Source organism: Monodon monoceros, unplaced genomic scaffold (assembly GCF_005190385.1).
Source record: "Monodon monoceros isolate NGI ecotype Baffin Bay Population unplaced genomic scaffold, NGI_Narwhal_1 Super_Scaffold_12, whole genome shotgun sequence".
Lineage (NCBI taxonomy): Eukaryota > Metazoa > Chordata > Mammalia > Artiodactyla > Monodontidae > Monodon > Monodon monoceros.
This window is the reverse complement of record NW_021703768.1, coordinates 42160222-42448579: the sequence shown is the minus strand read 5'-3', so window position 1 is coordinate 42448579 and position 288358 is coordinate 42160222. Positions and strand designations below refer to the sequence as shown.

Below are 288358 nucleotides of genomic sequence, written 5' to 3'. Positions count from 1 at the left end.
GGCGAGGGCTTCAGCCATTTTGGTAAATGACTCAGTTTTCCTGGGTTTCTGCCATATCTGTATGTTATTAAATTTTTGTTTGATTTTCTCCTTTTGATTTGTCTCATGTCAATTTAATTCTTTGGCTAGTCAGAAAAACCTAGAAGGATAGAGGAAAATTTCTTCCTCCCCGATACTGGTTTTCTTTTCCTCCCTACCTCCCTTTTTTCCTTTGTCCCTTCCTGTGTTCCTCCCTCCCTCCCTTCCTTCCTTCCTTCCTCCCTCCCTCCCTTCCTCCCCCCCCACCCCTCTCTCCTTTGCAATAGCAGGTGACACATATTGCTTGTATCATAACACTTACCTAAGGCGTTATGTAAATACTTACCTCTCCTAACAAATTGTCAGTTTCTTGGAGCAGGAACCAAATCCTACCTTATAGGAGGCCTGGAATAAACACTCAGTAGAGGAAAGTTGAGTTTAACTGAGTGAAATGATACTCAAAGTAGACAGCTACATAATGATCTCATCTGCAGATTTCTTAAAATCAGCTAAGCAAAACACTGACCCATGTGTCTATCCATGTTTTCATTTTCTATGGCTTCCATAACAAATTTCCACTGACTTAGTGGCTTAAAACAACAGGAATATTTTATCACATAGTTCTGTACTTCAGAACTTCAGTATGGGTATCACTGGACTAAAATCAAGGTGTCAGCAGGCTGCATTCCTTTCTGGAGGGTCTAGTAGAGTATGTTTCCTTGCTCATTCAGGTTTTGGGAGAATTCACTTCCATGTGGTTGTAGGACTGTGGGCTCAATGTTTCTGCTGGCTCAGCTGGGGGCTGACCTTAGCTCCAAGAGGCTTCTCTCCGGCCTTTGCACATGTATCTCACAGCCCTGTATCTCAGAACCAGCAAAGGAGCATGAAATCCTTCTCAGGTTGTCATCTCTCCTAGCCTTCTTCTATTGTTGTGTCTTTCTCACTGCAGTCTGGAAAGATTCTACACTTTTAAGGACTTGTGCCATTAGATTGGGCCCACCTGGATAACCCTCATCACATCTGCAAAGTCACTTTTGCCATGTAAGGTAACATACTCACATGTTCCAGGGATCATGGCATGGACGTCTTTGGGAGCCATTATTCTGCCTATCACAATCTGTAACTATTTACTCCAGATCTCCTTGTTCCTGATCTTATAATTTTTCTCTTTCTAAGATCTTTCCTAGCCAACCAAGTCATTCTTCACTCTCCATGGATTCATGTATATTCTAACCCCAAATTACTTTTTCTTCCATGCAATATGCATAACCAGTTGAACTGCCCAAAGCTCTGTGCACCGGGATGATTTTTACTTCCCACTATCTTTCAAGGCTTCCCTCAGATGGGGCTGTAGCGCAGCCATGATTCATTTTCAGTGTGCACACACATACTGGGCTGAACCACCGTCATCCAGGCTCAGTCTTTTGCTTCCTCCACCAGCTGGTCATAAAGGATCCCACATGTGGCCACAGGTGTGAGCTGAAGAAGCAGTGCTGGTATGAGAGTAGTGGATGACATGGGAATCTGGCTGTCTGCCTACATAGCTTGCTTGTATTCTATGGTCCTACCTGTGGTCAAAACTAGGTGTAGCGCTTCTATTTTATAACATGTTGCTGCTGGCCCTGCCTTACTTTGTGACTTTGTGGGCTGGATCATAGGATCCAAGAACTGCAGCCTGGACCTACTACAGAGTCCTTTCCTACTCTGGAGCCTACTCAGAGCTGGCAGCCTTTCATGTCACACACTGTGCTGGTTGGAACAGTATTCCTGGGTGGGGAATATTCTGCCTCCAGATTCTGAAGTTGCCTATAAAGTATTATATTTCCCTCTTCATGGTTGGAAGTGCAGGAAGCAATAGTTTTTCCTTTACTTTGGAGAGTATGTCCCAGCTTGCTTCAGACTACTGGGAACCTAAAAATTTTACTGATGTGGCCCTCCCTAGAATCTTCAAAGAATTTATCTCACAATCTCCGGAGTGTGTGTGTCTCACCAAGGCCTCCAGCGAACTAACTAGTCACTGTGCTCCTCTGGTCTGATTAATATAATGCCATCAACAGAGCAGAACAACATGAGGTTCTATGGACATCCAGGTCTTTTCAGACTATACTTCGTGAGAGAGTGAGAGAGTTCACATAGACCTGGGGAAAGACAGTGAACACATACTATTGCATATTCCAAATAAATGTGAAGCATGTAACCTTCTTTCGTGATCATAAAGAATGTCTGACCCCATACAATGAGCCTGAGACCATGCTAACCTGCTCTAGCTGTCACAGCAGCTGCAGTTGGGACTACCTCTTAGTTGAGTTTGCACTAGTCCACTGTCACCCTTCAATATCCGTCTGATTTCTGTGGGGGGAAGACTGGTAAATTAAATGGAGATATGATGACTGTCACGTCTGCAAGGGGTAAAATATAAAGGTGGATGAGAAAGAGTTTATTGATTGGGGAGCCCTCTTCCAGAATACACCCTAAATAACCTAGAGAAGGCCCTAGGAAATTGTTCAAGGATGCTGATAGGATGACTCCTAGAAGGATGGTAAAAGAGATGGCCCAACCAAATGAAGTAAAAAGGTCAGAGATTGCTGTGGCATGCACAGGAAGGGGAAGTAAAATGTTCAGAGAAGGGACCTTGTGGATATACTATGTAAAGCTGGAAAGCCCAATTATGTAATGACTTATCTATTGGTCTGGTGGCAGGAAGGGAGTAGAGGCAGATTTGGGGGTAAGGGAGTTGCATGTTGTCTTATGAGAGAAAGACATCTGCGTCTTCTTCAAGTAAGCGAGCATATTATCCCTCAGTATGCAGGAATGGAGGCACTTTCACAGGTTCAGAAGGTTAAGAGAAATCTGGAGAGTCAATATTTTGGGTGGCATCAACCAAGATGTCCGTATTCTGCATTTCTAAATCTCATTCTTTTCCAGCGAGGGCCACGACCTTGGCACCATATAATATCTTAGTTGGGAGTTTAAATTTCCTTGGAGTCAACTACAATGTCAAATAATTCCTGAGGCTGCTTCTCAGCTTTCTCAGCTCTCCCACTATAAGAGATGATACCTCTTTATATGCTACCAAGGAGGATCTCTCTGGCATTCACTCTTAGCTTAAAACTGTCAGTTCATCACTCTCGGCTTTTGAAATCTTTTCCTAGATCATCAATTGAGCTTACCAATAGCCATCCAGTTCCATTGTTCTTATTATTTCCCTCCATATTTCTCGAATACCTGATATGCAACACCATCTAATGAATTCCTGTCCACCCGTAAGTATATCATCCCAGTTCATCACTGGTTGAAAGTTTTAACAATTGCTTTGCTACCTAGTACCAGGGGCCAGCTGTTGCTCACTATCACCAGCAATGGGGTCCTCTTTGCCAAGTAGGTATGGGTGATTCAATTCCAAAATCTCAACTCAGTGTTTGATACCGAAAGCTTCTGCCTTTAGCACTCCCAGTGGCTGGGAACAGCACTTCATTCCTAAAGACTAGGTGGTGTATCACAGTGTCTATCAACTAATTTTAAATGCTTAATTCAAAACAGAATACCTTGATCTAACTTCAGAAGGAGATTATTTCAGGAAAAAACCTTCTCCTGGAAGGCTCATGTGAAATAAATGTAGATCATTGACCTTCATCTCATTGGAGAAGCAGAACACTTTGGTAGGCAAGTCATCAGTGAATGATGTTTGTTAGGTGCTTACCATGTTCTCAGTCATTCCATTCAGCATAAAGAGAGGGAAAAAAAATCTTACAGGTTTCTAAATATGTCTTCAAAGAAACACAAGTGATTTTTGGTCACAGTTGCCAATATTTAGATTGAAGTTTTTTTTTACATCTTTATTGGAGTATAATTGCTCTACAACGTTGTGTCAGTTTCTGCTGTATAACAAAGTTAATCAGCTATACGTATACATATTTCCCCATATCCCCTCCCTCTTGCGTACCCCTCCCACCCTCCTTATCCCATCCCTCCAGGTGGTCACAAAGCATGAGCTGATCTCCCTGTGCTACGTGGCTGCTTTGCACTAGCTATCAATTTTACATTTGGTAATGTATATATGTCGATGCCACTTTCTCACTTCGTCTCAGCTTACCCTTCCCTCTCCCCATGTCCTCAAGTCCATTCTCTATGTCTGCTTCGTTATTCCTGTCCTACCCCTAAGTTCTTCAGAACCATTTTTTTAGATTCCATATATATGTGTTAGCATACGGTATTTGTTTTTCTCTTTCTGACTTACTTCACTCTGTATGACAGACTCTATGTCCATCCACCTCACTACAAATAACTCAATTTCGTTCCTTTTTATGGCTAAGTAATATTCCGTGTGTATATGTGTCACATCTGCTTTAGCCATTCATCTGTCGATGGACATTTAGGTTGCTTCCATGCCCTGGCTATTGTAAATAGAGCTTCAGTGAATGTTGTGGTACGTGACTCTTTTTGAATTATGGTTTTCTTAGGGTATATGCCCAGTAGTGAGACTGCTGGGTCATATGGTAGTTCTATTTTTAGTTTTTTAAGGAACCTCTATACTGTTTTCCATAGTGGCTGTATCAATTTACATTCCCACCAACAGTGCAAGAGGGTTCCCTTTCCTCCACACTCTCTCTGGCATTTATTGTTTGTAGATTTTTTGATGATGGCCATTCTGATCGGTGTGAGGTGATACCTCATTGTAGTTTTGATTTGCATTTCTCTAATGATTAGTGATGTTGAGCATCCTTTCATGTGTTTGTTGGCAATCTGTATATCATCTTTGGAGAAATGTCTATTTAGGTCTTCTGCCCATTTTTGGATTGGGTTGTTTGTTTTTTTGATATTGTGCTGCATGAACTTCTTGTATATTTTGGAGATAAATCTTGTGTCAGTTGCTTCATTTGCAAATATTTTCTCCCATTCTGAGGGTTGTATTTTTGTCTTGTTTATGGTTTCCTTTGCTGTGCAAAAGCTTTTAAGTTTCATTAGATCCCATTTTTTAATTTCCATTTCACTAGGAGGTGGGTCAAAAAGGATCTTGCTGTGATTTAGGTCAAAGAGTGTTCTTCCTATGTTTTACTCTAAGAGTTCAATAGTGTCTGGCCTTACATTTAGGTCTTTAATCCATTTTGAGTTTATTTTTGTGTATGGTGTTAAGGAGTGTTCTAATTTCATTCTTTTACACGTAGCTGTCCAATTTTACCAGCACCACTTATTGAAGAGGCTGTCTTTTCTCCATTGCATATTCTTACCTCCTTTATCAAAAATAAGGTGACCATATGTTTGTGGGCTTACCTCTGGGGTTTCTATCCTGTTCCATTGATCTATACTTCTGTTTTTGTGCCAGTTCCATACTGTCTTGATTACTGTAGCATTGTAGTATATTCTGAAGTCCAGGAGCCTGATTCCTCCAGCTCCATTTTTCTTTCTCAAGATTGCTTTGGCTATTTGGGGTCTTTTGTGTTTCCATACAAATTGTGAAATTTTTTGTTCTAGTTCTGTGAAAAATGCCTTTGGTAGTTTGATAGGGATTGCATTGAATCTGTAGATTGCTTTGGGTAGTAGAGTCATTTTCACAATGTTGATTTCTCCAGTCCAAGTACATGGTATACCTCTCCATGTGTTTGTATCATCTTTAATTTCTTTCATCAGTGTCTTATAGTTTTGTGCATACAGGTCTTTTGTCTCCTTAGGTAGGTTTATTCCTAGGTATTTTATTCTTTTTGTTGCAATGGTAAATGGGAGGGTTTCCTTAATTTCTCTTGCAGATTTTTCATCATTAGTGTATAGGCATGCAAGAGATTTCTGTGCATTAATTTTGTATCCTGCTACTTTACCAAATTCATTGATTAGCTCTAGTCGTTTTCTGGTAGCATCTTTAGGATTCTCTGTGTATATTATCATGTCACCTGTAAACAGTGACAGGTTTACTTCTTCTTTTCCGATGTGGATTCCTTTTATTTCTTTTGCTTCTCTGATTACTGTGGCTAAAACTTCCAAAACTATGTTGAATAATAGTGGTGAGAATGGGCAACCTGGTCTTTTTCCTGATCTTAGTGGAAATGGTTTCAGTTTTTCACCATTGAGAATGATGTTGGCTGTGGGTTTGTCATATATGCCCTTTATTATGTTGAGGTAAGTTCCCTCCATGCCTACTTTCTGGAGGGTTTTTATCATAAATGGGTGTTGAATTTTGTCAAAAGCTTTTTCTGCATCTTTTGAGATGATCATATGGTTTTTATTCTTCAATTTGTTAATATGGTGTATCACATTGATTGATTTGCATATATTGAAGAATCTGTGCATTCCTGGGATAAACCCCACCTGATCTTGGTGTAGGATCCTATTAATGTGCTGCTGGATTGCGTTTGCTAGAATTTTGTTGAGGATTTTTGTATCTATGTTCATCAGTGATATTGGCCTGTAGTTTTCATTTCTTGTAACATCATTGTCTGGTTTTGGCATCAGGGTGATGGTGGCCTCTTAGAATGAGTTTGGGAGTGTTCCTCCCTCTGCTATATTTTGGAAGAGTTTGAGAAGGATAGGTGTTAGCTCTTCTCTAAATATCTGACAGAATTCACCTGTGGAACCATCTGGTCCTGGGCTTTTGTTTGTTGGAAGATTTTTAATCACAGTTTCAATTTCAGTGCTTGTGATTGGTCTGTTCATATTTTCTATTTCTTCCTGATTCAGTCTTGGCAGGTTGTGCATTTCTAAGAATTTGTCCATTTCTTCCAGGTTGTCCATTTTATTGGCATAGAGTTTCTTGTAGTAATCTCTCATGATCTTTTGTATTTCTGCAGTGTCAGTTGTTAATTCTCCTTTTTCATTTCTAATTCTGTTGATTTGAGTCTTCTCCCATTTTTCACTGATGAGTCTGGCTAATGGTTTATCAATTTTGTTCGTCTTCTCAAAGAACCAGCTTTTCGTTTTATTGATCTTTGCTATAGTTTCCTTCATTCCTTTTTCATTTATTTCTGATCTGATCTTTATGATTTCTTTCCTTCTGATAACTTTGGGAATTTTTTGTTCTTCTTTCTCTAATTGCTTTAGGTGTAAGTTTAGGTTTTTTATTTGAAATTTTCCTTGTTTCTTGAGGTAGGATTGTATTGCTATAAACTTCCCTCTTTGCACTCCTTTTGCTGCATCCCATAGGTTTTGGGTTGTCGTGTTTTCATTGTCATTTGTTTCTTGGTAGTTTTTTATTTCCTCTTTGATTTCTTCAGTGATCTCTTGGTTATTTAGTAGTGTATTGTTTAGCCTCCATGTGTTTGTATTTTTTACAGATTTTTTTCCTGTAATTGATACTAGTCTCATAGCGCTGTGGTCGGAAAAGATACTTGATATGATTTCAATTTTCTTAAATTTACCAAGGGTTGAGTTGTGACCCAAGATATGATCTATCCTGGAGAATGTTCCATGAACACTTGTGAAGAACGTGTATTCTGCTGTTTTTGGATTGAATGTCCTATAAATATCAAATAAGACTATTTGTTTAATGTATCATTCAAAGCTTGTGTTTCCTTATTTATTTTCATTTTGGTTGATCTGTCCATTGGTGAAAGCGTGGTATTAAAGTCCCCTACTATTGTGTTACTGTCAATTTCCCCTTTTATGGCTGTTAGCATTTGCCTTGTGTATTGAGGTGCTCCTATGTTAGGTGCATAAATATTTACAATTGTTATATCTTCTTCTTGGATTGATCCCTTGATCATTATGTAGTGGCCTTCTTTGTCTCTTGTATTAGTCTTTATTTCAAAGTCTATTTTGTCTGATATGAGAATTGCTACTCCAGCTTTATTTTGATTTCCATTTCCATGGAATATCTTTTTCCACCTGCTCACTTTCAGTCTGTATGTGTCCCTAAGTCTGAAGTGGCTCTCTTGTAGACAGCATATATACGTGTCTTGTTTTTGTACCCATTTGGCCAGTTTATGTCTTTTGGTTGGCGCAGTTAATCTTAGATTGAGTTTTGAAGTAGTAATCCCACTGCTATTATTAAGGTTAAAGAATTTGTTTGGTTCATAAAGGGCACTGCTTAGCCTTGGCAAAATTTTCAAATAACTTGAGGTTTATACTAGTAGGTACTCTTGGGCAAGCCAGAGATGTCAATCAAATGTGCACTGGCCAGCAGTGGGCCTTGGGAGAACATCTGGAACACCAGTCTCAATTCCTCCAGCTTCTTAGAAAACTAGGGATTGGGTATATGATTGAACTGCTTCCTAGGGACTTTCAAGGAGCCAGCTGTCAAGTCCAGGAACTCCTTCCTCTCTTTCCACTTATTTTATTGTTCTCTGTTGCATCCTGTTGTCACACCACCCCTCACCCTGAGGCACAGTGGCTTGCCTGACAACCTGGGATGGGAAAGGAGACAACATCCTCCAGGAATGCCTGCTGGCACCATGGCCACCCCAGGAGACAGTGGCCATCCAAGGAGGCTTGGGATTGCCTCTCTGTCCTAAGCATATTACAGTTTTCTACCAGGTGGATCTGCTCCAACTGGGAAAGGAGTTCTGGAGTCAGGAATATTCATTATCTACAAAATTGTCATTTGACATATTATTGTGTTAACCTGCTTGCTTTTGACCAAATGAATTTTGACCTATTGCTTTTAACTGAATAAGTTTCTCCTAAATAAGTTGAACCCATTTCCCCTTGGCTTTCCTATTGTCTAATTATAAGAAAACATAGAAATATAACTATTCAAGTCATCAAAAAATAACTAAGTCATCAAAAAATATTGAATAAGACAAAGATCTCTCTTTCCCACTCCCACCCTCACCCACTTCGTTTCCAGTACTATCACTCAGAACACTCTTGATGCCTAGTAGATTAAGAAAATATGAAAATATCCAAATTCTAGCCTTAAAGTTATCACAAGTGGATGAATTGAGAAGAGAATGAAGAAAAAAATGACATCTGCTCTTTGATTACTTGTAATAACCTTTGAATAAAATGAGTTAATACATGTAAATGCACTTAAATAGCATTTATTGAATGCCTACTACATACTAGAAACTGTTCTACTTATTATTATTTTACATATTGCAGCTATGGTAACTGGCATGTTATCATTTCCACTATAAGCATATTAAAATATACCAAGTAATGGGCAGTGCTTGTTATTCAGTTAATTATAACATAATTGATTTAACTTACTTGGATGAAAATTTTATACTTCAGGTTGTTGCCGCCTAAATAGAATGACACTAAATTGTGTAAAAAATATGCCTAGAAAATTGCTGATGACTTACATGTGCTTAGAAAGTATGTCAATGCCTAGCTACAACACCCATTTCTTAGGATTTTATAATTTTGTGAAAGGAATGCATTACTTACTGCCCCAGAAGTATTTGGGGTTTGAGGCTAACACCCATCTTCCAGAGGCTCTAAATTACAAAAAAATGCCACTTTTGTTAGAATAGCTGTGTGGGAGGGTCTGAAGGTGGAACCAAGAAACTGCAAAGACCCATCTGAGATCTATCACCTATAAACCATGGGATAATGGTCATCTTACTTGAACTCTGAGTGAGCCTTAGTTTATTCATTTATGAAAGGGAGATAGAAATACTTACCTCAGCATTATTATGAAGATAGAGTATGAAAACTGCATGTAAAGCACAAAGTAAATGGCAGATATCTTTACTATTATTGATGTTATTATTAGCTGGGATTCCCTGACGTGCCTGCAGGAATAAATTCTCTTCTAGTAAACTAGTCCCTCTCTGCATCTCTATTCCTCATCCATAAACTGTGAATAATAATGGTATCTACTCCAATGGCTCTTGTGAGGATTAAGTGAATTAATACATGTAAACCCTTTAGAACAGTGCTTGGCACATGGTAAGCCCATTATTCAAGTTCATGTGCTTTCAATTTATACTAAATTTCTTTGACCAGATCTAAAGATATAAACTACTTTTCCTCCAAAGGGAATATTTGATTTAGTCAAAAGTATTATATCGTTTTTTTCCTCCTCGTTGACCACAGACTTTACCCTTTAAAAGGCCCTTCTTATTAACTGGAAGAGACAAAGTAAGCTGGTTTTGTGAAAAAGTGCCAGACTTGGCTAGTAAGTAGTTGAGGGTGGATCAAATGTGGCCTTGGAGAAGTCACGCTCTGAGCTTCAGTTTTTTTCTTCTGACAGATGGGAATAACATCCCTGTTCAAACCACCTGAACATCTCCCTGGGTGATTTAAAGATCATATGGGATGAGGGAGACTCTTGCCTCCTATGATATTATTAGTGTTCACGAATAACACTTGTCTTCTCCCAGTCCACCTAATTGACTCTCAGGCTTCTTCCTTGACTACTGATTAGATGTAAATGAGGTGGTTATTTGGGGGTGCTCCTGGGGTCCACTAAGGTGATAAATCTGAAGGACAGTGTTCAAGCCATTGAAACTTAACATACAAAATACTTCAGAAAATACCATTGAAGGATGACTTAATATAGAAACATTGGACATTGAAGCTTAATGATGTGAAAAATTTTAGAAATAGTGTATGTTATGGGCAGAATTATGTCTCTCTAAATTCATATGTTGATATGTTAACCACTAATACTTCAGAATGAGGTCATTAGAGTGGGCTCTAATCCACTATGTCCTTGTAAGAAGAGGAAATTTGAGCACAGACATGTGCAGAGGGAAGGCAACGTGAAGACTCAGGGAGAAGATGGCCATTTACAAGCCAAAGAGTGCCAAGGATTGCTGGTAACACCAGAAGCTAGGAAGAGGCAAGGAAGGAGCTTCCCTTTAGGGTCTTCAGAGAGAGCATGACCCTGTTGACACTTTGATTTTGGACTTGTAGCATCCAGAACAGTGAGAGATTACATTTATGTTGTTTAAGCCACCCAGCTGTGGTGCTTTGCTATGGTAGCCCTAGGTAGACTATCATAGTGTCCCAGTAGCCTTCTAAGAAGCTCTAAGTCTGTGAAGCCTGAAGGTGGGAGTGGGGATTAAGGAAGAGACAGGGCCACTCTCCTCTTCTTCAGCCATTGCAACTCTGTTTATCAATATTAGATATTGAACTTGCAAGAAGAGTTTTGTTTCTACTAAAGAATTTTAGTAAAAAAGAAGTTTGGAAAGTACTGCTCTAGTGTAACAGACCCTGTCAATACTCCAGCCCAGGGATTCTTCGCTGTTTTCCTCTCCCAGGTTCTCTGGGCAATTTCACTCCCAACAACCTGAACCTGGATCTTTGGTTGAGGGCAGCCTTCAAACTGATTCCAGAGCTTTCTTTACCTGCACATAGAGAATTGGAACAGGGGAAGTATGCAGTCAGCAACTGACCTATGGGGGGGTGGTATAAATACTCCAGCTCCCTCACCCCTGATCAGGACAGCTCTGAGGTGGGACCTGCACTGTCTTCACAGCTTCCCTGTTGGACTTGGCTTGACACCTCACCCTTCTTGGCCTTCTATCTTTTCTCTGCTTCTTTTCCTTCTTCCCTACAGATTTTCCTTGGGAAAACTTCCTAATAAATATAGGGTCTCTCAACCTTGGCACTATTAACATGTTGAACTAGATAATTCTTTGATGTGCAGCTGTCCTGTGCACTGTAGCATGTTTAGCAGCATCCTGGGCTTTATCCACTAGATGCCAGAAGCATATCTCTCCTTCTTCCCTCCTCCCTTCACAGTCATGACAATGTCAAAAATGTCTTAAAGCCAATGCCAAATATTTCCTGGGAGATGAAATCACCCATTCAAGAGCCACTGTTTAAATATTATAAATGTGGATCCCCAAGTTCTGAGAGTTTGCTAAAGTAGAAGAGCTGGGATTAGAAGCTAAACTCCCTGATTCCCAAGCCACTGGCTATTTATTTCTACTACACTTATGTTTCTCAAACTTGTCTGATCATAAAAATCACTGGTGTGTGTGTTTGAGGAGGGGGGCAAGACAATTGGTTTAAAATTCAGATTCCCAGGTTCCTCTCCTGAAGAATCTGATTCAGAAGACCTAGAGAGGGGCACCTGGGTTTGTAGGCATCAGTGATTCTTTTGATCAAGAATGACTGGGAAGACGAAGATGTCACAAAGAAAGAAAACTACAGGCCAATATCACTGATGAACATAGATGCAAAAATCCTCAACAAAATATTAGCAAACAGAATCCAACAGCACATTAAAAGGATCATATACCATGATCAAGTGGGGTTTATTCCAGGAATGCAAGGATTCTTCAACATATGCAAATCAATCAATGTGATACACCGTATTAGCAAATTGAAGGGGAAAAACCATATGATCATCTCAATAGATGCAGAGAAAGCTTTCGACAAAATTCAAAACCCATTTATGATAAAAACCCTCCAGAAAGTAGGCATAGAGGGAACTTTCCTCAACATAATAAAGGCCACATATGACAAACCCACAGCCAACATCGTCCTCAATGGTGAAAAACTGAAAGCATTTCCTCTAAGATCAGGAACAAGACAAGGTTGCCCACTCTCACCATTCTTTTTTTAAAATTCTTATTATTATTCTTCTCGCTCACCACTCTTATTCAACATAGTGTTGGAAGTTTTAGCCACAGCAAACAGAGAAGAAAAAGAAATAAAAGGAATCCAAATCGGAAAAGAAGAGTAAAGCTGTCACTGTTTGCAGATGACATGATACTATACATAGAGAATCCCAAAGGCGCTACCAGAAAACTACTAGAGTTAATCAATGAATTTGGTAAAGTAGCAGGATACAATATTAATGCACAGAAATCTCTGGCATTCCTAAACACTAATGAAAAATCTGAAAATGAAATTAAGAAAACACTCCCATTTACCATTGCAACAAAAAGAATAAAATATCAGGGCTTCACTGGTGGCACAGTGGTTGAGAGTCTGCCTGCCAATGCAGGGGACACAGGTTCGTGTCCCAGTCTGGGAGGCTCCCACATGCCGTGGAGTGGCTGGGTCCATGAGCCATGGCTGCTGAGCCTGTGCGTCTGGAGCCTGTGCTCCACAACAGGAGAGGCCACAATAGTGAGAGGCCCGCATACTGAGAAAAAAAAAAAAAGAATAAAATATCTAGGAGTAAACCTACCTAAGGAGACAAAAGACCTATATGCAGAAAACTAAAAGACACTGATGAAAGAGATTAAAGATGATACAAACAGATGGAGAGATATAACATGTTCTTGGATTGGAAGAATCAACATTGTGAAAATGACTCTACTACCCAAAGCAATCTACAGATTCAATGCAATTCCTATCAAACTACCACTGGCATTTTTCACAGAACTAGAACAAAAAATTTCACAATTTGTATGGAAAAACAAAAGACCCCGAATAGCCAAAGCAAACTTGAGAATGAAAAATGGAGCTGGTGGAATCAGGTTCCCTGACTTCAGACTACAGTAATCAAGACAGTATGGTACTGGCACAAAAACAAAAATATAGATCAATGGAACAGGATAGAAAGCCCAGAGATAAACCCATGCACATATGTTCACCTTATCTTTGATAAAGGAGGCAAGAACATACAGTGGAGAAAAGACAGTCTGTTCAATAAGTGGTGCTGGGCAAACTGGACAGGTACATGTAAAAGTATGAGATTAGAACACTCCCTAACACCACACACAAATAAATAAGCTCAAATGTATTAAAGATCTAAATGTAAGGCCAGAAAATATCAAACTCTTAGAGTAAAACATAGGCAGAACACTCTTTGACATAAATCACAGCAAGATCCTTTTTGACCCACCTCCTAGTGAAATGGAAATAAAAGCAAAAATAAACAAATGGGACCTAATGAAGCTTAAAAGCTTTTGCACAGCAAAGGAAACCATAAACAAAACGAAAAGAGAACTCTCAGAATGGGAGAAAATATTTGCAAATGAAGCAACTGGCAAAGGATTAATCTCCAAAATTTACAAGCAGCTCATGCAGCTCAATAACAAAAAAAAAAAAACAACCCAATCCAAAAATGGGCAGAAGACCTAAATAGACATTTCTCCAAAGATGATATACAGATTGCCAACAAACACATGAAAGGATGCTCAACATCACTAATCATTAGAGAAATGCAAATCAAAACTACAGTGAGATATCATCTCACACCGGTCAGAATGGTCATCATCAAAAAATCTAGAAACAATAAATGCTGGAGAGGGTGTGGAGAAAAGGGAACACTCTTACACTGCTGGTGGGAATGTAAATTGATACAGCCACTATGGAAAACAGTATGGAGGTTCCTTAAAAAACTAAAAATAGAACTACCGTACGACCCAGCAATCCCACCACTGGGCATATACCCTGAGAAAACCATAATTCAAAAAGTCATGTACCAAAATGTTCATTGCAGCTCTATTTACAATAGCCAGGAGATGGAAGCAACCTAAGTGTCCATCATCGGATGAATGGATAAAGAAGATGTGGCAAATATATACAATGGAATATTACTCAGCCATAAAAAGAAACGAAATTGAGTTATTTGTAGTGAGGTGGATGGACATAGAGTCTGTCATACAGAGTGAAGTAAGTCAGAAAGAGAAAAACAAATACCGTATGCTAACACATATATATGGAATCTAAGGAAAAAAAAGGTCATGAAGAACCTAGGAGTAAGATGGGAATAAAGACACAGACCTACTAGAGAATGGACTTGAGGGTATGGAGAGGGGGAAGGGTAAGCTGTGACAAAGCGAGAGAGTCGCATGGACATATATACACTACCAAATGTACAATAGATAGCTAGTGGGAAGCAGCCGCATGGCACAGGGAGATCAGCTTGGTGTTTTGTGACCACCTACAGGGGTGGGATAGGGAGGGTGGGAGGCAGGGAGACGCAAGAGGGAAGAGATATGGGAACATATGTATAACTGATTCACTTTGTTATAAAGCAGAAACTAACACACCATTGTAAAGCAATTATACTCCAATAAAGATGTTAGAAAAGAAAAAAGAATAAGGCTTATTTTAGGCTTATTTTCCCATGTCATTTAAGCTGTGCTATTATAAAATAATTTATATGTAACAATGTAGGTGACTATATATGATATAAATAAACACTCTTGTATTTATTACTTAGTGCAAAAAAAAAAAAGAATGACTGGGAAACTGAAATACTGATTCTCAGATTGTAATGTGGAAAGGAATCTCTGTGTATATGGTATATGTGGGGGGGTGCATGTACAAAATATAAATATATATACAAAATATAAATTCCTAGGCTTCATACGCTGAGATTTTGATGGTTTTAATAAACTTCCTAAGTTTTTCTGATATAGGTGGTCTGAAGCAATTGTTACAATACTTTCTATTAAATCGTTCAATTGTTAACACACACACAGAGTGTCTTTAGATCTATCTCGAATGACATCCCTCAGTTGACATCAAGATTCCCAGCAAATGCACTTATAATATACTGCTTCCCTTTAGTACTTATTAATAATTTGTGTAATATAGCCTTCCTCTCTAAAGTGCAAACTCCATGAACCCAGGGCCCCCCTTTACTTTCTATTTAGTTATATTCCTCAAGTAGGCAACATACCTCACCCTGTGTGGGTGCCCAGTAAATATCTGTCGAGTGAACGACATTAGATGGTGGGGTAAGCAGAATATTTTTGGAGTCATTATTGTCCAAAAATATCCATATTCTAATCCCCAAGAATTTGAATATGTTCAATATGAATATGAAAGTGTTATGTTACCTGGCAAGGGAGAACTAAGTTTGCAGATGGAATTAAGATTGCTAATAAGCTGACCTTAAAATAAGGGAATTATACCGGATTATCTAGGTGGACTTAATGTAATCCCAAAGGTCCTTTAACATGCAAGAGGGAGGCAGATCCTATGATAAACCATAATGGAAAAGAATACATATATGTATAAAAAAGAATGTATATATATATATATATATATATATATATATGTATAACTGAATCACTTTGCTGTACAGAATTAATTAAAACTACATTGTAAATCAACTATATTTCAATTAAAAAAAGAGAGAGAGGCAGAAGAGGTCAGGGTCAGAGAGAAATTTGAAGATGCTACATTGCTTGATTTGAAGATGGAGGAAGGGACCACAAGCTGAAGAAAGCAAGCAGCCTCTAGAAGGAAGAAAAGCCAAGAAATGGATTCTCCTCTAGAGCCTCCAGGAAGGATACAGCCCTACAGATACCTGGATTTTAGCCCAGTGAAACCTATTTTGGACTTCCGACCTCTACAACTCTAAGAGAATACATTTGTGTTAAGCCACTAAATTTGTGGTAACTTCTTATAGTAGCAACAGGAAACTAACATAGATGGTAATGGGAATGCTAAGTGCTGGTAGCATTTATTGAGCCTTTACCTTGCAAGTACTTTATTTCTACCCTTCCTTATCAGTATGAAAAGGTATTATCCCATTTTGCAGATGAGACATCAGAGGATCAGAATGGTCAAGTAATGCCAAAGGGTTTCTATTAGCACACAGTGGGGTGGGGCTGCAGACCTCTCAAATCCACACTCTGATGTGCCAGTGCTGTTCAAAGTGGTGCCCAGACATTGTTACTGATCCATATTGAAAGAGTACAGACATTGAGACTGCATGTACAGAACATTTTATAGTAACTCTTTTTTGTATAATATTGAACGGTAATTTTGTGTTTGTTAAATCTAGTAAAAAAATGGGGACTTATTTTAATTGTCTTTTTAATTTCATTTTTCAGCAATTTATTCTTACTGTACATATATTTTTTAATTGACTCACTCTGGATTGGAGGGAAAAAAAAAAAAAACTGGTTCCAAATCCTTGATGCTTTGATAAGCACTTCACTGACCACAATGCTAAGATTTGTAGTTGTTATGGGTCCTTGACTCTAGCTTTACTAGTCTCCCCCAAAGTGGTGAGGGTGGGGAGTCTGGCCTACAGCTGCTCAGGGCCTTCCTGGGGAGGGGTTGGGGTGTAGGGACAGCCTGGTCCTCAGAAGTGTCATCTTCCCTGAGGGCAAATCTTTCCCAGTTCTTCTTCCAGCCGAGCCGCAAAGCCTTACCATTTCCACCTTTTCTCTTTCCTTTCAGTAAAGGATTTTCAAAGTTTATTTTAACTTTTTCTTCTCTTTCTTTGGTCAATTTTTTATGAGAGTGCATGCCCCCCACATATTTCACATGGCCTGCATTTTTATGAATCCAAGAATAAATGCATTTTTGGCTAACAACTAAGAAGTATTTTTAGACTCATGGGGCTGTATTTTCATCTTTTGCAGAGCAAAATTTGAAGCAGATGCAGTTGCGTGCAGAACTCTTTAATTCTGCACCCCGTTTCAGAGGTCCTGCTGACAGTCCACATCCCTTGAGAAATATGTTAACACTTTAATGAAAACTGATCTGATATGAAGTATCTCAGTTTAGAGGGATGAGTCATCCAAAGAACAAGGAGCTGGGGTTTTGCTTGTTCCTTCAAACTGCTTTGGGTCAGTTGCCTTTTGACCTTTGCTTTGCTAAGGAGAGGGGCTTCTGCTGTGGAGATGTTTAGCAGGCAAGCAGAGGAGAGGATGGAGGGTGGTCAGAGTAGGGCCAAGGTTCAAAGCCCAATGAGACCACTGGGGGCAGATGAGAACTTGCCCAAACTAATCACTGCTGTTTCCCATCCCCCATCCCTCCACCCCACCACCACCCCAAGTTCCATGATGGAGCAAGACCAAGTCGAGGGGAGTTTGTGTGATAGAGAAAAAACCAGACTTCCCTGGTGGCGAAGTGGTTAACAATCCGCCTGCCAATGCAGGGGACACAGGTTGGATCCCTGGTCCGGGAAGATCCCACATGCCGCGGAGCAACTAAGCCCGTGTCCCACAACTACTGAAGCCCACGCGCCTAGAGCCCGTGCTCCGCAACAAGAGAAGCCACCGCAATGTGAAGCCCACGCGCTGCAATGAAGAGTAGCCCCTGCTAGCCGCAACTAGAGAAAGCCCGCGCAGAGCAACAAAGACCCAACGCAGCCAAAAATCAATAAATAAATTTAAAAAAAAAAGAAAGAGAAAAAACCTACCAACCTATGCCACTCATGGAATCTTCCACTTTCAACAAATCTGGAAGCAACCACTGTCATCGTCTAGTTCAATTTTCTTATTCTACAGCTGTGCTCAAATGCTACACTTGGCTCTAATTTTGCTTTGTACAGTTATCACCTAAGTAGATGTCAAAAAGTTCCTTGAACGAGTGAATGAATGAGTGGAATTGAGATCAGCAAAGGTAAACATCTTGTCCATGATGACAGATTTCAGAATATATCAGACTTATTTCCATACAGTCCAGCAGGCTTGCCGTCAATACCAGTACAGAACTAGAATGCTCCTGGTGTGAATTCAGAGTTGGCACTGGTTTTCTCCCAGCTAGCTGCGGGTTAAAAAAATATCGCAGCTGGGTTTAACTGGCTCTAGAAGCAGGAATTCTATACATTTTAAGTCAAGAGGTCCTGGATCCCAACAGATGAAAAGTTTCTTATGGTTGGAAGGGCTAAGCCTGGGTGAACATTGTGCATTACCTTATTTCACCTTAGAAAAGTAGAAGCTAGGTTGTGGAGGGTTGGCCATGGTTAGAATGCTCCAAGGCAGAGGGTTCTTTCAACTCTGCTCTGATTGGAGCTAAGCAGGCATATTTACCATTTTCCCAATAAACTATAAAGTTCAGCCCCACCCCCAAATCTTCCAAATGTTGCAGATTTAAGTCACTATTAGGATCAAAATTAAGGAAATGTCAACAGCTTTCAGTAGCCAAAAACTCATCTTCCTTTTTCTGAAAAATCATTCAGAGTTTAGGAATAACTCCAGGGAGAATAAATGAAACGTAACTGGGATGTTGGCTTGTCAATATCCGACTGGGAAAAAGACTAGCCTGGAAAAGTGACCATGAGCTTTGCCTCACAGATGGGCAGCATGAACAATGAACAATGCCGTGATGCAGCACAAGCCCGGCTGCTGTCAGGAGACTTGATGGGGCAGGTGATGTGCCTTCTCAGAGCTTTGTTTTCTTCATATGAAAACGATCATGACAATACTTCCCTCACAGAACTGTTGTGACAAGGTTTATTAGGAGAATAGATGTATATTAATGATAATGGCTAAAATTTTTCTAGCACTTACTATGTGCTAAGGCACTTTCTTGTTTGTTTGTTTTGGTTTTTTTCTTTTTAGTCTAGCTTATCTCAGAATCACCTTTAGGAAAATTATTTATCCTTTATCCTCTTAGCTTTTATTCTTTATTGAGAATGACCTCTAGAAATTAGTAATTTTACCTACCTCATAGAGTTGTTGCAAAGATTAGATAAGTTAATCTGTGAACATGCTTACTAAAGTATATGACCCGTGGTAAGTCCTCAATGAGTGTTAGGTATTCGGATCCTTTATATTATTCTGCCTAGTGGTAATTAACAATATAATATTGAGTTCCTATGAATATTACCTGAGTGAGGAAGGAGAAGAAGAGGACGATGGGACTTGCGGTGACTGAGCAAAGAGGGAGGGAGGAAGGAAGGGAAGAAGAGTGAGGTCAAGACATTCATTCCCATCTTCTTCCCTGTGGGGTTCCTGTGGGCCACCTGGCTGCAATCCTTGCTATGACCCTCTTCAGACAGCTTTCTCTCTGGGGCTCTGGTTAGGGCTTCCTCCCCTGGCCCATTCAGGCTTAAGGATGGTGAAAACTTCCCTCTGTAGCTAGCTGAGGGCACTGCACTATCACTTATAGTTTCCCTGTTTTCTGTCCACACTTTGGAAAATAGTCCCTTTATTACATTCTCCTTGAATTGTCCAAACAAGGCCTATACAGTCTTCCTGGGTACTGTCTCTCGTGTTCATTCCATTCCTGTGCCAACACTCAATAGAGGTAGCAAATACTACTTCAGAGGAATAAATTCTATAATTCCCAAATTGGTCAACCTGATATGTTTCTTTTACACTTCTACATTCCTTCTACTCCCTTCCCATCTCATCTCACATGGGAGGGTTGTGACTTTGTTCAGATTTTTCTACACAGGGGCAGTGGAAGGACAAGGGTTAGAGGGCTTTGGAGCATGGGTAAGAGGGTCTTGGATGAATTTAGGTTAGATAGTTTAAGAATGAGGCCAGGACGGTGCTAATAGAGTGGAAGAAAGTCAAATAGAACAAAGGACTTGTGATCTATATAAGGCTGAAGATCAAGCACTGGGGGAATGAAGAGAAGAGACAGCTGAAAATATAAGAAGTTCAGTTTAAGGAAGGGATAGTAGGTTCAGATTTCAGAGCTACAGCAGTTCCAAGAGATGACAAGAGCCACAGTGTGGTGGGATCAGGTGGGTTAAGTGGAGCACAGGTGACAGCCACTGTATTTGAGGAGGTCCAGGAAATGGAAGGCAAGGTGAAGGATGAGTTGCCCATGTGGTCACTGATATCACCGTGGATGAAGGCACAAGTTGGTGCTGAAAGGACAGTGAGCTGGGTGTTGAAGATGTCAGTGATCCCAGGGAGTGAACCAGGATGTTAGTAGGTGACAGCAGTAGGAGGGACAGCTCTGTGGCACACATCTCAAAGGAGGAGTAACTCAAGGGCAGTTTTTCCCATTTGTGAATTCCAGTACCTCTAGGCCCTAAGGAAGATTTATGGGAGAATAAACAACCTCCTGTACATTTGACTCACAGCAGAAAACAGATGGCATACGCATTTTAGGCAAAACGTTTCAGCACAGAGGGAACCTAGGGTAAGAGATGAACGAGTCGCACTTGGGAAGGAAAGTGACCGTGACAAATGTGTTTATTTGAACGTTGACCCAAATCTCTAAAAGTCTCAAAAGTTTTCTCCCATAATTTTACCTTCCCAATAGAAATGTTTTCATACCCATTTTTTCAGCATTTGTGTAATATGTTCTTCCTTTAAATACTGTAGTTTCGCAAGAATTTTCTGGTTTAAAAATGATTCAGTTCTTTAACTGATAAATAAGTCCTGCAAAATTACACAATCCATTTCTCATAGTTTGAGTGAAAACTGAGAAGATAAAAAGCAAGAGTAAGATCCAGGATATGAGATTAGTTTCCATGTAATTTACTGTAAAATATGATCTGCCATTTCATTTAGTGTTTTAACTCTAGAATCAATTTTAAACTTTTTGCAAAGACTGAAAATAAGATGAATATTTAAACAATACAAATAAATTTCTTGAGGCCAACAAAGCTCTTCTTGGTTATTCTCTCAAGAATCATTCCCTTGTTGGTCTCCACCTGCTGAACTTTTGCCTCTGACAGAGAGAAGCCGAAACTTACTTTCTTAGACCACAGGACAGAAGCATCAGCCTTGCACTTGGGGAGGGCAAGATCCTGGTTCAGGTTGTGTAGTGAGTTGGCTATTTCCCCCATTATCCATTGTCTCTTCTTTTCCATTTCCCCTGGATTTGTTGCTGGACACCGACCACCCAGAATAAAGACAGTATTTCCCAGCCTCGCTTGAAGCTACGTTTGACCACGTACCTAAATTTCAGCCCATTTGATGTATTTGATGCTGTTGATGAACAAAGTTTACTGTTCAGGTTGCTATCAGTTCCACAGAATTCCCCTTGATGGATAGGAGCACAGAGATTAGCATCTTTCTCTGCACACATCAGCTGTATCACATGGGAGCATTGCCTAACCTCTTGCTACCATCTGTAAAATGAGAATAATATATCCACCTCATGGGGTGATTCTGAGCACTGAAAAAAAAAATAATGATAATAAAAGACAGTATTTAATCGAGTGCTTTCCATGTGCCAGGATCTGGGTACACATATTCAGTACCAGACATTTAATAAATGCCAACACAAGTCTCCCAGCATCCTACCCACACTGTGAAAACTGTGATGCCCTGGACTGCCCAGTGCCGCCCACATGAGTCAACAGGCATCTTAGCCCTAGGGCTCTTCTCCAGAGGACACAGTTCTGAGTTCACAGGACTTTAGTCTCATGAGACAACCTGAGTGAAAACAACTCTTCTGTGTTCAAAATAGTTCCTTTCCTACCCTTGACCCTGATACAGTAAACCAAATAATGTGAGTCACCCCCAAGTGTCCTTGTCTCTCATGCAAAGGAAAGAGGGAAGAAAATATACCAGATATTCTCTGCAGTTTTGTCCAAGTCCTCCAAATATGTCTGGGCATGTCTGAATCCCAGGATGAACAGTGTCCAGTTGAAACGTACTCACCTTCTCCCCCACCCCAAACCCTAGCAGCAACAACTGTGCACATCACTTTCCAAAAATGGAGGGTTGGGCTCCTAATATCTCTTCACATTTTACTGTGGTACAGTTGTCACCTTCTGGGGACAAAAGGGTCTCTGAACCCAGGAGCTCCTTTCTCCCCATGTGGGCAGGAATCAAAGAAAAATATTAGAGAACCACATCAAAAGACTAAGAGCTGCTGCCTTCTGCAGTGTGGGCCCAGGTAATTTAACTCTGTGGGTCAGACCCAATTTCATTATTGAGGAGCTGATAAAACGAGGTGGATGTGTCAGTAATCATTACATAAGGGTTCATACTGCCAAAGAGCAGGTGACTTACATTCTGATCTCTTGGCATTGACCGGAGGCAATTCAGATCTTGGGGATAAGTTTGTCTCCACAAGACACCTCAAGCCTGGGGACCCTAATACCAAGCCCTGGCCCAGTGACCCACAAAACCCAAAGCAGGGGGAGAGGTGCAGCTCCACTGCTGGCCTTTTCCTGCATCGCTGCCGCGGAGGGTGGCCGGCGGGACTGTGTGAATTGGAGCTGGCCCCGGCCTCTCAGTCTGTCTGGAACACCAGCCAAGGCGAGGTTTACTAAAGGAAGCCTGGGGTGCATGGCAGCCCGCGCGGTCACTTGCGGTGGTCAGGAGAAAGGGCTAAAGAGAGTCTTAATAATTTTGTGAGGAAGGAAATGAAGGTGCTATTAGAGTACATTCCCTGGTCAATCTTTTTTTTTTTTTTTTTTTGCGGTACGCGGGCCTCTCACTGTTGTGGCCTCTCCCGTTGCGGAGCACAGGCTCCGGACGCACAGGCTCCGGACGCACAGGCTCAGCGGCCATGGCTCACGGGCCCAGCTGCTCCGCGGCACGTGGGATCTTCCCGGACCGGGGCACGAACCCGCGTCCCCTGCATCGGCAGGCGGACTCTCAACCACTGCGCCACCAGGGAAGCCCGATTTTTTTTTTTTAAAGGTGGAATTAGGGTTGGTGAGGATGAGACACCAAAGAAGAATGGAGAGGAGGACTAGTCTTCAAATATATATAAACATTTCTACTTTGAGACTCTTAGATATGGAGTTTAACTAAAAAACCATCTCTAGTTTTGCAGGGCTGGTCAGCGTAAGGCAATTAGGTGGCTGTTCTCACCAGATAATTTGTAACCACAAAATAACAGCCTTAGAACTGTCCCCATTCCTTTGCTACTCAAAGTGTAGTTCATGGCCTGGCAGCCTTAGCAACAATTGGGAGCTTGTTAGGAATGCAGAATCCCAGACTCTGGCCCTTCCCCACTAAAAGGATCTACATTTCAACAAGATTCCCAGGTGGTCTAATGCACAACAACATTTGAGAACCACTGGTCTAGAGATCATCCCACCTCATAGGTGTGGAAACTTGGGGCCCAGAAACAGTGAGGAATGTGACCTAGATGTCTTCCTTTGTGGTAAATCTGCAAAGATGACTTTATTTCCCTGTAACTGAACCTGGATTTTGAGCCCAGCTTTCTGTTCTATAGAAGAAATCTTATTCTCGCCCAGTCACGGTAGTTCTGGATTTTTTCAGTCTTGTTTGGGTAAACAGTTAACTAAGGATTGTCCTTCACTCTTTTCTCCTGACCTTCTGTGCAGGGGTGATCTTCAGTTCTGGAATTAGAGGGGCAGGGCTGCCAGGGACAATTGTGCCATTTGCCCATCCCAAGCTACCTGGAACCAGAGGCAGGTTGAAATGAGGCTGAAACTCCTTCCTCTGCTCGCTCTCCATGTTAGAGCTCTCCGTGGGGCAGTTTCTGCATGGAAGAAGAGGCATCTTTTACTAATTCACACGAAGCCTCCTGGACAGGACAGCTCAGCAGAGGCCCTGGGTCGGGGCTGTTTGGTCCAGGGTGGTCCCCAGTAGAGATCAGCATGTACAGAGAGAAACCTCATCTCACTGTGTCAGCTGAACAGCCCTGCAAGGACTGACTGACTAATCGGAGACGCAGTGAGGGCTGTGCATTTTTATACACTCAGGGCCTGGAGAACTTATAGATATGAAAGAATGCAAGTTCCTCTTTGGATCTGACATTTCTTTACTTCTTAAGATACATAAATGTCTTCTTCAAGGGACCTTAATCAGTGTGAGTCTCAATCTCTTTGAGCAGACTGAAGAATTAGGAAATTTATAACTTGACCTTAGAGGGTAGAGATCATCTTCTTAAAGTTATGATGTCTACTACATAGTAACTACCAGTAGGATAAGATGCATCCCACCAGGGTCTCACGCCCCTGGACGGGTCATCTGAACCCTGGTTTGGTCTAGTTCAATCACAAGTAAGCTGAGAAAGTTAGCTCTAAATATTGTATGTGGTGGTATAGTAGTTTCCTTAGTGAAACTGGGAAGATTTGGAATTACATATAAAAATGTTTAAGGAACTCAAGCAATAATACTGATATTTTATATTAAGGTATACGAAAATATTTTATATTCCACGTGCTTATAATGTTTAGGAGAACTGGGCCTATTAGAATAAAAGGTCAGCCTTATAACTGCAATTTGAAATTTATAATTGAGTAATTGATTTTAACTTTTTTTAAGTTGAAATCTTACTGTTCTATTTTCTCTTGGGAAGTTAGAAAATTGAATTGGAAATAAAGTGGAAAGCCCCCTAAGTAGAAATAAACATATTAAAATATAAACGTCATTTGAAATATTCGAATGTGTTTACCTTCATAAATAGAACCAAATATTAAGCAAAGATCTCCCAGAAAGCAATTGCCTGAATAATATTTGCAAGACAAGCAAACTTTATTCACAAACTGCACTTAAAAGCTAAAGGTAGAACCAAGTTTTTAAATTTGAAACCTTAATAAATCAGTTGTTAATTTAAAAACAACAAAGCAAACCTCAGAATAGTGTTGCCTCTGCAAAACCACATTTAGGGGCATGAAAAACAGAATTATCAATGAGCTGTCTTTCATTGCTAAGGTGTTTGGTTCTACTGGGGGTTGGGTCATGCACCCTGACCCCAGGAGACAATTCCCAAGAGAGTTCTCAGTGCTCTTCATGGTCAGGGTGGGGCGAGGAGGTGGAGTGAGATTTCCTACAGCTGCCCATTGCCCACATCCCCAGACACTTCATTCAGCCTTTCTTATTCTACCGCTCAGGCATCATGGTGGTCAGGAGCTTCTCTATGGAGCCGCATCTTCTCTGTGGACCAGCATCTCCTAAACTACATCTAGACAGCAAGGCCCAGGTCCCTCTGCCCTGGTACCCTCCTTTCCTGGGTTTCTTTCCCTCACCTTCACTGCCAGGGTTTTAACTCAGGAGAGGGGAAGGTTCTCACCACCTTCCTCATGGAGCCACACACACAGCTCACTCATTACCTCTCCTCCCCTCATTGGGAAACTTCTCCCCCAAAAAGGCAGAAATCTAGCTCTTCATCTAGTCTCTTTCAGTCTATTGTTTTACGCTTTATACCCTCTTCTTCAGGTTCTGGGTAGTGACGGATCCAGGATGGCCACAACAATATGTTCATTTCACATGCTCGTTCCCATGTGATCTTCCCAGTCTCTCATCAAGAGGTGGAATCTAGGTGAGTTAGTGATGTGCTCTGATAATAGAGTCCAATGACAGTGACACTGGATAACTTTCAAACTAAGTCATAAAAGGTGATGCAAATTCTGCCTTGTTCATTGGAATACACATGTGCTTGGAATCCCAAGCTACTCTGAGGCCAGAAGCCAAGCCATGTGGGAAGTCCACATGTAGGTGCTCTGATCTTCAGTTCTTCCCATCTGTATTAGTTTTCTAGGGCTACTGTAACAAAGTACCACAGACTGGGTGGCTTAAGCAACAAACATTTATTTTCTCACAGTTCTTTAGGCAAGAATTCCAAGATCAAGGTGTCAGCAGGGTTGGTTTCTTCTGAGGGCTATAAGGGAATGATGTATCCTAGGCCTCTCTCCTTGGCTTGTAGATGGCTGTCTTCTCCCTGAGTCTTCACTCTGTACATGTCTGTGTTAAAATTTCCTATTCTCTCAAGGATAACAGCCCTACTGGATTAGGGCCCACCCTAGTGACCTTATTTTAACTTAGTTACTTCTGTAAAGACTCTATCTCTAAATATAGCCATATTCTGAGGTACTAAGGATTAGAACTTCAACATATGAATTTGTGTGTGTGTGTGTGTGTGTGTGTGTGTGTGTGTGTGTGTCTATTTCTGGGCAGGCAGATTCTTAACCACTGCGCCACCAGGGAAGCCCACTGCTTCTTTTTCTTTCTTTTTTTTTTTTTTTTTCCAGATTTTATTTTATTTTATTTTGATTACCAAAGCAAAGACATTGATAAAGCAAATACAACCTGCAATAATAAATACATCTGCAATAGATGCTAAATATCATTAAATTATTATATAATGTAGACAGTAAACATGGTCCATTTTTGCTTCTTTCCAACAGAATACATTTGATCACATTTTTTTTTTATACAGCAGGTTCTTATTAGTCATCCATTTCATACACATCAGTGTATACATGTCAATCCCAATCTCCCAATTCATCACACCCCCACCCCCACCCCTGCTGCTTTCCCCCCTTGGTGTCCATACATTTGTTCTCTACATCTGTGTCTCAATTTCTGCCCTGCAAACAGGTTCATCTGTACCATTTTTCTAGGTTCCACATATATGCGTTAATATACGATATTTGTTTTTCTCTTTCTGACTTACTTCACTCTGTATGACAGTGTCTAGATCCATCCACGTCTCAACAAGTGACCCAATTTTGTTCCTTTTTATGGCTGAGTAATACAACATATGAATTTTGAGGACGTAATTCAGTTCCTATTGTAATTCACAGCAGGATCCATGAGCATAATAAAATAGTTATTTTATGCCATTAAGTTTAGGATGGCTTATTATGCAGCAATAACAACCAGAACATGGGCCTTGGCATTCAAGGTAAGTTTTGAGGTTTTAAATTTTAAAAAGTTTCTCTTTTCAAGTACCCTTTCAACACTTGTTGTTTGTTATAAGTTTAAAACATTAACTGAGAAACCCTGCTAACTCTTTTGTTCTAAGCTGCATCCATTCTCATTGAGTCAATGGAGCAATAGAGAAAAAAATATCAAAGAAAAATTTAGTTATTATCCCAAGAGAATATCTGGCAACACATTCACACATCAATTTCATGGAGCTTCTACTGTCAGCCAGATACTGCTAAGTGGTCATCAAAACATAAGTGACATAAGTGGTCCCTGCTCCAGGAAGCTTACTGTCCAGTGGAAAAGACAGACATTATTTAATTGCTAAATAAGTATCAAAGTACTGAGGAGTGGCATATGGTGTTATGAGAGTAAGTAATAGGGATCTGACCTAGTCCAGTGGTCAGGAAAGACTGACACTGCGGTGGGAGAGAGCATGGCCCAAATGCAGGAGGAAAACAAGGAACTTGATAACCATCCAAAGCAGTCATCCACTGAAGGATATTTAGAGTGCAGGAGAGAAGCGAGAGGGTGAGGGTGACATGATAAAAGTGCATTCCATGTATTTGAAGTTACTTTCGTAGAATATGGAGGATAGTTTGGACAAGGGGAAAGTGGAATGGGCAAATCAGTTAAGTGGCTTTACTCAAGATGAGAGATAAAATCGTCAAGATGAGAGAATGATGTATTTTCCTCTGGGGTGGTGGTAGTGATGGGGAAAAAATGGACAGATGAAAAAATATATTTCTAGGGGGCAAAATCAATAGGACTTGGTGATGGATTGGGTATTGTTGGTACAGCAAAGAGAGCTAGTCAAAAATGACTCCTGCCTTTCTACTTTCTTATCTGGGTGAATTGTGGTGCCATTCCTTAAGACAGAGGCCTCTGGACCAGGTTTGAGGAGGAGAATCATCAGTTCAGTCTAGGACTACACTGCCCCACATGGTAGCCACTAGCCACAAATTTAATTTAATTTAAACAGAATTAAAATTTTAGCTCCTCCATTGTACTTGCCACATCTCAAGGGATCAACAGTCACGTGTGGCTAGTGGCTATCATATTGTACAGTGCAAATATAGAATATTTCCATCATCATAGAAAGTTCTAGTGGACAGTACTGGTTTAGAGACATTGAGTTTGAGATGCCTTTGAGACATCTAGAAGGAGCTGTAAAGTCAGCAGTCGATTATGTTGTTCTGGAGCTCAGAGGAGGGTTCTAGCTGTAAACCTATATTCCAACCACACATTTTACCAAATATTCATTGAGACCTTAATATGTTTTTTTCACTGCTGTGCCTCTGATACCTAGACTAGTATCTGTCAAAAAGTCTCACAGAGCTTACCCTCTCATAGGGATGAATAGATAATAAACAAATATAGACTTTTTTTCAGATGGTAACGTGCTAAGAAAAAAATCAAAGTAAGCAGGATAGGAGGTGAGAAGGGGTATGGGGCTATTTTAGTTCTGGTGGTCAGGGGAGTTCTCTCTTATAAGGAGACATTTTAACTAGACCTGGAAGAAGTGAGATATACTCAAGGCGGAAGGAGGGAGTGTGCCCATTGTGGGTATTTGAAGCCTTGGGCATGAGTGAGGTGTCCTAGAAAAGAGCATGGAGGGAGAGGTGAGCCCCTGCGCTTACCTGTTGGGGTAAGAAAGGCCAACCCTGCAGAGGAGACAGAGAAGAAGCAGGAGGAAAATCAGGAGAAGGTTGGGTCATGGAAGCTGAGGAAGGAGAATGTGCTGAGAGGGGAGGTGTGGCAGCACCTTTGATGCTCTGAGGCCTTTGGTATTGCTGCTTTGTTGGAGGTATGAGTGAGTGAGTGAGTGAGTGAGTGAGTGAGTGAGTGAGTGTGTGTGTGTGTGTGTGTGTGTGTGTGTGTGTGTGTGTGTATGAGCAGATTGGAGTAGGTTGAGGAGCCTGTAGTGGGTGAGGAAAGCAAGGCCCAAGTCCAGACAATTCTGGAAGAAACAGAGATATCAAAGTAGTGAAGGGATCTGCTGGGAATCTGGACAGAGTCCCGATCAGCTATCTGCTCTGCCCTTCACCTTCTGTCACTCCAACACAGCATCTATTCAAGTTGGAACACCAGCCAATAGGACTCAGGGGAGAGAAGGTTCTGGGTCCCTCTAGGTCACTCCTCTGAGTTAGAAAACAAAAGCAGTAAAGGCAAATGTGGAAATGTTGCCCAGAGGGGAGAGGAAGCAAGGACTAGGGGTCAGCTGAGATGCTGGATGTTTTATCAATTCATTCAGTTATTTATTCAACAAACTACTGGTAGAGAGTATTGAACTGCATCCTTGGAACAAACAATAGTAATATTAGTACTTACTGGGCACTGCCACATGCTAGGCTCTGTTCTGAACACTGTACACATATACTCATGAAAACTTCATAACAACCCTGTGAAGTGGATGTCGTCATTAACCCATTTTACAGATGAAAAGACTTAGGTGCAGAGCACTTAAGCAAGGTCTCACACCAAGTGATGAAGCTGGGATTCAAACCCCACCAAGAAGAGGGTCCTGTAAGGAGGCATCAAAGGACAGGTACTATCCGCTCACTTGCTCAGCAAGCACTTACGGAGCACCTACTGTTGATAAGCGCTGGGGGGACAAGGATGAACTGAACCCAGTCCCTGCCCTCCTGAGGCTTACAGTACGGTGGGGGAAACTGATGCTTAAACAGGCACTAAAATATAGTGTGGTAAATTGTGGGAATTCCAAACCCGGCTCTTGGAGATCAGGCAAGGCTTTTCCAGAGAAGAGGTGGAGAATAAATGGAATTCTGAAGGAGGCATGCAGTTGGCTTACCAGGCATAAAGGGAGAGGAGTAAAAGCCACATCCACAGGCTGACAGAGCAGCACAGCTGCGGCTGGAGAGGGAAGGAAGGTGGGAAAAGTCCAGAACCCAGATGTTCTTTAAGGAGATTAGACACTTGAAGTTCCAAGCCTGCCAGTAGCTAGAAGACCACTGAGGGTGACAGGAGGCCTGATTTATAGGTGGGGAAGTAGTGGCACCAGAGGAAGTAGTGAAGCACTAAAGACAGACCTTGGCGGGCTTCACAGTGACCAAGATTCTCTTCTTGACCAGCTCCAGGCAGGCTCCTCCAAGCCCTCTTCTCAACTAGGCCTCTGCCTTGGCCTAAAAGACTTGAGCACACACTAACATAACTTCTAACAGCTCAAGGCCACACCCCCAGGATGACTCTCGCTGCCCTTAACGTGCCTGCCTGAGAAAACTCAAGAATTTACTCTTTGCTCCAGCCAGCACCAGGGATTGGCCCCTGACCACCCTTTCTTAGAGCATTTACTGGAAAGGGATTGCAATTGTGAACCCTTCCTCTGTCCCTCTGAGGTATACACATATCTTCTACAACTCAGGAGTGTCTTTCTCAAGGACCTGAAAGCCATTTCTTGCAATGTTATCATCAGGAAGGATAGGGCCTCTGTCTCCCAGTCTTTGTGGGAGGACAGAATTCTAACTTTGATAACTGCCCGCTAACAGACACTGCTGGTCTAATCACATTTACACCAAGCAAGCATCTGTGATCTTTCACTTCCCTGATTCTACTGAGCCCCTCGCTCCCCTCCCCTCCCCACCCCCTCATTCTCCCTTTAAAATGCCCAGTCACTTCTGTACAAATTGAAGTTCAGTTCAGTTCACTCTGGACTCTTTTCCCTATTATGGTAGTATATTACTGATTAAAATCTGTCCTCTTCACTTTAATTAGTGTCTGGCTTTGGTTATCTCTGACAACAGTTCAGCTCAAAACCAGATAAGAAAACATCAAACTCACCGGGCAGAATTATTTCAGCTTGTGTCCGGCCACGTACAGTGTAAGTACCTGTTCACACATTCCCTGAAGCCTGATGCACAGAGGGTCGAGCACACTGGGCCATTCAATCTCGTCTGACCTCCTGGGCCTGACATGGCCAGTTATACTCTCATGCAGAGCAAGACACCGCTGACTCACTGAAAACAGAGTGCGTTTATAAACAGGAAGCTGAGTGTGTGATCACAGGCATTCAGCATCTGATACCAATTGCTGAATGTGGCAAAAAAAAGAAAAGTTTGAATTAAAAAAAAATCTATGCCACTAAATTAGAGCTCTCTAGTTTGTGGAAATACAATCCTACTATTGATCATTTATTAAATACTTAAATACAGGGAGTTCTTATTTGCTCAGACCAAGCCAGTAAGTCAGGCAGCCTGCAAATGTTGATTGAATCCCTTGGAGCGTGCGGTTTTCCCTTTTCTCATTCTCCTCTCTCCCCAAGCACAGCAAAAAGGCTCCTTGATGAGGCTCTCGTGGTCCATACAGAAGGGATTTGTTTTCCCTTTGACTCTGACAGCCTGCACTCCAGGCTGGGGCTCTGTGATATTGTAAGCACAGTCTCCACCAGGAGGGCCCCCAGAAGGGATGCACAAATACTGGCACTTAAAACCTGCCGTGCAGTGACACCTACAAAGCATTGAGTGGCAGGTGCTGAAGTTGAAATGGAGACGTGCTGGAAGCCACCATAGGAGAGTGTGTCAGAGGACTTGTGTTCCCTCTCGTTCATGGTGTGGGTTGGTTTCGAGCAAACTGACCCAAGAAGGTTGAATTCAGTGGCCAAGGAAAGAACCAGGTGATTATCCCAAAAAGGTCTTCCGGGAATTGGCACCATTGCCACATTTTTCCTCAGGGCAAAGGTACCTGAGTGATGTTTGGAATCTCCCCACTTCCTGTCTATGATATCATGCTCTGGATAATAATAGCACAGTACCTGGTACATGTGAAGTTATAGGGAGTAGCTAAGTGCTTTATGTGCACAGTTTTATTTAATCCTACAGTAACCTTGTGCCTGGTTTCAGAGTACAGCCATTTGTCTAACTTTACTGCTAAAGTTATTGTAAACTTAATATGTCCTTGGAAACGAAAATATGAGGGCTCTTTGGAGAAACGACTGAAACCAAATCTAGGACAGAAAATCTATAAGATGAGTCTGCAACATCTTTTCATACCAAAAAGCAAGCAAAGACCTCTGGGGCCATGACAAAGAAATCCAGGAGCACCTTGAAGGTTTCCCACTAACAAGAGAGGGAATAATTTGAGCATCGATAAGAATATCTGAAACATATTAAAACACATCAAATATGTCTAAATTTATGGGTTCGTAATGAAAAACCCACATTTGTCACCTTTGTAGGTGCTAATAATAATAAGGGAAGCAACTCATTATTCTGAAAAGTGTAAAGTAAAAAAAATCAAGCATTTACTTTGTCTTTCCTTTATTAATTGTTCCTCAGATGACCAAATAATTGATAAAGGAAACTTTCTCTTTATAGAATTATTTCAGCCATCAAACAAAACAAGAGTGACAGAATATCACCATCTTGCAAACCTCTAATTAAATGATGAATCTAGGTTGTGCTCCTCAATAGCCACTAACACCATAAAGAGACAGGGAACCACATGTTATGTGTCTCCTGGTGGAAGCACACCACGTTTGAACCTAAATCCGGTTAAGACTCTGGACTTAGCCACCAGCTTCAGGGAGAGACAATGTCATGACAAAATAAGAGACTTTAGATGGAACCCTGAGGAACTTTTCCATCAAACGCATGGGTAAAAGAAGGGAAAATCCAAGAGGCACTAACAAACACCCCCCCCCGCAAAAAAAATACAAAAACAGAGAAGTAGGAGAAAAAATCAGGAGAGCAATGCCATGAAAACCAGGAGAAGATAGCATTTTAGGAAGAAAGAAGAGATAAACAATGTAAAAGATTGCAGAGAGATTGGGAAAGAGCTGAAGAATGTCTAGTTGAAATTAGCAACAAGAAGGTCATTGGTGGTTTTGATGAGAAAGCTGTAGCAGAAAAGAGGGCACAGAAGTCAGTTAAATCACCAGTGAGCTGTTGAGTGCAATGGAGGTGAGGCAATGGAGAAAGACAGGTGAATATATTTTTTTTTCTTTTTCTTTTTTTTTTTTTTGTTTTGTCTGCCTTGGGTCTTCTTTGCTGCACGCATGCTTTCTCTAGTTGCGGTGAGCGGGGGCTACTCTTCATTGCGGTGCACGGGCTTCTCATTGCAGTGGCTTCTTTTGTTGCGGAGCATGGGCTCTAGGTGTGCGGGCTTCAGTATTTGCAGTGCGTGATCTCAGTAGTTGAGGTGCACGGGCTCTAGGGTGTGCAGGCTTCAGTAGTTGTGGTACGCGGGCTCAGTAGTTGTGGCTTGCAGGCTCTAGAGCGCAGGCTCAGTAGTTGTGGCGCATGGGCTTAGTTGCTCTGTGGCATGTGGGATCTTCCCGGACCAGGGATCAAACCCATGTCACCTGCACTGGCAGGCAGATTCTTAACCACTGCGCCACCAGGGAAGTCCCAGACTTCCTCTTTTTATGAAGGTAATAGTCATACTGGATTAGGGCCTACCCTATCGAATTCATTTTAACTTGATTACCTCTGTAAAGACCCTATCTCCCAATAATACCATGTTCAGAGGTACTAGGGGTTAGGATTCAAACATATCTTTTTTGGGGGGGCGGGGAGGGGGGTGGGCACAATTCAACCCATAACAGAGACTATAATTATTTGGTTATAAATGTAATATACATTCACTGTTAAATTTTAAATAATACTAATATGTCTAGAATAACAATAATAAGATTTTAATACTAGGTTAAAAGAAAGAAGTGGGCTGTGAAGGAAGAGAAAGAGAGTAGTGGCTATAGAGGAGGTGGGTCTTTGAAGGTCTTGTTTTAGTTCAGGATGGAAGAGCTTTGAGCATGTGGGAATACAGAGGGAAGGAGCAAGTAGAAAGGAAGAAGACTGGAGATATAGTGTGGTGTGGTGTGGGGTGGGGTGTGTGTGTGTGTGTGTGTGTGTGTGTGTGTGTGTTTTGTACAGAGGGCAGGGATCTTGGCTGAACCTAAAGAGAAATCTAGATCTGTCAGGTTGTGTGGGGTTGGCTGTCCCAGAAGCGCATTTGCATGAGTTTATTTGCATGGAGAAAGGGGCTGCCAGCAGGAAGTCACATGCAGGTATGCTGGGAGTGGCCTGGGACTGGAAGACAGAAGAGTGGACAATGAATAGGACAGTGTGAGAGCTGCTGGCTGCTCCCTAGCCTGGCCCTATTGAGAGAGGGGCTAGAAAGATAAGGTAAGCAGGCCAGTTTTAAGAGGCTTTGTCTTTTTTTTTTTTTTTTTTTGCGGTACGTGGGCCTCTCACTGTTGTGGCTTCTCCCATTGCGGAGCACAGGCTCCGGACGCGCAGGCTCAGTGGCCATGGCTCACGGGCCCAGCCGCCCCACGGCATGTGGGATCTTCCCGGACCGGGGCACCAACTCGTGTCCCCTGCATCAGCAGGCGGACTCTCAACCACTGCGCCACCAGGGAAGCCCGAGGCTTTGTCTTTTTAAGGAACCGCCATACAGTCCTCCATAGTGGCTGTATCAATTTACATTCCCACCAACAGTGCAAGAGGGTTCCCTTTTCTCCACACCCTCTCCAGCATTTCTTGTTTGTAGATTTTCTGATGATGCCCATTCTAACCAGTGTGAGGTGATACCTTATTGTAGTTTTGATTTGCATTTCTCTAATAATTAGTGATGTTGAGCATCTTTTCATGTGCCTCTTGGCCATCTGTATGTCTTCTTTGGAGAAATGTCTATTTAGGTCTTCCGCCCATTTTTTAATTGGGTTGTTTGTTTTTTTGATATTGAGCTGCATGAGCTGTTTGTATATTTTGGAGATAATCCTTTGTCCATTGATTCATTGCAAATATTTCTCCCATTCTGAGCGTTGCCTTTCCATCTTGTTTATGGTTTCCTTTGCTGTGCAAAAGATTTTAAGTTTCATTAGGTCCCATTTGTTTATTTTTGTTTTTATTTCCATTACTGTAGTAGGTATGGAGGTTCCTTAAAAAACTAAAAATAGAACTACCATATGACCCAGCAATCCCACTACAGGCACATACCCAGAGAAAACCATAATTCAAAAAGACACATGCACCCCAATGTTCATTGCAGCACTATTTACAATAGCCAGGTCATGGAAGCAACCTGAATGTCCATTGACAGACGAATGGATAAAGAAGATGTGGTACATATATAGAATGGAATATTACTCAGCCATAAAAAGGAATGAAATTGGGTCATTTGTAGAGACGTGGATGGACCTAGAGACTGTCATACAGAGTGAAGTAAAGAAAAACAAATGTCATAGGTTAATGCATATTTGTGGAATCTAGAAAAATGGTACAGACGAACTGGTTTGCAAAGCAGAAATAGAGACACAGATGTAGAGAACAAATGTATGGACACCAAGGGGAAAGGGGGCGGTGGGATGAATTGGGAGATTGGGATGAACATATATACACTAATATGTATAAAATAGATAACTAATGAGAACCTGCTGTATAGCACAAGAAACTGTACTTCACTTTGCTGTACAGTAGAATCTAACACAGCACTGTGAAACAACTATACTCCAATTTAAAAACAAAGAGGCTTTGTCATACTTTCTGAGGTTTAGGCATGACTAGTGCAGTACCCAAGCCCAGGTGATGCAGAGTTGAGAAGGGGAACATTTCCCCATTTCTCCATGGAACCCAGCACAGCTTGGTCACAGTGAGGACTGAGGGGTTGGTCCCTTTCCATTGTCAAAGTTTAGAGAACAGCAGATCTAAGAAACAAGACTCTAGACAGAAACATTACTTCCATGGGGGTCAGGGTCCCCTGAGACAAGGGTGAGACAATAGCTCATGTGCTTTGAGGGGAGCAGAGAGGAGGAGCAGGACAGGAGATACACCCCAGGAATTCATGGTGGAAATAACTGTACAAGACTCAGTGGGGGAGTGCAGACCCCCACCCCCTCCACACATACACATATACAAACCAGTCACAAGTCCAGGTTGTCACCTGTGCTCATGACTAACCAGCTATAGACTGGAGGCTCCCATAACCCCTTCCTGGGGTTTGATTAATTTGCTAGAGTGGCCCACAGAACCCAGAGAAAAATTTTACTTACTAGGTAACTAGTTTATTATCACAGGATATAACTCAGGAACAGCCAGATGGAAGAGATGCCTAGGGCAAGTATGGGGAAAGGGCTCTGAGCTTCCATGCTCTCTGGACACACCACTCTCCCCACATCTACATGTGTTCACCAACCCAGAAGCTCTCTGAACCCCTTCCTTTTAGGTTTTTATGAAGGCTTCATTACATACTCATGGTTGATTGAATCACTGGCCACTGGGGGATTGATTCAACCTCCAGCCCCTCTCCCCACCCCAGCGGTCAGAGGGTGGGACTGAAAGTTCCAACCCTCCAATCACAAGGTGGGTTCTCCTGGTCACCTGCACCCAGCCTGAGGCGCTTTCCAAAAGTCACCTCACTAACATAACAAAAGACACATTTATGCTCTCAACGTTTAAGAAATTCCAAGCGTTTTAGGAGCTCTATGCCAGAAACACTGACAAAGAGCGAATATATATTTCTTATTATAAATCACAATATCACAGTAGGCCAGTGAGCAAATAAACTGGTTTACTCATACAGTGAACTCCTATAGAAAGCTAAAATGAACAAACCAGATCTACAAATATCAACATGTATACATCTCAAAACATGTTGGTAAGGAAAGCAAGTTACAGGAGGAAATGTACCATATGATATCTAATATTTATATAAATATTTAAAGCGTACAAAAAATGGTGTATATCATTTAATGGGTATATCTATATAAGATAATAAAAGTTTAAATACACATACATGAAAAGGAATATACTAATTTCAGGGTAGCATTTACCCCTGGGGAGAGAGGTAGAGGATGAGACGCGGTTGCTCTATCTGCACTTAATATTTTCCTTTTTAAAAAGAGAGAAAATTGATTCTGAGACAAATAAAGCAAAATGCTAACATCTTGTTAATATGGGAGGTCGGTACATGAGTATCTGTTAATATTTTCAGCACTTGGCTGTATATTTGAAATGTCATCATTTAACATTTAAAACTTAAAAGAAATAAGACAATATCCCTGTCTCATGCACAGAAAAAAGACTTTCAATTAATTATATTGTTTTAAATTCAGAGTGTGTAAATACCAGATATTACAATACTAACTTTACTATCATTTAGCTTATCATGTATCTCTCTCTATGTAGAGCTCTAATTATAACTATTCTCAGTACAGTCGCCTTATTTAACTGTAGACTTTGTATTTTCCTTAAGCAGGATCACTGGGCTTCTATTTTTCTAAGTTACAGCTATAGCAACTGACAAGGCCCATTGACTCTGTTTCCTTGTTTCAGTAAATGGAGCAGGGCCAGGCCCTGGTTTGCTTGCGGGGAATCACAGTCACATGTCTGAACAGTCACAAGCAACCATCCTGGAGCCAGTGCAACCACAGGCTGCAGGCCATCAAGGAGGCCCTGAACTTTCTACAGTTTTCTAAACAAGGGAGCAAGGCTGGGAACAGCCCCAACAATGCTGCCTGCATTCCTAATTTTATCACCAGTTTTGAAAGAACTTTATTGTTTGACTTAAGAGCAGGGGTAAGAGATGATGGATTATGAGACTGGCCTGCAAGTTACAGGAGATGAACCTCTTTGTCCACATTGCTACGTGTGCTTATATAATCTCAATTGTGGTGTAAGGCCTACAGTTAATATTATGTGCCGCCTTGCCACCTAAAACTGAGAGGGCCTTGACTGGCCTAACTGCATCCCTCCACCCACTCTGCTCCCTCAGATAGGGTCTCCTAGTCAAACAACCCTCCTTCTCCCAGGGATGAGGCACAGTGCCTGCTTACCCCTGAGTAGCAGGCTTCCTTCCGTTCCCTGCCAGTCTGCAGAATTATTCAAACAATGCCCTCACATACTCATGTAGAAACCAGGAGTTGCTTCACCCTCTTGTTACTTCAAAGCCTCCCCCCTGCCCCAAGCCAGCCTCTGCTTGTTCACTCTGTTCCCAGGTACAACTCCTGTCCAGCTCTGGTGGTGCAGTGTCTTCCTTCCCTGGACAATAAACTGCCATCAGTCTCATCTGACCAGTGCTGGGTGTCATGTGTTCTGCCATCCTCATAACCCTAAGGTAGAATTCCTCCCTCACCAATAGGTGAAGAGGAAGCGACTGAAATATTGATGGCTTTCACTTTTTTCCTCTTTAGACCAAACATTAGACTTTTTGCATTTATCTCCAACCAAGTTACTCTGGTCAGGAGGACAGGAGAGGAAAAAGGTGTATGCAAAACATGTTTCATGATCTATTTGTAGTTGAAGATTAAGACGTTACTGCTTTGAACTCTCTAGTCACAGGGAAAGTGAGGGCAAAGGGTGGCCTGACAAAGGGTAAAAAATCTCAGACAGAAGACAGGATTACCTGAAGATCCTAGAATGTTCAGAAGCTGAATAATGATTACACAAAAAAGGTTTTATCACATGATATAAAGTTAGACAGTAGCAACTCAATACTATATAGTCAGCCCAACATATAAATGATGAAGAATTATTATGTCATGAACAATATCACATCATAACATCACTGCCATGGTGTCACTGATTGTCTGCCCTTTGGTACATATTTGGCCACAGGGACATCACTGAACATCATACCACAGGCCACACAATATGGCACATCATCCCTCAAGTTATTATCCTTGTATGATTTTTTTACAATCATAAAACAACTGAGTTAGAATGTTAATGTTGTTTGGATGTTTTGGAGTTAGAATCCTTGATATATATTTCTTTTGAGTTCTTTTAGTGATTTCTTTTGTGGCCTTGGGCAATTGTACTTTATGCTTCAAAAGTGCTTTCATGTTTATTTAATTTATTCTCATATCATAGATGAGTCTGGAGATTTATTCACCAAAAAAAAAAAAAAATAGAAGTAGTAATGAAACCTAGGGAGGTTAAGTGATTTTTTTCCCTTGAGGTTACACAGATGTATAGATTTTTGACTTAAAAAGATTTTCTGATTCTTAAATCCAGTGTTCTTTCTACTACTGAGATTCTCTTAAGCTTTACCTCTTTACATTTCAGTTCCTCATAAGTTGATTAGACTAACAAATGTCTGAGAAAAATAGAATGTTGGAGCTTAAAGAGGCTTTAGAGATTACTTCAAGAATCAACATACACAAAAGAAGAAAGATATCAGTTTCCTTGGATAGGGACTGTGATTTTATTGAGGAATATTTGTAAAAGCACATTGTCGATTTCTTAATGTTCTACCTGGTCCACTCCAGTATGATTAATAACATTCTGAAATTACACTTTGTTCCCCCTAATTTGCTTAAAATAGTTTATACACTGAAGCTCTAATTTGCAGTGTTTATTAAATAAGAACTAGAGAATGAAAAGCCTTTGTGGTTAAGAAGAGTTGGTAGACATTGTCCCTGCATTTGAGATAGGAAAACTAAAATAGGATGGAGTTTTACAAGCTTTTTAGTCTGATTCAACTGGCCAATGGGGCTTCATCCCTGTCCATGAAGTGCTGGAGACAGTATCTCTGGAACATATTCCCATCTAAGACTTTTCCCCATATGTACTTCTTGGGGCACAAAGGGATACAAGATGTCCCTGGGTATCCTTCCAAGATTAGAATGATAATACTTAACAACACTATACAATGCTAATTCAGAGCTTTTAGGAAATTATAATATCAGCCTTTCATTCGGACTTGTTGATGGCCGTCAGCTGCTCAGTAGGACAAGCTTAGAGGATGAGAAGCAGGATTAACTTCCTTTGCCTCTGTTCTATCTTCTAATTCTGTCACAAGGTTTGGCACCATGACTATTTGTATTAAAGTGATTATAATCTGTTCTACAAGGACTTATATTTCTGATCAATACAGAATAATAGCAACTGGATTTACCCTCCCACTGAGAGAGTTGAAAAAATCTGAACAAAATATATAAAGCAATAGTGCTCAAGACATTGGACATCAGGCAGCGAAGGACAATGATCACTGGGAGATGGGAAATAAACAATATGAACTTAATGATTGCCCATAAACTTTTTCTACTGCATGGAAAATTTCCAGGCTGCAGCACAGGGAGGGAAAACATAGGCAGAACCCAACTGTTTTGCTGAATTGAGGAGACAGAGCTCAGGATCCAGGGAAACCAAGAAAAAAAGGGAGTTGCACAGAGACTTAAGTCCAAATTGCTGAAAAGGGCCTCCTTTGAGTATTCAGTTGAGTATCAATCAGTGCATGTATGTGAAGAAACTACCCAGGACCAGGAAAAGAGCCACCTGAAAGGATTAGAAGGAATAGTCCTCAGACTTCACATAGGCCTGAGAAAAGTAGCTTCTTCCAACAGCCCTAGTGGAAAATCTCATAATTCAGGTAGAACTTAGAGAATTATGAAGAATTTTGCCTAGTAGCAGGGAAAAATTGATCCTAGTCTAAGGGCAGCTCTAGTTGAGCCCAGCAAAACATAAAAGTGAGACCTGAAGGGTCAAATTATTTCCAAGTAACTTAACTGCATCCAGAACAAAGTTCAATAACATTTACAGGAATAAAAAATATCCAGGAGTCAATGTGGTAAAATTCACAACATCTGATATTCAATCAAAAATTATTAGACATGCAAAGAAACAGGAAAATACAACCCACAATAAGGAGAAAAATCAATCATTCAAAACTGACCCAGAAATTACACATGATAAATCCAATCAACGAGGACATTAAAACAATTATGATTATGATTCATATGTTCAAGAAGCTGAAAAAAATGCTAAACATGTTAAGTAGAGACATTGAAGATATTTAAAAAGACCTAAATTATAGAAAATCTAGTGATGAAAATTATAACGCCTTATACAAAAAATATACTAGATGGGATTACTAGCAGAATTGACATCGCAGAAGATTAATAGACTTGAAGACATAGGAAAAAAAAAGAAACAAACAAGCAAACAGATAGGAAATATGACTGAGCAAAATAAACAGAGAATTGTTGAACTGTGGGACATATTCAAGCAACCGTACATGTGTCATTAAAGTCCCCACATGAGTGCTGGTGAGACTGAAAAACTATTTGAAGAAATAATGGTCAGTACTTTTCCAAATGTGATGAAAACTATAAACCATATATTTAGAAATCTCAAGTAGATGAAACATGAAGAAATCTATACCTAGGCACAACATAATCAAATTGTTTAAATCCACTGATAGAGAGAAAACCATAAAGGCAGCTAGAGAAAAAGACAAGTTACACAGAAACAAAGATAAGGATAACATCAGTTTTCTCTTTGGAAATGATGTGAACTAGAAGACAATGAAAAAACATCTTTTTTTCATTTTTAAAAGTTGAGATAAAGTTGATTTACAATATTATATAAGTTTCAGGTGTATCACATAATAATTCATGATTTTTAAAGATCATAGTCCATTTATAGTTATTATGAAATATTGGCTATATTCCCTGTGCTATACCATATATCCTTGTAGTTTATTTATTTTATACACAGTAGTTTGTACCTCTTAATCCCCTACCCCTATCTTGCTCATCCCCCTTTCCCTCTCCCCACTGGTAACCACTAGTGAGTTTTCGATATCTATGACTCTGTTTCTTTTTTGTTATATTCACTAGTTTATTTTTTAGATTCCACATGTGACAACATACAGTATTTATCTTTCTCTGTCTGACTTATTTCACTAAGCATAATACCCTCCAAGTCCATCCATGCTGTTTCAAATGGAAAAATTTCATTCTTTTTTATGGCTGAGTAGTATTACATTGTATAGATATACCACATCTTCTTTATCCATTCATCTTTTGATGGGCACTTACGTTGCTTCCATATCGTGGCTATTATAAATAATGCTACTGTGAACATTGTGGTGCATGTATCTTTTTGAGTTAGTGTTTTTATTTTCGTTGGGTATATACCCAGGAGTGGAATTGCTGGGTCATATGGTAGTTCTATTTTTAGTTTTTGAGGAGCCTCCATACTGTTTGGAACAACATCTTTAAAGCACTGGGTTGGGGGTGGGTGGGAAATGCTATCAGCCTATGATTTATTTTTAGCCAGTGAAGATATCTCTCACAAATGAAGGCAAAAAAAAGACTTTACAGATATACAAAAGCTGAAAGAATTCATCACCAGCAGACCAATACTACAAGAAATTTGAAACAGTCTTCATGATACCAGATAGAAACCAAGATCTACATAAAGGAATGAAGAGAATCAGGAGTGACTGCTACATGTATAAATATAAAAACTATTTTATTATTTAGATTTCATTATAAGATAACCTGCTTTTTAAAGCAAAGATAATACTGTGCTCTGGAGACTTATTTTTGCTTTAAATAATAACAATGTATTGTGAGGTTTATAACATGTATGGAAATAAAATGCATAACAATCGTAGCACAAGGGCTAGAAGGAGAGAAACAAAAGTATAATTTTGTTAGGTTCTTATTAAATGTGAATGAGTATGATATCACTTGAAGTGATCATTTTTAGCTATAATCAGTAAAATAAAAGCCCTAGAGTAACTATAGCAAAGAATTATATCTAATAAGCCAACAAATGAGATAGGATTAAATTATTAAAAATATTCAATTCAAAAAAGGTAGAAAAAGAGAAAAAAGGAACAAGGAATAGATGGGACAAAGAGAAAACAAATAGCATGATGGTAGATTTAAACTCAACTATATCGATAATTACATTAATTGTAAATGGTCTAAACACTCCATTTAGAAAGTAGAGATTTGCCAGGTTGGATTAACAAGCAAGATCCATTGTATGCTGCCCACAAAAATCCAACTTAAAATATAAAGATATAAATTGGTTAAAAGTGAAAGTATTGAAAGCGATATACCATGCTAACACAGATCCACAGAAAGTTGTAAAGACTGACTATATCAAAGTAGTAAAGAACATTACCAGGGATAAAGAGAGCCAGTGATAAAGGGGTCAATTTATCCAGAGGACATAACAACCCTAAACATTAATTGCCTCAAATAGTAGAGCTTCAAAATTCATGCAGCCAATCTAGTCTACTCAAGGAGAATCTAGGCAAGAAATCTGGGAGCCAGCTGAAAGTCCTGAGCAAATGGTTGGCTAGATGTTCATGCCAAATAACTACTTTCTGAATCCCATATTAAGCTTCCAGTGTGATATTTCCATAGTATCTAATACTTTACTACAACATTTATTATATTGTACCCTAATTAGTTGTTTAGCATTGTTTATGGATTTGTCTTTGCCACCAGATGGTGATCTTCTTATTGGTAGGGTCCCTTGTCTTACTTAACTTTGCATTTCTTGAATATAGCAGGATGCAAGACATACGGAACCAAATAAATGTTTGCGACATTAGTACGACAATAACATCCATTTATTCAGGCAAACTTTTCCAATAACACCTCATTTAAGGCTCATACCAGTTCTCCACAATAGAAAAGGTATGTGTTCTCCCCATTTTACAGATGAGGAAACTGAGACAGGATAAATAGCTGCCCAAATTTTATTTAAATTTTGGGCTGCTGAGTTATTCATTCCTTTTTCTGCACTCTATTTTAATTATAATTTGGAGATGACTCAGTTTCCAAACATTAAGTTACTTGATGCAGCAGATGGTGCTTTTTTGTTTTGTTTTGTTTTGTTTTTTGCGGTACGCGGGTCTCTCACTGCTGTGGCCTCTCCCGCTGCGAAGCACAGGCTCCGGACGCGCAGGCTCAGCGGCCATGGCTCACGGGCCCAGCCGCTCCGCGGCATGTGGGATCTTCCCGGACCAGGGCACGAACCCGTGTCCCCTGCATCGGCAGGCGGGCTCTCAACCACTGTGCCACCAGGGAAGCCCAGATGGTGCTTCTTATGTATAACTCCTTTCTTCCATATTTAGGTGTGTGAAGTCTGAATATGTCTCTAGGTAATGGAATTGTTGATTTTAGAATCACAAAATAAGGAGGCACACCATTAGTATAAATTCTTGGTTCTAAGGACTATAGGTATTTAAATTTTTTTCTCACTATTCCATGTGACCAAGCTTGAATCTCATGTTGCTCTATGTTATAGGCTTAATGCTTATATCCCCCTAAAATTCATATGTTGGAACCCTAATCCCTAATGGGATGGTATTTGGGGATGGGACCTCTGGGAAGTAGTTAGGGTTAAATGAGGTCATGAGGGTAGGGTTCTGGTCTGGTGGAACTAGTGCTCTTCAGGGAACTTGCTCTCTCTGCCGTGTGAGGACACAGTGAGAAGGTGACCATCTGCAAGACAAGAAGAGAGCTCTCACCAGTACCTGACCATGCTGGCACCTTGATCTCAGAATTTCAGCCTCCATAACTGTGAGAAAATACATTTCATTTTTTTAAGCACCCAGTTTATGCTATTTTGTTATAGAGCCCAAGCTGACCAATACCCTTTAAATAATAGATTTTTTTGAATCCCTAAACTAGGAATGATTCTATGCCCCTACTATCAAATATAATGATTAGAGAATTATAATAGCATCTATAAAAGTTTAATCTACCTTATTGGGTCTAAACACTGTAAACAAAATATAAATTCTTTCCTCCCAAATGACCATGTATATTGTCCTTCTCAAAGATTCCATTCTGAGAGAAAATAACCTGATTCTTAATGTGGAGTTTAATCACTGAGGTTCTCTTATGGCCAGGAGTTAGGAAAACCACGTTCTTAATCTTTGATCCTATAATCTGCTTTGAAAGCAAGAATAATATCAGTGTGACTTCTGAATTCCAACTTGTGGCTGTTTTCTCGATTTACTTAGATTCTCAAATTGCTGTGATGATGATGAAAGACATGCCCCAGGAAGTACTGCTCTGGCATCAGTGGCAGTGGGGATATCTGTTGTGCTCTGAGTTTTAACTCCTGAAGGCTCCTCAAGTAAAAAGGTGCTGAGTTGCTGCAAAGGAAAGATTTTTCATCTTCACCCAGTAAGAGGCAGGTCTTGTGGCTTTTCTATCAAACACTTTTCAGAAGAAAAGTAGAGTTTCTTCATCATTATGGTAATATTCTCATAAGTCATACAGATGTGTCAAGTACAGGGGTTGTGGACATTTTGCTTTTTGGTTCTCAATAGAGAAAACTAATAATGAGAACAAAGACTGGAGACAGGAACTAGGCTAAAAGTAGAAAGAACTGCAAAGCAGCTCCCCCTCGCTCGGTAGTACCCCTTCCTGTTCCCCAAGCAAGCCCTCCTGCTGAACCCCCAGTACCCCCAGACCCAGATGGTAACTGACAACTAACAATCCATGGTCCTGACCACCCTGCCTCTACAATACCAATTAGTTTTGGGTCCCACCCCTGTAGGAAGCTGATGTCTATCTTCATAATTATCTGATTGTCCTCATAGTAAACACACAAACCAGGGATTGCAAAAGGGAAGACAGAGAGATGTTTGAGACCAACTGACATGTTTGGTTTGACAATTGTATTATGACTAAACCTATTTATATTTTCTTTTAAAACATCTTTGCCCCTATTGTCCTATGCTCAGCCTGCTTTGGGCATTAAACTGCCAGGCTTCGGTAGCAAATGGGAATTGTGATTGCTGAAGCTAATCGCTGCTAACGTGTAAAGTGATACATAAGCTTCCCTGAAATGGTTAAACCTTTTGCTAAAGGCTTCTAAAAAGCCACGCTAATTGGAAATCGTCTGTGGAGTAATGCTAAGACATTTCAGTGAGAGAGACACTCTCAGACCTGATGCAGGAGCGTGGAAGAAATAGCTCAGGTCAGATAATATTCAAGTTTATTAATGCGCCTTCACATATGGCCAGTTGAATTTAGGTGGCTTTATTTGATCAATTCGAGAGTTAAATTGTTTCACATAATGAAGACATGAGCTAGTAGTTATGTTTTAATTTAATAAAGAAGTGAATTATTGCTTAGATTACGCACACCAGAGGGACTAACGGAGAAAGTACAATAAGAGGAAAATGAGAGGGTGGGAGTAGGGCACAGTCTGCCCTGGCTCAGCAAAAAAGTGAGTAGGAGAGGCCAGGCTCAGAGTGTGAAGAGTCTTTCATTCTACAAAGGTTTTCAGAGTACTTAAAGACAGAAATACATCTCTTCCTCTTCCTTCCTCTTTCTCTTCTTCTTTTTTAAAATTGGTCTGTGGTTTTAGAAAGTTTACATTGTAAACACTGTTACAAACTATGATGTAGAAAAAGAAACAGAACCCAGACAGATTGGTTCATGTAAAAATGAGTTTTCTGCTATATTTTGTTGCATCTGTATTGTTCCTGGCTTGGCAGAGCCGTGGACCTCTGAGGGAAGAAAGCTCTTCACGTTCCCATTCTGTTGTGCTCTTGCAAAAATCTTGGAAAGACAAGACTTGTCTGCTCTGCACACAAATGAGGCAGGTGACCCATTTGAAGTTTGTGGCGAATGCCTCCCAACTACGCCCTGGTATTAGGTTATTATCAAAAACGGAACAAAACAAGAAGACTCTAATTCAACTTTTTCTTTCATTAGGCTGAAACTCCGATCATCACAAAGCAGATGGCTTAAAGTAATAGAGTAGGAGCAGGATTATTTTATAGCCTAATTTAAATTACTAATAAGCCAATTCCTACATCATGGAAGTCTCCATAGCATCACCATCCATTTTTGAGGGCTCTGGCCAATTAAACTGCCACAATGGTTTTAAAGAGAAAAAAAGAGACGCCAGATGTTGGAAATCAGAAGGAATAATGTTCAGACATGAGGACTGATGGTGTGTATAGTGAGTGAAATTAAATAGACCCAAGAGGCAGAGGACTTGGGCTCAAGTCCTGGCTTCATTTGCTACTTGCTTCCTCTGTGTGGACCTTGACTAATCCATTTAACTTCTCCAAGCCTCAGTTTCTTCACCTGCAAAAGCTAAATAATAAGTGTGACTACTTCATTAGGTTCTTGTGAAGATTCCACATTATATACTTCAGTTTTTTAAAAAAATTAAGTTCTTTTGTTGTTGTGATGTCAGGATGAATAATACACACTAGTATCTTTATTAGACTTTAGTCTCCCTATCGTTTTTTAAGATGTCTACTTTAGATTGTCAGACATAAATAATTATGTTTAACATAATCTTCTTTTTGAAGAGAGAAAAGTAGACAAGTCACGTGATTATTCAGGTTGTCTTTAGTTTAACGAGCTCCTAGGTGATTTGGGAGAAATAATTATCTGCTTCTTGCCTGTGCTCTGCATTCATTACTTCCAGGGCATCCCTTGTCCAAACTTGGGAAGAAGTCAGAGCCAATGGGGATTCTTTGTAAAGATAATTGCATTCTTTATAGTTTAAGAGAGACAGCGTGTTATTAAGCAAGACACCTATGTCAACACCACAGCTGATAAAGATGCTGGTGGTAGATGAAATCTTGGTTCTCTCACCCTCTATGTATTTGATTTTTACAAGTCAACATGTCAAGTTGTTCTAAGCCCCAAATGGAGTCGGAATAAGATATAATTTTAACAGAAGTTTATTTTTTGTATTTCTAGTGTGTGATTCTCTGGTCAGCCCAAGTTATCTGATTTGATTATTTCTGGGGGGGGGACTTATTATAAAAATAATGTGGGAAGCATGAACATGACATGCATTACATCTTTTAAGAGACTTACTTGAGTTTCATCAACATTTGCAAATGTGTTAGCATCTGACACTGAAAATAAGAATTTTCTAAAAAGACTTGAGGGTCAGATTTATGACAGAGAAGAGATTTCTCAAATCCTTTATCTCCCATTTCACATAGCAAGAATCATACCTGGAGCACACATCTCTACACTAAGGAATAAATAAGCTCTGGGACCAGACAAGTTTTCTGATGTGATGGCCAGCTCATGACGCTTGTTCACTGGGTAGAAGGAGGATTTGTTGTGCAGGAAGGAGAAAAAGTCTAGCCCAGGTGACTGTAGAAAGAAGGGAGGAAAGGAAAGGCAGGAGAGGAAAACTGGCAGACATGCTCATCCTGAATTCCTTTTTCTGGGCTTTAGTATCATTTTCTGATATGAACCTGCAAGAGGCTTCTGTGCAACGGACCCCATGCAACAAGGGACAGTGCAGCTGGGTTAAAAGGTCAGCATTTGGATGGAGGATCTAGATTGCACTCCTGGATCTTCCCTGATTCCTGTATGGCATGGACACCGGAAAGAAGGCCAGGGGGTGGAGATCTCATAGTACAGGAAGGAGAAGGACAATCTGGGCCAGGTTTCCAGGACATGAAGAGACTCAGAGAAATATGCCCTGCAAAAAATGAAGGGAGTCGAGTCAAGAAGAAGTGGACACAGGACTCTGACTTAACTGGGAAAGAATTCAGCAGCAGCAGCATACCACATATCAGATCCTCCACAGCTGAGGCCACCTAGGATAGGGAGGACATCAGGTAGGTCTGAGGCCCTTTTACTCAAGTGTTTTTCCTCTTATACAATACATGCCATCTTGGAGAAGGTCAAGTGAGAATAAATAAGAGCAATTATCTCCAAAGTCTAAACATTACCCAATGAGGCTATTTAAGCAAGGCAGTAGGCAAAGGTTTCATGGGTTTGGACATTCAGTTATCTTTTTCCGTATACCCTAACCACCAAGCAGGGCAACCATCATGAGAAAAAGCACATCTAGAAATACATCTCTCTGTACATCTAAGTTGCCATGTGAGCAAATCTGCAAGCCCATTGCATAATGATTCCTAAGGAATACCACTTATTTGAAATATATCTATTGAAAGCTTCCTATATGTCAAGCACTGTGTGAGGGACAATAGATTCAATGAAGAATCAGGTGTAGTGTAGTCCTTGCCTTTAAGAAGCTCATGGTTTAGTGGATGAGTTGCCTCAGGGTATTATAATGTTCTGTTTACTTGTTACACTTCAAAAGTTTAGTAGCTTAAAGAAAAGAATCTTATTTCTTTCTCATATAATAGTCATGGTATATGTTCTGATCAGGAGAGCCATTATCCTCCATAATCATTCAGGGCCCAGGCTGCTGGCTTCTCTGCCACCTTCAACACGTGGATTCCAAAGTCACCTTGAGTGTCAAATGGGCTCAGAAGTGGAGCAAATCACGGTGATTCATGTTTGTTGGAGAGAACTTAGTCCTAGGGCCACACGTGACCACAAAGGGGGCTGGGAATTTAGTCTAGTCATACATCTAGGTAGAGGGGGAGACTGGATTTTGGAGGATAACTAGATAACCTTCCTCACAGTGCAAGCTTCATTGACAATGTAACAGATGCAGCAGAATGCCTTGATGAAGATTAAACTTACAGTTTTTGTTTTGAACTATAGAAAGTGAGGTTCAGAGGATCTTCAAGCAGCATTGAGAGAATGACTCAAGGTATTTCTTCTTGCATCTCTAGCCACAAAGATCAGGTTGTAAACAGATCTACTGTATTTGCAGGCGAGAACCCCCTTGAGGGTAGTCACATTCTATTGTCCGAAAAGAATGAAAGAATGACCTTTTAGAGTTCAGAAATAGAAATGTCCAGGTTTGTATTGGGGTCATCGCACCCCCAGAAACAACCTCATTTTTTGTATTTTGCCCCAGCAGTGAGGCAATCAAATCAAGCTCTCATCCTTCAAAGCATTTAGGATGAGGAATTTGTGTTTTAGATCATAACAGAGGAGGGATCAGGGCTCTGAGGAAGGAGAAGGAACAGGAAGCTTGCTGAGTGTTCACTGTGAGACCTGGTCTTGCGATCCTTCAGTGGCTCTAGTGGGCCCAGATCCTGTGGACTGAGGAAAGGGCTCAGTGAGCAGGCATCACATGGTATCTGTGAAGTGACTGGACCAGACTGTGTTTCAGGAGGTCTCGCCCAACAGGCTGCTGATCTATAGTTGAATGCAGGCTTTCTCATTTCTGAAGTTCAGAGATCCTGTCCATTAGTGTCTTTGGAGATAGCATCCATGGATTTCTCAGCCATTGTGAAACAGAGCTCCTCAGCAAGACCCCTATACACCCATAATCCTAGGCTGTGTGTTGAGGTGTGGGGAAGAGATGCTTTTTCAGAATGGCTGCACTTCCTACTCCATGGGTGAAGAGCTGAGTGAACGATTCCATGTACATCTAGTTGCCCAAGTGGAAAAGCTAATAGCAAATCTTGACTACACATTCTTCTTCATCCCCTACATCCATTCTCTCACCAAATTCTGACAATTTTACATCCTAAGTATTTCTTGACTCCCCTCACTTCTAACTTTGCTGCCACCACCTAAGCTTAAATCACCATCATCCCTCTCACCTAGACTACCTCCCCTGGGCTCCCTGAATTGACTATTCCCTGCTCTTCCCTACAACACAAACTGCTCTCCACTGTATGCAGAGAGTAAGGTTTCGAATGGAATTTTTTTCTGCTTAAATGCTTTACTGTCATCCCATAACTCTCTGAATTGAGCTAAAAACCCTTAGTGTTCCTCATGAAACTTGGCCCAACCATTTTTTCCTTCAGCCTCATCACAGACCACATCCCTCCTTGTTCCCAGCCTCCTCCCCTTCTCCCACCAATCACACTGACCTTCTTCTAGTTCTTGGAACAACTAACCCTACTGCTTCCACCTCAAGGAGTGTTGTGCCTGGGGTACTCCTCACCATCTGCTTTGGCACAGTTAACTCCCACTTATCCTCCAGTTCTCAGATGTATCAGGTGACTCCAACTCCTCCCAAGGCTGGATCAGGTGCTGCCCCCCTACTATGTGGCATGATAAACCTTTTCTTCACAGCACCGAGCCCAGTGGTAATTTTATACCTGGTCACATAACTATTCAAATGACACCCATATTCTGCTCTAGACTATAAGACCTATGAGGCTAGGAACTATGTAATTTTCCTTTTTTTTTGGTTCTCACCATTTGCATTCTGGAACATTATATTTTGTTCACATTTTATCTCCCATGCCTGACACATGGTAGGTGCTCAATAAATTCTTGTTCAATGAAAGCACAAGCAAACACACTGTAATAACAGCAATGACAGCCACCATAGCACATGCTTCAAAGTTTTCAAAGCCTTTTCACACACATTATCTCGCTTGACAAGCAAGCGAGACAGGAAGAGAGGGAGTTAGGTTGCATTCTCAGGATGCTGCTCCAATGACCTTAAATAGAATCTGCTATCAGAAGGACAATACTTGAACAAGAATTTGGGGCTAGGTTACAGTGTGGAATTTGATGAATGGGGCCTGTGAGATGTTTCCTGTGACACTTGCCCTTGGGAATGGGTTTTATAAATATGTAATACATATACATTCTTATGAACTCTGCACAAAATAGGAGTTAAGATGGAAAATGGCTGGAAAAGTGCCAAAGGGGACATACGTGGGAAGTTTGTAAAGAGGCAATAGTCAGAAAAGAATAAAGCTGAAGTAAGCTAATGGGTGGATAGGGAGGAAATAGTATTCACCAGTAAAAGAGATAACATAATGGCTAGAGAGAAAACAGGAAAGATACTATTGAAGAAAAATTACCAAGAAAAGGTGTAAACTGCAGAAGGCCAAAGAAGTCATTTTAAAGAAGGGGGCTAAGAGATCAAGGACAATGACTATACCTTCTACATCACCATTCTTCTGAGTAGAGGTTGATTCCTGGATGTACTTAGGTATCTAGTTGAAAAGCGAAAACACAGTATTCAGATACATTCCCTTGTCTTATTTCATCTTGGTATCTATCATTATCATTAAGGAAGCATGAACATGGAAAATCACTTAGGGAAAGTAAAGGGAGAGATTCTAAGGTGGAAAGGAATTAGGTTATAGGATCCCTCAACCTTCCTTTCTCAGTAAAAGCTGGTCACTGGCAATGTTAACCTTCTCTTCACTCTCTACTCAACTTTGTGCCCTGGATTCTAAAACCTCTGTATCTCTGGAGCCCATTGAGAGAGGTAGAGATAGAGGAGAGATAAAGACAGAAACAGAGATTGACTATTTGAATGGTAGATCTGAGTTCCATACTCCCCATTTGGAGAAAACTAATTCTTTCCTTGTCCCTGCTATTCATTTCATTATTGTCCTCACTTTCTTAACTCTATATCCCTACATTCACCATCTGCTGCATCTCACTTCTCATTCACTCGTGAACCTTCTCATTCCACCAAAATTGTTCTTCGTCACTCCAAATACTTTGCTTGGAGTCTTCTAATGCATCTTGCGCTTTTGGCATGCATTATCATTATTTGTGCATAGACTTTATCTATTGTGTGTATAATAGATTATAGGTATCCCAAGGCACAGAGTCTTATCTATGGGGATTTATTATGTTCATTTCTAACTCTCCAAGGCACTGCTCAATACTATGTATATAGTAGGGTGTCAAATATTTATTGACCTGAATTGCTAAAATCACATTACCTTTAACTATTTAGAGGCATTTGCCTCCTGTTTTTTCTTCCTCCTCAAATATGTCACAAGAAGGAAAAACTTCCTTTATTTGGTATAATCTCCTAAGGATTTTATAAAAATTCAAAACACATTCAGTGTCCAATCCATGAACTCATCAACTTAGCATGAATCCAAGTACTTAGAGAAGACTGGAAAAAGGAAACAAGCCAAAATAGAATATACTTGTTTTTCTGTTTGATTTTTTTAAATTTGATTTTCATGGAATATTTCTAAGTAATATATATATACATACACACACGTATTTAAAATTTTTAATTAATTTTTAGTTAATGAGGTATACTTCATTGAAAAACCTTAGGCAAGGACAGCTTTTGAAAGTGACAATGTGACTCTCTAACACCAGGACCTAATCCCTACTGTCTGTAATGGAGATGGAGAAGATAAACTCCTTCAGTTTTGAAATCATGATGCCATAGCTTTGGGTCTCGCTGTCGGCCCTTGATAGATTCCACCAGATGCTGTTAGCTGACTAGAGAGGTACACATTGGCAAGGTGCATACATATGTACAATCCAGGACCCGACTTGGGCTCCTATCTCCTCATTACTGGAACCCAGAAAGGCACGTTTGAGATCTAGCCTTGTCTCGGATCAGTTAGGCCCTTAGCTCTTGGCAGTTCACTTCATCTGCAAGGAGAAAATAGAGGAGGCTGTGGAGGCCACCAGGGCTCAGCTTGTAGGTGCTATCACTCACCAGTTAGTCAATCAGCAAGCCAACAAACCTCTATTAAGCACCTACTGTGTGTGCTGCATGTATGGTGTTACTGTAGGCAGTGGAGATACAGGGGTGAGCCCAACAGCCCAGGTCTCCTCAGACACCCCTAGGCTCAACCCTGGCTTCTGAGCAGGGGTCTCCCTCCTCCCTTCCTCCCACCTCATCCCAGGTCACAGAGACTGCCTGGCGCTTTCCCTCCCTCTTCCCTCCCACTCACCCCAGGCCAGGTGTGTTATATCAGCCTGAAGTACACCTTCGTTTTAAAGCTGAAGTAATGATGACCCTAGGATTATCAAATGTACAAAAAAATGCACTGTTGGGACGTAGGAGCTTGCCAAAATGTGGGTGTTTTTTAGATTCTGGAATGAAGAAAGGAGGAAGAGAGATGGGAGGATGATTTATCATTTGTTTTGACAAAGAAAATTAAAATGAAGAAGTTCACCCAGGTCCACTGTTTTTTTCCATTTCTTGGGTGAAAGTGTATAAAAGTTTGATGGATAGAAAGAACCCAGATTGGTTTGTGCTCACTCATTCCTTCAGCACATTTTTATGTGTCCAGCCCCCTGTCAGGCCTTAGAGATACAACTGTCAACAAGACAGTCTGTTAAGACACCAAAATTCTGACCTACTTCTTGGCAAATGATACTCGTGGTCCTGAGAAGACATTTCACCTTTCTTGGTCTCTTGTCCACATCTCTAAAATGAGACTGAGACCAGAGGGTGGCCACCACTCTCTAGCTTTCTTCTAGTTCTGTCATCCAGGCCTTCTAAGAGCAGGGACAAACTCTCATCATGGGAATTGAGGTCCTGGTGCCCACTACCGCTCAAGGAAGTGCTGGGAGGCTGCCCCTGGGGCCATTTTCCTCCAGACGAGACTCCTGAGGACCAAGGGAAGAGGCACTGGTCTTCAAACAGGAGCTCCACATTCAGCTCACTCCTCTGGCTGCCTCTGCTGAGGCCAGCCTCCGGCCCCTCAGCACATGGGTGTTTTGTGCTGACTCTCACATGGCTGTCAACACAGCGATCGCATTCTGCTGCGCTGTGCATGCTTCAGGCTTGGCAGCCAGTTAAAACCCAGTTCTGAAACTAGAGGGAAAGGGAAGGGCAGTGTTTGATGCAAACCATGGGCAGGAAGAGCTCCTGGTGCTAGAGGAGTCCAGGCTTGCTGCAGAAGCTTCTCCTCCCTCAGCCGATTATGGCTCCAGCAGGCCAGCCTGGCCGACCATGTACATCCCGTGTCCTTCAGGTAGACAGCCGGCCGGGCGCCTGGAACATCCTGCCATTTGGCCATGCCAAACTTACTTGTGCCCGTAAGAAGTGTTTTTAGTACCCCTGCACGTCAGTAGGGAGAAACCAAACTCCCAAATCCAGGATCTTTTTTGTGCTCTTGGCTGTCTGGTGAAGCCTACTGACTCCTTCTCAGAAGAATATTTTTAAATGCAAAAAATTAAAATACACACATAAAAGACACCAATTATACTGAAATTCAATTATCAAAATATTGACTTGTGATAAAGTAATAAATGTGCTTCTTTATTAATATATAAAAAATGTTCTGCTATAATTTTGAAGTAATGATGATATATTGACTCTCTCTGCAATAACTAGGATATGATATAAAAGTAACTGTGATCTCTACTGATAACAAAATTCCAGGTACTGCTAACACTACTGTTTGCTGACTACTGTTTTAGTTATCTGTTGCTGCATAATACAACTCAGCAATTTACGAATACCAAATGTCATTGCACTGTTTCTGAGGGTCAGGAATCCAAGAGGAGATTCTGGATGTTTCTACTCAGAGTCTCCCATGAGGTTGCAGTCAAGCTGTGGGCTTGGGCTGTATCATCTGAAGGCTGGAAAATCCACCTCCAAGCTCACTTGTATGGCCGATGGCCAGTGTCAGTTCCTTGATGGCTCTTGGCTGGGTGCCTTATTTCCTTGTCACCTGTTCTCAAGTCATGGCAGCCGGTTTCCCTCACAGTGAGTGATGGAGAAAGAGCAAGAGCCCGAGATAAAGTTGCTCTTATAACCTAATCTCAGAAGTAGCATGCTATCACTTCTGCATCCTATTGGTCACACAGACCAACCCTGACACATGTGGGAGGGAACTGCACAAGCGTGTGAACACTGGGAGTGAGGTCCTGGGGGCCATCTGAAAGGCTGGTTACCACAGTGATGCTCATAATGGAAGGACAAGCTAGATTTAAGTTAAAGCTTAGTAAAAATAGAGATGTAAATTTTTCTCATCCAAGTTCCTACACCCTGAATTCCATGCACAGGTTAACAACTTCAGGTTGTTCAGGTTAACAACTGACTTCAGGTTAACAACTCCTGAGAGACTGAGAGCATCTTTGTGTCCGGACAATTTCTGAGTTTAAAGTCAAAATCGCAGACCACCCTCTTAAGAACAAAGCTCTAAGGTCTATGCGCAGGCCTGATAAGCTTTCCTTTGAGTTGTGATTTGTTGAGCTCAGGGCTGCTGGCACTCATGGCCTCGCACAGAGCCCAACATATGGGAGATGGTATATGTTCGCTGGATAGAGAGATCTTATTGATTAGTGCGTTTGGGATCAAAATATGTTAAATTCAGGAGGAAGCTTGGAGACCATCCAGTTGATGATTTTTACATAAAGAAATATACCAGCCTTGCTCCTGCCTGAAGAACTTTGCATGTTTTGTTCTCTCTGCCTGGAATGCTCTTCCTCCAGGTATGTTATTCCTCCTCTTCCTCTCTCATTTGCTATGTGTCTATATTCAAATGTCACCACCCTATCTGTGGTAGGCAGCTTCTCAGATAGCCCCCAGTGACGCTCATCCCCTAATCTTCATGCTCTTGTATAATGCCCTGCCCTTGAGTGTGGGCTTGGCCTAGTGACTCACTTCTGAGAAACAGAATACAGGATGGATAGTGCCACTACCGAGATTAGGTCACAAACTGGGCTTCCTTGCTCGGCCTCTCTTGCTGTCTCACTTTTCACTCTGCTGCAAGCCAGCTGCCATGTTGTGAGCTGCTCTATGGAGAGGATGAAGTGGCAAGGATCTGAGGGAGGCCTCTAGCCATGAGGCAATAAGGAGCTAAGGCCTTTAGTCCAACAGCTTGCAAGAAACCAAAACTTTGCCAACAACCACATGAGTGATCTTGGAACTAGTTCCTCCCTGACTCAAGCCTTGAATGACTGTAGCCCCCAGCAACACCTCCATGACAGCCTTGAGAGCCTGAGCCAGAGGACACAGCTAAGCTATGCCTGGATTCCTGAGCTTTGGAAACTGAGATAATAAGTGTTTTAAGCCACTAATGTTTGGAGTAATTTGTTATTCAGCAACAGATAACTAACACACTATCAGAAATTGTAACATGTCACTCCCACCTTGACACTTCCTATCTTTCACACCCACCACACATTTTTTTCTCTTTACCACTTTTCACTATAAAATGTGTGTATGTGCATTATACATATATATGTGTGTTTGTGTATATATATATTTACTTATCTATATTGTTGTCTGTCTCCCCCCTTAGAATGTGGGTTTTATGAGGGCAGGTATTTTTGGCTAGAATGGTGCCTAGAACAGTGCTTAGTACAAACTTGGTGCTTAATAGATACTTGCTGAATGAATGAAGGGGAGAGAGAGAGGGGCACTGGGATGGGGTACACCTGTTAGGGTGGTATCTGAGAAAACAACCCCTGTATATACTAACTATACCGTACTACTTATGCTTCTCCACTATCTAGTGATATTTCTCTCAATATCCCATCCACACCTCCAGTACAGCCCTTGACTTGGGCAAGCAAGGTGCCTGTCCCAGCCCTCACACTTCAGGGGGCATCTTGTCTTAGAGTATCTTTCTTCTCAAATCTGTTAAGTCCCCTTCTGATACCTGGGACTGGCCTAGGCCAATAGTGCTTCTGGCAGGTTGTCCCAAGCCCAGCCTGTGTCCTAGGTAGCCCCAGTCTCAGTTCTCCCCTAATCCTGAAGAGAGCACCCTGCATAATCTAAGGGTGGCCCTATCCTTCCCCATTTAGAATCATTATTAGAGTGAAGCACTGCCAGTGATGAGAATGTGTATGTCAGGCACATAATAATACTTATAAAGCATGGTATAGACTAAAGGAGACCTGGACTTCCCTGGTGGTCCAGTGGGTAAGACTCCAAGCTCCCAATGCAGGGGGCTTGGGTTCAATCCCTGGTCGGGGAACTAGATCTCACATGCATGCCACAACTAAGAGTCCGCATGCTGCAACTAAGAAGTCCACATGCCTCAACTAAAGATCCCAAAGCTGCAACTAAAAGATTCTGCATGCTGCAACAAAGATCCCGCATGCCACAACTAAGACCGGGTGCAGCCAAAATAAATAAATAAATAAAATTTTAAAAATAAAATAAAATAAAATAATAAAGGAGACCTACTAACATGAACTTTGGTTGAATACTCGTTTAAAAAAAATAGCTATAAGGACATTTCAGGGACAATGGGGAAAATCTGAATATGGATTGGATATTAGATAATCTTAAGGGAATTATTAATTTGCATAGATATGATGATGATACTATGGTTATGCTGGGTTATGTCCTTGTCTTAGGAGATGAATGCTAAAGTATTTAGGGGTGAAATGTCATCGTATTTGTAACTCACTTTTAAAGAAAAAACTATTTTTTTTTTGGATGCACCAAATGGCATGTGGGATCTTAGTTTCCCCACGACCAGGGATCGAACCCGTGTCCCCTGCAGTGGAAGTTCGGAGTTCTAAGCACTAGACAACCAGGGAATCCCCAGCAAAAAAACAATTTTTAAAATTAAATATATGTATATACACATACACACACACACATGTGTATATACATATATAAACAAGTACAGAAAAAATGTTAACAACTATTAAATATAGTTTGTGAGTGTATGAATGCTTATCGTACTATCCTCTCTATTGCTACATCTTTAAAAACTTCCACAATAAAAATTTTAAAAATGTTTAAACATATATTCATTTCAAATAGAAAACTGGGCTTCAGAGAAGTGAAAGGGAGCTGCTTGCTCATAACCCAGCTAGTCAGTAGCAGGTTGAGAACCTAGAGGACCAGACTCCCAGGCCAGTTTTCTTTCCATCACACCCAGAATATCCTTCCTTAGTTTTTTCCCAGCTCTGAAACAAAGGCTTCATCAAATTGATGAGTCAGGAAAGCTACAAAGGACATATCCCTCTGTCCACAATTCAGTGGGGTCAGGAATTTTTATCAATATCAAACAGACCCACAGTTGATCAGTTTTCCTGGAGCCCATATGCTTGTCATCATGAAAGGGCTCTATGTGATTTAAGCAACTTACTAACAACGAAAGGATGTTTTTTCTGTTCTTGTTATCTAAGTCTTTAAAAATAATAGAGATAAACCTTCAACAGGAATGCAGTTCACATACTTAAGGCCTCTGCCAAAAGGTGACTTTTGCCTCTGCTGCTTGTTAACCTCTTTTTTTTTTCCCCCTGATTTGTTCTTAAATTCTGGTCATCCAGCCTTGATGTAGCATAGGCTCTGGTTCTAAACAGCCTGGGTTCAAAACTCAGCTCTAACACATATTAGTTGTGCAGACTTAACATAGAGTTTAATGGCTCTGTGCCTCAGTTTTCATCATTTGTAAAATGGACACAGTGATAGTGTGGCCGACAGAATAATGGCCCCCAAAGTCATCCACACCCTAATCCCCAGAACTGTGAATATGCTACCTTACCTGGTAAATGGACTTTGTGTGATTAAGGTTATAGACCTCTTGGTGAATGAGTACCTTAGATTATCTGTGCAGCCCCTATCAAATTACCTGAGTCTCTAAAATCAGAGAACATTTCCTAGGGGTGGTCAAAGAGAAAGATGCTACTATAGATGAAGAACTTGCTGGGTAATTGTGGAAAAGGACCTAAATATCCCTGAAAATTGGCTTCCCCTGATTAGAAGAGATATGTGTCACCAAAAGTGCTAGATACCACCAAACAGTGCTGAAGAAGAATGTCACGACCCTAAGAATTTTCTGGTAGCCACTTTCTTTTAACGTAAAAAGAAGAATATAAACATAATTTTAATAATGTATTTTATTTAATCCAATGTATTCAAAATATTATTTTAGCATATTATCAGTATAAAAATTCTTAATGAGATATTTTACATTGTTTTGTACTAAGTCTTTGAAATTGATAAGTATTTTACACTTACAGGTCACCTCAATTTGGACTACCCACATTTCACGGGCTCAATAGCCACATGTGACTAGAGGCTACTGTATGGAACAGTGCAACTTACAGAGCGTAAAACAAAGAGCCTCTGGGCTGAGGGGCACTAGGCATAGTTGAAAGCAAAGAAACTATACTGAAAAATGGGAGTTAAGTAGAAGCTTAAATCCTAAATGTTAAAACATTCCTTCCTATTGCACTATCCCCCACACCCTTCTGTCTTCCACTTGGCTTTCAAAACTCCGGGAGCTAATCTTACACCATTAAGGCAGTTCTTAAATATAAGCACGTAGCCAGGGATCACCAGACATTTGAAACAAGTGTTTAATATGAAAGATAGAGAACAAACAATGTTGGGAGATAATTCTCTATGAGTCGCTCACATTTTTGCATGTTTCTTAAGCAGAGGCACTGTGCTTTTGCTCCAGGCTATCTTTTTTTTGTTTTGTTTTTTGCGGTACGCAGGCCTCTCACTGTTGTGGCCTCTCCTGTTGCGGAGCACAGGCTCCGGACGCGCAGGCTCAGCGGCCATGGCTCACGGGCCCAGCCGCTCCGCGGCATGTGGGATCTTCCCGGACCGGGGCACGAACCCGTGTCCCCTGCATCGGCAGGCGGACTCTCAACCACTGCTCCACCAGGGAAGCCCCAGGCTATCTTTTAAGAAACGTTTATACAGCAAGTAGCCTTGAAAGATAAAGATGTTGTCTCCCTGTGAGGCAAAGGGCAGATTTGTTTGCTGCCCAGTACATTATCTTTTGCTGGAGCAAAAGTCAGAAAGACTTACTGTGCATTATAAAAGATTAGGGCTCCCCAAGCTTGAGATTCCTCTCCTATAACACAACCTACTGTGTGCAGATTTCACCCAGGCTTCTTTATGTTGCCCTGTGGGAAATTATGCTCAGGAAACTGGTGCAAATGCTCACATTGTTGCTTCAGTATTTCTATGAGTAATAAAGTCCATTATCTCTGACCCAGGAGTCTCATGAATTCTGCTAGCAACATGCAACTGTGCCAGGCTGACGTGTTGGCTTGCAAGTGGGGTATAAAGTCTTAGACTCTTCACAGTTCTTGACAAAAAACAAATAGGAAAAGACAAAGGCAACTTGGAAAAAATGGAAACTATGAAAAGATATGAAGATTTTTTTAAAATTAATATCTTGAGAGATTAAAAAAATGTTACATCCATAAAACAAGAATGGGATACCATAGAAATGGGATAATTATAGAATAAGAAAGAGTTTTTGGAAGTTAAAACTGTGATGGTAGAAATATAAAATTCATTAGAAGAGTTGAAAATAAAGTTGAGGAAAATGGGAAAGAAAGATAATAAAATTAGAGAATCCATCCAGGAGCTCCAATGTCACAATAATACAGAGTTATGAAAGAGAATGGAAAAAAAAATTAGGGAAAGAAATAAAGAGAATAAGTAAATTTGGACATAAGTTTATAAATTGAAAGCCCTCCCCCTCACCCCCGAATACAAAGTTCAGTGTATAAAAGTAGATCCACATACCAAGGCACATCATCATTAAATTTCAGAACACTGGGGAAAAAGCAAAAAAAAACGATCACCAATTTCCAGGGGAATAAAACAGTTCTCATGTAAAGCATCAACTATTATAATTGCTTTCATTCTCTAAAGATCCTCAGTGGAAATTAAAAGAAAATAGAAAATTCCTTGAAAATGGTGAGAGATCTCTTATTCAACCACACTATCAATTTAGTGTGAGGGTAGAATAAAAATATTTTCAAACATGTAAGGTCTCAAAAGAGAGAAGCAAAACAAAAGAGAGAAACAAAAGGAATTCATGGGATTATGGTGAAGAGATATTCTCAAGGTGACAATTAGGTACTTGGGATAGAGAGCAACCAGGCCAGCATAGAACATGTTAAAATGTTCTATCTGGAGAAGGAACACTCCCAAACTCATTCTACAAGGCCACAATTACCCTGATACCAAAACCAGACAAAGATACTACAAAAAAAAAATTACAGACCAATATCACTGATGAATGTAGATGCAAAAATCCTCAACAAAATACTAGCAAACAGAATCCAACAACACATTGAAAGGATTATACACCAAGATCAGGTGGGATTTACCCCAGAGATACAAGGATTCTTCAATATATGCAAATCAATCAATGTGATACACCATATTAACAAATTAAAGAATAAAAACCATATGATCATCTCAATAGATACAGGAAAAGCTTTTGACAAAATTCAACACCCATTTATGAAAATAACTCTCCAGAAAGTGGGCATAGAGGGAACTTACCTCAACATAATAAAGGCCATATATGACAAACCCACAGCAAACATCACTCTCAATGGTGAAAAACTGAAAGCATTTCCTCTAAAATCAGGAACAAGACAAGGATGTCCACTCTCGCCACTATTATTCAACATAGTTCTGGAAGTCCTAGCCATGGCAATCAGAGAAGAAAAAGAAATAAAAGGAATACAAATTGGAAAAGAAGAAGTAAAACTGTCACTGTTTACAGATGACATGATACTATACATAGATAATCCTAAAGATGTCCCAGAAAACTGCTAGAGCTAATCAATAAATCTGGTAAAGTTGCAGGATACAAAATTAATGCAGAAATCTCTTGCATTCCTATACACCAACAATAAAAGATCAGAAAAAGAAATTAAGGAAACAATCTCATTCACCATTGCAACAAAAAGAATAAAACACCTAGGAATAAACCTACCTAAGGAGGTAAAAGACCTGTGCTCAGAAAACTATAAGACACTGATGAAAGAAATCAAAGATGACACAAACAGATGAAGAGATATATCATGTTCTTGGATTGGAAGAATCAACATTGTGAAAATGACTATACTACCCAAAGCAATCTACAGATTCAATGCAATCCCTATCAAATTACCAATGGCATTTCATACAGAACTAGAACAAAAAAATCTTAAAATTTGTATGGAGACACAAAAGACCCTGTATAGCCAAAGCAGTCTTGAGGGGAAAAAAATGGAGCTGGAGGAATCAGACTCCCTGACTTCAGACTATACTACAAAGCTACAGTAATCAAGACAATATGGTATTGGCACAAAAACAGAAATATAGATCAATGGAACAGGATAGAAACCCCAGAGATAAACCCATGCACCTATGGTCAACTAATCTATGACAAAGGAGGCAAGGATATACAATGGAGAAAAGACAGCCTCTTCAATAAGTGGTGCTGGGAAAACTGGACAGCTACGTGTAAAAGAATGAAATTAGAACACTCCCAAACACCATACACAAAAATAAACTCAAAATGGATTAAAGACCTAAATGTAAGACCAGACACTATAAAACTCTTAGAGGAAAACATAGGAAGAACACTCTTTGACATAAATCACAGCAAGATCTTTTTTGACCCACCTCCTAGAGTAATGGAAACAAAAATAAACAAATGGGACCTAATGAAACTTAAAAGCATTTGCACGGCAAAGAAAACCATAAACAAGATGAAAAGACAACTCTCAGAATGGGAGAAAATATTTGCAAATGAATCAACGGACAAAGGATTAATCTCCAAAATATATAAACAGCTCAATATTATAAAAACAAACAACCCAATCAAAAAATGGGCAGAAGACCTAAATAGACATTTCTCCAAAGAAGATATACAGATGGCCAAGAGGCACTTGAAAAGCTGCTCAACATCACTAATTATTAGAGAAATACAAATCAAAACTACAATGAGGTATCAGCTGACACCAGTAAGAATGGGCATCATCAGAAAATCTACAAACAAGAAATGCTGGAGAGGGTGTGGAGAAAAGGGAACCCTCTTGCACTGTTGGTGGGAATGTAAATTGGTACAGCCACTATGGAGAACAGTATGGAGGTTCCTTAAAAAACTAAAAATAAAATTACCATATGACCCAGTAATCCCACTATTGGGCATATACCCAGAAAAAAACATAATTCAAAAAGACACATGCACCCCAATGTTCATTGTAGCACTATTTACCATAGCCAGGTCATGGAAGCAACCTAAATGCCCACTGACAGACAAATAGATAAAGAAGATGTGGTACATATATAAAATGGAATATTACTCAGCCATGAAAAAGAACAAAATTGGGTCATTTGTAGAGGCGTGGATGGACCTAGAGACTGTCATACAGGACCTAGAGACTGTCATATGACTTTCTCATAAGTCAGAAAGAGAAAAATGTTTTATATTAATGCATATTTGTGGAATCTAGAAAAATGGTACAGATGAACTGGTTTTCAAGGCAGAAATAGAGACACAGATGTAGAGAACAAATGTATGGACACCAACATACATTTGTTGGGAAAGCAGGGTGGTGGTGGTGGTGGAATGAACTGGGAGATTGGGATTGATATATATACACTAATATGTATAAAATAGATAACTAATTAAGAACCTCCTGTTTAAAAACAAAATGAAATAAAATTTTAAAAAAGAATGTTGTATCTGGGAAATACATCTTCAAGAAGTTGAAATTGATTGAATATCTGACATATTTGAAAATACTGAGAACATTTAAAGTATTGGTGGAATATTTGGAGCTGAATTAATGATAACTACATAGAAAACTAAGCAAATGATAAAAGAAAACTAAGCAAATGATAAAACAAGACAATCACTAACTTCCAGGAAAACAAAAAATAAATGTGCGAGACAGGAAAATTAAGTGTCTACAACCTGGTTCAGTGATGAACAACTGTGTTTACATAGCTGTAATCATGTAAACACTGATTATTGATATGCTCAACATTAGACATAACTATTTTAAGAGAATATTAGATAGGAAGTGGGCTTGTGAAGGGGGTTGATACTGTGAAAAAAAAGTTAAATCTTGATTAAAACATTTTTTTTAGTTTAGTCATTATGGAGAATGGAGAAGTAACAATATAAGCATGTTGCTCATTGATATGAAGGCAAATACCAAAAGGAAGAGTTAAAATTGTTGCATGTGGTTGCTACGGGGGAGCTATAATGGGCTGGGCATGGAGAATGTCTCTTGGTTTTGGTAAGTGGTCTTGTGGACTATTTAACTAATATTATATGCATGTACAACTTCCATAAAATAAATACTAACAACAACAAAAACAAAAAGAAGATGCAATGTGGCCTTGCATTGTGTTTTGGCCTCTCTCTGCTGCCATGGCTGGTAGGCTGGTGGCATCAAAGGGGTGGTCACCTACAGGGGGGCTGAGGGGTCCTACTGAAGCTTCCCCAGCAACCTCAGGGCAGCAGCAGCCTGCCGCCCTCCTTGTTACTCTGAGAAGCCTCCTCAAAGAGGATCGTGGCCATGAATAAAGCATTCAGGACGTTCACCTTCCAGGGGGTCCCACAAGGAAGGGGGCTGGAGGAAGAACACAAAGAAGAACTTTGTCTGAGTAGAGGGAACAGGTCACTGGCAGAAATCGTCCTGAGATTGACTCCCTATTACCCTGCATCCCAAGATCCTGGGAAATTAAAGGTCAATCTATTTTTTTTTCCTTAACTGTTAAAAGCCAGGGTGCTACATTCTGAATGTTTGTGTCCCCCTAAATTCACATGTTGAAACTTAAACCCCAAGGTGATGGTATTAGGAGGTGGAGCCATTGGGGGGGATTAGGTCCTGAGGGCAGAACCCTCATAAATGGGATTAGTGCCCTATGAAAGAAGCCCAATAGCTCCTTTGCCTCTTCTGCCATGTGGGAGGTTACAGAAAAACAAAAAACCCAGCTATCTAGGAAGCCAGCTCTCACCAGACACGAGATCCGCCAGCACACTGATCTTGGATTTCTCAGCTTCTAGAATTGTGAGTAATAAATGTTTGTTTAAAAGCCACCTAGTTTATGGTACTTTTGGTTATAGCCGTCTGAATGGACTAAGACACAGGGTGTTTATAATCAGGAATGAAAGCAAAGTTATATGGTTTCATAATCTGTGTCATGGGATCTTGGCTTTCTCCCAGAACGTAAGCTGCTCACCATGGTTCCGCCAACCAGAGCGCTAGGGGAAGTTCTACTAGATGCTCAGCAAACAGAATGCCTTGTCCTAGATCCAGATGTGGCTCCTGCCCACTGTCAGTTTACAATGAGTAGGGCAGGTAGGATGGGGGCAAAGAATTATAAAGCAGATTAGCTAAATGCTCCTAGTAACATGTACTAAAGGAAATGGGGAGCGAAAGATCTCATTCTCTCCTACATATTCAGAGAAGACCTCATGGCTGATGTGGACTCAGAGGCAAATGCAAGATTTCCATAGGCAAAAATGGTGAGAAAAGAACATTCCATCCAGAAAGAATAGCTTGAATAAAGATAGTGGAATTTAGAAAGACAAAATTCAACTTGAGTGCCAACTATGTGCCATTGTCAATATCCTCCTCATTATGTCCAGTTTCCCCCTTCTATAAATATACCCAGGGTCACAGGTCAGTCTATGGCAGGGCCAAAATTCAAACCCAGGTCTGTCTGATGCCAAAATCTCTGCTTTCCCCACCATTCTGTGCTACGTCTTATGCAGACATAAGAAAGTGCAAGGCTATTCAGGAAATAACTTCGGGTTCGCTCCAAGCCAGACTAGATAAAACTCAAGTGCAGGTAGTTTATTTTGAAGTTAATCTCAGGAAATTTTGGTAAGGAGTTGGGGAAATAAGACAGGGTAGAAAAGAGAACTAATAAAGAGTTTATTATTAAACAAGTTGCCCCTGTAGGTAACTAGAATTGAATCCTGCCCGGGAATTCTGGGATTCAATGTAAAACCTGCACCTCAGAGTTATCTCCCCACAAGGGGTAAGGGAGAAGAGTAATTAGGTTTTCCATCCATAGATTGAAAAATGCTGTAAGATGGGGGGGCATTAATTCCTCAACACTTCCAACCTGCCACATAGATGACAAAGATAAGCTCTGTAGGCCACAGAAAGCTCCCAGGGAAAGAAATGCCGGTGCTGGAAATTGGACAGATGCATGCTTAAGTGGTCATGCGGAGGGAACATGGGAGGGAACCAATGGTGGCGGCTACAGAAGCACGGATTACAAGAAAGCTCCATGGAGGCAGGGATGATGTCTCTTCTATTTACTACTGTTTGTACACTGCCTGGCACATAAGAGATACTCAGTACATGTCTGTGGAAGAAAGGAAGAGAGGGAGAAAGGAAGAACAGAGGAGAAACAGAAGCAGGATGTGACATTGCACATCTTCAGGAGCCTAGAGAAGAGGCCAAAAGGAAGAGCATAAAAGTCTTGAAAGACTTTATTCAGTATGCAGTGGAAAGTTTTTGAAAGTTTTAGAGCAGAAAAATGACATGATCAAAACAGAACTTAAGGAAGATGAATCTGGCACTCTTCAGTTCAGAAAATGCTTATTAATCTCTCCGAGTCAAGAAGTGCTTCATTCCTAGTAAGGATGGGGCAAAGGGGCTTCCCTGGTGGGGCAGTGGTTAGAATCCGCCTGCCAATGCAGGGGACACGGGTTCGAGCCCTGGCCCGGGAAGATCCCACGTGCCGCGGAGCAACTAAGTCCATGCACCACAACTACTGAGCCTGAATTCTAGAGCCCGCGAGCCACAACTACTGAGTGCACGTTCCACAACTACTGAAGCCTGCGTGCCTAGAGCCCGTGCTCCGCAACAAGAGAAGCCACCACAATGAGAAGCCCGCGAGCCACAACTACTGAGCGCACGTTCCACAACTACTGAAGCCTGCGTGCCTAGAGCCCGTGCTCCACAACAAGAGAAGCCACCACAATGAGAAGCCCACGCACCACAACGAAGAGTAGCCACCACTCACCGCAACCAGAGAAAGCCCACGCACAGCAATGAAGACCCAATGTAGCCAAATATAAATAAAATAAATTTATTAAAAAAAAAAAAAGATGGGCAAAAAGTAAAAGATTTACATCTCTGCAGAGCATTTTTAAGTTACCTCATCGCTCATGAAGAGAAACAGTCGCTGAATATCACCAGCTTTCTAGGAGTATTTCTTATTCCTGGTCTCAGGGTGCAAAAAGGAGCATTTATCAAGAGACAGTGATTGGTGGGGGCCCTCTGGTGAAAGCCAGCCTCCCCTAACTGCCAAGACCACGGAGGAAGCTACAAAGAGCAGGCCCTACATCACATAAGGGTTTTCTCTGCTGCATCTCACAATGACACGTTTCCCCTGAGTTGCAAAACTGGAAGAGAACACTGGAGATGACACTTTTGCAAATATTGGGGATAGAATAATGAGTGGACTCCAAGGGGGACGTGGGAGTACTGACCTCATTATATCATCTCCTAACAGACAATAAACTCAGGGCCCCTGATGAACTATATTCCCAAATCCGTTTTCCACAATTCAGAAATCCCAAAACTCTAAAAACTGATTTACTCTGATAAATTTGTGACAAAAACATTTGGCATCAAAACGTGACCTTGCTGTAAGTTCATTCACAGTCTTTTTTTTAAATCCCACTTTGGGTGAATATTTATTCATTTTCCTCTAGAAAAATTTGCTACTCTGAATTCCAAAATACATTTGACAACCAAGGATATCAAATAAGGGATTGTGGACCTGTAATTAAAAAGTGATTCCTTGTCTCTTAAGTTGAACTCTCACCCGTACCTCCCTCAAAGAGAGCAGTTCTGCCTGTGGGCATGCGTGTAGGGGTCAGAGATGATCCGACACAGAATACTCAATAGGAGCTGGAAAGGGGTACACTTTCTGAGTCCCATGATTAAGGATGTTTATGCCTGTAGTGGCTCAAGTTATCTCCGAAAGGGAGAGTATGCTGCTGTCAGCCAGGTAACCCTCACCACCTGGTCTGGGCACAAACTCCAATTTTCTGAACATTAGAGACTGACTGATGGACTTACCATTAGAAAGCACTTCTGTTTGTTAGAAATGCACTTTCCTTCCCAGAATAGCCCAAGATGGATCCAGAAACTCCTCTATTAAATTAATTCTTAACCAATATTTTTTCCATCCCAAACCAACCCAAACAAATTAAAAGGTAATAAACCGGGGGTAATGTTTGCAACATGATTAATCTCGTGAACTAAAGATACTCAGGAATTGGATGACCTGAGATTAGATCCCAGATCTGCCACTTTCTAGCTGTGTAACCATAGACAAGTAATTTTACCTCTCTAAGCTTTTGTTTTCACATTCACAAAGCACATAATAATAATATTCACCTCATAGGTTTGCTGTGAGGATTAAAAGCAAAAACATTGTAAAGCTCCTAAAGGAGTATATTAGCACATAAATGCTTACATAACATTAGCCTTTATTATTATTAAAAGAATTATTATAAATCATAAGAAAAATATGAATACTCTAATAGAAGAAAACAAGCAAAGGATAGTGTACGCAATTTAGGAAAGAATAGACAATGGCCAAAATATCTGTGAAAAAAAGCTCAGCCTCACTAGTATTCAAAGATATGCAAAATGAAACAACTTGCCCATTTTTCCCTTATCAGATTGGCCCAGATTAAAAGTAAAACCCCATTGTAATACCATAAGTGGGCCCCCCAAAACTAATTGTGTAAAAGGCAAAGGTCACATGGTTATGAGGGTAATGAAATGACTCCCAGGAGCCTGCTGTAGAGAACCACCCCCACATTGCCATGATTTCAGGATCTCAATGACCTTGCCATTGGGGAAGAGGCAGCTTCATGCCTGCTGATGACATGAACAGACATATGTTTCCTGAGGGTAAGTTGGCATTGTGTGTCAATGGCCTTAAAAAGTTTCTTAACTCAGGACCAGTGATTCTACATTTAGCAGTTTATTATAAAGGAGATCAAAGATCACAACAAGATTCATGATTAAGGATCTTAATCCCAGCATTATTTAATAGCTGAAAATTCAAGTTAACCTAAATGTCTGAAAGTAGGACTTCACTTAAATGAATAACAACATATTTATTAAATTGAATTCTATGAGATTGTTTAAAATGTATTTTTTTTTTTTTTTTTTTGCGGTACGCAGGCCTCTCACTGCCGTGGCCTCTCCTGCCGCGGAGCACAGGCTCCAGACGTACAGGCCCAGCAGCCACGGCCCACGGACCCAGCCGCTCCGCGGCACGCAGGACCCTCCCGGACTGGGGCACGAACCCGCGACCGCTGCATCGGCAGGCGGACTCCCAACCACTGCGCCACCAGGGAAGCCCAAAATGTATGCTTTTAATGAGTATTTAGTGGCACAAGTAAATGTCATTAACAAAATTAGGATACCATATATACATATATATGTGTATATTAATATAAAAATATAGTCCCAATTTGTGTTTATGTGTGTGTTTGTGGGTGGAAGTGGTTAGCTTTAAGAGTGGGATTATTGAGATTTTTGTATTCTCCCTTACACTCTTTTCTTATTTTCCAAGTTTTCTCTAATAAATTATATTACTTTGATAATCTGAAATAATTAAAATTGCTATGGAAAAATCTTGAGAATAACAACTAAACAGAAATATTTGTTCAGTGGCTGATGCAGCTCAATGAAGATGCTATCCCTTCACTAGTAAGAAACCAGAAGCCTCGTCAAGAGGAGCTCATTTCTTTCTTCCAATAAATAACAGTAGTGTTCTAGCAAGGTTTCTCTTTTCCACTCCAGAGGGGCAGACTACTATACAGGGGAGAGTTCTATATCCCCTATGCCGAGCTCCATCACTTCCTACCTAGGAGACTTTGGGGGAGTTACTGAACTTCTGAGCCACATTTCCTATCTGTGAACTGGTAGTTATGAGGCTCACCCAGGAAAATAGAGAACACACTTGGCAGACTGTCTGGCCCACAGTAGATGTTTAATAAGTACCCGTTTCTTCTCTAATTGTACTCTTCATAGTAGTCTCTTGGGAGATTAAACACGTATAATAACGATCTGTGGTTGCACAGGACATTTTGAAACTTCTTTCTTGAATTTCCTGCAGTTTGTTTACTGGTGGTGGTGACTTGGAGGATTAGCACCTGACAGACGTTTCACCTCCTCCTGGAGAAGAATTTTTCAAACCTTGTTCACCACACGGCATGACAAGAAATATGTTTGGTCTTGTGATCCAGTTTATATCTATATCTACCTAACTAAAACAAAAGTTTTATGAAATAACACTTTACCTTTACTAATGCGATACATTCAGATACCGTCTATTTTATTATACACTATTTCTTTTCTAAAAAATGCTAATCAGGGCTTCCCTGGTGGCGCAGTGGTTGAGAGTCTGCCTGCCGATGCAGGGGACATGGCTTCGTGCCCCGGTCCGGGAAGATCCCACATGCCGCGGAGCGGCTGGGCCCGTGAGCCATGGCCGCTGAGCCTGCGCGTCCGGAGCCTGTGCTCTGCAACGGGAGAGGCCACAGCAGTGAGAGGCCCGCGTACCGCAAAAAAAAAAAAAATGCTAATCACAGCCCACTAAACTGATTTCGCCATCCATTAGCAGGTGATAAACTACACTTTGAAACTCTTGGTGATAAATGTAAAAACAACCTGAGAAGTGTGCCTAGAATGCAGAGGGCCTTAACCTCAGAGGGCTGGCATGGGGACAGGGAATCTGCATTTTAACAAATTCTCCAAGAGATTCTGATGCAGGATGTTGGAGGACCACACCCTGAGGAGCTCTGTTCTAGAAGCTTGGTGTACTGCAGGCTCTATAATCTAGAAAGGACTTTTCTGTTCTCCCATTCCAGATATGGTTTAGGCTCAGCCTTAGGTGCACACACACAAGATGTGACAGCAGGAGTCTGGTGGAGGCCTCACTCCTTCCCTTCCTGTCGGCAAGCCGGGTCATGAAGGCATTTGGCTTTTCTACCTCTGCAAAAGGCGAAGATGGTATTTTGGTGTCAAAGGCATAGTCATGTTGCTGGTATTGATGACAGCAGGTGTGGCAGAATACCAGCACCTGCAGCTGTAGGGGAAGCTTCCTGATCAGGGAACACAAGGGCATTAAGGGCAGCAGTGATGGTGTGCTTTTGGAGCCAGCATCTCCCCAATCTTAACAAAGGTAGATAGACGCTCCCTTGGAAGCTTTGTTCTAGGGCATGACCTAGAGAGTCACTCTTGAAAAAACAACCTGAAGTTTGTTTTCCAACTTCCATTTTACACCCTGTACTGAATTACTTCTTGCTTGAATTAGCAAGAGTGGATTCTGTCCTCTACAGCTGAGCCTGAAATGATATCCCAGCCAAATAGCAAAACCAATACAATTATGTTATAAATCAGCTCTTTTTTTAAATTATTATTTCAACACTGCAGTGCTATCTTATTTTTTTCTTTATATTTATTTATTTATTTGGTTGTGCCAAGTCTTAGTTGCAGCAGGCGGGCTCCTTAGTTGTGGCTCCAGGGCTCCTTGGTTGCGGCTCACCGGCTCCTTAGTTGCGGCATACAGGTTCCTTAGTTGTGGCATGAGAACACTTGGTTGCAGCACGTGGGATCTAGTTTCCTGACCAGGGATCAAACCCAGGCCCCCTGCATTGGGAGTGTGGAGTCTTATCCACTGCCCCAATAGGGAAGCCCCTGCAACTCTTTTTTGACTCAAAATGGTCTCAGCTGCATGACTTCTTCCAAGGCTTGGTAGCCATCAAGGAAAATAATAAACCTAAAAACCTATCCTCAAAAGACAAATATTTCCTACTATCAAGACTGCCCAATAAAGGTTGCCACAGACAAAGATCTTTCAGCAATGACAGTATTGTTGGAACCGTTACATTGCCTCCAAAGGTAATCTTGTTTAAAAGAAAACATTCATTGGGATATAGGATTTGGGGCCAGTTTGTTAGGAAGTCAGCATATGTTCACTTGGTAACTGTAGGAGACAATAGAAGTAAAAGAGAGATAATACAGAGTATCTGTTTTCGAGTAGCTCCCAGTCAGACACGCCAACCAAGCAACACGTCAACTGTGATAAGTGCTCTAGTGGGTTATACACAAAGAGCAGTTACTTAGCCTTGCTCTCCACAGAGCATCCAGGTGTTTCACTGCTCGAAGGCCTGAAACCACAGCCTCACTCCTACAAACTGACATTTAATGGGAACACTATTTCCATGGGGTGTCCTAACCGAATAATGTCATGATAATCCCAAGGGCAAAGGGCTTTTAGGGAGCTGTCAAGTCAAGATCAATAGGTTTATACCAGGGATGTGTGTTTAATGGGGAGTCTGAGTATATGCAAGCAATATTAAATCAAATTTATCTCTAAAAATAAGAGAGAAATCAAATAAGTGAGGCCTTTCAGTTAAAATAGTGCTGATTAACGTAATTTTTAGTGTGTGGATTTATGAGGTTGATGGTGGCAAACGTGCCCACTCTCTTTTCATCTTGAGAATTAAATTCTGGAAAAAGTGGGAATCTCAGTCCAAAGGCAAGTTGGTACTCTGGTACTATGACAGCACTGAAAAGAAGAAAAATGCCTTGATTGGCAAAAGTTTTGATAAGAGAGGCCAACAGAAACCAAGAGCCTTGGCTATTATATATTATAACTATTTGTTTTCTGAGCTTAGTAGTAAGTGACACTGTTCTGGATCGCCTTCATTTTCCCCTCCAGAGTCACTTTCCAGCCTTCTCCATGCCTCAAAAAGTAGTACAGGACCACTGCTGGTATGCAAGCCGATGAGGAGCTTGCGCCAAAATAAATCAGCTGTGCTCAGCTGACTGACTTTCTTTTTCCGGTAAGAAGACTTTCCTGATGAAGGAAGCATGTGTTGATTTCTGTTCTCTCATAAACTCTTTTTCTCATCACAGATAGGGAACAAACATTTCTCGGTACTTGGAGTAGCACTGACTTAGTGTGAGATTGGTCTGGGCAATGAACTAGCTCAATGCTCCCCAAGTTATACTCCATGGAATCCTAATCCTATAAGATACCCTGTCCATTTACACTGGGAAATGCTCAGAGATTCACAAAGCACATGACCATGTTAACAGCTCTGCTAAGTCCTACAATAAAAGAATTTGCTTACTTTTGTTTAGCATAGAATTTCCCATTCTTGTTTGAAATGATTTTGTCATGTCATGGCTATTACCATTTGTGAAAAAAAAATCATGTTCTCTGAAACACCCTTCAGGAAATGCTCAGCCCGCTGGTCTCGAGTCTCTTGGGAAGATATTTATCTTCTTTAATTATCATTAATGTCTAATACCTGAATAGTTTAATACTTAACGTATTTTCATATGCATTTCCCCAATGAGTCTCATGGTTATGCTATGAGAAACAGGGCAGGAATTATAAACCCCAGTCTACACAGAAATAACTGGGCAGGGGTCGGGGTGTCAGCAGATTACATGATTTGCTCAAAGTCAACTTTGTGAAAAGTGAAGCTAGAATTTGACACTCAGATCATCAAATTCCAAACTCTATACTCCCTACAAAAACACTGATCTTTGAGCTAAAAGGAATCTTAGAGAATAATACATCCAATAAAGAAAATAATACTCTAGCAAAGGAACAATTCAGTGCTAACCCAGTAGTGATACACTTAACTTTTAGATGAGAGGAGTGATATTTAAAGCTGTTCCTTTATACCATTTTGACACTTGTCTCTTGTTATGGTCAAATAGGGTTTTCCAATGTCCTGTTTTCTCCAAATTCCAGGGAATGGGTCACATTCTCCTTCTATTTTTAATTTTTATTTTTTTTGGCCACGCCCTGTGACATGCAGGATCTTAGTTCCCTGACTAGGGATCGAACTCATGCCCCCTGCGTTGGGAGCACAGAGTCTTTACCACTGGACCACCAGGGAAGTCCCACATTCTCCTTCTAAAGTAGAGCAGAAGATCAGGGACGGAATGTCACAGACACTGGACTTCTCAGTTTGTTCACAAAACAAAATATATGGCATTGGCGGGAGAGTCAGGACACTTGACATTTATACGCTATATGCCTGAGGCAAGTAAAAGGGGTGTGGGATTTAACGGTACTTGATTAAACTGATCATGTCATAGTTTGTCTATCCTTTCATGGTAAACTAAAAGAAGAAAAAAAGAAAGAAAGAAAAAAAAAAAGAAAGCCTGAAAAATAATCTGATCATGATGATCTCCTTTCTCTGTGTGTATGTTTCTAACCAGGTTTTTATCTAACGACTCATCCCTTCATTTATTTGTTCATTCATTCAGTAAACTTTACTTGAGTTTCTATTCTGGGCCAGGGAATGTGCCAGGAGCTGAGGTAACATAATGAATAAGATACATTTTTCGCCCAAGTCAAAATATGAATTATCATTACCATCAACAAACATGTATTGAGCATCTTGTGTAGAAGGTGCTGGGACTGGGCACTTCAGGGACCTATAACAAGGCCTGGTGTGGCAGGGCCCTTGCCCTTCAAGGGTTTGGTTTCCTTGAGGAGATAGCCATGCACATAAAAGGCTAAGTAACATTTAGCAAAGCTAAGTGTCAGTTGAGTGGTATGAAGAGGAAGTGCAAACAGCATTCCAGAGACAGGGACATCACTCTTGGTCCGAGCAGGTGGGGAGGCTGTCCCAGTGATGTAACTGTGGTCAAAGCTAATAATAACTCTATTATAAGCCACAGCATTGCAGGGGAGATGAAACAATTCCTTTGAGAGAATGAATCTTTTTGGTTTACATCAACCTCATGGAAATAAATCTAGCACTTGAAGAGTTTCAGGTTTCACTTATGTCATAAGGGTTCATTTGTGGGTAACTAGTCCCTGAAATGAGGAACTTGTGTCTCTAGGTTGGAGTCATCTTGAATGGGGGAAATGAAATTTCATTATTCTTTTGAAAGTTATTCAACATTAATTGTGTTTGGCACTTTTTAAATAAGGAAAATTACCCTAAACTGGATGGCTTAGATTGCATCGTTATCTATGAGAGGTTTTTCTCATGTAATTACTATGTGCTAGCTCTATAATTATAAGGAAGACCTGAATTTTCTTCCTATCACTGAAAATAACTGCCTCTCTGCACTGAAAAAAATACTTGACTTCTCCTTTTTAATTTTCTCATCCTCAAATAACCTATCAAAAGTTAATCCCACCTCCAGTAAATTCTAAATAACTTAAAAATGAAAATGTCATTGATAATGCATGTATTTCTATAGCTTTATTTTTTAAAGTTTGGGTATCACGTTCTGTTAGTTTTAGAGAAATTATGATAATTTAATATAACATCTTATACTTATGTGGTTACATTTGAGATGGAAAATCAGATCCATGCTTAATGAGAATTTTCAATTTTTATTTATTTTAATCCTTAGAACAATGCAGTGCTAATATATGATTCTATTTGACTCAACTTCAACCAACAAAATAAGCTTGAAAGTTTGAGATACTAAATAAGATGTCTCCTGATCTCCCTTGAATTCTCATAGAGAATGCCACAGGTTTTGGCCATAGACAAGAAGCACCAGAGGTTTCCTCCCTTCCAATAAGAACAACTAAAAAAAACCCCAAACAAAACAAATAAACGAAAAACTGGGTGAAATTAATTTTTTACTTTTTTTAACTAATAAAACCTAAAAGCTAACAAGATAGTGAGGACTTAATATGCAAAAATCTAGAAGGCAAATCCAGGGAGGTAAACTGAGCACATGAAGCTACTTTGACCCAACAGCAACCATCAAACATGAAGACACATGCAAAGCTGAGGTGCTGTTTTGGTGGCCTCAAAAAGCAAAAGGAAGAAGTCAAAGCCTGGGGCCCACCAGAACTGGGGAGTCTCACTTCTTCCCCAAATATATTAAACTGGGATCCAAAGGCCTGTACCCTCAGGCAAATGAAAAGCCAAAACTACACCAGCTGTTGTGTGAATTTGCAACCCAGGTTTGGGTCATCCAGATAGTCCAAGGAACCACAGCCTTGAACAATCATTCCTAAATTATATATCAAGTACAATGACCAGCACATGGTCACATATGATCAGTCACATAAACCAGACAACAGGAGTGAGAATAAGCAGAAATAAGACAATAGAACCAGACCACAGAGACTTCAAAATTAGAATTATAAAATACACACTATAAAATATCTGTTGTTTCTTATGTTTACAAAAAATAAACATAGATCTCCAAGGAATAAAAAGCTACAAAAAGGCCAAGAGCACTACCAAATTTTTGTAAAAACAAATGGACAGGGGCTTCCCTGGTGGCACAGTGGTTAAGAATCTGCCTGCCAATGCAAGGGACATGGGTTCAAGCCCTGGTCCGGGAACATCCCACATGCCGTGGAGCAACTAAGCCCATGCACTACAACTACTGGACCTGCGCTCTAGAGCCCGTGTGTCACAACTACTGAAGCCCGCGCACCTAGAGACTGTGCTCCGAACCAAGAGAAGCCACCGCAGCGAGAAGCCCGTGCACCACAACGAAGACCCAACACAGCCAAAAGTAAAATAAATTAATAAATAAATTTAAAGAAAAAACAAATGCACAAACAAAAAAATGCATTCAAACACCTCCAACATATTCACGTACATACACACAAACTGAGAAATTTGCACGAATTTCTCCACTTATGAGCTTGGATTAACTCAAGTAAAAGTGGCCAGACACTATCTGAAAGATGAGTGTCTCCCTTCCTCGCTTTGGGTCCTAAAGCTGTCCTCTAGGAATAGGTTATCTATCCCCCACCCCCTGCCCTTTTTTTTTTTTAGGTATCTAGATTTGGATAAGAATATTTATACCCTTTTGATCACAGTTCAGGTAAGCCAAGAATATCCACTAGCAGTGCTAAATAAGCAACAGAGTGTTCTTTGTGAAGGAATACCTTACCTGACTCTGAGTGCATTCTTCCTTTTGTATTTCCCTCAAAGGCAAGAAACAATCCTACCAGCTTTCACGGCACAATCCTTTTACCATAACTCCTTCACTTCCACATCATTCAGCGTGGTAGACACTGTGGTGCTCCACTTAGCACTCCCTTCAAGACGGAAGGAATTATTCCTACCGGGAGTGCGGCAGACAAACTGCTTTTGGCTGGCCATCCCCACAGGGATGGCCTCAGCCAAAGAGAGACCTACACATGCGCGCGCGCGCGCACACACACACACACACACACAGAGTCTTACCTTTTTCCTGGGCAGCCCATATCCAGTGACTAATCAACAAGAGATACAAGGTATTTTCCCTCCTTTCTCCAACGTGGGGTCCCTCTGAATATGATTCCATCTTCAGAACTCCCTGCAGGGTTGACTGTGTCTTCCATTGAGATATCCAGCATTGAAGTTCAACTTCTCCTGGTGCTCAATCCTGATTTCTTCTCTTTCCTTCTGCAGGTGTCAAGCACACTTTCAGAAGCATCCCACACACTGCTCTCTCTGTTCAAGTTTGCTACCCAGGGGACCCAGCCTGTGACACTCACGTCTTCATTGATTTGGGGCCTTATTGGGGTACAAACATTTCTTCTTCAGAGGTGCTCTAATTGTAATAGCTTGATCTAAGTAACAAGAAATCTCCTTTGTTCTTTCTGCTTATCTGGACAACCTTTCAGGAAATTTCTTGGAAATCACTCTGCAAGGCGCATCAAGATTTAGTACTTGTCCTACCAAACTTATCTTCCAGTTCTTCTCATATCTGACAACAACTTCAGGTAAAGAGCAAAGTCCTGATTCTTAGAGGTGGAAATAAGTGCCCATCCTTAATCACAGCTGAGAACACTCAACAGATCCAAAGTATTTGCATTTTTAGTTTTCTTAAGAATCCAGGTTTTCCCTCTTCATGAGATTGGGCCACTCAGATGCCGGTAGTGTCTATAACTGGACGGGAATTGTAGAAATAGTTCTAAAATAAGGACACGGGAGACAAGCTATCATTCATCTTGTAGAGAGACTTGGCTCTGGTGCCCCCAAGAGAAAACCACTGTCTGACCAGGTTGCTTTAATTAAAATCACAATTGAGTGACTTTTTTGTCTGACTTTTCAAAATTAACGGTCTCATTTATAATAAAGGATACATATTACCATTTTTATCAGTTCAGTTTGAATAACACACTCTGAAAAGATCAACAAGTTTGACAACAAACTTTGTCGAGAGGGTATGAGGAAACAGAAGGGGGTGGTAAAGTGTCACTGGCAAAGCCCACTACGGACCCCAGGGAAAGTAAGATGGAATATAGATAATAAGATAAGGTCTAAACTCTTCTTTTGTGCTTAGTCTAGTTTCACTTGCCTATAGGGGGCCTATAGGGGGCCGTGTGCAGAGGCTTTGCACCGAACATGTCAGATTAGAGTTTCCAGCACCTAACCGCCAGCCTGACACCTCAGCTCCGTAGCTGCCTGGAGAAGAGCTGCCAACGGCACCTCAATTCAAGATGGCAGAGGGGCTTCCGGGAAGATGGCGGGAGAGCAAGACGCGGAGATCACCTTCCTCCCCACAGATACACCAGAAATACATCTACACGTGGAACAACTCCTACAGAACACCTACTGAACGCTGGCAGAAGACCTCAGACCTCCCAAAAGGCAAGAAACTCCCCACGTACCTGGGTAGGGCAAAAGAAAAAAGAATAAACAGAGACAAAACGATAGGGACAGGCCGGCACCAGTGGGAGGGAGCCGTGAAGGAGTAAACGTTTCCACACACTAGGAAGCCCCTTCGCGGGCGGAGACTACGGGTGGCGGAGGGGGAAAGCTTCGGGACCGTGGAGGAGAGCACAGCAACAGGGGTGCGGAGGGCAAAGCGGAGAGATTCCCACACAGAGGATCAGGGCCGACCGGCACTCACCAGCCCGAGAGGCTTGTCTGGTCCCCCGCCGGGGCGGGCGTGGCTGGGAGCTGAGGCTTGGGCTTCAGTGGGAGCGCCGGGAGAGGACTGGGGTTGGTGGCGTGAACACAGCCTGCAGGGGGTTAGTGCGCCACGGCTAGCCGGGAGGGACCTGCCGAAGAGGCAAGAGACTTTTTCTTCCCTCTTTGTTTCCTGGGCGCGAGGAGAAGGGATTAAGAGCGCTGCTTAAAGGAGCTCCAGAGACGGGCGCGAGCCGCGGCTAAAAGCGTGGACCCCAGAGACGGGCATGAGATGCTAAGGCTGCTGCTGCCGCCACCAAGAAGCCTGTGTGCGAGCACAGGTCACAACCCCCTTCCGGGGAGCCTGTGCAGCCCGCCACTGCCAGGGTCCCGGGATCCAGGGACAACTGCGCCGGGAGAACACACAGCGCACTTCAGGCTGGTGCAACGTCACGCTGGCCTCTGCCGCCGCAAGCTCGCCCCGCACTCCGTGCCCCTCCCTCTCCCCGGCCTGACTGAGCCAGCGCCCCCGAATCAGCGGCTCCTTTAACGCCGTCCTGTCTGAGCGAAGAACAAACGCCCTCCGGGGACCTACACGCAGAGGCGGGGCCAAATCCAAAGCTGAGCCCCTGGGAGCTGTGAGAACAAAGAAGAGAAAGGGAAATTTCTCCCAACAGCCTCAGAAGCAGCGGATTAAAGCTCCACAATCAACTTGATGTACCTGCATCTGTGGAATGCATGAATAGACAATGAATCATCCCAAATTAAGAAGGTGGACTTTGAGAGCAAGATTTATGATTTTTTCCCCTTTTCCTCTTTTTGTGAGTGTGTATGTGTATGCTTCTGTGTGAGACTTTGTCTGTATAGCTTTGCTTCCACCATTTGTCCTAGGGTTCTATCCGTCCGTTTTTTTTGTTTGTTTTTAATTTTTTTCTTAATAATTATTTTTTATTTTAATAACTTTATTTTATTTTACTTTATCTTCTTTCTTTCTTTCTTTCCTTCCTTCCCTCCTTTAGACAACGAATCATCCCAAATTGAGGAGGTGGACTTTGAGAGCAAGATTTATGATTTTTTTCCCCTTTTCCTCTTTTTGTGAGTGTGTATGTGTATGCTTCTGTGTGATATTTTGTCTGTATAGCTTTTCTTCCACCATTTGTCCTAGGGTTCTATCCGTCCTTTTTTTTTTAATTTTTTTTCTTTTTTTTCTCTTAATAATTATTTATTTTAATAACTTTATTATATTTTATCTTACTTTATTTTATTTTACTTTATCTTCTCTCTTTCTTTTTTCCCTTCCCTCCTTCCTTCCTTCCTTCCTCCCTCCCTCCCTCCTTTCTTTCTTTCTTTCTTTCTTCTTCTACTATTTCTTTCTTTCTACTTTTTCTCCCTTTTATTCTGAGCCGTGTGGATGAAAGGCTCTTGGTGTTGCAGCCAGGAGTCAGTACTCTGCCTCTGAGGTGGGAGAACCAACTTCAGGACAGTGGTCCACAAGAGACCTCCCAGCTCCACATAATATCAAATGGCGAAAATCTCCCAGAGATCTCCATCTTAACACCAGCACCCAGCTTCACTCAACGACCAGCAAGCTACAGTGCTGGACATCCTATGCCAAACAACTAGCAAGACAGGAACACAACCCCACCCATTAGCAGAGAGGCTGCCTAAAATCATAATAAGTCCACAGACACCCCAAAACACACCTCCAGACGTGGACCTGCCCACCAAAAAGACAAGATCCAGCCTCATCCACCAGAACACAGGCACTAGTCCCCTCCACCAGGAAGCCTACACAACCCACTGAACCAACCCTAGCCACTGCGGACAGACACCAAAATCAACGGGAACTACGAACCTGCTGCCTGCAAAAAGGAGACCCCAAACACAGTAAGATAAGCAAAATGAGAAGACAGAAAAACACACAGCAGATGAAGGAGCAAGATAAAAACCCACCAGACCTAACAAATGAAGAGGAAATAGGCAGTCTACCTGAAAAAGAATTCAGAATAATGATAGTAAAGATGATCCAAAATCTTGGAAATAGAATAGACAAAATGCAAGAAACATTTAACAAGGACCTAGAAGAACTAAAGATGAAACAAACAACGATGAACAACACAATAAATGAAATTAAAAATACTCTAGATGGGATCAATAGCAGAATAACTGAGGCAGAAGAACGGATAAGTGACCTGGAAGATAAAATAGTGGAAGTAACTACTGCAGAGCAGAATAAAGTAAAAAGAATGAAAAGAATTGAGGACAGACTCAGAGACCTCTGGGACAACATTAAATGCACCAACATTCGAATTATAGGGGTTCCAGAAGAAGAAGAGAAAAAGAAAGGGACTGAGAAAATATTTGAAGAGATTATAGTTGAAAACTTCCCTAGTATGGGAAAGGAAATAGTTAATCAAGTCCAGGAAGCACAGAGAGTCCCATAAAGGATAAATCCAAGGAGAAATATGCCAAGACACATATTAATCAAACTGTCAAAAATTAAATACAAAGAAAACATATTAAAAGCAGCAAGGGAAAAACAACAAATAACACACAAGGGAATCCCCGTAAGGTTAACAGCTGATCTTTCAGCAGAAACTCTGCAAGCCAGAAGGGACTGGCAGGTCATATTTAAGGTGATGAAGGAGAAAAACCTGCAACCAAGATTACTCTACCCAGCAAGGATCTCATTCAGATTTGATGGAGAAATTAAAACCTTTACAGACAAGCAAAAGCTGAGAGAGTTCAGCACCACCAAACCAGCTTTACAACAACTGCTAAAGGAACTTCTCTGGACAAGAAACACAAGAGAAGGAAAAGACCTACAATGGCAAACCCAAAACAATTAAGAAAATGGGAATAGAAACATACATATCGATAATTACCTTAAATGTAAATGGACTAAATGCTCCCACCAAAAGACACAGATTGGCTGAATGGATACAAAAACAAGACCCATATATTTTCTGTCTACAAGAGACCCGCTTCAGACCTAGGGACACATACAGACTGAAAGTAAGGGGATGGAAAAAGGTATTTCATGCAAATGGAAACCAAAAGAAAGCTGGAGTAGCAATTCTCATATCAGACAAAATAGACTTTAAAATAAAGACTATTAGAAGAGACAAAGAAGGACACTACATAATGATCAAGGGATCGATCCAAGAAGATATAACAATTGTAAATATTTATGCACCCAACATAGGAGCACCTCAATACATAAGGCAAATACTAACAGCCATAAAAGGGGAAATCGACAGTAACACATTCATAGTAGGGGACTTTAACAGCCCACTTTCACCAATGGACAGATCATCCAAAATGAAAATAAAAAAGGAAACACAAGCTTTAAATGATACATTAAACAAGATGGACTTAATTGATATTTATAGGACATTCCTTCCAAAAAGAACAGAATACACATTTTTCTCAAGTGCTCATGGAACATTCTCCAGGACAGATCATATCTTGGGTCACAAATCAAGCCTTGGTAAATTTAAGAAAATTGAAATTGTTTCAAGTATCTTTTCCGACCACAACGCTATGAGACTAGATATCAATTACAGGAAAAGATCTGTAAAAAATACAAACACATGGAGGATGAACAATACTTAATAATGAAGTGATCACTGAAGAAATCAAAGAGGAAATTAAAAAATACCAAGAAACAAATGACAATGGAGACAAAACGAGCCAAAATCTATGGGATGCAGCAAAAGCAGTTCTAAGAGGGAAGTTTATAGCAATACAATCCTACCTTAAGAAATAGGAAACATCTCGAATAAACAACCTAACCTTGCACCTAAAGCAATTAGAGAAAGAACAAAAAACCCCAAAGTTAGCAGAAGGAAAGAAATCATAAAAATCAGATCAGAAATAAATGAAAAAGAAATGAAGGAAACGATAGCAAAGATCAATAAAACTAAAAGCTGGTTCTTTGAGACGATAAACTAAATTGATAAACCATTAGCCAGACTCATCAAGAAAAAAAGGAAGACTTAAATCAATAGAATTAGAAATGAAAAAGGAGAAGTAACAACTGACGCTGCAGAAATACAAAAGATCACGAGAGATTACTACAAGCAACTCTATGCCAATAAAATGGACAACCTGGAAGAAATGGACAAATTCTTAGAAATGCACAACCTGCCAAGACTGAATCAGGAAGAAATAGAAAATATGAACAGACCAATCACAAGCACTGAAATTGAAACGGTGATTAAAAATCTTCCAACAAACAAAAGCCCAGGACCAGATGGCTTCACAGGTGAATTCTGTCAGATATTTAGAGAAGAGCTAACGCCTATCCTTCTCAAACTCTTCCAAAATATAGCAGAGGGAGGAACACTCCCAAACTCATTCTACGAGGCCACCATCACCGTGATACCAAAACCAGACAAGGATGTCACAAAGAAAGAAAACTACAGGCCAATATCACTGATGAACATAGATGCAAAAATCCTCAACAAAATACTAGCAAACAGAATCCAACAGCACATTAAACAGATCATACACCATGATCAACTGGGGTTTATTCCAGGAACGCAAGGATTCTTCAGTATATGCAAATCAATCAATGTGATACACCATATTAACAAATTGAAGGAGAAAAACCATATGATCCTCTAAATAGATGCAGAGAAAGCTTTCGACAAAATTCAACACCCATTTATGATAAAAACACTGCAGAAAGTAGGCATAGAGGGAACTTTCCTCAACATAATAAAGACCATATATGACAAACCCACAGCCAACATCGTCCTCAATGGTGAAAAACTGAAACCATTTTCACTAAGATCAGGAACAAGACAAGGTTGCCCACTCTCACCACTCTTTTTCAACGTAGTTTTGGAAGTTTTAGCCACAGCAATCAGAGAAGAAAAGGAAATAAAAGGAATCCAAATCGGAAAAGAAGAAGTAAAGCTATCACTCTTTGCAGATGACATGATACTATACATAGAGAGTCCTAAAGATGCTACCAGAAAACTATTAGAGCTAATCAACGAATTTGGTAAAGTAGCAGGATACAAAATTAATGCACAGAAATCTCTTGCATGCCTATACACTAATGATGAAAAATCTGAAAGTGAAATTAAGAAAACACTCCCATTTACCATTGCAACAAAAAGAATAAAATACTTAGGAATAAACCTACCTAAGGAGACAAAAGACCTGTATGCAGAAAATTATAAGACAGTGATGAAAGAAATTAAAGATGATACAAATAGATGGAGAGATATACCATGTTCTTGGATTGGAAGAATCAACATTGTGAAAATGACTCTACTACCCAAAGCAATCTACACATTCAATGCAATCCCTATCAAACTACCACTGGCATTTTTCACAGAACTAGAACAAAAAATTTCACAATTTGTATGGAAACACAAAAGACCCCGAATAGCCAAAGCAATCTTGAGAACAAGAAACGGAGCTGGAGGAATCAGGCTCCCTGACTTCAGATTATACTACAAAGCTACAGTAATCAAGATAGTATGCTACTGGCACAAAAACAAAAATATAGATCAATGGAACAGGATAGAAAGCCCAGAGATAAACCCACGCACATGTGGTCACCTTATCTTTGATAAAGGAGGCAGGAATGTACAGTGGAGAAAGGACAGCGTCCTCAATAACTGGTGCTGGGAAAACTAGACAGGTACATGTAAAAGTATAAGATTAGATCACTCCCTAACACCATACACAGAAATAAGCTCAAAATGAATTAAAGACCTAAATGTAAGGCCATAAACTATCAAACTCTTAGAGGAAAACATAGGCAGAACACTCTATGACATAAATCACAGCAAGATCCTTTTTGACCCACCTCCTAGAGAAATGGAAATAAAAACAAAAATAAACAAATGGGACGTAATGAAACTTCAAAGCTTTTGCACAGCAAAGGAAACCATAAACAAGACCAAAAGACAACCCTCAGAATGGGAGAAAATATTTGCAAATGAAGCAACAGACAAAGGATTAATCTCCAAAATTTATAAGCAGCTCATGCAGCTGAATAACAAAAAAACAAATAACCCAATCCAAAAATGGGCAGAAGACCTAAATAGACATTTCTCCAAAGAAGATATACAGACTGCCAACAAACACATGAAAGAATGCTCAACATCATTAATCATTAGAGAAATGCAAATCAAAACTACAATGAGATATCATCTCACACCAGTCAGAATGGCCATCATCAAAAAATCTAGAAACAATAAATGCTGGAGAGGGTGTGGAAAAAGGGAACCCTTTTGCACTGTTGGTGGGAATGTAAATTGATACAGCCACTGTGGAGAACAGTATGGAGGTACCTTTAAAAACTGCAAATAGAACTACCATATGACCCAGCAATCCCACTACTGGGCATATACCCTGAGAAAACTATAATTCAAAAATAGTCATGTACCAAAATGTTCATTGCAGCTCTATTTACAATAGCCCGGAGATGTAAACAATCTAAGTGTCCATCATCAGATGAATGGATAAAGAAGATGTGGCACATATATACAATGGAATATTAGCCATAAAAAGAAACGAAATTGAGCTATTTGTAATGAGGTGGATAGACCTAGAGTCTGTCATACAGAGTGAAGTAAGTCAGAAAGAGAAAGACAAAAACCATATGGTAACACATATATATGGAATTTAAGGAACAAAAAAACGTCGTGAAGAACCTAGGGGTAAGACAAGAATAAAGACACAGACCTTCTAGAGAATGGACTTGAGGATATGGGGAGGCGGAAGGGTAAGCTGTGACAAAGCGCGAGAGAGGCATGGACATATATACACTACCAAACGTAAGGTAGATAGCTAGTGGGAAGCAGCCGCATAGCACAGGGAGATCAGCTCGGTGCTTTGTGACCGCCTGGAGGGGTGGGATAGGGAGGGTGGGAGGGAGGGAGACGCAAGAGGGGAGAGTTATGGGAACATATGTATAACTGATTCGCTTTGTTATAAAGCAGAAACTACTAACACACCATTGTAAATCAATTATACTCCAATAAAGATGTAAAAAAAAAAAAAAAAAAAAAGATGGCGATGGCACGCAGTGCACAGAGACCACGCTGTGAACAACACGCCTGTGCAGGAGTGCTCTGCCCCTCCCCCCTTCCCCCCCCCCACACACTGAGGAGAGCCCTATGAAGCAGCCCAACAATAGCTGGCCTGTGGGAAGAGTTGTACTCTAGAGCTCGAGCTGGCACCTCTCCACTCTTTGATCAAAGAATAAAGCTTTCCTTTGCTTCTGAACTAAACTCAGTCTCGTTCTACTGGCTCGAAGGACACCCTGCAGAAGGACCCTTGTTGGGTACCAACTGGAAAAGGTCAGTAACAAGTTTCATTCCTTCCTCCACCCACTCTACACCCCAAATCATTGAGAAGAGAATCTGATTAAATTATTCTATATTTGAAGACAAGTACACATTCATACCCTTCTTTTCCAGCTTTATTGAGGTATAATTGACAAATATGATATTTAAGTGAACATTGTGATGATCTGACACACATTTACATTGGGAAAGGATTCCCTCCCTTTGAGTTATAATGGACACCTCCGTCACCTCACACACTTAACTTTTTTTTTTTTGTAAGAACATTTAAGTTCTACTCTCTTAGCAAATTCCAATTATGCAATACAGTTTTGTCAACTCTGGTCACCATGTTATACATTACCTCCTTAGGCTTTATTCATCTTGTACCCTTTTGTCACAACCATAGCATGTTGAGGTTAATATCATCAAGCTGTGGCAGCTCAATGCTGAATCTGTTTGCACTCGTCCCATTCAGATCGATGGAAACGCAATTTCTTAAGTCCTTTGTTGGTTTTGCAAATGAGTTTTATTTTTGTAATACATACTAGATCCAGGAACATCTATTTTTAACAAGTAAAAGAGATACATTGAAGACAGAGCTTGGATATTTTTCGGTTTTGGGGGTGGCAGTCGAAGAGCGTTGGGAAAGTTTAACTGGGCTGTTTTACTGGCTTCAATAAAATGGAGGTGTTTGGGGTTATGAGCTCCCTTGATGGGTTTATCTACCTTCAGATGCTTGTATTGGTCTGGGGAGGGATGGGGTTAAAGGAGAACGGGGTACTAGGAAATTAAAGGTTTGTGGTGAAGACAACAAGCTGGCAAATGCAGGCAGCCCCACATTAACATTCCATAGGATTCTGCAGGTTCCGCTGCTAATTGTTGACTGGGAACCCAGAGTTCTGGGGAGAGACTTGCCTCAGGCTGCCAATCAAAGAAAGAAGTAATCCCATCCCAGAAAGGGTATCACTTCCCTGCAATTGATGTGAAGGAAAAAGTCAATTAGGATTTTAAATTATCAAAGTGCTTAAGGCACTCGCTTGACATACCCCAAAATAGTGACACCATATCCTCAAATTCAGGCGCAGAGGCGGTGTGGCCAGTAGTCCTGCAGTGTGGGATCATGACCATCTTGTCCCCACGCTGCCCGCTCTCTGGGGCCCTGCCCTCACGGCCACCTCCTGTGCTGAGAGACTACCCTTTGCTCTCTGCCTGCTCACATCAGCGGGTCTGCTCCACTGCCAGCAGGGGCAGGAGATGGGGGGTGGGTTGAGGGTGAGAGGCAGTCGCAGAGCTGGAGAGATGCGCCCCTGACTCCGTGGCCTAGGTCACCTTGTGGTTGGGTTTGTCCTTCGGGAGAGGGAAGGAAAATGAGAGAAGAAGCCATGGGAGGTGAAAAGGAACTTCTCCTGCCCTGGGAGCATGTGTCTGAGGGAACATTCTGATCCGGATGTTTGTAAGTTGAGGAGGGTTTTCCCCAATATTCACACTGTGTGTTAGAGAACCAGGCTGAGGAGCTGAAAACTCGTTTCTATTTTGACTTTGCCTCCGAGTATCAAAACATTCACTTTCTCTTGATGTAGGACAGGGTTGAGAAGACTTTCTATTAGGCAATATTTATAAATTGCTTGAAAGCCTTATTTTATTATCTTGATAGCTGTTGTTTGGAAATGTTTTGGGGACCCTGAGGGCCTGGGTGTTTTTTGGCCATAGAACTTCAAAGAATAAAGTAAAACTGGCCTGCACTGGACATGGAGAGAAATTTGCTTTTGCTTTGGAGATGAAGGGGGAAGACAAGGGAAGGAATGGAAGGAGGAAGGAGAAAGCACAAAGTGCAGAGAGGTGAGAACCAGGTCAAACAGCCCAATCGTGAGGGCTCACAGGCTGTTGAAGAGGTGCTGGGGGCTGCCCTTCATATGAAGTTCCTTGCCTTGCTGTGTCATGAGACTCCATTTCTGCTCCAAAATCATCAGTAAAGACTTCTCTGTTCATATTTCTTTTTGGTGGAACTCAGAAACGGACTGTCCTCTTACACTGGCTATATCACCTGCATCTCTACTTGCAGAAATCTCTGAGTGGTGTCATCTCAGGCCCTTGGGTGAAAAGATTTGCTGCAGAACCTGTGAGCTTCCTCCAGTGTTTGGCAAGTTTTATGTGATGAATGGTGTCATTGGTCTTTCTGGGCTTGGTGCTGGAGCCCCTGGTATTTATGAGACAAGAGATGACAGGCTGCCTGGCTCTTCCCCAGCTGGCAGGCAGCAGTAACTTCTTCTCACACCTAATTGGAGCCTGTAACTGCATAGAGTGGCTCTCCAAGACCAGGCACTGTCACCCGCTGCCAAGTGATGAAAAACCCTCTGACCTGCCTCCTAATTATTTTCAAAATAAAAGGTACTTTCGGGACAACGGAAATTCCCCCAGGTGCTTGTCTGAATGATTTTGGCAGCTTCTCCCAAAGTGTTCTGGCCCCGAGCACACCAGCCAGCCTCAGACTTTCCATCCAGCGCAGGCCACGCCCTGCCCGTTTTCTGAGCACCTGCTCTAGGCACTGAGCCAGCTCCTTGCCTGCTAAGGGCTCTCTCCTTGCCTGCTGAGCAGGCATCTTTGCTCCACGTCGACCTGTGGAAAGAGAAGCTGGTGAAGGGCCCTAGAATCTACTCTGAGTTTTGAGGAGAGCACCTCCCAAAGACCCCTGTCAGGTAGCACATCTGTGAGCACTGAGAATGAAATGTTTCAGGGGTCTTTGCTAGACCTATTCACCAGGGAGCACCCTTGCTGATCAAGGGATGCTGCTTTCACAGAACCCTTAGGAGTTTCCCTCCCTGCCCTTCAGGATCAGAGCCACAGACAGTCAAAGATGAAAGCAGCACTAGGGAGCACCCAATCCAACCCCAAATGAGGCCTATGGACATGGGCAAGTGGCCCTGTGTTTAGCAATGTGGTCATGGCAGAACTGGGACTTCGATCTGGGCCTCCTGTGGCCCCAGCTGTGCTCTGTCACCACTCTTGTCTTCCACGCTTCACTGTGCCACTGGATGGCAGTTCTCCTCTCCTTCTTCCCCCTAGAAAGACAGTTTGATGGGCTATACTTCGAAGATGGAGAAAGTTATGGGAGGCTCCAGAATCTAATGGGTCCACGTAAAGATGTAATTGAAAGAGGATAATATAAGAATCCATTTCTGTTTTTAAATGACTGTAATTATCAGATATTATCCAGATCTTATTCCCCACAAAGCTGTTTTGGGGTCGGGATGTACTGAGTTGACCTTTTCTGTTCTTTCCTGACTATCCGTGTTATTATCATTTCATCATCGTCCCACGGCTCTCTTCTTTCTTTCCTTTCAGTGCACCCTTTCAGGGAATTCAGTCATCTCCAAAGCGATAACTTTGTTTTCTCCTCCTCGTCTTCCCCTTTCCCACTTACATGCTTCCATTTGGCGTTATTGGTTCGGCATTTTACACTCTTGACCATCGTCTTCTTGAAACTCTCTGTTCCCTCGGCTTTAGTAAGACTACACTCTCATGTTCCTCCTACCAATCTGGTTGCTTATTCTCAGACACTTTGTAAGCATTTCTTCTTCTGGGAGTTCTTCCCTAAATGTCAGTACTTCAGTTGGGTATATCTTTGGCTTTGTCCATCTCCTCTCCTCACTACATCCTCTTCTGAAGTAAGCACTCCTGTGGTTTTCCTACTACATCTGCATGCATGACTGTAGTAGACTATTCATTTGGACTTTGTAGTAGATTTTCAAGGCCTAGCAAGTTTCCTAATTTCCTGCCTCTGGTAACAAACCCTCTTCCCCCGGCCTGTGACCCATAGTCTAGGCTGAGCTAGTCATAGCACAGCATCGTCCTGCTGACAGGGATCAAGTTATGTCCTCACTCTTGGACCAAACATGGCTATCCTGGCTATTCTCCATTGGTGTCCCCTCACATCCACCAAGGATCGATTCTCCACCCTTCTCTGTCTTGCTCTGAGCCCCAGAAGGCTGATTCTTACAGGCTGCATCATCACCCAAGTTCCCTCGCCCTCTGTCTTCTGGTGGGTTTGGCAGTGGGAGCTATCAGCAAGAAATCAGAGGTTGGAAAGAAAAAGAGCAGTCAGAGTATATGACATCAGAATGGAGAGTCAAACCAGTAATCCTCCAAAGAAGATGGAGTTGATATGACGATTAAACCATCAGAGAAGGAAGAGTGGCAGCTTGAAGAAATTCCTGAGTCATGTGTATGGGTAGATACATAAGTGCCTGGGCACATGTAAGGTACAGGGCTGAAACGTAATTGACACCCTGTCCAGGGCTAGGCCTACATTTCTACCGGACGGCTGTGCTTAAGTGACACATGGATCCCTCAAACACAACCTGTCAATTCTGCCAACCCCAGCCTATCTTCCTCCTGTATTCCCAACTGTATCAGCCAACTCGCCTTTCAAGTTGTGAATCTCTTAGCTCATCTTTGATTCTTTCTTTTTTCTAATTTCCCACATATAATGAATCCCCAAGCTCAGTTGATTCTACCTTTGAAATGTCTTCCCCTCCATTCCCACTCCTTTGCCATAATCTGGGCCCTTCACAATTACTCACCTTATTGCCGCTTCTTCTTAACCAGGTTAATTGGTCTTCTTATCCCCAGACTTACTCCTCCAAAATAATCTATGCATTGTCATTGGAGATATTTCTTTCTCTTTTATTACTATGAAATACTTCACACTATAGAGAAATACAGAGAATAACATTACTCCTATGTATCCACCATATAGATTGCTTCAGAACTTTTTAAAAAGATTTAATAAAATATGGCAAAACATTAAGGAAAAAAATAAAAGCATTTCAGATATAGTTGAAGCCTCCTATGTATCTCTTCCAATCCCATTTCCCTCCTTTGCTCCTCATAGAAGCCAACACTATCTTCAATTTTGTATTTATTTTTCCCAAGAAATGTCTTTACCACATGTATATGTATCCATTAACAGTATTTACTATGGTTTTGCATGTTTAAAATCTTTATAGAAATGATATCAAGAGTATGCTACCCATCTGCAACTTGCTTTTCTCATCAATAATGTCTTTGAGATTTATACCTGTAGATACATACATGTAGCTTTATTTTGTTAATTTTAGCTGCTATAGAAGCTTCCACTGTGTGAATATAGCACAATTTACTGATACACTCTTCTGTTGATGGATATTTATGTTATTTCCAGTTTTTCACAATGATGAACATGCCACAAATGAAACTTTCTCACCTGTGTATCCTGGTATATGTGTGAAAATCTCTGAGAAGTAGACACATAGAATAAAATTGATGAGTCTAATTGTAGACACATCTTTATATGTTATCAAGTTATTCTCCACATTGGTTGTACCAATTCACGTCCCTGCCAGCATTACATAAGAGTTACCATTTCATACTCATCAGACTGACAAAAAAGGAAAAGTCTGACACCCCCAAGTATTGGAGATATTATGGAGAATTGAGATCTCACTGTTGTTTAATTGAATTTTCTTGATTTCTAGGAAGACGGAGCATTGCTCATATTTATTTCTTATTCTGGTTCCTCTTATGTGTGTTGCTGGGTTATGTCCTTAACCTATTTTTCTATTGGATATTTTAGCTTTTTCTTCCTATTGATGTAGGAATTCTTCTTATGGGCTGGATATTTTTCCTTTGGTGATTATGATGGTCAGTTATCTTCTCCCCATCAGTAGCTGGTGTTTACTCTTTGATAAATTTGACTACATTAAAATTTTTAAATTTATATCCAAAAGATCCCACCATAAATAATATTTTCTTTTGCAGTTGATTCCTCCGTGTCTTAGCGAAGAAATCCTTTTCTACCTTGAGATTGTAAGAATATTCTTATACTTTTTCTTATGCAACTGTAGTCTGATCAAGGCTGGAAAACTGTAACAGTTCAAATAACAGGAGGTAGTCAACAGGTCACTAAAAAACAAACAAACAAATTAAGAAATGTGCATCAGGAAGCCCCACCATTTTCTTTTGAGCTGTGCGATCCTGAGAAGGTCACTGAACCTCTCCTGTGTTTGTCCCTGGCTGGTTGGGAAGCCCTGAACAAATGTTAAGGAGGGCTGCTGTTCACATGACCCACCCTCGGTTACTCCCTTAGTCCTTTCCTCTGGCATTTTCTGGATTTGTGAAATCTCCAGCTGCAGTTAAAATGCCATCTTCCACATCCTGGACTAGGAAAACCTTGTGCTGACCTGGATGACTCAGCTGGAACATGGCGAAAAACACTCAGAACTTTGAATCTGAGCTGCCTTCATCTGTTCAAGTAAGTGGAGTTACAGAGCCTCTGCCAGGAAGACAGTACAGGAGCGAGGAGTTAAAAAGGGTCCAAATGAAGCCCTGGATTCCTTGGAGGGAGAGGTGGGGAGAATTGGGATATCGGTTCTCACTCACTCCCTCATCTACATTCCTGGTGTTTAGAGGTTCTGGATAATCAGTCAGGAGTTGGTCTAGGAAAATTGGAACTGCAAAAGAAATGAAGTTTGTTTTGAACTAAACTTCAGCTTTGGCTATTCTGCAACTCTTAACTCCTTTTTTGGTGCTCTTTCTTTTTCTCTCATGTCATGTCCTTAGCACCCCTCACTCTCACATCACACCATCTCTCCTTATTCTACCTACCAAAACCTGCACTCCGAACAACACCTGGAATCTGGTAGGCCTCAATATATGTGGCCAGTATTAGCAAGGAATAAAGGAATAGCATCTTTTGCTGCATACTTTACATTTCAGTCTTATTATCATCATGCCCATTTTACAGTAGAGGAAACTGAAGCAAAAGAAGTTAAATAACCAGCCTAAGTTCGTGGAAGTATTGACTAAAGGATCCTAGACACACAAAAATAGAGCCCATTCTCTGAACAACTCTGGCTTCCCAGGCCATGTTCCAGACTGAAAGGTAGCAGAGGGGAAGTTGAGTGCCCAAAGGGAAAGACAGACACATGGATGCCTACACCTCACTCAGTCTTAGCTGAGTAATCCTTACTGTAGAGCTCCCTCAGTGTATATGTGTTTGCTGCACCATAGCAGTGGGGATGAAGGGAAATCAGTGGGCAGTTGAGACACAGAATTCTAGAATGTGGGCTCTGAAAAGCAAAGAGAAAAAAGACTGAAAATAAAAAAGAACAGGATATCCAAGAACCGTGGAACAACTACAAAAGGTGTAACATAGGCATAATGTGAATACCAGAAGGACAAGAAAGAAAAAAAGATAAGAAATATTTGAAGCAATAATAACTGATAAATTACCCCCAAATTAATATTAGACACCATCCCACATACCCAGGAAGTTCAGAGAACACAACTCAGGATAAATACTAAATACTAAATAAATACTAAAATATACTAAATACTAAAGAATAAATACAAAAACAACAACAACAAAAAAGAAAACCCTATGCCCAGGCACATCATCTTCAAACATCAAAAAATCAAAGACAGGGACTTCCCTGGTGGTTCAGTGGGTAAGACTCTGCACTCCCAATGCAGGGGGCCCAGGTTTGATTCTTGGTCAGGGAACAAGATCCCACATGCATGCCACAACTAAGAGTCTGAATGCCACAACTAAGACCCAGCACAGCCAAAATAAATAAATACAATTAAATTTAAAAAAATCAAAGACAAAGAAAAAACTATGGGAAGAAACCAGAGGAAAATAACAGCTTACCTATAGGAAAGCAAAAATAAGAATTACGTCTGACTTATCAGAAACCATATGTGCAAGAGAGTGGAATGAAATATTTAAAGTGTTGCAAGAAAAACACCACCAACAGAGAATTCTGTTCCTTACAAAAATTCTCCTTCAAAAGTGAAGGAGAAATAAAGACTTTCTCAAATATTGAAGGAATGTTTTGCCAGTAGAGCTGACTTGCAAGAAATGTTAGAAGAAGTTCTTTAAAGAGAGAAAAGGGATAATAAGTCAGAAACTCAGATCTGCATAACGAAAGGAAGATCATACTCCTTCAGTGAAGGAGTAACCAAATGTACCACTGTGGTGCAGGATATGGATGGTGAGGATGTTGTGCATGTGTGGAGATGGGGTACATGGGAACTCTGTACTTTCTGCTCAATTTTGCTGTGCACCTAAAACTGCTCTAAAAAATACAGTGTATTAATTATTTAATGAGACTTTAATTTGCTTTATAAAACTCAAACTATGGGTGATTGGCATGTGGACTTTTATTTATACTCACTCTGACTGGGTGAAAAGAATGCTAACTTTTTAAATAATTTGTCCTTAGGAAGAGAGAAGGAGGAGCTCTATGAGAATAGGACTTGACTAGTGCCTTCTTTTCCTCTTTCTCCTCCGGAAATCACTAAGAGCCAGCAAGCCAGCAATTCCATAGCCCATTGGTGGATGGAACCCTCCATAAAGATTTGGCTTACACTCTGTCCTGAAGCCAGCTCTTTCTCTTTGCCAAGTTGAGCTTTCATGCTGTCTGTCCTCAAAGCAAACTAGGGCTTAAATTGATTCCAAGCTCTGATGCTTCCTGATTATAGAACAGTTTAAAGGAATTCCTTGATTGTTCAAAATTTAGAAGAAGCTCTTCCATATGGAGATTGCCTTTTTAAAATTAAAACAAACAAACAAGCAAACAAACAAACAAACAGAAAACCCTTCAGTTGTACCCCACCTGGTTTCAGAAAAAATTTAAACAAATAAAAATTCAGAGTGACAGGGAAATCAGTGTGTGTTTGAGTTCAATTCGGGACAATGTGATCAATGCCAAATTCTTACATTCTTCAAAAATCCTAAGAATCAACATTGTGAGCCAGTTAGGGGGAAAAAAATTTAAAAACAGAGGGGTAAAAGTCAGTTGATCCAAAATAAAAAGTAATGAATTGGAAAAGAAGAAACTAGAATAGTTCAGTTAATGTCCTCCCAAACTATTCTCAACTAAATACAGATGATACCAAAAAATGAGGAGTTAAAAAGAAAATTAAAACCATTCGGCAGGAAGTAGTTCCCTAAGCAACAAATATATGCAGCATTTCCAAAGTAAAAATGCTAGAGCTGTTCAAGATTGAGCAACTTTGGGAGGAGAGAGATCAGAAGGCGGATCACTCTTCCAAAAGGAAGGTATCTCACTCTGACGTGTCCAGTGGCCACAAACCCATTGCTCACTAGGGTTATGTTCCTACCATCTCTGCAACTTTCCATATCAGGCAGATTTCAGGCAGGCCAATCTGTGTCAAGATAACCAAATTCATGTTGATTCTAGCAATGTTTTTGTCCTTGCAATCCAGAACTGAATGCAAAATTCAGTCCTCTACAATTGCACTTGATCTGGCAACTCATTGTTGAAACTAAAACCAAAATTCTAACAAAGGTTGGTATGGTAAACACTGGTGCTTTTCACCAATATTTCCAACTCTCCCTCTCTGGGCATGAGTAGAATTAACCTTCCCTACTCTCCTGACATTAGATGTAGCCATATTGTTTGTTTTGGCCAATATAAATGGCCATATAAATGGAAGTGATATGTATGTTTTTCAAGTGGAAGTCTTTAAGAAGTTTACCAGTGATTATTCCCCATGTCATTGTCATCAGCAATGTTCCAGTTAATGGAGGGCCCACCAGCCTAGCTCCCTGAGTACACATGTGGAGCAGAGGCCCCTGCCGAAGGGTGATGAACATAACACCTGAATGAGAAATGAACACTGTTTTAAACTACTGAGAGTTTAAGGTTATTTGCTGTTACAGCATAACCCAGCCTATGCTGTTTAGAATAGCTGATAATTAGGGCAGCAGTAACTGAGGCCCCAAAATATCTCATACTTCTTTATTGTCAGAGAAACTTCTTTTTAGAAGAAATGGACAGTTTCCAATCTACTGAGGACCCTGAAAATACAACCATCTTTGAAATGTGACTCACTTACTGAAAATGTTGTCAGAGTAGACGTTCATAACACCAGTTAGATTTGTGAGATATCACATGCCTACTTTATCCTGAATCTTACCTGCAATTTTAAGTTATTTTATTTTTGAAGTGTTTTTCTGATCTTTTGTCATTGGTATTAAAGCTGCCTTAATATAAGAGTAATTACTTCAATGCGTAAGTATGAAGATATAAAAATGGTTGTATATTTCTATTTAAAACGGTTCAAACTAAAATCAACCACATCCCTTTAGAAAGATAATTATTGTAGATAGTTGACTGTAAAGATATTAAAAAGATGAATGGAATTGTGGGACTACACGTAGATTAAGGCCATCCACATTAAATTCCAGGTTTGTTTACTTAGGTTCAATTTAGGGTTATATTTCATATTTCTTAAAAGTTGTTTTCAACATTCAGTCAAGAATAAGCTCAAATATTGGGTTTGTTATGATATCAAAGTGACCTTAATTTTAGACAAATATTTGGCAAGCAAGAATCTGAGCCTGGTGAACTGTTATACTGATTTTTATGTTTTTAAGCAATGAATTCAGAGACAATCTGTGTTTTAAAACATGCTTTTGAGACTAACGCTAACTTTTACAAGGTCTGATTCAGTTCCATCCTTCTGGGAGATACTCCAACAGGCACTTTTAAGTGCAATTTAAATTTCAGGTAGCAAATGTTGCCTTGAGCTCATTTATAGCATATGTCTTCTGGAAACCAATGCAATGTAGCATGAAATAAATAATTCTTAAAGATATGGAAATCATATAAAATATCTTCTGCTACCCAGAGATTCTTTTAAGAGAAAGATGATTTAAATAGGCATCTATTATTTCACTTTGGACCAGGCCTTACTATCTTGTCATTTGCGAGAGCTTTCCAGAAAGCAGCAGAGCCAGATGACAAAATCAGCTCCCATGGGGCTGGGCTGACTCAGGACATCTCCATATGGTTGTCACACAGCAATTTATACTCAACATGTCCCCAAATGAACTCATCCTCTTCCTTTTAAAACTATAGTTTTAGAGTCCCCTTCAACTCTTTCCTTGTTTCTCATATCTAACAATTCACTGATTCTAGTATTTAGCCCTTGCCTCTTGTCCTACCACTGCCCTGTCCTGGCCCTTGCCTCCCTAAGAGTCTTCCTGTCTCCAATATCTCCCCACTCCAATCTTTGTTTCCACTGCCACCAAATTAATCTCTGTAAAGCACAAGTCAGATTGCGCTACTCTCACCTCAAAAATGGTTAGTGATTCTTGTGCTACTGTCTTCTGTTTGCCTCTGCATACCCACTCTTACACTTCTCCCCCATTTTGTGTCCTGAAGACCAACCTGCGGGGAAAACACCAGTGAATTCCCCTGCCCTTTGGCTAATTGTTCTGTTTGGACAATGTGGATCCCTGCAGGAGGAGAGTGAGGCCAGGTGTCAGGATATACATTTCCCAGCTCCCTCCTTGTGTCATTGGCATAAGTCGGCCTCATCCCTCAACTGAAGGCACGGTTCCTGTCTAAAAGCCTTCCCCATACCCTAGTTTGAGTGTGCCGTATACTCTGTATTTCTTTGCATCCCGGCTTTTTTTTTTGTTGTTGTTGTTTTCTTCCCCTGTCAGTCTGAAATTCTCCTTGTTATTTCTACTGAATTCTTTTTCATCTAATCCTGCATTATCCTTTGTATCAGGCATATCAGTTAGGAAAATCATGGAATTACAAGAGAGAAGGAACCAAGAGCTTTGAATTACTGTTTGGAAATAGGACCACTCACTAATCAGGAATGTCCCTTACAGACTTCACATGAGTGAGAAATATATGCTACTGGGTTAAACCACTGAGATGTGGGGATTTATCTGCTTCAATTACTAGCATTACCTTAGTTAACTGAGTAGGATACTTTTAGAATATAAAAATTTCTGTTTCTCAGTGAGGTTCCCAAGCGGGTGATTAAGGTGAGTAATAAACACACAGGTGAAAGAGTTGTGATCACTAGGAACCTGCAAGAGTCCACAGAGAACACATTTTCTACTGTGATATTTTCCTGGATAGATAAAGAAAACACAGCAGCCTCGGTGTTTCTGGACTTGTCCAAGTCATTTGACAAAATTTTCATGATATTATTTTGTTCAAGAGGGTAAATTATTCACAAGATAAAAATGAAATTAAGTGGATTATTTACAGGTTGGATGAATTTACTCAAAGGATGCTGGTTAATAATAGACTGGAATCAACCTAAAGGAAGTTTCCTAGTGGTAGGAAACTTCCGATATTCAATTGCCGTTGGGGAGAGGAGTTAGAATAATTCTGTGCTACCTCCCAGTGCCCCACCCCTGCTGGATTTCTTGGAGCAATAGAGAGAAGCTGTGGGCTGATTAATTTCAGCTCAATATCAAGATTTTCTAGCAGAGTTGTCTGAAGACAGAGAGGCTGGACATGTCCAAACACACTCGCAGAATTGGGGAGGGATCTTCCTGGTCAGCTGACTTCGGGTCATTTTTAAAGGCCCGGTCCAGGTCTGAGAGCCTTTGATTCTCGCTCACTGTGTAGAACTTGAGTAACTCAGGAAATCAAGCCAGCGGATAGACACTAGACATCATTTGTACAGTGACTTTATTAGTATTGCCAAGAGACTACTCAGGAGGCAAGTAAATACTCCTCCTAGAGATCAGAGTTCATGTTTGTAGAATGAGTGGAAAAAACTATGAACCCAACATTTATTGAACAACTTCTTTGAGCCAAGCATCGTGCCTGAGCATCCTCTACCTCCCTCCTATCTGCCCCCTTCCTCCCACAAAGTGCAGGATTTCTGTTATTTCCTTTGACAAGTGATCATTCTAGTCAAGGAAAAAATATTGGTTTTGTTTTCTGTTTCTCTTCAAGAGGTTTGGCTGAACTAAAAACTCATCAGTCAGTTTTCATGCTTTATTATGATTGCTGTTGATAACAATAATAAATTTTTTCCACTCTCCAGAGGAGAGCTTAAAGAGAATTAAAATGGGGAGGGATGCTAAGAACAGGTTTTCTTTGGGTTTGGAATTAGGTAGTGGGTGAAGAACAGCAGAAAACAGAACATCAGGAAAAGAGTGATCACATCTTTAGTGGGAGCTTGGTTGGGATATTGCTAAGAAACTTCCAAGAGAGAATGGTGGTCTAGACACAAACATATATCAAAAATTAGTAAGTACCAAGAATGATGGCTTTGGATAGAACATGTACATTGTGGAAAAAGTAGACTAGTGGTTTTCTATTTGTCCAAAATAGATCAACACAGAATCAACCTGGCTTAATGGAGTCTCTAAAGCACCTCTGGGGAAACCCTAGGGATCTTTGGACACAGTTTGAAAACCAGGAAGATAAATAAGTCCAGGGGAATAGACAGCAGATTCCACCCAATGGATGGCAATTGCTGGGCTCATTTATTACTTAGCAGAGTTCTCTTCCAGCTCTCCTGGTGCAGCATAGGCTCATCTGAGAGACAGTCTGGCTTCCAGTTCTTTACTCTCTGTTTTCATGGTCGGCACTCTGGTCCTTGTCTTCATTATTGCCAGTACCCCCTGCTTCCTGTCCCTGCCTCTGGTTTCTGTCACCTCTGATGCATGCTGAATATATGAAACAGACTAATTGTTTTCCTAAAGCATTTTTATCATGCCACACTCTTGCTCAAGAATCTACAGACGTGCCTTATTACTACCACAGGATTCAAGCTTCCCTGCAATCTACACCCCCATCCTCATGCAATCTCTGTTGTAATCCACTGTGTCTGGTCTCACCTTCAGGCCTTGATGCAGGCCGTTCCTGCCTGGAACACTCCCTGTAGACCCTCCCCCATCCCTTCTTCCTCTGCTAACTCCTACTGCTCATCTTTATATATCATTTTCTTTGGAAATCTAGGGACATAGTTGCCCCTCATGTGCACTGACATAGCACTCCATGGCTTCTCTGTCAAAAGCAATTTCATTGTAATGTTTTTAGGGCTACTTATTAACATGTGTCTCCCACTAAACTAAACAACAAGAAAGGAATGTCCACACTTTATTTACTCTTGAAGCCCCAAATCTTGGCAGTGTAATACATGTCGAGTGAGTGAATGAATTCAACATAAATATTTGTTGAATGAGTGAATGAATGAATGGTTGTTGATAGAATGGTGGATGGATAGTACTCCTTTTCAGGTGTATGGTTCTTTGTGACACCCCTTCAGGTGGTCTTTCAGTTGTGATTCTCACAGTTTGGACATGTGCTTTAGTCCATTTGGGCAGCTATAATAAAATACCACTGACTGGGTAGTTTATAAACAACAGAAATGAATTTCTGACAGTCCTTGAGGATGGCAGTCTGGGATCAGGGCACCAGCATAAGGGCCCTCTTCTGGGTCGCAGATATATCTTCACATGGTGGAAGGGTTTAGGGCTTTCTCTGGAGCCTCTTTTATGAGGCACCAATCCCACTCATAAAAGCTCCACCCTCATGACCTAAGCACCCAACAAAGGCCCCCACCTCCTAGTACCTTCATCTTTGGAGGTTAGGATTTCAACATATGAACTTGGGGGGAATACAAACATTCCGACCATAGCACATACCAAGTGAATATTCCTTTTATCTATTCCTAGATGAGACAGCATGGCAGGAAGCATGAGCCTTTTGGAAATGAGACTCTGAGTGAGGACAGGAGGCTGTTGGACATCTGTGGGGATGAGACAAGGGATTCAGGAGACAAGCTCCCTGGCAGCTACAGGTGTTGGTGGGACAAACCTTGGAGGAACTGGAAAAAATAGCTTTCATCCTTTTTCTTGTAGCCAGCAGGATGTATTGAGATGGTAACAGCCATTTTGCCTTATTTTGTTGTCCAGAACCTCCCTGTGTTGCTATTGAAGAAATCAAGGTCCAGAGAAGCATAAGGACTTGCCAAGAGTTTCAAAAATGGTGGCAGAGCCTGGCCTAGAATCTGTCACCCATTATTTTCTCATCACTGCTGTCTGAAAGCCCTTAATTCCGATTTGCTAACTCAAAGTTATGCATGCAATGTTTCCTCCCCAGTGCTTACTGCCCCTGAACTGTGATGCTGTGAAAGCAAAGGCCAAAACCAGGGCATTTCCCCTTGACCAACATTTCCCAAAGAGCAAAACTGTTCCTCTGTGTGTGTTGCAGGGAAGGGAGTGTGAGAGGTGAAAGGGAGGTGTGAAGGGGAGGGGGCTTTGAGGTGTGAAAGGGGGAGGGGGCAAAAGTCAGGGCAAGCAAAACCAGGGGAAGCAGCAAGAAATCTATCCCTGCACATGTTCTTTTTCTCCTGGGGCTTCAGTGACAGCCTCACTTTTTAATTTTGAGACTCTTGACCAACACTGCTGCCTTGAATGGGTGTATGGGGTGGGGTGCACACAAATGCACATAAAAGCATCAGCGGTTCATTAGAGCCACAAAGCAAAGAACAAAAGACCCACATCTACTTAAACTACCGTCACCACTTTCATCCCTGTGATTTTATTTGTGGAGCAGGAGGCTGTTGAGGCCTCCAAATACCAGTCCCTGTGAGTTTGGAGTCAATTGGCAACATTCCTGCAGAGAGGCTCCCACAGGCATCCATGTCCCAAGTGCTTTATTGCCAAGACCCTGATACAAAAATAGGTGAGTCAAAGCTTCTTCTGTTTATTGTGTGATAAGAGATGCAAGTTTATCCTGAGGATTCTCTTTGAGTTATTCCTTGCTTTGCAAAGATTTAATGATATCTGGTGGAGCTGGGCTCCTTACCACCAAGATAAACATGTTTCTAACCATGGATATCAGTACTGAAGATTCTTGAGGAATTGGTAAGTGTCCATGAATCAGGAAGAGAAACAAATAGCTAGTGAAATGGCAATGGCCTTAAGCCCTCAACACACAAGAGCAAATGGCCTCTCTTTCCTCACTTCTTTTGCCCATTCATCCATTCAACCAATTTTCTCTCAGGGGTCAAGAAGCCCACAGTCTAGTGAGAGAACGTTAAAAACATGACTCATCATTGCACAATGTATATTTAAGATGCTTGTGTTGCAGATAACAGAAAATCTGGCTCAATCAGGCCCAAACAAAGAAGGAAATCTATTGGTTCACATGACTGAAAACCCCAGGGGAGCACTTGCTTCAGACAAGCTCCTTCTCAGCAGCTCAGTCACTGTGTTTCTTTTCCATTTCGCCACCGTCTTCTGGGGTATTGACTGTATTCTATGACTGGGTCCCCTCACAGTCCCAAGAGAGCCATAAGCAACTCCCATTGCTACACGATTCCTTGTTCAGATCTAGCCAAAAAAGAAGAGATAGCATCTTTGCCCCAGCAGTCTTGTAAAGGGTCCTGGGGCTCAATCTAGTTCAAGGGTGGCACTCCTGGCCTAAGCTGAGTTAATCAGTCACATGACCAGAAGATGGTTATATACTCCACCCCAGAGGCAAGTATGAGCGGCACGGGAATTCCTAAATGGAACTGGGAGTGGGGAAAGGGAAGAGAGAGATACCAAGAAATGTGGATTTCAGGGAAAGGACTTCGGCAGGGGTGCTAGCGTGACACGTGGGAGAGGGGTCCTTCTCAGCCTGAATAGGCCCAGGGTTTTCTGTAAGAATGAACCATGCAAAAGGAAGGAATTTGAATTGATCAATCCTAGAATATACTCCTAGTATACTAGATCTGGAATCTGTCTTCAATTAGAAAATGATGATGGCATGAAATTTATGTCCAAAGGCAAGAAGGCCAGGAACAGTCTTTATACCAAGACTCAAGAGGCTGTGTGTTTGGGAGTGCATATCTGTCTCTTAAATTCTCAGAGAAGGAGATGAAATTATTTGAATGTGTCTTAAGAGAGCCGTTCATAAGAAGATTCTGGTTCCAAGGATTGTACGATACTGAACCGTTTTCATCAAGACAGGGTTAGGCTTGTTTCCCACGAATCTGGGATCGAGTTATAGCTCTACCACTCACTCACGGTTGCCGTGGGCAAGTCACTTAACCTCACTACTTAACCTCTTCATCTTTATTTATTTATTTTGATGTGCAAAATCTTTTATTATTTATTTTTCTTCCAGTTTATTGAGATATAATTGACATACAGCACTGTATAAGTTTAAGGTGTACAGCATAATGATTTGACTTATACACATCATGAAATGATTACCACAGTAAGTTTAGTGAACATCCATCCTCTCATACAGATACAAAATTAAGGAAATAGAAAAAAATTTTCCTTATGATAAGAACTCAGGATTTACTCCCGTAACAACTTTCATATATAACACACAGCAGTATTAATTATTTTTATCATGTTGTATGTTACGTCCCTGGTACTTATTTATCTTATAACTAGAAGTTTGTACTTTTTGAACACCTTCATCCAATTCCCCTTCACCCAAGCCCCCGCCACTTGTAACCAAAAATCTGATCTCTTTTTCTATGAGTTTGTTTGTTTGGTTGGTTGGTTGGTTGATTTTAAAGTGTAATTGATGTACAATATTATGGTAGTTCCTGTTACACAACACAGAGATTTGGTATTTCTATACATTTGAAAATGATCACCACCATAAGTCTAGTTACCATCTGTCACCATACAAAGATATTATATAATTATTGACTATATTCCCTACACTGTACATTTCATACCTATAACTCATTTATTTTATAACTTGAAGTTTGTACCTCTTAATCTCCCTCACCTATTTCTCTCCTCCCTCTACTCCCCTCCCCTCTGGAAACCACCTGTTTGTTCTCTATCTATGACTCTATTTCTGTTTTGTTTGTTCATTTGTTTTATTTTTCAGATTCCACATTATAAGTGAAATCATACAGTATTTATCTTTCTCTTTCTGACTTATTTCACTTAGCATAATACCCTCTAGTTTCATCCATGTGGTCACAAATGGCAAGATTTCATTCTTTTTCATGGCTAAGTAATATTCCATTCTGTGTGTGTGTGTGTGTGTGTGTGTGTGTGTGTATCACATCTTCTTTATCCATTCATTAATTGATGGGCACTTAGGTTCCTTCCATATCTTGACTATTGTAAATAACACTGCAATGAACATAGGGGTGCATATATCTTTTCTATTTAGTGTTTTTGTTTTCTTTGGATAAATACCAAGAAGTGCAATTGCAAAGAACTCATACAACTCAACATCAAAGAAAAATCACTCAATTAAAAAATGGGCAGAGGATCTGAATAGATATTTTTCCTAAGAAGACACACAAATGGCAAAGAAACACATTAAAAGATGGTTAACATCACTAGTCATCAGAAAAATGCAAATCAAAACCACGAGCTATCACCTCACATGTGTCAGAATGATTATTATTAAAAGACAACAAATAACAAGTGTTGGCCAGGATGTGGAAAAGAGGGAACCCTTGTGCACTGTTGGTGAGAATGTAAATTGGTGTAGCCACTGTGGAAAACAGTATGGAGATTCCGCAAAAAATTAAAAATAGAGCTACCATATGATTTAGCAATAACCTCTTTATTGTTAAAATTTGGATAACAGCACTTCTCTTGCAGAGTGATTGTGAAAAGGAGAAATAGGGCCTCAAAGTGCCCAGTGTGAAGCAGGCATTAAGCAACTGTGACTACAATTATTTAAATGGAGGTGCCGCTCTGGGATGATGCAAGATCAGAAGAAGAATGTGCACTTTAGAGCCTGGCTTTAGACAAGATCTAAGCAGCAGACAAACATTTGGGAGGAATGGTATTAGGGACATGCTGTTACTGCTGGAGTCTCTGCTCAAGTTCAAACTATGTTCCCCCTGGATTCACATGTACCTGGCATTCCTGGCAGATAATCTCCACTCCCGGGACAGGTTTTTTCTAGGGAAAGCATATCTGGTACACAACTTGGTTCAGAGAGGAAAATGATAAGCCCCACACTTTGCTCTGAATCAGAACATTTCTGGTCTTGCCCACAGGGACTATATCCCAAAGGAGAGGAGACAGTAAATATGTAAGAAGGTGACCATATTGGGAGCCCCAGTGGCAGCTGTTCAATGGCACAGAGAAGAGCACAAGAGGGAGTTATGGTGCCTCTGACTGGGGTTGGGATTGAAATGGGTTGGAACCCAGGATGGATAGAGTTTGTGCTAAGACCACCTGAGCCCAGTCTGGGAAGACAAATTGGGAGGGAAACAACACACTCAGTAGGCACAAGAGAGAGAGATCAGTAATCCATAATAAGTGCTTTGAAGCACGGCTATCACAGCTCAGTAACATTGGTATCTTCAGTGGAAATGAATACGTCACGCCCAAACACAAACATCACCACAGGGAGCCATAGAGGAGGAAAGCTGGGTGCAGGAGTCACATGGTAGGTGAGAGGGCCATACAGTAGAGCACACACAGCCATCCCCGGGGATGCCCATGAACACCTGGGGGGACTCTGCAGTGTCAGCTGGGAGCAGTCGGACAAACCATGCTGCAATGCTCTACTTTTGCCCCAGAGTGGTATGGCCAAGGCACCTGGGTTACACAGACCCATCGCTTGCCCTGGACACTACAGAATCACTTCAATGCCAAGTCAAATCATCAGGAACACATATATTACACTGTGCCTTCAAGAAACCATGATATAAAAAAAAAAGAAAAGAAAAGAAACCATGATTTAATGTTGTTATGGCTTTGCCTTTTGCCAGAGATAATTTATACACTATAAAACTGGCTATAATGACAGTTTTTATTATAATGTTTAAAAACCTTATATAGGGCTTCCCTGGTGGCACAGTGGTTGAGAATCTGCCTGCCAATGCAGGGGACACGGGTTCGAGCCCTGGTCTGGGAGGATCCCACATGCTGTGGAGCAACTAGGCCTGTGAGCCACAACTACTGAGCCTGCGCGTCTGGAGCCTGTGCTCCGCAACAAGAGAGGCTGTGATAGTGAGCGGCCCACGCACCGCGATGAAGAGTGGCCCCCGCTTGCCACAACTAGAGAAAGCCCTCGCACAGAAACGAAGACCCAACACAGCCATAAATAAATAAATTTTAAAACCTTATATAAACAATCCTCCTGATTAATTTCTCTTAATATGCTGGATATGTTTGTCCCTCATGTTGGACTAGCACACTTCCTCCCTTCATTTTCTTTCTTTCTTTTTTCTTAAAGGAGAGCTAAATAATTTATTAAATTTCTCTTTCACCTTGACCACTAGGGCAGTAAGAGTGAAATGTGGTACACAGCTGGCGTAAATTCGGTGTAGATAGACTTTATGGTAAAACTGCCTCTCACTCATCTTCAATATGGCTCTTGTATTGGGTGTTTTGGTTATGGTTGTTATTTTTATCATTAGTCTATGTTGACGTGTCTTTCTGGTAAGTCACCTAAATTACTGGTTAGAAATAGTTGGAACTTAATAAATGAGCTTGCTGAGAGAGTAGGTAAAAATTTAAACTTTTTCAGGACAGAGAACTCTTTATTTTAAACCTCATATTCTTTTCCTCTGAGGCACTCAGAGTTGAGAATAATGCTGCCCTTTTTTTTGACATGTTTTCATTTGAGACAATTTTTTGTTCTGTCAAATAGATTTATTTTCTTTAGCAAACAGAAATGTGGGCGAAAAAAAAAAATCTCATTGCATATGATTCCTGACACAGTACCAGGGCTCTAGACTGCAGTGAAAGTTGATTTCACAAATGACTTAGGAAATCTTTCTGGTTTTGAACACCTGTTCACAGAAAGCCTGTTTGAAATCATTCACTGCTTTTAATTCCTCAATGGCAATACAGACGTGCTGTAATCCTGATCTTTACATTAGTGTTGAAAAGCAAAGGGCTGGTGTTTGGGTTCCTGCCCCAGCTTTTATTTTTAAAAAGGAAAAAGCTGTATTAAATGATAACACTTACTTATTGATGTCAGTAAGTCTTTATTTACAGAAACAAACATAAACTAGTGTCCAGCTCAAAGAGCTTTCATATGTGAACACACCCACAGAACCACGACCAAGATCAAGAAACAAAAATTTACCAGCCTCTGGGCTTCCCTGGTGGCACAGTGGTTGAGAGTCCGCCTGCCGATGCAAGGGACACGGGTTCATGCCCCAGTCCGGGAAGATCCCACATGCCGCGGAGTGGCTGGGCCCGCGAGCCATGGCCGCTGAGCCTGCGCGCCCGAAGTCCGTGCTCCGCAGCGGGAGAGGCCACGGCAGTGAGAAGCCCGCGTACCAAAAAAAAAAAAAAAAATTTACCAGCCTCAATTAGTTGCCCTCATGCCCCAGCCAGACCCTATATCCCTCCAAAAGGAAAGCATAACTCTGCTTTTTGACACCATTGATCACTGCTTTGCCTATTTTTAAAGTCTGTATAAATGTAGTAATTCTGTATATACTTTTTGCATATTTTTTATGAGATTCAAGCTTGTTGCTGCATGTAGCGATTATTCATTTTTATTGCTCTGTACTAGTATTTCATTATATAAATACACCACAAGTCATATATCCATTCTACTATTGATTTCCACTTGGGCTGTTTTAAATTGTTGGCTCTTAAAGAGAATGCTGCTATGAATATTCTTGAGTATATATGTCTTTAAGCGAACATATGCATGCATTTTTTTTGTGGATATTCCTAGCTGTTCTGGGTCATGGGTTCTGTGTATGATCAACTTTATTAGATACTAGAAAGCAGTTTTCCAAAGTGATTGTACCAATCTCCACACTCCCTAGCAGTATATAAGAGTTCCAGTTGCTCTACATCCTTACCAACCCTTGTAATTGTCAGTATGTAATGACAACTATGAAATGATCATTGCATAACTTTGTCATGTTAGTCATTCTGATAATAACTGATGAGGCTGAACCCTTCTCTTACATTTATGGACCATATGGGAAGTGCTGTTCAAATCTTTTGTCCGTACTTTTGCTCTACACCAACATCATGAGGATACTCTCCGATGTTTTCTTTAGAAGTTTTATTTTTTGTTTTGTTTTACATGTAGCTCAACTGTCCATAAGGAATTGTGTATAGGGTACAGGTTAGTATTTATTTTTTCCATAAAGTTATACAACTGATCCAGCATGATTTATTACAAAGACTATCCTTTTTCCATTGCTCTGCAGTGTCACTTTTGTCATAAAATGAATGGTTCATATGTGTGTGGATCTGTTTCTGGACTTTTAAATTTAACATATTATTTACCAACTAATATGATTTTGAGTTGGGACATTGATCTGTAATATCTGATACTCTGGAGTGCTTGACTGCTATTGCCCTGTAGCCCAGCATAAAGGACTGAGAAAGTGAAACCAGTTAATGCAGAAAATCCACTCAGAATATAACAACCAGAAAGAAAAGTAGAGATTGTTTTCATCTTATTTCCTTGTTTTTAAAGTGAGAAAACAAGGACTTCCCTGGTGGTGCAGTGGTTAAGAATCCGCCTGCCAATGCAGGAGACACAGGTTCGAGCCCTGGTCTGGGAAGATCCCACATGCCGCAGAGCAACGAAGCCCGTGAGCCACAACTACTGGGCCCTTGTGCCAAAACTACTGAAGCCCACGCGCCTAGAGCCCATGCTCTGCAACAAGAGAAACCACTGCAATGAGAAGCCTGTGCACCGCAACGAAGAGTAGCCCCCACTCACTGCAACTAGAAAAAGCCTGTGCGCAGCAAAGAAAACCCAACACAGCCAAAAATAAATAAATAAATTCCAAATATTACTTTATAAATAAATAAATAAAATGAGAAAACAAGTCTACCCAAGTGTGCTGAATATCTTCTGTTTACCCAGACAAATCCTCTCTCCATCCTCTTCCTCCCGCTGTGCCCTTGGAGTCCCCACATCAATGGGCTCCCTTGCCTTAAAATTTCCAGTTGGTTCAGTTTATGGGGAACACTGACTTGAGGATGGAGGAAAGTGAGGTCAGATATTTAATCCCTTAGCTATCTCCCTGCAGGCTGACTGATGCTCTCCCTGATATGGCTCTTGATGAATGGCCCTCTCCACACAACCCTCTTCTTCAAGATGCCAATGACCACTCATTTCTTTTGTCCCAGGCTGGAGGTGTCAGTAGTGTCCTACCATTACTAGCCCCAGGATACTGCATTGGGATTTTGACACTGCACGACTAGAGGCATCCATTTTCCAGACAGGACAATGGGAGACAGGACCCAAAGAAAAGTCAAAGGGCATATGTCATCCTTCTCTTGATGAAAGTTCCTAGAAGCTGCCACATGACACTTCTGCTCACATTTCATTGGCCAGAACTTGGTCATTTGGCCACAACTACCTGTGAAGTGGAGAAAAGTTTTAGACAGCTACGTGCCAAACTAAAAATCTTACAAGCTAAGAATAATAGTTTCCCATACCATTTACCTCAAGTCTAGTCATTAAACATGTATTCAGTGCACTCTGGGCCACTCTGTATTTTTCTGAAATACAGAGATGAACGGTGAATGGCGCTGGTCCAGTCTAATATGGGCCAGAGATTCCTTCCTCCAGCAAATGACCGTGTCAGTCCCTGTGCTAGGCATTAGGGATTCCAGAGTGCACTGGACAGTGTTCCTGCGCAAGACAGCAACAATGCCTACGTACTTCTGTTACAGCTGTTAGTCAATGCAGGTTACCCAGGATAGATGTGTCAGGGAACAGAAGAGGAGATCTGTCTCTGAAGGGAGACCACGAGTCTGCTGTGTGGACAAGGAGACAGACCTTCCAGGCTCAGACACAGCATGAGGAAGACATGTGGCATGAAAGGACAGCATTTCCAGGGAGCAGCAAGGATTCTAGGGAGCCTAAGAACATAAACTACATGGAGAAGAGAGGGTAAAGGTGAGGCTGGACAAGTCCACAGTGGCCAAGGAAGGCAGGACCCTCTGGGCCAAGTGCAGGCATTTGTCAAATGCCTCACTCACCCCACCCGCCAACTTCTGCCGTACATGCCCACGGAGGGCTTCCAATAAGTCACAAATGAATGATGATATCATATCAGGAAGTACATCAAGCTCAGGCCCAAGTTATATCCTTCAGGAAATTTACCAGAGATCTGACTCTTGAAATTTCAGCCTCTTCTTGGCTTGAACAATCTGATGGAATTCTGGAATAACTAGCTTGGCTTGACTCATTCCCAGTCTCGGGAAGCAAGGCAAGCAGGAGAGAGGAGGGTATCAGGAGGACTCTCACTCCCACCCAGAATTTAGAAATGGCTCAAAATGGTTTGTTTGGCAATAAACACAAACATTTAAAATGAAAAACTATTTTTTTCTCTTCCCACAGGTATATTCTAGAAAAGGAGGAGGAAGAAAGACTGTACAGGGAGGAGCATTACGCATTTTCATAAGCACCTATGACGTGCTAGATGTTTTTCGAGGTGCTGGGGCTACAGTGGTGAGCAAGTGCCGTCCCTAAAGAGTTCATATGCTAATAGAAGGAAAAAGTGTTTTTAATGTGCTTATTGTCTAAAATATTTTCAGGTACTGGTAAATACTATGGAGAGGCTAAACAAGGATAATGTGGTAGAGAGTGACTAGTTAGTTAGGGTATGAAGAGGTTTCCTCTAAGAGATGACATTTGAGTTAAGACGTTGTATTAGTTTCCTATTGTTGCTGTAATAAATTACCAGAAACTTAAAGACTTAAAACAACAACGTAAATTTATTATCTCATGATTCTGGAGGTCAGAAGTCCAACACAGGTCTCACTGGGCTAAAACCAAGTTGTCAGCAGGGCAGCATTCCTTCTGAAGGCTCTAGTTGCCTTTCTCAGCTTTTAGAAGGTGCCTGCATTCCTTAACTGTGACTTCATCCTGCAGCTGCAAAGCCAGCAGACAGCAGAGTAGCATCTTCAAATCTCTGATTTTGACACTCACTCTCCTGTCTCCTTCTGACACTTATAAAGGACCCTTGTGATTACCTTGGATCCACCGAAATAATCTAGGATAATCTTCTTATCTCAAGATCCTTAATCACATCTGCAAAGTCCCTTATGCCATGTAAGGTTCTGAGGATTAGGATATGGGTATCTCTAGGGATGATTATTCTACCTATCACAGACCTACATGGTGAAACAAAGGCAGCTACCTGCAGATCTTAGGAAAAAGCATTCCAAGCAGAAGGAAGAGTAAGTGTAAAGGCCCTGGGGTGGGAATAAACATAGCATTCTTAAGGGATAGAAATATAGAAACGAGGCCACATCTCCAGAGTCCAGTTTTCTCTATTGTAGTTTGGAAAGGAAGCTTGTCCTCTGGACCTGTCACATCTGAGAAATCAGAGCAGAGCAAAGCATCCCAACTTGGAGGTACACAGTTAAGAGATATTTGCTTGAAGATATATCTACTTTGCAGCCTATCCCTGACTCTTTGCCAATTTTTTCAAAATCTTATACTTTATTTTTTACAGCATAAAATCAAGTGTTATTTTTAGTACATTTGAAATCTTTCACTGGAAGTACCCATCTTTTGATTTGATGTTGGAACCCATCAACACTGATTTTTTAAAATATACCACCATTTATTATTCTCAACCAGTATATAAAATCTACAGCTGGAGGGAGGTGGAATATCAAGGATGAAATGGCATTTATAAGAAAGTTTAGAATGTCTTGAAAACAGATGTTTCTTTTCCCACATGAATATGCAGTTTTTTTAAAAAAATAAAAGCATACAGTTTAAACAGTGAAGTAAAATAAATCAAACAGCATTCTACAAGTCTCCTAGAATACATGTTTTCAGTATTCCAGATCAGCAGGATGGTGGGTTCAGGAGAAGGTCAAAACTTAACTTTTCCAAAATCTGCTTTTTGTTTGTTGGTTATCACAACACTGCAATATTCTTTCTTTTGAATCAAAAATTGTTCTTACCTGTGATTTTTTTTCAGTTTTAGTGAACTTAAATATCTACTGAAATGCTATGATGCACATTCTAACAATAGCCACCAGCATCATCCTTGGTCTTTTATATGTGCTGTTATTACTATGTCAGAAACGTAGACAGATATGGAAGGGGTGCAGTGTGCTGTCATCTCCTGGCGGCTCAGTGGATGATACAAAGGGTCAATAGGGATCAACCAGCACACGATGACGTTCAGACAGAGAGCAGTCAACCTATTGCTGGTGCGTCAGCAAGTGATGTGCTCTGGGGTCCACTTCCAAGGGACAAACCCAGCACCCCTGCCCAGCCTGCTATTCTTTATGAAGTGGCTACTCTCTATTTTTGTTTTATTTTTACTTTGCTTGTTAATTTTAATATTCCTTATCTTTACCACAAAATCTTTTTAACTATAATATGTAAAAGATACCATCATTCCCAATTTATTCTTTCCAAAGGCAACAACTATTAAATGCTTCTTTGGGGTCTTTTCAGAATTGCCTTTCTATGTTTATAATGAAGTATTGTATCAAATCATAATATACCATATCATATCTGTTTTCCCCTTATGAATGGTCTACACTGTACACATTGTTGGACAATTTACATTTTTCACTTTGCTCTGTACCCTGGGCGACCTTCTGTGGTAGCAAGTCAGCATTTTGAAAGTGCCCCCTGCAGAATCGCAGACCTCATGGTTTCTCTGTGGTTCACTGCTTGTGTCTAAAGAAGAAAGTTACTGAAATGTGTCCAGACCACGGTTTTCAAGAGAAAAGAATCCATTGTATATGTAACAACTGACTTCATCCCAATGTATGGTTTTGCTTTGGCATTTAGCATATTATTTTCTTTATCACATCATCTGAGATAATTAAAGGACTTTGAAATATCGCCTTCGTTCCTCTTAAGGCTTGTGAACAAAACTCTCACAAGGCTTTCAAATTTGTCATTTCGACAAGTATCCATTTTGAAGGCCCACATCAAGTAATTTCTCTAAGAGAATATGTAATAAAATGAGATACAACTTGAATCCATTACCATAAATTATGAAACAAAGGGGTCACCATGCTTGTCAATTTACAAAAGACTTAGAAAAAAATTGGTATGAATATTTTTTCATAAATCTTATAAGGTGATAATTTATTTGCTTTTAGTGGCATATGAAAACAGAGTGAGTTCTCCTAGTATATTCTATGATTCCCTCTTCAAAGAAGTACCGGTGACTTCAACTAAGGGATTAAATTAAGATTTCATCAAAATTGCATAAAGCATGGTTTCAAAAAGTGATGGATCTAAATAACGTCCAACAAGATAGTGAATTTTCCCATTTCCCTTTTAAGCAAAGCAGGCTTTGGTCTGGCCTTTGTGCTCTGAGGAGATAATATGACCCTCCATGGAAGACACATCACCCAGAATACAAGAAGGCAGAACTGACATCACTTTGTTTCAGACCCTGGCCTTGGAACTTTTTATAACTAAATTGATAATATACGTACACTCTCCTAAACAAGAAAAATGTAAATGAGAACAATCCACTTTCTTGCTACCAGCAACAGCACCGGTTAAGCAAGATATTTCCTAGTATATATGGTATGTAGGCTTTATTATCAAGCAGACTTCTTTCATTTTATTTTATTTTGTAACAGCTTTATTGAGATAAAATTTGCATACCATACAATTCCCCCACACTTAGTTTTTAGTTCAAGTTTCTCAACTTCACTAGGCCTTAGTCTTTTTATCTGTAACATGGGAATAGTAAGACCCACTGATTTGTGGTGCAAATTAATGTGTTCAGGCTATTCCATGGCACATAGTAAGTGCTAAATAATGAAGTCATAATAGAATAAGAAGATTCATTTTTGCACGCTCAACTTTGTCATTGAATTTATAATCAATCATGTCTCTGATTCTGATTTCCTACTTTGACAGGGAAACCTTAATCCTGTTCATTTACCGTAAATTCAGGTACTGAATTTAGCTCAATTCAGTACCTTAATTGCCTCTTCTGACTAGAAATGCAGTCAATGAAAGACTCTTCTCCTCCCCTGTTTTGGGATAGAGCTAGGTTCACCAGGGGCCCTTATGACATCGTGGCTGGTCTGCACCCACTAGTACTGCTGCTGTGGAGACGCGCCTCCCTTCTCTTGGGATGGCAATGCAAGGAGATGGATGTCTGCAAGGGACCTTGACGGTCTCCTCTGCCATCCTGGGCCCACAAGCCACTTGCTGCTACTTCTGCTGCCCTCCAAGTGTTCGGTGGAGCTGGGGCCTCTGCAGGGCTTCAGATCTCAGGAGACCAAGAGAGGAAGTGGGGCAGAGACTCACTGCCACCATTCAACTCCAAACTGCGAGCCCCTCACTGCACCCCGTGGAGGTAGGAGGGGAAATCGGGGTGCTGAGCCTGACTTTCTTCCTCTTTCCAAACTCTACTGTCCAATCCTGTTCAGGTTCACCAGACAGAGAAGAAGCTGGGCTCTTCGTTCTGCTGGTTTCCACTGGCATCCTATATCAATCCCCACTCCAACCCTGGGCAACTGGAGGTCTGAAGGGATGGTGAGCCTGAAAAAGAAAATAGGACCATCCATGCAGGTCGGTGTGTCCAATGAGTCACTATAGGCATGAGGTACTCCGTATTAATCTATATCCCTCCCAGTCTAACCTTACCTCATCACCACCAAAACATCCTCCACTTCCTTCTCTGGGTGCAGGTTTGTTACTTACTTCTCTCTCTTAAAAGATGAAATCTGAAGGGTTTCATAATTCTAGGTTTACTTCTCTATGTCCTTTCTTCTTGCTTTCATTCTTTGGTCTCTGATACCTTGTACATGAAATGCTGCCCTAAGTGGAATGTTATAGGTTAAATAATTTTCCCTCCTCCCCCAAATTTACATGTGGAAGTCCTAGCCCCCAGTACCTCAGAATGTGACCTTACTTGAGAAAAGGGGCATTGCAGGTGGAATTAGTTAAGATGAAGTCATTCCATTAGGGTGGTCCCTAATCCAGTATGACTGGTGTCCTTATTAAAAGGGGAAATTTGGACACAGAACACACAGGGAGATAAAGGCAAGATTAGGATGATACTGGTACAAGCCAAGGAATGCCAAAGACTGTCAGCAAACTACCTGAAGTTGGAGAGAGGCCTGGAACAGATTCTCTCTCATAGCCCTTAGAAAAAAACCAACTCTGGGGAATTCCCTGGCGGTCCAGTGGTTAGGACTCAGCGCTTTCACTGCTAGGGCCCAGGTTCAATCCCTGGTCAGAGAACTAAGATCCCACAAACCCCTCGGCTTGGCCAAAAGTTAAAAAAAAAAAAAAACCAACTCTGTCGACACCATGATCTCGGACTTTTAGCCTCCAGAACTGCAAGGCAATAAACTTCTCATGTTTAAGCCTCCTAGTTTGTGGTGCTTTGTTGCAGCAGCTCTAGGAAATTGATACATAGGACATATTGTATTGCGTTGTCTTTCCAGCCTACCATTGTTCTGGGAAATCTCCCTCCCTCTCCGCCTACCACAAGAGCAGCCATGTTGAACAATATGATCCCAATCCTGTCTGGAATTCACTGGGAACTTGCATTTGAGACCAGGGAACAAGTATCCAGTGACTGAAGCTGAAAAATATAAAACTTGGCAATGGCCAAAAACTGTGTTTTCCACAACAAAGAGAAAGCCAGTCTGCCACAGGACAAAGCTGGCACCCAGAGAAGCAGAGATGGGGCTGGAAGAACTGGAGGCTTTCCAGTCCTGGCTCTGTCAGTGCCCCAGGCTCCGGCTCTCTCGGGACCTGGCTGTGACTTGAATTCCAGGAGAATGCAGTGACTATCTGGTAAACTCTTTTTGCTCAAGCTGATTTATATAAGGTGTGTGGCACTTGTTACTCAGACTTCGAGTTAATATATCCTCCAAAACTCATGCACTCTTATTTTTAATAATAAGCGGAAGATTACTGCTCTAAGTAAGAAACTATGTTCTTACCAGACATGGGTGCACAATTCAGAAGGGAGCCTTAATTAAAAATAAACTCAGTGAAAAAAGTATAGAGTAAGCTTTGGGCTTCCCTGGTGGCGCAGTGGTTGAGAGTCCGCCTGCCGATGCAGGGGACACGGGTTCGTGCCCCTGTCCGGGAAGATCCCACATGCCGCGGAGCGGCTGGGCCCGTGAGCCATGGCCGCTGAGCCTGCATGTCCGGAGCCTGTGCTCCGCAATGGGAGAGGCCACAACAGTGAGAGGCCCACGTACAGCAAAAAAACAAAGTATAGAGTAAGTTTTGTTTGTTGGAACATTCTTTGTTCAATGAAACTTTAAGCCATTATAAACAGCAAGAAATTAGATTAATTTCTTTACCTTTTAGATTAAAACAAAAAATATTTCAGTAACAGGCAACTCTTATCTTTCTTTATCATATTGGAGGGTTTGTTAACCGATAGACACAGCATAGTTCCTTCATTAATTAAAAGTCATTTTGCAGAGCTGACTGGGATGGCTGTGAAAGAGTCATTTTAACTATTATGTTTTCATTAGCTTTATTTTCCAAAGAATATATTAGTCCTGTGATAAGTTTCAAGTGCCTGGCATTTTGCCTGAGAAAATATTTGCTACTTAGTGTATTAACAATAGCTCTTTTCCTGTCTACCCATTACTACATTTTATAAAATTTCAGAAAAAAATTACTTAGTTTTAATCCTGATTTACACACCCAATGGCTTCTGTGTCCTAGGGATATAATCTCAAAGGCTACCAGCTTTATGTGAGAAAAGGAGAAGAAAATGAAATTTGATGTTGGAAATTAAGAAATAAATTCAGTAATTCTTATGCTATTTTGCATACTGATTGGGGAATATATTAGTTTTCTGTTGCTGCATAACAGTTTACTCCAGAGCTTAGTGGCTTAAAATGGCATTAAGTATTTATTATCTCACACAGTTTCAGTGGGTTAGGCATTTGAGAGTGGCTTAAATGGGTAGCTCTGGCTCAAAGTTTTGCATGAGGTTTCAGTCAAGATGTCAGCCAGGGTTACAGTCATCTGAAGGCTCGACTGGGGCTGAGACATTCACTTTCCCAGGGGGGACTACTCATATGGCTGGCAAATTGATGCTGGCTGTAGTCAGGAGGCCTCAGTCCTCAACACCTGATCTCCTCACAGTTCTGGTTACGTGTCCTCCTGACATAACAGCTGGCTTCCCCTAGAGTGAGTCATCCAAGAGAGAGCAAGGTGGAAGATGCAACTTTTATGATCTAACCCTGGGTTACACACTGTTAATTCCACAATATCTTGTTACATGGGCCAACCCTATTCAATGTGGGAGGGTGAAAATACTGAGAGGTAAAAATCACTTGGGCCCTCCAATCATCTTAGAGAACTTCCTATTTTATTACAAGTATTAATGAGGAAAATAAAATCTTTGTAAAAAAAAAAGTACAGAAAATTCTTTTCAAAATGAGCCTATTTAAGAAAATATTTTAAATATTTATAATGTATAATAATTTATAATAGAGCCACAGAATTTTAGAATCCGAAAGAAAATTGGATATCAACCACTCTAACTTGGTCATGGAGACTGAGACCCAGAAAGGCAATGATGCTTTTCTAACTTCACATAGCAAATAAGTGACTGAATCAGGGTTAGATCCAGGTCTCTTTACTGTTAGGGCTTATGATGAATAACCTGGCCTGGAAATCAATATCCATTGCAACCTCCTTCCAATATGCCTTCCTACTGCAAAAACTGGAAAACCTAAACACTAACCCAAACACCCTTGCAGCTAGAGTTCTGGATATGATTTGATTCAGGCAATCAGATTGCTGACTTGAGATCTGGAAATTGGAAGTGATAGAGAGAATGGGCTGTTTGCAACTTGTGCTGCTTCTGTTGGCAAAGGTGGCTGCAGAAGAGTTGCATTGTCCCATGGCCGAGGTAGCAGAGGTACCCATGCTCTGGTCACCAGCATGGTAAGAGCCAAGAGGCAGGGCCTGCTGCTCTTTTCCAGTGATAACCTTAGCACTTCCTCTTCCTGGATAGGATTTATTAAGATGCCCAATCATAGATTTGCTCCTCTTCCTGACAGCTTTCAATCTAAACACAAGCCCTGTTTCCTTTGCCTTCCCCACGTCAGCTAACACAAGCCCAAGTCCTCCAACTCCTTTGGAACCCCCTCTTACTGCTGCATGGTCTGTTTCCCTGCAACAAGTCATAAACACAACAGATGTGTTCCTGCTGATCTTTAGCTGAAAAGCATTGACATGCATAATTTGGTTTGAACACCTCATGCTGTTCTAGTGGTATGGACTATTTATACTGGTTACTTGCTATGAATAAGTACTTTCTATGAATAAATGAATGACTTGATGTAGAATTAGTATTCCTTTTCTGCTTTTTCCTCCCTTGTGCCTCCTTATGAAAGCCAAAAAATGCCATGGTAACAGTTTTATGTCACCAAAAGCCCAGAAATTATATGTATCAAATGATAAAAAGAAAATCATGAAAGAAAGAATAGACAGTAAGTATACAAGGCAATTGAACATTAGAGATAAGCAATTATATAGTGAATTGGATGATAATACAATTTCTTGAATGCCCATAACATGCCAGACACTTGTGACAGTAATTTATTATCATTGACAACACAGCTATACTACAAAGTAGGAATTTTTTAAATTTCCATTCCATAAATGAGGAAAACTAAGGCCCTGGAGCCTAATGACCTGCTTGGTACAGTGCTCCCACCTACCAAGTAGTGCTGGTATTCAAACTTGGGCTGCTAAAGATCATGTGTTTCCGGGGCTTCCCGGGTGACGCAGTGGTTGAGAATCCGCCTGCCAATGCAGGGGACACGGGTTCGAGCTCTGGTCTGGGAAGATCCCATATGCCAGGCAGTGGCCGGGCCTGTGCGCCACAACTACTGAGCCTACGCGTCTGGAGCCTGTGCTCCCGCAACAAGAGAGGCCACGACAGAGAGAGGCCCGCGCACTGTGATGAAGAGTAGCCCCCGCTCGCCACAACTAGTGAAAGCCCTCACACAGAAACGAAGACCCAACACAGCCAAAAGTAAAAATAAATTAATTAATTAATAAAGATCATGTGTTTCCACAACAGAAATAGAGATAATGTGGACATTGCTGAATGAAAACAAAAGACCATTCTTTTCTAAGTATTAGGTCTTTGGCTTTGGTGTTATTTGTCAGAATAGAAAACATCTATTAAATTATTTGAATGTGTTTTAAGAATCCCTGATTGAGTGCCCATCTCCTATCTATGGCTGAAAGCCTCACCATAGAGTTAATGATTTTTCACCTTCGTCTTGGGAAAAATAAAAAATCTATAAACTGAGAACAGTTACACCAAAAATTGCATGCATCTTTCCTAAAAGATAAATTTCACATGAAGTGGAAGATAATGTACCCACTAAAGAAAAGCGAGTGATTTACTAGATGGAGGAAATTCCCTTAATACATATAATGTTGAGTCCATGATTGAATGTTGTTACTACCAATCATTTCTGCCTTAGGAGAGGTTATAAAAGAGGTTAGGTACTTCTGACTCTTTGACATAGTCACCCGGTTGTGAGTAAAAGCCTCTGTAACAAACCCCTCAAATCTGAAAGAGGAGGAGAATATCCAGGTCAGCTCAGATATTTGGGAGAAAAAGATTTTTACAGGCAGAACAAGGAAACCAGCACAATTAATATTTGAACTTTGCATTTTTATGTTGAGAGAGAAGCATGATTATCTTTTGACTGACTCTTGTTATCCTGAGACAACAGGACTTGTTCAAGGAGCTACTGGCAATTCAGTGTGACTGGAGGGAAAGGAGAATGTGTGGAATTGTGATGTATTACTTTGGTTGTAAGTGACAGAAATCCACTTGCTCTGGCTTAGACAAAAAGGGGGGTTTTATTGGTGATAAAATCAATAAAAGGGTAGCAACAAACTAAGATGCCAAGAAAGCAGGGATGCTAATGAACTTCAGGAACAACTGAACTAGCACCTGGAACATAGTAACATTCAATAAATATTTACTGAATGAAAGAATAAACTAGAAATTGGAATAATGCTAAGACTCTGCCTGACATCTTCTAGCCTGGGAGAAAATATGGCCATTGACAGATAACGAGGCTTCCATCTTACGGTTTCCGCTATCAGAGAGAACTAATATCAAGCTATCTTGGTTTCACGTGGAAAAATTCCAGAAAAGCGTTCTGATTGGGCTGTCTGGAGTCAGATGCCTGCTTCCAGATTGATTAGCTGTGGTCAGCGTGGCAAGGTCACATAAGAATAACAAAGTACCCACAATTGTCATGTGAATTCGGGTGGAAGGTGGGAAAGGAGGAGGTGTGTACCTTAGGGTGATGTAATCTGCCTGCGAAGAGGCATGCCATTAGATATATCTCTTAGGAAACTCATAACTGTGTCTGTATTATTTTGGTAAGGCTGCCATGACAAAGTGCTGCAGACTGGGTGGCTTACACATGAGAAATTTATTTCCGGAGGCCAAAAGTCCAACACCAGGGTGTCGGCAGGGTTGGTTTCTTCTGACGCCTCTCTCCTTGGCTGCCTCTTGTCTTCACGTGTTTTTCCCTCTGAGCATATGTCCCAATCTCCTCTTCCTCTAAGGACACCAGTTATACTGAATTAGAGTCCACCCTAATGGTCTCATTTTAACTTAGTTACTTTCTAAAAGACCTTGTCTCCAAATACAGTCACATTTTGAGACACTTGGAGGTTAGGACTTCAACATATAAATTTAAAGGGCACACAACTCAGCCCATAATAATTTCTAATAAGAATATTTTTGAGGCTGTTCATTACATAGTATTTTCTTTCTGATCTGGGTATCAGAAAAATTGTGTGGCTTATTTTTAGATTATTGTCATTTGGTTTACCAGATGGTCATGTTTTCTCTTTCTTCATAGCTTTTCTGATGCTTGTTGACTGATAAGTGACCCATTTGGAGGACTTCACGGTATCAATTTCTTTTTAGTCCTAATTTCCACAAAACATATGTTTTATGTTCTTAACTGTGTTTCCTTTTCTCTTTCTCACCTATTTATAATTTGTGTTATCTTGTTATATGATGTGAGTCTCTGTATACTCTGAGTGTATCCATAATTGTATTCCATATGTTTGATAGATAAATAAGCTCTTACTTCATCAGCTGTATTTATATAAGTAGAACATCATCAAGGAAAAGCAGAGGAAGCTTACATGCTAATAATAAATGTCCTTTGTAATAAATCATCTCAAATCCTCAAATCTTTTTTTTGGAAAGAAGCAGAGCCTATAAAGGAATATATAAATTGGGTAAAAGCAAGATGTGTCACAAAACATTTTTTTAATCCAACGGTAATTAGGCAAATCAATGCTTAAATTAGCACAAACTCGTGAAAATAAGCATCCTTAAACTGATTTTTCCATTTATTTGCCCAGAGGCAGACACACTATAGAAGGAGTTGGGTTGTTGCCAGACCTAAAGCATTTTTCTGAGCTCTGTCAACTTCTATTAATGGGCAGTGACGCCATTCTGGCCCTGAGCCAGCCAGCTCACGCACTTAGATTTGTTCAACAGGCTGGCTGGAGGCAAGCACTGCATCAGAAATGTGGACCACACACACCACTGATTCAAAACAAACACCTCCAAAGAGAACTGACTTCCTGTGACGCCAGCAGAGAGCAAATGGCCTGTGCCTAGGTACCCTAGTGCTGAGGAGGGGTGAACAGCCAGCAGCCCCTCCCCAGGTCTCCACATGGCCTCTGAGTCACAGAACGCCCTGTGCTGTGAACAGCCAACATAGACATTGACCCAAACAGCCTGGGTGACTTTAGTTCCATTTCATTTAATTAATGTGGTGAACTCACAAATGTATTTTTAAAGGTACATTGCCCCTTTCTGAATTGTCTGCTTCCCCACTGTCCTAAAGTCCATTCAGTGGTTTTTCCCAGCATTAATTCCATAGTGACATGTGCCCAAAATGCTCCTAGGGTAGCAAAGGTATCAGTGCCCCTAAGCTGCCATGGGCCTGTGTGCTAGACATCCACTTCCCGTTAGAGCATGAGAGAAAGGGAGAAAGGAGGGAGAAAGGGATGAAGTGAACACGATGTGACACAGGCTTATTAGACCTGAAAAACTTACATGTAAGGGATGAGGTGGAGCGTTACATCCCTAAGTCCACAAAGATTTTTAAATGCAGAGTAAAATATACCTCCAATAGGCTCATGGAACAGAAAAGGGACATTAGGGAAAAACCGAGAAAATCTGAATAAAATATGGACTGTATAGTTAATAATGTATCAATGTTGGTTCGTTAATTATCACAAATGTAATTACTAGTGTAAAATGTTAATGATAGGGGAAACTGGGTATTCAGATTTTAAAGAAATCTAAATTCTTTAGATTTAAAACTTTCAAAATAAAAAGTTTATGTAAAAAAATATATTTTAGGGAATTCCCTGACAGTCCAGTGGTCAGGACTCTGTGCTCTCAGTGCCAGGGGCCTGAGTTCAATCCCTGGTCGGGGAGGTAAGATCCCACAAGCCATGCAGTGCAGCCAAAAAATAAAATAAAATAAAAATTAAAAATATATTATATATATATAATTATGTAATATTTTATACACTACATATGTAGTATATTTAATCTTCAATAGATTTGTTTCAAAATAATCTATAATCTGAGGGACAAGGGGATATTGGCGGCAGTATAAAGGAAATAAGATTGGCTATAACTTAATAATTGCTGGAATTGGGTGATGATACAAGGATGGGTATATTATATTATCCCTTCTACTCTACTTTCATATACGCTTAAAATCCTCCATAATAAAAAATTCAAAAATATATACACTCATGACTGGTTTGCAGGGCAGAAATAGAGACACAGATGTAGAGAACAAACGTATGGACACCAAGCGGGGGAAGTAGGGGGGGAGGGGGGGCTGGGTGGGATGAACTGGGAGATTGGGATTGACATGTATACACTAGTATGTATAAAATGGATAACTAATAAGAGCCTGCTGTATAAAAAATAAATAAAATTCTAAAACTCAAAAAAATATATACACTCATTAAATTGAGAACTTAGAAGAAGAATTATAAAGTATATAAACTGTAGTCCTGGCCTCTTTTTTACTCTGTGAGTGTACACATAACTTGCAGTTGAAGGGTAGCATGTTTTATTAGTGCTAAAGAGTGTGGTCTTCCCATGATGTAGGGTAAGTCAATGGTATTGACGTGTGTCACAGCATGTGCTTCAGAGGCTTTCCTTTCAGGGGGATGCATTATGTCAGGCTGACCCACCAACCCACTGCCCCCTACGAGCAATGGCAGACACTGCCTTCTCCAGACTGGGTCAGAGCCAACGGAGCCATAGTTTTGGAAGGATATTTTCCTCTGTGTGATGATAGAGTAGGCAGCTCAAGTTCTGGGTCTGATCTGGGTAAAAATTCTTCAGTCATCTGTGACATGAAGTGGGGACTGATAAGCTCCTCTGCACTTTGCCTGCCACACCTCCCACTGCTGCCAAAACAGTACCATAAACAGACGGTAGCCATTGGTAAGACAGCACCCAGCATTCTTCCTCTGAGAGTACCCCCATTAAGCACCTCTTCCCCCTGCATCCCTCTTAAGTGAAAAGTACCGGCAACCATCCAGGATCCCAGACAAGACGCTCTGGAGCCATTCATCCTTAACACCCAAATCTCTTCATCTTCTAGAATCCCACCAATCCCCAGATTCTACCACCTTCTGCCGATCCTACCACCTTCTCTTCTCTCAAATCTATTCTCACCTCTTCAGCCCTGTTGCCTGTTGAAAGTTCAAACACTTTCCATCACCTGGACTATTTCATGGTCTCCTACTGCTGTTTTCAACACCTGCAACCCATTCTGATGCTGCCATGAAGATGAGTAATGTGATCGTCTCACTTGTTTTCTGGGAATCCCCTCAATGTTGCCCTACAACCTTCAGAATGAAGGATTTGCTTCTTAGTTTGGAACACAGGGTCGATTACAACCAGGCCTCTGCCTACCTCTCCTTCCTTTTATGCCCCATCCCAAGTTCAACTGCTTGTAGTACCAGGACTGTGCCAGGTGGTGTCATATCTATTTACCTTTGCTCCACGGTCCCCTCCTCCTGGCATGCTCTGTTTATACCTGTCCTCTCAGCAGACACCTCCATATCTTTCAAGACTGAGCTCAAGCACCACCCCTGAAGAAAACTGTCCTGATCAGGACCTGCTGCAGAGGTGAGCGTGGCGTCAACGCGGCCCATACTCCACTCACCAAATCCCATGTTCTGGGGTAGAGAATACCTGATCCCAGAGGATGTGGCTCTGATTTACAAAAAAGTACTGTATGTACTAGCTGCAACCCTCCTGCATAAGTGGAATCTACTACTCCCTTTTTTGCATTCCCACTATACTCCCTACATACCAGCTGTCACTTACTGGACTTGTAGTTTAGTGGAGAGAGGTGAGACAGAGATTTGAATCCTTGGCCCACTTAGGGCAATGCCATCGCTTTTCTGACTTGTAACTGCTGCACGTAGCACAGAGCCTGGCCCATATTAGGCCCTTAATAAATGATTATTGAGTAAATGAAGCCATAAATAATGCACTAGTTCAGAGCACTGTATTGTTTTATATTTTATGAGCATATTTATTTAAGGTACAATTTGCAAACAAGCAATGTGTTAGAACATTAGAATTTCACATCTGACAAAGCATGACCTGGTTCAGTGAGCCATGTTGGTAAATCTCCAGCTCGTGACTAATGATCTCAAGATCCTCGTTAGAGGCATCCTCGGGAAGAGGCAGAGGCCACGGCTTCGAACCACCAGTCCCCAGCTCACTTTCAGAAAGGCAGCACAGCCGGGAGGACTCGTAACAGGAGGCCTGTTGAAAACGAGCTGTGGTTTCACCCTGTGTTTGGATTTCTGTGCAGGGAAGGGCACTTCCTCTTGCATTTGTTAGAGCCAAATAACACATTCTGGGTAGAAAGGACTGCGGGTTTAAACCTAGTGCTGGACATAGGAAAAGGTGGCACCGTCCTAGAACTGGCTGAATACGTAGCTTGGAACAAGAACTTGTGTGGCAGACAACCAAGGATTGGGGATTGCTTTTGCTACACCATTTTCTGCTGGGATTGCAATATGAGGGAGGCCTTGTTGACTTGTGTATAGTCTGTTATGCTTAGCAATACCCTCTAGTTAGCACTGGTTGAATACTTGCTAACTTGTGAATTCTTCAGAAGAGAGGAGAATATAAAAATATCCCAAGGCTCTCCTGTCTTCCCCTCGTTGCAGTTAACTTAGGGCAGTGAGAAGCAGTGAGCTGTGGACCCAGGCACTGTCTAGAGAAGTAGACAGACCATGAGTGTGAGGCAAGCTGAGTCCTTGTCTGTTTCACTTCCATGATGGTATTCACCAACAAGGCTATTTTAGTCTATTTTAAGGAAGAAGAAAATCAGACCCTAGAAAACCATTTCAGAAAAGCAGCTGGAAAAAAGAAAAAAAAAAAAAGGATTAAAGTCACATCTCTTGGAGAGAGAAATAAAAATTTGGGTTTTGTTAGAAACAACGTTCCCTTTCCCAATACTGTCAAATCCATAAAAATTGGGAGAAAAAAAATCTTTCTGGGTTTTTGCAAGCACAGGGCATTTATTCTCCCTCCCATTTCTTAATTTGGCATTTTGTTTCTTCAAGTACCAAATCCAGTAAATGTTCTTTAAATGGAAAGAAAAAAAGCATTAATGAATGCCAGAAAACAGTTTCCCAGCTAGCCAGCCAAACCACAAATATCCAAAAATGTGATTTCATTTTAAATAATATAATGAACTGAAGAATATCAAATAGAAATATAAAGAAAAGGGGAAAATGTATTCTAAATATCTGTTAAAAGGATTTCCAACTTCAGATTATACAGAAATACAGATGAAGAGAAATAGCTAATCAACAATGGAAATCAAAACCCAGTGTTGACAAAATTGAGATGATATCAGTGGTCAATGAACTCTGAAACCTCATATGGGCTTAATCCATCACCTACTCTGAGTTTCTTGAAATGCACTCACTATTCAGTGTCTGCATTTTCCTCAACTGTAAAATGGAGTCAAGGAGTCCATATTATGAACCAACCGAGAAACTAAAGGTGGCATACGTTGAAGACATTAGTGTTGGAATCTGTGTTTTCTAAACATCAACTCTTCCTCTGGGGAGGCTGGTAGGCTGCCTTAAGTCCAAAGAGGATGGCCTCTGCATCCCTGAAGCTGGGAGAAGAAGCAAGATCATCCATAACTACTTGGGTGACTTCTCTTCCAAGAAGTTTTCTCTAATATGCTCCATAGCCCAGGAGGGAAGGCTCAGACTCCTAGTCTGTTTTCCCCAAACACCTGGGCATATCTCTCTTGTTGCATGTAAACAGTTATTGTAATGCAATGCTTACGTGTATCTGTTGTTAGATATCTCTGGTGCCAAACGTAGTGGCTGGAACATGAATTAACTAATTTACACAAAAGCTTCATTTCTTTGTATGCAAAGAATTCAAGTCTCTTTAGTTGTTCTACCCTATGACTATGTAATTCTAACTATGCTTTAGTACTAGCAAGTAGGATGCATTATTCTTATATCTCTTATAAACAGAGAAACTGGAGTACATATACCAACTCCATCTGGATTGGTGTTTCTCCAACTTCAGTGTGTGTGCAAAGCATGTGGGGATTTTGTTAAATGCAGATTCTGATTGAGTTGGACTGGGGAGGGGCCTGAGATCCTGCCTTTCTAACAAGCTCCCAGGTGATGCCAAAGCTCTTGGCCCACAAGGTAACAGTGAGTGAGTTGAGCCAGATGGGATTTACTGTTCTCTCCTGCAAGTTAAGTCCAGAGATGAGCAGCTCGCGCTGCTTTGGAGGTTCTGCTATGTTATCAGGGACCCAAGTTCCTTCTATCTCCTTTACTATCCCCTATATGCTTTACAACCTCAAGGTCTCCTCTTGTCCTAAGATGGCAGCTGCCACTCTGGCCATCACATTAATACTATAACCAGGAGAGAAGAGGAAGCACCAAGGACAAACAGGTGTATGGCTGGGTCAGTCCTACTATTGGAGTTTTCAGGAAGAGCTCCAATCAATAACCTTCACTGTGTAGGAAAAACTCACTTCTCCCTTGTTTCTCCTTCACTCCTACACTACTACCACAATCACAACACTTCTGACACCAGACGTGTGATGTTTTCTCCCCCACACCAAGCAATTCTGTGATACCAGCTGGGCGTCCTACAATTTAACTTGGTTCCGACACTGTCTACCTGGAGATAGCATCAGAATTCAGAGGCCAAGGGCTCAGTCCTACAAGACTGCTCACCCCCTGACTCCCCCAATTCAGACCCCAATCACAAGTCCAGGTTGTCACCTGTGCTTCTGATCTACTGACTATAAATTGGACGTTCCCGTGACCCCCTCCTCAGGTTCAGTTAATTTTCTAGAATGGCTCACACAATTTACTTACTAGACTATGAGTTTATTACAAAGGATATTACTCAGAAATGGCCAGATGGAAGAGATACATGGGCAAGGTGTAGGGAAAGGGACTTGGAGCTCACATGCCTTCCCTGATCGCACGTCTCTCCTAGTACCTCCTAGGGCTCACCACACCAGAAGCTTTCCAAACCCCTATCTTTGGGGTTTTCATGGAGGCTTCATTACATAGGCATGATTGATTAAATCATTGGTTATCGGTGATGGATTCAACCTCCCAACCCCTGTCCCCTCCCCTGAGGTCAGGGGTGGGACTGAAAGTTCCAACCCTCTAATCACAGGGTTGGTTCCCCTGCAAACAGCCCCCAACCTTAGGTGTGGTCCAAAAGTCACCTCATTCACATAAACTCAGGTGTGGTTGAAGGGGGCTTCTAATGAATATCAAGACACCTTTATCACTCTTATCACTTAGGAAATTTCAAGGGTTTTAGGAGCTCTGTGGCAGAAATGGGGATGAAAACCAAGTATATATTTCTTAATATAAATTACAACGTCACATTCACCTACATGTCAATGGCCTAGACAGCGTAGCCGCCTGTGTAGAGGAAAGATCGAAAATGTGGTTTATCAGCTACGTACAGCTGAGAACACCGAACTGAGGCTCTCTTAGTAAGGAAGGAGGGGAAGTGGATGCCGGGCAGACAGCAGCAGCCTCTACTAAAGTCACCCATAGCTTTAACCTCTGCTGTTACCCTGTTCAGGTACGCGTGAAAAGTCAGCTCTCTTTGTGGCAAGTTCTGCCTTATATGCTCCCTGACTTCACTTCTTGACGGAAGCCATCATCGTGCTTGGCTCTAAAACTTGAAGAAAGTTGGGGGGAATCAGCTCTTCATACTTCTGCTGCTTCACCTTTGGAATAACATTAATATTCAATGTTTCATTTGGTTCGGGCTTTTTTTACATTGGTTCTCGGGTGCTAGGGAAGCACTGTTACTGTGACATCAGCCGAGATGCTGGCTCAAGGATACTGTCAGGCCCTCCAGCTATTGTCCCTGAGGTTATGGCTTATAAATCAAGGAGTGAATCCAAAGGGGATGTGCTGTCTTCCCTACTCAGTGCCAATTCAGTTCATTCCTTGAGTAGAGTCACCCAAGGAGAAGAAATGCCAGGCCATTGATTTTCGCCTGAGCAATCACATTCTTTTCCTGACTCTTTGCCCAGGACCTCCAGGGAGAAGGCAGGGGCCAAGAAGCAATATACATTCCTGGGCTTCCCTGGTGGCGCAGTGGTTGAGAGTCCGCCTGCCGATGCAGGGGACACGGGCTCGTGCCCCGGTCCGGGAAGATCCCACATGCCGCGGAGCGGCTGGGCCCGTGAGCCATGGCCGCTGAGCCTGCGCATCCGGAGCCTGTGCTCCGCAACGGGAGAGGCCACAACAGTGAGAGGCCCGCGCACCGCAAAAAAAAACAAAAACAAAAACAAAAAACAAAAAAATATATACATTCCTGAAAGGGAGGTTTCTTGTGTGAATAAAATGATGGCACCTGTTGATGGCTCAAGGCAACAATAGAGGACACAGGTGGGCTGCTCTCCGAGATGCCTATCTCAAGGAGTTAACTCCTCCAAAATTTCAGTCTTGGGATAGTGAATAGCTATAGTGTGTTCATCTATTACTACTAGTGTTACTAGGACTTCATTCCTTAAAAATAATTTATGCAAATTAACCAAAAGTAGCTTTTATTTATAAATGTAATATGATCTATCTGTATTAGTTCCACCGTCAGATTTGGGTGGGGGATGGGAGAGGGGAAGAGAGTAGTCCATGAATCTATGTATGTGTCAAGCATTGTTATAAATCAAATGTTTTTCATATATACTTATTACTATTTTTCAAGTGCTATAGATGTAGTTTTGATTAATAAAATGCAAATTTATTTTTAAATGTGACTGAATTTTTAATTGAGAAAATATATTATGGCAAAAAGCAATGACTGGATACTAAACATACAACAACCATTATGTGACAATATGCCAAACTTTGAATATTAAACAGACATCCTTATACTTGGACATGTTGGGACCCTCTATTCTGTACTATCAGGGAATAACATCTCTACACATTATAGGGATTTTTTTTTTTTTTTGTATTGAGTTGGATCTAAAAGTTGGTCTTTCTGTCCCATTCATCTCAAAGAATGTGGAGTAGATTGGTGGACTCTAGTAAAGGTATCTACAGTTGAGAAAAAAAAGGTTTAAAGTTTGGAAAGTCATAGAAGTTGATACCTGATTCCTTTTGGCCCATGGGCCTGAATTTCACAAAGGATTTGCAGAGAAGCATACTTCATACATTCATAAACTAGTTATTGAGTGCGTACCACTTACAAGGCATTGTTCTAGATGCCTAGAATACAGCAGGGAATAAAAGAGACAAAAATGCCTACATTCCTGGAGGATAAAGTCTTTTTTATGACTTGGTAGGTGAGAAAAAATGCTAACCAAGCACTCTTCATATGATGTTTCCCAGCTAAATCACCTCTCCAGCTTTGGCAGTAAGGTGAAGACTTTAGGACCAGAAAATGTTTACACATGACTGAAGGATTCTGCAAACCCATTGCTAAATCTTGGCGTGCGATAGCCTGCTGTCATCTTATTCATTTATCCCTCAAAAAATAATAAAACTAACTCTGAACACCTAGAATCACTGCAAATCTCATCACCCCCCTCCAGAATGGCATTAGACACCATCAGATGAAATATTCATTTCTGAAGACAACACTAATTTTTTAAAAAATTTCACCTTTATTCTCAGAAACTTGCTACAGACATTTTACTTTGAAAAATATCCCATAGGGTCTTGTGAGGAAGTCCATGAGAGCCTTTCAGAGTGAGCAGTGACTTGGGGCAACTACCCTACATTCTACCCCATGGGGACTCCTGGCAGGAGTTCCAAGAGGTATTTTGGGATGATAGAGGATCCAGAGAGCTGGTTCTTGAATGGAAGAAAGGAAAGAAAAAGAAAGAAAGAGAGAGAGAGAGAGAGAGAGAGAGAGAAAGAAAGAAAGAAAGAAAGAAAGAAAGAAAGAAAGAAAGGAAGGAAGGAAGGAAGGAAGGAAGGAAGGAAGGAAGAAAGTAAGAAAGAAAGAGAGAGAGAGAAAGAAAGAAAGGGAGGAAGAAAGAAAGAAAGAAAGACTTGAGGCTCAGGGACAAATACATGACCAGCCCATTAATTAACATCAGTATCAGTCATCAACCATAGAAGGAAGAATGACAAACATTTCATAGAAAATATGTTTGTTGCCCACTAGCTTCTCCCATACTTAAAGACATTCCTTTTTTATTTTTATTTAAAAAAAATTTTTTAACATCTTTATTGGAGTATAATTGTTCTACAATGGTGTGTTAGTTTCTGCTTTATAACAAAGTGAATCAGCTATACATATACATATATCCCCATATCTCATCCCTCTTGCATCTCCCTCCCACCCTCCCTATCCCACCCCTAGGTGGTCACAAAGCCTGGGGCTGATCTCCCTGTGCTATGTGGCTGCTTCCCACTAGCTATTTTACATTTGGTAGTGTATATATGTTTTAAAGACATTCTTCATCCCCACCCTGAAGTCCCTGCCTTATTGCCAAAGAATGTAGATGTAAGTGCCCTGTTCCTTTCTTCTTCCCCACTTCATTCAACAAGTGCTGAACAGGCCAGGCCTTGGGCTAGGCCTGGGGATACAGGAGCCCAAAACAAAGGATGGGTCTTCCCTCAGAGAATTTTCATTCCCTGCTGTCTCTTCAGGGGTGACCCTCCTGGGATGTCCCCAGTTCCAGCCCTGCCTATCACTCCCCTTCCCCCCACCTCCCCTGCCCCCCACCCCGCCCTTGCATCTAGAGAGCTCCCCTTTACTTTCTGTGCTGAGGTTTCAGACATGATTTCATTCAGGGAAAAAAAAAGTTCTGCTTTTTAAATAATATTATTGAGGGACTTCCCTGGTGGTGCAGTAGTTAAGAATCCATCTGCCAATGCAGGGGGCACAGGTTCAAGCCCTGGTCCGGGAAGATCCCACATGCCATGGAGCAACTAAGCCCATGCGCCACAACAATTGAACCTGAGCTCTAGAGCCTGCGAGCCACAACTACTGAGCCCACATGCACAACTACTGAAGCCCATGCGCCTAGAGCCCATGCTCTGCAACAAGAGGAGCCACCGCAATGAGAAGCCTGAGCACCGCTACGGAGAGTAGTCCCTGCTCGCCACAACTAGAGAAAGCCCCCACGCAGCAACAAAGACCCAACACAGCCAAAACTTAAAATAAATAAATAAAAATTTAAAAGACTGTAAAAAAAAAAAAAGATCAAGTGAAATGTCTTTTAAAAAAATATGTTATTGAAAGCCTCTGGTCTTTTTTATAACCCTTGGATTTGAGGGATATATATATACACACATAATGTTTTCATAGATAGTATAATATATAAATAATAGTATTATTAATATATTATATATAATATATAAATAATAGTATTATTAATATATTATATATAATATTATATAATATATAAATAATATTGTATGTAATATATAATAATAGTGTTATTTATAATAATATATCAGGACATAACAGTAATTCCGAGCCAAAGTGGACACTGTACAGGCCACACCTGTGGAAGGACACACCTGCACTGCCCTGGCCTGACACTGGTGAGGAGCAAGGTGGTGTTGAACCCCTGAATGAAGTCTCATGACAAGAAGCAGAGTGGTGGATGTACACTGGGCTCTGGAACTGCTTTTTATTTTTGCCTGATTTTTTTTTAATCAACCTGATTTGAATGGACAGATTTCCAGGTTTTAATTACACATCCCCACCCCACCCCTGGAGGGCTTTGGGAGAACCCTCTCTTGGGTTGCCACCACAAGTTCCGTTCTGTCATTATGATAGTCAAGGAGAAGCTGGGAGACTTTATGAATCTTTTTTAAAGTCCATCCAGATGGTTTCCTGCTGGGAGGTACTTTTGCCGTGTCTGGACTGTTCTGGGCAATCCAGGACCTCCTAGAGGGCCAGTACCTAAGATAGGACACCTTATTTCTACTGACAGTGGTGATCCTTCTTCTCCCAAGGCTGCGTCTTATAACTCAAAGAGGTGTTTGAAGTTGGGCTTCTCTTACCTTCTCATTCTGCTGGGGTACATATTGGACACCATATTGAATTTAGATACTGACAACTGAGGCTCATAATCACCATATTCCCGGTTTCATTCACTTTTTTTTTCCCCTCCCCTCATCCACTTTTAAAAACATATTTCCAATTGGATTCCCTACAGAACTATGACAAAGGAGCACCACCTCCATCAGCCACAGGAAGTGACAACTCCCTTAGTCCCCAGCCTGGCCACAGCCCATCCTCACTCATGGCCCAACGTCATTTTGCCCTTGCATAACCTCATTGGTCAGCCTCATCACTAGATTCCAAGAGGCCCCTCCAGAATGCCTGAAGACCACTTTTTTTCTGGGAGTGACTAAACAGAGCTTAATCAGGCCCAGATGAGCTTTGTTTCTTGGAGGGGGCTTGTCCCAGTGGATCCCAGGATAAGCCCCAGGCTATAGGGCCCAAGTTTAAATCGTGGGTATACAACTTACTTTGAGTAAGTGTGAAATATCTTTGGTCCCTGTATTCTTATCTACAAAATAAAGATTAAAAGTAGTCCTTACTTCCAAGGGTTGCTTGAGGGTTTGAATGAGTGAGTGTGCTATATATTTAAGCTATACCTGACATATAACAAGTCATCAATAAATATTAGATATTGCTGTCTTGGCCAGTGCTGGTATTGACATTGGCTTTGCCAAACTCATTCATCCATCTGCTTATTTAAAATGTATTTAGGGAATCCCCTGGTCCCGGCACTTCCACTGCAGGGGGCCCCGGGTTCGATCCCTGGTTGGGCAACTAAAATCCCACAAGCTGCATCGCACGGCCAAAAAACAAAACCAAAAAAATGTATTTATTGAGCACCTATGATAAGCCAACTGTTATGATCAGCCAAAAATTAAGGACAGCCATTTTACATAAATTATAAATACATATACAGATTCTAAAGTGTTAGTTTTTCTGAAGGTTTTTTTAACATGATAAGGCCTGCAAAAAACCTGGAGTTTTAAAATGCTCACCTCTCAGTTTCCTGGTTTAAAAGTTTTATTTCCTTGGTTAGGAAAGCCTCTGGTAGCCAACCCACCATGACTTCTGAGAGCAAATTTTCACTGTCAGCCTCAAGAGGACCGAGTTAGGAAATTCATGGCAGGACTTTTAAAATTTTGTTTCCAAATTAGATTTTCCAAAATGTAGACATGATTTTTGTCCACATTTATATTCCCCTCTGTTGAGATGAGTACCATCTAAAATGAGACGTATAAAAATAAAAGGTAAAAAGATATTTAAAAAACAGACATTATATCTGGACAGATTTACTGCTCTGGCAGCTGGTCTGGGGGGAGGAGGGAGTCCCCACTCCTGGCCTTCAAGGGACTCTCACGATTATGAAGTCAGGACCTAGAGGGATGTGACGGGGTTCAAATCCCAGCTTCTGCCATTCTTCCCAGATGACCTTAGGCAAGTTGCTGACTCTATGCTCCTGTTTTCCTGAGCTATACAGGTGGGAAATAAAAATACCTACCCTGCAAGATGGTTATGAGTCTGAAATGAAGTAATATATCTATCTAAAGCATCAGTAAATGTGTAATAAATATTAGCTGTCAATGCCAGCCACTGATCAATAATTCTTCCCCATGAGCCAGTCTTGTAGATACAGATTTCCTCCTAAAAGGAAATCTTTACTTTTTTAAAAAGATTACCAGGTAATGTCAACTGTCCTATCCTGACCCTCACTCTACCCCTGCTTATGTCCTCATTTGTCATTTTTGTTGAAACCTGGGGCCTAGTATGTGCTGTTTGTACGATAGTTTTCATCTCCCCTTCCTCCATTCCCTATCCCTGAACCTAGCCCACCTCCCCCTACCCCACTCATTCCTCCTTGCTGGTGTCAACCAGAAAAATCTAAATGTATTAGGAAACTTCTTTCGGTAAATTATCTGAAAACCCACTCTTCTGAACCACAGAGGCATTTGATTAAAGTGGGTTTCTTACCAAACCAAACTTGGGTCTGCTTGCCCACTTGCAGTAAAATCAATCTACTGACCCCAGGTTGTGGTGAAGGAAAGGGCAGTGTATATTGCAGGGCGCCAGGCAAGGGGTCCAGACAACTAGTGTTTAAAAGACCCAAACTCCCTGAAGGCTTTCAGGGAAAGATTTTTAAAGACAGGGTGAGGGAGGGAGGTTGTGGAATGTGTGGTCAGCTCGTGGACACTCTTCTGATTGGTTGGTGGTGAGGTAATCGGGAGTCAGCATCATCAGTCTTCTGGTTCCAACCAGTCTGGGGTCTACGTGCTTGTGGACAGCACACAGTTAACTTCTTCTACCTGGTGGGGGCAGAGGGTGAGGTTCAGTATCTATCAGACAGCTCAAAGGACATGACTCAGAATATTCTCTATAGCCCTCGAGGAGGAATGAAAGGTCCTTGACTTTGTTTAATGGCTAAACTATTATTATTTTGTATTCTGACTGTTTTCCTTTCTTTCTGCATTTTCTCACTTCTCTGTTTAAATATATTCTTTGACTAAAGATTTTCTACAGACAAAAGGCAGACGGAGGAGGGCCTGGGGGCAGGTCAGTTGTGGGAAGGCACCATAGGGTCCTGCTCAGTTACAAATTCTGATATCAAACATTTTATTCATGATGAATTCATAAGAAAATTATAAAGAGATTCCTCTCTGATAGTTCTGCCTTTGTATTCCATTTCCAGGCTCAAAAGTCTCAGATTTCTTCTCTCAGTCCTCGTACATTTAAGCACTCTCTATGGTGTTTCTTCTCCACAGATGTTCTGCTCATATTCTTGGTGTTTTCCAGATTGGACAAATAAAGTTCATTTATTAATTGCCCCATGTCAGCTGCTCCACAGTGAATTCCACTTGCATCTATCAGTGAGTAGATTTAATCAAGTTGTATATTTGGACATTGCCTTTCATTAATCCATCTTAAACTCTATATTTAAGGTAAAAAATAATGCATTTGGGGCTTCCCTGGTGGCGCAGTGGTTGAGAGTCCGCCTGCCGATGCAGGGGACACGGGTTCGTGCCCCAGTCCGGGAAGATCCCACATGCCGCGGAGCGGCTAGGCCCGTGAGCCATGGCCGCTGAGCCTGCGCGTCCAGAGCCTGTGCTCCGCAACGGGAGAGGCCACAACAGTGAGAGGCCCGTGTACCGCAAAATAAATAAATAAATAAAAAATAATGCATTTGGTGACATCCTCACCATCTGATTTGAGGACACATGTGCAGGTGACACAGTGGTTAGGAACACAGTCTGGCTGGGTCTGAAGCATAGCCCCAACACGCATTGCAAAGTAATATTAGGCAAACTGTTTAACCTCTTTGTGCCTCAGTGTGTTGTGAGGATTAAGTGAGTTAATATACGCAAATATATTACACATTATATATAACAAATACATTACACATGTTTATCACATGTGTCAGGTATTCTCTCAAGTGAGATACATATATATGCCATCATTTTTGTCAATTTAAAATTGTCTGTTTAGTGCACTGTTTAAATGGACACTTCACTTAAGTAATAATAAACTGTTGTTTTATCTTTTCTGTCTTTATTTTTTCCGTAACCCTAAGAACAGGGATTGTGGTTGGGAACAGAGGCAGGTTTGGGATGAGCAGCAGAGTAGAGATGGGGAAAGGTGCGGGGTTTGAGGTATGAATGATGCACATGTTTATTTGGTAGTTTTGTCAAAGTGCTACTAGGAGAGAAAATGAGACATGAGTTGATCTTTCTGTCGTGCACATTACTCAGAATTTTTTCCCTGAAAGTTTAATTATTTGATTTTTTCCCCAGGCTAAAATGTCCCAGAGTCAAAACGGCTGCACCAAGAAGACCTCATCAAAATGTCACATGCCCCATTCTTTAACAGGCGAGTGTGAAGTTGAAATGGGTAGATTCAGAAACCCACATCCTAGTGCAGGCCCACGTGTGAGTGTACATGCTGGTGCAAAAGGCTGGGAGCAGAGCATGCCCCAGACTGGGCCATCAGCAAAAGCTCCAAGACCTAGAAAGTCTAAACACAGGCTTCCCTTAGACCAGCTTATTTTATGAATGAGTCAATAATTTTTTTAATATTCCTAAACGGCGTGTATTTATAAAATGGGTTAAAATGTATCGTATGTCTTTCAGAATTGCAGTGCATTTTATTCCAGTCTGAAGTTTGATTCCCTTTTTTCATCCCAATGTTTGCAGGTTTTACGTGTGTAATTCTGAGTGAAGTTGCTGAGTGAAGTAGGTGCTCAGAAATGGTTTTACCCTCTGGGACTGTGGCCTAAATTGTTTACAGGCTCCAATCTACTAAAAACAAACAAACAAAGGGAAACAAATACCTCCATGAGAAAGAGCCCTGAGGCTCTGCCTCTCCTTGAGCCTCAGTTCTATGCCAAGGCCATCCTCTCAGAAGTCCTAATTTGCAGGAAAAAGCCAGGTCTTGGATTTCTTCCTCCACACCACCCTCTACACCCAGCAGAACCTGATTTAATGACAGCTTCCTGAGGAAGTTCAAACAGCTAGAATAGACATCTTCTGATTGGAGGAAGTGTGTTCATGTGTACTTGGAGGAGGAACAGGGAGACCCTTATGTTCATTTCACTTCCCCCCTTGGCTTCTAAGGGCCTCCAAAGAACCCCACAAGTCACTGAGTATTGAAAACCACTCTCCTAAATACTGCCTGCTTTTTGCACAGGACTGTTGTCAGGATCAAAATGAGATTCTGCCATGAAAGCAAAGAAAAAAGGATTCGAAGGACTAACAGATTCTTCCTTTGTTCATAGTTCTTTGTACAATTACAGGCAAGTAAACCAACAATAAAATGCCTATCTCAGACAAGACTAATAGCTGCGTGAAGGCAAAGTATATGCCTTTCCTCTGCACCTTTGTACCAGGTAAAGCCTTAGTAAATATTTGTTGACTCTAAAAGAACATAGCATACTATCCCAGCACATGTAGTAAAATGTACTTTCAAGCCCAAGGGAAGGTCTCAGTGATTAAGCTGGAAGGTATTCCAAAGGATCATCTGTAAAACGCAAAATGCATACTAAAGCCAACATTTGTTGAGTGTTTCTACCAGGCAGGTGAGATTCTAAGTTCTTTACATGCTTGTAACACCTGGGAGGAATATCTAATTATTATATTCCCTTTTAGATGAGAAAATTGAGACATAGAGATGTTAAGTAACTTGCCCAAAGTCATACAGCTAATGGGTGTCAGAGTTTGGTTTCAAACAGGGAGGTCTTTAATCAAAGCCTAGTTTCTCAACCACTAAACCTCAGCAAAATAAAAGCAGATGCTGGTCACTGGCTCCTGGAGCCCATTTCCCTTGATGGGGGTCCTCTGTTCAACCCAGACAAAACCGGAAGAATTCTTGGTTCCAACTGCATTCAACCAGTCAACTCTACCCTTTTGAAAATGCAAAAACAGAAGCTCAGATGTATAAATTGTCTTGCAACAATTTGTCAGGCAACTAGCTGAGGTAGGCTGGTACCACTGCAGTCACTGAACTATTTAGTATCTAAAGTATCACAGGGTCTCAGCTTCAGGATCTAGATATGTTTGGGGAAGTGAATGAATGTCTTGAATTTCATTTAGGTCTTCTGGAAGCCACCATCACTGCTTGGCATACAAAACGCAAGCTTCACGGTCCTTCTGTTTGTAACTAGAGGCAGGATTTTTACTTATCTAGGGCAAAGGACTCACATGGGGCATGTGTTAAACTTTGCAAATTTCCCAAATTACCTCAGATTCAAGTTCACCAGGCCTGAAGTTTTTAGCTTTTTTAGCTAGCAAACCAAGTGATTCCAGTATCAGAAAGACACTGCCCTGAATTTGGAAGGGATACTTCTTATTTGCCTAAGGCTTGGCTAAATAGAAAGAACTTGTGTGTTTTCTTTTTAAAGAAATCAGGACAAGTCTCCTTATTCCTCCCTGGCCTGAAGCAGCACACAGCTCAGCTCCCCCTGTGACTCAGTCCCCTTCTCCATCGTTTGGCTGGGCTCCTGGGAAAGGCCACACCACTGAGAGGGAGCCCCACAGCATCCTGCGTCCAGCCCTCATTCATCCTACACACGTGCCAGGTTTGAATGCATCCCAGACAAGCTGGGATTCAGTTTGCAAGGCCCGGTTTCCATCCCCTGCTGGTGCCAACAGCTCACTGTAGTCATAACCCTTCAGAGGAAGCCACTTATCTGCTACACTTCCTTTGTTCTTCAAGGCTCTATCTTGGCATCTCCGCCAAGGACATGTTTTGGCTGGATCCACTACCCTGGCCTCTGCATGTCTCTGGGAAGCTGAGCTAAGAGAAACATGACCCAGGAGGTAGAAGGAGAGGGGCGGGGGGGTTGTCTGCTTGAATGCAGGACCCTACAAGGGAAATGTGCTCCAGGGACCAGGTGCTCATTGGACCAGTGACCAGCATCTTTCCAAGATTACTGTGAGCCTCCCTCAACCTTTTCAGAGACTGGACTGCTGGCCAGAGCAAGGACATGCCAGCCTTCTCGGGATCTCTGGTTAACTTCTCCCTGTGCAACAGGAAAGAGGTAGGAGTGAGGGGTCTTCTTGTCTCTGTTAAAGAGGGTCAATGTACAGTGCAGTCTGTGCTGACTCTGTTTGGGTTCTGCAGTGGGAGCTGAAACTTACAGGCCACAGCCTTCATTGACAATGAATAGCTATGGTGACTATGGCTGCTCCCCCAAGTGCTTGTACAGCATAATCAATCATGTGTGACTCTGCAGATGTCCATCTACTCAGGAAAGTCCTGCACATCATTTTAAGTCCGGTTTCAATCTCTCTCCTCTCAGATACCTCCTCTGACCCCTAGAGGTTCCTTCAGCTAGCAGTGATGATCACATGGCTTGTTCAGATATTTTATATGTGGTGGTACCTTCCCAATATCTTCTAGAGAAGAGAAGGAGTGTCTTTTTCACCTTTCCATTCACCACGGCATCCAAAATTGAGCCTTACATGCAGTAGGTACTCAATAAAAGTTACATTAATAACAGCCTTGTGTAGAGGAGAAGAGACTCAGTCACATGGACTATAATACTCAGCATTTATTTACTGGCAGAGAGACAAGTGAAAAAGGAATTGGTCGGATTGTTTAATTTGGAGCCCTTCTAAACATATACTAAGTGAAACATCCACTGAAACAATAACCTGGTTTAATGATAATGAACTTTGACTCCGTGATAACCGATTACCCTTAAAACCATCCTGGATTTGTTTCCCTACAGAAGAGCTGGAGACTGAGCACAGTTCCGTGAAACATTCCTTAGAGAGATTTCTCAGCACTAAATAAACGAGTGGCTTCTTAAAGTTGCAAAAGAAGTCCAGCTGTTAGTTTTGGCTGGGGACAAGCACTTGGCTGGGGACAAGCACTGAGCTGGCTCCAATCGGAGATGGCAGGAAAAGGTAAACATGGCTGTATGATGTCACTGAAATGGCCTTATTTTCATCAGAAGCTAAATTCAAATACCCTCAGGGAGATGGGTTGTTTTGTTTTGTTTTGAATTACTGCAGCTTTCTAAAATTCATTTTTACCTCTGTAGGTGGTGGAATTGTCCAATGAACTCCAAGTTCCATGAAGAGAAGCTTGGAAACCTGTACTCCTCTGGGTGCCTGGAAAGAGTGCTCACCAATGACTGTGAAGCAATAGATTCACAGTCTGAGCCCTGCTTCCTGTATCATATCTTGACTGGTATGTCTTTCAAAAGGCAATGAGGTTCTGGATTAAAGTGTGGTAAATCAGAGGTGGCACTTGGTTCTCAGCAGAGTCAAGGGATCCAGACCAGAGAACTCAGTATTTCTAGTGACTAAAGAAATGGTAGGTCAGCTTTCAAAATGAGAAGAAACTCTAAGAAGAGTAGTGAGGGTGCAGGGTCCCCCCAAAGTATCTCCTTTCTCACCCATCACCCCCCAACACATACATGTAGGTCTACTCCACCTCTCTCCAAAACCCCAATCCATCTTGTGTAAGCAGTCTGGGGATCCTAACTTTAGAAGGAGAGCTAATCCAGGTTATCACGTCAATTCTCCCACCCATGTTCACAGAACAGGACTGGGGGTCTCAAAGCAAAGCAGAGCTGGGGCAGATTTGGCAAAACATTCATCTGCCAAGGTAAGACCTGATGATGCTATCATCAGACACTGCCTGGTTTACAGAATGGGTTATCTGAGTGGAATAGGAAGTCAACTCTCTGAATTCAAATCCTGCTGCTGCCACTCCTCTGATTCTGCTTTTTTGTGCTTTAGTTTCTTCCTTCATAAAATGTGATTACAAACCCTAACCTCATGGGAATCTCTAAAGGAGTAAATGAAGTATTCCTTGTAAAGTGCTTAACATGGAAAGAGCTTAATAAATGTTGAATTATGTTATTTCTTACTTGGTCTTAAAGGAAAGTCTAATTTTCCTCCATAATGCAAGGATGGATTGATCTCTCAACTTAGAGTGATCTTGCCTTTCTATGCTCCTAGTTTCTAGTCATCTCTTTAAGTAATTCGGACTAGTATTTTAGTCCTACTATAATAGGGGGGTTAGATGTTCACAAACTATTCCAGGGAGAGCCAAGCCTTATACGACTTGGATAACACAAACCACTGTGTTAGTTGCTGTGGAAAACACACAATAAGCATTTAATCAATGTTTTAATTAAATTATCTCCTAGTTTCAACAAGAAGGAGACTCACCAAAGGTAAATGTAGCACCCTGGGTACAGTGGCTATAATAATCACATCATAGATGGCTTTATCTATGTGAAAGATTCTAACACAGTGACAAGAATCCAGTTGTCCTTTGGCTTTGTTAAACTGTATAAGTGTGATATATTCAAATTCATTTCAAACAGTACAGTGATGTACATTCTACACAGACAACACCTGAATCTGAGTGAATGGAAAAGTGGAAACTGAAATTTTAATTTGGTTAATGGTGATATAAAGTTTTCAGTTTTGTCACATAGCACTTGCACTTGTTACTTATGTAAATAGTCATTTTTCTCTCTCTCTGTTAGAGAAGCAGCTTGAAGACAGGAAGAAGAACATGGACTTTAATTCACAAATAAGTATGATTATACCCTGATATATCAGGACACTAGGTTCAAAGATATGGAGGGACTTTCTCCATATCTTTGAGCCAGGATGCAAGTCTCAGAAAAAAGTGTTTTAAGTGAGGCAATGTTTTTGAAAGTACTTTGTGAGCAGCAAAGTACAAAACAGCATCTTGTAAACCACAGGCATTTAATAAGCAGCTACTCTGCCCTAGTGGCCATTTGGACACTGTAGGTTGAAGACATCCTGGCCTTGAAAAAGTTTCCAGTGTAGAGGACACAGGTGGACTGAAGAAGTATGTTCAGGACACTGCAGGGTGCAGAGGTGGGAGTGGCCACTTCTAGAAGGTGAAAGTAGAGGGTTTTCTCAAGAAAAACCCTCACATGAGCTGACTCATAAAGATGAATAGCTAGATGTTCATCAGAAGGACAAGGTGGAGGAAAAGAGCATCAGAGCAAAGGAGTGGCATGGGTTGGGGAACAGCATAATCAGACTTATGGTTTCATATTCTTTAGGGCAGCTGCCTAGAGAAGGGATTGAAAGCAGGGCTACACTTCACTGTAATATACCAGCCAACAGATGGTGACCACTGGACTGAGGCGGTGAGGTCTTCAGGGTGAGGAGGCAAAGATGGTAGAAGAGGGTGTTAAAGAGGTAGAGTTGACAGAATTTGGTCACTCTTCAAGCTTGGAGGGGAGAGAGAAATGGGGGTCAAGGATGACATCCAGGTTTCCAGCTTGAAGATGGGTGACTAGTGGTGTCATTCACTAAGAAGGAAATCCCAGGAGGGGAAAATCATAATATAGTTGGCTCAATAATGTCCTCAGGTAGATTTCCTAGAACTGAGACATTAAGGATGACTTCTTAGAACTCATCTTTTTGATTCAGGGTAGTTTCCTTTCACTCACCTTGCCGGGATCTTAAGTAATAATTAACTGCAAGAGGGGAAACACAACATCTCAGCTCTATTTTCCAAATGATTAACCTGCAGTAAAACCAAAGGCAACATGAACTTCAAGTGGAAGACACAGGCGCATGCTCTTAGCAAAGTGTCCACATAATTTGTATTTCAGTACATGTCAAGGCCTAAGAATCACCTGCTATATTTTTATGGTTGGGTAGTAGGATTTAACAGGACCTTGCTGAGATGAAAATTATACTGCCTGTGAACTCAGACTGTAGGTGTAGATAATGGAAACCTGCAATAAGGCCTGGGCTCCAGGAGCTCAGGGACATCTGCATGCAGGTTGAAAAATTTCTATCAGACAGCCTTAAGGCTGCTTAGGTAGGAGACCTCATGATGTCTGCTAACCTCTGTTGAAGTCAGGGGCTTTCCTGCTATAAGAATGTAGCTCCACAGGGAGCATGGCTTGGCTAATTGTCAGTGTCTTTGGTGAACATAGCTCTGGGTTAAGCACACAGCTTGGGACAGAGTGCTTGGGCTGGATTCTAGCCCCATTGGTCCCCTCATGTGTACCCTGATGCTTGATACAACTGGCCACCACCGTGCAAGGCAGCCCTGGAACCTTGGATAACTGTCTTTAACCCTCCTACAGTCCCCAGCCTGCAAGAGGGAGTAGGAGAACATATTATTGGCAATTGCAGAATCTCTTATAACAAAGCACGGTGTAAGGGGTATTGAATACCCACTGTGTGCTAGGCACTTTGGGGAATATGCAAGCATTTACTGAATTAATGAATAACAAATGAAAGAACATGTCTCTATTTATGGCAGTCCTATATGGGGCTTAAAACACATCCCTGGGAAGGGATGGAAGCAGAGAAGCTAAATACCATCTGATCATACAAAAACTAAATTTCTTACTAGTACAAAGATTAGGGTTATGTTTTTATTCCCAGTTTTTCCCTTCAAATCCTAATGTCATAGATTAAAATACTAATTGCCCCATTTTCCAGCTAGAAGAAAAAGCCCTTAATCTTTAAATTCAGGATCTCGACGTAGATTTGTGTCTGTAAGCATGATGTGGAACCAGATCCCACCAGAAATCCTAAATAATTTTCTTTCATTACTCAGCATCTCAGAACATTCTGAAATGGAAATCTTTCTGTTAGAACAGAACAGAGCATGCAAATATATGATTAAGGACTCCATTTTTAAACAGTTTTGAAAAAAACATTAGAACCCATTCTCTGTTGTATTACTTTCCAAGCTTTAGGGTCCACCATGGGAGGCAGGAGGAAGACAGACTCTCCTCCAAGTCAATACATTCTGACATCTTCAAGCTTGAACCCTCTTGTATTATTATTTAACCAGGAAAAAACTAACGCCATCTTTCAGTGTAATTTGCTAAGTCACCCACAGATGGTTTAGAGCAGAATTTCTCAACCTCAGCACTACAGAGATTTTAGGTAAGATAATTCTTTGTTGGGGTTGGGGGGAGGTAGCAGTCCTGTACATTGTAGAAAGTTTAGCAGCATCCCTGACCTCTACCCATTAGATGACAGTAGCACATCTGCCCCTTTAGTTGTGACAACCAAAAATGTCTCTAGAATTGCCAAATCACCCCTGGTTGAGAAACACATTCAGAGTAGCACTACCTCTCAAACCCAAGTTCAGTCAGACACGAGGAGCCAGATGAGCATCTGAAGAGCAACAGAGAACTACTCTACTTGCTGTTGTGATGACAAGGACTTAGGACAAGTGAGTTAAAACTCTCTTATTGGTCCAGGTCCCATAAATTTAAGGTACTGAGCAAATAGTTTACTACAAATATAAGAAGTGATTTGATCTATCAACACTGCCCAACTCTAAGATCTTGCTGATTTCTTTTTACCAGGTAGAAATTTCTAAAAACAATTATAGTTTCTTTTCATAATATATCTGTCTATCAGTAGTCTTAGTAGCAAGTGACAGAAACCGAATTCAAAGTGGCTTAAGCAAAAAAGAGAAGCTTTTCATTGGGTCATGTAACAGAAAATCCAGGGATAGAATTGTATTTAAATACATCTGGATCAAGGTATTCAAACAATGACACCAAGAATATTTCACTTTCATCTTTTAGTTTTATTTTTCTCCGTGTTGGCTTTATTTTCAAGATGCTTTTCCAAGATGGTGACAGAGACAGCCACTGAAAGTCCAGGCTGATCTCTTAGAAACCGCCAGTGGAGAGAGAAGGTCTCTTTCCCAAGTGCTCTGGCTAAAATTCCAGGGTTAAGTCTCATTGGCCTGACTTAGATCAGGTATCCATCGATGAGCCAATCACTGTGGCCAGAGAAATAGAACACTCCACATGATTTCCCAGGCTTGTAAGCACACACTGTGGTACACAGCCTCTAAGACGGCCTCCATTGGTTCCTGTCTCCTGGTTTTCCTGACGTCATGTATTCTCCCCTTCTTGAGTGTACGCTGGACTCACTTCTAATGAATAGAATTCAGCAAAAGTGATAAGATGTCACTTCCAAGATTGTTACAAAAAGACTGACTTCTGTCTCACTCACCCTGGCATATTGTGAACTGCACTATGAAGAGGCTGAAGTGGCAAGAAATTGATGGCTGTAAGAGTCATCTAGGACTCGACACCTGCCAGCAACCATGTGGGTGAGCTTAGAAGCAGGTCTCCCCCCAGTTGAGCCTTAAGCTGTTTTTAACACTGACTAACATCTTACTGTCTTGAGAGAGATCTTGAGGCAAAGAGAGACAGAAAAAGCTACACTCAAATTCCTATGAGATAGTGTTTTTTGTTCTAAGCCATTAAGTTGGGTTATTTGTTACATAGCAATAGATAACTAATACACACATACACACCCCTAGGAATACACGATGGGGACCTTTTCACCAAACACCGTGGCCTGAGATTGGGTGAGACCATAGCTCCAAAGGAATTCTGGTGCTCAAAAATACATATTCATTATAACATCCAACGTAGACTGTGTTGATTGAACATATAAGCTTCAAAATAGAAAAAGAAAGCCCTCTTCTAACCCCCTAAGCCTTAGAGGGAAAACTCGTAGGCTTTCACATGACTACCAGGAATCAATTTGTCCTGACCTGGCTTACAAGAGACTTTGCAAAGCCACATGTCCTGGGGGCAGCAGGGGGAGCCCAGTGTTAACAGCTATTTTTTCCTCCATTAACCCTGGAGATGGAAACTGCTGGAGAGAAAGTTTAAGTGGAATTTTTCTATTGTTTTAGACCTGTCTGTTCTGGATTTTTAGTTTCCATTATCACATAAGCCCTGAAGTCTCCCTGTTGACAAAGACAGTTTTTGTTCCCATTAAACAGGAAATTGAACAGCCTAAGAAGAAGCTGACATATCGATGAATCGTTTGCCACAGTATCATACATTTGTAGTTCAATTTTGAAATAGTGGCATTGAGGTCTTGATTGAAATTTTTCTTCCCAAATGTCCTGGAAGCACTAAAAGAAGTTACTTGTAAGGCTCTGAATTGCTTCAGGTTCTCCAGCAAACACGATATGTAGAACAGAATTCTTCTTTTCTCGCTTCTATGTCCTAGTTTACCATTCCTGGTTCATGGTAAATACATTGGAAAAAATAAACCCCCTGTCCAGCATTTGATCACAGTAAGAGTGAAAGTTAAATAAAGTACTAAGGAGACAATGACTGGCTAATGATAACCCACTGGAGCCCAAGACTCTCTAAATTGCCCACGATGAAAAGTCACATAGTGGAGAGAGCTTAGGAAGTGACTTGAATACTGGGAGAACTCAATGTCAAGTACTATTAGGACCATTCGAAGTATATTATTTTATGTAGCTTCTACAGAGTGTGGTATTTGATTGATACTATATTGCATGATTAATTTATTTTTGGATAGTTTGATCTAGTAAAATGCTGAGCATAACATTGATGGATTTAGTCAATGTGTGTTTTCAGATTAATAGCTGCTCAATGGGCTACTGGATGTCTGTAATCCTTCCATTAACATTGAGAGTTTTACTAACCACATTTCTTTATAATGAACTGAGCAGTTTTGGTTTTTTTTTTGTTTTTTGTTTTTTTGGCTGTGTTGGGTCTTCATTACTGCAGGCAGGCTTTCTCTAGTTGCTGCAAGCGGGGGCTACTCTTCTTTGCAGTGCGCGGGCTTCTCATTGCGGTGGCTTATCTTGTTGTGGAGCATGGGCTCTAGGCATGAGAGCTCAGTAGTTGTGGCTCGTGGGCTCTAGAGTGCAGGCTCAGTGGTTGTGGTGCACGGGCTTAGTTGCTCTGCCGCATGTGGGATCTTCCTGGACCAGGGATCAAACCCGTGTCTCCTGCATTGGCAGGAGGATTCTTAACCACTGCACCACCAGGGAAGTCCCATGAACTGAGCACACTTTTAAAGATCTGCTTACTCATAGGTGAGGTTAAAAAAAAATTTTTTTTCTGTTCTGTTCCTATGACATAACTTTAGTGAAAGTTCCAGACGCTAAAAATCGTGGAGAAGAAAGGTGTATCAGATGAGATCTTTGAAGTGCCAAGCTTTCCATCCAAGGCCCAGGTAAGAAGGAGTCTTATTTGTCTTTCTCAAAAAAAAAAAAAAAAAGACTCAAAAACTTTTTTTTTAAGTGTATTTTCTTAATTTGCACTGATCTGCATTTCCCAAGACCATCATAATCTCAGTGTGGCAGCAGGACAGTATTTCTCTAGCTCCAACCTACTCACACATTTTTGGGGAGTCTAGCTCCCTCTGAATTCTCCCAAGTAGCTGAGGAAGTTCCTGGGTATATTAAGTGAATGTAGGACTGGAGATGATTTGATTATGAATAGAAAGCACCATTCCCTCTTGCAAGTTCTTTTTTTTTTTTTTCTTTTTAAAATTATTTATTTATTTATTTTTATTGACATAGAGTTGATTTAAAATATCATGTTAGTTTCAGGTGTACAGCACAGTGATTCAGGTGGATAAATAGAGAGATAATAGATAGATAGATAGATAGATAGATAGGTAGATAGATAGATAGAGATAGATATATTCCTTTTCAGAGTCGTTTCCCTTATAGGTTATTACAAAATATTGAGTATAGCTCCCTGAGCTATAGGTCCTTGTTGGTTATCCCTGTAAGTTTTTATAGTTGCAGCATGTAACCTGCTGGTTCCTTCTCTCCTGCTTTGAAGACTGCTGCCTCAGTGTCAGATAGGACAGATCCCACCTGCCCCTTTCCAGAGACATGCTGGCCTCTGTGTCATATGCTCCAGTGGTCCCCTCACTGAAGTACAGCAGTGCCTTCTGCTTTCAAGCTCCTACAGAGACGAGCAAAAAGGCCCCTGGCTCTTTTCGTTTTACTACTTCATCTCCCTAGGACTCTGGCACATGTTCTGGGGGATCTGGAAAATGAGCAAATCCCAAAAGTTGTGATTGAGCTTTCTCCTGAAGCTGGCTTCTCATCCTTGAGCCAAGTTTGTGTAGAGGACTCTCTCTGCCCTAAAGGGTGAGTCCTGCCACCCCACTGGCCATCCAGACTTGTCTGCAAACCTAAGATACAAGCTTAGACACCCCAAGTTCTCACACCAGGTGGTAAGCACTGTAGATATGAGTTAAGTAAGACTGAGCCCACGTGTGAAATATAACACAGTGTGTTTGGGGGTATCCAAAACCATTTTCTTATATTTCTTGTATTGATCTTAATGACAGAAAACTCAGGAAACAATTCACCTTGACTATGGAGTATAAGCAAACTAATTAAAGAATTTAATACTTATTTTTCTCTGCTACAAACATGGCCTAACTTTAAAGTATTTTAGCTTGTCACGAAGAGCCAGGCTCTGAAATCAAACCACCACTTGGAAGCTATGTAAATTCACCTTGTCACGTGATCTCCCAGAGCCTCAGTTTCCTAATTTGCAGAATGGGGATAACACAGCCATTATCGCATTGTATTATTATCAGGATTATGTGAGCTAATGAACATAAACAGAGCACAGTACATGGCATAGAGTAAGCACCCAGCCAAGCTTTCAGCCGTTATGTGTATGGCTTGTGTATGGACATCGAAATGTCTTTATATTATAATACAGACGTTTAAAAGCATTTTCATAGTCCCACAAGGTCAAAGCATTTATGAAAAGGCTTGTTGCTATTTTAGAAAACCGACCTCAGTGCTTGATGAAGAGTGACATTTCTAATTTTTCCTGCTGGTATGTAAATAGCACAAAATTCTCACAAATAAATAGCCTCATTTTGTATAAACATTCCTAGCTTTCTCTGCAGTGGAGGCCAGCTCCTCACAAATTCTGAGAATGCTCTGGCTTGTCCCAGAATCAATACCTGCTGAGTTTGCTATTCAGACCAGATTATTACCAGGCAGTTGGAGTGGTCAAATTCCCACAGCCAATTTTCTATAAAAAATCCCAAGTAATTGAGATGGGAGGAAGGTACCCAATAAAAGTCAGTGTGAATAATTTAGCACAGTAGCTGTCTGCAGCCTCTGAGGTAACACATTCAAGGCATTTTATTAGAGGAAGCCACTGTTGTCTCCAGAGCCTCCTGGCTGCAACCCACCCATCTAATGAAGAACAAAGAGAGTGGGGAAACAAGCAAGCCTGGGGGATCTAGGATTAATCCTTCTCTGATACCTGAGAGATCCTGTGAATGTCGAATGTGAACAGTGATGTTGTACATGATATTTTTCTAAAGGTCAGTGTTGAGAAGCATCCCGACTGGCTGCAGTGGTCACTAAACAAGGGCCCTGTGTCCCTCCCTGGCTCTGTCGATCCCTTCAAGGGGTGGACACATCTGCTGGGGATAGAGATAGGCTGGTTGCTGTTTCATAAAACTAGCCTCAAATCTTGATTAAGAGTGACATTTCTGGGAATTCCCTGACAGTCCAGTGGTTAGGACTCAGCGCTTTCACTGCTGGGGACCAGGTTCAATCCCTGGTCGGAGAACTAAGATCCTGCAAGCTGCATGGTGTGACCAAAAAAAAAAAAAAAAAGAAAAAAAAAGGGAGATTTCTAATTTTCTCCTGCTCCTAAGTAACTAGAACAAAATTCTCACAAATAAATGCCCTATAACCCTAGTCAGGACCAGTCAGAAGTTGGGGACACAAATGGCAGAAACCCAATTTAAATTAAATTCAGTAAAAAGGGAACTTGTTGACATGTACTACTTATAAGAATAGAAAGTTACTCACAGGGCTGAATGAATCTCTAGATTAGAATGAAGTTCACTGGTATGGAATGAGTTTACTTTAAAAAAAAAAAAAAAAAAGAAGTTCACTGGATCTGATACCTGGAAATCAAGGACCCAGGTCAGAGTCTCCATGTCTCAAGGCCTGTGGTCAGAGAGGCAGAGATGGACATCCAATGCCAGAAAAAGGTATTTGGAAGAATAATGTGATGAGCAATCAAATCAAAATGAGAGGCTCTGGATATTCTGTGAGCTATTCCAATTACCTACATGTTCATAGAAGGCATGTAAAGTTGGTATAGGGGACTTCCCTGGTGGTCCAGTGGTTAAGACTCCAAGCTCCCAATGCGGGGGACCCAGGTTCAATCCCTGGTCCGATCCCTTATCAGGGAACTAGATCCCACATGCCACAACTAAGATCCTGCATGCCCCAACTAAAAAGATCCCCCACGTGGCAACGAAGACCCGGCTTGCCACGACGAAGACCCAGCACGGCCAAATAAATAAACATATTTTTTTTAAAAGTTGGTATAAAGCATATTGCCAACTGTTATGGATTGAATTATGCCCCCACCCCCCCACAAAGTTCATCTGTTGAAGCTTTAACTTTCTCTATCCTTCTGAGTTCTTGGCTGAGACCCCTGTAATAAAAGATTAACAACAGAAGAAACAAACAGAAGTTTATTGACTTGTATACATCATGTATATGTGGGAGATACCCAGTGAAAAAAGAGTAACTCTCCAAGGTGGCTTAGAACTCCAACTTAAATTCCATCTTCATCTAACGACAAAAGAAAAAGATGTGGGAGGAGGCCAGCTCTGGGAAGTTATCTGGAAAAGCAAGGTCAACAGGAAATAGTTTGTTATACACATTTAAGCAGATACCTTCTCCATCCATAAGGTTCTCCTGTGATTCAGTCATCCTTCTCTTCCTAACACAGAGAGGGAGATGCCCTTACAATGGAGAGTTCCTTTATAAATGCAAATGTTCCCTACAAAAGGCTAACTTCTACTTCTGTGCTTGCTGTTTCTCAAAATAATCCTTATGCCAAAGAGGCATATTCTGCTACCCTTCAATATTTAGTCCCCTAACTCTTTTCCTGCAAGGTCACCTTAGGCTGACTGTGCCCCTCAACCAAAGATTACATCTTCTCTCAAGGTAGTGTGTTCCTACATGACGCTCTCCTCCCCTCAAAGCCACAGGCTTACGATGGAATCAGCTCTGCTGGCAGCAGCCCTGGGACACTGTACTATCTCTTCTGCTTCTTCTGTGACCACACTTCTGCAAATAAACCCTTTCCAAATCATCCTAATTTGAGTGTGACATCTGCTTCTCAGACTGATAGAGCTCTCTATAAAACAGAGGTGGAGAAACTGAAGGACAAAACCTTCTTTTCCCCTCCACCCAGAAGAGGATCACAGATAGTGTCCACAGTACACTGGGCCCTAACACATAAAGTTCATGTCAGATGAGAAAATTTTTTAAATGTGCCATCTGTCATCAGAAATCACTTACTTAAATAATAATGTAGGCATTTTAATTGCTTTGGGGGGTCGTTTTCACCTTTGTTTTCTAATTATACTTATATCTTAGAATCTGTGGCCGCAGTATTGAGGTCAGCTCATTAACTGGAACCCATCTTTGTCTGTAATTTTTTTTTTTTTTTTTTTTAGCTTCCAGCATCTTTTATTTTTCCTAGAATCTGGATACAATAACTCTAGCAGGGCGGTGCTCAATACTATTCAGGCTTCACATTTTAGGTTAATTACTTGAGTATTGTAAATGTGAATGCACTTTCCCATAACTGGGAAACTAAAATTTGACGTAACTCATTTACTCAATACTTATGTAACCATGCAAAATTTTATATGCAACATGAGCTTTCATATTATAGAATTTGACCTTCTTACAAACTAGCTTACATAACAGTTACTTTGCTTATCTGTCCTAACCTGTGAAGTGTTGCACCAACGCTTTTCTATGATGTACTTAAACAGGTGAATTCTCCTTACATAAGGGTAAGAAACCTGAAGCTCCAACCCAGAAATACAAAATTCTTTTGTTTCAGCAGACTTAATACCAGAAACAGATTATGGGCAACTCTTACCTAAGTAGTAAGTACTATAGGAAGTTACAGTGTTGACCAAAAGAAAACACAGGCTTCTCATTAAATTTTTTAATGGGTCTCAAATTCTGTGACAGATTTTTGGTCAAGTTGTTTCCATGAAAAAGTACTGATTTTAAAAACTAATAACTTAAAACTGCCACACACAAAACAAATGGTCCACAACACATTCTCCTTTCCTTCTGAAGGTTTTATGATGCATTGTTATCATTAACCAGTCTTTTGCTATTAAACTTAAATGGCCAATTGAGACAAACAGTTCTGAGACCGTTCTTCCACCACTGATTAAGACTGGGGTGGCAGGTATTGGGGATAATATTCATTTAGCCTTCTGAGCTTTCTGGGCAGACTTGGTGACCTTGCCAGCTCCGGCTGCCTTCTTGTCCACTGCTTTGATGACACGCACAGCAACCTCTGTCTCATGTCCGAACAGCAAAGTGGCCCAGAGGAGGATAGTCAGAGAAGCTCTCAACACACATGGGTTTGCCAGGAACCATATTAACGATGGCAGCATCAGCAGATTTTAAGAATTTGGGGCCATCTTCCAGCTTTTTCCCAGAACGACGATCAATCTTCTCCTTCAGCTCAGCAAACGTGCAGGCAATGTGAGCTGTGTGACAATCCAGCACATGTGCATAGCCAGCACTGACTTGGCCTGGATGGTTCAAGATAATCACCTGAGTTGTGAAGCCAGCTGCTTCCATCGGTGGGTCATTTTTGCTGTCACCAGCCACATTGCCACGACGAACATCTTTGACAGACACGTTCTTGACATTGAAGCCCACATTGTCCCCAGGAAGGGCTTCACTCAAAGCTTCATGGTGCATTTCAACAGACTTCACTTCAGTTGTCACATTGACTGGAGCAAAGGTGACCACCATGCCAGGTTTGAGAACGCCAGTCTCCACTCGACCCACAGGGACAGTGCCAATACCGCCAATTTTGTAGACGTCCTGGAGGGGCAAACGCAAGTGTCTGTCAGTTGGGTGAGTTGGTGGCAGGATGCAATCCAGAGCTTCAAGCAGTGTGGTTCCACTGGCATTGCCATCTTTACGGGTGACTCTCCATCCCTTGAATCACGGCATGTTAGCACTTGGCTCCAGCATGTTTTCACCGTTCCAGCCAGAAATTGGCACAAATGCTACTGTGTTGGGGTTGTAGCCAACTTTCTTAATGTAGGTGCCGACTTCCTTTACAATTTCCTCGTATCTCTTCTGGCTGTAGGGTGGCTCGGTGGAATCCATTTTGTTAACTCCAGCAATTAGTTGTTTCACACCCAGAGTGTAGGCCAGAAGGGCATGCTCACGGGTCTGCCCATTCTCGGAAATACCTGCTTCAAATCCACCAACACCAGCAGCAACAATCAGGACAGCACAGTCAGCCTGGGATGTGCCTGTAATCATATTTTTGATGAAGTCTCTGTGTCCTGGGGCATCAATGATGGTCACATAGTACTTGCTGCTCTCGAACTTCCATAGGGAGATATCAATGGTGATACCACGCTCGCGTTCAGCTTTCAGTTTGTCCAAGACCCAGGCACACTTGAAGGAGCCCTTCCCCATCTCGGCAGCCTCCTTCTCGAACTTTTCAATGGTTCTCTTGTCGATCCCACCACATTTGTAGATCAGATGGCCAGTAGGGGTGGACTTCCCCGAATCTACGTGTCCAATGACAACGATGTTGATGTGGGTCTTCTCCTTTCCCATTTTTGCTTAGGTTTAGCGGTGGTTTTCACGACACCTGTGTCCTGGCGGCAAACCCGTTGCGAAAAAGCTGTCCATAATTTTGACTGCTCAGGATTTCCATCTGTGACATGGTCAGCAATGTGTCATGCTTTTATTTTTGTTTTTTCAGAGTTTAATATCTGAAAAGTAAAAAAGTCTTCTCTACAGTGGTGAGGATTTAATCTCCTGGGGAAGCACTACAAAGTTTAAAAATTTGGGATTCCTGGGGTTCCCTTTCCTTTTGCCAGTGACCTCAACTCCTTCTCTCATTTCACCAGCTTCACATTTAATCATTCTGTACTTCAAAGGCAAATTGCCCATTTGTTTAACGCCTACTATCTACAAGGCATTGCACATGATTTTCCTTCTTAGAGCAACCAACCCTATGAGCCGCATCTAATCATCCCATTTTTATAACCAAGGAGACAAGCTTAGGAAGGTGATCCCTTCAATATGACCCAACTTGTGAGTGGCAAAGGATGGGAAGGCACCAGGTCTAAGTGATCGCTGAGAGCATGATCCACGCCACCTGGGATTCTGCTGCTGCCTGCTGCCCTTTGACCCGCTCACTCCTCCCACCATGTACCTTCACCTGAATCTGTAATACTTCACCTGGAATGCTGTGCCCACCGTGATCCTCCCCTCCCCCTGATTTAGACCTCACCTCCAGCATTTCCTCCATGGCTGACTTTACCTAACGGTGGGGCATGGCTACTGGCAGATTAATCCTTCCAGAATTCACTCAGAGATATAATCATCTTGTTTGTGGGGTATTTTTGTCTCCTAAGCTAGAACTTCTGTTTCTTGGGCACCTCCACCTCACCCTCCCCACAATCTATTTCGGTCCTCTGCACACAGGACATCCTCAACAGATGCCACTGACTGACCGGAGAATTAAAACACTGGAAATTTCGAAAAGTCTTGCTTGTGAAGGGGAAGTACACCATTCCTCCCCTGCTTTTTAAAGAAATATTTTCTGAAGAATACTATATTTTCCTTGTGATATTTTCCCTTGTGATTTCCCCAAGGAGCTAAACAGGAGCTGTCAGAACTGCTGGTGGAGAGATTTATTTGCACTCAGTGCTCTGTTCTGTCTGTCTGTTGTGCTTTATGCATTTTAAAGGAAAGGAAAGGAAAGCTTTAGGTCGGGAATTCACCTGTTGAAAGGCTTTGTGCTACAGCCTACGGGAAGGAGAGGTCTTGTGGCTTCATCAAGAGTCAGAATGCTGCTCCTGTGTTTTGCCTGATCACTGACTTTCTTAGAAGGGGGCTTTGGCAGGGTTGTTTACTCTCATTCTATGCCTCAATGTTTAAATCTCGAAATGAAGAGAGCTCCTTCTTGTCTAAGGACATGGGGTGCAGGGCAAAGGGAGTCTGCTACTCAAAGATACAGCCAGATTAATGTGATTGGAAGGGCCCTGGAGAGATTTCCCAGCCCCCAAATATCTCCCGTTGGCTTGCTCCAGGACAGATAAAGAAGCCTCACGTTTACCTCATCTTCATTTAGGCAGTGAGGGCCTGGTTAAAATACAAATGTGTCATCTAGGAAAACGTGATACTGTTTTGCTTGTATTCCATGATGCACATTTCACCCACATTTTAATGTTTCTGAATCGAGATGCGTTTTTACAATCACTGTGACTCTGTAATGTAGTAGCTCTTCTTTATTCCCCCTGAATTGTTAAGTTCATTGCTGTTAAATATATAAGAACCTCTAGAAAACTTGCTGAAACATGAGACATCTGGGACCCACAGGAACAGGTGCCAATTCAGGAGGTCTGGAAAGTGATGAGGAATTTGCCTTTGCAACAAGCGCCCCAGGTGATTCTGAGCAGGGAGCCCTGCTTCAAGAGTCCCCAGTCATTTCCTTAGTTCAAAGAATATGATCTTTATGGATCTTAGTAGTTCGTAAGGTGTGTCCTATGGAGGCTGCCTGGGTCCTTAGTCACTGGGTGTGCAATTCAGAACCAGGCCCTGGGGAGAGAGCCGCCCTTTAAGCATGGCAATCATGGGTCCTGCATTTTCTCAGTTCCGCTATGCTCTGCCGTTTTTCCCTGAAATGCTCATATTTTGACATCTAAACTCCATCTCCCAGATGCCTTTCACTTTCAGACATTTCACAGATATTTCCATAAATTAGGTAAGTTTCTGCCCTTGAGAACCTCACACTCTAGTGAGTGGGTCTTGCAAACCGATCTGAGCAGGATTACTGGCGCTAAAATGGGAGCCATCCAGGAATTGTTATATCAAGGGTCAGCTACTCTCCTCTACAACTGTGTTACCTGACTATGATCAAAGCAAGCCACCGGCAAGATTCCGCTGCACCTACAGACACTTACTAATAAGAAGATTATACAACCTCGCATGCAAGGTTCTCCCAAAACAATTACCAGTATTCCAGGGGCAGGATCCTGTCACCAGTATAGCCACCATGGGGCAAATAGAATCCTCCAAAGTTCATGGCTGGACCCAAAACCAAGTAAAGTCTTACCTCAGGCAGCATTCTAAGGGTACAGGCTATAATTCTAGCTGAATGTGTATATCCTGTTCATGCACAAGTGGAAGGTTTCTAAACTATTTTAACTTAGGCGCTTATCTTGAATATCTTTATATTCATCAAGGAGATCCCATTTCTAACTTTCATCATGTTAATCAAATACCACCAATTTCACCAATAAAAAAAAAATTCGGACACAAACTATGCTAATTGGCAAAGTACCCATATTGATGGAGATGTGAATAACAGAAGTTCTTTGCCTCTATATTATACATTCTTGATTAGAGTCCAGAAACATTTGGTTAGAACCTAAACTAGGTGGCACACACATAAGACAGCACTGTATATTCAGAAGTCTTTAATAACAGATCTCTTAAGACTGCATCAGACTCACACACACATTGTGGTACAAAGCAACAATGCCTCTTGGGAGAAGTATGTAACGGAACTCTGAGGACACAAACAAGAGAGTGACTAATTCTATCTGGCAGATGGGAAGTGAGGGGGTAAGGACAGAATATCCTCACGGAAGAGATGGCCGAAGCTGAGTTTGTTTAAATGGGTAGGAATGTATCAATCAGGCAGATTCAGGGTACACCCAGCAAAGGGAAACAGCGCAGGCCTAGCACAGTCTTGAGAAGCTACACACCTCACATTGGGCACCTGATGGGGAAGATGGGCTAGAACTGTAGCCAGGAACTAGACAACAAAGAACCTTCTAGATCCTGCTCCAGGGTTTGCTCTTTGCCTAGTGGGCATCCAGAAGTGAGACAGCAATCTCTTATCTACTCCAACTTTGTTTTGTTTTTTTGTTGTTTTTTAAAATTTTTGGCTGCACCGCATGGCATGTGGGGTCTTAGTTCCCCGACCAGGGATAGAACCCACACGCCCTGCATTGGAAGGCAGAGTCTTAACCACTGGACTGCAGGGGAAGTCTCCTTACCTACTCCACCTTTGGTTCAGAACATAGAATAAACCTGGTTGGTTGAGACCAGCAGAGATCCAACATGGGTCAGGCTTCTTCCCAAGCCTTTCTAACTGAAGTCCCAGAGACCTGAATATCTACTCCATCCATACCGTTTTTTTCCATAAAAATCCAAGTAGAAAGACCAGGTCCCTAGAGTCATTTACTGGTTGGTTGAAAGGGTGACTTGAACAAGTTTCTTTATCTCTCTGACCCTCAGTGTCCTCATCTGTAAAATGGGGGTAATTATACCTACTTCTAAGGATTGTTATGAAGGTCAAGACAGAGCCTGATAGAGAGGAGAAGCTCAAGTAATTTTATTTTTAGTGTCTATGTCTTTTAAATCTTTATCATTATTTTTCCTTGTTTATGAATTCTTAGAAGGAATAAGATCTATGTTATACAAGTAGTATTTTATCTCAGTATAACTGGAGATTACCATTCACTGACCTTGTGCCATAAATCTTACTCTAAACCCTTTAAAATCTAGACATTTAGTCCTAAGGCTCCCAACCCTACTAAATTCCATAAACCTCTCTTATCTGTCTATTGGTCTTATCAGGGTGAGGCTCTCTTGTTGTTTCCAGAGAAAACAACAAGAACTATTTTCTATTTCTAGTCCCAGATGCAACAAGAAGATCACAGATACCAGCTCTCAAGCTCTTTTTCCTTCCTGTTTTTGTGTCTATTCATATATATAACAGCTCTAAGCTTTGAGAATCATGATGGCCAGTGGGCTGGCAGGGCTGCCTTCCACTATCTTAACAAAGTTTAACCTCAATGCCCTTGGCAATTTTTCCTGCAGGAGGAGCATCTCTTTTTCTAAGGACACCTCATTAGCCCTAACAGGACTTTCAAAAGAAGGCCAGAAATTTCCCCCACTCACAGTCTCATCATCGCTTACAGCCCCTCCCCTCAACAAAACAAACTTGGATTATTGAAACAGGGCTATGTCCTTTTCTCTTACTGATCTGGCTCTGAGCAGGATTTTAAAGATCCACTTTTCTGCTTTCCTTAAAGAGATTAACACTTTAATCCAGGGCAGCAAGCTGCAACCACAAGCATTTTGAATCAAATTTAAATTCTGGGGGCTTTTGCTGCTCCTCAATTTGCCATTGGCTCTCCTCAGCCCTCCCAATTCTGGTACAGCCCTGCATCACACAGTTACCCACCTGCCCTTGAAGGCATCTGACCAACCCCCATCCCAAGCTCTAGTCATTATAACCCTTGCCACATTACAGACACCTTACCCCATTAACTAGTTAGTTGTCAAGGCCAAGAATGTTCATCCCATAATGGAAGTTTTTTTGTGGGGGGAGATGATAAGGGGAAGAGCAAAATTCTCTGGCTGTAGGCCTGGATTAGGAGCCCTCGGGTAGGGAAACCAGTGGCTGGGGCCCGAGAAACGCTGGTGTGTGGAATGTCACTGACTGAGCAAAATGATGACAGATTGCTTCCATCACCTTCCCCAGAGGCAGTGCTTGCCCTGGTGAAAACTGTAACAAAGACAGCCTTTGTCATAGCCAGTGTTCAGGGACAGGAGAAGAAAGAGGGACCATGGCACAGGGCTCTGGGAAAAACAGAAACGTGATTCACCACTCCTTGCACCCTTGAAATTAAGAGGACATTGTTTTGTTTTCTGGTATTTATGACAAACATTAACTCCAGGGCATTTGCCAATAAGGCCCAAGTTTAAAATCCCAGCTTCCAAGAGGAGAAATTAGAAAAGAATCCTCTCATCAATTGCTCTTCCACCAAGACAGTAACCTGGACTGTCCTTATTAGAAATGTCTCATTACTGCCAATAATAGTAATAATTACAATATTAAGTAATGACTAAAGAATAAGTACAAGCAGACTCCTTGTTCATAGTGGCTCCTGGTGATAACTGTCTCTGATAATCAAAGCTGAGAATCCACATTTCATGATGGGCTGCTCCAGAGACGCTGCCTCACCCCCAGCGTTGTAACAATCCACAGTCAAGTGGCTTGAGTTTGATTCTTTTGCAGGTTGGGGCAGACAGAACAGATTTGTGGCTCCTTCTGTCTTTTTTGAAAATTAATACCATTGTAGAGGTTGTGTGATATCACCACACACCTATCAGAATGACTAAAATGAAAAATAGTGACAATGGACTTCCCTGGTGGCGGAGTGGTTAAGAATCCACCTGCCAATGCAGGGCACACGGGTTTGAGCCATGGTCTGGGAAGATCCCATATGCCACGGAGCAGCTAAGCCCGTGCACCACAACTGCTGAGCCTGCGCTCTAGAGCCCGTGAGCCACAACTACTGAGCCAGTGTGCCATAACTACTGAAGCCCGCGCGTCTAGAGCCTGTGCTCTGCAACAAGAGAAGACACCGCAATGAGAAGACTGCGCACCACAGGAAAGGCAGCCCCTGCTCGCTCGCAGCAACTAAAGAAAGCCCACGCGCAGCAACAAAGACCCAATGCAGCCAAAAATAAATAAATAAATTTATTAAAGAAAAGAAAATAGTGACAACACCAAGGTGTCTAGTGGTTACGGCTCAGCGCTCTCACTGCTGAGGGCCTGGGAACTAAGATCTCGCAAGCCATGTGACAAGCCAAAAACACACACACACACACACACACACATACACACAAAATCAACTTCTTGGATGATGATTGCTATATGACTCATACATACGTACATCATTGGTTCGCTGTGAAAAGTACAGCCACATTTTTCTAAGACCTTCAAATGAAATCTTTTTAAAAAAATGTCTAGGGCTTCCCTGGTGGCGCAGTGGTTGAGAGTCCGCCTGCCGATGCAGGGAACGCGGGTTCGTGCCCCGTTCCGGGAAGATCCCACATGCCGCAGAGCGGCTGGGCCCGTGAGCCATGGCCGCTGAGCCTGCGCGTCTGGAGCCTGTGCTCCGCAATGGGAGAGGCCACAACAGTGAAAGGCCCGCGTACCGCAAAAAAAAAAAAAAGTCTAAACTCCAACTTTGAGTCTTTGCTCATACTTCTCCTTCCATCCGGAACACTTTCCTCAGCCTTTCTCCCCATGAATCTCTATCTGTGGCTTAAGTCCCAAGTAAAACGCTACCTCCATAAATCCATCTCAAAATTTCTGAGTCAGAATGTATTTCCTCCTTCTCTATATTCTTAAACCTACCTCTATTTTAGTTGTTATCCTCCCACTTAGGTACACAAGTAACTCTCAGAAGGAACGTGTGTACATGCCTAATAGTTTAGAAACACGGTGGTTGTTTCCATCTTCCAGGTATGCTTTTCCTTCTGATTGCCCATTGTTTGCTTCTTATTCTTGATGTTCAAATCTTAGCTTAGATGGCACCTCCTCAGAAAGGCCATCTCTGGCCACCCAATCTAAAGTCAATATCCAGTCACCCTCTTGCCCTCTTTAAGTTATCAGTATGGCATTTTTTTGTTTCTTTGTTTGTTAGTTTATTTATTGTGGTAAAATATACATAATATAAAATTTACCATTTCAACGATTAAAAAAAATTTATTTATTTTATTTTTGGCTGCATAGGGACTTCATTGCTGTGCACAGGCTTTCTCTAGTTGTGGCGAGCAGGGGCTACTCTTTGTTGCGGTGCGTGGGCTTCTCATGGCGGTGGCTTCTCTTGCTGCGGAGCACAGGCTCTAGGCATGCGGGCTTCAGTAGTTGTGGCACATGGGCTCAGTAGTTGTGGCTCATGGGCTCTAGTGCAGGCTCAGTAGTTGTGGCACATGGGCTTAGTTGCTCCACAGCATGTGGTATCTTCCCAGACCAGGGCTCTAACCCATGTCCCCTGCATTAGCAGGCGGATTCTTAACCACTGCACCCCCAGGGAAGCCCTCAACTATTTTTAAGTATACAATTCAGTGGCATTAGGCACATTCACAGTGTTGCACAAGGATCACCACTATCCATTTCCAAGATTTTTTCATCTTCCCAAACAGAATTGCTGCACTCATTAAACAGTAACTCTCCATTACCCCTCTCCCCTGCCCCTGGTAACCTCTATTACGCACTCTGTCTCTACAAATTTGCCTACTCTAGGTCACCTCATATAAAGTGGGATCATACAATATTTGTTCTTTTGTGTTTGGCTTATTTCACTTAGCATAATGTTTTTAAGGTTCATCCACGTTGTAGCATGTGTCAGAACTTCATTCCTTTTTAAGACTGAAAAATATTCCATTGTATGTATATACCACATTTATCCATTCATGCATCAAAAGACACTGTGCTGTTTCCACCTTTTGCCTACTGTGAATAATGCTGCTATGAAGATGGGTGCATATATATCTGTTTAAGTCTCTGCTTTTAATTCTTTGGGGGTTTATACCTAGAAGTGAAATCGCTGGATCACATGGTAATTTTATGTTTAACTTTTTGAGAAACCACCATACTGTCAGCCTGGCATATTTCAAATGCATTTGTTTGTCTGCTCCACTGAAATGAAACCTTCATGAGAGCAGGGACCACATCTGTCTTTTCCCTCCCTGCATCCCCAGCACCTAAAACAATTCTGGCACACAACAGACACTCAGAAGTTTTTGTTGAGTGAATGAATGAAGTAGGTCCTCAGCAATTGTTAGTGTTCTGTCTCCTTTACGCTCTTAAATCAATCGCAAGCTACCTGAGGGCAGGGCTGGGTCTCACCATCTGTGTAACCTCAGCACTTAACACATTGAAGACACCCAGTAAATACTTGTAGAGCTGAGGTATCAATAAATCCCCGTTATTTGCTTACAGTTTGGTTTTCTCAGTTGAGTTCTCTAGATTCAGGCCAATGATTATGGATTGGGAGGAATCGAAGGCTTTTCCCTGGCTTTTTAGGGAGCAAAAGAAAAGGCCCACTGAGGCCCACCTGCTAGTGCCTCCTAGGCATCTCTGCCTCACTTTTTCTCTCATCCTTTTCCCTTGGATTTCTGGATTCTAGCACTTGCCAGAGCCAGGACTAGAGGAAGCAGGATCAACTGAGAGATCCATTAAATTACATCATCTGCCTGTGAGAATTGAGGCACGCTGGCGGAGTCTTTGGTCCAGATAAAATGCAAGTTCCGATATCCCAAGACTTCCTACAGTTTCAAGTAACGTTCTTTGGAATAAAAATTTTAATGACTTTCAAGTAGTTCTGAGCCTGGTAATTCTGATTATATATGCCATATACAGATAACTAATATATTTTACCACTCTGTATTATATATAATAAATTACACACACTGCACATTGCACTTTATGTATAGTAATGGGTCACTACATGGGGATGGCAAAACCCAAGTAAAAACGCCCCTGGTACCTGGAATCATTTCCATGGATTTTCTCCCCAAATCCTGTCAGCCTCCTTTACTATTAGGAACACTCTTTGTTTCAGCCAGCAGTTTTCGAAACAAAGGAGGATAAGAGAAACCTCCTAGAATCTCAACAACAGTAGGCTCCAAAAGGCTGCCAGACTACAACTATTTTCCCAGTGGCTCCACCAACCCTCCCAGCTCTCTCCTGCCCTCTGCATCAGGGCCACTGGCCTTCACCCAGGTCCTGCCTCCATAGTCTGCTGCCTGCGTGATTCCCAGACAGGCGGCCTCAGGTCAACCTTCGATTATAGATCCTCAATCGCCCCTCCATTTCTGCATCTCCCCACATTAAAAAACTTCTTAAGGCTTTATCACTGCCTGGGCTCTGCCTCAGGTGAAGGCCATTCTAGTGGGGCCGTGATTCTTGGGGGGCTTTGCTCACTTGAGGAGCACTAAGTCTTGGGTGTGAGGAGGGTGAGTAAGATTACTGTCTAACCAAAGGAAATGCTGGATTCAGAAACTTGGCTCACAGTTAGACAGAGAATAGGGAGTTTTATAAAACTCCAGCCGTGCATTGAAACCACACCCAAAATCTGTCTCCAAATCCCTAGTTTCCAATGTGCTCTTTTTTCTTTTAAAAAATACTTTGAGGATAAAGAAGATGTGGCACATATATGCAATGGAATATTACTCAGCCATAAAAAGAAACGAAATTGAGTTATTTGTAGTGAGGTGGATGGACCTAGAGTCTGTCATACAGAGTGAAGTAGGTCAGAAAGAGAAAGACAAATACCGTATGCTAACACATATATATGGAATCTAAAAAAAAAAAAAAACGTTCTGAAGAACCTAGGGGCAGGACAGCAATAAAGACGCAGATGTAGAGAATGGACTTGAGAACACGGGGAGGGGGAAGGGTAAGCTGGGACAAAGTGAGAGAGTGATATGGACATATATACACTACCAAATGTCAAATAGATAGCTAGTGGAAAGCAGCCACATAACACAGGGAGATCAGCTCTGTGCTATGTGACCACCTGGGGGGGGATGGGGAGGGTGGGAGGGAGACGCAAGAGGGAGGGGATATGGGGATATATGTATACATAGAGCTGATTCACTTTGTTATACGGCAGAAACTAACACACCATTGTAAAGCAATTATACTCCAATAAAGATGTTTTAAAAAAAAAATTGTTTGCAGGGAATTCCCTGGTGGCCCAGTGGTTAGGGCTTGGGGGCTTTCACTGCCAGGGCCCAGGTTCGATCCCTGGTTGGGGAACTGAGATCCTGCAAGCCAGTGGTGCAGCCAAAATAATAAAAAATGGTGTGCAATTTTTTCCCAATCATGTGTCATCTTTATTACCTCCTGCTGCAGCAGGCAGATGAGGGAAGAGGGAAGTGGACTACGTCTCAGCTGACAGATGAGTGAGAAGGAAGTGAGCAGAGTGAGAAAGTCAAGGTCAAGAGGAGCAGAAGGCAGAGGTAGAAACCAGGTGGGAGGATGACCCCAGGTGAACTTCATCTGCCATCTCTCCTCCCCTGTCAGTCCTTTCTGCTGCTGCCAGTTACTGGTTACTAAGTGTCCCGGAGCAAAGGCTCTCTAATAGGAACCGGACAGAAGGATGCTCAGAACTCTCCTGTCAGGCCAGGCTGCTCCCTGCCCCCAGGCCACATGTAGGTTCTGGTCAAATTATAAGGACAGAAATGCCTGCCAGGATGTCCCAAAGGAAGGGCTAAAACAAAGACTGTCCTCAGGCTCTCTCACTGCTAGAGCCTAGCAAGTGCTCAGGCCCAGGGGAGAGATACAAAGGGCCTCAGAGTGCCTCGGTACCCAGTTCATATGTGTCAGATGAATGCACTGAGAGAGACAATCCATATTGGGTTGGCCAAAAAGTTTGTTCCGGCTTTTCCATAGCATTGTAAGAGCAGAAAAACCCGAACGGACTTTTTGGCTAACCCAATACCTAAATACATACATGTGTACATACATATATACACATGCAGATAGATACAGAGATGATGGATGGATAGTAGGAAGTTTCCATAGTTCATCCCTTTCTGACCTACTCACCTGAGTCTGATCTAGGGCTGTTTCCAGTCACCGGTTCCAGCTATTCATTCATACTCAAGTACACACTACTCAGGTCGCCACTGCAGGAATGGGAGGGGAAGGGGCACAGCCATTCCTATTAGAAGCTCCTCACTGTGATGGCAGCAGTCCCATAAAAATCTGTACAGAGGATAGAGTAGGTGTTATCTGCCCCAACTGCAGATAAAAGTGAGACATAGAAAGTAGACTGTGACAGTAGAACAGGCAGTTGGTGGCTGCAGAAGGTCTTAGAACCCAGGACCTCTGGCCCCTAAGCTGGAACACTCTCCTACAGCCGGAGGCCATGGGACAGAGTGAATGTGAACTTGACTTCACTTATTAATCATCCAGCCTCCACTATCTCTCACTGTTGGGGGAAGAGCTCTTTCCTGCTTGTTGTCCTAAGGAGGGCAAACAACAACCAAATTAGCCAAACAGGCCAGCCCTGAACAAAGTTCCAAAGTGAAGGCCTTTGTTTGCTTGCTTGCTTGCTTTCAGCCTGTCCCAGGACACTTCATCTCCATCAGGAATGCTCTCCTAATTCCTGAAGAGTCTTTTTGGTAGAGATAGTAGAGGAAAGAGAGAGCACTGGCCCTCAGGCAGAGATGCCTCTAATAAACTCATTCATGTTGCTACACAGTTTCTTTTTAAATTAGGCAACATCCTAAGAGAAGTCTTAAACTGGGTAAATGATTGTATCCTCTTTTTCACAGGCATTTGCATTTTAAAAGGGGAAGACTAAGATTCTGGAATGGCCTTCTCCAATAGCAGTGCTATAGGCATGACCCAGGAAAGAGAAGGGACAGAGGTCAGAGGTGGAGGTCAGAGACCTTTCCAGCTACTGGTTGCCACCTACTCCAACCACAAGGCCAGTCTAGCAGCCCAAAGCTTTGGGACAGAGGAGGGGAAGAGGGCGCCCACTGATAGAAGCATAGCACTGGGGAGTGTCACCTTCTCAACTTAATCGCTCTGACATGCATCCTGGTTGGGGTGGGAGGTAGGTGGAGAGGAGCCAAAACACTTTGAGAGAAGTCCGAGGATCTATCTTGCTTTCTGAAATCAAAACTGAAGCTGACAACATTCAGTTAAGAGGAAAAAAAAAAAAAAAAAAGGAACATGGCCGTTAAGTGATTTCTTCTGAATCGCTGACGAGTCACAGGTTCTCTCTCACCCCTCCTCGCCTTCAGTTTTCTGGAGGCTGTCTGCTTGTGTCTTATCTCTTCTCCATGCATCCAGAGACAGTGCTTGCTTTGCGCAATTCTTGACTCCTGACCAAAGCTGGGTGGAATGCATACTGCTGAGAAAAGCCCCTCTTTGGACCTAGGACAAAGCCCTGCACCGGGGATAGGCTCCTCCCCCGGCCCCTGCTACCTGCCCCCGCAAGCCTGAGATGACACTGTCAGCCCCTCACGCAAGTGAGGCCAGCCTGACGGTCCCTTACTGCCTGCTCCATGGGCCAGTTCTCTTTGCTCTTTCTTCAAACTGCCTCACGAGGTTTGCTATTAAACTCTCCATGATTTTAGTACCACCTGTTGCCAACAAATGTGAGACAGGAATAAAGTTGACCAACAGTTCCAGCCTTTGTCACTGAATTTCAACCAGGAGTTGGTCCCAAGTCCAATGAGAGGTGTCCTTCTAAAAGACACAGAGGAGAGACGGGCACAGAGAAGAGGAAGAGGAAATGTGACCATGGAGGCAGTGATCGGAGTGATACAACTGCAGATCCAGGAAACCACCAGACACTGGAAGAGACAAGGAATGGAATCTCCCCTAGAAGCCTCTGGAGGAAGCGTAATCCTACTTTTTCCTTATTTCCAACTTCTGGCCTCCAGGACTATAAGGGAATCAATCTCTGTTGTTTTAAGCCACCCAGATTGTGGTAATCGGTTGTTCTGATAAAATACAAGTAAAAGATGGTACCGTTGCCCAATCTGAATCCAAGGTTTGAGAAGCTGTGTGGTGCCCCACAGATGCACACATCTCACTAGTAAGTGATGGTAGTTATTTAAGAATGAAATAAGAGTATCTTTATTTGTATTGGTTTTTCAGGTGGTGTCTATGTTGTTAGGACCTAAGTACATATTAAATTATTTGGATACAACTACTTAATAAATAGAATTTTTAAGCCTTTCTTTCTGGCCTAGGGATACTGTGAAGAAATCCCTGAGACAGTGTGCTGTGAAACAAGGGGAAGTGTAGGACACTGGGTGCTGGTGTCAGAAACCCAGGTTCCCTGGATTTTGCTGCTTTGCATCCCTAGCAGATTGCCTTCTTACAAATAGTCCAAGGGGCCCTCTACCATGAAAGGGAAAGGGGCAAAGGAGGGCATACTCCTTCCCTTTAAGGGCACATCCTGGCAGATGGACTCATCACATTTGTTCCCAATGCATTGGCCAGAATGAAGTCACATGGCCATGCCTAGCTGCAAGGGAAGCAGGGACATGCAAACTGTCCCCTAGGGGCCATGTGCCAGATAACAATGGGGGGTTTATTAATGTGCACAAGAACCAGAGAATGAGTATAAGGGATAAACTTGCAGCCTCTGGCTCTGACATGAATGGAAAGTACGGAGCTGTATTCCTTCTCTCTCAATAAGTGGTGATGTTACCCACAGTAATATTCATCGCTCACTGGTCTGAAAGAGAGCGGGAGACTCTGGGAGCAAGGAAGGGCACAATAAAACAGGTTGGAACCCTGGCAACACCAACAAAGAAGGCACACGGCGTGCAGGTGCATGTAGTAGGCGCCGTGTAGAGACAGCACAGTAAGAGTTTTATTGCTTTAGTTTTGTTTTTTGTCTTTTAGAAGTTATCAACAGTCTTCCATATACAGAGGTAAGAACATTTTGGAGAACAGCCCTTTGTTCTCATAAGAGCTACTCTCTTTTTTAGGGCAAGACAGTAATAGATTGTGTCTTTGGTTTGACCAGGCTTGTTATTACTATTAACTTCCCTAACCACTTGTTTACATGCCAATTTTAACATAAGAACCAACAATTCCCTTCTTTTCTTTTTTGAGGCTTAAAATTATTAAAAATATTGGATGGACTATGATAGCCTAGACCAAAACTTGATGACAGGGTAAGGCAGTGGGTTATCAGATTTTAAAAATTCACTATGAGAGTAGAGGTTGACTGGATGAGTAGGTTGGCTGTTCCACTAGCATTTGGATACCCAAGGGGACCATTTGTCTGGATGGGGGAGGCTTCAACCCTACCACCTGGAACAGGCTTCTCCACTAGAAGAGGCGCTGCAGTCAAAATAGTTGGCCATCACCTTAAAAAGTCCCCTCCTTTTTCCCCAGCAAGGGTCCCTTCCTCCGCTCTATTTGTGCCACATGCATATATGTCTGTTCACACGCCACACCACTATGCTTCTATATCACAGGCTCCTTCCAGCCTTGGCTTCCCCTGGATTTGCTGCTGGCCTCACAGACGGGTGACATGGGCAAGCTGTGCCCCGTGACCAGCTCTGTCCCTTATTTCCCCACAGCCAGACTGCAGATGTACATAGTTACTAGTGAAGGGTTTGGGAGTGGCTGAAGGACATTACAGTGTAAAAGAACTTACAGCCTGACACAAAACTTGGCCATTTCCAGAGTCCCAGGTCATGAGACCTTTGTTTATGCTCCTGCTACACTCACATCCTTACTAAATAATTTGTCCCTCACTCTAGGGACACTCTCCTACCAATCCCTCACAAGCTGGGCTCAGCAAATCACTCACAGTGGTCATCTAACTCAGGGGAAGTCCCATGTCCCTTTTTAAAATATATATATTTATTTATTTATTTTTGGTTGTGTTGGGTCTTCGTTGCTGCGCACGGGCTTTCTCCAGTTGCGGCAAGCAGGGGCTACTCTTCATTGCAGTGCGCGGGCTTCTCATTGCGATGGCTTCTCTTGTTGCAGAGCACGGGCTCTAGGCACGCAGGCTTAGTTGCTCCACGGCATGTGGGATCTCCCCAGACCAGGGCTCGAACCCATGTCCCCCGCATTGGCAGGCGAATTCTTAACCACTGCGCCACCAGGGAAGCCTCCATGTCCCTTTTATTTAAGATCACAGAGGCTAGTGTGACAGAAGACCAAGAGGGTGGGGCGAGGCCTCTGGCTCCCACCCCACCTCACCCACCCAGCACAAAAGGATGCACAACCTTTGAGCCTTTCTGCTGCCTGATCCTGTGTGGCCAATTCCCCAGGCAGTCCTCCCAAGTAGAAAGCAGGAAGCTCGTCAGGAAATGTAGATCATCATATGACTGTTTTACCTTCTTACAAAGGCTTCAGGTACATAGTCGAAGAAATGTGCCAGCCTCCCAGCCTGGCCTGTCTGGCCCAGGAAATACAGTCTCGAGTAACTGAGGCATTTCCACAGCACAGCCTGGGATGGGTCTTAGTACTTGGGGTTTGGTCACCTTCCAAAACAACCCACTCGTGTGAGGAAAAGCTGGGCACCCTCGTTCTTCTGGTGGTTAGCTACTGGAGCACACACATAAACCTCCCAGTTCTAAAGAAGAGAAACATTTTTCCTAAGTGCCATATAATCTGTAGCGATTCCCCTACCCGTGAAAAGGCTAGGGACAGCTTTTTATTGTTGTTCTTGCTGTTTTTGTTGATATTTCTATATCCCAAACCAGCCCCCATAGGCCCTCAGTGCTCAAAAAGCTGGCCCATTATTTTTTTTTAATTTTATTTTATTAACTTTTTATACAGCAGGTGCTTATTAGTTATCTGTTTTATACACATTAGTGTACATATGTAAATCCCAATCTCCCAATTCATCCCACCACCACCCCGGCCCTGGCCACCTTCCCCCCTTTGTGTCCATACATTTGTTCTCTACATCTGTGTCTCTATTTCTGCCCTGCAAACCGGTTCATCTGTACCATTTTTCTAGGTTCCACATATATGCATTAATATACGATATTTGTTTTTCTCTTTCTGACTTACTTCACTCTGTATGACAGTCTCTAGATCCATCCACGTCTCTACAAATGACCCAATTTCCTTTTTATGGCTGAGTAATATTCCATTATATATATATGTACCACATCTTCTTTATCCATTCATCTGTCAGTGGGCATTTAGGTTGCTTCCATGACCTAGCTATTGTAAATGGTGCTGCAATGAACATTGAGGTGCATGTGTCTTTTTGAATTATGGTTTTCTTAGGGTATATGCCCAGTAGTGGGATTTGCTGGGTCATATGGTAATTCTATTTTTAGTTTTTTAAGGAACATCCATACTGTTCTCCATAGTGGCTGTATCAATTTACATTCCCACCAACAGTGCAAGAGGGTTCTCTTTCCTCCACACCCTCTCCAGCATTTGTTGTCTGTAGATTTTCTGATGATGCCCATTCTAACTGGTGTCAGGTGATACCTCATCGTAGTTTTGATTTGCGTTTCTCTAATAATTAGTGATGTTGAGCAGCTTTTCATGTGCTTCTTGGCCATCTGTATGTCTTCTTTGGAGAAATGTCTATTTAGGTCTTCTGCCCACTTTTGGATTGGGTTGTTTGTTTTTTTAATATTGAGCTGCATGAGCTGTTTATATATTTTGGAGATTGATCCTTTGTCCATTGATTCATTTACAAATATTTTCTCCCATTCTGAGGGTTGCCTTTTTGTCTTGTTTGTAGTTTCCTTTGCTTTGCAAAAGATTTGAAGTTTCATTAGGTCCCATTTGTTATTTTTGTTTTTATTTCCATTACTCTAGGAGGTGGATCAAAAAATATCTTGCTGTGATTTATGTCAAAGAGTGTTCTTCCTATGTTTTCCTCTAAGAGTTTTATAGTGTCCGGTCTTACATTTAGGTCTCTAATCCGTTTTGAGTTTATTTTTGTATATGGGGTTAGGGAGTGTTCTAATTTCATTCTTTTACATGTAGCTGTCCATTTTCCTAGCACCACTTATTGAAGAGACTGTCTTTTCTCCATTGTATATCCTTACCTCCTTTGTCAATGATTAGTTGACCATAGGTGCGTGGATTTATCTCTGCTTTCTATCCTGCTCCATTGATCTATATTTCTGTTTTTGTGCCAGTACCATATTGTCTTGATTATTGTAGCTTTGTAGTACAGTCTGAAGTCAGGGAGTCTGATTCCTACAGCTCTGTTTTTTTTTCCCTCAAGACTGCTTTGGCTATTCAAGGTCTTTTGTGTCAACATACAAATTTTAAGATTGTTTGTTCTAGTTCTGTAAAAAAATGCCACTGGTAATTTGATAGGGATTGCATTGAATCTGTAGATTGCTTTGGGTAGTATAGTCATTTTCACAATATTGATTCTTCCAATCCAAGAACATGGTGGCTGGCCCATTATTAATCCTTTCAAATAACAAGGCCACAAACCCCTATGGCCAGGCTCCAGCTACACAAAGACTTGATTGAAACTGAAATCATGGCTTTTTTTACCTTAGACCAGATGAAACTTTTAGGTGAGGTATCCTCCTCTCTTAGCTCCATAAGCCATTGGGGGTTATATATGGATTGATTATTCCCCTTGATCCAGAGTAAACTCCAGCAATTAGGGGAAGTTCTATTAAAAAATTGTAACATCAGGAAACCAGAAACAGCCTCCCTCCTAGTTGAGAAGGGAGGACAGCTGCTCTGGATCGCCCAGGTTGCAATGGGTTGCCATCATCATGCTTTGGCAGCAGCATGGCTACAGATGAGGTCATCTGAAGCCTGGAACCCCAGCAAGGTGAGTAGATCCAGGGCTAGCCCTTGAGACAAAGTTGGCACTTCTGTATCTCCAGGCTGGTCATTGGAAGTGGGTCCACAGGGAAGGAATAGGAGTATGAACCTCCCTAATCTGGACATGTGGGCCCTCAAGTGGCATATTCAGAGGCAGTGGGTGGAATTGCATTACCTACATACCAACTGGTGAAGTGGGACATATGGTTCTACATAATTTATTTTATTCCTGAAAAATGTTATGAGGTGGTACTATTTTTATTCCCGTCTTATACACAAGGAAAGTACAATTTAGTAAAGTAGCTTGTCCAATGCCACACAGCTAATAAGTGAGCAAAATTAGATCTGAGCCTAGGTTGCTGACTGTTCTTAACCAGTATGCCCCCCTGCAGGGTCGTGGCTGTCAACAAGGAATGATTGACATCATCATGACCTACCTCCGCATGTCCAGCTGGACCACACTGAGCCCGAGCTTCCCTGTGCAGTAAAGGGAAGACCCAGAGCCAGAGCTGCCTCCTGAAATGAGCCCCACTTAGATGCTCAATAGTATTTTCTTTCAATAAGTGCTGATCAAATACACTGAGTGCTGATGCACTCAGGAACATGCTCAGCTTTTAGGAAATAACAAGAAGCCTAACAGGATCCATGCTTTCTAAAATACCTTGCCATCTGGTTGGAGGAAACAGGAGCAGCACATATAATGGTAAATGACACAGTTTACAAGGAAGGACTAAATTGTATGGTACTGACTATAATTTTTATAGCTGTTCAGAAAAGAAAGAGGTGAATTTGGCTGTTTTAGAAAAGGCTTTATAAAGAAGAGACTTGAACCAAACTCTCAAGGACAGATGAGATTTGGAAGGATTGGAAACATACGCACCGTTACTAACCCTCTCCCCTACAACCAGATATCATGGCTGTTTTTTTTCTTTTAAAGCCAGTGATAATAAGTTATGTATTTTGCTTTTCTTTTTTTCAACTTCTAAATAGATTCTACATTTAGAACAAAATGATATAAACACAAAATTTTTAAAAAACACGTTACCATTGAAACCACATAACTTTGTGTCCTGAACTTTTCTAGTTAATGCTCGTGGGATGTCTTGTGATTTCTGACCCAGTCACAAATAATTTCAATTTAAGACACAGGCAACTGCTGCCTTCTAAGAGATTTTTGAAAACATAATAAATGATACAGGATTAAGGTGTCTAGTTCCAGGGGCCTGTTCACTTTCCTAATTTTTAACAAGAAGACCAGAAGCTTTGAAAGCTTTGAAAGCAGAATTTTAGCCATGACCCGAGTTTTACTCCACAAAGCCCTCTACTTCCCATTTCTATGGAGGCCCTGTGCCCAGGCCTCGGCAAACTCTCACAGGCAACCTGAACAATGTGTTGGCTTTCTTGGCTCTCAGATCCCTGAATGATGCCCTACAAAGAGCCGGAAATGGCACTGCCTTGGCAATGGCTCTGAGCTCAGTCTGGTGAGTAAGTGCTGGCTGGAGGTGATTGTGGTGGTGTCTCTGGGTTTGTCTCTTAACACAGCATGCTCTGCATCTTTATATCCAAACAGGCATTGACAGTTGGATGTTTTGCTATGTTGGCGATAGTAACCGAACAGAGATTGGGTTAAATAAAACCACCACCACCCCGGGCCTTCCCTGGTGGTGCAGTGGGTAACACTCCACTCTCCCAATGCAGGGGCCCCGGGTTCAATCCCTGGTCAGGGAACTAGATCCCACATGCATGCTGCAGCTAAGAGTTTGCATGCCACAACTAAGAAGCCCACATGCCGCAACTAAGACCTGGCGGAGCATAAACAAATAAATGAATATTTTAAAAATAAATAAATAAAACCACCACCACCCGCATGGAGGACTTTGATAGGGAAGATGGACAACAGATCTGTCTGGACAAGAGATCCCCAGATGGCCAGCTGCCCACAAGTCTTGCTAGCCTTTACCAGACTTTTTTTGTTGATTGTTGATTGGTGTAAGCAGGAAGCTGCCCATGCACCCCAGTCCCCTGTACAAGGGAGGGAGAAGGGAGCCCTGGGAGCAGGGGGTAAGCCCACAGCGCAGAGGAGAGCCTGGGAAGAAGCAGACGAGACATTCATCCTCATTTACACCCAAGTGGACCCAGGCCAGGCCATATTCTTTAAATCTCCCCTTTCAGCATGATGTTGTTTTGGAATCTATAACCCCAGAGTGAGAAAGCAATCCCAGCCATATTCCTAAAACACTCACTCCTTTCCTAGACAATTGCTCCTAAATGGTCCCCACCGCCCACCTCTAGTGTCTTTCTCATTCTGATCTTCCCTACACAGCGAAACCAGATTCGTCTTCCCAAATATAACTCTATTTATTCAGGGTTTATTCACATTACACCTTGGCACAGAGAGGATATAGAAGAGAACTGAAGTGGACTCTAGGCCATGGAATACAAAGATACACCACAACCTTCATTGGCCGAACAGGCCGCTCTAATCTGGTCTCCCACAATACTCTTTAAACAACCCTCTGCTTCCTTGGGACTAGGGGGTCAGCTTTTTTGATAGGCCTTTACCCTTTCTCTCTGCTTTTCTAGCTCCAATGCTTCCTCAGCATCCTTTCTGAGTTCTACCTCCTCCATTAAGCCCCCTGCATGGCCCTTTCCTGGGGAACCACTGGCCCCAGCTTCAAACTGCTTAGGACAGTCAGTACTCACTTTTGAGCAAAGTTTCCCCCAAAGCAAAAGTCAAAAGTTCTAAGCTATCTTCTACTGTGTCATGGGAAATTGGTTTTTGAATGTCCCCAAGAAACATGTCATACTTCTACCTTGTCAGAATGCTCTGCTCATGAGTTCCCTGCAGTCAGAAGTGCTTGGCTCTAGGAGCTTTAAAATCATTAACATGGGGCTTCCCTGGTGGTGCAGTGGTTGAGAGTCCACCTGCCGATGCAGGGGACGCGGGTTCGTGTCCCGGTCCGGGAGGATCCCACGTGCCGCGGAGGGGCTGGGCCCGTGAGCCATGGCCTCTGGGCCTGCGCGTCCGGAGCCTGTGTTCCGCAGTGGGAGAGGCTGCAGCAGTGAGAGGGCTGCGTACCACAAAAACAAAATAAAACACACAAAAAAATCATGAACATAAATCATAAATTGTAAAAGTAAGCTCCTAAGAAAAATGAGAGAGCAAGAGAGCAAGTGCAGTCCCGCTGAAAAGCCAATTAGCCCATCACTTTCTTAATCTATAAATTCAGACTTTTTTTATAAGTACCATCCAAAAAAACCCTTTTGAGACCTTCTGCTAAATGTGGCAATCCTTCAAAAATGAATATAAAATTCAAATGTAAGTCCAAGCTTAAGAAGGGGAAATGGCAGAGGCTAGCATTTGTTAAAGCTGTACTTTGCAGAGCTGTTCTGTAAATGCTTTTTATTTTATTGACCAGTTTTATAATCCCCATCAGGCAAATGCCTCCCTTGGAACTCTGTGTGTGTGTGGTATGTGCGTGTGTGTTTTGTGTGTATGTGTGTATGTGTGTATGTGTGTTCTAGCCAGTGTAACCTGAGCCAGACTGTATGAACTCGTTAAATAATTAAATGTGTCTACATGTGGACAAACAAATGCATTATTGACAGATGACTATTGAACCCATCTGGCAAATGCAAAATCATATCTTGTTCAGAAGGACAACATATTTCTTTTGTTCAACTCCTATAGTTAGAAACTACTCTGTCTTTGTTTTTCAAGAAAAATAATTTCTTGAAAGGAAGGAAAATGCACTTTGCAATACTCCTAAGGCCAGCCACACACACACACCCTAGCCACACCCAGGACCTTGCCAGTGAGTCCTCTTGGGAACAATCTAAGATTGTTCCCCATCTTTGATTAATTTCCCTTTCCAATCCAGAGTCCTTCTAGTTTCTCAGTATCATTGATTTCACTCCTAAAATCCTCACATGGGGACCTTCCTCTGCATCCTACTAACTAGACCCTTATATCGCCTTCCATTTGGGGAGTTGCAGGAAGCTTGAATCGGTTTAGCTTCTCCCAAGCTCTCCAACTCCAAGCCACTCAAACCAGATGGATTAAGTGAATCAGTGACTGATAAATGGATGGATGAAGGAGGGAATAAGTGAAATTTGCATTTATTAAATAACTGGATTGGCTCTTGATTCTGTAATCACGTTCTTTGCTATTTAAGCAAAAAAAAAAAAAGTTAAAAGTTATTATAATTATTGGCTAAAATATGTCTGATACTGTCCCAGTCACCATTAGGGGGTGCAAAAATTATATATGACATGGTTTTTGACATCAGGCCATTTTCAGTCCAGTTAGAGAGTAAGGATGAACAAACTTTGAATAATTAGTAAATAATAAACTGGTTAAATGATATGGTAAGTGAAACAGGACGGTAGATAAGTGTGGGTGTACTTATGAAAGAACAAAAGACATGTAGGTTATTTCAAAGGGATCAATTAGCTACCTTATGTTGATCATTCTTTTTTTTTTTTTTTTTTTTTGCGATACGCGGGCCTCTCACTGCTGTGGCCTCTCCCGTTGTAGAGCACAGGCTCCAGACGCGCAGGCTCAGCAGCCATGGCTCACGGGCCCAGCCACTCCGTGGCATGTGGGATCTTCCCGGACCGGGGCACGAACCCATGTCCCCTGCATCGGCAGGCGGACTCTCAACCACCACGCCACCAGGGAAGCCCGATGTTGATCATTCTCGACTCTCTCCAGAGAGCCTGGAATTGCACACAGTCGGCATCTTAGTAAAGAAAAACATTTGGTTGCAGGAGATAGAAACCTCTCAAGCTCATAGAAATGAGGAGGAAATTATTCTAAGGGTTCAGGGATATCTTGCAGGACCAGAGCAGGAAGTACAGCAAGCCTCACGCAGACAGCAGGGGAGCATCTGCAACCAGGTAACTTCTCTCCATCACCGTCTCTCTCCCTGGGGCAGTAGCACCTCTCGCTGCTGCTGTACAACTGATTCATTCTGGTCTCTCCGGAGATCAGTCAAAAATGCAGCTTCAGCTCCTTGGTCTACATGGCTTTCAGCTCACTGCTTATCGCTTCCTATTCCCAAGTACACACACAGCTGGAGAATCGGCTGGGCTCCCCAAGGGCTGACCAGCTGCTGCTTTGGAGGCAGGGTGGTCAGGGCCTTGGGGCCTCTGCTGTGGGTCCTGGGAGCAGAGAAGAAATGATTGGCATCTCCAGCACAGAAGCCAGTCAACACTCTCAGATCCTATCTTCTGTCTCCGGTTTTACAAGGGAGAATGTTTCTGTTTAGAGAAAGGCTTAATTCTCCTTTCTTCTCTGGGCTAACTCCCCTGGCACTTGAGAAGTGGAAATGTTTGTGATGTATCACTTTGCAACGGATGTGTTTGTTCCTAAAGTAAATTGAGTCATCAGACTTGATTAATGGGCTTAGGTTGGAGAGTTGAGAGGCATGGAGCTCACCTGACATCCAGAAATACCGCATTGATTTTCCACCAGCCATAGACCCAGCCCCTCCTGAAGAGCTTTAATTACAGATGGGAAGGAGGTGGGACCCAGCAAGCCTGGGAGCAAAACAGGGCATTTTGTGTAACAACTTGCAGATCTGTGGCATTCTTTCTGCTTTGTGTCAGGCTTGGATCTGACCTAGTTTACTTCACACCATGGGCTCTCAAAATTCATGGGAGTTTCAACAAGCACACATGGTGGTGTAGCCGCTTGCTCAGTTCCTGCACACAAAACCCAGAAGGAGACGGAAGGAAACAACTATGTGTAACTCCTTCCCCTTCCTCCTGGCCTTTCCAGAACTTCAGCCACCCTGTCTCAGTTTTGCACTTGCCTTCAGGAAGGCCAAGTCCTCAGTTCTTACAGGATCCCACTTCATCCCTACATCTGCTTTAACCTCTTGCATCCCTTCTCCTGAGTTACTTTGTGCAGCTTAATGTGGCTGAAAGAACAACAAGGACTTAAATACAAATCCTAGCCCTCCCATAAATTAGCTGTGTGACTATGGGCAAGTTGCTTAATCTCTCTGGGCTCCAATTTTCTTCTCCATAAAAATGAGGCCCTACCAAAAGCAAAGTCCTAGCCCTAGGATTCTGCTCTGTCTCCTCTGAGCTAGTTTCGATTTGCCCTTTCCAGAATACATTGCCTCTTAAGTTTTCTCCTGCCATTGCTAGAGCAGTAGGAGGTGGGAGAGGGGCAGAGTCTATTTTAATATGGATTCACGAAACATCTAAATGTTCCTCATCCTCATACTAATTCTGTGCATGGGTTTTCTCATCTCCCTTCTTACAGACGGGAAACACTTTCTGAGAAGATGAATGACTTGCCAAGGTGTCCTGGCTTAGCCTTGATGGAGTTAGAGGACTGAGGTTTAAAATCAAGCTCAGAATCGAATCCTCATTTAGAACAACACAGATATTTGCTCCACACCAAATAAACACCAGGCTCCAGGGCTGCTGTGGCCCCATTAGGAGGAAGGGGAATGATCCTTGCATCGTTCAGCCATGGTTTGAAGTTCATGCTGCTACTCTGATGAATTAGATGCTACTCTGAGGATCAGAAAGGGAGGATGGTGCTGAAGCAGCCAAAAGTCGTCAACAAACTGTTCTGTCCTTGGTCCTCACCAGTACCATCAGGGCAAAGGCTAATGATCCCAGCGGGCTGAGGTCTATTCTGATTGAACCCAGCCACCTAGTTCAGATGGGGAATCAGAGGCTGTGAAACTCTCCAGGGACTTCATTCCCACTGGCCACTCTGCTGAGAGGAGTCCAAACCACTACATCCCAAGGACTCCAAGCCTCAGGGATACCTGCAACCCACAGTTGCCTTGTGTTCCAGTCACTATGGTTACATAACCCATCCCCACAAAACTTAGTGGCATGGACCAACCACTCATGAGGCCCATGGATTCCATGGGTCAGGACTATACACGTGAGGAGGTGGCTTGTCTCTGATGTACCTTGTTTACAGCCTCGACTGGCAGACTCGAAGCAGGGGGGTGGGTGGCTGGAATCATCCTGGGACTCATCCACTCAGATATTCAGCACCAGGACTAGGGAGACTCAGACAGCTGGGTTCACTGGGCACCCCTCTCTTTCCCCCCAGCACAGCGGCTGCAGGGTGGCTGGACCGCTCACAGGACACCTCGGGACTCCAAAGGCATGTGTCCCAGGAGAACCAGAGCCAGGTGGCAGCCAGAGCACCTTTCATGACCCTGCTCCAGGAGTCACACAGGATCACGTCCACCACATTCAACTCATCGAGCAGTGACAAAGTTGGAGGGGCGGGGGCGGCGAGGGGCTTGAGGAGCAGATAGGGCTGAAAGTATTGCTGAGACCAGCCTTATAAACTACAGTCTGCTATCCTTAGGATCAAGATTCTTCTGAACAGTTACATGGCCACCTCTACAGGAGGCTGGCAACATGAATAAATCAATCACCTAGGGCTGAACAGGTTGTCATCTCCATCCACCCACACACACATAAATTAGGGCTCTATTAGCAAAGAAAGGAAACTAGATCTTGGGGAGGCACTTAGGGACTTCCCTCCAGCTGACTTGGTTATCTGTTTGATCCTAGGGTGTGATACAGAGTAGGGGCCCAACAAACACTCAGCTATCATTTGCAGGGGAGTAGAAAGGGCAAGTGTGCAGCACCCAGTCTCCCTCCTCACCCTCCCACCCCACCCAAACACAGCCTCACAAGGAGGGACTTCCGGCCTGCTGGGAGCCAGCACAGTGGTGAGCCACAGGGGAGGCCCTGCCCATCCAGACACAGAACTCAGCCTCCGGGAGTAGCAAAAAGAACTCTCCATCCAGGTAGCAGATACGTTTCCATTTGCCCCGAGGGAGATGGGGAGGTCTCTCTGGGGGCATTTCCCGAGGACACCACCTCCCAGATATTCAGAAAATGTGAACATTTCAACCCATTCCAATCAGGTAGCCCTCAATGAGCACCTACGTGTGCAGCACGATTTTCTTTGGATTTCCATACTGAGCTAAGGATTCAGGGCAGTTTTTGTTGCGCACCAAACAGTTGTCCAGACCGTTGTGTTCAGAGAAGCTAAAGACTTTTGGAAAATAGCAAAAGCACTGCCAAGCATCTTAGAGTTAAAACAGGCTTTATTTTTTTTTCCCTACAGGCACTTTTGGAGAAGACTCGTGGTCTATGGAAGAAAAGAAAAGAGGAGCTGGGAAGGGCATGCAGCCTCGTAATTTACAGAAATAAGCACTCCACCTGCTGCTCTGACTTGACACCGTGAGGGACAAGGAGTGTCACCGTGGTTCCCTTCCAGGTTTGCCCCGTGCCCGCCCTTCTGCGTAGAGGAAGTCACAAATCGAGCTAAGAAACAAACAGAGAACTGAACTCGAGAAGGAAAACACAGGAGGCCTCATCCAACCCAGAAGTCATAAAGAAGCAGCAGAAAAGGTCTAGAATGCACAGGGTACCTTTCTTTAGTCGTCTGCCAGGATTACATTTGAGTCATTTCTTAACACTTGGCAAAGAGGCTTAGATGTTTAAAACTCCTTTTGTGGCTGGGGAACTGGAAGGATCACATCAGTAAAGAGCAATGGGATTTAACCTTTTCGTACTACAATCACTTTCACTTTAAAATATTTGATGTTTTATAGGAGTGCTCTGTTAGGTTGAAGCTTTAACCTGTTCCTCCAGTCACCTAACCGAGCAGTTTTCCAGAAGGGACAGGACTTTCCTGAAATCCTTAATATCCTTAATATTTGGAATCCTTTAATATAATACTTGTAGGTGATCAAACTTTGTATTTTCTGGTACTCTCTTGCTGGTGATTACAAATTAATTGATATGTATTGAATGCTAGGCCCCTGTGGAAGAAACAAAGTAAGTCTGTGAGAGAGATTATGTCACCCACTTATTTGCATAGACTATAATCTCATGCTAATTATTATTATTATTTTTTAACTTCATCGGTTTTTTTTTTCTATTTTTATTTATTTTTGGCTGCGTTGGGTCTTTGTTGCTGCAGGCGGGCTTTCTCTAGTTGCGGCGAGCAGGGGCTACTCTTCATTGCGGTGGCTTCTCTTGTTGCAGAGCACAGGCTCCAGAGCACAGGCTCAGTAGTTGTGGCGCACGGGCTTAGCTGCTCCGCAGCATGTGGGACCTTCCCAGACCAGGGCTCAAACCTGTGTCCCCTGTACTGGCAGGCGGATTCTTAACCGCTGCGCCACCAGGGAAGCCCCATGCTAATTATTGAACGAAATTTCTTAGACCTATCAAAGATTGATTAAGTAAACGATGATTAAGCGTTCTATGGTTACTGTGCAACTATGAAATTATGATGCAGATTTATGTCGATATGGGTAACTGCGTTTTCTTCCTAGGGCTGTTGTAACAAAGTACTTGTCATAGACTTTGGTGGCTTAAAACAACAGACATTTATTCTCTTACAGCTCTAGAGGACAGAAATCCAAAATCAAGGTGTCAGCAGGAGCTTGTTCTCTCTGAAGGTTCTAAGGGACGGTCCTTCCTGGGCTCTTTCCAGCTTTTGGTGGTTGCTGGCAATCCCTGATATTCCTTGGCTTATAGATATATCACCCCCATCTTTGCCTCCATCTTAACATGGCATACTCCCCCTGTGGCTGTGTGCCTGGGTCCAAATTTCTCTCTTCTCATAAGCGCATCAATCATTAGATTAGTCATTCGCTTCAACTACCCTGCATCTGTCATGTTGTGAGGAAGCACAAGCCACATGGAAAAGTCACATGCACGTACTTTTGTCAACAATTGCAGCTGAGTTCAAAATCTCACTGAGCCCAAACCAGGTGCTAGCTCTGTGAGCGAAGAAAGAAGCCTCTAGGTATTTCCAGACCCCAGATGTTCCAGTTACCCCCAGCTGATGCCCTGGACTTCATGGAGCAGAGGCAAGATAGCCCAGCTATGTCCTCTCCAACCTCCTCACCTAGAGAATTCATGAGCTGTAATAAAATGGTTGCTCTTTTATACCTCTAAGTTTTAGGTTGGTTTTGTGTGGCAATAGATCAGATGGTTTACAAAACATCATGAATGGTACAGTCACATTTTTTTTTTTAAGTATGAATGTATGTGCATGCATAGGAAGAGCCTAGAAAGTTTGACCCCAAACTGTTAACCAAGACTATTTGAGGGCAGGGGTGGGGATGGATACCCTCTTCTTTACACCCTTCTGTATTTTCTCAATTCTTTTTACGATGAGCTCATATTACTTAGACAATCAGGAAAAAAGAAGACACTTTTTGTTTAGAAAAAATGTACCACTTAAATATGGGGGTTGTGTTTCCAGCCACAAGTAATGAAGGTGGAGGCCTCTCTGTACCATAACCATAATCAACACCCAAATTATTTTGCAAGCAAAGCTCGTTTTAGCTAAGTCACTTGGCACTCCCACGGCTAAGTCTAGTCTCTTCAGGGCTGGGTTATACGGAAGTAGCAGGAACTAAAAAAGAGGTTTGGGCACTTCTGTGGGCACTGTCCTCCTTCAGACCCAGAGCTCCCCCTCCTTTGGGAATGGGGAGGGCAGTGGTTGTGCAGAAGTTTGGGGTGGAGAGAAGGTGGAAAGGACAACAAGAGAAATGGGAGTGTCCACTGAGGGCCTGCCGATGGAGACCAGGTGATGTGGCAAGGGCACAGCTCATGCATCTCCATGGCTCAGCATGGGGTTGCCCACACATGCCACGGAACTGGGCCTGTGTACTGCTGTTATTTCTACCACTGCCAACAAAGTCTCTAACATAAAGTGTGTCACTAGAGCACATCCATTTCCTTCAGAGATGTAGTATTGAAAGGTTAACAACAAGTCCTGCCAAGAGCACAGACACAAATCTTGGCTTGACAAATGAGGCCTTGGCCCTCTTGAATGGTCACACTTTGGAGACCGAGGGAATGTGGGGAGAAGCAAAAGGCCACAATTAAAAAGAACAGTTCTTGTGACTTCCACAAAAAATGTGTCAGGATGGGGCCAACGGTGAGTTCAGTATTATATGCATGGTTTCTAAGGAAACTTTAAAAGCAAATAGTACATTAGGGAGGAAGGAACTCATTACACACAGGAGAAGTTCCCAAACCCAGGGACCAACATTCCCTTCCAGCAGCAACTCCCCACTTCCACAGACTATTCCACGCAGAGATCCCAGGCATAACTGGCACCCAGCGGCCTCCACAGAGGTGGAGGGAGCCCCAAGACACTAGGCAAGAAGTGGGTGCCAAGGTGCTCTGTGAGGCTGGGCCAGCATGGGATACTTCCTGAGTATCCTCCAGGGTGCCATCATTCTGTTTACAGCCAATAGCCACTTCTGCTAAATCTGTGATCTTGTCTGTACTCACTTGCCTATTAGCAGATACTCTGGTGGTTTAGAGTGAACTACTTAAGTGGCTCTGGTTTCTATAAAGAGAGTAGGACATGCAGTGCAAAGCAAAACACATCCTCCCAGCACCTTCCTTTTGTTCTTCCCTGCCTTTCCTTTTGTTCATCACATCGCCCTGACGTTTTCATAAGAACAAAGGGAAACATCCTCATCTCCCAGCCAAGGCAGTTTAGGGCTGGGGAAAGCCCTAAATCTGCCTACTTCAAAATTTATATGATACTCTCTGCCTGCTTCAGGTCTCCCTCTGTTTGGCCTTCACTGTACATACAGCTCCGAGAGGATCCTTCACACTCTACTCTTCCCCAACCTTTCCTGGGCCAGAAAAACCTCACTCTAGTTCATTTCCCAGTGACCTTTGTCATCACACACAATTCCTGAGGACCAAAGCACACCATACACACACACACACACACACACACACACACACACTAAAATCCATGCTTCTGCTTAAAAAAGGTTAAGTCACCTTTGTTCCCAAGTCAGCAAAATTTGATTGTACTTGCCCAAGTTTGACAAATCTAAAGAAAGAGTGTGGGGTGGAATGGAATGTTTTGTCAAATCCTAGAGAAGAAAACTAGAGAAGCAAAATTATTTCTTTTCCCAAGAGTATAACAACATTCCAGTAAATGTTCATCTTAAATGTTGATGGTTTATGTTTTGTAAATAAATCTGATCGTAAGGATTTATAATTTTTTAAGGATTATAATTTGTTTTTTTTTCAAACAGGAAGCAAATTGGTCCCAATTTATTTATGAATAATGATATCTTTTCTGCAATGATTTGAGGACCTTCTTTTGCATCTACATGTTTCCTTTAAAATTAAAATCTATTTCTAGACTTCATATTCTGTTCCATTGATCTGTTTAGTTCTGTCTCCATATCATACTATTATAATTAGTGTAACTTTATAATAAGGCTCGATATCTAGAAGTCGAAGAAATTTCTTTTGTACTCTTTTTCTCTAGGATAGCACACTTTAATTACTAGATAAAGTTTAGCATCACTTTAATAATTTTCTTCAAAAATTTACTGGAGTTTTGATTGTGTTTATATTGAATGTAGAGACCAGAGGAAAGTTGTATTATTTTTAAGAGTCTATACTTTAAAAAAAATTATATCTCTCCATTTATTCACCCTCTTTAATAGTCTCATAAAACTTCATAGCTTATTTTTACATGTTTAATGTTTTTTCCTATGTGTTCAATTTTTGCTACTATTGTGAATGCTGTATTTTTTTCTCTCTGTTTTATAACTGATTATTATTTGAATATAAGGAAGCTGTGTTGAATTTCTTTGATAATAGGTTTTTTTCCATCACAACTGTTATCTTCCAAACCACAGTTGGGGAATGCTACAGAGAGTTTCAGAAAGAGATTATTAGATGTGGTGACAGTATAATTCTTTATAAAAATATGAATTCATAGTAGAAAAATCTGCTTTATTACACATTTTGATACATTACACTATAAGTTTCTCTGAGCTTGAAACAGCTAATGTTTTCTTATTACAGAACACACCATCCATTTTCATAGTGTAAACACAACATTAAGATCTAATAATGGAGTTGCATATCTCTATAGAGACTGAACTTCTTTCAGTATGCCTTTGCACCTACAAAAAACGGAATCCCAATGCACTCATGCTTGTAAGTAAAATAAGAGAGGGTCTCTATATGGTCCATCATTCACTAAAATAAAATAAATCTTAATTGTGGCTATTTTAGAACATATAGAACTTCTAGATCAGAGATAGTATATTTATTTACCCACACCAATCCTATTTCAAAAACCTATGAGGAGATCAGAAGAACGTGCATAGTATACTACCATTTATGTAAAAAGGAGGGACACATCTACACATGTGCTTATAAATGTATGGAATATCTCTACAATGATATATAAAAAACTGGCATCAGTGGTTGCCTCTGGAGGATACAGGTAAGCAGGAGACTACTTTGCACTGTGTACTCTTTTGTACCGTTTGAATTTTCTATCACATGCGGGTGTTGTATTTATTAATCTCCGATGTTGGAAAGACATTGAGGAACAGTAATACTCCATGCTAGCAATACTGTGGTGAGAATGAGATGGGAATTTTTTAAATTTGTAAATGGGATATAAGTTGGTACAATTATATTCGACATGTCAGAAGCTTTAACATTTTCCTTTATCTGCATCTCTGCTTCTTTCTGCTGGATGGACTCCTCAAAGCAGAATTACTGCATGTGGTAGGCAGAATCATGTTTCTCCCAAATGGTCCCCGCACATCCTAATTCCTAGAACCTGTGAATATGTTATGTTACATGGCAGGGAGTCAGGCTGCAGGTGGAACTGAAGTTGCTGATCAGATGACTTTGAGACAGAGAGATTATCAAAGATTACCTAGGTAGACCCAGTGTAATCACTAGGGTCTTATAAGTGAAAGAAGGGGACAGGAGAGTCAGTGTCAGAGTTATGCAGTGTAAGAAGGATTCAACCAGCCATTGTTGTCTTTGAAGATGGAAGGGTCCAGGAGCCAATGAATGTGGGCAGCCTCAAGAAGCTGGAAAAGGCAAAGAAATAGACCCTCCCCTAGAACCTCCAGCATGAATGCAGTCCTGCCACCACCTAGAATTCAGCCCAGTGAGGGTCATTTTGGACTTCTGGCTTCCCAGACTTCAAGGTAAGTTTGTGTTGCGTTAAGCCATCAGGTCTATAGCCATCTGTTACAGCAGCAACAGAAAACGAATGCACTGTGTCAAAAAAAGTACTCATTTATAAGTGTAAAAATATGAAAAGGATCTAAATGTCCATTAATAAAGGAATAGAAGATAAATGATGCTACATTTATATGAAGGCATATCATACAACTAGTAAACACTTAATTGTAAAATTTGTTAAAAGTTATGAGAAAACAGTAAGTTGAAAAAAGCAATTTGTAAACCTGTATCTGCTTTCAAGTATAAAAATTATATATGCATATAACAGACATGTCACATAAGTCCAGGGTTCAGCTCCAGAAAAGAGAATTTATTCAAGCTATTTCAAACAGAAAGGGAAATATAAAGAATCAGACCCATACAAAATCATGGGGGAAACTGTAGGAGTGGACTTGCAAGGGGTCTCCTAAAAGGTCAAACCAGCCCTGCCAGGGTTAGAGCTACCTCGACATGGATCACAAAGGGGGAGCGTCAGGTGGAGTCCTAGCCTGAGATCCTGCAGCCAAAAGGCAGGGGAGGGACTTCCCTGGTGGTCCAGGGGTTAAGAATCTGCCTTCCAATGCAGGAGACATGAGTTCAATCCCTGGTCAGGGAACTAAGATCCCACATGCCGCAGGCAACTAGGCCCACGTGCCACAGCTAGAGAGAAGCCCACACGCCACAACTAGAGAGGAGCCCACGCACCACAACGAAAGATCCCACGTGCCACAACTAAGACCTCCTGACACAGCCATAAATAAATAAATAAATAAATAAATATTTTTTAAAAAGGCAGGGGAGAGGAGATGGTCCCTTTTCTTATCGCTCCCTTTCTCATGACCATTCTACTCAAATGGTATAAAGAATATTTAAATCTAACACAAAATTTTTCTGCCTTTATAATATTTTTAGAAGACAAGCCAGAAAGAAACACCAGAGACTCTATTATCATTAAGAACACAGGTTCTGGAGTTAGATGACCTGGATTTAAATCCCTCTGGCCAGTTACCTCACTCATGGTGCCTGAGCACCTTTGCCAGTAAATGGAGTAATATTAGTGCCTACCCCGCAGGGCCGTCAGGATGGAATGAGCTCATTGTTGCCAAGCACTTAGCAGGGAGCTTCATCCGTAAAGGAAAACTGCTCAATAAATGGGAGCGATTGTCTTTATAATACTTATACTTATCAGGTATTACTTATCATGTATTAATTTTATCATCAGAAAAACAAAAACCTCATTTCAGAAAAATCCAAGCTGGATGTTAAGCTTCCCCAAATAATCATGGTCTGATGAAAAAAATATATAAATTTTAAAACTTGTTGCCTTGTATCAGGTTCTTTCCTTTGTATATCTGCTTCCTGTTGATAAGGGGAATAATAAAGACACACAAGGTCTATTTAAAAGTCAAGAGTCAAAAGACCCTGAGTATTTTCATTCTCAAGGCCATTAATTCTATCCAACAAATGTCACTCTCTATTTGTTGCATTAAAAGCACCCTATTTCAGCATTTGACAATGAATGAATAAGTTTTGGGGGATAAAGGGAAAATTTCTGATAATCAAAGGAGGTAAAGGAGATGATCGGTTTTCAGTGAAGGTTGATTTACTAGTTTGACTCTTGATCATAGAGCCATCTAACTATGGACATTTATAACTGATTAAATGTAAACTTCTTAGAGGCCACCCTCTTGGTAGTGGCTACTGAATAACCAGCCTGGTCTCCTAATGAAGAGCACAAATTCGGGCACCACTATCCCTCCTTATGGGACAGGGACCCTGAAGGAATATGCTTGATGGTTTACACTTTCACATAGAGATTTGTCACTCGGTGCCATGGCCTCCCTTTGGGAGAGGCAGCTCCAGATTCATGAGTAAGTAATCCATGGTTCTCACTGAATTTCAGCATGTCATGTTTAATGGCTTGTTCTTTTTCTACATCACACAATCTCATGGTCCCCAGGGACAAAAAAAGTGTCCAAGTACATGAACTTTAAGGGACCTAAGTGTAAACTCCAATAGGAAGTGATTTTACTTTTATTCCTAAATTCCATTACACACAAGTAAAGGAAGTAAGGCTAATAATTTAGTCAGAATTAGAGATAAGGACCAAGCAGGAAATGACTTTTTATGTGATGTCATCCAGGGCCCACATTAGGGGAGGAATGGGCAGGGCAAGCCCTTTGTCCCTTACAGATATTTCCAGCCCTCTCTGAATGAAAGAATGGTACGGGCAGGGGCAACTTTAATGATAAGTTACCTCAACATAGGTTGTACTGCTCTGTGTGACCGTGATGTAGACATTACTCTAATACTGAAACAAAAAAAGAATGAAAAGAGGGAAGGAGGGAAGAAAGGAAGGGAATTAAAATCCTAATCGCTTAGTAAGATAAACCTCAGCTGGGGAAGTCAGTGAATGTTTCTAGGAATTTTATATTCCAGTTAAGTAATTGTGTCCTTGTGTCACTTTTAATATGGGCATGTCTACCTTAGAGAATATTTGGGATGGTGTTCACAGTGCAAAACACTTTCATCTCACTCACGCATCTTTAATTATTGGGCATGAGGGCGCAGGAGAAAGATAAATCTGGCTCAAATCCCAGCTTGTGTGACTTTGGGCAAGTTACTTAGTCTTTTCACCTATGAAATAGATCAATTAATACCTACCACAGAGGGCTGTTGGGAGGATTAAACAAGGTGATGCATGGAAGTGCCCAACAGAGTTGGCACTCAATAAATGTTTGCAGTAACTTTCTCCTATGACTGCTTAGTAGATAACTATTTTTTAAAGTTGTGGTAAAATACACATAACATAAAATTTACTGTCTCGGTAATTTTGGAGCATACAGTTTAGTAGTATTTAGTACCTTCCCCTTGTTCTACAGCTGTTCTCCAGAACTCTATTCATCTAGCAAAGCTGAAACTCTATAACCATTAAACATGTCCTATTTCCCCCTCTCCCCAGCCCAGCAACCACCATTCTACTTTCTGTCTCTATGAATCTGACTACTCTAGGTACCTCCTATAAGTGGAATTTGTCTTTTTGTGAGCGGCTTATATTAGAAAATCAAGTTTTTAGATTATTTTTTGAGACAACAAATTTTTAAGAAACAAAAGTTTTGGCAACTGCATGTAATATTGATATATTGCCTGAATAGCTAACTATTTAGGTAAAATCATAAAGTTTTCCAAAATAAAGGTGATCTATTATAATGTTAAATCACAAATTGCAATGGATGAATTTTACACAAGTACAGTCAATTCTCAAATCGCCTACCATGTACTGGCACTTGTGTCTTATCCTTTTTACTGTTTTGGAAATTCTTGGAAGTCAGGTAGTACCTGGCATGCATTAAGAGTATATTAAATACTAATGGACTAATTAATAAATTAATAAACCAATGGCTTCAGATCCTATTTTATGAATTGCTAGCAAGAAAATGTCCATCATAGGGTATTTCCCTTCCCATTGATTCTGTGCCAAATCTTTACTCACTGACTGATGGTACTTAGAGAATGCAAAATTATTTAAATATTAACCTAAGCAAAACACAGTTTCAAAGATGAAGTAGATGAAAAACACCTGCATTAGTCCTTTGAAATGCAAACTCAATCAACTTTTGGATCAAAAACACTTTTGTGTCCCATCAGCTTCTTTTCATTAAAAAATTTTTTTTATTTGTTGGCTGTGTTGGGTCTTCGTTGCTGCATACAGGCTTTCTCTAGTTGCGGCGAGCAGGGGCTACTGTTCACGCAGTGCACAGGCTTCTCACTGCAGTGGCTTCTCTTGTTGCAGAGCACAGGCTCTAGGTGTGCGGGCTTCAGTAGTTGTGGCATACGGGCTCAGTAGTTGTGGCGCACAGGCTTAGTTTCTCGGTGGCATGTGGGATCTTCCCAGACCAGGGCTCGAACCCGTGTCCCCTGCATTGGCAGGTGGATTCTTAACCACTGCACCACCAGGGAACTCCCCATCAGCTTCTTAATGTCAATGCACATGCCAGATTTGCTCAGTTTTCAAATTCTGGAGTACTAATTGATTTTTAACAGTAGGATTGGCAAATATTTAAAACAAAATATTCAGGCCTTGGGAATTCCCTGGCGGTCCAGTGGTTAGGACTCCAGGCTTTCACTACCAAGAGCCCAGGTTCAATCGCTGGTCAGGGAACTAAGATCCCACAAGCCACATGGCACACAGACAAAAAAAAAAAACCAAAAAACCAGTACTGGTTAGAGTGAGGGAAATAAGGGCATGCTAGGGGAAATCTAAACCTTTAAGAGGGCAATTAAAAATTTTTGTGCATTCTCCCCCCACCCTGCTCCCCCCAGCCCTGCAAGTTCATTTCTAGTTAATTTATTCCACAAAGACAGTCATACAAATGTTCAAAGATATGTAGCTGTAGTAAGGTAAACAATGGTCACCCAAAGATGCCTATAATTTAATCCCCAGAACCTGAGTACCTGTGAATATCTCATGTTCATGGCAGGAGGTGATAAAGACTGCACATGGAATGAAGGTTGCTCATCAGCTGACCTTAATATAAGATGCTCCTGGATGATACCAGACGGGCCCAATGAAATCCCAAAGGTCATTTAAATGTGGATGAGTGGCAGCAGCAGAGTCAGTGTAGGAGTGATTCGATGCTGGTGTGGGAAAGACTCAATCAACATTTGCTGGTTTTGAAGAATGGAAGGGAGCCGGGAGCCAAGGAAGGAAGCAACTTTTAGAAGCTGGAAAAGGCAAGAGAAAGGATTCTCCCCTAGAGTCTCCATAGAAAAATGCAGCCCAGCTGATACCTTAATTTTAGCTCAATGAAATCTGTTTTGGGTTTCTGATCCCCAGAACTGTAAGGTAATATATTTATGTTTCAAGCCACCAAGTCTGCGATAAATTTGTTACAGCAACAATAGGAAACTAATGCAATGACTAAAGAAGCTCACTGCAGCATCATTTGTGACTACCCCCCCCAAATTGTAAACAACCTAAACACCCATTAATAAAAGCCTGACAAAATATTGCATCATTACTACGGATGTTGAAGACTTTAGGCTTTCATCAAAGAGAGAGCTGCGGGAGATAACCTCTCTTTCTGCTTTCGTGAGGGCTTGCCAATCAATTTAAAGTAAAAGGGAGGGAAAATACAGCAAAGAGATTCCAGTCAATAAATTATAAATGCATAGCAAATAGAACACAACACTGAGATTTTAGTACTTTGGGGTCACCCAGTCTTATTTCCTTCTCACCATCAACCTATAAATACGCCAAGCACTGTGCTAAACATTGGAAAATATAGAGAAAAGCAGCTCACTGACTAGAGAAAAAGCAAGAGAAGTATACCAAGTGCAAGACATGGCAAAGCAGAGGAAAGCATGGGTACCTCGCACAGGGAGCTTCTCATGCGGGAAGTCAGGGTGGGAAGGCGGGACAGGACAGCTGCCAGGAGGAAATGCCTGAACCCAGTCTCAGGGGAGAAGCGGGATACTCAGCCAGACAAAGAAGGCTTGGAAGGCCGTCCGGGGGGGAGGAAACAGCTTACACAAGGCTAGTTGGTACGATGTCCAATGTGGGTGGGGTAGCATCTGAAAAAACCAGAAAACTTTAAAACCCTACACAAGGACTTTTACGTAATTAGCTTTTTTACATTCTCTGAACCTCAGTTTCCCCACCTTCATCATAGAATCATAACATCTTCTTTTCAGGAGAGAATGAAGGGATCAGTGTCTCAGGGCCAGAAAAGGAAGACCTGGCTCCTGGAAGTCCCTGCCCTGTCCTCTTCCCTCCAGGCCGAAGCCCCTCGGCCCCAGGTAGGCTGGAGCCACTTCTGGTTCTTTAAAGCCCTGATGCATTAAAGAAGGAAAACCATTTTGTGGTATATTTTAATCATTTATATTTAACAGATCGTTCCTTTTAACACATACAAAATACAATGAAATAAAATTATGTATTCATTCAAAGTTCAGGACAGAGCATGTGTTCTGGGACTGGAACAGAGATTTGAATTTATATAATGAAGGTTTTCTTCTTTCAGTCCCTTCCCTGGTTATGACTCTGTAAGACCTCATGTACAGGGAAACTTTGAGTGCCTTGGTGAATGAGAAGCTGCAACAGCCTGCCGGTGCCAGGCCCTGTTTATGTTGACGGGAAGAAAGCAAGCCAAGTTGTGCATCAAAATCATCTGGGGAGCTTTTAAAACAGGCTAAAGCCTGTGCCCCACTCTCTAGATTCTGATTCATTTGGTCTAGAGTGGGTCCAGGCTTCTTAACATTTTTCAAAGTTCCTCAAGTGATGATAATGTAAAACCAGGGTCAAAAAATACCATAAATGAAAGTAGGAGAGACTGAGACAGGAATCCCTTAAAGTTTTATCAACTCATTTACAGATATTTATTAAAAAACAATGATAAAAAATGAAAACAAAAGACAAAGGAACAAATGGGAGCCAAAGGAAGCTTCAGTAAAAAGGCTCACCAAGGACAGACAGTGGTACTGCAGGGGCACCCTGGGCACCCAGTGGGCAGAACACAGAGCACGGTGCAGGCCCAACCATGAAGAGCAATGCATCTAGTGTTTGCACATACTTGCATAGTGCGAAGGAATCCAAAAGAATTGTGAACAGTCTGTTAAAGTTTGTCAATTCAGTTTGCAAATATCACGTGACAGCATCCTGACCAGGCAGTTAGGAGGTCCCCAGGGTAGATGGAGAGGCAAGCGCTGGGTCCTCAACCCCTATGTTGGAGACACCAGCACTGGTCAGAGGTAGCCACCATGGTGACCAGGCAGACATCACGGTACCGAGAGAGACAAGATTCTCAGGCCGTGACCAGGAGAGCCAACCTACTGCTGTAATACAGATGCATGCACCCAGAATCATGGAAGTCAATTTTCTGTGTCAGACCTCTAGTCAGGCTCTTATACCTGGGGACAGTGATGGAGGGGCCCCTAGGGACTTAAATAAGAGTGTTCTCTGAGAGCTGAGTTACAAAATCAATGCTTAATAGAAGAGCCATGCTAAGGAGAATGAACGGTCCTGAAATCAGAGCAAGGCAGATGGTGAAATTATAGAGTAAGCAGTTATCTAATTAGGAGGGGTCGTCATCCGCCATATGGGGGCATAGGAAACAAGGAAGACACTGTTCCTGGGCTTGCTAAGCTCTGTACTGGGGATGTGGCGCCCTGGTCAGGAGACTCAACCCAACTGTCCTCAGCCTCCGCTGCCTCCATTTTACTGTGGCCCCCAGTGTGTCTGGATTATCACAAAGCCTCCTAACTGGCCTCTCTGCTTCTGCTTTTGCTGGCCCCAGCGAGCAGCTAAGTTACCCTGTCAAAACATGAGGCGGATCACGCTCTCTTCCCCTCAAACCCTTCATTGGCTCCCATCTCACTCAGAGTAAAAGCCAAAGTCCTCCCAACAGGGCTTCCCTGGTGGCGCAGTGGTTGAGAGTCCGCCTGCCGATGCAAGGGACACGGCTTCGTGCCCCGGTCTGGGAAGATCCCACATGCCGCGGAGCGGCTGGGCCCGTGAGCCATGGCCGCTGAGCCTGCGCGTCCGGAGCCCGTGCTCTGCAACGGGAGAGGCCACAACAGTGAGAGGCCCTGTTGATGCTCTGGAATGTTCTTCCCCTGCGTATCCACAGGGCTCACTCTCAAGTCCTTCAGGTCTTTGTTTCAGGTTGGGAGGTCTGTCCTGACCACCCATATTTAAAATAAATTCTCCCACCTCTCACGACTCATTCCCAACCCCACTTTTTCTTTCTCCATGCCACTTATAATCATCTAAATATCCTATATTTCACTAATACATTTGACTATTATGTCTCCCCCACTAGAATGTAAATTCATGAGGGCAGGGATTTTGGACGGTTTTTGTTAACTGCTGTATTCCCAGTGCCTAGAACAGTGCCTGGAAAATAGGCATTCAGTAAATATTTGTTCAAACAAATGAATAAGCATCCAGGATATCTCTATTGTACCAATGGCTTCATCAAGTTTCGAAGGTAAGTGACTCAAAGGTGTGTTGATGTTGGGGCAACTACCTTTTTCACAGCAACCTTTTGATGATGATTTGGTTTCCCACAGAGTAAAGGAGAGAGGATGTGCTGGTCAGAAGGCATGTGGTCTGGTTCCATTCAAAATTTTCGTATTGAAGGAGTGAAAGAACCAGCATGGCAACTGGTGACTTGTTCATCTTATTCAGGGCTTCAGACTCCCAACAGCTTCCATGATGGTGAGTTCCTGGTCTTGACCTGTGAGACCCCCTTGGCCATCCACTCGGAGGCCAGCTTTCCTCTTGATTCCTGGAGCTCAGCTTGTGCCTTTCAAACTCTGCCAGTTGTGTTTAGGGAGAACACACAGCAGCAACCTGGCATATGTGGATCTGACAGTCAAAACGATGGCTGATCACAAAGGGCTGGGTAGGGAGTGACGTGCGACCGTGGGTCCTGCTGCCCAGGTGCTGATTCGAATTGGGCGGGCTGCGTGGAAGCAGGCCCGCAGCTGAGCAGAGCCGGTCCTCCTGCGGCCGACACCTCTGTTCTCCTGGAACCAGAACACAGGTCTGTCTTTGTGGAAAACAGCCCTCACAAGAAGGCCCACTGCTTGTGCTGGTGGTGCGAACGCAGAGTCTTGGCCTTTCGTTTCTTTCATAAGATGAAATTTAGTGTGATTCACAAACCTGGCGAGTCCCAGAGGTCCTGTTCTCCAAGCACAGTCCTCCTGCACTTACTTCCCAGGCCTCGATCACGGCCGGGTCCCGAGGCAGTGAGGACAAGGGACAGGGCTGGTCCTCAGAGGGAATATCACCGCCACCTCCTCCTCGGCTCAAGCACTTGTGCCTCTGTCCTCAAATAGGAGTAACCCAAGCTGTGGGGTCAGTTGACCTGGGTTCAAATCCCAACTCTGCCTCTTTCTGGCTGTTGCGACCGTCACGGAATGTCTGGAAGCCTCAGTTTCCTTGTTTGTAAAGTGGTTTTGTAATTGAGTTCTGTAGATAAAATAATGTACGTAACGGCCAGTTATAGTACCATACCTAGAGCAGAATACACACTTGAAATCTAAGTGGTAGGAAAAAGAAATCCATCTCAGCCCAGGATCCATGCGTGCTTAGTTGCTAAATGTCATCACAGAAGTGACAGGGGTGCAGAGAAGGGAACAGACACAGGGATCAGAGCACTGTGGAAGGTTTCACAGGGCAGGGAGGAAGACAAAAGAGTAACCTGTACCACAGAAAACAAGACTATGGTTTGGTCGTACATTTCTCGACAGTCAACTTTACCCATTCTGGTAACAGTACACTTCCTAATAATGCTGTTGGATTTCAACAAGGAATAACACAATGAAGATTGATTTGCTCACTACTGCGAGTCCACTGTTCACATGAGATCGTTCGTTCTACGTTTGGATAACCTGCTTCCGGGTCTCAGAGGCGCTGACACGGAGCTATGGCTCTATCCTCCTTTGTATATCTTTTTTTTTTTTTTTTTTTGGCTAGTCCCTCTGTCAATTTTAAAATTTATCCTTATTTTTATTTTTAAAACAAAAAATACATTCAATCATTTAAATTCAAACATATACAAAGGCATGTAAATAAAAATCTCCCTCCCGCCCCTAACCCCCTGCTGCCCAGTTCCCAGAACCCAAAGCAAACAATGTTACCTTGTTACTAATTGTTTGTCTCTACTTTTAGAAATAATCCAGGCATATATAAGCAAACATAATTGTTTTCTCTTTTATTCAAAGGGTAGCATATAAAATATGATTCTGCCCTTTTCTTTTTGTCATGTAATTTTTCTTGGGAAAATTCTATATTGGTATCTGAAGATCTTTGGGTTTTTTTTAGATGATTGACACCTACAGTTTTTAATCCTTCAGATAACTGTGCAATTTATCATGGGATCACCTGTCAGCATGGGTACCTAAAAAGTCAAATTTTCTTCCCATGGATTCTAGAATAGGAGCTATTACAAAGCACCACATGTTAAGAAAACTGCTTTTTTTCCCAGGATTACAGGTTTCGCTTTCCCCATGGGTATTTTTGTTCAAATACAGGACAGCAGACGTCAATAAAATCATTATTAATTTGGTAAGTAAAAACAGAATTCCAAGCTGTCTTCAGATATTCTGGTAGAGAACAACTTCCTGAACATACTGGTATTTAAACTCTTTAAGAGCAAGTTGGGAGCTTTACGGAAAAGGGCTGATCTCTGGAGAGCTGAGCCCCTGCTCACCCCAGCAGGAGAAACTTGGTCGGCCTGAGCAGCAGTGAATTAGGCTTCGAGTCAGAATATGCAAGGATGCTGTGCCAGGGTTCTGGAACCAGGATGGGGGTTTGGACCTGAGGCCGGGCTGGATGGGGAGAGCTGGCCAAGACAGGTGCCAAGGTGAGAGCGCCGTGGCTGACAGTGGGACCTCCCGCCTGACGGGGACTGGAGCGTGGATTCCTTACAGCTGATGTGAAGTTCTTATTATTTAAACCCTTCATCTCATCCCTTCTCATGTAATCACAGGGGATCTTTATTGTTCTTACTCTTGCCATGCATTGGGCTCAGGGCATTTCATATGTCATTCAATTCTTGCAGTATTTCTGAGCAGCAGATACTCTATCCCACTATGGATAGAAAACTGGCTCAGAGAGGTTAAGTGACTAGCTCAAGATCACACAACGTTTGGGAACATTGCTATCATTTATTAAGTACCTACTTCTGGAATTTTTATCACTTCCTATGGTTATTCAGAGAGGGAGTACTGCCAAATAGTTAAGGACTGTACATACTAGTTAATCTAATACTCTCTAATAAAATCTAAGTAGGCCTATCATACAAATGAGGAAACTGAGGCTCAGAGATGGGTTGGTGAGTTGCCTGAGGTCATTCAGAGAGTAGACAAGCTAGAATATGACCCCTGGCTCCAATGTGTTGCCTTTCTCACTGATATGCTGGGTCAGCTTCCCCACTATGCTCACAGAGAAGTCCAGCAACTCAGCAGTTAGTTAAGTCCTGAAAGCCATTTCCTCGAGTGACTGAAAATTTAAACCACTAGAAAAATAAGATCTGATGCGTCTGACCATTTCAAACTTAGAAATCATTTCCAGATAGGCTGATGGGACCCACAGCAAAGGAATACCATACACACACCTTGTGTGTTTCTAAGCCTCTTTTCACCCAAGAAAGTTGAACTGCCTTTAATAAAACAGGCCACTTTTGGAAGCTCCATCTCTGCCACTGGAATGATGGGATTGGGACATCCTAGGGTCAGGACCAAGTAGGAGGAACTGATGATCCCTAGAAAGGCTTTAGCTATGATCCAATCCTAGATTAACTGCCCACCAACTCAGAGGCCTGGGATAGAAGTGAATCCTCAGCTGGGTTTTCCATGTTCCTGCCCCCAGACCCCTAGCATAGCACCCTTCTGTACTCTGCCTAGAAATCTACTCCACCCACCTCAGACTCACCAGAGCCTACCACGTGGAGAATTGTTAGAATTCTAACAATTCTCCACGTGGTAGGTAGAAGCAACCTGTGACCAAGGGGAACTTGTCATGGCTGATTCTGACCCTCACCAAGTGGAATTAAACCTTTGACTTGACATTAGCTCCTGTGGTTTCCTTTCTTCCCTCAAACACCCTCTAAGAGAACCTCTCCTTCTCATGCCCCACCCCCTAATCCCAGGCCACAGCTGATTTGTCCACCTTGGGTCAGGTGTCCACCACTGGCCCAAGGAAACTTATGAACTGCAAGATGGCTTGGCTGTTTTAGATGTATTAGAAGGTGCTGAGAAAGCCTAGCCACAGGAAAAGAATAAAATAGACCCATAAAGAAAAGAAATTGACAAATTAAAAAGCCCCACGTAGGGGGCAAGCTTAGTTCTTGTTCTTAGTACTTAGTCCCAAAAGATGGGACTTTTGGCCCCGTGTGGGGTTCGCCAGGTTCCGGTACCCACCCGTGACCCTTTACATTCTGGATCAGGCTGGTTTGAGCTGGCAGCCAACAGCATCAGTTTCCAATGGAGACAGCGTGTGAAGTGCTTTCCGTAAGTACCTACTATGCGTCAGGTGCTGGGCTCACGACAACTATTATTTCAAAACATCTCACTCACAATTTATTGCTATAAGCTCAATAGTTACTGAAGTTACTAACATAAGCAGATACTCAGTGGGACCACCCAAATGGCTTATAGATTTAAATTAATCATATTTACTACAGAATTTCATGAACAATTTATATGGCAACTGCAGATGGAAGCTTAAGACAGTGAACTCACTCTTCTATCTTTCTGTTTCAGTCTTTCACATTAAATAAATGCCTCCTTGACTACTGGAGAAAAAATAATTATAATATTCCATTGAAGCTGAGAAATAAAGCAACCTTTGTTTATTTTTAAAAGATAAACATGGCTGATCTGCACTAATCATAATATTTTGAAGGAAAAAAACAATATTCAAGATTTTTAGCCTGTAGATAAATAGTATCCTGTTTTACTTATTCTGTTAGCCAAAGATAAGGTTGGAAATGAGAAAATTGGATAATGCTTATGGATTTAAAAGTATCAGACATGGTATTCGATTCTGAGGAAATAAAGGCATAAATGGAAAAAATGGCTTAGTAAATGAATAAAAAAAATGAACTTAGGAAAGAATGACATTTAAAAGTTTATACAATAAACTTTACATGCTTGACTTGAGAGACTAAAACATTTTTTCAAGTCCTTAATGATGAGAACAGCAGCAAAATTCAAGACAATTAAAAATCGGCATTTAAGAATCTGCTGTACTGTCATGAATAAATCTAAGACAACTGTATCAGTGAAGCCTAAGAAAATCCCAATCATGACTCTATTCAAGCCAAGGAGCACTGACTTTCCGTTTCATTTTCAAATGTGTTCCCTTATTCCAGCTTTAAACTGTACCTTCAGATACAAAAGCCTAGAAGAGAAACAGGGTTCCAATGCACGGCTGTAGAACCAGTCTTGCTGCATTAGACTTGCAGCATATAAACGACTCTGTCTCTAATTAAAATAGCAAAGCCAAGCTCAAGTGCATGCCCTCCTGTTCTAAATACATCATATATCTGAAGTATAAATTATAGAAATAAAGACAAATAATGGCATGAAGGGCATGATAGTTTATTTTAAAAAACTGTACCACACTGATCATAATGACCAGCATACACATTATGATGGCTTTTCTCTTGGGTATTAACATTGCAGTATTTTTGTATACTGAAATGTTTCAATAGGACCAAGAACGTTAGAGATATAAAGATCTTAGATGAAAATGAACACTAATAATTCCGGTGTCCTACCCCACAGAATTAATTTAAACCCCTTATGAATCAGTGGCATTATAATGTTATATAGTTATGAAGGATGAAAGTTCTCTTCTAAATAGGCAGCATGAACTTATACTTCCTTTTTCTTTAATCTTTAGTTTTTATAATTTAAGCTATGTCCACCCTGGCCAAAGCACAATCATACAAGACACCTCAGATAATTTCAATGCTACCATTGCAAAGTTTAGTGATTTTTACTTAAACAAACAAAATCAAACCACTGCCAAAAAAGGAGGCAAGTAAAACTGATTTTCCAATCATTTGAAAAGCATAGTGCTTATTTGTCCAATACAGACTCAAACTTAAATTAAATGCTATCATTATAATCTCCAAACTTCTGCAATAAAATTAACATTTATATATATATATACACACACATATATATATATATATACACACACATATATATATATACACACACATATATATATATATGGGTTTTGTTTATAGAACTGTATTTTGCAATCAACAAGAGAAAGTTATTTTTTAAAGAACAATATATTTGGTTACAGTTCCACATGTTGGTAGTAGAGACAAAGCCACATGATGTTAAATCTGGCTCTAAGTTACCTAAGGTATAAAATTTTGATCAAAATTATGATACTCTGATCTTAAAAATTCAACCCATGTGAGATTGCTTTTTAGAGTAAATGTGCTGTTGAGTAATCATTTCAATAACCTTCTCTTTGTATGACTGTCTGCGAATTGACCCTTTTCTTTAATCAATGTGACTCACCAGCATTTCAAACTGACCTCTTTACTTCTGTGTTACCATTTTTATACCCAGGGATTTCTGAGGCAGCGTAAGTTTGACTTCATTAAAAACAGTAAATACTTTAACCTTTCAGTGACAGTTTTTAAATCTGTAAACTCAAGAATCACATTACTGAGCTCAGCAACTACAAAAACATTGAGATTTTGGCATTTCTAACCAGAATCTCTTTGTGCTTTTTAAATTAAGCTGCTTTTGAATCGTTTTGGTATTTATCAGCCATCGTATTTCCCTTATAATAATAAAAGAATATACTTAAGGTAATTTTTAAGGTTAAATGTTCTGGGGGCTTATCAATACTTAAAAACAGAAACAAAAACAATTACTTTTTTCCGTCAGCATTTGGAATAGTAGAAATTATTTCTGGTCCCTCCTTAGATCAACCAACACTACTTTTCATCACGTATAACACTGAATTTTACAGACATCCCTGAAAAGTTTTTGATAAGTAAACGAGTGAATCACAGTGGAGTCTCCATCAGTTAACAGTGTAGATCCAGTAACAAAACAAAACAAAACAAAAATTACACTGAATGTTAAAAGAAAATCTTCAAGCTAAAAGAAAAGAAAAGAAAAGAAAACCCTCCTTAGAATTAAAACCGAGTGTGTGTTGTCACTGATTCTGTGCTCGTGTCTCCAATTGATTAGACTCCTTCTCTGGGTTATAAGACGTGTTCGATGAAATCTCCACACCAAGTTTCCAGGACACTTGAGTGAAGAGGCTATGCTACTGTAGCATCTAAGGGAACAGAGTGGCACCGTTTTCTTCCCTAACAGACACCACATCCAAAGATGAGCGTGCGTGTCCCTCCACTGTGCTCACCAGCATGTATCAGGAGACAAAACTTGCTGGGCAAACTGATGACAGCTGATCCTCCCACCCCGCCCCCAGCATCAACAGGAGGTTCCCAGCAGTTTGTCATTATGTGCACTGGCCTTTCACTCTTTCAGTCAGAAAAGTTGTGGTTACTTTAAAAAGGGGGTGGGGGGGTGGAGAAATGAAAAAACCAAGAGTCTAAAGGCACAAAGTCGCATAGCTGCTCTAGTTGGAGTTTGTAAACAGAGAATAAGTTGAATTTAGGTAATCCCAATCTGTGAGAGTAAAAAGGCATCCGCAGCAGGCTTTTATCCAGCCAGCTTCTTTGAGACCCTTCATGGGTTTTGAGGTCTACAAAGTATGCACTAAAATACCCATACTTCAAAAAGCAATAAGGCAAATAGTATAATCATTATTCCAAAAGTTACAATGGTAGTGTAGGCATACATAGTATAATTTAGTTACAATGTGTGGTACTGTTTCTATTATATAACCATATTAACTGCTTCTTTCCTACATAATTATATATTCAGCCGAGTTTCAGTTGAACACAAAACCATCCTTGTACCACTGCTGACAGTTGGCAATAGCTCTTTGATAGCAGTTTTTATTCTGCTGTAGAAATTATCCTTGAACTGAAAAAAAGTCCATAATCCAACCTCCAGTCATTAAACACTATCATATTTGTGAAGAGCCTCTTCCAACTTCTGCGTCACTTTTTGGAAAAATATTATTTGTTGTTGTAAGAAATGCTGCATCTGTGATTTAAAGTCTCTTACTCGAATTTGATGGAAGTGGTGAATTTCTGCCAAAGTGGCAAAAGAAATAGTGTTACAGCGATCCTGAATGCCATCAGCCTTTTGGATCTCCATCTTCCCTTCTTCCACGTGTCGCCTACTCTCCTTTACTTTGGTAAGAGCTCCTGTAGTTAAGACAAAAATTAATTAAAAAATATATATGTATCCCAGTGGTACAGCTACATAGTAAACAGAATGCTGGGCATTATAAATACTTGCCTGAACTATTTTAAAGTCCTTTGGCATTTAAAGGGTTGACCATAATCACTTATTAAAAAGAAGAAATCTGGTAAAGTTTCTGAAAACACCTCCATTGCTGCAACTTCAGTTATCAAAACCAGCTTTTGCCATTGACCAAGTAGCTATAGCATGTTTCATCTCTTGCAGGCAGAGAAACTATAAACGACAGATATCAAACTCCAAGGAATTGTCCCTAAAAAGACAAACTAAGCAACTTTGCAGTTTTAACATTCTTAAGAGAAAAGGTATGACACCATTATATATGCATATATTAAGAGAGACATTTATAAAGGGGAGAATACTGCATGCATGCCTGGTTTTGACTCCACATTCTATCAGGAGACCCATACCTGCAGCATAATGGCCCTGTGAAGTAAAAATTTGGCTCTTTTTTTTTTTTGGCCACATGGCATGTGGGATCTTGGTTCTCCAACCAGGGATCAAACCCGTGCTCTGAGCTTCATTAGAAGCTCAGAGTCCTAACCACTGGACTACCAGGGAAGTCCCTCGCCTCCTTTTCTTTAGGAGCTGTAAAGATCAGTGAGTTTTGAGTCTGCCCTAGTGATGATCTGGGAATGAAGCCAGAAGGTGTCATAGCCTCCAGTCAAGAAATGTCTCACCAGAGGGTGCGTGCAAGGAGGAGGGAAAAGCACGGTCTCTGTGGCAGGTGCCACATGAGGGCAGACCCTCCCCTAGAAGCATAGTCATATGAAAACACAGAAGGCTGAGGATGCTTAGGGGGTAGGAAAAATAAAGACTATTCATGGGTTTGTAAAAATGATAAAGCTCAGAGCACTTGAGCACAGCCAGCTCAAGAATCCAGAATACCTGACTCCACGTGGCACCCATTCTACTAAACCATGATGAAAGAGAGAAACATCTAGGACACCTGGCTTGGAGGTCTGCGGACATGGTGATGCTACAGGGGGGGAAAGGTAGCCTGTTTAGAAGGCAGTGGGAAAGCTGAGCAACTTTGTTGTGGAAATGTTCAGTTTTAGCTGATGGTGAAATACACAGGGGAAAAGCCCTATATCTAAATTTCTTCAAATCTGCAAAATAATATAGAGTAAACCTAGTATTAAATACAACGCTTAGAGCCTAAACAGCGTCTTTTTTTTTTGGCACAGCTCAAAGACCCGAAAAATTAAAACCCACTGACAACAAATGTTATAGCTACGTATGTATGTATGTATATTTTCATTTATTTATTCTAAAGAAGATCTTTACCTGAAAAGCAGGTGAGCCCTGGAGTAGAGAAAATGCCCTGCTTCCCCTGTGACCACACAGCGGAGATGCCGTTCGTGTTAGCAGAGCTACAGGAAGACCCCTGACCCATTCCCCTAAGAAGCCATCGCCCTGAAAATACAGCGCTGTTAACATTTTCCCCATGGCGGACGGGACTCGGGAAGCAGTGAAACCTGCCTGCTTGTGGTTTCAATACTAAACAGAGAAAGAGCACTGCCCCTCAGAGAGAGAAAATAATTTTTTGTAGCAAACTTATGTTCATTATATTTGTACAAGTGTCCTGTCCCGGTTTATATGTAAAAATTGAAGTTGAAGAGACCAGGAAAGCATGAGACAGAAAACTAAAAAAGAAAAGAAAAATATTTCAAAAAGATGGCTGAGAATATTAAATTTATGTTTCAAATGGTTGAGAGTGAGAACAAGAAGTCAAGAGAGCCAAGTCTCAGGAGATCTGACTGTTCATGTGATTCGGGGCCGAGGTGCCGGGCCCACCGTGCGAACACAGAGGACAGGCGCCGGCGCCCTGCTCCCGCAGACCCCCGGGCAGCTGTGCAGCAGCTGTGGCCTGTCCTGCGAATATGCTGCAGGTATTACTTGTTCTAGTTACTAGAGTCCAGCACAGAGGAGCTCGGAAACCTGGCCCTGAGCTGTGCCAATGTCAATGAACCTGCAGCTTGTCAGACTCCAGATGAGATCGCCATATTCTCAGAAATGACATTCTGTTACACAGAACTGCAGACTGCAGACGTGCATCCATAAAACCAACTTACAAATGAACAAGACTGAAGTTTTCACAACTTGAATCACATCGGCATACATTTTCAAAACTCCTGGACACGGTACAAGTATTAAATCTCTGCAAGGTCTGAAGGCCTTTTGGCATTTGACACCTTTAAGCTTTCTGAGTGTACATACTAAAGGAGCCGAGAATTTAAGACTCACTTTTCTCCCGACTGTAAGTTTATGTACTAAATAACACAGAGCCCCAAACAGTTGGGCTCTGGGGCTAGAATCTCAGCTTTACCAACATTTATGGAGGGTCTAACGTGTAGAGCACAGAGCTGGCACACGGAGAAACTCACAAGAAATGTTCAAGTCCCCACCGTCCGGAAGCTCTCGAGGAAATCACCTCGCAAAGCACACTGAGGACAGGCACACAACCATGACATGAAGTGAAACAGGACCACAAAGCACAGAATTCTGCATAGGAGCTGAATATGGCTTTCTCCAAGATAACGTGATTGTGTCACAAGGGAAAATGCTCGGAGGGCCTGCTACGTGCCAGGCAGTGCTGTGGACAAAGGGGGGAGGAAGGGCGAGAGGCAGGGAACAGGCGTAGATAACAGTAAATGGTAGCAGCCAAAAATAGTCACAATATAGGCGAGGCACTTTCCGTGTACCAACTCTCACCCTGCTGCTACTTTGCAACAGACATTAGTACTATTTTATGACAAGGGAACTGAGAAAGCCACCCAACCTCTTTGAGCCTCAAAGTCAGCGGTAACCCAGTAAGAGGCAGAGGAGATGGGATCTGAGTGTACAATGACTTCAAAGCAAACACTACAAATATTCAGAAAAGAAACTGGAGCCTGAACAGGCAAAAAAGCAAGGTGGGCACTGGTGAGCAGGGTGCAGGGGATAAGGGCTGGGCCACTGAGGATCAGCTATCCCCTCTCCTCCCCTTGACCCCAGGCCTCCCCACCCCCTGCCCCAGAGCTGAGGCTCCCGCACTGCCCTTCTCCCTTCCCACCTTCCTTGCAGGTCCCGGACTTTTATTCTGACATGCAAGTCAGAAGACCTTGTGAGTATGTAAAATAAACCATATAGGTTTTGAAAATTTCCCTCTGGAATCTTACGAACCTCATTCAATTCACTAATTGTACCTGCGAAGCCTTTTAATATTTATAAGATGTCTGATTTTAATATTTATAAGATGTCTGATTTTAATATTTATAAGATGTCTGATTTTAATATTTATAAGATGTCTGATTTTAATATTTATAAGAAAGATGTCTGATTTTCTTATCTTTGTAGCATATGATTAGGATGCCACAAAACATCGAAAAAGCAGCACATATTTCATTATTTTGAAAATGTAAGCTCAGACCTACATGGGGGAGGGGGGCCTCTCTTCCCCTGCCTCTCTCCCCCTGACTTAGATCTTACTGGAAAGTTATATAAATTAAGAACTACCACCAAAAATAGTAACATACAACCCCTGGATGGGCTTTGCCTTTGTTTGCTCTAGTGCAGTTGGACATCCCAGCAAAAAATTATTTTGCAAACTAGGAAGGACAGAAAAAAACACTGAGGAGAGTAAGCACCCAAAGGCCAATTTTACTTGGAATTTTGGTTTAACGCACTTAATGCAATTCAAATCTATTAGCATAATGCATCAGGATTGCAAGTAGCAGGGAAATAGGAGATATAAGATATGTTTGTTTTGTTTTGTTTTTTTGCTGTACGCGGGCCTCTCACTGTTATGGCCTCTCCCGTTGCGGAGCACAGGCTCCGGACGCGCAGGCTCAGCGGCCATGGCTCATGGGCCCAGCCGCTCTGCGCCATGTGGGATCTTCCCGGACCGGGGCACGAACCCGTGTCCCCTGCATCGGCAGGCGGACTCTCAACCACTGCACCACCAGGGAAGTCCCAGCAATATACTTTTTGAGAAATCATAAGAGTTCCTGAGTTGAAACAGCAGTCCAGTTCTTCTCTAAGCAGCTGGCTGTTAAAGTTCAGGATGACAACTCCAAAGACCTTCAACGCCAAACCCCCCCAAAAGGAAGTTATCTTTTGTAAAATATTATTCAAAGTTTAAAAAATTATTTCCTTTAAGAAGAAAACCATTTTGCTTTTAAATATTCACCTTACAATCCTCTGGTTAGTTCTTCCTATACATTTTAACAAACACTAAGGGTTTACTGTGTTTGCTTTCTTATGAGAAAGATAAAGTCAAGTCCTTCAGTAAGCTAATTATGGAAGTTAATTAACTGGTTTACTGTCTGAGAGTGAACAGGAAAAAAAAAAAAGTGACATCCTTTAAACAGCTCAAGCTATCCATCTGAACAAATAGCATGGGTGTTTATAAACACTTGGGGACTGACAAACAGAACTATTGGGTTGGGCAAAAAGTTCACTCGGGTTTTCTGTAACATCTTAAGGAAAAACCCAAACGAACTTTTTGGCCAATCCAGTACTTTCTGGAGTTTCCCTTGAAGCTTCCCTCTTACCCCCTTCTACCCACTGCATTTCTAAATTCTGGGTTCTCTCAAGATCAAAGTGGGTACATACTTTTCCAATAGAAATTATATTAGAAACATTGGTTAGATGTAAGAAAAATAGTTTAAGTAATAGAACTAGCACTTGGGTTTTGTTACAAATGGCATATTCTCGCAGTTTGCCGATTCTCAAACTGGGAATTATCTGTACACACTTCTACGCTTCACATATTTTCATACTTAAAATATTAAGTATCACAAGGAAGGCAGAGATAGCCACATTTTCAATCAGGTTTAGCTTCTAAGGAGTGAGAGCTGGAGAAAGAAAACGACTGGAGCAGTTAGATCACTACAGACTTGCTACTTCTAACATAGCTTAAAAAATTAATTTGTAGCTTAAGAAACAACTGCAGAGGTACAATATAACCAGCTGTAGAGTTGTAACAAAACATTACAGCATATTTTTAAGTACTCTCTCAGCCGTACTGCATTTTTTACCAAATCCAAGAGGAGTGTAAATAAAAGCTAAAACCATGGCCCAGAATCTAAAGAGCAAAGGGAACACACATTTTTATCATGCAATTGATAAAAAAAACAGGCAAGGGTTTTCAAAACCTGTACTTTTTATGTGGCTAATTTAGAAGGTATCTATCCCCTGCCAGGTCTCTCCTCTCATAAACATCACATTGCTATCTTGCTTTCATAACAGAAAAGGAAAAACAAAGAATTAAGGGAGAGAAATGATAAAATAAAGCCTAAGATGAAAAGTAGTTGCTGTTGTATTAAACAGAAGTCCCCATAACACTCATGGGTAGGGCAGTGATTTTAAAATGAAAGAAAATTAGTGTCAAACACATAGCTAGTGGGAAGCAGCCACACAGCACAGGGAGATCTGCTCGGTGCTCTGTGACTACCTAGAGGGGTGGGATAGGGAGGGTGGGAGGGACATGCAAGAGGGAGGGGATATGGGGATATATGTATATGTATGGTTGATTCACTTTGTTATACAGCAGAAACTAACACACCATTGTAAAGCAGTTATACTCCAATAAAGATGTTTAAAAAAAATGAAAGAAAATTAAAAATAGGAGAGATCAGAGGGAAACACATTTTAGAATGGGAACCTAAGTACATAACTGTAAAACTGTCTCTCGGGCTAAAAGACAGACATTATATGGAATAATATATGGGCAAAATAAGATTTTACTATGAAAAGAAAATGGTGGAGGCAAGTATTAAATTCTTACATTAAATAAGAAGGGGCTGACAACACAGAGCAGTATTATATTCTTCATTTAAAAAAAAATAACAAGACAAAATAACAAGAAGGTAACAAATGAAAAATGGTGCAGCCTCCCCAAGTTACACAACTGAAAATAAACTCTTAAAGTGTATTTGAAGTACAGGAAAAAGTATTAATGAAAGTGGGGCAATATGTTTCCACCACACCCATGACTTTGCTTCCAAACAGGCAAAAGCAACCCAGCTCCCGTTCAGGACACCGGGCTGAGCTGGACACATTTCAGGTGTTTCTTCCTCAGAGGGTGGCTGAAAGGAACACAGAGACAGCCCCTCCTAAAAAGGCTTACAGGCTGAGAGGGAACCTTCAGCTGAGCACTCAATCTAATTATTAAATCAGTTGGACAAATTATTTAAATTTCTCCACAGGATAGAAGGTTCACCCAGGAACTGATCACCCTAAGCCTTTATTCCAAAGGGTGGAGCAGGAACCCTGAGGACTTCATTCTCATCCATCACTCTGTCCTGGCAAGGCACCCACTGGGGAAGCCAGGAGAGCTGATTCCTCAGTGAGAAGGGCAGAGTTGGGTCTCAGATTTTCTTTTTAATGCACAATAAGGGCTTTAGATGAGTTTTTGGTACAGTTTTCTCAGTCTAACAACAGGCTAAGTGACTTGTCCAAAGTCCCACAGCTAATTCCTGGCAAAGAACCCACCCTTCCTACTGCCTGCCAGCCCTGCCACTTCCCACTTAACATACCAGGCAGGGTCTCTGCTCCACTCTGCTGAAAAGGGTCCTTCCTTTTCCATGTTTCGAGAGGTAAAAGGAAAACTAAACCAGTATTTCAACTTTGCTTTAGGACCTGCTATTAACAAAATCTCCCAGACTCCTTTGGCATTCTTAGCTGACTCTGTACATGCAAAATTCCTAACAGGTTCATCTGTATACTTATCGCAATTGCCCAGTCTCAGAGAAAGGCACTTTGCCTGCTTCACCATCACCAAACCCAGCAGAACTCATGTCCTAAATTCACTCCCAGCCCTCTCCTACCATCTGCTTGGTATCTTACAATGTGAGCACAGTTTTAAAGCATGCTCAGGCTGGAATGAGCATCCTTCTTCATAATCCGCATGCACTCAATTTCAGAGGAATATTACACGTTTGTGGTGAACATAAAAACATAAAGAAATCAATCATATGACAAAGTTCATTAACATTATAACCTTAAAAGGCTCAAACTCAAACTCATTTTATAGATTAATTACAATCCAGGAAGTCAGCACCATTTTTTCTTTTTTTTTTTTTAATTTATTGATTGATTGATTGATTGATTGATTGGTTGCGTTGGGTCTTCGTTGCTGCGCACAGGCTTTCTCTACTTGCAGCGAGCGGGCGCTACCCTTCATTGTGGCGTGCGGGCTTCTCATTGCAGTGGCCTCTCTTGTGGAGCACGGACTTCAGGCGCGCAGGCTTCAGTAGTTGTGGTGCACGGGCTTAGTTGCTCCGCGGCATGTGGGATCTTCCCGGACCAGGGCTCGAACCCACGTCCCCTGCATTGGCAGGCGGATTCTTAACCACTGCACCACCAGGGAAGTCCCAGCACCATTTTCAAAAGCATCATGTTATTTACACAGCATGCCATTAAATTATGTACATCAGTAAAACTGTTTAGGAAGCATTTTATTGCCATTTTGGTTTTTCTAAAATGAGAGCAGTGAAGCTCTGGTGTCATCTAGTCAATTAGCACATTTTAAGAACCCACTACCAGCTGAACTAAAGCACATTAGCAAATACAGTCACACTACATTAAACTCTGCTGTATCGTCTGCTTCTGATTTGCAGAGAGAAAGCACTTTCCTGGCAACTTCTGACCCAGCAAAACTAGACAGGGGCAAAAAACCACTGCAGTGCCTCAGGTATTTTAACCAGGGAGGCCCTAAATTCAGCTGAAGAAGTTGTCCAGCTTCCTTTCAGTTTCCCTGGTTAAGGCCTCTCCTCCACCTCCCTCAGGCCCCCCAGGGCTTGCTGGCTGCTCCAAACGCTCCCAACCCACCAGTTTCTGCACCTGAACTTTGCCTTCCTTTCTTCAACCAAATCTCTTATTCTCAGTATGCTTTGTCCCTCCTCAGACCAATTATACAAAAGGCCCAGTCACTAAGCAACAGGGATCCAAAAGCTACATTTTCTCCCTTAAAAAAAAAAAAAAAAAAAAAGCAAGCATTTTATTTAATTTTGAAATCATGAATGTGCCAGAAACATTAACTAGATTTTCTGTCTTCCCAGGGCCCTGCCCCAGAAAACCCAGACTTTGGTGTGAGGGACAGAACAGGAGACAGGCTGAAGGGCACAGGGACAGCTGCGCAGAAGTTGCCTGAGACTGGACTAGACCTGTTTTTCTTCATTCCCTCGTATGCGTAAAATGTTGAAAGAGAATGCTAATTTGGTCAACGTGGCCTACTTTGCTCTTATCCTCTCATCACTGGTACCCACCCCTCTGGGTCCCTGCTAACGCCCCATTAACTCTTTCCCCTCCCCTTTCCTTCCTCCTTTTGGTCTCCACCCACCCACCTGTTGATTCCTCCTTCCCTTCTCTGCTCCAATATTTACTTTTTGATTTTTTTTTTTTGAGTAAAACGGCTCAAAAAACAAAGGCTGGCATTACGTAACAGAGACAGGACGGCCGTCCATCCAGGCAAAACAGTCCCACGTGAGCACCTGCTCTATGCAAAAGCTGTGGTCTGCACCTCGCGGGGTCTCGTTTTCTTCTCTCAGAGGTGGCCAGGAAACTTAGACAAGGTAAGCAACTTTATGAGGTGTCAGCTGCACATGAACCTGGGCTGCCCAACTTCCCAGCCCAAGCAGTTCCCTGTACCTGCCCGATGGGGGCTGCCTCCTCCCTGAGATCTCAAAGCTCCATGGACCAGCCCCGGTACACAGCACGCCAGGCCAAGCCCTCCAGAAGCCTCATCTCAGGGATAAGCAACCCCTGACCTGCCTCCAGGCCCTCAAAATTCTATTCCTGAATCACAACCTACTAAGTGGGCTCCAGATTTGGACCACATTAGTAAACTCTGGAGGGCACGAATAGTACTACTGAACTCAAGACAGTGGCAGCAATTTTTTGAAGGGATTAAGTGTCCTTAGAGCCAAGAACTATCAAAATGCAAAGATATAATTAATTTAAAATTCACTTTCAATTCACAAAGAGAACTTTTGAGTCATTTTAAAAGGAGGGAAGAGGCTCTCGGTACAAGGATCATAAATTGCAAAAAGCAGTAACAACAAAAACCTGGTTGCTTGATAATGAAAAAATTAATCATTTAAAGAACCCAAGCCTCTAGGCTTGGTTTGGTCCTAAAGGTACAAGAAGAAGTCGTTTGTTCTAGGTAAAAGCCTTATTATATCCTAATTAAGCAGCCCTTATAGCTTCATTCAGCAATCACCACAAGTGTAAGGGCAGAATGACATTTCGTATGAATGAAAGCATTCACTTGAGTGCACCACATCTTAAAACATTTGATTACTTTTACTCACTATGTACATACATTCACACAGCTCACCTTGTTCCAAAAGTGAAGAGGGAAATCACATGATTGTATCTCTTGTGGCTCATTTGGTAAAATAGGCTGTTCATCGCTAGGAAATTTTACATATAATAAACGTTATGTTTCAGCTGATACTGAATATTAAATCTGTGATAAAGATACTAGGGTGATAGATTCAAGAGAATTCTGCAAAACAGTGTCTTTATTTCAGCGGCGTCTGGATACAATGGTGAAAATGTTGATTTGCCTATGGCCAAGCAAATATAGATAAAGACTTTAAAATCTGAGAATAAGAAAAGCATGTATCATTTTTTTTCTTAAAGGTTTTATACCCAGAAAATCATAATAATATAAGGTAGAAAGAATATCCTTGATAATCATGAACATACAATAAAACTTGAAAAAACAACTGATGTTGTAAAACAGAATCCATATAATGGTTTAAATTCAGAGAATACAGTTGATGACTGAGGTCCATTGTTCACAGTTCCTAATTTCCTAATTCTTTTGTTTCCTGATATACATGCATGAATATTGGTCTGTACAAATAAAGCGGCATTAGATATGTTCGCAAGCTGCCAGCACTTTGAATTGAAATGGCCTTTGACATACAACAAAACATACACGTACCTAAGAGAAAAGTGAACATTGGAAACTACCTTTAACCAAAGGTAAACCTTAGTTTCTTTTTTTCCAGGAAGATAAAGGGAGGCCCAAGCTAAAATAAATCTAATAGAAGCTGCTAAACAGATAGGCCCCTCTATATGGGGCAGGAAGAGAGTGAGGTGGCACCGGCCCTTTAGAATGGAAACCAGGGAGATGTGAGCTACCCACCCAAAGCCAGATCTTTGATTGCCACGACTGCTTCTGAGAGGGCTGCAGTTCGTACTACAGTTAGAGTAATATTTTCAAAGAATCTTTCTTTCAAGTATTCTTCTCAAATAATGTCTAGTTTTTCACTTTAGAACTGTAATTGTAAACCCTGGTGTTAAACAACTGCTATTTAAGCTATGGTGGTACCAGTGGTGAGCAGCTAGCCCAGCATTAATCGCTTTCCTTAGTGCCGTCTGCTGTGGCCCTTATGACTGGAACTTCACATGGCTTTATAATCACTAAGCTTTGGAGACAATTTCTAAATCAGCTGTTGTAAACTTAGGAACACTCTTGACCCTGGGGTTTTCCTGCTTCCTGACACTGGCAGGGACCAGGTTCCCACTGGCTCTGAGTCTTTACTCTGGCCACATCTGGACTTCCTGAACTAGTTGTAAATAACCAGCTGAAGCCAAAACAAAGCAGCTAGAAATATATCATTTTAAGATAGACATGAAATACAACTCAAAAAGCATGAAAACTTATAGATTACCCATGTTGACATTTAGTAGTTTTTAAAGATGTCTCACTGCAGGCAATAGGTGGGCTTTTGTGAAAATCACAGATGTCAATATAACTAAGTATAATTTTTAAAAAACAGAAAATAGGATTTCTAAGACTCCCTTCAGCCCCATTCCTTCTCTTTCCCTCTAATCCTTCTCCTTTTCTTAACCTGCCTATTTCTATTCCTGGCATCACTACTTTCTGTCACCCAGACGGAAGACTTCAAAGCCCGCCTCGAGCCTGGTCTACTAATAAGCCTCTTCCGGCCTGTACTCAGCCCACAGGAGCAGCTTCTTGGGGACCAGGCTGCACTCGCTGAGGGATGCCTGCAAGAGCTCACAGTTAGGTTTCTGTGGCTCACTTCCTGTCTGCCAAGTGGGGATAAAGAGAGAATATACCTCAAAATCTCCCATGAGGTTTAAATGGATATAATGCATATAAAATGTGAAGCATCATGCCTGGCACACAGGAAGCCCCCAAAGTATGTTCCCTACTTTTATCACAATTCCGATGTCACTCTTCAGTTTCAGACCTTTAGTGGCTGTTGACTGCCTACAGGATAAAACTCAATTTTCTAGCAGACGTACTACTTACTGTAGCATAAAGAGTACTGACCAAGGTCAAGGCAAAAAGTGAACTCAAATGCTGGCTCCTTATTAGCTGTGTGATCCTGGAAATCACTTCATGTCCCCGAGCCTCAGCTCCCACAGGTACCCAGCGGGGGAGTTAACAGCTGTGCTGGGTTCAATAGTATCTACCCCCCCCCACCCCGCCCCAACAAAATTCACATCCACCTGGAAACTGTGGCTGTGATCTTATTTGGAAACAGGGTCTTTGCACATGTAATTACTTCAGGTAAGGTTGTACTCCGTTAGGATGGGCCCTAAATCCAATGATTAGTTAGCATCCTTAAAAGAAAAGGAGACAAAGGGACACACAGGGAGAACGCCACGTGAAGACGGAGGGAGACCCGGAGCCAAGAACAGCAAGGAGTGCCGGCAACCACCAGAAGCTGGAAGGAGCCTCCCCTAGAGCCTTTGGAGGCAGTGTGGCCCTGCTGACACCTTCATTTTGGACTTCTAGACTCCAGAACTGTGTGTGAGAGAATAAATTTCTACTTTTTTTAAGCCACCCGGTTTCTGGTAACTTGTTTCAGCAGTCCTGGCAAACAAATACAACAGCTAATAGTTAATGCTTAAAGACATTTGCCATAGAAATGGCAAACGGTCCACCCAAAGAAACGGAGGCTGAGAGGAGCTGCTGGTGGGAACTCAGCCCCACGCAGTTGTGCGTCCAGGCGCACTGCCACCCTGCTGCTATACCCACTCCTGAACAGAATGAGACACAATGGATGTGACTGCCCGCAATACTGCTGCTCACAAAGCAAACAGTCCAAACCGGCGGCCACAGCTACACATACACCAGCTACCTAACCTGCTGGACCTCCAAGTCAAGGGTCAGCAAACATTTTCTTTAAGGGTCAGATAGTAAATATTTGATGCTTTGCAAGACGAGGCAAAATCGAGGCCTATATAACCATTAAAAATGGAACCTTTAAAAAATGTAAAAAGCATCCTTCGCTCAAGTGCTATAAACAGACAAGCACCTGGGTGGGTTGGACCCGCAGGCTGTAGACCCCTGCTCCATCTCCAAGCATCTCCACTGATGGCTCCACAGGCCCTAGTGTGCAGGTCATTTTACACTCCTTCCTGTCCCTTGCCCCACTCCTGTTGGCAAACAGCTCCTTGTGTCTCCTCCTCCCCACTCCCACAGACACTGCCTCAGTTTAGGACTGCAACATGTCTTGCCTGAATCACTGCAAGAACTCCCCATCTTGCCCCACCCTGAGCCACCCTTCACACCTGTCTCCAGGACCTGCGCATCTAAAGCGCTGGGCCGAGCACATCAATACCCTTGTCTGATCTTGCATGATGCTCCCCCCATCAACTCCAGCAGCACATCAAAATCACGTGAGGACCTTTCTTAAGAACATCAATGTCTAGGCCACACATTCCTGACATTCAGATTCAACAGATCCAGGGTGGGGCCCATGTACAGCTAGCTGCAACCACTCCAAGGCTGACTGTGCGAGGCACCCAGAATTTAATCCCTGATTTTTGTACATATGGTTCCCTCTGCCCAGAATGCCCTTCCCTGCTCTGCCTACCAGGCAAACTTCCAACTGCTTTTCAAAACTCTTCTTAGACTGAGACTGGGAGAAGCCACCCCTGAACTCTCCCGTTCACTCTGCATAGTTAACCATGCCTGCCTCCTCTGTCCTACTTCACACCATGGCACGTGCCCACGACTGCATGAGTCACGCTGTACAGTGACAGCTAACTCACCCTGTCAGCCTCCCTCACTGACCTGAGCCCTGGGCTTGCAGCGTATCAGCTTTCATATGCTTATCAAAGCTAGCCTAAAGCATTCTCAAGATCACCCATGCACCTTCCATCAATGTTCCTCCAAAAGTCAAAATACAATTATCTTTCAAAGGGAAAACCAGTGCTACCACCCAAACCTCTAACACAAATGACAGCAACTCTCCATCCTCCTGACTCCCACGCACTCTTATTATACAGGCACTAAGTTAGATCTACCTCCTATTTCAATTTTCTGCACACACATCCTCCCTCCCTCATGGAACTGCATCTTTCCTGAGGGCAAGTACCTCCTGCTTAAGACGCTCAGTGCTTTGTGTATCCAAGCCACTCAACAAGGTGAATGCACTCACTCTGGATCATATGCTTCAAATGAAGCAAAAGGGACCCCAGTAAAAGTATTATCATGAAGGCTTACCGAAGAGGAAAGAAGTGTATGATATACAAGTTTAAACACCAGGAATCAATATAAAGTGAAACCTGAGGTACATAATATTAATTCTTCTGGCACATAAAGCATTTTCAAACTTCCTCCCCGCCGTCCCAATGAATTATGGAAAGTCATTTCGTAGATACTTAAGTCTAAGACTTTTAAATTGCTCACATGTTAATGACTTCATCCATAAACCATAACCAGATCCTATCTTTATTTCCTGTACACTTTTAAACCCTGTTATCCATCATCATATAAATTGAAAAACAAAAACATTCTATGAATCACAGAAGAAATCTATTTCAAAATCAACCAAAAAATACTTACGGGAGTGACTACTTCATTAATTCAACAAGCATTCATTAAGTACTTACTACGCATGCACAAAACGGTGGAACTTCATACTAGAGGAACATAAAAACTCCGATCCCCACACACTAACCAAGCAATGTATAGTCTCTGGCACACCAGTCAGCGTTCCATCAGCGATGGTGACTTGGAAAAGGGCTGGGATACTCCAAGGAAGAGAACTCGACCTGAGGCTTGACTGTGCACGTGTTGGGTGGGGGAGATGTGGAACAGAACACAGGAGCCTGTCAGTCTCCAAGCATTACACTCACGTCCTGACGGCCCATCCCCACCTCTGTGCCACTCACGGCCTTCCTCATCTCAGCTGACGGAAACTCCATTCTCAGTGTTGGTGAAGCCAAAAACCAGAGTCACCCTTGATGACTCCTCTTCCTCTCAGGTGCCACATCTGATCCCTTAGGAAAACCTGCAGATTCTACCTCCAAAACATACCTACAGTGGAACCCCTCCTCACTGTCTTATCATCTCTCACCTGGATTATTAGATTATTGGCTCCCTGCTCCTGCCTTTGACCCCCTCCCCCCTCCCCATCCTATTCTCAACACACCAACTGGACTAGGTCTCTTCCAAGGTCTATTGGTACATCATTCCTTCGCTCAAGACCTGCAATGGCTCCCTTCTCACTTGAGCTTTTACTCCAGATCCTGACAATGACCCCTAAAGCCCTATAAGCCAAACCTTCTGGGACCTCATCTCCTACTCAGACCCTCTTAGCTCCAAGCACCTGGCCTCCTCCTGCCTGGCCAGCACACACCCATGCCAACGCCTTTGCTCTGGCTGTATATTCTGCCTGAGAAGCTCTGCCCCCATACCTGCTTGGCTAATGCCCTCGCCTCCTCCAGGCCTCGGCTGAAATCTCACCTTCTCAGGGAGGCCTCAACGATCACCCTTTTCATTCTGCCCCATCCCCACTTGAACCGTTCCACTTTAATTTTTCCCCCTAACCCATATCATCCTTTGACGTACATTATAATTATGTACTGTGTGTTTTCCCTTGTGGCTCCACCCTGCTAGAATGTAAACGCCACAAGGGCAGTTACCTTTGTTTTGACTACTGATGCAACCCTAGCATCTTTATAGTGCCTGACCTATGATGGGCACTTAAATATCTGTTAAATAAAATCAGGTTTATCTTTCAGAGGATCCCATGAATAAATCGAATGATGTTAAGCTCCCCTCCGTAACCACTGTCTCCCTACCCGCTAAATAACACATAAAATTTCTTTATCAGAAGAGAAAAGTCACATCACAGTAAGAGATGTAAAGTTCTAAGAAAAGGAGCAGAAATGACGTGGACTAAAACTCGTCCACACTGAAGTTTAACCAGGCTACAAATCCAAGACCAACAATGCAAGACTGGTTCTACTTCCGGAGAGGAGACAGCACTTAGAACTCAAAGCGAAGTACAGTTTGTAGGAGGGAAAAGCCCGTCACACCTTCTCTCTCTCGTGGCCCTATTAATTACAACCTCATTGGGGTCGGAGGGAAGCTGCTCCAGCACCCAGCTCGCCTCGGCTTCGGAACACCTGGGAGCTCTCGCCCGCAGGCAAGAGGCCAGGTAGTCATCGCTTTCACATCCGCAGCACCTGGCAGGGCAGGCCCTGCATGCATGTTTGCTGATCCAAACTAAACATGCATGACTCTTCTTTCACGTCAACCGATAAAGGATTGTCACACTCCTAGATTACACAGTCTCGTAAGCAAACAGAACGCTACTGAAACTAGCCTGAAACAATGTCGAAATGTTCACCATATACTTAGGAGTATTTTATTTTCAATGCAGGAACGATGCTATTAAAGTCAACCAACAGAACAATACCTAGGAAATCGTGAACCTCACATTTACAGATGAGGGAACGGAAGCTCAGAAATGCCAGTGCTTGGTGCAGGCCACAAGTAATTTGGAGGAGGAGAGGGACTGGCGACAGCAAACTGGTGACCCCACTAACACTGACGTTTATTCCTCTGTTACCATTTCTTCTGGTGTGCAATACAGGACAGCTGAGTTAAAATACAACGCTCAACTGCTATACCGATGCTCCCTTGGCGTTTCATCCTTTTGCCTGCAATTCTGTTGGCAAAAGGCCACCAGGAGGGATGATAAGATCCCTGGAATTGCCTTTTAAGGGACAGTACCTCCCATTTTAAAGGTACCATTTTACTTTGCAAAAATAAAGCATTTAAGTGAGCAGTTACTAAGAACCATAACTCTTGATCCTCATGATAACCTTCTGAGGAAGTGTTCCCACTTTGTCAATGCGAAAACAAGGCTTACAGAGGTTAGAAGAGCTTGCCCAAAGCTCCGCTCACATCACACACTGGTCGCCCAGATGCCAGGCTAGCCCACAGTGGTGAGACTGTGCCCGTGGGGCTCTAGAGCTGACTCAGCTCCCTGTCAGAACTGGGCCAGCCCCATCTCCTCTGTGTAGCCCTGAGGGCTCTCAGCAACCTGGCACACAGCTTCTCCGCCACTAGTCAAAAAACTCCATGAGGGGACTTCCTGGTGGTCCGGTGTTTAAGACTCCATGCTTCCACTGAAGGGGACACGGGTTCGATCCCTGGTCGGGGAACTAAGCTCCCACATGCTGCTTGGCGCGGCCAAGAAATAAAATTTAAAACAAACAAACAAACAAACAAAATTCATGAGGATCAGAGTCCTGTCTGTCCCTCCTGCAGACACGAGTCGAGTCTCTGTAAACGCGGGATGACAGACAGTACAGGTCTTCCGGGCACTGTCTCTCTAAACAGATCTAAGCATTATGGTGGTGTGTGTGTGTGTGTGTGTGTGTGTGTCTGTGTGTGTGTGTGTGTGTGTGTGTGTATGTGTGTGTGTGTGTGTGTGTGATCATCATAAATTGATGGCAAATCAAATCTAACTTGATATTACACTTTGGTTTTAAAACACTTTGAGAGACAATATAGCAGATTTTTATTCAGCCTGAAAAGAGGGAATGTAGTTTAAGAAAAATGTCATGTTTGTATCGGTTGTTTGGGTTCCACACAGTCTTTGGAAATCCAAAGATGACCAGACAGGAGCCTGTGAGGAGAATACTTCTGAATAAAGAGGAAAGTCCAGCTGAGTCCAAGAGTCCTCAGAAGACCATGGGTGGGAGTGTGGGTCCCCGCCTCCTTTGGGCTCTGTGGTAACCAGCCTAACAGACTGGGCTTCCGGGTGTGATTCTCACGAGGGCTTCGTGGCTCAAAAAAGAAGTCAGAGAAACCAATGACAGGGTGATGTGAGTAGTATCCCCATCTAGATCGTGACCAAGACTGTTGGTGGCCAGTCATGCTGACATTTTTTTTTTTTTTTTTGCGGTGCGCGGGCCTCTCACTGTTGTGGCCTCTCCCGTTGCGGAGCACAGGCTCCGGACGCGCAGGCTCAGCAGCCATGGCTCACGGGCCCAGCCGCTCCGCGGCATGTGGGATCTTCCCGGACCGGGGCACGAACCCGTGTCCCCTGCATCGGCAGGCGGACTCTCAACCACTGCGCCACCAGGGAAGCCCCATGCTGACATTTTAACCAAGGAATTCAGTCATCTATAACAAAAGCCCCAAAGGTAACCTCATCTTCACTAAGAAAATACAGTTGGACCAAAGATTAAGGCCTGGAACTGAAGTTTCCTTAAAAAGTAGCTGGGAGGGCTTCCCTGGTCGCGCAGTGGTTGAGAGTCCGCCTGCCGATGCAGGGGACACGGGTTCGTGCCCCGGTCCGGGAAGATCCCACGTGCCGCGGAGCGGCTGGGCCCGTGAGCCATGGCTGCTGAGCCTGCGCGTCCGGAGCCTGTGCTCCGCAACGGGAGAGGCCACAACAGTGAGAGGCCCGCGTACCGCAAAAAAAAAAAGAAAAAAAAAGCAGCTGGGGATGGAAGGACGGGAGAGGAGAAATGGGTGCAGTTAAGACGGGGCTAAAGCAAAAAGGATGAATGACCTCGGTTTCTAGCCGAGGTTTCAAAATAAGGATGAGCTTGTAAACAGCCCGCCTATTAGACCTTTTCTCTGTATTCCTGGCACCACCCTCTCAGGGCTATTTTTAGCTACAGGAGAAAGGGGAGCAGAGAGGGAAGGGCTCACGGTGGCCCAGCCTCACCTCGTGTGCCCTGCCGGGACTCCGGCTATCTTTAATTAATGTCTGAGGGACATAAGACCGACCCTCCCTGTGCTGAAAGGAAGCACAATGGTGAAATTCTACCCCACAAGACTGATAGGCCCACTACTGGTGTACCATTCCTGAGGTCCCGGGGCTGTTTTCTGTTCAAAAGAAGGCTCCATCTGGAACGTTTACAGAGGGCAGTGAAGTAGACCCTGCCTGCATGTTTAATTTACAAGTACAGAAAACAGGACTGCCTTGTTTATATATCTAGTTCTGCATCCTCACTTCACACACTAAGACTACATTTTACCAACCAATCACTTTTACATGATTTTATACCTTTTCTCTGGAATACAATTTCATAAATGACTCCCTCTGGCTATCTAGTCCAGATTCATAAACAAAGATGAAACCAACATTTCTCATCATCTAACGTTACAGGCTTTCCCTTTCGCAATATTCCCCAAGAGATAAGCCTAAAGCTTTTAAACCACCACAACTCACTGCCATTCAGATTAAGCTTCATTAAATATTAGAGGTTAATTGTATCTTTGGAAACAGAACTGAATATGCTAGGAAACTGATAGTGAAATATATTCTATGTACCACCCCAAACTCAGCAAGGCCGGCATTATAAAGACATACTGCAGGCAGGGGCGATAAAGAGGGAAAGGATAAAAGGCTGCCATTTCAAGAAAAAACAATCAAGACCACAGGGTTACAAAGCTCACTGATAAGACCTGTGTAGACTGCTTAGTCAGTGATCAATGAACTGCCCATGAACAAAGAATTTAAGGGACTCCTGTGAAGACAAAGCAAAATATGAAGAAAATTCAAACAGGTTCTGAATTCCACCTACTGTACTTCAAACTACAGCAAACTGCCTTCTTCCCACACTCAACTCCATTAACAGAAATAGCTCTGTTTATTTAAGACTTCATCAGTTGATGAAAAAAATCAGAATTCTAACCATTCCCTTTTCGCTGAAGGAAACACAAGGCTCTTTTCACTTTTGCAGAAAGTACTTATACTAAAACCATTATTAAGTTTAAGCGATGGTTTCGGTACTAAGTAGAGTCAGAAAATCCCAGTCCACCACATTTGAGAGTATCTGAGTTTTCCACCCTCTTTCTGGAGCTGGTTCCTCACCAGCCTCAGATGTCCATCCTGAGACCAGTTGCATTTTCTTAATGGGACATGAAGGCAGGCTGCAAAGCAGGTGGACGTCCTCACACTGCAGAAATATTACTCACTGGTTGAGTGCCTGGGAAGTTCTGTAGAGAGGGATCTAGCAGGACCTGTTTCCCCTCCCATTTTTTATCGCCTAAGCCTATATGGAGAGGAGATGCCAGGCGATGACCAAGAAAAAAGCAAACTATCCGGAAAGTATGTGAAAAGGTCATCAATTTGCCGGGCAAACTTATGACAGGACTGACAGTTAAACTATGGCCAACGGTCCAGCTCGACACTCTCCAATTAGAACCTGCAGCGGGGATGGAATTATTCCTCACCTCTGTTGTCCAATATGGTAGCTGCTAGCTATAAAACACTTGAAATATAGCTAGTGTGACTAAGGAACTGAACTTTACTTTAACTAACTTAAATAGTCCCACGTGGCTTGCAGACCCAGCATGGAACAGCACAGGTTCAGGACGCCAGGAAAGCTGGCTGATGGCAGCAGTCTCCTGGATAAGAAAAGGGCTCAGAGGAGCCTACTGTTCCTGTCCTTTCCCCCAGAATCAAGCAGGGAAAAAACTAATTAACTCCCCTTCTTAACTGCTTTAGTAATTGAAAAGCACTTTCTAATCATTTTCTGACTCAACTGAACGTGGGTCTCTTAATATATGATTAGAACATGTAAAATGTAAAAGTGGTGAAACTGTTTTTCTCTTACTGTAAACAATGAAGACTTCAGACTTGAAATAACTATTTTGAATATTTAAATTTCTCCCAAGTTGAAATATAAACTTTGGACCAAATACTTACAACAAAAAATTGTATACGCTGCTTAAAGATTTTCATTTTCTTTTGTTTTTTTGGCTTTCCTCTCAAAAGTCACAGTAAGGCCTCTGATATGATTACATTTTGAGGCCTTGGAGGATAAAACAACTTGCAAACAAAATCCCCAAGTGCTCAGACTAAGAACGATTCATTCCAACAGCAACTGTGTACGGGGCTGTGGGGGGAGGTGTCTGAGCTGCTCTTTACAACCACGTGAACATCCAAAACGTGTTCAAAAAGCTTTAGCCTGGCTAAAGCTCATCTGCATTCCTAAAAATGCCAGCACTAGCATCATTGATAAACGCTGGCTGTAAACAAATGCTTTTAGCCTTATGTACTGCACACTATAGCTTTAAATGGCAGTACATTCTAAAGACACGTCATCTAGGGACACAGGTTCCCTGTACGTTACACACCAAGGCTACACCAGAAACAAACTACGTTGAATATCAACTGGTGTTCTTTACCGAAGTTCCTAAAGATTATGTTTAGTGCCCTTGAATTGTTTAAACAACGTAAAAATGGTACTGGTTTTAATGAAGGAAGTTTCTCAAATCCCAGCAGGAAACAATTTTAGTTCTAGAGTTAAAAAAATAAACTATGTATATGGTTTAACAGGCTACATATAAACTCAAAATAGACCTCAGAGCAAACATCACACCTTTTCTAATAAATAATTTCAACGGCAGAGCACCTGACAAGACTGAGTGTGTGGTCTGATGACAGTAAAACCAGTGAATGGATGGATGAAACCCTGTAGTAGCCAGTCACCTATGTGTGGCTGCAGGAGTCTGTCCTGGCTCCACCCTTTCAACTACTTACCAACAATTTGCATAAACTTACAGAAACAGTTAAAAAGGCGGCCAGCACTGATGTAACACAATGGAATTTAAATGTAAGGTCCTGCATTAAAGGCTCAAAGAGCCAGTTGCACCAGCACCATCCAAAATGTCAAGGGTTCACAGCAATCTATGCAAAAAAGCATAAGGAATGTAGATGCAGCTTCAATGCAGGTCCAAAGCGATATGGCTGCTCAAATAGCTAATTCAGCCTTACACTGCACTTACAAAATGTAAATTGCCAAGAAAGTTACTGTTCTCTACTAAAACTAGTACTGCAGATGTCTGGGGTGCATTTTATCAGGGGCAAAGCCAAGATCAACGTGTCTGAAGGACCCCCCCCTTTGGTAAGTTAGAAGACTGTCACATACTTGGAAGGGGAAGGACTGCAGCAGAGGGGAAGGAAGCTGCTGTCCCCAAAGGTCTGAAGGGCTGACATGTTGGTAAGGAACAGACTTATTTTGTGTGGTTCCAGGGAACAGAAAGAGAATCAAGAGAGGCAAGTTTTAGGTCAATACCAGGAAGAATAGGTCAAAGATCAGGGCTGTTCGTAAAGGGACTGGCCCACATGGCAGGGCAGTGAGCATCTCATTACTGAAGGCGAGACCTGGTGGCCCAAGGTTTCCACCACCTCAGGAAGGTAGTTAGGTGACTCCCTCTTCCCTCTCCACACTGAACAGAAGACATTCACAGGCAAGGCTGCCTCCCTAACTCCACCCCCTCCCCATTCTCCCTCACTCGAGGCATGCTATCAGAAGTTAGTGACTAACATTAAGACAGGAATTACTAATTTATTTATTGCAGATTGTAAAAAAAACAATCTGCAAACTTCAGTGCTTTAACAATAGTTAGGGACTCTAACAACTACTAACACAACAAGCTCTGACAGGCAGCTAGGCAGCTAACTCACTGGGATACCAGAAACACTGCTCTCAGACACAATACTCAGAGATTCTATATGTTCTACACAGCTTCCCTGCATCATTCTCCTAAATAATGTTCTTAATTTCAGTCTGTTAATAGACTCCAAACTCAAAATGACCGAACCTAAAGAGATTAATTTTCTTAAAACTTCCTGAAATTAGAGTGAGTCTTTTACCTCATCTTACAAAGGTCGCAAGCAAGAAGCCTGTGCAGACAATTCCTAAGCTGCCCCAGCCAGTACCTCAGAGAACTGACCCTAATGTCTACCAACGCAGTGACTGAGTGGTGTGCAGGGCGAAAGCAGAACTTACCTTTATTTGCAGATATCCATCCCCCCCCCCCTTATTTCCACACTTCCGGAAACCCATGACTAAGTGACACTGCCAGTGTCCAAATGGATGCCTAACATGGTTTGGGTCCCCTTCTAATTCTACCCTAGACACAAGATTACAGATCCCAGAAGCTCATTGCCCAACTATTCAAACTCTAAAATGACAGCACTGTCATCAAAAGTACTCTCAGAAACTCCTCTGAAGAGTACCGGCGCCCTGTCCGCAAATATTTTAAGGAGGAAGCTACCGGCCCCCAATCCGCCCTATGCTCAGGGCACCGCTTGGCTGTCCACATCCCTGCTGTATTCCCGACCTGTAGGATATTAATGTGAAACAGACGATGGTAGTTCTGTCAAAGTCACCCTTTCAGCCTGAACAACACATTCCACACCACCTGCTCTAAAGGCCAGGCTTTACCTTTCTGAACGTGGATGATGTCGGGGAAGTTGGCCAGGTGCCCCTGATACAGCGCTAACAGGTCCATGACGGGGTCCAGGTCCTGCCTGGGCTGGTCGGCGAAGAGCTCGCCGATGGCGTCGTAGGCATCTCCGGTGAAGGCGATGGCCTGGTTCAGGCCGGCCGAGAAGGCCTGCTGGTCCAGCTCAAAGGCCTGGCTGAGGCCGCGGAAGGACTGGCCCACCTTCTGATACTCCTTCTTGAAGCCCGTCACCTGCTTGCGCGCGAATTCATTGGCCGTGTGGTTGAGCTGCAGTGCACTGTCGTCCATCTTCTTGGTGAAGCACTTGAAGCCGTCGATCTTGCTCTCCACCTCCTGCAGGTCGAGGGCGGCGGCGGGGGGTGTGCTCAGGGTCAGGAAGAAGTTGGCGCCCACCATCTCATCCTTCTCGGCCTTCCTCTTGCCCTGTTTCCAGGCCTTCTCGTCGGTGCTGCTGGGGCAGGTCAGGAAGTGCTGAAAGACGTCGCACTGCGCCAGCACTGGGTGGCTGGCCATGTGGTTCATCCACCAGATCAGGCCCTTCCTGCGCTTGGAGATGAAGTCCTCCTCGAAGCGGCCGGTGGCCTGCTTCTCGGGCAGGTGGGGCACCGAGATGACGGGGAACTTCTCGGCCAGGCGCGCATACAGCCAGTCAAAGTGCTTGTAGCGCCGGTGCACTGGCACCTGCGTGTGCGTGGGCACCAGCTTGTAGGAGATGTAGCTCTTCATGCCCTTGAACTTGGTCTGCTTGGTGGGGTCGTCGATGGTGCACTGGAAGGGGTAGGGGTTCTCCTGCCACTCGGGGCCGTAGGGCCCCAGCACCACGCACAGCTTGTCCCCGTCCTTCACGAAGCCCGACGCCTCGCCCAGCACGAAGGCCTCCCCGCCCGACTTGACGAAGGTGGAGAAGCGATTGAGGTTGCGGCTCACGGTGGCCGAGCTCTTGGCCCCCGACGGGTGGTGCTGCGGGGGCGCCGAGCCGCCGCGGGAGCCCAGCGACAAGTCGGTGCGTGTGGACAGGCGGTAGCGGCCCGCAGCGCCGACGCCCCCCGACGACGAGCCGTCGAGGTCCGGGTACGCGCCGCTGCCCAGCACGCCCGGCTCGTCAGCCACCGTGGAGCTGTCGTCCCACTCGTCGTCCCAGTCATCGTCGCTGCCCTGGCTGGCCTGGTAGCCGCCGCCGTAGAGCTGCTGCGGCGACGGCTGCAGGGCACCCCCGCCATACGAGAAGCCAGCGCCCGGCGGCTGGAAGGTGCTCGGCGGCGGCGCCTGCTGCGGTTGCAGCAGCGGCTGGAAGGCGTCGGGCGGCGGCTTGAAGGAGGCGGGCGGCGCGGCGGGCAGGGGCTCGAAACCGCCGGGTGGCACGTTGGCGTAGCGAGCCGGGGCGCCCGGGCCGCCGTCGCCCGCCGGGCCGGGCTCGGGGGCTCGGATCACCTGCACGTACGAGGCCGGGAAGAGGCCGCGGTCCCCGCGGCTGTTGATCCCCTCGAGCCAGCCCTCGATGTCCTGCTCGCTGCACAGGCTCAGCACCTCGTGCTCCCGCAGCGAGATCTCGCCCGGGTTCTCCGACCTGAAGTCGTACAGCGCCCGGGCGCGCAGCGCCATGGTCCCGGCGCCCCGGAGGGCTGCCCCCGACTCCTGGCGCCCCGAGCCTGGTGCCGGCCCGAGGGGGCCGCGGTGGTGCCCGCGCCCTGGCGCGCGGACAGAAGCCCCGAAGGCGGCGCACACTCCTGTGCCCCTTCCCGCCGGTCGCACCCTCCGCGCCCTCCGCTCCCTCCGCGCCGCTCGGCTTGTAGCGCTGACTGCCGCGCTGGGCGGCCGCCGCGGCCGGTTGGGGGCGGGGCCCGCGGCCTCCCACGTCCCCAGCTACGCTAATCCACGGCCGAGAGCCGCGCGCCAGGCGAGAGCAAGCGATGGCCGAGCCGCCGCGCCCGCCCCCGGGTCCAACTCCGTAGCTGCCACTGCCGCCGTGTGGCCTGTGACGCGCAGTGAGGCTCAGGGGTGAGAGCTGCGGGTGAAGGATTCTATTCAGAAGTGAATTGTCTGAGACTTTTTTAGGCTTTTAAGTTAAAAAAACGTATCCTAGAAAGTAAGTAAATGTTTGCATTGCTGATAAGCGTTCCCACCCTGAGCGCTCATTGAATACTCCTACAATGACTTAACCCATGCGTCTGTTAAAGGATTTTCAATGAATATTAGCGTTGCGCTAAGAAGAGAGACAGGATGCCTGTGTCGGGGCTGTAGACGGACGGAGAAGCTCCCTTTCATCTTCTCCCCACTGGAGGCTTTTGGTCAAAAAAGGGAGAATGACAAGAGCAAAGTAAGGAAAGGCGCTGTGTTTGACCAATTAAGAGGCTAAGGGTGGTGTGGGGAAGGAGGCACTGGAGAGTTTACACTAAAAGAAGTGTGCAGAGAGAGCTAGCATTTTGCATGTGTCCCTCCCCCTCCCTAAGACACATGAATGAGACCTTAAGCTTCCGCGCCAGGCTGCTGGGTTCAATCGGCCTCCTGTTAATACCTATCTGTAAGACCTTGAGCAAGTTACTTACTGGACTCCTAGGTTTGCTGTGGGGACTTGATAATCATGTAATCCGTATTTATAGATGAGGAAAATGAAACAGAGCTTAATATATGACTAGCATTATTCGTGGTAAGCACAGTTTAAGTGTTTGCTGCTGCTGTTGCTGTTGTTATTGTTATTTTGGAAAGCAAAGCCTCTGTCCTCCTTCATAAAGATAACGGGCGTCCTAAATTACAATCTTGGGGTATATGCCCCAGGAAGGGTACCAGTGTTCACACCCCTGCTCCTAGTCTGAGATCAGTGACTATCCCTCTTCATTCATCTCTGTCTCACTATATTTATATTATTTTTAAGATAAGTAGATAAAAAATCACTTCCGGAAATATTGATCAACTCCAGTCTCCTAGAGTTGCCTTGTTTCACATCTTCTTTTCCTTCAGTGTATAATTTGCCTAAAGCTTTTTCTTCTCAGAACCCCCTCTTATTGTCTAGCCTAATTATTCTTTTGAAGACACCTCTGATTGGGTGTTAGCATTCATATGTCATTAATTTCATCCTGTCCTCTGACCTTTTTCAAGCAAATCTGGGAAACAAGCCAGAAGAGTATACAATTATTGTAGGAGCTGTGGTATTCTAAGCATTCTGTACAAAACCACCAACCCAGTGTACCAGAATCACTCCCATAGTGTTTATCCCTAATGCAAAACCTTAATTCAATGCAGTAAGCAAATTCTGAATTACACCATTTGTAGCTGAAAATTCTGGGTTAGGACAATTCTCACAGTAACAGAGGTCATTGAATTTCGGCATCAACAATTTATGTGGTCAGAAACATGAAGGCAACATTTGTGAAACATCTAGAATACAATTTATTTTACTTAGTAACTTCTGAGAAGCTAATCTAGAATATTTAAGATAAATACATTTAGTTTCATCCTTACTATTCATCTGGTAGTTACTCCTTAGGTTAAAGAGTTAAAGTAGCAGGAAACTTGCAACGTTTCAGGCTTTCAAATAGAGAGGGAGACTGAAAATCTATTTTGGGTGTGAAACTTCCAGGAGTTTGAGAGTATGGCATTTACAGACAGGTTGGACTGCTCTGTAGAGCAGTGGTTGAGGAACCGTTGGGATTCGGAGGTTGTTTGCAGCGCCAGTGCACGAGCAAATGCTCGGCGTTCATGAAGAACAGGGACGTGGTACCTGGCCCTGTGGCACCCTAATGGCAGGAAAGACCCTACCACTTAAAGGTCTTGGATATCTAGAAAATATACTCCAGTATTAGAAACTTAAAACTGTTCACTCACGGAAGTAGATACAGTAATAACATTTTTAAAAGATTTCTCTAGAAAATGGAGCATATTATTCATAATTCAATTTACAGAATCATCATTATAGCCATCAACTATTTCTATTTCATTACACTTTTATAAAGACAAGTCATTAGGGGACACTAAATGGCTCCAGATAACTGCATTTTCACACTTCTTCCCTTGGCCTGAGAGGTGGCCAGGCCCCTGCCTCTCTTTCCATCCCTCTCTTCCACTAGAGAGAAACCACAGTGGTTTCTTTGCTATTTCTGGAACAAGCCAAGCGTGCCTTTCATTTTTTTTAGTAGACTTTTTTTTTTTTTTTTAGAGCAGTATTAGGTTCATAGCAAACTGAGGAGAAAGTACAGAGATTTTCCATATGCTCCCTCCCCGCCACACACACAGCCTCCCCATGGACACATCATTATCACCCGAAGTCCATAGCTTATGTTAGGATTCACTCAGTGTTGTACATTCTATGGGTTTGGACAAATGTATAATGACATGTATCTACCATTATATTATCATACAGAATAGTTTCACTGCCCTAAAACTCCTCTGTCTATTAATCCCTCCCTCCTTCTCTCCTAACCCCTGGCAAACACTGATATCTTTTCTATCTCCAAAGTTTTGCCTTTTCCAGAATGTCATGTAGTTGGAAGCATACTATGTAGCCTTTTCATATTGGCTTCTTTCATTCGGTAATATGCACTTAAGTTTCCTCCATATCTTTTCAATGGCCTGATAGCTCACTTCTTTCTAGCGCTGAATAATATTTCATTGCCTGGGTATGTCACAGTTTATCCACTTACCTACTGAAGGACATCTTGGTTGCTTCCAAGTTTTGCCGATTATGAATAAAGCTGCTGTAAACATCCCTGTGTGGGTTTTTGTGTGGCTATAAGTTAGCCACTCCTTTGGGTGAATATCAAGTAGCACGATTACTGGATTGTATAGTAAGAGTATGTTTAGTTTTGTAAGAAAATGCCCGTGGTCTTCTGCGGTGACTGCACGACTTTGCACTCCCACCAGCAATGAATGTGATTCCCTCTTGTTCCACGTGCTCACCATCATTTGGTGTTGTCAGTGTTCCGGATTTTGGCCATTCTAATAAGTGTGTAGTGGTATGTCACTGTTGTTTTAATTTGCATTTCCCTGATGACATACGATGTAGAGCATCTTTTCATGTGCTTATTTGCCATCTGTATATCTTCTTCAGTGAGGCATCTATTAAGGTCTTTGGCCCATTTTTAAATTGGGTTGTTTGTTTTCTTATTTTTGATTTTTAAGAATGTTTTTGTATATTTTGGATAAGAGTCCTTTATCAAATATGTCTTTTGCAAATATTGCTGCCAGTCTGTGGCTTGTCTTCTCATTCTCTTGACATCATCTTTCACAGAGCAGAAGTTTTTTGTTTTTTGGGTTTTTTTTTTTTTTGTGGTATGCGGGCCTCTCACTGTTGTGGCCTCTCCCGTTGCGGAGCACAGGCTCCAGACGCGCAGGCTCAGCGGCCATGGCTCACAGGCCGAGCCGCTCTGTGGCATGTTAGATCTTCCCGGACCGGGACACGAACCCATGTCCCCTGCATTGGCAGGCGGACTCTCAACCACTGCGCCACCAGGGAAGCCCAGAGCAGAAGTTTTTGATTTTAATGAAGTCCAGCTTACCAATTATTTCTTTCATGGATAGTGCCTTTGAAGTTATATCTAAAAAGTCATTGCATACCTAAGGTCATTTAGGTTTTCTCCTATGTTATCTTCTAGGAGTTTTATAGTTTTGCATTTTTACATTTAGGTCTCTGATCCATTTTGAGTTAATTTTTGTGAAAGGTGTGGGGTCTGTGTCTAGATTCATTTTTTTGCATGTGGATGTCTAGTTGTTCCAGCACCATTTGTTGAAAAACCTATCTTTGCTCTTTTGTCAAAGATCAGGTGACTCTGTGAGTCTGTTACTGGGCTCTCTATTCTGTTCCATTGATTTATCTGTCTCTTCTTTCACCAATACCACACTGTCTTGATTACTGCAGCTTTAGAGTAAGGCTTGAAGTTGAGTACTGTCAGTCCTCTAACTTTGTTCTTCTTCGTCAATACTGTGTTGACTATTCTTGTTTTTTACCTCTCTGTATAAACTTGAGAATCAGTTTGTCGATATCTAGAAAACAACTTGCTGGGATTTTGATTGGAAGTGCATTGAATCTATAGATCAAGTTGGGAAGAATTGACATCTTAGCAATATTGAGTATTCCTGTTCATGAACATTGAATATCTATTTGTGTAGTTGTTCTTTAATTTCTTTCCTCAGTTTTGTTGTTTCCTCATGTAGATCTTACACATATTTTGTTAGATTTATGCCTAAATATTTCATTTTGGGGGGTGCTAATGTAAGTGGTGTTGTGTTTTTAATTTCAGTTCCACTTGTTCATTGCTGCTGGAAAACAGTTGGCTTTTGTATATTAACCTTGCATCCTGCAACCCTGCTATAATGTATTATGAATTTCAGGAGGGAGTTGTTGTTGACTCTTCCGGATTATCTGCATGAACAATTATATCATTTGCAAACAAAGACAGGTTTATTTCTTCCTTCCCAATCTGTATAACTTTTATACCCTATTCTTCATTGCCTTAGGTAGGACTTCCAGTATGATGCTGAAAAGCAGTCATAAGAGGGGGAAGGACAGGGACAAGCTGTGTGGTACTGGGGGTCTACAGCCACAAGTGGAAGGAGAACCCCTTTTTCCAGTGTACCATAGATGACCCCACCAAGCAGACCAAGTTCAAGGGCATGAAGAGCTACATCTCCTATAAGCTGGTGCCCACATGTGCAATCTACTATAAATTCATCAAAGGCATTCTTCATTTCTCTTACAGTGTTTTTGATCTCCAGCATTTCATTTGGTTCTTTCTTAGAATTTCCTCCTCTCTGCTTACACTGCCCATCAGTACTTGCATGTTGTCTCCTTCATCCATTACAGCCCTTAGCCTATTAATCATAGTTGTTTTAAATTCCTGATCTGATCATTCCAGCATCCTTGCCATCCATGAATCTGGTTCTGTTGCTTGCTCTTTCTCTCTTCCAACTATGTTTTTTCGCCTTTCAGTATGCCTTGTAATACTTTCTTGATAGCCAGGCATGATGTACTGGGTAAAAGGAGCTGCTGTAATTAGGCCTTTAGCAATAGACGGTAAGGTATAGGAGGCTGGGAAGCTTTAATATAGGGTACAATTAGGTTTCATGAGCTTGTACCTCTGCATTGTAAACTTCACGTGTTCTTCTCTTAGGTGGGACTGGATGGCTAGAGGGGACTGGAGTTGAGCCAGTTCCCTTCCCCTAGGTCAGCTGGGCTCTGTTAAAGCCGAAACAGGTTAGGCTCCGGTTAAATAGTTTCTCCTGAGGGCAGGCCTTGTTAAGAAGAACAGAATACTCTGGCATACTTCAAAATGATTCCTTTTTTCCTGCCAGAATATTTCTCCAGTATGCACTGTGAGAACCTGGTAGAGATCCAAGAGGTAAAACGCACACAAGTGTGGGACCCCCTGATGACTGGGTCTCCCTGGAGTTTGTAACTCTCGGAGTTGTCCACGCTAAGCCTCCAGCAATTCCTGAATTACAGTTCAGGTTTTCCTACCCTGGCACTGGTTCCTGTGGAGGTTTCTCCTCTTGTAAGTTGTGATTCTCTATATTCTCCTGTGGGTCTCTCCAGGTTTGGAGGGTTTGTCCTGTGACCTCACTTCTTTTATGGATCTAAGAAGAGTTGTTGATTTTCCACGTTGCCCAGCTTTGCTGTCTTTCCTGTTTTCTCTTTCTGGATTCCTCTTCCCCCAGAGATCCACCATGCTGCACCTTCCCTTCAGAGTCACTGTGGCTCCTCCATCTCTCCCTTCTTCTCCTGCCTTGGAGAACCCGGAAGTAAGATGGAAGGAGCCTGGGACCCTGAGTCACCAACCCCAGTTGGATTTTGTGAGAGAAAAAGCCTTTGTTTGGTAAGCCAGTGGGATTACACGGTTTGTTTACTGAGGCAGCGGGCTTTAATTACTCTGATAAATACCATCTCCCTTTTCCTCATCTCCTTCCACCATCCAGTGCCACTTCCTTCATAGCACTTACTACCTAATATAAACACATCGATATATTCACAGTCTCTCTCTATTAGAATGTAAACCTTTTTCAGGGCAGCAAGTCTGGGGGAGTGAGAATACAGCAATGAACAAAACAGACATGGTAGGAAACCCACAAATATTTGTTCCATGCATGAATGAGGGAATGCCCACTTATTATCTCCCTGGAGGTCAGCTCTTCTTAGTAGCTCTTGCTGTGTCTGGCTCTATTTGCCTCAGCCTCTCGGCTGCCAGTTATAACTATTTCTAAGGACAGCTAAATGACACTTCTCTAAAACAACAACTTCGGGCTTCCCTGGTGGCGCAGTGGTTGAAAGTCCGCCTGCCGATGCAGGGGACACGGGTTCGTTCCCCGGTTCGAGAAGATCCCACATGCCGCAGAGCGGCTGGGCCCGTGAGCCGTGGTCGCTGAGCCTGCGCGTCCGGAGCCTGTGCTCCGCAACGAGAGAGGCCACAGCAGTGAGAGGCCCGCGTACCGAAAAAAAAAAAAAAAAAAGGCAACAACCTTAAAGCTAACTCAACCACCCGGAACACCACTCCATATTTTCTGAGATTGCTGGAAATTTCACAGTTGGCTAATTTATATTTGGCTATTTGTATACTATTATAAATAGCACTATATTTACAATTTACTTGAAAGCTCTTTGTTTACTGTATCAAGAATTACGCAAATATATACATAGGATTTTACAAGCACTTCCATGTTTTAAAATCTTATTTGCTGCTGTATTTTCACAGCAGCCCTTCCATGGACAGAGCAGTGTCACAGACAGCGGAGAGGGTCCTCTGCTGAGGTCACGAGGCTGGGGAGAGGGCCAGTGGCTACTCAGTTGTCCTGAGAACTTCCACTGTCTGGGGCTCAGGTCTTCCCCCTGCTGGCGCCTCAAAACTGCTGTTATGAAAGAATAGTGACCACTTGCTAGAAGTTTTGTAGCTGAGATTTAATAGGAGGACTGGGTGCAAGGGCAGCTTTGTGTCTGAAAGGAAGGCTATTTACTGTGTCTCTGTGTCTACCTGGTTTCACCAGGACTAGTAGCTCCATGAGGGCAGGGATTTTTGTCTGCTTTGTTCACCACTGTATGCCCAGCATATTAAATTAAATAAATCTTTGTCAAATGAATGAATGAATCGATGAATGAATGAAGCTTTCTGAACACTAGTTTCTTAGTCTGCAAAATGGGAATAAAAATAACTCACTTCATGGGTTTACAATAGTATTTAATGAAGTACTAAGTTTGTGTAGTATTTTATAATGCTCAAAGTGTAAAAGTAATTTTAATATAATTTAAAACATAGTCCAATTTTTAAAAAACAATTTTTATTTTATTTATTTTTTTATACAGCAGGTTCTTATTAGTCATCCATTTTATACATATCAGTGTATACATGTCAATCCCAATCTCCCAGTTCATCACACCACCACCACCCCTCACCGCTTTCCCCCCTTGGTGTCCGAATATTTGTTCTCTACATCTGTGTCTCTATTTCTGCCCTGCAAACTGGTTCATCTGTACCACTTTTCTAAATACCACATATATGCGTTAATATACAATATTTGTTTTTCTCTTTCTGACTTACTTCACTCTGTATGACAGTCTTTAGATCCATCCATCCAACAAATGACCCAATTTTGTTCCTTTTTATGGCTGAGTAATATTCCATTGTACATATGTACCACAACTTCTTTATCCATTCGTCTATAAATGGGCATTTAGGTTGCTTCCATGACCTGGCTATTGTTAATAGTGCTGCAATGAACATTGGAGTGCATGTGTCTTTTTGAATTATGGTTTTCTCTGGGCATATGCCCAGTAGTGGGATTGCTGGGTCATATGGGAATTCTATTTTTAGTTTTTTAAGGAACCTCCATACTATTCTCCATAATCGCTGTATCAGTTTACATTCCCAGCAACAGCGCAAGACGGTTTCCTTTTCTCCACACCCTCTCCAGCATTTGTTGTTTGTAGATTTTCTGATGATGCCCATTCTAACTGGTGTGAGGTGATACCTCACTGTAGTTTTGATTTGCATTTCTCTAATAATTTGTGACGTTGAGCAGCTTTTCATGTGCTTCTTGGCCATCTGTATGTCTTCTTTGGAGAAATGTCTATTTAGATCTTCTGCCCATTTTTTGATTGGGTTGTTTGTTTTTTTAATATTGAGCTGCATGAGCTGTTTATATATTTTGGAGATTAATCCTTGTTCCGTTGATTCATTTGCAAATATTTTCTCCCATTCTGAGGGTTGTCTTTGCGTCTTGTTTATGGTTTTCTTTGCTGTGCAAATGCTTTGAAGTTTCATTAGGTCCCATTTGTTTATTTTTGGTTTTGTTTCCATTACTCTAGGAGGTGCATCAAAAAAGATCTTGCTGTGATTTATGTCAAAGAGTGTCCTTCCTAAGTTTTCCTCTGAGAGTTTTATAGTGTCCGGTCTTACATTTAGGTCTCTAATCCATTTTGAGTTTATTTTTGTGTATGATGTTAGGGAGTGTTCTAATTTCATTCTTTGACATGTAGCTATCCAGTTTTCCCAGCACCACTTATTGAAGAGACAGTCTTTTCTCCATTGTATATCTTTGCCTTCTTTGTCATAGATTAGTTGACCATAGGTGTGTGGATTTATCTCTGGGCTTTCTATCTTGTTCCATTGATCTATGTTTCTGTTTTTGTGCCAGTACCATACTGTCTTGATGACTGTATCTTTGTAGTATAGTCTGAAGTGAGGGAGTCTGATTCCTCCAGCTCCGTTTTTTTCCCCTCAGGACTGCTTTGGCTATATGAGGTCTTTTGTGTCTCCATACAAATTTTAAGATTTTTTGTTCTGGTTCCGTAAAAAATGCCATTGGTAATTTGATAGGGATTGCATTGAAGCTGTAGATTGCTTTGGGTAGTATAGTCATTTTCACAATATTGATTCTTCCAATCCAAGAACATGGTATATCTCTCCATCTGTTGGTATCATCTTTAATTTCTTTCATCAGTGTCTTATAGTTTTCTGCATACAGGTCTTTTGTCTCCCTCGGTAGGTTTATTCCTAGGTATTTTATTCTTTTTGTTGCAATGGTAAATGGGAGTGTTTCCTTAATTTCTCTTTCAGATTTTTCATCATTAGTGTATAGGAATGCAAGAAATTTCTGTGCATTAATTTTGTATCCTGCAACCCTACCAAATTCATTCATTAGCTCTAGTAGTTGTCTGGTGGCATCTTTAGGATTCTCTATGTATAGTATCATGTCATCTGCAAACAGTGACAGTTTTACTTCTTCTTTTCCAATTTGTATTCCTTTTTTTTCCCTTTTCTTCTCTGATTGCCGTGGCTAGGACTTCCAAAGCTATGTTGAATAATAGTGGTGAGAGTGGACATCCTTGCCTTGTTCCTGATCTTAGAGGAAATGCTTTCAGTTTTTCACCACTGAGAATGATGTTTGCTGTGGGTTTGTCATATATGGCCTTTATTATGTTGAGGTAGGTTCCCTCTATGCCCACTTTCTGGAGGGTTTTTGTCATAAATGGGTGTTGAATTTTGTCAAAAGCTTTTTCTGCATCTATTGAGATGATCATATGGTTTTTATTCTTCAATTTGTTAATATGGTGTATCACATTGATTGATTTGTGTATATTGAAGAATCCTTGCATCCCTGGGATAAATCCCAGGTGATCATGGTGTATGATCCTTTTAATGTGTTGTTGGATTCTGTTTGCTAGTATTTTGTTGAGGATTTTTGCATCTATATTTATCAGTGATATTGGGCTGTAATTTTCATTTTTTGTAGTATCTTTTTCTGGTTTTGGTATCAGGGTGATGGTGGCCTCATAGAATGAGTTTGGGCATGTTCCTTCCTCTGCAATCTTTTGGAAGAGTTTGAGACGGATGGGTGTTAGCTCTTCTCTAAATGTTTGCTAGAATTCACCTGTGAAGCCATCTGGTCCTGGACTTTTGTTTGTTGGAAGATTTTTAATCACAGTTTCAATTTCAGTGCTTGTGATTGGTCTGCTCATATTTTCTATTTCTTCCTGGTTCAGTCTTGGAAGGTTATACCTTTCTAAGAATTTGTCCATTTTTTCCAAGTTGTCCATTTTATTGGCATAGAGTTGCTTGTAGTAGTCACTTAGGATGCTTTGTATTTCTGTGGTGTCTGTTGTAACTTCTCCTTTTTCCTTTCTAATTTTATTGATTTGAGTCCTCTCCCTCTTTTTCTTGATGAATCTGGCTAATGGTTTATCAATCTTGTTTATCTTCTCAAAGAACCAGCTTTTAGTTTTATTGATCTTTGCTATTGTTTCTATTTCATTTATTTCTGTTCTGATCTTTATGATTTCTTTCCTTCTGCTAACTTTGGGTTTTGTTTGTTCTTCTTTCTCTAGTTCCTTTAAGTCTAAGTTTAGATTGTTTATTTGAGATTTTTCTTGTTTCTTGAGGTAGGCTTGGATAGCTATAAACCTCCCTCTTAGAATTGCTTTTGCCACATCCCATAGGTTTTGCATTGTCGTGTTTTCATTGTTACGTGTCTCTAGGTATTTTTTTATTTCCTCTTTGATTTCTTCAGTGATCTCTTGGTTATTTAGTAACGTATTGTTTAGCCTCCATGTGTTTGTGCTTTTTAAGTTGTTTTCCCTGTAGTTGATCTCCAATCTCATAGCGTTATGGTCAGAAAAGATGCTTGGTATGATTTCAATTTTCTTAAATTTACTGAGGCCTGATTTGTGAACCAAGATGTGATCTATCCTGGAGAATGTTCCATGTGCACTTGAGAAGAAAGTGTAATCTGCTGTTTTTGGATGGAATATCCTATAAATATCAATTAAATCTATCTGGTCTATTGTATCATTTAAAGCTTGTGTTTCCTTATTAATTTTCTGTTTGGATGATCTGTCTATTGGTGTAAGTGAGGTGTTAAAATCCCCCACTATTATTGTGTTACTGTCGATTTCCTCTTTTATAACTGTTAGCATTTGCCTTATGTATTGAGGTGCTCCTATGTTGGGTGCACATATATTTATAATTGTTATATCTTCTTCTTGGATTGATCCCTTGATCATTATGTAGTGTCCTTCCTTGTCTCTTGTAATATTCTTTATTTTAAAGTCTATTTCATCTGATATGAGTATTGCTACTCCAGCTTTCTTTTGATTTCTATTTGCATGGAATACCTTCTTCCATCCCCTCACTTTCAGTCTGTATGTGTCCCTAGGTCTGAAGTGGGTCTCTTGTAGACAGCGTATATATGGGTCTTGTTTTTGTATCCATTCAGCAAGCCTGTGTCTTTTGTTGGAGCATTTAATCCATTCATGTTTAAGGTAATTATCGATATGTATGTTCCTATTATCATTTTCTTAATTGTTTTAAGTTTGTTTTTGTAGGTCCTTTTCTTCTCTTGTGTTTCCCACTTAGAGAAGTTCCTTTAGCATTTGTTGTTGACCTGGTTTGGTGGTGCTGAATTCTCTCAGCTTCTGCTTGTCTGTAAAACTTTTGATTTCTCCATCGAATCTGAATGAGATCCTCACAGGGTAGAGTAATCTTGGTTGTAAGTTCTTCCCTTTCATCACTTTAAGTATATCATGCCACTCCCTTCTGGCTTGTAGAGTTTCTGCTGAGAAATCAGCTGTTAACCTTATGGGAGTTCCCTTGTATGTTATTTGTTGTTTTTCCCTTGCTGCTTTCAATAATTTTTCTTTGTCTTTAATTTTTGCCAATTTGATTACTATGTGTTTCAGCATGTTTCTCCTTGGGTTTATCCTGTATGGGACTCTCTGCACTTCCTGGACTTGGGTGGCTATTTCCTTTCCCATGTTAGGGAAGTTTTCGACTATAATCTCTTCAAATATTTTCTCAGGTCCTTTCTCTCTCTCTTCTCCCTCTGAGACCCCTGTAATGCGAATGTTGTTGCATTTAATGTTGTCCCAGAGGTCTCTTAGTCTGTCTTCATTTCTTTTCATTCTTTTTTCTTTATTCTGTTCTGCAGCAATGAAGTCCACCATTCTGTCTTCCAGGTCACTTATCCGTTCTTCTGCCTCAGTTATTCTGCTACTGATTCCTTCTAATGTATTTTTCATTTCAGTTATTGTATTGTTCATCCTGTTTGTTTGTTCTTTAATTCTTCTAGATCTTTGTTGAACATTTCTTGCGTCTTCTCAGTCTTTGCCTCCATTCTTTTTCTAAGGTCCTGGATCATCTTCACTATCATTATTCTGAATTCTTTTTTCTGGAAGGTTGCCTATCTCCACTTCGTTTAGTTGTTTTTCTGGGGTTTTATCTTGTTCCTTCATCTGGTACATAGCCCTCTACCTTTTCATCTTGTCTATCTTTCTGTGAATGTGGTTTTTCTTCCACAGGCTGCAGGATTGTAGTTCTTTTTGCTTCTGCTGTCTGTCCTCTGGTGGATGAGGCTATCTAAGAGGCTTGTGGAAGTTTCCTGATGGGAGGGACTGGTGGGGGGTAGAGCTGGATGTTGCTCTGGTGGGCAGAGCTCAGTAAAACTTTAATCTGCTTGTCTGCTGATGGGTGGGACTGGGTCCCATCCCTGTTGGTTGTTTGGCCTGAGGTGACCCAACACTGGAGCCTACCCAGGCTCTTTGGTGGGGCTAATGGCGGACTCTGGGAGGGCTCACGCCAAGGAGTACTTCCCAGAACTTCTGCTGCCAGTGTCCTTGCCCTCACAGTGAGACAGAGCCACTCCCCACCTCTGCAGGATACCCTCCAACACTAGCAGGTAGGTCTGGTTCAGTCTCTCCAAGAGTGGAGTCTCTGTTTCCCCCAGTCCTCTCAAAGTCCTGCAATCAAATCCCGCTAACCTTCAAAGTCTGATTCTCTAGGAATTCCTCCTCCCGTTGCCAGACCCCCAGGTTTGGAAGCCTGACGTGGGGCTCAGAACCTTCACTCCAGTGGGTGGACTTCTGTGATATAAGTGTTCTCCAGTCTGTGAGTCACCCACCCAGCAGTTATGGGATTTGATTTTTCTGTGATTGCGCCCCTCCTACCGTCTCATTGTGGCTTCTCCTTTGTCTTTGGATGTAGGGTATCTTTTTTGGTGAGTTCCAGCGTCTTCCTGTCGATGATTGTTCAGCAGTTAGTTGTGATTCCAGTGTTCCCGCAAGAGGGAGTGAGAGCACCTCCTTCTACTCCTCCATCTTGAACAAAATCCAGTCCAATTCTTAATTAAAATCAATTTCCCAAATTGTGCATTTCATCCCTGAAATGAGCAGAGAGCTCATCTACTTAGATACATTTTCATATTTGGCTTCTATGATGTTTGCTTCTTCTTCATGGTATTTATAGCTGAGAATATACCACAAGGACCTAAAATACTGTCTGCCACTATTGAACAAATCCCTTGTTTTTTAGTACTGGACCCCTTTCACACACAGCTGATTCCTACTCCAAAATCAAATCAAGAACCTGATTCAATATTCTTTACCTGATGGCTCCCTTTATAAAATTTCCACTTTCTTCAAACATGTGTTTCCTAAGTTAACTCAGCTATTGATTGATGAGGGTGTTCTTATAGATACATTTCCTCATTTGCTTTTTTACTGTCCTCTTTCGAATTGTGACCTCTGTTTCATTGTCAATATATACACAATTTGATAGTTTAGAAGTCAACATTCCTCAGTGTTTTGTACCAAAGGTCACAGTTTGTCAAGCCAAGGCCTGAATCTGGCCTAATGTTTAGTTTGACCAACATTTAAAATGATTTTTCATTCATCCAAAAATATAGATTTCTGACTTCTTTTGGAAAAAAATCAGAAGATCTGACTACACTGGGCCAGCACTTCCACATAGCAATTATTGGCTTTTCCCCTTTAGATAAGGACGTTCATGCGAGTCCTTGTTACTCTTTGGTACCTTATACCAGAGACCAACTTCCATCTCAGCTCCTATAGACATAGGAGAGTTCGTCCCTCACACATCTTCCAGGGCAAAAGCAATCACCCCAGTGGCATCACCATAGATAATTCACATCCCTGTCTGTCACAGATTTCTTCCAAGCCCCGCACTCATTTTAAAATATGTTTTGGATGTCTCTCACAGAATTCCTATCAGTTTGTCTTTCCTTCTTTGCTTCCTTCCATCAAGCAAGTAGGCACTATGATATTACGAAGATACCTGCTTCATCCTTTAGGGAGCTGGTGGATGAACTCGGCATGGAAGCCATATGCTATGAGCTATGGTTAGGATGTATGCAGGAAATTATGGAACTTAGCAGATCTTGGAGGGATGTGGGGTGGTAGTTAGGGAAGTCTTTCTGAAGCAAATGGTGCTTGCTTTGATTAATTCAGACCGAAGTGGGTTGGGAGGAGGGTAGAGAATGACTTTTATTCCAGGAGGATTGACAAAACTCAGAAACCTAAGGAGCTAATCTGCCTCCTTCATTTGTTATACCAATACATGTCTGCTATGTGTGGGCCACTCACTATGTTGGTGGTAACCAAGATGGACATGGTCCAGTGGAACTTAGAATTGAGAGGAGCCTGGGTAACCAAGTGGATAGAGGGGTCACTTGCTGAGATGAGACATACATGAGAGCGGGTTTGGCTTGGGAAGATGAGAGTGTAGTTTCAGACACTGAGTTTGAGGTGCCTACAGGACACCCAGGTGGAAATGTTCAGTAGGCAGTTGCACAAAAAGGTCTGGAACCCAGAGAGAGATGAAGGATGCAGAGTTGGAGTTAGAAGTCACCAGTTCATAGGTAGTAATTGAGGAGCTGTGAAATGGGAAATTACCATAGTGAGAGAGTGTGGACAAGAGATAGGAACAGTAGCCAACCACAGATAACCTCCTTCAAACACCCCTTTTCTTCTGCATGCCTGAGAAGGAGGGATCAGATAGGTAAGAGGAAATTCAGGAGAGTGATGTCTTAGGAAATAGAAAAAAATTCACAGAAGAGAGGGAAAAAGTCACATTGGAAAATGAAAATGAAGAACATCAATTTGGATTTAGCCACAGAGGTCATTCAATGGGGTCACGGTATCCAAACCCTGCTGGCTGACCCCAGACCTGCCCACTCCTGGGTTTTCCTCCTCTGGTGATGGTGTTAGAGTACAGAGATACTCCCAAGATGGAAACTTCAGTTACCCTTAACTCCTGTTGCCCCTTCCTCTCTCACCTGTATCCTGAGGTTAGCCCCTCACCTCCATCCATTCCACCACCACCTGAGTTTAGGCTCATTTCTTACTATAATGGACTGTTGCAAATGCCCTGGTATTATTTACTTTCCACTTTAGCCATACTAGCTTTCCCACTGTTTCCTCAACAGGCTATGTGCCTGTCAAGACTTGAGACTTTTACATGGGCTCTTTCCTCTGCCTGGAGTACCCACCTCTCTTAATCTGTTTGGCAAAACTGTTGGTCATACTTTGAAATCCTGTTAACCTTCCCCCAAGAAGCTTCTCTTGGCAAACCTGGCAGAATAATTTATTCCTTCCCTTGTGTTCTCACAGTATTCTGTTCATATCTGTTTCATGGCATCTGTCCCATTGTGTTGTGGATTTGTTACCAATCTGTCCCCTTTACATGGATTTCAGAGTGAAAATTCCAAGAGTTTGAGGTGATGGTTCTTACAGATTGACATTATCCTTGGTTCACACATATATTCTCTGTGGCTATCCTAATGGCAGGAATACAGGAGGTACTGAAGTAGTTCATGTTGGAAGTCAACAAATATGTAGCAGCTATAGGAGATATAAGCATGTTTCAAAGGAGATGTTTGGGATAAATATGGTGAGTTTCAGTTCTTGGATATGGAAGTAGGAAGAGTCTTCCCTTTTCATCCTTTAGCTCAGAAAAGAAAAAAGTCATCTCTAAAGTTAGACTATATGAGATCAAGAAGAGAAGAGGAACAGAAAAAAGAAAAAAAGCATCCTGTTGAGAGAAGCCCTTGATTTCCTCAGACAAGGGTGGCTCTCCCTGGAGCAGCTGTGTCCTTCTCTCTCGCCTGTTAATTCTGATGAAGCCTTTATCTCATTACCATTTCAGAACTGCATTCATCCACCTTTGCCTGGAGGTCAGAAATTGCAGGAGAATCTAAAATTCAGAGAAGTAAACCAACAAGCAAACCTAAAAGAAGAAACTGCCAAACAAAACCTAAGTGAAAGTTTATTCAGGATCGGTTTTCACAATATCTTAGTAACTCCCCCAAGACACCTATCAAAACACACTAACAAATGTCTCTAAGACAAGGAAATGAGTTGGAAGGGAAATGAATATGCATGCAACAGACAGAACATTCATCACCCTGAGAACTTAATATAGCATTCTAGGAGAGCATTGCCATTTATAATACAATCTAAGGGTAAAACGATGTGCTAATCCAGTAATCTGACTTACGTGAAGTGGGTTCAGAGCAGACCTATTATTTAAATGTGAAAGATAGATGCTTAAATATGAGAAAAATAACATTTTAAGTAAGAAGTCATCAATTCAAATTCCCATGTGGGAAAGAGAAGTAACATAAATGGGACTGGTGAGGACGGGGGGTGGTGAGTGGTAGGAAGTTGGGGGCCTGTGGTGAAATGAGAGTTCGCCCCGTCTAAAGGGGACATTGACACACAGCACTGTCTCCTGGGGACAAGCTGGAATATGGGCCCTGTATTGCCATATGCCTTACTTTTTCTAAGAAGCCAGAAACCCTGATTTGTGTGTAAAATGTCCTGATTCTGAAAACATTATGTGAGTCTGATAACACGTTTTCACGGGCAACATTTCCTCTATTGGCTTCCAGTTTGCAGCACCTGTTTTGAAAGTCCAAGTTACTTCTTACCTGTCTGAATCCTGAAGAGAGAAAGAACGTCTGAGCCCTGTGAAGTAAAGCTGTAGCATGAACTATACTTCTCCTGGAACATATAGGTGTGTATTTATATCTGTATCTCTGTGTGTGTGTGTGTGTGTGTGTGTGTGTGTGTGTGTGTGTATACAGGTGACTCTTAAACAGCACAGGTTTTAACTGCAAGGGTCCATTTATACATGGAGTTTTTTCCAATAAATATAATACCTGTATTTTCATTTTAAAGATCTTTATTTTTTAAATTTTATATTGAAGTATAGTTAATTTACAATGTTGTGTTAGTTTCTAATGTACAGCAAAGTGTTTTAGTTATATATATATATATGTTTTTTTCATATTCTTTTCCATTACGGTTTATTGTAGAACATTGAATATAGTTCCCTGTATTATACAATAGGACCTTGTTGTTTATCTGTTTTAGACATAGTAGTTTGTATCCACTAATCCCAAACTCCTAATTTACCCCTCCACCACCCCCTTCCCCCTTTGGTCACCATTAAGTTTGTTTTTTATGGCCATTTTACAGATCTCTAAATGAAGTATGGGGACAAGTTTGCTTTCAGTTAGAGATCACAGCATCTGGAATCAAGGGAACTAGGGTTTGAGTCCTGATTCTATCCAAACTGTTTCAACTTTCTGCCCCTGGGTGAGATACTTATCAATTCCTTTGTTTTTGAGGCAGAGAGAGCAGTACTTGGATTTATGACTGCATGGGGTTTCAGCGCCCCTAACCCCCATGTTATTCAAGGGTCAACTGTGTGTGTGTGTGTGTGTGTGTGTGTGTATACATGTATATACACAAACACACATATGTAGGTATATGTAAATATGTATGTATAAAATGTCAAGTGCTGATTTTATATAAAGCATTGTGTTAATTACATTACAAACATTATCACACTTAATATTCATCTAAAAGGGTTGTTTTGAGGGTTGTTATTCCCAAATTATAAAGGAGGAAATTGAGACTCAGAGAATACATGACTTTCCTAAGGTCAAAAAGCTGGTAAGTGGAGCCATGGGATTAAATCCAGGTTTGCGGGATGCCACGCCTCTGCTCCCAGCCACCACACTGGACTTCCTCTCATATGAAGGAGACATAAAGGAACAGAGGTGCTGCTTGAGTTTTTGGTTTTTATTTTGTTTTTGTTTTAAGTCTTTTGAATAACTCATCTAATTCAAAACTCAACAACATAAAATATACAGTGGAAAGTCTTGGCCATATACTGTCCTCTCTACTTCCAGCCCTCTCCACTATCCCTGTCCAAAAGCAAAAACTTTTATAATTTCTTGTTATCATTCAAGAGTTTCCTTACACAAATATATTTATCCCTCCTCCTCCTTTACACAAAGGTGGCATATTATATACATTGTAAAGCAACTTTTTAAAACAACATATCTTAGACATATTTCCATGTCAGGATATGGAGAGTGTCCTCATTCTCTTTTACTATACCATAACATCACACTATATGGATGTACCATAATGTATTGAAACATTCTGTTCCCTATTTGATGGATGTTTCTGGGTACTATTTTGATCATACTACCTTACTGAATTCCCTTATTGCTTATAGTAATTTTTCTATTGATTGTTTTGGGTTTTCCTGGAGTATAATATTTCCAACTTTATACTCCTAATTTCCTTTTCTTGTATTGCATCACTGGCTATTACCAGACCTGAGTTTTTAAAGGAGTAGGGCTTAGTCACAGAGAGGATTGGCATTCCATGTAGGAAGAGCAAAAGAGACCCAAAGATGTAAAACACCATGGTGGGAGCTGAGAAACACAAGAAGTAAGTAATAATAATACAAGGTGAGGTGTAGAAGGACTTAAGGATCATGCTGTAAGGAGATCATGTAAGGATCATGTAAGGATCATGCTGTAAGGAGACTGGACTGGACGAGGATGAGAGGTATTTGAAATGAGGGAAATGAAAAGACCAGGCAGTAAGATGGTTCCACTGAAGGGTGGTGAGCCTGATGCTAGAAGCTCCTGAGGGAACTATTGAGTGATTCCAGGTGGAACATGATAAAGATGGACAATGTCAGGGAGGAGAGTGAGTAGAGGATGATAAGAACAATACTACTTAGAAGGTAAAGCTGGCAAGCCGGAGGCAGAGGCATTGAGGACAAGAATCTGGACAGGTAGATGGTGTCCCTACGTGAGATAAAGAATGCAGGAGGCAGAGGAACACGTTTTGGGAGGAGGAGAAGTGTGACTTGCAAAATGATGATCTTGAAGTGTACTTCACTAAACAAAGGGAAGGTACTATGTTAGCCCAACTTTGAATTGCCTGATGGGCTTGTTGGTCTCTTGTTTGGTAAATGGTAGAGCTTGGATCTAAACCCAGCTTTCTTAATGCCAAGATCAGCAACCATGCCACTGTGCACGCTGCTTTCAAAATCAGCAGAGCATGCAAAAGAGCATAATTGAAAACAAGCACAGCTGATTGAAAGGAGGCAGCAAACTTCAGGAGACAGCAGTGGTGGAAGCCGTGCTAGCTAGCCGGACTGGGTCCCCCAAAATAGCAGAACCCTAACAAGTGGGGCTTTGATTCCCATTGTTGGAGACTACAAATGGAAAATAATAATCTTTTTAAGACTGTACACATTTTAAGTTATCCCCCAACACCACCTCTGTGGGGAAAGTTATTCTACCATGAGCCCTGAAAGGCCCTGTGCATTCTTGCTGGGTGTGGCAAGAAGGCAGGGCCACGCTTCTCCTGGGTCTTTTCTCAGGGTTGTGTCTGCAAAGGGCAACCTTGAGGAATGAGATAATGTGTCCCCCTGGGACAAAGCGGGAGGCTGTTTACTGCTGGCTCGAAAACGCTGGACTCCCCAAGCTCGGTGTCCCCTCCTGTAACGCAACTCACTGCACACGCAGGTGGCCATCCCAGGCCCCCTGTGTTACCCCCAGGGGACTTCCCGGTGGCAAGAGGAGTCCATGTCAATGTGGCAGTGGTCATGCTGTGCCATGAGTGTTGTCAAAGTCCCTTCTCTCTGAAGCACAAGTCGATGTCTTCTGCCAGCATTCGTTGAATAGTAACGGGCTAATTTATTAGCTTAAAAATAGGACAAAATCAAATCCCAGATCCTGAACATCCCCACCCCTGCCAATTTTTATTTTATACTGTAGTATAGTTGATTTACAATGTGTTAGTTTCAGGTGTACAACAAAGTGATTCAGTTCTACATATATTTATACTTATTCTTTTTCAGATTCTTTTCCCATTTAGGTTATTACAGAATATTGAGTAGAGTTCTCTGCGCTATACAGTAGGTCTTGTTGCTTACCTGTTTTATATATAGTAGTGTGTGTATGTTAATCCCAAACTCCTAATTTATCCCTCCCCCACCCCTTTCCCATTTGGTAACCAGAAGTTTGTTTTCTATGTCTGTGAATCTGTTTCTGTTTTGTAAATAAGTTCATTTGCATCTTTTTTTTGGATCTTAGCTCCCTGACCAGGGATCAGACCCATGCCCCCTGCATTGGGAGCATGGAGTCTTTTTTGGGGGGGCAGGGCACACAGCGTGGCCTGCGGAACTTCCCCGACCAGGGATCAAACCCACACACCCTGTAGTGGAAGCACGGAGTCTTAACCACTGGACCACCAGGGAAGTCGCTGTATCATTTTTTTTAGATTCCACATATAAGTGATATCATATGGTATTTGTCTTTCTCTTTCTGACTTACTTCACTTAGTGTGATAATCTCTAGGTCCGTCCATGTGGCTGCAGATGGCATTATTTCATTCTTTTTTATGGCTGAATAATAATATTACATTGTGTATATGTACAACATCTTCTTTATCCAAATTACCTTCTTTAAGCTAATCGATTATTAAAATAGGATCAAATCAAATCCCAGACCCTGACCATCCCCGCCCCTGGCAGTTTTGAGTCATGGCACTCAGTTTGCCCTCCGCAGCTCCTGGGAGCCCCCTTAGCAGCCAAGAGATGGTCTGGCGGGAAAAACAAGGTCAGGGAGCCCACTGGCCTGGGCCCTTTTGCGCTTGAGCAGGGACCCTTCTCCCACCCTCATTGTCTCTTCGTGATGTGACGGGATGCCACAGCTTGTGGTACCTCATTTTAGATTGTTCAGGGTCTTTCTAAAAGCTCAGCGTTGAATTTCCACTCATCCATTTCTGTACTTCCCTGTCCAGTTTACTGGTTGTGTCCTCACCCTGACCTTTCACCTTGCCACCTGCCTCGGTCCATAGCCCAGAATCACAAGAGTTGATAGAACCAACTCGTGATGAAAATAGCAATCCACTCGTTGCTTTCTCATTATTTTTATAACATTTTTCCATGGTAAGTAATCCTTTACTTTGGCCTAAGACCCAAAAGTCCTCTCCCACAACCAGAGGAGAAAGAGTAAATCAGAAATAACCCAGCTCATACCAGGCTTGGTTTATCATCACCTGGTAGTTCAGAAAACCTCAGGCCTTGAACTTCAATTAAGCTGATCCCAGATTGCCAGCACTCCCCAGAAACAAACAAAAGTCTTTTTTTGAGGATGATTAACACAAGTCTAGGCTTCAACATATTTCCATAACTTATTTTTCATATACAACCCCACCTCTCAATGATTGCCAGAAACATGAGGAGACAAAGCCCTGAATAAGAACCGACAGAAACAACAGACAACAGATCCACAGGGAATCTAGCTATTGGAATCATCAGACACAGACTGTACAACACAGTGTTCCCTGCAGAAGTGTTCAAGCTTGGCTGATGTCATGTTAATGTAGCAGAGACTTTCTCACAGAACCAGTCACTTGTCCTCTCCTCTCCAGCCCTTCCCATCTCCTTCTAAGAGCTCCCTCCCTCATTTTATCTTTTCCAGAGTCTTCTCTCTTTCCCGAAAGACATCTTCTCTTCTTTTTTTCAAGGTTCTTAGATTTGCCCATAGTGGTTAAACAGGCAGGCTCTGGAAACAGCCTGCCTGGAATTTACTCCTGGTTCCACAATTTACCCAGGGCAAGTTACTTAACCTTTAAGCCTCAATTTCCACATCTATAACCTGCACCTACCTCATAGGGTTGTTATGTGGGTTAAATTAATTGACACAGGCAGTGTATATAAGAGGGCATGGAGTTAGACAGTGTTCAATAACTATTAGCTATTAAAACTCCAGATCACTAAGCTTACTGTTAGGGTTATATAGTCAGGGCACACAAGCAACTGCTTCCCTACCTGAAGCTTCTACTATGGGTTTCACTTCCCCTTGGGCTTCAGTCATGTCAATCCCCCCATGACCACTGGCCCCAGGGATCCACTTCCTCTCTAAAGCTGTGGCATAAGCTTGGACAGAAATCCACTCACCCCACCCAACATCGTAACACCAGTGTCACATGTAGGGGTTTCAAATGTCTTTCTTAATTTATCAAACTACTGAAAGAAAATGAAAGAGAAAGTATATGAAACGTGTAAACCCTCTGGCTTAAATGGTAGAGGTCTCTATTCCTACCATAACTCAGCCTCCAGCCTACCTGGCCTTGTTCCACCCTGCTCCCTGTCTCAGTATTTTTCTCACAGCTTCTAAAGGGTGTTGGGAGGTGCTCATGGGCTCCTCTCCTTGACCCTTCACTCTCTACTTCTCAGCCCATCTCCCTCCATCTAGGAGAAACCGTGTGGCCTACCACACGAGAGCCACCATTAGGTGTATCGATTCTTCTGGAACTGAGGCTGAAGAATGAGTCTAATTGGTTTCTGGTGGAAATGACTTCACCCTCAGGTGGGCCTTGGCTCTTCTGTACAAGGAAGAGACCGTCCCCATGATGGGTCAAATGTTATAAGAGCACCGATCAGGTCTGATACATGTTTGCCCTCAGGTGCCCCCCTGGCCAGTCCCCTGCTTTGCCCTGTGTCCTGGGGCCTGACCGCTCCTGGGTGCATTTCCCAGGCTCCCCTGTCAGTGAATGTCCAGCTGAACTTGGCCATGGGAGGTGCTGGAGGGAGACTGGAGTGGGCGGAAGAGAAAAGCTAGAGTCTATCTGCCCCGCTATTCCCGGGATGCTCGGGCAGCAGCTGCACCTCTTCTTCAGCCAGTTTTCCCGACAGGCCCACCATTCCCAGTTTCTACAGGTGAAATTGGCCTCTGAGTTCCAGTGATCTGGCCTCTTCTCTTTGACCCTCTAGACTTGGCAAGGAAGTGGTTTCCTGCTGTTGCTAATTTCTAGGTTGCCTCACGGTCCTCAGTTTGGCTTTTTGACTTTTTCTGTCACCTACATAACAAATTACATGCATTAAATCCCCCTGTTTCAAGTAGTCATAGTGGCTTCTGCTTTGCTGGTGGGAACCGTACTGATACAAAGATCTTAATAACGTAATCACGGCATTTTACAGGAAGGATCGAACACCTATGATGCCGTGGGCTGTGTGTTCTGTTGAGTTCTATCTTAAAAGACCTTTGAAAAATCTGCTTCCCTTTCCTGATTTCTTTTTATTGCCCAGCCTCTCAAAAGTGTACCCCCTCAGGGCTTCCCTGGCGGCGCAGCGGTTGAGAGTCCGCCTGCCGATGCAGGGGACACGGGTTCGTGCTCCGGTCCGGGAAGATCCCACATGCCGCGGAGCGGCTGGGCCCGTGAGCCATGGCCGCTGAGCCTGCGCATCCGGAGCCTGTGCTCTGCAACGGGAGAGGCCACAGCAGTGAGAGGCCCGCGTACCGCAAAAAAACACAAAAAAACAAAAAACTGTACCCCCTCACCACCACCACATCATCTTAGCCAACTTAAAAGATGCCCTGTGCCCTGGGAGGGTGGAGAAGTAAGAAGCATGACAGGAACCAGGTGTTCCTTTCCTTACCCAATGTACTAGTGATGGAAGGGAAGAAACCAAGCTTCATTTCCTCTCTTCAGTACTTTTCAGCTCACTGTTTAATCTCCTGGCTTCATACTTGTACTCATCTTCTACCACCCCTTCAGAGTAGCCGACCGGGATCTTCTTACATTGTGCAGATCGGCTGACTTCCACAGCATTGAGTTGCCCAAATTCCCTCTTCCATCGGTATTTCCCTCCATCCTCCTTCAGCAAGTTTTTTTCAGGGAGCTTCACATGTCGTGGTTTCAGCTCTCAAATATATATGAAATCTCAAACTCATACTTCCAGCCTTGCTTGTCTTCTAAGCAGACAGCTGGAAGGCAAGAATGAATGAGGATGTGTTTCACGGGCCCTGCCCATCGGTGGCCCAGCCCATGCACAGAGGGATCAGGTGCTGGTTTTGTTCTGCCATATCCTCATATTTACGTAATGTCCATTCAACCAAACTGAAACCCTTGAAGCCTTCTTTGGAACTACTATGATGAGCAATATAGAATTGTTCTTGAGTGGGTGGAGCATGTTGGGGTTAATCCTGCCTTTTCTTTTTATCTCTGCATCCAAACCTCTGGCTTTCCAACCCCTCTATCAACCAGCCCCACCTACCTCTCAGCCTCCCGTTGCAGCCTCCGAAGTCCAAACCTTCGCTCTGGTCAGGCTGGTCTCTTTACTGACCACCTTCACAAGGAAGGCTCACCCCAAACCCCTCCCTTGGACTGAGAAATCACAAAGCAGACTGAGGTGAGAGAATGGAGTCTGGGGTCAGACTGCCTGGGTTCAAACCCCTGTTCTATCTCTTACTGATGTTGAACAAATGACCACTCTCTGTGCTCTGGTCTCCTCAGCTGTAAAATGGGGGACATAATAATATCTAGATCGTAGCGTTGTTGTAAGGAATAAGTGACTAATATGTGTAAAGCACTTAGAACTTTCCCGGCACTTGGGTCACACGTGATTGGAAAATCAGGCAGCGAGGAACTACGTCACCTATTTCTCTGCCACAGCTTGGCTATGGCACCATGTAGTCATCAAACAGAAAATGACTTTCTAATTTTAACCAATACTTTATATTTTATTCCAATTGCATAGAAGTGCAAACTGCTGCAAGGTTTAGGAAAAAATTGCTCTGCTTGCAGAAGGATTCTTTTTTCCTCCCTCCTCCCACCCAAATTCTATCCCATTCTTTAAGAGCCAGCATAAGTCCCGTTTCCATGAAACTCTTTTCTGTTGCTTCAACCTACACCAGATTCTCAGTTCTGGACGGGTTTATATGGTAGGTCCACACCATACAGGTTAGTATTGAATTGCTTTTATGGATCAGTGTGTTTTGTTGGGGTCTCCAAGGGGGCCCCCTCAATAAATAGCTGTCCAGTTCTCAGACTGAGTTCTGGACAAATGGAGAACTAGACCAAATGGTTGGCTGGCAGAATCCAGTCATCACCTGTATTGTTGACCAAGCTAAGTTGGAGGATGTGCTATAGAGTGAGGGTCAAATGAGCCTGTACCTGCGTTAAAAAGATGCACCTCTTCCTCATGGGGCTGTCCCCAAGGTCACCCCACTCCAACTGAGTCACTCCACTTCTCGCGGGGAGGACAAGAATGTGAGTGGCCCTGGATATGTTTCAGGAAAAGTCCTCCCGTTGCAAACCAAGAAGTGGGGAAAGACCCACCCCTCTAACAAGGTCTTCCCATGTAAATCATAAACTCTCTGTGGGCAGGGCCTGGATCTTAAGCTTCTGCTGCATTCTCTGTAATACTGAGAAGGATGGGCACATAAGAGCTGTGCAATAATAGTAATTCCAGGACCTGTTCTAATCACTTCCCACATATGAACTTAATCAATACTACGAAGCAGCTGCTATTAACACTGCTGTTTTCTTGATGAGAAAACTGAGCCATAGAGCTGAACCCAGCCTGGCCTCAGAGCTCTTGCTTTTAACTACTAGCTGACACTGCCCTGATTGAACTTCAAGGGCAATAGTGCTGGTAGAAGTGGAGATTCTGAGAGTTCAGGAGCTAGATGGGAGCAGCTTCGTTAATGTCCAGTTAAGGGAAGTTCTGTATCAACTAATGCTTAGAGAGAATCGTTGGAGATTATATAGCCCAATTCCTGTTTTCTAAACTGTCAGAGACTACCAGAAATCCTGTGAAACGATCAGTGAACTTGGAAGGAAGTCTGTTAATTCATCCTACTGAACTAATTTCTTTATGTAATACTTAGTCATGAGTGCAAAAATGAATCAAAGTGGTCACCTTTGATTGAAAAAGAAAATAGTCTCTGGCTCTGATTCTTTTGTCGCTCATATGATTAAACTGCAATTCGTTTTATAATAGGTAAGGAGGTTTTCCTTCATTTCATTGTCTTATAGGATGGTGTGAAAGTTAAAACCCTATCCAAATATTAATTATATTTGACCCCATGATTTTACATTCTAGGTATTTCTGTGACTTCAGTCTGAATCCAAGTAAAAAAATAGATGTCCTTCAGACGTTTTACCCGTTTACCACTAGAGGGCACTATCTAGTCTTTTATCTCTGAAACAAGCCCTAAGTGTTCTGCTTTCCCACATGTTTCTCACATATAGGAGGAGCCATAAAAGGCTGTTATCAATCTGTCTCAGATTTATTATCGGGAAATCATTTAAAGTAGGAATAAATTTCAAGTCAAGCCCGCTGATCTGCTTTATTTGGTGGAGACACCTATTGATTTGGGCCTATTATGGCCTAGCACAGAAGTGCTAGGTGCTTTAGATACATTACTTCTGAATCTCACATTACCCTCCTTTTACAGATGAGGAAATTGAAGCTCAGGAAAGTCATATAACTTCCCCAAGGTCACACAATTGCACAGCAACGACTTAATTTAGGCTCTGAACCTAAATCAGGATTGAATACAAAAGGAAAATTTCCATGATGCCACTGACTGATTTCCTAAACTGAGAAGAGGCCCAGAGAGTTTCGTCCACCTGGTGGTTCACTCTGATGATGGGAAGTTATAAGGAGTTGAAGATAAATGATAGTAACAACTCTAAATGTAATTTATAGCTAACAGATTCTAACAAAACAGCCATAGAGATGCACTAGACCCTTTGTTTTAAATTCCACATAATCTAATCTGTTCCCACCCTGCTTGCTTGAATGTAATTAGTGGGATCGTTTAAGGGGCCAGATAAAACAAGGCAGTTTATTTCATAAAGGAATCGTGTATTCTGCCTTAGGCCTGACCTTCTGCTGACCTTCCTCAGCTACTCTTTCTTGGGTGATCAAGATACAAGTGGGGGCTTCCCTGGTGGCACAGTGGTTGAGAGTCCGCCTGCCGATGCAGGGGACACGGGTTCGTGCCCCGGTCCGGGAAGATCCCACATGCCGCGGAGCGGCTAGGCCCGTGAGCCATGGCCACTGAGCCTGCGCGTCCAGAGCCTGTGCTCCGCAACGGGAGAGGCCACAACGGTGAGAGGCCCGCGTACCGCAAAAAAAAAAAAAAAACAAGTATAAATGCCTAGGAAAGGGACCATATTTAGTGGTGCCATCTATGGGTCTTGATAGTACAATTTCTGTTATGAAGCGATACTGTAATGACTTCCTATATTTCCACAAACATGGCTGCATTTGACAGTGATGTGCATAAATTTACTCATAAACTCACACTAAGTAATGACTCCATTGAAATTGATCAGGCATGCACTTTATAATCATCTCTGGTATTGTCCTGAATCTAAACCTGTTCACTAAGATCATAATGAGCTTAGAAGTATTATAACGCCCTTGCATTTCTTGGTCTAGGTGCTGTTTAATAAGGTGCTTATATTATTTTCTATGAGGAGAGAGAAAATAAGATTTCAGTCCTGACTGTACCAATTATATATAGAAAAAGGAATCCAGAGTCATCCTGTATGAAGCACATCCTACCGAGAGATAAAACTACTTAATCTTCAAGGAAAAGAATAAAGAGCACACACTATCAGTGAGAGTTGTTTTGTATACAGGGCCAAGAATTATCATTTTTGCTCTGTAATCTTAGGCTACCGAGCCATTCCATATTTAGCCTGTGAAATGTAACATCATAGAGCTAAAAAATCTGAAGAAAAAAAGTACAAGGAAACTTTATACATTCCACACATATTCCAAACACATTTCAATGGAGTTAGACATCAGGCACTTTCAGTCTAGAAATGTCTTCAGCTGGGATCAGGTTTTTAATTCCCCCTCCTCCTCTGGAATCTTGGAGCAGCTGTTGTTTCCCAAATGAGCTTGTTAGTGTAGATTTGTTTTTTAAATTACTACTTTATTCTAATGATAAATAAGCTAGTTAATTCCATTAACTAAGAGCCTCTGAAAGGAAGCAATAGCATCTAAGGATTTTTTATTATTGAAATATAGTTGACGTACAATACTGTTAGTTTCAGATGTACTACATAGCGATTTGACATTTGCATATATTACAAAACGATCACCATGATAAGCCTAGTAACCCTCTGTCCCCATACAAAATTATTACAATATTATTGATCATATTCCTTATGCTGTATATGATATCCCTGTGGCTTATTTATTTTATAACTGCAGGTGTGTTCTTCTTAATCCCCTTCACCCTCTGGCAATCTAAAAAACAAACAAAAACAGACTCATAAATACAGCATCTAAGGATTTTAAGATCTGTCTGTAGAAGCATGGCCTGCCGGGCAGAGCTGTTCTATCACAATATCAGTGCAAGAAGTAGACCCAAGTGTGTATGTGAAACAGACCCAATTATGGTCTATTTTGGTCACTGGCATTCCGAGGCCTCAGGCCCCTCTCCTGGGCCTGAGATTCATTCTTCCTTATTCAAGGCAGCAACAGCTGCGTTCGACAGAAGCAAGATCTAAATCATAGCAGATCAGGTGACTCAAAGTTTTCATTCTAATGAGATGAGAATGCAAACTAGCTCAGCGATTCCTGGGGAACTCTGCATCACTTTTAAAGCTTCAGGTTCAATTATCATAAGTGGAATGAGTGGAATATGAATAAGGGAATGTGATTTTAATTGCATGTTTTATTTGGAAATGATTGAAGGTTCACATGCAGTTGTAAAAAGTAGTTTTCCTGTACCCTTTTCCTGTTTACCTCTGGACATCTTGCCAGACTCTAGTACAATGCCACAGTCAAGATACAGAGCTGAATATAATTTCCTAGGAAAGCAATACCCCGGGGATCAGACCCGTGGCCTCTTTATCTACGATCTGTCAGTGGCATCAGGGACACTGTGGGAGAAGAGAGGAGTAGTTTCTCTCAGATATCATCCTTAAAACTTAAGTATACCCCAACCTTTGCAGTTATTTTAAATCGCTTCTAAGAGGGAGCTGGTCATGAGCACATCTAATTCTTGTCTGCTGAACACCTTTCACTTTTGCCCTTGCAGAGCCCCTTTCCAACCTCCTCTGCCCTGCCTTGTGCCGCCGGGGCAGCCAGCAGGGAGCTGACTTGTGTGGGCTGCACCAACGACTTCTGGACCGTATGGCTCCCAGGTGGGTTTGGCGGAAACCCAGAGGGCAGGAGGAGAGTGAAGCCAGCAGGTATGCCCTTGGCCCTGCCAAGCATCCTCGGATCGCTGGGTCCCCCTCGGAAGGCCATGGCTCCTGATGGCCAGCCTTTTCCACAAAGAACCTCCCCTGCGTGCCCTCCCTGTCCTCACCCCTGCAGGCCTGGTGGCAGGTGGTGCCTCAAGGTCCCTCCGGTGCTCGCACCATCCCTGACCACAATTCTGTCGAGTCCCTTCATCAAGCCTTTTCTGTCTCTCCCCTTCAGTCTGTCGTCTGTTTTCTCCCGAGACCCCAACCGTTACATTCAGCGACCACCACCTTCTTCCTATATCTCTCCTCCTCCTTGCTTTATGGGCACCAATCTCCCTGGTTTTTCTACTCAGACATGGAGAGGAAGTCAAGAATGACACCCCAGGAAACCCCAACATTTAAAAGGAGAGCAGTAGTAACGAAGAGAATAGGATGCATGGCGGATACTCCCAGACTCTCAAACTCTTGAGTCCTAGCTTACCAGCACCTTTTTTGTGCTCCAGAAGCTTCTTTCTGGAGGCCCATAGAAGCCCCAAACTAAACACTTCATGGTAAATGCTGTGATGAGCTGCCCAGATCCCTCCTGAGGAATAAAGGACAGGATCACCCAGCTGGTGAGAATATTGTTGGTAAATAGCCTTCAGCGGACCGCCCTCTTCGGGGGCTGCCTTAGCTGAAGGAAGCGGCCTCATCCAAATCATCCTTCTCGAGGAGCGGCCTGCACCCCATGACTAGTCAGCGAGTCAGATATAAAGGCCTGGCCTCCTTGGCCCAACTCAGGACAACTCTTATTCCTTACCTATGGCCACATGACCTCAAAACTAGCAACTTAAAACAACATTTATTATCTCACATTTCTGGAGGCTGGGAATGCAGGAGTGCCTTAGGTTCTGTCTCAGGATTTCCCATGGGGCCTCAGTCATCTGAGAAGGGCCCACTTCACTGTTGGCAGAAGGCTTCGGTTTCTTACTACCTGGGTCCCTCCTCCGGGTTGCTCACATGGCAGTGACTGCTGCGTCAAAATCCCCTTTCCCATGGAAAGTGGGCTTCCTTAGTGATTTCAGCCCATTGCTCTAACTTTCTGGCCCTCTCAGTTCTTAGAACTGTTACTTCCAGCTGTTAAAACAATGACTTCCTACCCCCAAGATTCAGTGTCTCAAAGCTCTAGTTTCATCCCCAATCACTGTCTCTCTTCTCTCCCATCTCCTCTCCTGACCCTGCAGCAGAACAGGGCTGTGGATGCGGTCTGGCCCACACAGACCTGCCCATGTCTTTCCATCACATACCCCTCTGATAGAGCTCAGGAAGGAGGGTTAAGGAAGGGAGAGGGGACTTGCGGGACCCAGCTTACTGTCCTTGTGCTCAGTGTGGGCAGATGGAGGCTGACAAATTCATCTGACAAGGAATTTGCTCCCAAGCAGCAACTCTGGGTGTTAGGGGTCCCTCACGAGAGAGCTTCATTCTCAGCTTCAGGCCCAGCCCCTGAGCTGGCAGCCATATATCTCATTCCTCTTTGCTGTGGCTTTCCCAGGTAAGGACAATGTTCCAAATATGATCTACTCACCACAGCCAACTCCTGCGTCTTCAGGCACATGTGGGATCCATCTTCCAAACTGCTTGGGGTTTCAGTGGGGATACTCAAACCTGCTTCAGGTGAACCTGCTTCACCCAGCAGTCCCACACCATAGCATCTCTCCCCCATGTGCATTTCCTCTACCCTGGTAGCACGGGGGCTGCACAGTGAGCCTGTGCCCTCTAACTGTCCAGACAGGGACCGGCACAGGTGGAGACCCACACACCTGTGAGCAGTTCTCTTGTCAGCTCCTCCCTCTGGCTCTGAGGATGAGAGGTAGCCCAGAGCCACCCTGCCCTGTTCTGGAAAATAAGTAGTTCCACATGAGTAACATACTTCTACAAAAGGCAACAGCCTTCTCCCTTTCAGCCTCATCTTATATTAGGGTGGGATGTGGTGGTGCTTGTTCTGCTTCCTGGTTTCTCTTAGCAAGCCCTGCTGAGGATGTATGGCCCTAACAGCTGTGATTCTAGGAATTTAGAATGTAGGGTATTTAGCTCATTTGATCCTCAGCTGTGAGCTTTAGGACAGCCTTAGTCACCAATACTTAGCAGCTGTCACCCATGTTTAAAATTAATCATCTTTCTCCCAACCACACTCTGATGCCTATTACTTATTTTGGTAAAAGTTTTCACTATCCTTCCTGTAGGGTGATCAACTGCCCTGGGATGACCGAGCATCCGTACTGAAAGCATGATACTCCAGAGAAATTAGAAAGGTCAGTCACCTTACTTCCCATGTCAATGACTCCAGCCAGAGCCTGTGAGTAATTCAGTTCCTCCCTGTCTTCATCGCCCCTGCTCTGTTACTTAGTGGTGGCGTTCCTCTACCTTTAATAGCCCGAGTATCTATGCCCCCTTTTTCCATTCTGCAACCATCTTATGCTACTCAACTTCATGTCCCACCGGAATCACCTGGGACAATTTATAACTACTGATATCTGGATTCCATCTCCAGAGATTCTGGTTCAAATGGTCTGGGGTGGGCCCTGGACAGTTACCGGGCAATTCTTGTGTGCATTCTCCCAACTGAATGACTGCTAATCTGAATGATCTTCCCTACTCCAGAGTTTCCCCCTCTAATCCATCCTTCACACTGCAGCCAGAATTATCTTTCTAAAACACAAAGCTGACCATGTCAGAGCCCGACATAAAACTACGCTCTGGGACCCCCCTCCCCATTGCTTTCAGGATAAAGCCTTAACTGCTCAGCATGACGGAAGGGGAGCAGAGCATGGGAGATGGCAGCTGGAGAGGGAGGCAGGGCCCGATCATGCAGTACCTGGACCCTTTGGCTGAACTACTTGCATCGTTTCTGTGCACATCCACCATGCTTTATGGCAACACCATCTTTTGCTCATTGAAAAACTATTTACTGAGCACCTACTAAGTGTGAGGCAGTGGAGATCAATGATGAATAAATCAATCACAGTCACAGACCTTCTCCTCCAGAGCTGGTAGGCTAGATCTCTGCAGGGACCACAGCCCAGGGAGAACGGACTACACCCTTACCTTGTAACGTGAATATGCTTTGACTCTAGCACCTGTCACCTTTATTATTCACATGTAGGTAACTTTCTAAAAACCATAGCGTCCGTGCCTTGAGGTCAAGAATTACACTATTTTCATTGTTTTATCTACAACACCAAGCAGAGTGCTCAGTATGTACTAAATGCTCAATAAACGGTTTGCTGAATGAAAACAAGGAACAATGGTTGAGTCAGACTTCCCCCAGAAGTACTTGAGAGTCTTGGATTTCACTCCCTTCGTCTGTTAAGAATCTCAGAGTTCTGTGCTTTCCGCTAGAATGAATTAATTACGGAAGAATAAGTCATGTATTCAAAATTGTCTAATTTGTCAGATAGGCATCGTGTGCGCCTGGAAGCAGGAATCCTCTCTCACAGGGGAAGTGAAGAGGTGACAGAGCTGCTCTTCCTATGGCTCCTAAAAATAAAACAAACCCTGGGTCATCAGTTAGCATCACAGTGGGGCTGAGTTATATTTTAGTATGGCCTTTGACTAAGGATATTGGCACATACAAAGACAATCTGAAGGTAAAAGAGGAATGGTCCTTTTCATGGTAGAACGACGGGGGTGGTGAAGCTTGTTTTCGGTCAGACATTTTAGCCCCTAACTACTCTAATTCGCTCTGAGCCAGAACACTGGAGAAAGCCACAGAAGGCTGTTCGGGGCTCCACTGAGCCCCTGAGAGAACGCCCACTCAGCTCGCCGGTGAGAAGTCTCTGATCCTGCAACTCAGACTGGTAAGACTCAGCCTCCACAATGCTTCCCAGAAGCAGGAAGAGCCATTTCTGCCTCTTCAATGTGTCCTCCTGATTTGTCGGTTACTCTGGAATAGACTACGTCATCAGTGGTTTTTACTCGGCTCAAACATCTCAGTGCCAAAACTATCCTCTTTTCTCCACAGGCAGGGCTACACATCAGCTTCACAGCCTTCAGCTCTAATGACCAACTCAGTCTCTCACACTGATCTTCCAAGTCTCTTTTAGTCACATACTTGGTTTCTCTGGTCCTTCACAGAAAGGACCAGAGAAACTCTTGCTAATAATTGGTTCTGACCTCTATTTGGTTTATTTGCATTTGCATGCTCTTCCAACAATCACTAATTAAAAAACTACAGCCACCCAGCAGGGTACTACCAATAACAGAGTTACTCCTCCCTCCACCTGGTGTCAGTGTATTATTTCCCCAGGTTACTGGTTAAGTGGAGTGATCAGCCATCCTGGTTGCCCTGGGACAGAGGGGTCTTAGTACAGGGCAAACTGGGACAGCTGGTCATCCCACATCAGGCAGCTGGCCTGTAACATCCAAGGAATGATACAGGCACTAAAGGTTCTAGATCATAAGGCAGGAGGGACTAAATGCTAGAGAGAAAATGAAAGAAAGAGAAGTAGATGGACAGAAAGTAAGCACGGGAAATAAAGGCACTTGGGAGAGAAGAAAATACAAGAAGAAAACTTAAAATAGGAGAAGACAGAACCCTAGGAAAATTAAACCTTCCAGGTATAGAGAACTATACTTGAGAACCACTGCAGAAAGAATAAAAAGGTAAATAGGAGGACAAGCATTATGCATGCCATGTTGATGAGCAGTAAGTAGGAAGGAAACGATGAACAAGACTTGTTAAAGAATATCTTTTTACACATGGTTATTTCTTTTCTTTCAGAATGTCCCTTCTGAAAGGAATAGTACTCTCTCTCCTGGTGTTACATATAAAACATAGCATTATATAATCTTTGAAGAAAATAAGAACAGGAATAAATCAGTTTAAAAATAATTGCTCGTATGAAAGTAATTCTCCCTTATCCCTCAAGGGGGAGATGTTATCATCTGTAGGCCAGCCTATACTTAGTCTAGCTCCTTGGGATACTGATAATTTTGTTAAATTAACAAACGTTAATGGAGTGTCTAAATGAAGTGTAGAGTTCCATTTAAAATTCTATACAGTGGTTGTCCTGTTTCCAGGGTTTGTTTTGTGTCTTGTGTTGGCTCAAGCACTGTGGGATGTTTATCATCCTTGGTTTCATGGCATTAAGTGCTTGGAGACCCCCAGGCATAATGACAATCCCTGGTTGAGAACCATTTCCAAACTTGCCCCATCATAAGCGTCTCAGGGGACACCAATCAATTACAGGTTCAAGGGCTCTCCACCCCCTCTCTGAATCAGTATCTCTGTTGGAGGAACCCAGAAATCTGTATGTTTAATAAGAGCCCCAGGTGACTCTTAAAACCAGACAAACTTAGAAAACAATGGCTCTGCATCCCTTTCCCCTGATTTGTCAATGTGATCCCAAGAGCTTTTGGTCAGCCACGAGTTTGCCAGGATCTGAGGTCACCTGATAAGCTCCCTCCTAGTCTCTGCAATGCCTGAGAATAAGGACAAAAGAGAAATTTATGTTGTTAAATAGGACTGACAGGTAGGAGAGGACTGCTAAAGAAATATGCTCAGTAGGCCGTCTTAACTAGAAATATTTCACATGGAAATATTGTATCCAAAAGCTTGATGTCCCCTAAATGACTTTTTATTCGTTGTACTAAAAAGATTATTCTACAAGTCATTTCTTATTGTGACAAAGCTTCTTATCTTGCCACAGTGCACTTTTGAAGAAATGTGTACTTACATACTACTTCACAGAGCAATGTGAGGTTTTTCAAGACTTGAAGTCAGTAAGCAAAAAAATAGACTTGTAGAATTTTAGAAATAACCAAGTAGACCTTAAAAATGGACAGTGATGCTGATCTACTAATGAAGCATTTTTCTTGTTATATGTTTTAGTCTTTTTATAAAGCATAAAGTCGAGATGTGTCTAATTAACCTATGTAGAAAACATGTCCATGGGAATATGCTTAAAGATATCTGTAATACATAAAATAATGGCTATCATTTATGGATACCAGGCATTATATAAGTACCTGACCTCTTATAGGGTGACCAGCCATCCTAGTCTGCGAATATCTCAGCTTTAGCACTGAAAGTCTTGTGTCCCAAGAAACCCCTCAGGCCTGGGCAAAAACCAGGCCTGTTGGTCACCCTATATCTTCATCTCATTTAATCTTCAAAACACATGTGATCAGCACTATAATTATCCCCATTTTACAGGTGAGGAAACTGAAGCATAGAGGGGTTAAGCAAACTGACCAAAATGACCAGATTAGAAAGTTACAAAGTTAGTACTCAAACCCCCATCTGTCTATATTTGCTTGCTTTCAAAGTCTACTTTCCTAATTACTCTGTTTTTTTGCCATGAAGTTACAATCCTTAGAGGTTTTTTATTTTTTAAGAGATATTTCTTCCTTGCCCCAAGAATAAAGTTTATTCATAGACTTAGCACCGAAAGAGCCTATTTAGAAATTCCTGGCAAATTAAAAAAAATCAGTTCCACAAGAAATTAATTGTATCCCATTTGATAGCAACTGAAAATTAAAGCCACACTGAGTTCTCCAAGACTTTGAGCGTTGCTTGGAGAATTTGAGAATACTAGGCTTGGGGAGATGAAACAAGAGCACAAGGGAATTCCACCCTTTCGAAGAGTAGTGTTTCAGGAGAATGGTATGTATGTGCTTGGCAACCTCAGTGGAGCATTTCACAGAGGGACATGATGGTGGCTGTCCCATCCAGTCAAATCCACCAGGGGAAGTGAGGAAAGGAGACATGCTTTCCTGGCCTGCCGTTCAGCCAAGACAGCTCATTTGATCTCCCCCACTAATAAACTCTGAGTTTAAATGAAGTTCTGGGCTGCGTCTACAGTTCAAATTGGAAAATAATTTGCAATGCACTGAAAACTAGGCTTTTAGAAATAAAAGCGATCTGTGCTTATTGCATTTTATAGCTCATAACCTCTTAGGATTTTTGGTCCTAAAAATGCTGATTTCTTCAGAATAATCCAATGGAATAGAGATGGGACATGTTCATTGAATGAGTAAAACACTTTTGCCTATGCTGAACCATCCTTGTGACTCTGGAATAAATCCACCTTGATCATGGTGTATGATCCTTTTTATGTATTGTTGGATTTGGTTTGCTAATATTTTGCTGAGGATTTTTGCATCTATATTCATTAAAGATATTGGCCTGTAATTTTCTTTTTTTGTGATGTCCTTGTCTGGTTTTAGTTTCAGGGTAATGGCCTTGTGAAATGAATTTGGGAGTGTTCCTTCCTCTTCAATTTTTTTGAACAGTTTGAGAAGGATAGTATAAGCTCTTCTTTATATGTTTGGTAGAATTCTCCTGTGAAGCCATCTGGTCCTGAACTTTTGTTTGCTGGGAGTTTTTCTTATTACAGTTTCGATTTAGCTTCAATGATCAGTCTGTTCAAATTGTCTGTTTCTTCTTGACTCCTTCTTGGTAGGCTGTATTTTTTCTAGAAATTTGTCCATTTCTTCCTGGTTGTTCATTTTATTGGCAAATACTTGTTCATAGTAATCTCTTGTGATCCTTTGTATTCCTGTGATGTTGGTTCTAGCTTCCCCTTTTTCATTTCTGATTTTACTGATTTGGGCTCTCTTTTTTTCTTGATGAATCTGACTGAAAGTTTATCAATTTTGTTTATCTTTTCAAAAAGAAGGTCTTGGTTTCATTGATATTTTCTATTTTTTTAATCTGTATTCTATTTATTTCCTCACCTTATTATTTCTTTCCTTCTGCTGATTTTGGGCTTTGTTTGTTCTTCTTTTTCTAATTCTTTTAGGTGACAGGTTAGGTTGTTTATTTGAGATTTTTCTTTTTTCTTGAGGAAGGCCTGTATCACTATGAACTTCCCTCTTAGAACTGCTTTTGCTGCATCCCATAGATTTTGTAAGGTTGTGTTTTCATTGTTGTTTGTCTTGAGGTATTGTCTGATTTCCTCTTTGATTTCATCGTTGACCCACTGGTTTTTTAGCAGCATGTTATTTAGTCTCCTTGTGATCATTTGTTTTCCCCTGTTTTTCTTTCTGTGGCTGATTTCTAGTTTCACACCATTGTGGTCAGAAAAGATGCTTGAAATAATTTCTATCCTCTTAAATTTGTTGAGGCTTGTTTGGTATACTAGTATGTGGTCAATCCTAGAAAATGTTCCATGCATGCTTGAAAAGAGTGTGTATTCTGCTTTTTTTGTTTTTCAGATGTACTATCCTATAGATATCAACTCAGTCCAACTATTCTATTGTGTCATTTAGGATCTCTGTTGCCTTATTGATTTTCTGTTTGGGAAAGCTGTCCATTGATATCAGAGGAGTACTAAAGTCTCCTATTATAATTGTATTCCTGTCAATTTCTCCCTTTATGTCTGTTAGTATTTGTTTTGCTCCTATACTGGGTGCATGTATGTCAATGAGTGTAATACCCTCTTCTTGTATTGATCACTTTTATTATGTAATGCCCTTCTTTGTCTTTTGTTATAGCTTTCCTTTTAAAGTCGATTTTGTCTGATACAAGTATTGCTACTCCTGCTTTCTTTTTGTTTCCATTTGCATGAAATATCTTTTTCCATCCCCTCACTTTCAGTCTGTGTGTGTCTTTTACCCTGAAGTGAGTCTCTCATAGGCAGCATATTGGAGTATCTTGTTTTTTTATCCAGTCAGCCATCCTATGTCTATAGATTGGAACATTTAGTTCATTGACATTTAAAGTAATTATCGATAGGTATGCATTTATTTACTCAGCTGGAACTGGGGATCCCAGTATATATGGGGGAATCTTTCTTGCAGCCTTGGTTGTGTAGGAGTTCTGCCAGTTTCCAGTTAGTTTTCCGTGAGAATTGTTCGTCATGCAGATATATCTTTGATATGTTTATGGTGGGAGGTGAGCTCCATGTCTTCTTACTCCACCATCTTGATCCCTCTCCTCTTTTGACATTTTTAAACTTAACCTTTGATTCTTCTCGGCGTACAATAAGTTTTGGCATATCCATATTATGAAGTACAATACTGCCATTAGAATCACGTCCTAAACAAAAACTTGTTGACATGGAGATATGCCCACTGAAAATAAAGGTGGGAATTTTATATACCTTTTGTAACTTGCTTTCCCTCCTTAAATTTAGTGAGCATTTTTCCACTTCACTCAGTATTTTTCTGGAAGATGATTTTTATTGACAGTATAGTGTTTTATAATATGGATAGACTTTAGTTTGTTTAACAAATTTCTTACATTTTCAATACTTCAAAGTAAAGAATGCCTCACAAATTTTTGTGCAAGTTTTTATTGTATCATTAGAGTAAATTCTTTAATTCTTACTCTTCTACTTCTAAAATTATACTGAGCCTTAACGTACTATCTGGCAGAAAGATTGTGCTAATTTATGGTACAAATCAGCAACAAAGAGGTATTGTTTACCATACTCAGCCACACTGAATATCATCATACTTTTTAGTCTCAAACATAGACTAGAAAAAATCCAAAAAATTGCAAATATTCCTTAATTTATAAAAATTCCCTTTTATGTTCTCCTATTTTTTTGTTGTCTTTCTGTTTATTTGTTTAAAGATGCCTTTTTTGTGCCAAATGAAGAATATATAGGTGGATACATCATTCAGAGTTCCGAGGGGAAACAAAAAGCATACTTAGCTTGGATTTTTAAAAAATATATAATAAAGTGATTATTTACAGAGATGTGGGCAGGGCTGAGGGACCAACAAAAATGTTGAGGCACTGTGATATTGGGATTTCTAGTAAGAAATATATAGTTGGTCTTAGTCTCCATTTCTGTTACAGAGCTCCTAAAATCCTTGGAGTTTCCTAAGTGGGGAGAGTCACAGAGTTGTCTTTTGTTAGGTTAATGGTGACTTTTGGAAAGCCCCTTGGTAACCTAGGATGGGGGCTGATGCCAGGGGAGCCAATCATGTGGTTAGAGGTTTGGAAAATTTTCAGTCCTCATCCCTGGAAGAGGAAAGGGGCTAGAAATTGAATTCAATCACCAATGGCCAAGGATTTAATTAATCATACCTATGTAATGAAACCTCCATAAAAACCCAAAAGAAAGGGGTTCAGAGAGTTTCCACGTTGGTGAACGTGTGAAGATTCAAGGAGAGAGGCAAGAGAAAGTATGGAGGCTCCTCACCCTTTCCCCATACCTTGTCCTATGCATCTTTTCCATCTGCCTCTTCCTGAGTTATATACCCTTTTATAATAAACTAGTAATCTAATAAGTAAAATGTTCCTTTGAGTTCTCTGAGCTGCTCCAACAAATTAATCCAACCCAAGGAAGGGGTCATTGGAATTGCCAGTCTATAGCCAGTTGATCAGAAACACAGGTAGTAACCTGGGATTGCAACTGATGTCTGAAGTTGGGGTTAGGGGAGCAATCTTGTTGGGCTGACCCCTTAACTTGTAGGATCTATTGGTAGATAGTGTCAGAACTGAGTTGAATTTTAGTATACCCAGCTGGCATGGCAGAATTGCTTGGTGATATGGGAAAAACTCCCACACATCAGAATTGATGCAGACTTATAGGCACCCAGAGACCAGTAACAATGGGAAGTCATTACCCCCTTGAGCCTGAGGAACAGGGAAAAGGAAACAGAACTATTGGTCCATTGTGGGTTGGAGCCAGAGGAGAGAGGGAAGCCTCATCAGAGCTGCTGACAGACGGAGGCAACCTCTGCCAGAACCTGGAATAGAAACAGCAAGAGTCAAAGATCAAAAATACTCCAATCTGTCTGTCATTCCACAGGCTGCTGTCTTGCTGGTGCTGTCAGTTGGGTAAACCCAACTTGAAACCAGAGAGCTGTCCCCTGGGGGCACAGAATAGGGCAGTGAAAGGTGAGAGAATAAAGAATAACCAGCACAGTGGATATTTATGGGATTTTTTTGTGTTTTATATTTAGTACTTTTAAAATTCATTTGTAATTTTTCTTTTTGATTGTAGTGTGTAATAGGGATAAGCTTTTAATTTAATTTTTCTAGATAACTACACAGTTATCTTAGGTGCTTATATTGAATCATACTCTTATTTATTTTATCAGCTACCATTATCAAACTAAATTTTTATAGTGGGATTCTGTTCAGTGTTTCCTACTCTGTCCCATTGATTAATTATTTTTGTGCAATAACACAGTGTTTTAATTATCGTAGTGTGACAATATGTTTTAACATTTGGTAGAGCAGCTCCCAAGTGTTCTTAAGTTCTGATGAAAATTATTGGGAAAGAATAGCTTTGAAAACTGAGGGGAAATGTCAAATATAAAAAGCTTTGTTATTCAGATATGTTTTGAAATGGATACTGCTAAGTGGTATGTGCAAATTCTAATTCTCTAATTGGGATCTTAATATATATTACTAGATAATACAAGGAGATTTTTTTTTCTGTTTCATTATATTCATTAGTTTGTTTTACTTTTTAGATTCCACATATAAGTGATAACATACAGTATTTGTCTTTCTCTGTCTGACTTATTTCACTAAGAATAGTACCGTCCAGCTCTATCCATGTTGTAAATTGCAAAATTTCATTCTTTTTTATGGCTGAGTAGTATTCCACTGTGTATATATACCACTTCTTCTCTATCCTCTCATCTGTTGACTGACACTTAGATTGCTACCATATCTTGGCTATTGTAAATAATGCTGCTATGAACATTAGGGTGCATGTATCTTTTCAAACTAGTGTTTTTGCTTTTGTTGAATATATACCCAGAAGTAGAATCGCTGTAGCATATAATTCTATTTTTAGTTTTTTGAGGAACATCTGTACTGTTTTCCACAGTAGCTGAACCAATTTGCATTCCCACCAACGGTGTACACATCCTCGCCAACATTTGTTATTTGTGATCTTTTTGATGATAGACATTCTGACAGGTGTGAGGTGATATCCCATTGTGGTTTTGATTTGCATTTCCCTGATGATTAGCGATGTTAAGCATCTTTTCATGTGCCTGTTGGCCATCTGTATGTCTTCTTTGGAAAAGTGTCTATTCAGGTGTTGTTGTTTTTTTCCCATTCTACAGAGTTTATTAGGTTTATAACTGGATGAAGTCACACATGTACAAAATGAAGCTCACCCTATCCCAAAGCAGAGTAGGAACTGAGGGCTGGGGATCCATTTCTGGCCTTTGGGGGAGCTCTAAGGTGAGGGGCACCCAATCCTCCCACTCCAGAGAGATGTGGCCACAGGGGAGGGGAGCAGATGGGGCCCACCTGGCTTTGGTCACAGAACTCAGAGCCTGGCATTGGGCTAGGGCAGGCAGATGCATGGAGGAACAGGAGCCTCAGAAACCACCCTGCCCAGGGAGCCCCGCTTGCAGTGTGGTTGGTCCAGACCTAGACTCGGGCTGGTGCAAATGGAAGGCAGCAAACAGAAGGGAGGAGACACTGATGTGTGGTGGTAGAGGGCACCCAGACCTGTGGAACGGGGGTGGTGGGGAGGCAGGCTAGCTGCCACTAGGCAGCTGGCAGTGGGTCTCATGAATGCCACTGTGGCCAATGTAGCGCACCCATTTGATGACACCATGGTCGCTGTAGTCCAGCTTCGGTTCAAACACCTTCAAGTAGCGCACCTTGAGGCCAGAATGCACGAATGGCACCTCAAATTTCATTGAAATGGGGGGTTGAGCCCATCTCTTCTTGTTGTTGGTGGACAGAAGCTCAGTCTTAGCACTGATCTGCTATTTCTTCATGACTGCCATGCACTTGATCTTCCACATGATGGCGTTCTCGCTGGCCTTGTACTTGGCCTTCCCCTTCATACAGATCACCTGCACCCCACTGGTGTTCATTGGGGTTGGGATCCTCACCTTAATCTTCTGAGCCAGTAGTGAGGGCTTGAAGTTGGACTTAATGACCACCTTGACCTCCAGCTTTGTGCGTCCCACTTCCCGAACTAGCAGGATCACTCAGAAAGGAAGGATGATGTCCTTGGTGGTGCTATACCTCATGAGCTCAAATTCTCCGTCTGGTGGGATGAAGCTGATGCTGCGCTCCGAGTCAGACTTGCTGAGTCGCACACACTGGTGGAAGGTGCTGTCGTCAATGGCAATTGATTGCTTCCCGCTCTTGCTTGTTTCATCAGCTGTGCCTTTGCCCTGCTTCTCAATGACAGTCTTGTCATTCATCCCAAACTTGCACTCGGGCATGCCACTCGGGTAGCTCTTCATCACCACCCGGCCTGACACATGGGCACTCAGCACCTGGCCCTGTGGGAACATGAAGAGGTTCACGCTCTCCAGCACATCCAGGAAGAGCTCGTTCTGGCTATACTTGATGCCCTCCCGCCACCAGACAATCTGCCCAGTGTGATCTGAGACTGCTCTTTTTTGTCTGATGCTGGCTCTTGATGCCCTGCTGGGTGATGAAGGTTTTCAGCGTGCCTGTCTCTGAGTTCTCTGGATAGCCAAAGTCTAGGATCTCATCCAGAAGCTGATATATGCACACAAAATTGTTCTTGATGTTCTCTTTGCTGATCTTGCCAAAGTAGGCAGCCATTATGTCACACATCTTACAGAGGAATTCGAAGACCATGGCAGCACTGACATTCTGCTTGGTGACAGTTGCTAGCCAGATGTTGGACCACTTAACATGAAAGAAACTGGTGCGAGCAATGTTGGTGATGGGGCTGCGTACCCACTGCCCAGCATGGATAACATTGACCCAAAAGGCAACCGCTGCGTTCCTCCCAATGTCATCTCGGTAGACGTGGGTGATGAGCACCTCACCCTTGTGATTATAGATGAATAAGCCTCCAGTCATGGCAGCAGCTCAGTCTCCGCGGCCCATCTCTCTGAGAACAGACCTGGTGTCTGCGGCCCCCGCTCAGCCGGCCTGGCCACTCTTCAGATCCCAAGATGTCCGCCTGCCCCCTGCTCCCATGCCCGCTGTCTCGGCTTTCACTGCAGTCTCTATTCAGGTCTTCTGCCCATTTTTAATTGGGTTGTTTGGGGGGTATTTTTGATATTGAGTTGTATGAGCTGTTTATACATTTTGAATATTAACTCCTTAGTGGTCATATCATTTGCAAATATTTTCTCCAATTCATTCGGTTGTCTATTCATTTTGTCAATGATTTCCTTTGCTGTGCAAAAGCTTTTAATTAGCTCCCATTTGTTTATTTTTGCTTTTGTCTCCTTCCTTAGGAGATTGTTCATATATATTCTCAAATAGAAAATATACACATGGATTATTTTCATATATACATAGTGCATTTAAGAAAAGTTACTACATACTGGGTCATGAAGGTCTCAACAAATTACAAAGAATGGTATCATAGAGACCATTTTATCTTACCACAATATGTTTTTTTGTATTTGTCCTTGAAGTTAGAAAACATTAATAAACAGGATTTTATAAACATATACATGCAAACATACATGCTCTTATATTTTAAACAATGCTAAGGAAATATAGAAAAAAATAGTTACTTAGAATCATTTACTTTCCAGATTTAAAATACTTCTCTGTTATTTTGTGGAGAACATCTAGCCAACTCAACTGCTAACACAGAGTTATTTTCAAAATATAATGTCTAAGCTATTAGCCAGCATAATGAATGAATGATTAAATGAAAAAAATGAATGAATGATTAAATGAAAAAAAAAATTCATAAAGAAGAATGAATTCTTCTTTCCAACTAATTATTTGAGAAGCTCTGAAGAGAACAGTGGTCATTATTGAAAAAATGATTTTTGTTAAGCTTGAGTAAATGATTATTAGGTATTTTGGATTTTTTTTTTTTTTTTTTTTTTTTACCTGAAGTTGTTATTTGTGTTTTTTTGAAATCACTCTTTGGATGTGCTAAGACCCATTAACAGCAATTTCCAGATCATCACAAGTAGGTGAGAAATAAGATAAGGTCAGTTTGGACTTGGGGAGATCAGTGGAATCAAAATCTCCTGGACTTCCAGGATTGGTCCACTATCTTCAGAAAAAGAAAAATCCAGAGACGTTTAAGAGGACTGACTTTGCACCTAAGCAGATTAAAAATTAAGGTGATATTACAGTCCATAGTTTGAAGGCAGTGTAGATGCTGTAAGACTGTGTGATTTGCCTGGCACCCTCTTCCTGCAGTTCTGGATCTGAGGTTGTTGTGGCTACAGACCCTGTGTACCTTCTCACCTGCCCTCTTGTTTTCGAAAGTATCCCCTGCCTCCCAGACCGTGATGCTGCCACCTTTGCCAGAGCCTTTGTCTAGCCTCCTTAGGTAGCTGGAGTCCAAGTGGAATCCCCGAGGCTGCACTCCTCACCCTGACTGAGCCCTAATCATGCTGAGTCATCCTTCTGCTCCTAGCCTGGATGAAATGTCACACCGTGGGGCATGGGGTCTGATTTTCTGAGCAGCCACTAAGGGGTTGGATGATATAACTCAGAGTGTAGGAAAGTCTACTCCCTGTGAGTTGAACCTTGACTGATGAGATGTAGGATATAGTACGGAATGGGGCAAATTCCCTTTCCTTTCGTCCCTGTGGATTGCTCTAAGATTTGATTTCTTCCTGAAAATTTTCTGGAGAAGTTCCAGGTGCTGAGCCAACATCCCTGCCCAGAGGCTGCAGTCTGTTTGTAGTTCATTGTAAACAGTGGCCAGCATGGCAGCACATCGCATCACTTTGTTTCCCATTTTTTCTTGCTTCCTTCCCCCTATTTCCTCACCTTTACCATCCTGGGCTTACATGCCCCAAAAAAACTGTCGGCTCTTCAATCCTTGTCTCAGGCTGTATTTTGTAGAAAAGCTTTCCTAAGAGAGAGCTATGGCAACAGTCCTCACATTACTGAAGTGCTGGAGTTTGTCCCTGGACCCCAGGAGTCACTCTCCACTTTTCTCTGCCCTGGGAGGTTGTTGAACTGTATTTACAGGAAGCCCGCACCCTCTGGCTACCAGATAAGTCCAGGCAATGGGGTGCCCTGGTAGGAGACTGGAGGGAGAAAGTATTTATTCTCCCGGTGCCTATGAGGTTACCTTGGGCTGGTCCCTCAAATAAAAGTTACAGCTGATGGTCTCCTCTATCTGACTTTCTTTTTGATTTCTGAGACCTGCTTCCTCCTCTCATCCCTCTGGACCGGGGGACCTAAGAGCTCTACAATGCTACCCTCAGGTTATGACACTGCCTTGTAGCTCCTCTCCACCCTGCTCACTCCTTTGTAATTAGTGTCTTTATAAATAAATTATTCTAATTTGAATTATTCCTATTTAACAGTGTCATCTGCTTTCTGTTGGAGCCAGTAGTGAAAAGGAATGGTTAAATTATAATACCATTTATCTGTGTTGCAGTAGTGCATAGCCATTACAGATCAGTTCATGTTTGCTAGCAAAAGAAAGTAATGCACTATTTTTTTTTAATCACTTAAGAAGTAAAGCAGGGGGAAGGGATAAACTGGGAGATTGGGATTGACATATACACACTACTGTATATAAAATAGATAACTAATAAGGACCTACTGTACAGCACAGGGAACTCTACTCAATACTCTGTAATGGCCTATATGGGAAAAAAGTCTAAAAAAGAGTGGATATATGTATATGTATAACTGATACACTTTGCTGTACAGCAGAAATTAACACAACATTGTAAATCAACTCTACTCCAATATAAGTATTTAAAAAAAGAAGAGAAGAAGAAGTCAATCAATCAGGGTTCTGGCAAAAACAAACAAACAAAGAAAACCAGCCAGAATTCCATCTCCTGTGTTGATGAAAACAATCAATAAAAAAAATCTATAATAGGAATAGAAAAGAGTTTTATATGAGCCAAACTGAGGACTATAGCCTGGAAGACAGCTTCTCAGATAACCGCTACAGAGAACTGCTCCAGAGAATCACGGATTTCAACACAGTTTTATATCTTGTCAGAACCAAGAACATCAAATAAGTCAGGAATCCATTCATTCAAGGTTTCAGAAAAACAGATACATAGCGAGTCAGTATGGCCTTGGCCCCTGGGAAGGGAGTCTTACCATCAAAGGAGTTCTAGCACTGGCAGGCCAGGAAGGGAGGCATTTGATCTTTATTTTTAACATGGACATTCTTTTTTTTTTTTTTTTTTTTTTTTTTGCGGTACACAGGCCTCTCACTGTTGTGGCCTCTCCCATTGCGGAGCACAGGCTCTGGACGCACAGGCTCAGTGGCCATGGCTCACGGGCCCAGCCGCTCCGCGGCATGTGGGATCTTCCCGGACCACGGCACGAACCCGTGTCCCCTGCATCGGCAGGCGGACTCTCAACCACTGCGCCACCAGGAAAGCCCGGACATTCTTTACTTCTAGTCAATGTGCCTTTTTCTTTAATAATTAAAGCAGATGTACAGTGTACATTTGATAGGGTACAAACAGGCTGTTTTAGTTAGCAGTTAAAATTCGGGTAAACTCATGTATTAGCCATGACTTCACCATACCTCAATATGTGAAAATTTCTTTTATCTCCTGAAAAGGACTTTAATGAAGGAATCACTTATGGGAGAGCAGGCAAAGTAAAGGGAATCAATAGAGGTTCTTGAAGCACCAGGAACAAGAAAAGGCAGAGAACATCACCACCCAAGTGCTGAAGGGGCAAAAGGATTAGAATGCTGGCGTCCAAGTCCTGGGGGAAAGGTTGTCGCTCCAGAGCTCCTGTCCTGGGAGGATGCAGGTCCTGCCAGAGCCTCTGTCTGCAGCAGACTGTTAGTGGGGAAAGAAATGCCCTGACATTTCTCCCCTCCTGCCCACCGACCATCTCTCTCCAGCCCCTCTCTGCAGTCAGTGCCTCCCATTGGCTGAACCCAGTTGGAGACTAGAATGATGTGGCTCATAGGGGTCAGCCTGCTTGGGCTCAGACTGGGGCTAAGAAGGGCAGAGGATGGGTCTGGGTTAGTGGGAGGTGGGAAGGGCAACAGACAAGAACGAGTATGATCAGGATATCAAACTCCTTGCAAAGACCCATATATATACTGTCTATAAGAGACCCACTTCAGACCTAGGGCCACATACAGACTGAGAATGAGGGGATGGAAAAATATATTCCATGCAAATGGAAATCAAAAGAAAGCTGGAGTAGCAATTCTCATATCAGACAAAATAGACTTTAAAATAAAGACTATTAGAAGAGACAAAGAAGGACACTACATAATGATCAAGGGATTGATCCAAGAGGAAGATATAACAGTGTAAATATTTATGCACCCAACATAGGAGCACCTCAATACATAAGGCAAATGCTAACAGCCATAAAAGGGGAAATCGACAGTAACACAATCATAGTAGGGGACTTTAACACCCCACTTTCACCAATGGACAGATCATCCAAAATGAAAATAAAAAAGGAAACACAAGCTTTAAGTGATACATTAAAAAAGATGGGCTTAATTGACATTTATAGGACATTCCATCCAAAAACAACAGAACACACTTCCTTCTCAAGTGCTCATGGAACATTCTCCAGGACAGATCTTATCTTGGGTCACAAATCAAGCCTTAGTAAATTTAAGAAAATTGAAATCGTATCAAGTATCTTTTCTGACCACAATGTTATGAGACTAGATATCAAATACAAGAAAAAATCTGTAAAAAGTACAAACACATGGAGGCTAAACAATGCACTACTAAATAACCAAAATATCACTGAAGAAATCAAAGAGGAAATCAAAAAATACCTAGAAACAAATGACAATGAAAACATAATGACCCAAAACCTATGGGATGCAGCAAAAGCAGTTCTGAGAGGGAAGTTTATAGCAATACAATCCTACCTCAAGAAACAAGAAACATCTCAAATAAACAACCTAACCTTACACCTAAAGCAATTAGAGAAAGAAGAACAAAAAAATAACCCCAGAGTTAGCAGAAGGAAAGAAATCATAAAGATCAGATCAGAAATAAATGAAAAAGAAATGAAGGAAACGATAGCAAAGATCAATAAAACTAAAAGCTGGTTCTTTGAGAAGATAAACAAAATGGCTAAACCATTAGCCAGACTCATCAAGAAAGAAAGGGAGAGGACTCAAATCAATAAAATTAGAAATGAAAAAGGAGAACTAACAACTGACACGGCAGAAATACAAAGGATCATGAGAGATTACTACAAGCAACTATATGCCAATAAAATGGACAACCTGGAAGAAATGGACAAATTCTTAGAAAAGCACAACCTTCCAAGACAGAACCAGGAAGAAATAGAAAATATGAACAGACCAATCACGAGCACTGAAATTGAAACTGTGATTAAAAATCTTCCAACAAACAAAAGCCCAGTACAGATGGCTTCACAGGCGAATTCTATCAAACATTTAGAGAAGAGCTAACACCTATCCTTCTCAAACTCTTCCAAAATATAGCAGAGGGTGGAACACTCCCAAACTCATTCTATGAGGCCATCACCCTGATACCAAAAGCAGACAAAAATGTCACAAAAAAAGAAAACTACAGTCCAATATTACTGATGAACATAAATGCAAAAAACCTCAACAAAATACCAGCAAACAGAATCCAACAGCACATTAAAAGGATCATATACCATGATCACGTGGGGTTTATCCCAGGGATGCAAGGATTCTTCAATATATGCAAATCAATCAATGTGATAAACCATACTAACAAACTGAAGGAGAAAAACCATATGATAATCTCAATAGATGCAGAAAAAGCTTTCGACAGAATTCAACACCCATTTATGATAAAAACCCTCCAGAAAGTGGGCATAGAAGGAACTTACCTCAAAAATAACGCCATATATGACAAACCCACAGCCAACATCGTTCTCAATGGTGAAAAACTGAAACCATGTCCACTAAGATCAGGAACAAGACAAGGTTTCCCACTCTCACCACTATTATTCAACACAGTTTTGGAAGATTTAGCCACAGCATTCAGAGAAGAAAAAGAAAGAAAAGGAATGCAAATCAGAAAATAAGAAGTAAAACTGTCACTGTTTGCAGATGACATGATACTATATAAAGATAATCCTATAGATGCTACCAGAAAACTACTAGAGCTAATCAATGCATTTGGTAAAGTATCAGGATACAAAATTAATGCACAAAAATCTCTTGCAATCCTATACACTACTGATGAAAAATCTGAAAGAGAAATTAAGGGAACACTCCTATTTACCATTGCAACAAAAAGAATAAAATACCTAGGAATAAACCTACCTAAGGAGACAAAAGACCTATATGCAGAAAACTATAAGACACTGATGAAAGAAATCAAAGATGATACAAATAGATGGAGATATATACCATGTTCTTGGATTGGAAGAATCAATATTGTGAAAATGACTATGCTACACAAAGCAATCTGCAGATTCAGTGTAATCCCTGTCAAACGGCCAATGGCATTTTTCACAGAACTAGAACAAAAAATTGCACAATTTGTATGGAAACACAAAAGACCCAGAATAGCCAAAGCAATCTTGAGAAAGAAAAACGGAGCTGGAGGAATCAGGCTCCTGGACTTCAGACTATACCTCAAAGCTACAGTAATCAAGACAGTATGGTACTGGCACAAAAACAGAAATATAGATCAATGGAACAGGATAGAAAGCCCAGAGATAAACCCACGTACATATGGTCACCTTATCTTTGATCAAGGAGGCAAGAATATACAATGGAGAAAAGACAGCCTCTTCAATAAGTGGTGCTGGGAAAACTGGACAGCTACATGTAAAAGAATGAAATTAGAACACTCCCTAACACCATACACAAAAATAAACTCAAAATGGATTAAAGACCTAAATGTAAAGCCAGACACTATAAAACTCTTAGAGGAAAACATAGGCAGAACACTCTATGACATAAACCACAGCAAGATCCTTTTTTACCAACCTCCTATAGAAATGGAAATAAAAACAAAAATAAACAAATGGGACCTAATGGAACTTGAAAGCTTTTGTACAGCAAAGGAAACCATAAGCAAAACGAAAAGACAACCCCCAGAATGGGAGAAAATATTTGCAAATGAAGCAACTGACAAAGGATTAATCTCCAAAATATACAAACAGCTCATGCAGTTCAATATCCAAAAAACAAACAACCCAATCAAAAAATGGGCAGAAGACCTAAATAGACATTTCTCCAAAGAAGATATACAGATTGCCAACAAACACATGAAAGGATGCTCAACATTACTAATCATTAGAGAAATGCAAATCAAAACTACAGTGAGGTATCACCTCACACCAGTCAGAATGGTCATCATCAAAAAATCTACAAACAGGCTTCCCTGGTGGCGCCGTGGTTGGGAGTCCGCCTGCCGATGCAGGGGAGCCGGGTTCGTGCCCCGGTCTGGGGGGATCCCACGTGCCGCGGAGCGGCTGGGCCCGTGAGCCATGGCCGCTGAGCCTGCGCATCCAGAGCCTGTGCTCCGCAGTGGGAGAGGCCGCAAAAGTGAGAGGCCCGCGGACCGCAAAAAAAAAAAAAAAAAATCTACAAACAATAAATGCTGGAGAGGGTGTGAAGAAAAGGGAACCCTCCTGCACTGTTGGTGGGAATGTAAATTGATACAGCCATCTGGAGAACAGTATGGGAGTCCCTTAAAAAACTAAGAATAGAACTACCGTATGACCCAGCAATCCCACTACTTGGCACATACCCTGAGAAAACCATAATTCAAAAAGATACATGTACCACAATGTTCATAGCAGCTCTATTTACAATAGCCAGGACACGGAAGCAACCTAAGTGTCCATTGACAGATGAATGAATAAAGAAGATGTGGCACATATATACAACGGAATATTACTCAGCCATAAAAAGAAACGAAATTGAGTTATTTGTAGTCAGGTGGATGGACCTAGAGACTGTCATACAGAGTGAAGTAAGTCAGAAAGAGAAAAACAAATACCATATGCTAACACATATATATGGAATCTAAAAAAAAAAAAAAATGGTTCTGAAGAATCTAGGGGCATGACAGGAATAAAGACACAGGCGTAGAGAATGGACTTGAGGACATGGGGATGGGGAGGTGTAAGCTGGGACGAAGTGAGAGAGTAGCATGGACATATGTACACTACCAAATGTAAAATAGCTAGTGGGAAGCAGCTGCATAGCACAGGGAGATCAGATCGGTGCTTCGTGTCCAACTAGAGGGGTGGGATAGGGAGGGTGGGAGGGAAACGCAAGAGGGAGGAGATATGGGGATATATGTATACATATAGCTGATTCACTTTGTTATACAGCAGAAACTAACACACCATTGTAAAGTAATTATACTCCAATAAAGATGTTAAAAAACAAAACAAAACAAAAAAGCTCCTTGCAAATATGGTCCTCATTTTGTGAAGAGTGATACATGTATTTATGTGCAAGAGAAGATTGAAGTAGGAATTAAAAGTAGCTATCTCATGGTCGTAGAAGAATATTAATGGGTTTTTTTTCCTTTTTTTTTTTACCATTTCTATCCCCAACCTACAACCACAAGCATTTATACTTTAGAGTAGTATTTAAAGTAAGGAATGGTGAAGATTAGTTGAAAATGTTATCAACCAATAAATGGTTTTTATTTTTGATAATATTTGATCTATTTTCCAAATCAAAAAAATGGCTGTGTATTACTTTAAAATTTGTCTTAGAAAAAATAAATGTTAATTGAATGATGTGTTTATTTTAATTATAATTTTTAAACATTTCCTATCAGTGGCTCCTGGTGGTAAGAATTTCACTTTCTGAGCTTTCTCAGAAGATCTCATCTAGAGTAAGATCAAGGCCACATGAGAGGGGTTTTTGTGTTTGTTTCTCAAAGCACTAGTTTGTGTTCACACTATTCTGTCCAGCAACAGGAAAGAATAATGTGGGACAAATGGTATCTCAGTTCTAATCATATTAGTAGATGCAATCCCATTAATTACCATTAACTTTGTTATGTAGCAGAGGTGGTCTGTAATATTCACTTTGTCAAACAAAATTTGTGATCCTAGAGTTGCATGCACAAACATCACTGCATGGGCCATAACCTCATATGAACATGAAGCTTCAAAATCCTTTCAATTTAATTAGACCGTAAACAAACATCTCTGTTTTCAAAACCACTTGCATAACTGTCCGATTTATTTTTCTGTTGTTTCATATCTCTCGTTTTTGCATGTGAACTACGAATAAAGCACCATAGAGGAGCTCATCAGTATTGTCAGCAATCAGTAGCTACCCTGGTGTCTTCCACACCCAAATTCCTCTTCTATTCATAGCACTGTCCTCAGCCTCACATGGGGTATGGGGTAAAAGCAGCTACTTCCTCAAAGAAATATTTCATATGTACAGAATGAGACAGCAAATCTTTGGAATGTCACAGGCCAGCTGTTGAACACAATATTCCTAATCACCAGTGTGTCAGGCGCTCCCTTAGGCCAAAGCAGCAGTTGGGGGAGATAGAAGCAGCCCCTGTGCTGTAAAAACTCAGACTCCCTTGTAAGCTCCGGCCTCCGAACTTCCACTGCCTGCCAGGCTATTTAAAGCAAAGGATTATGCAGTGAGAACAGATGCAGTACATTTTGCCATCTTCCGAAATCTAAAATTTTAAGTAACATTTAAAAAGCATAGTTTAAAATTTTTTGAATTCAATAATTGTACTTTTTAAAGTGGCTTCCTAAACTCAATTTATGAGTATGAGTTAATACATCTTAATGTTTCATAAATAGCCACAGAACATACGCTGTGCTTTAGAAAACACTGCAGATAAGATCCAGTTTAGCTTAAAAAAAAAAGAGGTACATATTTGGAACTTTTAAAAATCAGATTTATATCTGAAAATTCCAACGTAAGTTTAAGGCAGTAACAAATGTAGTGAATCATAAATATATTTCAGACCCAGTTTTCAAATACTGTATTTTAACCTTCAGACTCTATGTTTACAAAGCTCCACTCCACTGTAATAAAATATACTGAAAAGAAAAGCTTATCAAGTGAAGGGGATCACAGCTCTTTTCAGCAATATAAACAGTTTTCATAAAATGGATAAGAATTTCTTAAATTAGTGTGGCTCTTTTGCCATCAATTGTTAAAAATGCAGCTTCTCTGGCATTGTTGGAGTAACGAAGAAATAATTCTGAGTCGTCTCTGCTATCAGACTATGGTCTCCTAAACTGTTCATGTTTCTCAGGTGTAAGAATAGCAACAATTTGAGCTGTAGGAACATATTTAATAATTTTCCTTTCTGAGTAAAAGTAACAAAGACAACCTCAATATACCAGGAACTATGTCTATATTTTTAATCTTCATAAAAATCATTTCAAACGTAGGCAATACACACATTCTCGTGATACCATGGGCTGAACCAGAATCTTCCTCGTGCTGTATGAACAGGCACCGATAAGATTTCACTTGGTCCCAACTGAATCCTTCACTTCCACCACCAGAATTCCGTCGTGACAGAGGATGGCAGACAAATCTTTGGTTTCAGTGCCGTCGGGCAGTTTATACTGTCGGGTGAAGCTTCTTGAGATAAAACCGTGCTCGTCCATTCTGGTTCCATGTTGAGCCTTAATCAGCAGCCAGCCTTCGAAGGTCTGAATGATGATATCTTCGGGTTGGAACTGGACCACGTCCAGCAGGACCTGGAAGCGGGATTCGTCTCTCTGGGGCGGCATCTCTACGGTGTCCACGGGGGCAGGCTGGGCCACCCTGGCTTTCCCCAGGTCCACGGTGGTTGGCCCGGGCAGTTCATATAAAGCGTGATCCAGCCTGCAGTCTTCCAGACCTCGAGCTTCAAACTCCTCCTCGTATCGCACTGGAGTCTCTATGAGATGCCTCAAGATGATTTTTGCCATAGTGGAGGCAAAGCTAGCATCGAACGCCTTCCACCCCGGCTACGTTGTCCGTGTTGAACCCTCGCAGTTGCCTACTGACTAGAGGATCTGTTGGAGCCGCTCTTCGCTTGTAACCCTGCGCAGACGCAACCCTTTAATTAGGCCTGAATCACAGCGCCGCACACTCCCTCTTGTCTTTTCACTCCTGCTGACAATGAACGGCTATTTATAGGGCATGTTTCGAAGTTGCTTTTAGCACACAGCCTGCTCGAGCTGCCGATCAAGGATTGCCCTTACATTCTCAGTTATCCCTGGCAAGTGTGTCTGCCTTGCTTACCGCCAGAGAAAAAGAGAATCAGAAACTGTTTGAGAAATATCTGAGGGAGTGCTCCGTCCTTGTGAACTACAGTGATCTAGCGGATCAGAACAGCCCAGAGATGTGCACTCGTCTTATGATATGAGCTAAAACTGCATTAATCCTAGTCTCCAAGTGCAAAGCTGGGGGGAGGTGAATTTAGCTGTAATTGATTAGGAATTAAGATACACAGGCACACACATTCAAATATCAAACATTCAACAAACCCTCAGCCCTCTGTCCTATATATTTACTTTCACTTCATCCTTTAATCTTTTATACTTAAGGGACATCTGAGCCACGCCATCTGGGTTTATTACATTTGACTCATCAAAAATGAGATCCTAGGGCTAAACCAGACAATGATGTCGAACCTCAGATGGGAGTTGGACAGGCATAGAATGGGGCATCTTAGCAAGGAAAATAGAGCCCCGGGGGAGAGAAAAATGTTAAAGCTTTGAACTATTTGATACTAAAGCCCAGAAAGCTAAGGATTAATCTAGTTGCAGCTCTGCTGTTTCATTGGCAAAAATAAATAACATATAATTTCTTAACTGTAATACCTTAACATTAAACTTACGCTGAAAAAGCAGGCGGCAACTCTTTATCCACTGCTATAGAAGGATCTCCAAGACATGTTAGGCATAAAAGAAAAGTCCAGAACAGCATATAATACGCTACAATTTATCTTTTTTTTATAAGTAGGTATTTGCTTGTACAAATAGAATCTCTCTGAAAGCTGTGTCATGGGGAATGGCAGGTACCTCCTGAGAGGGTAACAGAGTGATCAGGAGGTAGGGGCTGGGGGGAGGCTTGCTTACCACTATAAACACATTTGTGCTTTTCATTTCTGCAGTGTGTATGCAATGCGCATACACTCAAGAAGGTTTTAAACATAGAACACTTCCTCTCCACAGAGGTTAGTATTTTCTAGAATGGGTAGACTCCAGAAAACCTTTCCTTAAAACGCATATCCGTTTTTCTTAGAATGAAATTAAAAAATCTACAAAAAATAAAAAATCTGAACACAGAAGGGAAGCATTTCCTTTAGCTCTTTTCCATTACTCTAAAAATCTGTGTGGACATTTTGATATATATTTAAGAACATGCCCTAATCATGTTCACACCCAGCTTTTTTGACCTTCGTTTCGCAGGTTGGTGACCCTCAAGGGAAAACTGTACTCTTTGAGATGTTAATGTCCTCTAGCTCATAAAATATTGAGAGATGTTTTCCTCAGTGCCTCTCGGAGTGGTAAGTCAAAAACAGAACTCACTGCCAGTGGCAGGAAATAGATAAGGTACTAAGGATTTGGCTTGAAATTCCTGAAGAGAGTCCCAGCAAAACTGAGAAGAAGATACAGAGATCTTTCCATATACTCCCTGTCCCTACACGTGCATAACCTCCCCTATGAACATCCCTGCATCCCCGCCAGAGCGGTACATTTGTTACAACTGATGAATCTACATTAACACATTATAATCACCCAAAGACAATAATTTCCATTTGGCTTCACTCTTTGTGTTGCCCGTTCTATGAATTTGCACAAAGGTATAATTGCATGTATCCACCAAAATAGTATCATACAGAGTAGTTTCACTGCCCTAAAAATCCTTTGTGCTCCACCTATGCATCTCCCCTCCCCCCAACCCCTGTTCTAAAAAACTGCTGTAAAAAAATGTCTATTTAAAAACCTAAAACTAAAACTCCTCTAACAAAATAAACTCTGTTGAAAAATAAATACTGGAAAGATGCTGGTAGGGTGGACAGAGAAAAACATGTCCAGTTAGTCTTATAGTTTCTTGCCTCCAGGGGTCTCTAAAATGGGTAAGAAGGAGCAGATAGGAGTGGTGTTTCCACGTTGCTTGTGTGAGTTGCTGAGGTTAAAAAAGAGTATTCACATTTCCCACGCAAACACCCGAGATTTCTATTGTTTTCCCCAAACTGCCCTTTGACCCTAATCCTACACCTGAACTGCCTTCCTTCTCATCAACTCCCTTGACCCTTTTGGAGAATCTCCCAGGCTTCTGATCTGGTCTCCCTGCCCCCACTCTTACCCTACTGTCCATCCTCCCCATTGTAAGCAGAGCCACTGTTCCAAAGCATAGGATAGAGTACATCACTCCCTTGCTTAAAAATCCCAACCAGAAGCTTCTCCTTGTAACCAGAATGAAATCCAAAATACTGACCACGGCCTTCAAGAACCTATTTCTTGGCCCCTGCTGACCTCCTCCCCGCCTCTCTCCCCAGATCCTATATGATTCAGCCTCACTGGCCTCCTGTCTGTCCTCGAATACTCCAACCTTTTTTCTTCCTCAGGCCCTTTGCACTTGGAGTCCCTTTTGCTTTGAAAGCTCCACCCTCAGAATGGCAGAAGCCATTCAGGATTCAGGTCAGTTGTCATCTCTTCAGGCAGGTCTTTCCTGATCATCTAGCCAGAGTCTTCCTCCTGTCACTTCCCTATTTTATCTCCATCGCCATTATCAGCATCTAAAACTATCTTACTTCTGACTTCCCTGGTGGGCCAGAGGTTAAGACTCCGTGCTCTCACTGCAGGGGCCACGGGTTTGGTCCCTGTCTGGGGAACTGAGATCCCATATACAAGCTATGTGGTGGAACCGCACGCCCCCCCGAAAAAAACCAAAATCCAAAGTCTTGGGGACTTCCCTGGCTATCCAGTGGTTAAGACTCCGCGCTCGCACTGCAGGGGACTCGGGTTCGATCCGTGGTCAGGGAACTAAGATCCCACATGCCGCGCAGCCAAAACAAAAACAAAAACAAACAAAAAAACTACCTTACTTCTGGATTTAAATTCCAGCTGGGGAAGACAGACAATGGCACTTTGAGGTCAGAAACGTAGGGTTCACTGCTGTAGCCCCAGCATCTAAGACAGTGCCTGGAAAGTGTTAGGAAAAAGAAATAATCCAACTGTTACAAATTTTGTGCTTTTCATTCAGCTGGCCCTCGATGTCACTTGGCCATCCTTCTGTGTATTTCGATCAGCTTCTCCTATTTCTCCAGAGTGGAGATGGCAAACTTCTTCCTCTCCTCAGGCCTTCCCTGTGCCCTGGGTCTCTCTCTCCCAGCTGAGGGGACTTGCCTCCACGTTCACGCCCAGACGTCTGACCGGGGAGAAGCTGGCTGTGCTCGCATCCCCTCTGCTCGGGATTCCCTTGTCCCCTCCATCCTCCTCTGGGCTTCTGTCCAACCACTTAGCCCTTTCTCGATGTTCTCTAGTCTCTCGGTGTCCACAGACTCCTCTCCATCAGCCTAAAGTCCATTGTGCCCCATCTTTCTAAAATAAAACAAGACCTTCTAGACCTTATGTCATCCCCTAGCTAATTATTCTATCCCCTCCCAGCCCAGCTCCTTGAATGGTAACCTGTATTCAACGGTCACTCTCCACGTTGCTGCAAAATAAGTCTGCCCTCAATGAGGTCAAAGGCAGCCTCGTTGCTAAATCTATACTTTAACCTTATTTACCTTAACCTCTTCAGCATTTGACATAAGCCTCTTGATGGAAAGAATACAAACTAGTTTTGTCTTAGTGCTGTCAAGACGACAAGTAGAGTTTTATCTTATCCTATTCCATGCATTCTCAATGGGGCAAAAATCTGTTCTTATGGAGCAAAAAAAAAAAGAAAAAAAATCCATATTATCTAAGATTTTTTTTGAATTGTATTTTATTTATTTTTTATACAACAGGTTCCTATTAGTTCTCTATTTTATACATATCATATTATCTAAGATTATACCAAATCTTAGCTATAGATAATGGATTATGACTCTCCAAAGGGCCCAAGTACATAAACAGACATAAAGAATATCTGTGGTATTAAAATTTCATCAGGGAGAGGGAGGCGAAATCAGGTGAAAAATGTCTTGGAAGACTCCTGGGGGGTGGAGGGATGGAGCAATAATTTTAAAAAGGTGAGAGACACAGTTCTAGTCAGCTTCATGAATTGCTCATCCAGACCCCAATGGCCCAGGGGCTCATTTGGGGGATTTCAGTACCAACTAGGCTTGGGGTCTGAGAAGGTTCCCTAAAAAGAATGATATCTCAGTCTGGATAAGCTGACAGAGGGGGACAAATGGAGCTTTGGAAAGGGAAGGGGGGATTTGAGTGTTCCCAGCAATAGAATGGCACATTCCAGGGCCTGGAGCCAGAAGAGAACCTGTGATTGGAGGACAAAAGGACAAGGTGTAGCCACAATGCAGACCACAGAGTAGGGAGCGGGAGAAATGAGGCTGGAGAGGTGAGCCTTGTATGGCATTTTTGTTTTCGAATGTCTACCAGTTGCTCTAAGAGTGACACCAGAATCCTTGTTTTAGAGTAAACACTCTTTCTCCTTGTAATCAAAAGGCCTATTGAAGATTTTGGGGTTTTGTTCCAAATTAAAGTTTAAATTCTATTCTGAAATATAGAAGCTAACTTCATGAAGATCCAGATCAGTGCCTTTTTTACTTTTCTGACTATACGCACAACAAGAAACATACTCAGCATCACCAGTGAACACACATATACACATACTGGGTACCAAACCCTTAGCTTTACTACATGTGACACACTCTGATGGGCTCTGTTTAATTCCATTTAGCTTAACAGTGAGCCTTGCAACTCACCAAATGGATTTCACAGCCCACAGTTTGGGCAACACTTAGTTAACTTTTTCCATTATTAAGTAAGGTAGTTTATCATCTTTGTGGGATGAGTTACCCCTCTACGGGGAGACTGTGATGGTCTAGACTGGCTTTTCTTCTGCGGCTGCAGTGAGACATTGAGTAGGTAGGAAAGCAAGAGGTGTAGTGAGACCAGACAGCATGGCTTGTGTCAAGTGCTGAGAGGTTAAGGAAGATAAGGATGGAAGCACAGACTTAGCAGTGAGGGTGCCTTTGACTTAAGGAGAGTCCCAGGTAAAGTCGGGCAGAGGTTGGACTGCAGTTGGTTGGGTAGTGCATATTGCAATTTCAAGGAGCTGGGTGGGAGGGAATGGAAAGGATTCACTAGAGGCTGACATGAGGTCTGGAAGGCTTGTTTTGTTTTGATAAGATGTTTTTAAGAAACGTGACTGTTAGTTTGATGGAAAGGAGAGAACTGGTTAGCAAGGGGCCCCGAGGGGCCATGGTTGATCGAGTCTGAGAGCTCGATGGCCAATATCCTGCTTTAAATATTCTTTTTAAACAAAGTAATTTCCTTATGTCATCCTCAAATCATGAATAAGATTTTTGTTCAGCATTTCAGCTTGGTGTCAACTAGTCTTTGGGGGAATTAAGCAAGGGATTGTACCAGGCTTTAGGGAGACAAGTGCAAAGGGCCTCCGGTACCTGAGGAAAAAGTAATGAGACAGAAGCGGATGATAGCAGCAGTCTGGAAAGAGACAAAAGTGACAACCAAGTTAGAACATAGACATCTGCCTAAGGGAATCCTAAAAATATTTGAATGGTAATGTGATTGGACCTTGCTGCAATCCTGGAGGCCAGAGTCAGCTCTGGAATGTTAGCCTTACGGCCATGAAGGAGATCGCATTTTAGATAGAAGCCATAAGTGCAAACACATTTTAACAGGGTTGAGAGGATGGAGGAGGTCATCTTCCTGAGACACCACTTCCATCACATCACCCTTCCTTAGATCAAGTACTAGCAGTGGTTCTAGGCTTTCTCACATGAAAACTGTTTGGTTGTACATTCTGATCTCGACTATTCTTTCTAAATCTACCTTTATGGAATTTCCTCCATCATATATTCCTAACTCTTTGGTCTGGGAGTCATATTCCCCACCAATATGACCAAAAAGGTAGATGTGGAAGCCATATTTTCTGGGGCTACAGTGTATGATCCCTGTCCTCTAGACTCACTGTTCTGCTGTCCTCCAAACACTCCTGCTTCTCTCTTTTTCCCCCTCATGCTATTTCTTGTAGTCAGGATGCTATAGTAGGCTGAAGAATATCCCCCCTCCGCAAAAAAAAAAAAAAAAAATGTCCGTGTCCTAAACCCTGAAATCTATAAATGTTCCCTTATATGGCAAAGACTTTACAGATGTGATTAAATTAAGGATCTTGAGATGAGATTTCCCTGGATTATCTGGACAAGCCCCAAATGTCATCACAAGAGAAAGGAGGCAGAGGGAGATTTAACACACACAGAGGAGAAGGCAGTATGAAGACAGAGCAAAGAGAGATTTGAAGATGCTGGTCTTGAAGACTGGAGTGATGGGGCTGCAAACCAAGGAATTCTAGCAGCCACTCTAAACTGGAAGAGGCAAGATTCTCCCGTGGAGCCTCCAGATGGAGCTCGTCCTGTTGACTCCTTGATTTTGGACTGCTGGCCTCCAGAACTGTGAGAGAATAACAGTCCATTGGGTCAAGTCATGCAGTTTGTGGTAACTTGTTACCACAGTCGTGAAACAAATACAGATGCCCTCATCCTACTTCTGATGCTCAAAATCTGTCCTTCCCTTAAGGCTCAACTCCACACTCCTTCTGCCTGTGAGTGCCCGTATTTCTTCAGTTGAAAGCAATTTTCCTCTACTTGCTGTGTATGAGGTTCACCTGGCACCTTACAGACCCTGGATCTAATTTTATGCATTATTAAGCAAGGCATGCTGCTAGGAATCCTGGGAGATAGAGCAGGTGTTCAACAAGTGGTGAATGAGAAAAGCTTTGAAAGATTCTACTAGTTCAATTGATTCATAACGTACTTGTGAAGCTTCAGGTCCACAACTCTGAACTTGTAAGTTGCTTCCTGATGGCAGTGTTGTGGTCAGGTACATCTGGCACTGCTCATGGGGGACCAGGAGTGAGCGCACACTGTGTTCACTCTGCCTTCCCTGAGTCCTTCCTGTGGGGTTTACCAAGCCACCCACATTCAGGATTGGCTCTGCTTCTGCTCCCGAGTCCATTATAACCAACGACTCATTAACAGCCTCAGCTACTATCACAGGGATCCACATCAAAGCTGACCTTCCCAGAGCCTGTAGCATAGCCAACAACCAGGAGTCTGCCTGTCCTCCTGAGCCTCCAACCAGATTCAAATTGGAGCTGGAATTGGCCAGCTCTTTGAGTTGGCCCAATTCGTAAAGCTGAACATTGGCCAAGATTTTCTCCTCCCTTTGCTTTCTTCCCTGCCAAGTTCCACAGGCCTTCTTAAGGCCTGGATCCTGTTCTGAATCTCAGCCGGTGTCTGGGTCCAGGGGACCCATGGAGAACCCACCCTGTTTGTTCTGTAGGCATGGGTCCTAGTTCCTATACCCTCACCTGCTAGCTAGACTCATACCAGGCTGTCTAAATTCTGGTTTAAAACAGCACACGGGATCCTCACCTACCATGGAAAGATGGTCTGTAACCATCACTCAAGCAGCTATGCTTTTTGACTTAGTAGTGGAGCCTGCAGTGCAGCCGGTGAGAGCAACCAGGTAGCTTCCTATTTAATCTGCCTCACCCTCCTTTTCCTGACGTGGATTTTCTGAGCGCCAGTGGACCTCACTCCTGAACTTGGTGCCAAGTCTCTGTAATTGGGCCCAACACATCTCCAACAGATCCACTGCTTCATGGTGCTTAAGAATATAAACTAAGCATGTATTCTTTGGCACATTGCTTCACCTGAGTATGTTTCAATTTCCTCATCCCTAAAATGGGCAAAATTAACAGAACCTACCTGCCAGGGACGTTTGGAAAATTGGATCTGATTCTGGCCATAAAGCATTTTCACTATAAGGCATTGTGCAACGTGATCAATAAATAGAAGTGTTTCTGGTGGTCTCTCCAAATCATAAGCAGACTGGACACTTGAAGTTATTTGCTGTATCGAAAACTTTAATCCTTTTTCTCAGCTACTCTTTGGAATCCTCATGAAAAAGCATATAAATCTAATTTTCTAGGGCAATACAGGTTACTGAAACCCAGATGGTATTTAAATGGAATACATTATAAAATCTTGGAAACAGAAGAATGCTTTTGACTGTCCCTCAGTGTTTGGTGCAAGGTTTCTCCTTCCAAAATAGGACCAATCCAAGCAGCTATCTTGGCTCATGTTAACACTAGGAGTGGTTTCATATTTTCATGTGCTAACTGCCCTCTGGTGGGAGAGATTAGAATTATACTCATAAGAGACTAATAATAACTGAAATTCTAAATGAGCAACTCTTAGTCCTCTTGCCTTTTGACTCTATTCCAAATAAAGGTCCTCATACACTAAGCCCATTTATTTGTCCTAACCCTTGCAGCTTTTAGATCATTTGTATTGGGGTAGGGGGCAGGATAAGGATTGGGAAACTTTCGAAGAATAAATTTTAAACACTTGCTTTCCGACTGAAAACTACCAAGTGTAAACTATGCTAGTTCTATATAAAAGTACCTAAAGAGGCATCATAACGGTGTGATTAAAGGAACGGTTTTCTTTTAAATGAATTTATTTATTTGTTTGTTTGTTTATTTATTTATCGCCGCAGTGGGTCTCCGTTACTGTGCACGGGCTTTCTCTAGTTGCAGCGAGCAGGAGCTAGTCTTCGTTTTGGTACGCAGGCTTCTCATTGCGGTGGCTTCTCTTGTTGCAGAGCATGGGGTGTAGGTGTGCAGGCTTCAGTAGTTGTGGCACGTGGGCTCAGTAGTTGCGGCTCATGGCCTCTAGAGCGCAGGCTCAATAGTTGTGGTGCACGGGCTTAGATGCTCCACAGCATGTGGTATCTTCCTGGACCAGGGATCGAATCCGTGTCCCCTGCGTTGG

The 288358-nt window shown here is 42.1% G+C and overlaps 2 protein-coding genes and 2 pseudogenes across 4 annotated transcripts; all 4 read right to left on the bottom strand.

Annotated features, from left to right (window-relative positions):
* Positions 1-88858: 88858 nt before the first annotated feature.
* On the bottom strand, positions 88859-225278 carry SNX18 (sorting nexin 18). Of its 2 annotated transcripts, XR_003792720.1 has the most exons (3): positions 223467-225241; positions 90883-91008; positions 88859-88918 (listed from the first exon to the last, which is right to left on the bottom strand). XR_003792720.1 is itself a non-coding variant. In XM_029217301.1 (2 exons), the coding sequence occupies exons 1-2, from the start codon at positions 225088-225090 to the stop codon at positions 200691-200693; spliced, it is 1878 nt and encodes a 625-aa protein (XP_029073134.1). In that variant the 5' UTR covers positions 225091-225278; the 3' UTR covers positions 198212-200690. The 2 variants fall into 2 exon arrangements, 1 of the variants encoding a protein (XP_029073134.1); XM_029217301.1 differs by lacking the exons at positions 88859-88918; positions 90883-91008 and adding an exon at positions 198212-200944 and having other exon boundaries at positions 223467-225278.
* LOC114892421 lies at positions 151380-153620 on the bottom strand (annotated as a pseudogene). The gene has a single exon (XR_003792721.1). The product of XR_003792721.1 is annotated as an elongation factor 1-alpha 1 pseudogene (transcript).
* A 41741-nt stretch (positions 225279-267019) lies between the features above and the next one.
* Positions 267020-268334, bottom strand: LOC114892076 (annotated as a pseudogene).
* A 10399-nt stretch (positions 268335-278733) lies between these two features.
* Positions 278734-279444, bottom strand: HSPB3 (heat shock protein family B (small) member 3). Its single transcript, XM_029218812.1, has one exon. The coding sequence runs from the start codon at positions 279303-279305 to the stop codon at positions 278856-278858; it is 450 nt and encodes a 149-aa protein (XP_029074645.1). The 5' UTR covers positions 279306-279444; the 3' UTR covers positions 278734-278855.
* Between the last annotated feature and the right edge of the window lie 8914 nt (positions 279445-288358).

What these genes read in the sequence shown, in the direction of transcription:
- SNX18 (XM_029217301.1), bottom strand. Translation starts at nt 225,090, where the DNA reads ATGGCGCTGCGCGCCCGGGCGCTGTACGACTTCAGGTCGGAGAACCCG. An exon ending in CATCATCCACGTTCAGAAAG is followed by an intron (nt 200,945 to 223,466) that starts GTAAAGCCTGGC and finishes TCTTAACTACAG; the next exon opens with GAGCTCTTACCAAAGTAAAG.
- HSPB3 (XM_029218812.1), bottom strand. Translation starts at nt 279,305, where the DNA reads ATGGCAAAAATCATCTTGAGGCATCTCATAGAGACTCCAGTGCGATAC.